The sequence below is a fragment of the Triturus cristatus genome, chromosome 9 (assembly GCF_964204655.1).
Source record: "Triturus cristatus chromosome 9, aTriCri1.1, whole genome shotgun sequence".
In the NCBI taxonomy this organism is placed as follows: domain Eukaryota; kingdom Metazoa; phylum Chordata; class Amphibia; order Caudata; family Salamandridae; genus Triturus; species Triturus cristatus.
Window position 1 is genome coordinate 92,707,962 of NC_140592.1, and position 246,867 is coordinate 92,954,828.

A 246,867-nucleotide genomic window follows, 5' to 3' on the forward strand; every position below is an offset into this window, starting at 1 on the left:
CCCCACTGCTTTCTCTCAGTGCAAGAAGCAGAAACATAAAATGGTATAAATACCATTTTATGTTTCTGCTTCTCGCTCTGCGAGGAAGCAGAAGAAGGGTTTGGGTGGGTGGGTGGGCGGGTAGGGGAGGAGTGGCTAGCCCAATGTTGTGGGCGCTGACTGTTTGGTCGGCCCCAGAGCTGACCAAACCAGTCATGCACACTTTCCCGTTTTCTCCATTTAGGCTGCATGCAGCCTGCATGGAGAAAACAGCCTCCCCATAGACGCCTGTGCGGTTGGCGTCCCAGCCAATCACAACGCTGCAATTGCAGCATTGTGATTGGCTTAGGGGAGGAGAGGGAGGCTGCCTACTTTTGCTTCCTGTGAGCAGAGGAGACGCAACGCTGGACCGGAGGCAAAAGTTTTTTTTAAATGTATTTTTTATTAAATTAACCCACCTTCTCCCCATGCGACCCCCACACCTGTGAGTCATGCCTGCCGTGACTGGTCCTTCCTCACCGGAAGAACTCAGAGCGTGCACCTCCCACCCTACACCTTGGGCCAAAGAATATCATCTGCAGATTTCCCCAAGGGTCCCCACTGAGCCCAACCTTGTTCAACACATACATGACACCCCTGGCCACTTTGTTCAGATCTCATGATATGAACATCATTTCTTATGCTGACAACATTCAGCTCATCCTCTCCTCATCCTCTGACCCCGCCAACACCAAATCAAACTTCTACAGCTAGGTGACCAGCATCGCCAGCTGAATGCAGTCAGATGCCTCAAACTCAACAAAACTGCGATACTCATCTTCGGTAGCAACTCCTCCCCATGGGATGACTCCTGGTGGCCAGCTGAACTCGGCCCCTCACCCACATCCACAGAGCATGCAAGGAACCTTGGCATCATTCGCGACAGCAACCTCACCATGAAAAAAGTAAATAGACCCGGTCTTATCTTCCTGCTTTCTAAGTCTACGCATGCTCTGGAAAATCGTCAAGCGGCTCCCCATCAGCACCAAACGCACCGGCACCCAGGCCCTCTTCACCATACGCCTGGACTATGCCAACTCCCTCTATGTTGAGATCACCTCACAACTACTGAACAGACTGCAGATCATTTAGAACGCAGCAGCCTGGCTCGTACCTCGACCTACCTAGGAGGACCCACACCAGCCATCACCTCAGAGCACTGCACTGGCTCCCCATCAGCAAACAGTGATAGTTTAAACTCCTTACCCATGCCTACAAGGCCCTGCACAACAAAGGACCGGCCAGCCTCAACCACAGGGTGAATTTCCACCAACCTGCAAGACAGCTGCACTCTGCATCCCTCTCCCTAGCCTTCATGCCCCACATCCACAGAAGCAGGAGCGGCGGCTGAGCCTTCTCCAGGCTGCTAACTCCTGGAACGGCCTTCCCCTCCACCTCTGAATGGCCCCCACACTGCAGGAGTTCAGAAGAGACGTAAAAACCTGGCTATTCGACTGACATCCCTTTGCAGCTGAACCCTCCCTTCCCCAGTGCCTGGATACTCTCACGGGTGAGAAGCCGCACTTTACAAATCCCATATGATTGATTGAAAGTAGAAATCGTCACTGTGACTTCGACCATCAGCTCCTTGACGTCGACGCCTACTCCTCGGACACCTACGGCTACCTTGCCCCTCTAAACTTTACCTTCTCAGACATTTTTCTCAAAAAATTTGTCTCAGTCTAAAGGTAAGCGTGTATCTGAACCATGTTCCATTGCGGTCATAACGTATGACTTTGTTCTGGTCGCGCATGCATAGATGTCCGCAGCAAGATTTTACCAAAACCTTTCAAGATTTATAACTCTAGCTCTACTGATTGGATTTTTGTTATTTCAATGTCAAATGATGTATTAAACTTTAATCTATTTGTCTGGTTGTTGTTGGTTTGGGATTTTTCTTGTGTTGTGTTTTCACTTTATTTTGTTTGACTGCTGCACAACTATTTTACACATTGCCGTTTAAGTTAAGCCTGACTGCTTTTGTGATAAGCTATGAGAGGTTTAATCCTAGGTTAATTTCGTGATTTTTTTGATTCACCCTGGCAAGGATTGTGGCTGTTGCTTGAGAAGGTCTCACACCACCTTCGACCAACAACCCAATTTTTCACATTGGCAAATGCAGTATCCAATAATTTATGCGTCAAGGGCCACAAACACAGACTCACATAATTCCATAGGTCCTGATCATGCATTCTTCCTATGCTTATTTTTAAAGAGTTAAAAAAAAAACACACAGATGGTGGTTTGTGGATCAAGGTTTTATTTTCAGAGTAAAGATCTGATATTAATGGCAGGTTCTGAATTACAACTTTGGTCATAAGTTGCACATTTGCAAGATTTGTGAGTTGTAGAGATTACAATAAATATACGTGTCAGTGATGCATCTTTTGTGTGTAAAGGTTTTTATGTTGTGAAAATAGCATTATAATAGTGGCGATCGTATTGTGATATTAAAAAACCACAAATGACATTGAAAGTAAAGCTGGACAGTGAAAGAAACAAGGTGGTTGTTTAGCTGATATCATTTATGACATGACCAGGCAGAGCAGAGTGTAAGTCAGCTACCCTATTCATGTGTGAGAAATGTATTGTAAGTGTGATGAGGGGAGGGGGAGGGGCCTGGACTGACTGGAACTTTGATGCCTGAGTTCAGGGGGAGGGTGCTGGCTGGCTTGGAGAGAGGCCAGGTGGGCACAATGTTTCTGCACTCTGAATGTGCTAACTCTTCTAAAATCTCTTGTTCGCAGATTGTACGGACGTTTGTTTTGCTAATTAAGTATTATTTATTGTTGGTATTTATAGAACAGCACTTCAAGCTTGACGTCAAGATTTCAATAGAAAGACAAGAATCTCTAGCCACCCTCCAGAACAAATGGAAACTATTTCAAAGTATTGAAATGCAAAAACAACGAAGCACAGGCCCACACAAGCGAGCTGGGGTACTTTTCCATTAGCGTGAAAATAAGATTTATTTGTATAACTTTCTTACTCCTTTGCTTGCAGATAGAGGGCTCTGCCATGCTGGCGGGTCTAGTTCCTGCCATAAAAAATATTAGTAAATAAACAAACAAACAATCAAACAAAACCCACTCTACACCTTAGGGCCAGTGCACCATGTGCTGTGCTACTTAATCGTCACAGAAGTGAGCAATATATTGAAAGTGACGGAAATGTATGTGCTTCACTTAACTAGTGATGTAGCAGGGGCAAGCAATGAAATGCCTCCAAACCCCTGGTGGGGCAGTAATTGTTATGACTAGTAAGAGTATAGTGGGCCCATCAAACCCATGGACCCGGTGCCACCGCACATGCTGCACCGTTGTAGCTACGCCGCTGCACTTTACCACATTTCTATTGAATTATCTGTTTCTTAACAGAAAAGTTCCACACAGTCAGCAGAATATGAAGAAACCAGGCACAGCATGAACACTGGCAGGACAAGTTAGTGTAGGGAACTTTTCACTATAGCACAATATATGTGTGACCAGGTCTCATATTTATACGTCCCTCTGAGAGGGTGCTATTCTTGCAAGCTCTCCAGTGGCTACCATGGTTACTGTGGCCAGCCAATGCCATAGTGGCTTTGTGTGGTGACAGAGAGCACCAAAGTGTGCATGGCCATAGCCTGGTGTGACTGGCAGCACCTGCAGGATCCCCATGGATTGCGTGCCTGCATGGGAGTGGCGGTGATGAGTTTGGTGAGCGAATGTTCTCGAAAACCTATCAACAAAGGGAAATCGAAGTGAATCAGGAAGAGTGGAGATAACTCCACACAGAGTAGACCTTTTGCGGTCTGGCCTGAGGTGGGCCATCTGGAGGTATGGGAATGGGCCCTCGGGACTCCAGGGTTGGCTAGTGAGCATTAGGGTGATTTGAGCCACTGGCAGGCAGAATCCCTTAGATGTTCCAAACTCTCAGTCCCTGAATAGATTGAAGGCCAGGTTAGAAAAGGAGTCTTCTAGAATCGAGATCCACTGGATCCCAGGGAAGTAGTCTATGGATGACCCATGGTGGGCCACATCTTAGTGGCATCAGCACAGATGAGTCAGACAGAGCTTAAGTGAACCCTTCCTATGTGTCCCAGGGGGTGGCATCATCACTCCTCATTCACTGGTATTCAGTCAAGGTCGTCCCTGCAGGTGTTTAGGCCTGCTTGTCCATGCATTGTAATCTGGAGATTGACCTAACTTCTCACACTCACCACAGGATCTGCTGTTGCTGAGCCCAAATCCTAAGAAAGATGAGCAAACCCTGTAGGACCCTGTAGAAGCAAAATCCTATAATGGTAATAACTTTTAGTTATTACCATTTTATGTTTGCATTGCGGCCGGGTGGGTGGGCGTAAGGGACTGCTCTGGAATGTGCATAGACTGTTTGGTCGGCCCCCTTGGACTGCCCAAACCAGTCATGCGCATTTTTTCTTTCTCCATGCAGGCTGCAATCCACATGCCGCCCCATAAGCCTCTGGCTGTGCGCTCCAGACCAATCACAATGCTGTGTGCAGCATTGTGATTGGCTTAGGGGAGGGAGCCTGGCTGCCTGCTTCCTCTTCCTGTCGGAAGCAGGAGAGCAAAAGCGAGAAGATATGGGACCCGGCCTCAAGGTAAGTTTAAAATAGTTTTTTTAAATTTAAATTATGACCCACCCCCGTGCGACCTCACCCGCGACCTCCCCCAGACCTCTCCTCCGGCACAACCTCCCCTCCCCGTGCTACCCCCCACCCCCCCACCCAACCCCCCAACCCCCACCCGCGAGCCATGCCAGCCACGACTGCCAGACCAGCATTAAGCCTGAGAGTACAAAGCTTTTGTTTTCAATAGGCTTTTCCAAGTCCTTTTTACCTCTTTATTCACGACCACCCAGAGACCAAGCAGGCTCACCAGACTGCACCTATATGGCTTTACTTATGACTTCCAGACTTCTTGAGAGAGTTGGTTTCAGCAGGGCTGGGCTTGGAACCAAAGGGAACTGTGGAATTTTGTTTTCATATTGCCCACAATTTTCCCAAGGTGTATGTTGGTAAAGTCTTCTCCAGTTTTCTCAGAATGGGGACAGTGAATCTAACACAGCTATATTAAAACATGTAGGTTGAGAAGCCATAGGTTTTAGAGGCAATTGTGAAAAAATAATATTTCAATTCTCCAGGGTCTGCAAAGTGCCCAGAAGCAATATTTCTCAGTGTCAACAAAACATGCAGGTGCTTTCAAGAATATTGTGTGCTGGATCAAAACACTGGCTGGACAGAAAGGAAATACAAACAACACAAATTAAGCAATGTCTATCTGATGCAGTGTACCTACTGGATAAGGCGCCCATTGAAAATCCTGTTCCAGAAGACAAAACACCAATTTTAAATATTGTGGCAAGGCATACAGTTTGTTGTGCTTGTTTGGTGCTAGTTAAAAGATCAACAAAAGATAAGTCTCAGAAATAAAATTGGACTCAGAATTCAATCCATGTCAATGTATTGCATTATATGACAATGTCCATCGTAAATAGACATAGGTGTGTTTTTCATGACACTCAAGAGTGCAGATAAGGTACTGATAATTTTAGTAGAGTGTATCCTAAGTATCTACGAGTGCTGTCAACATTATGATGTTCTGTGCCACTCTATCACAGATACTGCACAAGAGATGTGATCAATGTGCCAGCCCTTCGTGAATAAAGGCTGAAGACCAAACAGACGAGGGAACCTCAGGGCGCGAGGGTTGGTACAGGTTACTTATACCTTTTGCTAGTAATCGTACAGTCTTATGCCAGAGCCCTCCTTGTCCCAGCGGCAAAACAGCAAGGCCAGAACAAGACCCATCATTTCCACATAAGAAATAAATCATCATAGTCATTCTAGCATTCACAGGTATACCCTGTATGAGGAAAAACAACAAGGCCATCCCCGGGGAAACACATTCTGTAGTCATTCCAGCACCCACGGCCAATCCCATGCTGCAAACACTCCACAATGACCAGCATGGAGAGCACCATAGGCATAATGGTGACCAAGGATTTTAATGCAGAATAACCCTTCCAGAATCCAGGATTATGGCACAGGATGTCAAAATACTGACAATTCCAGAATGCACTACTAGCTCAGATCTTAAGGCACCACAGCTGTTGTAATATGCACATTTGCCCCTAGCTATTCTGGTAATGTTCCTTAATGCCACCCTCTGTGGCTCAGTGCTTAATTTCTTATTTTTGCACCTATGACATAAGCACCAGTTCCAAGCTCCCACTGTGTTTTAAGTACAACAGTTTCTGTATATATTTTTTTAGGGGCAACCACCGCAAACCTCATTTTACTTACTGTGGACCTTACTTTAAATCTTCCCTCCCCTGAACCGTAAAAATTCCTACCACCCTTTACCTTTGCACACCACTTTACCCTAAATATGCCCTTATCTCCCATTACCTCTACCCACCCTTAAACCCTATTTACTCTTACCCCCCTTTACCTCTACCCATCCCCAGGAATTTAAGTGGGATGCAAAAAGTGTGTAGGGGGGATCTCTAAAGGGAGTGTGGCCTATCTAATTAAGGGGGTGGTTTAAAATATAAACTACATTTCTGTGACTCTGATAGTGTTCCACTAACAGGTTGTTATCTTGCTTCCTCTGCGTTTTCTATTTTTGCATCAAGGTATATAACGCAATTGTTGTACACTTAAAACACGACAAGAATTTTTGCTTTGTCAGTGGTTGTTAGCTGTTTAAGACAAATGAGTAACAACAATGATTTTGTTGCAAATGATCAATATTGAAAATATTTTATTTCTGAAATTGTTAGACTGTGTTAGGCCTCTAGAAGGGGTAGTGGTCATTAGAGTGTCTCATCACTCCTATTATGTTCACTTTAGGGTAGACATATAGCTTTGCAATCTCGTCCATCTGCATATGTTACACCTCATATCTTTCCTCTTTAGCACCCCCTTGTCACTCTCTCTTGAATACACTTCCCCTCATCTCCTTCTCTTCACCACTCCCAAACACACAACGCACCAACTCACCTGTAAGCACTGCATTTTCTATTACTTTCGCCTTGTAAATATTTTGACAATTGTGTACCTCCTTCACACATTTGCACATAATCACCATTGCAACTGGACTTTGTGACCATTGCTCTGTGTACTCTGTATAGAGGCCCAGGATTGGATGACCATGCATTCTGAACACCTTTCTATCCCACTGACGGGCACTGTGCGAAAATTGCAGCCTCAATTACAGAGCTCTCAGTCGTGGCCTGCTATAAATTCCTGGAGGTTACTCCGTTCAAAGCATTCACTATACAGTAGTAATATGCTATGCAAATAAAAAACAACATCTTGGAAATAGCTAACACCCTTGGGGGATTGCAAGATTAAGTAAATTGTGAAATAAAAATAGGAACTAAATCGCTGTGATGGATGAACTTAATGTTTTTACATTAATTGTTCAGAAACTGATCAATGCTATTTTTTTAAGTAAAATTATGATATGAATGTAGGACCTGATAGGGACCCATTTCAATGTCCATTGCTAATTAATTCTGGGTATGAGACCAGGCGGGACCCGGCCCACTTAAAACCCTGCCCAACCCTAATCCCTAGAATGACCCTTATCTCACTTTACCTATCCCACCCTTAAATGCTAAAGTCACCCTTACTTCCTTTTTACCTCTATCCATCACTAAACCCTAAAATTACCCTTGCCACACTAAGTCTACACACCTATAAACCCTTTATTTTCTTAAAGAAATAGAATTAAAAATATGTCATTTAAAAAATATACATACTTACCTGCATGGTAGAGTACCACCTAGTAAAGGATGCATCCTAAAGGTTTAAACCTGTACTACGTACTTAGTTGTATGGTACTTAACCTGTGTGGTAAAGACTGCGTGGTAAATATCCTGCATGGTTTCCCTTTCAAAAGGCATACTTGGTAAGCAAGCTTTCCCAATGTTGGACATTATGTTTAGAACACCAAAACGTTCAACAATTCTGTGACAGATTTTTATAATAATGTGAATTGGATTTTTTCAGCATTACTTAATGGTGATTGCACCAATCTTAGGCCCAGAACTGTCAAATATAGTGCATAAGTACTAAAAGGGGCTATAATGTTTTATTCACTAGCCCCATGTCAATAAAGCTAGGTGGCCCCTGTGGTACTAGTATGTGCATAGGTGGTCCCTGTGCCCATGCAGTACCAGTATGTCTCCTATCTGCAGGAAATGTTGCCCTCACAATGAGTCAGACTGTGCTCACAGGTTCTTCATTTGTAAGGGCTCTGCTAAATCGTTCTAGGGGGTAGCTTGTACACCCAAATACACTAAAATATGGAAGGATGATAAATGTGCACAAACCAGAACCTTGCCCTGAATTCAGAATGGAGAACTGCAATTGCAAAATGTTGCTTTTTATATCACAAATGTTTGAACAAGACAAAGGAAGACAGAGGCCCTGATTCACAAAGGTAAGCTTACACTTTATGCAGAGACTTCTGCTCATATCTTTTTACGTGCGGCATTCGCTACCCCAACTGTGGAGTCTCCGCAGACATAATATTACAATTAGTAAAATTAAACTCATAGTTTGTGAATACCAAAAAATAGTAAAAACTTTCACAAAAGTCCAAGTTTATCTTTGTCAATCACGTTCTAAATGTTTAAGTTCCATCTGAAGTGAACACACTAGCCAAGATTTATTAAAGACTTGCATTGTCCTTGTGTGACGCTAGTCCTTGCAAGTCAATGTAAGTCCTTATATACTATTTACAATGCCATGCAAGGGGCTCTTTGTGCCACCTTGCGTGACTTGGCAAAGAAATGTAACACAAAGTACCAGTTTGCGCTGTGTTGTGTTACATTTCATAGTGGCAGGTGTTCCATGGGTGGAGCATGCGTGATCCTGTGCATCGACCCATGCAATTTGACGCAATCACAGATTTACTGAGATCAGTAAACCTGGGATTGCGTCAAAATCGTGCATTCTACATCACATAGACAAAGAGGATAATGCCTCTAAGGATTGTTTTTCTGCAGGAAGGTATCATTTCCTGCACAAAATCAATCATGCTCCTAATGCAGGCACCCTTGCACCATGGTGGATGGGTGCCTGCATTGGCTCTAGGGTGACAAATGCAAAAACAACAGTTGATGGACAGAATGCAGAACAATGTCATACATTCACCCCAGTACAGAGATCTGGGCCTAAATCCATCGTTTTTTTGCTCACCATGCCATTCCAGTTTGAACCCAGCCATATGCAAATCAGTCTTGACCCTGTGCCTTATGGGAACAGTCCAGCCCGAACTGCTAAGCCAGGTCCTCCCTGGACTGGAAACAAGCATCCTAGGACCGGTTTCGGGGTTTCACCCCTCTTCAACCAGGATAGCTTGATTCCAGTGGCATGGAGAGCACGGGACTCACGTCTGAGCATACCCATCCCACTCGGGGTGACAAATGCAAAAACAACAGTTGATGGACAGAATGCAGAACAATGTCATACATTCACCCCAGTACAGAGATCTGGGCCTAAATCCATCGTTTTTTTGCTCACCATGCCATTCCAGTTTGAACCCAGCCATATGCAAATCAGTCTTGACCCTGTGCCTTATGGGAACAGTCCAGCCCGAACTGCCAAGCCAGGTCCTCCCTGATTTGCATATGGCCATGTCTGAACTGGGGTGGTGGAGTGAGCTAAAGAATGATGATGGATGAAACCCAGATCAGTTGACTGGGGGTGAGTGTTTGATTTGCTCTTACGCTCCGTCCATCATCTTCTTTGGTATTGCATTGGCTCTAGGCAGCCTCAAGTGCACCAGTGCAGGGAGAGAGCTGATAAGTGATTTATCTTAGTAGTAGGCACTCTACAGCTCTCTCTTGCATTGCGTAAACTTCTAAGAAATATAACCCACTGTGTGTTTCTCTGCTCCAGCCTCATTGATCCATAGAGCTACATTTCACGATTACAGCTCTCACACCATTTAGAAGCTACAGGTACAAAGTAACTAAAAATGGCTACAAGCACTAAGATCTTACCGAGAATGGTATGGTCCCCACCAAATATCTAAACATTAATGAACGGTCAGATACTGAGGGAATCACAAAATGTTTTTTATGCACAAAGCCCTGAAGAATTCATACAATCCTCTTGAACAGTGACACCCATGAAGCATGTCAGACCCACAGCAAGGCACAGAAAGGACGTGTAGGTCTATATTCTAACTACGCAACCAACAGACAAATCATGCTTAAAATGTCTTTATGTATAGTGCACATCCAGATCAGTTTGCATACCCATTGCCCATCACTGCACACTTCTGTTGTCCTATTGATGTAGTACCTTTTGTGCATCTTAAGATATCCATGGGGTCTTTTTAGTATATGGGTGTCACATCAGTGTTGTTAACTCACCTTCCAGAGACTAATGAAATAAACTAGGAGATAAGCTATTATAACTTCTTTGTTGCCCTACATACTTACTGGTCCTAGCCTTACGATGATGTTGATAAGTGTGGACTTCACTTACCCTGTTAACATGAGGTCTTCCCTCTCCCTCTTTTAGTCACTCAGTGTAGAGCTACAATAGTGTGAGTCTATCTTTGAAATGTAAGCTGTACCTTTAACATTTCTGGGACCTCTTTATCAACAATTAGTGGTGCCTGCTCCAGTGGCTGTTGTACCTTCAGCCTAGAATCGTTTTTTGTGTCAAAAGACATGGTCAATAGTTGTACCGTTCACCTTGCGTCAAGAGCTCGCAGTATAACACAATGGTTGACAGACTGCTGCCAAAAAAATGAATACAACACAGTATAAACTACTTTTGTGATCATTTCAGTTTCCAGGATATTTGGAAATCCACATTTTATGAACTGTGATCTCTTGGTATCAAGCACTGTCATATTTTGCTGCCCTCTCTCCTGTTCTAGGATGATGCAGAGTTATTCTTCAGTTGTATTAGCAAAGACTTACTTTAACATGCAGAATGTGAGGAAGTAGATGTCACAGGTTTTCCTGTGGGTGGGCCAGTATATAGCCAAGTAAATGGCCATAGGCAAGTGAATTCCGGCTAGCATGGGCCAGACGTCTTGCGCACATGTACGCTGGGCAAATATGGACACACATGGGCCCAAGAAGTAACAGACCTCAGTTATGGAGAACTAGAAAGAGTTTCCATGGGTGTCAGTTTTAGGTAAGTCTTTGCCACTGATTTAGCCACCACCAGTGATCGGCCTCACCACAGCCTGGTGACAAGACAGAAACTACCAAAAAACATGGGTTTTGATGAACCCGCCCAGAAGAGCCTTATTCTTTGTTGGACAAGCAAAATAAATAGAAAATGATCCTTTGATTCAAACACACCGAGTTCACTTGGGGACAAGGTACGGATGATACCTGAAAAGTAACAAAAACTGGCAGCGGGTGGAACCCCTACATCTGTCACAGATGCTGAATGCCTTTAGAAGCTTACAGTGTTGCAAAGTATTCTACACCTGCTCAGTGTGTGCTACTGCATGCAATATACTTAGGGGCCCAGTTATGAGGCCGTTTGCGTCACTCTCGCAACATGTAACGTGGTGCAAGAGCGATGCAAACCTTTAGACACATTTTTAAGCCACGCAAAGCCACTTTGCGTTGCTCCAAGAGGCTCCAAAAATCGGGAGTAAAACAATTCAGCACAAATCGCTGTCTTGCGTTACTCTACCCTCGGAATGATGAATACAGGCCCCAGCTAGGCCCGCAGGACACAAGGGTTCGCTCTCCTGTAATGGAATCTATAAGGAAGTTGGCACGGAAACTGCAAAGTACAAAGACAGCATTTATTAACCCTTAAGGGTGGTCCTACAATCCACACAACACTCTTCAGTATTGCATAGAGTAGCACAAAGAACTTGCGTACATGGTCCCCTTTTATACACAATAGAGGGGCTCATAAGTGGGTGGATACAACATGAGGCCGAAGAACATTACCATTTATGGTCATTTTTCGATACTGAATGAATACGTGGGCGGAGCTAACACACTCCTTGAGCCCGCGAAAACATGGCCAAGCAAGGCTAACTGATAACAGATGTGGTCAAGTCTGGACATGCGCCAGATGGACAAAGGAGCTATTTATAGACTGTTACTAGGCAGATTACAAGAGCAACTAACACAGAGGTTGGACTCTTCTCGTGGGGAACACGTGGAAGCATGACAATACAAAATGGAGTCCGGACTTCAGTCAACATAACAGAGGAAACATGCTCAAAAGGGGCAGAGAATTAATGTCTTTAGTAAATGCTTAATCACATTGCTGTTTTAATTTACAACAGACGACCCTTTCAGCATTTACTGAAGACATCCGGTTTGACAGGATAATCATCATATATGTCAATTGTCATCATTTCTTCGACTTCTTTAGCTAAACGTTTCTGGTGAGCAGCATCGGCAATAGCTTTCTTATCAGGGATACAGAATGATACGCATAAGGAACAGAGCAAGGGACCACATTGGGCACATATACAGCAAGAAAACAGGACTATTACAATAATACAGAGACCAGTTAAAACCTTCCATCCCCAGGCAGTAATCAATGCCCAAAACCATCCAGAAAAGGACCAAGTGCCATTTTCTGTATGGATTTCAGCTGCAATTTTGTGCAACTTGTTGATGGCATTATAAACTGATGGCGTATGATCAGGGATAAACACACAACAACTACTTCCAATAATTTTACATGCTCCTCCTCTGTCAGCTAGCATAACATCTAATACCATACGATTCTGCAATGCAACAATTCTAGTAATTTGCAGTTCCTCCGTAAGATTCCCAAGAGCAGCAGCGGTCTGGTTTGTCACAGCTTCCACCACTCTTGTTAATCTTCGGATCTTCCTACTGTTCAGAGCAGCTCCAACAAAGAAAAACAGTCCTAAGTTAAAATCAATATACTGTTGCAGACTGGTATCAGTCTGATCTACATCATCAATTGATAAAGTATGTTTATACCTATTTACAGTCACATTATTCAATAATTTCAGATCTTTATGATAAGATGCGGGTGCTAGGAATACAGGGGGTAACAGGAATGATACATAGCATACCCCAGACCACCCAGCCGGCAAACGGTAATAACCTTTATTTCCACACACAAAGTAGGTATTATGGGACGCTAGGAAGGTACTGTTGTTCAACCCATCAATGTTCAGGACGGTGATACAATCGCTGACACCGACAGGAATAGAACCCACACTCTGGACACACAGGTCCGCTTGAGCTTGTGCCACTTGAATCACAAATTTGTCCTTTCCCACAGTGTCTCTAGTGTTCGTGAAGATGTAGGGAATAGATTCATTGTCTGGTCGGTACTCTTCCCATTCCCAAATTGTCCCATTCGCTTGCGGATACCCATTTTTATCCTGATGACATTCTTTATTGAGTCTGAAGAGCAATCGTCCCACTGTCGGTTTCCGAGTGGCAAACAGCAAAGTGTACCATGCTCTACAAGAGCCATTATGAGAGAAAGGAAGCGGTATGAATGGCGTACCTCCTTTCTTCTGATGGGCTGGCATCATCCCACATATCCAACAGTTCGTAGTGTTCGTAGCAACGTGGGTATGATGCAGCATCTGGATGAAAGTGTTATTCAAGTAAGACTGTCGATGCTTCAACTCTTGATACGGTAATGTATAAAAGTAGTGCTCCTCAGGCACCGGAGTTGTCAACACAAGTATTTTCCGAGCGGGGGTTACATCCTCCACAAACCATGTGGTTATCCCAACAATAGCTACTGTCAACATGAACCCTGATGCACAAAGGATTTTCTTTTTCTCCATGTCAAAAATAAAAACCCAATATCTTCCTGAAACTAAAAATCTGTCAGAACTCTTCCCCTTGGGCAGCGGTCGATTTCTTCACCAGCGGGCCAAGACGGGTGTCGCTACACTAATGCAGGGCTGATCCCCCCCCCTTGCCTCATCGGCTCTCCGTTTCACTAACCCAAGGGCCGTTCTGACAGCATGTCTCGGCACTGGAGAACTCACTTCCTTGGTCGAAGATGATATCGCCTTCCTCCAGGAGTCGCGTGGTCCGGAAAGAGCTCCTCAGTGACGTTCGGCTCCGCAGCACGGCCTGTCTCTGCAGCCAGGATTTCTCGTTGATCGGTCAGCACGGCAGGTTCCACCAATCCAGGCGGCACCTTCCTACAGTGCAGGGAATGGATCCAATTCTTTCTGTTGGAGACTCGCACAGCCGTCCTCGTTGCGAGGAGGACCTGCTCAGGGCCCACCCATCTCGGTTCCAAGCTGTTTGTTCTGTCAAATATTTTCACCATCACGTGGTCCCCAGGTCGGAGACCATGTCCTTCACCGGTAGACCGATCAGGGAGCGCCTCTCGGACCTGTTGATGAATAGAAACCAAGTTATCCGTTAACTGTGCCAGATAATCGCTCATCATTACACAAGGTACATCATACACAGCCTTAGGTTTTGGTGGACCCCAAATATTCATTGGGCGTCCGAAGACAATCTCGTACGGTGTAAGGCCAGTTCGAGAGTGTGGTACCGATCTAATCGACAATAACGCCAGCGGTAGAGCATCTGGCCAAGTCAGAGACGTCGAAGCTTGAATTTTAGCGATCTTGAGCTTCAGTGTACCATTATATTTCTCGACTAGTCCTGCAGACTGAGGGTGAAACACGGCGTGAAACTTCTGAGTGATGCCTAGGCCCTTCAAGACATACTTTATAACATCCGCTACAAAGTGAGGGCCATTATCACTCCACAGAAGTTTACAAACGCCATATCGAGGGAAGAACTCTTTCAGCAGCAGCTTCGCAGTAGTCATTGCAGTATTGTCTTTCGTAGGGTACGCTTCAACCCATTTACTGAAAGCGCAAACCACTACTAGAACATACTTTAAATTGTTACAGCGTTCAAGCTGGATGTAATCCATCTGCAAAACCTCGAAGGGTGCAGTGGGTGTCACAAATCCTCCTGCTGGAGTTCGAGTACCCTTTCCTGGGTTATACCTCAGGCAGATCATACAGGTCTGCACCACCCTCTTTGCTGTGCTAGCAATCTCTGGATGCTCCCAGACTTGGGTAAGCAATTTCACAATTGCGGAAGCTCCAACATGTGCTAGCCCATGTGCCATCTGAACCATAGGCTGTACAAAAGCCGTAGGTAATTTCCATCTATCCATCTGCTTGTTTCTCCAGCAACCTTCATCGTCCAATTCTCCCTCGCTAGCCCATTGCTCCCGCTCTTTATCGGAAGCTGTCCTTTGCATTTCTCGCACTTCCTCCTTCGCATCATGCCATCTTTCCACCTGTGACTTTACTACATACATAGCAGTAGCACCGGGCTGCATCGCAGTCTCCCGCGCTACTCGGTCTGCTAACGCATTCCCTTCTCCAACTTTATCAACTACTTTCCTATGGGCGCTACACTTAACAATGGCAATTTTCTTTGGGTATGTCAATGCGGTTAAAAGATTGTGAACTAACTCTCCATGCATTATCTGTACCCCATGTGACGTTAAAAACCCTCTCTCCTTCCAGAGTAGGCCGAAGTCGTGCGCTACTCCGAAGGCATAGCGGCTATCTGTATAAACATTCACACACAATCCTGTACTGAGCTCACATGCTCGTGTTAATGCTATCAGTTCCGCTGCTTGAGCTGATTTCTGTGGTATGCGTGCTGTCTCCACTATCGTTTGTAACGTGGTAATTGCATACGCTGCGGAAGTCGTACCATCTGGTAGCTTCAGGCATGATCCGTCCACCCACAATTCTCCATCTACATTTGGAAAGGGCGTATCCTGGAGATCAATACGACCCTTTGTTTGTTCCTCAGTCACGAGAATACAATCATGTGCTTTCCGCGCCTCAGGCTGGGTTTCGGGGTATGGCAACAATGTTGCCGGGTTTAGCGTTACGCACCTTTTTAACGTAATATGAGGAGCCAAGAGCGTCAACTCATATCCCGTTAAACGGGCACTGGTCAAATGCTGCATCTTTGTTTGATTAAGCAGTGCATCGACAGCATGGGGAACTAATACCAACAGCTTATGAGATAACACAATTCCCTCACTTTGGCGTATTGACACAGCTGTCGCCGCAACCGAGCGAAAACACCCTGGTAATGCTCGGGCGACAGGATCAAGTACAGCCGAAAAATATGCACAAGGGCGCTGCTTATCGCCGTGCATCTGCACTAAAACTGATAATGCACATCCATCTTTCTCATGCACATACAACGAAAATGGTTTTGCATAATCAGGGGTCCCTAACACTGGTGCTGAACAAAGGGCCTGTCGTAATTGCTGAAAAGCAGCATCACACTCATCTGACCAAGGGATCGGGATAGGCGTATCCTTTGTCAAAAGGGCTAACAATGGCTTAGCTATGTGTGAAAACCCCAATATCCACTGCCTACAGAAGGAGACAAGACCCAAAAATGCACGCACATCCTTCTGCGTGGATGGTGTCGGTGTGTCCAGAATTACTTGGATACGATCTGGTGTGAGTGCACGCCCCTCCTTAGACAAAAGGTGACCCAAATAAGTCACCTTTGGTCTACAGAATTGCAATTTCTTCCTAGATACCTTATGATTGTGGGATGCTAAAAAGGAAAGCAAGGATAACGTACTTTTTTCACACAACTCCAGGGTGTCAGCCGCCAGCAAGATGTCATCGACATATTGAATGAGGGCGACCCCCTCGAGCAGAACAAAGGAATCCAATTGTCGTTTCAAAGCCTGACTGTAAATACTAGGGCTTTCTGTGTAGCCCTGGGGGATCCTACAAAAACGATAAGATCTATTATTTAATGTGAACCCAAAAAGATAGCGGCTATCGGGGTGAATGGGAATGGAAAAGAAGGCATTCTTCAAATCGATCACAGAGAACATAGTCGCCGTAGGTGGGACCAAAGTAAGCAACGTCGTGATATCGGAAACCACTGGGTACTGAGGTATCACGATCTTGTTTACTTCTCTCAAATCAATTATAAACCGATAGACTCTGGCATCCGTATCCTTTTTCAGGATGGGAAGAATCGGACTGTTACAGATGTTGTAGGGAACTTCCTCCACTACCCCTACCGCAATCAAATCCTGCACTATCTGTATGAGAGCCTCCTCGCCCTCCTGGGAAATACGGTACTGCGGGAGGCGTGGTAACACCGCCCCCTCCTGGACACTAATGTGGACCGGTGGAATCACCATTTGTCCCACATCAGTATCCGAAGTTGCCCACAAAGCACGAGGGAGAGTAGCTAACAGCGCATCCTCTGACATCGCACACATCCGTTCAGACCGGGGGTAATTGTCATTCAATATCACCCGCACACCAGCAGGGGAGCAACGGATCGTAGCCCTAAAATGCTTTAACATATCAAGGCCCATAATGTTGTCTGGTGTGTACGGGGCAAGCAGAAACGGACAGGGTGCAGAAAAAGAATCAACCTTAAACATGAGGGGCTGCGAAAGAGGGCTTCGGGAGAGTGTACCGTCAAACCCTACCGATGTAACCATTAAGCCGGATGGGGGAGCCCCCGGAACCAATTGCTTAGACAGCGCACTACGTGTCGCTCCTGTATCCACTAGGAACTGATCAGTAGAGCCCAGAACCTCAGCCGATACGTAAGGACCCTTCTGATCAACCGGCACCTCAACTGATTCTAACCCCCATCCAACGCATTTCTATGCATGCTGAGAATCATGGTACCCCGATCGGTCAATCCCCGCCACTTGATATTGATGCTGGCGATCGAAAACATTTGATCTATCTTGTTGCTGCCCAGCAGAGTCGAAACGAGCCCGTTCGTTAGAATTCCCTCTAAAGTTTGAGAAACCCCCTCTTCCTCTCGGGCCACCCTGATTATGTCCCTGGCGCGAAGCGTGCAACACCGGACAATCCCTAGCCCAATGGCCCGATTGCTTACAATACGCACATTGGTTCCTATTCAAATCAGATCGGCCCGAGGGAGGACCATAAGATCCTCCCCTACCTCTATTAACGCCCCGCCGGGGCGGGCCATATACTTGCGCCAACATCACCTTTGTTTTGAGATCTTTCGATTTCTTTTCCTCCTGGCCCTTCGCTTCTTGCTCCTGGCGCTCATAATACTGAGCGATAGTCAGGAGGGCCGTCGGGGTTGCGGAAGACCAAGAACTCTCGCTCGCCTTTAAACGGGCCGCAACTGCCGGCAGCAGATTAGCTACATATTTATCCGCAAAAAGATGGCGGCCCGTGTCATCAGTAAGCGACTGGCCACTAAAATCATGAAACGTCTCCTCAAAGCGTGTAAAGAAATCCGCAACTGACTCGTCAACTTTCTGTTTACATGCAGCTAACATATTCCAGTCAATCTTTTTAGGGGGGATAATTGTCTTCAACTTAGCCACAATAGCAGCAGGGAGATCTAAAATACTCTGGGGTGGTTTCTGCGCGGGCTTCCGCTCTCTATCCTCATCCTCAAGCTCAGACCACCGGGCCTTGAAGGCAACTGTATCATCTACCTTTCGGACAGATCTCCACATATCCGGTGGTAGAATAAGGCCAAAGAACAGGTCTATATCTGCTAAAGTCATAACGCAAGAATTCAAGGCCCCCTCGACTTCTTCGTAGAAGGCCGCTGGATTCTTGCGGGGGTCAGGCAACGCATTCTTTAATGCCATAACATCAGCTCTATGCCACGGAGTATAAACCCAATTATACACAAAATATCCCTTAGCATCGGCGGAGGTAACGTCCGAGCTAGTCCCCGCTCCTTTAGGAGGAACATACAAAGGCGCCGCCTCTCGCATTGGTTTAGCATGCACCATGACATCCTTATCTGACTGGGAGGTGGATGGGTCGGCTTCTGCTGTACACGAATCCAACTGCTTCTCCTCCCCTACTCGTTGGCGCGCTTTTTCTTTAAGGGCCAGCACCGCGTCCCGCAAGGCGAACAGCCGCCGAGCCGTATCAGGAGCCTTAGGGGGAGAGAAAACACCATCATGCAATGCTTTAGCATCCGATGTCACTTCTTCAGGCTCAAAGACACTAGAATATTTCCGGAAAGCAGCAATCACTTCCTCAGCGAAATGACTCAGAAAATACAATCTCTCTCTATCCTGCCACGACCCCCAAGTATGGAACAAGTCATCCATGGACACCTTGCCCTTAAGTGCACGGAAGGAAAGTTGCCGAAGCTCAGCCATATGCTCAGCCGGTAACATGGACCGCGTATCCACCTTACCCGGACCCGGGACAGAATCTTGTGGCCTCGGAGCAGATGCGCCGACATAAGGGGGCGGAGAACGATCTAGTAAATAAAAATCATCATCAAGATTATTAAGGACAGGATAAAGTGGCTGCCGAACAGCATATTGGCCCGAGACTTGCAGTCTACGCTCTTTCTCTTGTCTTTCTGTCTGTTCTCTATCCTCCCGACGCTTCGCTTCCTGTGCTCGCACATGATCATTCTTCTGTTGTTCTTTGTCAAACAGCGCTTTCTCACGCTTCTCTCGCCCACGCACTTCCTTCACCCACAACCGCACACACTCAAACATATCCTGACGAGCACGCCGCTTACACATACACTGTTCCACATACTCAATCTTACGTATATCAAACGATCCATACAGAGGCCATCGCAACTCAGGATCTTTTTTAGTATATTTCCTCCATACTGTGCTGTACATTATGGAAGAAAGACCATGCTTCACATACATATCCCTATTAGGAGTCCCCTCCGGGGGAGCTGGAGCAGATTCCTCGAGGTTCAACCGGTTTCCAAAGCAGCAACACCACTTACGGAGTGCGCTAAAAGCAGGCATGCTCAGAAATAATGCAAAATATGCAATATTATAGAGAAAATGGCACTTAATCGTTGCGCCGTTCAAAGTTACACAGCTCCGGAGAAATCTCTCCACATTACCTGCCTATATGTGTTGCAACGCATATATGTTCACAAAGACAAATACAGAATATGACTAGTCATCACAAATCAAACTCAAATAGCCAGATCAGGCTTCAAAACTCGGAGCAAGTACCGTACACCGGTTCTTACCAATCAAGAGTCCAGATTCCAACTGCCAAGCTCCAAAATCGCCCAAACGGCTTTCACGGCAGAACCGACAGAAGAGGTCTCAGTCGAGGACCGGCGCCACCCAGACGGTCAGCTCGGAAGGGAAGGAAGAAAAACCTCGGGATGCCAGGGCTAAGACGCCGCTGGCAGTGATCACGTCCCCGGCCAAACTCCTCACCTTCGTCGCGACCAGTCCTTCGAGCATCCGAGTCGCCGATGAGCCCCACGTGACGGGCGCCAATTGATGAATACAGGCCCCAGCTAGGCCCGCAGGACACAAGGGTTCGCTCTCCTGTAATGGAATCTATAAGGAAGTTGGCACGGAAACTGCAAAGTACAAAGACAGCATTTATTAACCCTTAAGGGTGGTCCTACAATCCACACAACACTCTTCAGTATTGCATAGAGTAGCACAAAGAACTTGCGTACATGGTCCCCTTTTATACACAATAGAGGGGCACATAAGTGGGTGGATACAACATGAGGCCGAAGAACATTACCATTTATGGTCATTTTTCGATACTGAATCAATACGTGGGCGGAGCTAACACACTCCTTGAGCCCGCGAAAACATGGTCAAGCAAGGCTAACTGATAACAGATGTGGTCAAGTCTGGACATGCGCCAGATGGACAAAGGAGCTATTTATAGACTGTTACAGGCAGATTACAAGAGCAACTAACACAGAGGTTGGACTCTTCTCGTGGGGAACACGTGGAAGCATGACAATACAAAATGGAGTCCGGACTTCAGTCAACATAACAGAGGAAACATGCTCAAAAGGGGCAGAGAATTAATGCCTTTAGTAAATGCTTAATCACATTGCTGTTTTAATTTACAACAGGAAGGCATTCCATTGGAGTTGCATGGGTGTTCCCATGCAACGCCCACGGTTTTTGATGCCTTCCCAGATTTACTAAAACTTGTAATGCACAAAATCTTACACCTTACCAGGGGAGGCCTAACAAAGAGAAATATCTTTATTTTTCCTTGATTCTTCCTCTTTTTATGTGTGCTGCATTCTGCAGCATAAATAGAAAGAGGAATATGCCCCTTTGTGCACAAAAACTATCCTGCATGCAATGTAGGCACCATTGCACCATAGTGCATGGGTACCTGGTTGGCGCTAGGCAGCCATAAGGGCGCCACTGAAGGGATAAGGACAGGAATGTGCCGTATTGCCTTAAATACGGTGCTTTCCTGCCCTTTCTCTGTCATGCAGTGCAGCGCAACAAGGTGACTTGATGTACTACACCACGTGACTTCCTCATAAATTAGGCCCCTAGTGTGCATGTGAGTAAAGCTTGAGAACATGCTTAAATTTAAGGAAAGGCAAACTCGATTCAACCACCCTAGAAAAGTCTGTTGGAAATCATTTATTTCTTTCGATGTTGCAATCCCTGGCAACATTTTAAATGATTATGGGGCACATGCATCAAGGTAATCATTTGCCAAATAGCGAATATTAGGAATTTTTTATTTAGTAATCGTAAATGCATGAAGGATTCGCAAATATTTTTGCAAATCCTTAATGTTCCCTAACAGCGAATCGCAAATTGCGATTCGCTATTAGGGAATGCATTCCCATTCATTCCTATGGGCCTATAGGAATGGGAATGCATTCGCAATTTGCGATTACCAAATTGGTAATCACAAATTGCGAATGCAATTGAAAGGATGCAAGTGGGCCTAAGGTCCCCCCGATGCACCCCCGAAAAAGGTAAGTGTGCACATGTGGCATGTGTGTGCACCACATGGCACTTTGAAAAATGCACTTTTGTGCATTTTTCAAAGGATTCACAAATTACCATCAACTTGAAATTGATGGTAATTTGCGATTCCTAAACGCAAAGTCGCATTTTAGAAACGCTACATGCATTGCATTTAGGGAATTGCAAATTGCGATTCCAAAAATGCATTCGCAAATTAGATAATCGAAAAAATTTCTATTACCTCTTTTGTGAATGCAATGACTTTGATGCATCAGAAAAGGCATTTGACCGTTTGTGACCAGTAAAATGCTTGATGCATGTGCCCCTATATGTGTTCAAGAAGACAATAGCCACTTGAGCCAAAGAGTTCTTCTGGCAGATGCTTGTTCTGGATAAAGTGCGGATTCAATAAAGAATAACTACAATGTGCCAAATGTCTTTTTCGGTCATAAACAAATGGGCAGACATTTTCTAAAATCCCAAAGGAAAAGCGATGATGACGTGTTTGTCAAAAACAACACACCCAGTGCTTAATTTGTAAAAGAATAAGTGCCCAATCCCAAAGATTTGCTGAGAAACCTGCCTCTGCACACTGCCAAATATTGGGATTATGTAGTCTTGATTCACCTCATGCCTCCTTCATCCACCATTATACTCTTCCTGCTCCTCTATCCCACTCCTGCACGTTCTTTTTTAAAATCTCTGTTGTCTGTCATGTCACTATTTTCCATTCCTTCTTTTTCTAGGTCGAAGTCTGATCATGTAAAATAAGTACTGGTCACCAAAAATAAGTGCTGGTGGACCCCACCTGCAACCACCAGTTAAGAGTAAGCACTTTAGTTATAGTGGTTTGGGCAATTTTAAAATAACCTTTTAAAAGGCAATGGAAAATCCTCCAATTTTGAAAAAGTGTTCAAACTGGAGGTACCATTCGCTCTGATAGGACATTCTAATGGCGCAAAAGTTTTTTGAGTGTTCAAAGAGTTTGTACGTGGAAATTATAATCTAGCCTAACAGTACCTATCCCTTTTATTAGTTTAATGGCAAATATTGGGGTTACTCATCTACATTACCTGGCTGGGGTACACGATAGATGGAATGCTTGAAATAATCTCAGCCACTGGTAATCCCACTAGTCCTCATCCTAGTCCATTGTTTTTTTGCACAGCATACCAAAGTGATTACCAGTGACTGACATTAATTCAAGCATTCCATCCATCACTTTTTGAATTTTTGAATACTTTAGTGTGTTGCCCTGAGTCGAATGGGTATTGCCAAACATGGGGCCAGTGACCACTGTGTCACTTGCACCAAATTATATCTGGACGATGAACTCTAACTAGGATCAAACCGGGCCTGGGTTGCTTCTGTTCCAGTTCAAGGAGAACCTGTCCCCGCAGTATGAGTTGCACTGTTCAAATTGGAGCAGGGCCAAGACTGATCAGCATATGGCTGGGTACAAACTATGGAAGCATGTTGTGCAAAATAATGATGGATTGTGATGCGGCCCGAGTGATTACCAGTGGCTGAGATTAATTCAACTGCTGGCCATAACATGTGCACATGTAACAGAAGACAAAAATGAGCAAGTGCATCTTCATACACAACTCTCCCAAATCCTAGAATCAGAACTTTGCATTGGCAAGCAACGTGGGCTGGTGTTGTCAATGCAAAGATCTCTGGGCAGTGAAGTCCGGAATCTGTATATAGGAAGGTTGCATCAGCAGTCAGATGCCGGTCCAGTGTTGGCCTAGGTAAACTTGGGGACGGATCTTTCAAGCATGAAGAACCAAGAACCTCTGTTTTTTCACCTTGAGTCCAGTTCTTGCAGTTTTGGTGTTGAAAGAGTACACTCTAACACTAGCCAAGGGTCCAGAACCTGGAGGGCCACCTCTTGGGGGTTAGACCTCACTCCAGCACAGGCAAGTAGCCAGCTTCAGGCAGTCGAGTTGGTACTGGTCAGCTGGGCAATTGCAAGTAAAGGCATCTGGAAGCTTATTGTGTCCGTGTTGCTCAAACAGTAGGTGAGCCATCTAACCTTTGGCGCCAGTTTTGGCACCCTGGGTTTAAAGGAAGCAGGTCCAGACTTCCATTTGGCTTCAGACAGCAGGGCAGTTTTCCTTTTGAGTCTCCACAGGGTGCTATTTTATACCCAGTGCCAGCCTGTTTGTAGAGGGTTCACTCTCTTTGTCCAACCCTAAACTGGTCCTGGTCACATCTACTCCTTTCCCTGAGTTTGGCTCTAATCTGTCAGGGTAACAAAGGGCAGGCAGGCCTAGGTGTGGGCGGCACTTACCAATGACAGGACAGGCACCTCAGGCTACCCTTTGAACCCCCCTCAACCAGTAACCCAATTTTTTACAGAGAGCACAAACAGCATACCACTGGTTAAAACTTGTCCTAAAAGCCAACAAAAATGGGTTCTTCAGAAATGTGGGGCGAACCTGCAGAAAGGGCACGGTCCAACATGCCTCCACAGAAGAGAGAGACCAAAACAAGCAAACTGATGGAATGTCCTAATTGAGGACAGCTGAGTGTTCAAAGGATCCTTTAAGTTTAGACTCATGAGGTGTGTGCCTTATGGGCAGAGGCTTGTTCTTAAAAATGTAAGACTTTTCTGCAAAAAGAGTAGCAGGAGAAGGAGATAGCGGAGGGTCAAATGATATCATAACTTAGGTAGTTTACAATGTCACTTAGACTGCAGGAAACGCCCAGAACCTATCAGCAAGTTAGCGCTCTCATACTAAGTTTACAATAACCCTGTTCCTTCTTGTTTTTCTGGCCTATATTTTCTTCTTGAGGTGCCCTTTCTCCCTATATGAGATACTATAGATGATAGCAGGAAGGAGCCGTATGGAGCCAGTTGCTTGAATTTCTGTAAAATACAGGAGGCTCAGAATCGAAAGATTAGACAATAAACGTGATGTTAATGCCCATGATGTAGCCATAGATAGACCTAGCTGATGTATGCCTCAAAGGTGACAGTCGATTTGGAGTATTTGATCCCTGGCATGCGCTTTGATACCCTGGCGCATGCCTTGTTACGGATGTTGTTAGGAGGCATGATAGCAGTGACCAGAACAGAACATAAACATGGCAGTAGGAGGCCTGGGACCTCATTTATGTAAACTGTTGCATCACTCTGTCGGTGCAAAAGTCATGCATTGCTGGAGTTGTGTCGCAAGCGTTGCATGCATGGGATAGGCCTGTGCTTATGGCACTGCACCACCCTTGTGTCTGTCATGAGGCAGGCGTAAGGTTTTGACGCATTGGCGTCCTTGAAGTGTCGCAGTGAAATCTGATAGATTTCAGTGCAACACTTCTTCAAGGCTTTCTTGTAGGGGAACGCCCACCCTGCATACATTATATCTGACGTAGGCATTGTTTATGCCGCTGCTGCATCGTGAAAAGTAACGCAACGGCGGCGCAAAAGTGTTGCAAGGCAATCATAAGTAAGGCCCTTGGTTCTTTTCTGTGCTTTCTGCTCTTTGCCCTTCCACTAGCCTCTAAGCAGAGGCCGCTCAAGGAGTAAGGGTTGGGTAAGGTCAACTCCGTAATGTCATCAGAGGTGAAACACGCATGGTCAGTTGCAGTCTGATAGCAGGGAGATGGCGTTCGTAACATGAGGAGGGGGGAGAAAAGTTTTCTTTCAGATTGACTGACGAGTAAGAAAGGATTTTACTGTGCGCCCTCTTCAATGCCTCATCCCTGCAAATACAAAAACAATCTAGTAAGCACCTCCTTCTAGCTTCAGACTTCTGCTCGCCCCCACCTGCTCCTGGATTTCCTCTCGAGATGGGAGGGGTTTCTTGACCCTATTCAGACCCTGCATCCTCTTTAAACACACAGACTCTTCCAGGGAACAATAGAGTCACTTCGGATCCTGTCAGTGAGGACTGCAGCCTGCGCTGCCAGCTCGGACTGTGCCATGGACCCGGACATTCTGAGCGATGACACCAGTGAGTAGCCTTGCAGAGGGGTCATTGCACCATGGATGGTGCCGCGGTGTGCGCGTGCAGCATCCTGGCCCATTAACATGGTCTGGCAGAGATCTGCTCGCTTAACTCTTAACGGGACGTAAACATGCAATGCTCTGGTGTTCTGCAATTATTGGGTGCCTTGGAGAGAGGTTCAGCGGCTCTGATCGATAGCAGCACCAGCTTCCCTGCTGTGTGATTTTATCATTTCACTTACAGTGTTGACAAAGTGTCTTTTGCTTTTAGAGCCAGTCGCAAATATTTGTATATAAAAGGGGGTGTGTGTTTGAGAATTAGGTGTGGCGTTTTGTATCATTCCACAGTTCTCAGGTTGAAATCTGACTGCATCTCACAGCCATCCTGTGGGACTGGGGACGTTGCCTCAGCTCGCTGAAGGGTAATGTAACATTACTAATTGTTGTGTGCATTCATAAACTAATACCCATATGTATATTACAATTCAGTCTGGTGTTTTAGTCAATTACTTTTGCATAGATATCTACTGCCTACATGTCACTGAGGTGGTTTTCTGCCTTTCCTGTATTTTTTAAACAATTTCCCTAAGACTTGAACTCTCCATTTCCTATTATTACTATGGACTTACAATTCCCAGCATACATTGCAATGTTTACTAGTGAACCAGAACTGTCTGAAAGTCATTCTTCTGACATGGGTCTGTGAACAGCTATTCCTTGTGTCATTGGCTGCTGCAGGAGTTCAGGCTGTCTTGAAACTTGAGTTTGTTCTGTTTCACATTATGAATCCTGACGAATGTCATTTATGCATGCCAAAGAATATGAATTTCTGGGATTGCAGTTGTTTCTGCATGCAGTGCTAGGCTTCAGGAATAGAGTATTTATTGCTGCTTCACTCTATTCTTTCATCGAGGTGACATGCTCCAAGGGTGAGGCAAAAACAAAGATATGGAGGAAAGTCATCCAATAAAGAACAGGGAACTGAGATAGACAAGAAATCCAACAGTTCGTGAGCAAGCTGGTGACCAAACCCCCACCCTATGTGGTCTTGACGTTCTACCTAGCAAGATCTCAAAAAGGACTATAAAAACGTCTGATGCCCAACATGAGACTACTTCGGACCTCTCTGACATCACCTACTTTACAGACTTGCCTCCCCTATTGGACAGCACCAGGTGCTGCTGGACTTCACCCTGTACCCCTTTTTTTAACCTAAGCTTGTGTCGTATAATACACCCTGTCCTGTATCGCTGAACTGTGTATCACTTAGTGCTTATTCGGAAGGTCCATTGACCCCTGATGCACATCACTATTTGCTCTCATAAGGCATTCACACACATCACCTGTGAGCCACATCACCCAGTGCTCCTATGAAATGCACTGAGTCCTCCACTGGTGCCCATCCCCTCTGCTGTCCTTTTGCATATCACTCTATGCTCCTTCACTGTGCACCATCCTATATCCCCTCATACATTTTACCTACTGACTCATGCTGCACATTGTCTGATGGTCTGTGCATGACTGCTGGCATATCTACCACACACTGTGAAATGTGAGGTGTGCTACTCAGTCTAATGAGTGCATGCTCTATGTGTACAAGAGTGTTAAGTGCCACTATGTGTGGGCACTAAGTAAAGGCCAAACCTGCTTGCTTTTGTCTAAACGTGTCCATTCAACAGATACATTTGGAATTCAACAGATGACAACCACCAGGTCAGAAGTACATTGCACACACCTTTTGCGTTGTGTTTGCATCACAAAGCAACACGAACCTGCGTAAAATGTTTCTGTTGGATTTACTTTCAAGATCATAAATTGGTTTGCACGAGAAAGTTGCCTGAAAGTGACGTGAAGCGGGCACATCACTGTTTTTCATCACTCTGCATCAAGGGGGAGTTCCATGGGTGTTATATGTGTGTTCCCATGCAACCACCCAAGGCTTTTGGTGCAAACTCTTTCTACTAACAATAGTAAACAAGGTTTTGCACTGACAATGACAGTACCTTTGAAGCTCCTAACTTTACCCACTTTGCGTGTGTGCTGCAGAAGTGGGAAAAGTTTTAAAGTTAGTCTAAGCATTGTATTTTATACTGGAAGGCTAACCTTCCTGTACAATACCTATGCTAGACTCATGCAGATGCCTTTGCACTAAGGTGGAAAGGTGTGTGCGTGGTGACGGGGAGCCTAGTTGGGAAGGATAATGTCATTTTTCTGTGATATGGCACTTTTCTGCTCTCTCCTTGTCACGCAGCACAGCGCAGAGACTTTGGTTGCTCCACTATGTTGAGTGACCGATAGATCTGGGCCTCAGATGCATAAATAGCACTCCTGGTTTTGTTTGTTAAATCATAAGGGGAATTTAATTTGGAGTATATGATCAATTTATACTGGAATGTTTTTGTTCTGCACTAGAAACCAGCTTTCTGAATAAAACCATGATTTCTGAAACAGGAACATTCAGAGCTCACGAGGGCTTCTTACATTAATTTTCAAGTCCGGATAGGTTAGAACATACCTGTAAAGCGACCCCGACCCAGATTTTTTAAAGATTTTGCATTGGATTTGCATCGCTTTTTTGTCGCACACCTGACACAAAATGCTTTGTGGCATTTAAAATGCAACGTAAATAGTTATTTGCATTATCTTTCATTATTTTGCATTCCTGTGCATCTCCCATCAATTTTTATGCAAACCCATATCTACAAAGACTACGGGTTTGCGTCCAAATGAGCTTGAGCCCAATACCCCTGAGGCTGGCGTAATGAGGAGAAATATATTTATGCATCCTTATTATTAAATCTTTGCATATGTGCTGCAGTCAGTGGCACACATACACATAGGAAATAGCCTGAAAGCATAGTAACTACCTTGACCTTAATGCAGACACCCATGCATTGCCGCACAATGGTGCCTGCTTTGGTGCGAGGTAGCCATATGTGCGCCAGGGCATGGAGAGAGCAGAACAGTTCTGCTCTCTCGCAGTCACACAATGCAGTATCTTCACCTGCTGCACTGGGTTGCGTGAACTGTTTGAAAATGTGCCCCCTTCTATCACAAGAGTGACTTTCATCACAAAGCATACTGGTACTTGTAGGCCCATATTCATAACCATCAAAGTGAAACAGGAAGTCACAGTAAGCTTATAGTTAAAGGCTGAAAAACAAGAGCTTGCTGTAAGTGGCTCTTAATGAGTTGGATCACTTACCAGCTATGGTAGAAGGAGTTTTGAAGGCACCTCAATTTCGCTAAAGCTTCCCTTTAAAGTTGCGACATGTTATAAAAAGTGGTTTAAACATTAAAGTGAAATTTCATTGGACTTGTTTATAGTCCCATGAGTTATTCTATATTAATATATAATTGCCTAACTGTGTCTGAAGGGTTCCATTGGTATTTTGATTACGGACTACACGTTTATTGTTCGTTCTACTGGCCGTGTATATGGATCAAATAAAAACTATGGGCCCGATTCACAGAACTAACTTAAGACAAAATCCTAAACTTACTACCATTTTGGTATTCACGGAAGGCACTTACTCATTTTGGTATTCACAGAAGGCACTTACTCATTTTGGTATTCACAGAAGGCACTTACTCATTTTGGTATTCACAGAAGGCACTTACTCATCAATGAATCTTGAATATTGAATATCTGTGAATACCAAAATGAGTAAGTTACTCAAAATGAGTAAGTTAGTTCTGTGAATCATGCCCTATGTGTAATATGTCAAAATGAATTTCCATCCCCCCACACTGGTCACGAGAGCACATTAGTCCTCATTCAGGTTTAAATATCCCTTTGTATCTGTGTCACCATGTAAAATCTGATCTCGAGACGACAGGATGAGAAGCCTGTGACATCTGAATTTAGGAACTGGGTTTGTGGTCTGTAGGACTTGTTAAATTGGTTGATCAAAATCCATGGTACAAAGCGCCACCAACATCATTATCACCATATTTATAATTTGAATAGGGAATTCTTCCATAGGTATTATAGAGTTTGTGTCAATCTAAAATGTTCATTTGAAGCCCAAACAAAAATAACAGGTGCAATACTCCAACACCTCCCCCACCCCACAAAGCCCCTGGCCTTCACCACCCCTGAAACACATTTGTGCTGGGTACCTTCAAAGTTTTTGTGCCCAATATTTACAGTGGCACATGAATGGCATTTGCATTTGTTCTGTATGGATTAATTCTGTATATTTTGCTGGCTATTACCAATTGTCAATCAGTGCTCTGCTCTAAATTGGCGATAGTGCATTAATGTGTGCACATAGCAAGTGAGAAGAATGTTGCACTTTCACCAGGGTCTAAATTACCTATTAAACATGCCCCACTCTTTTGAGAATAGCCTTCTAGTGAGATCTGAGACGGTTCTATGGAGGCACATTTTCAGATCCCAAAAAGATTGCCAATATTAAAGAACTAATAAGTGGGTACTTAGACACATTTTAACTTGAAGCACACCTGCTGCCAGCTTACCTCTGATCATGTGTGAAATTTTTGCCAAACCTCAGCATTCTAACTAATATCGACTTACATTCTGGAACTTGTAGTTTTACCTTTCCTAGAAAATAGGGCTCAATAGATGTCGGGTAGTGTGGGTAGGTTCTGTAACAAGCTGGGTAAGGCTGAAGTTTCTGTGATTTTCTAGAAGGGTCATAGAGCTTGTGTTGGTGCGGTCATCGAGGTGAAAGTTAAGATCTCCAAAGAGGGTGATGGTGCTGGTTTTGATGAAGGGTGCTACGAAGTCCGTGACGTGCTGTGTTTTATATCCTTTTTAGTTTCACAAAAAGGTCTGAAAACACTTTTTCAATAAAGCCTTCATCTGCAATGATCTTCTTCCTGAGTTCATGTTTTTCACAGGTCATTTGGAGAATCTGCTATCGGGAGACCGTATAGATAAACGATGTGACCGCTATCTTAGTGGAGCGGACCTCAATTGTGGAGCAAAAACGTTCTTTCGAATTCATGCATGTAAATGCTGCTTCCATGCCCAGGAGCAAGGGTACCACAATCTTCCTCAGAAAATGTGAAAGTATATAGATGGACTGTATACCTTTTATAGAAATTATTAACACATATTTACAACCAGGTAAAATGATTGGAAAGTGTCAACCAAGTAATACTTAACATACATTGAAGTAAGAGCAACTGGATTCTAATGAGCATGAACTCTTCATGTAAAAGTCTACTTTTAATGACTTTTATCCCACAAGTCAAACTTTTCCTTGTAGAAAAAACTTCATGTAATGCGAAAAGTTTGAAAGAAAATGTTATACTGCTTTTGCAGAGGAATCTTCATAACCTCTCACATTGCATGGTCCAGAATACAAGATAAGTAGATTTAGGTGTGGAATGCTGTGTGGCCCGAAATAATGTTTCTGGCTGGTAATGCCAGACCTAAATCTGGCTATTATGAGTTAATCTCCTAGGAATGGGGAATAATCCTGCAGATGCGTTTTTCAGGGTCTTATTTCTCACAGAATATGTAGTTCTGTGGGAATTAACACTCCAATATACCATCTATACTAAGATTTGACTGTAGGCAGGAGAGGGAACACCGGCACAAAGGCAGGAGTGTCTATGGGCTGGTAAGGGGAACTGTTCTGTGTAGCCCATATGCCTTTCGAGGGGGGCAGACCGGGACTGGTGATGGGCTGTTTTTACAATGCAACCGTGATCAAGGCGTGTGGCATGCCGAAACACTGTGGGTTACTCGACTATGCTAACAATAAATTCATCCAAGTAAATTACTAGCTGTTATCATCTATGGAGGTGAGTGCACGTATTCGAGCACTTTGTACGCTCAGTCTGTGGAACTTTATACGTTCAGGGTCCCTCATACCCTGACATGCACCGGTGCCGTATATATGAGGGAATATATTTTTTAAGGGTTTAGGGTCATTTTAGGGTTTAGGGTGGGTATGGGTTTGGGGATGGCAAGGGTAATTTTATTGTTTAGGGTGGGTATGGGTTTTGGGGTGGCAAAGGTAATTTTAGGGTTTAGGGTGGGTATGGGGTTTTGGGTGGCAAGGGTAAATTTAGGGTTTAATGTTGGGATGGGTTTTGCAGTGGCATGGGTAATTTTAGGGTTTATGGTGGGTATGGGTTTTGGATGCCATGGGTAATTATAGTCTTTAGGGTGGGTATGGGTTTTGAGATGAGATGGCAAAGGTAATTTTAGGGTTTAGGGGTGGCAAGGTTTTTTGTGTTGAGTTTAGGGTGCTTATGGGTTTTGGGGTGGCAATGGTAATTTTGGAGGTTAGTGTGGCTATGGGTTTTTGGGTGACAATGGCAATTTTAGGGCTTAGGGTGGGTATGGGTTTTTGGGTGGCAAGGGAAATTTACGGTTTAGGTTGGGTATGGGTTTTGGGATGGCAAGGGTCATTTTAGGGTTTAGCGTGGTTATGGGTTCTTGGGTGGCAAGCGCATTTTTAGGGTTTAGAGTGGGTATGGGTTTGGGGAGTGTTGGAAGACGAGGCAGTATCTGTGAGGCCTGCACAAATAACTTGACTACATTTGTCCTTCACTGGTAACCAAACACCCAATTGGAGCGCCTGACTCTCAGAGGGTAGCGTTGCAGAGCAGTCTGAGGCTTACTCAAGGGAGGTGGTGTAGGCTAGTAATCGCCATTACAGGTGCGCAACAATAACACTCAATAATTGATTGTCCAGTCTGTACTTTGCTTTATAAAAGTAAGAGTACATTTATTAAACAAACACACTACTCAATACTATGCACCATATTACAAATATACATAAACTGTTGAAATTACTTTGTGACATTACATAACATCTCCACCCCTCCCGCAGGGGGGGTGGGGTCTAGCACCACCACTTCCATGTATGCACATTATCTTGCCCCCAAATGCAGTTAGTTGAACCTAACCTGCACACTGGCATCATCCCAGCGGCGACCCACCCGGGTACCTCAACAAGCATTTAAAATAGGTACACCTGCCCTGGTGACACACAACCCTGACTGAGCATTTCCTACTGACCATGAAGTATAAACCTCTACATCTTAAGGGCTAACAGTCTGGGTTCTTCACCTAGGCGCAGCAGCAAGAACACATGTTTAAGCATCACTTTAGAATGACAGTACTCATCACATTTGTTGGACATTAGAATGTGTTGCAAATTAAGCCCCTAAAGGCATCACAGATGAAATCACAGGATTAAGCATTTACAGCCAGACACCCTAGCAGGAATGCATTAGAATGTGTTGCAATTACAGCCCCTAAAGGCATCACAGATGAAATCACAGGATTAAGCATTTACAGCCAGATACCCTAGCAGGAATGTCTGGCAACATAACCCCACTTTGCTTATGACATCACCTTACACATGTATTTCACCTTACACATGTGACCTTCAGTCCCTCTGAAAGAAATAACATTAGTAAATGCACTCAGGGTGCACTTAAACCTCTTCACCTCCAGGGGATGCCTTTCTCCAGACATCCCCAACTCAGTCCTTCGCTCCTTTGGTGCACTTTTCAAAACACCCCCATCTGTAGAACAAAAGTTCCAGCTCAAGACGTGTTAAAATGCATGCTGAGCCCTTGAGGGGTTAATCTTTTCAAGTCCCCATGAGACTTAGGGAGGGGCTTTCATTTTCATGCTGGGGGAGACTGCGTTGCTCCTGCAGCTCCCCCTGCACCTTTGCACACATGTGGTGGTGACCCCGTTCTCCTGGGGCCACCACAAGCAGAGAAAACGCTGACTTTTCCTCGTAAGCCGGTCCGGGCCAGCAAGGCATTATGGGCGCTCTCGCATATTTGAGCAGCGGTTCCCCGCTGCTCCGGGGAAAGCCGCGATGAGGGCCTCCGGGCACGTCTGCCTACCGTTGGAGGGTCCAGTCCCACCCAGACCCCCAGGTGAGTGAGACGGCTCAGGGAGCCCCCCCCCTCCAGCTGCTAATGCTGATTATCGGGGACTCGATCCCACCCGGGTCCCTTGCACCTCTTCTCTTTGTGTTCGGGGTCCCGGTCCCACCCGGGACCCCCGCAGGCTCTCTGTGTTGGAGGGCAGCCTGGGGAGCCCACCCCCGGCTGCCCCCGCCGGCTCCCCACTCGGCCCGCACCATCTGGGGTGGCCGCATGAGCCGGTGAGGCCATTTCAGTCTGCCCACTTCGGCGGGCAGACACGGTGCCGGCTTCCCTCCTGGCTGTTCTTCAAGGGAGTGCGACAGCACTCCCTCCGCCATTCCGAGGCCGCAGGGGAGTGCAGCAGCACTCCCCCCTCCGTCTTCTCTCTTCTTCAGGGCCTGGGGATGGGGTCCTGGGCCCCTGGCACATTTTCACGGGGAGCGGGACGGCGCTCCCCGACTTTACATCGGCCCAGCTGGCCCTCGGGGGGGAGTGCGACGGCACTCCCCTCTCCTCTGCCGGGACATCAGGACCCAGAGATGGGGTCCCGGGCTTCTGGGAACCTTCACGGTGAGCGCGACGGCGCTCCCTGGCTGGATTTCGGATAGATGGAGCACAGAGCTGGGATCCCGGGCCCCTGAGGAATTTTTAAGTGGGGGACGCGACGGCGCTCCCTGGCTTGATTTCTTCCTCGAGGGGGCCGTGACAGTGCTCCCCTCCCTCCAGTCTTGTCGGGGGCTAGGGTGGGCTCCTGGCACCCCTTGTGGGCAGCTTCACAAGGAGCGCGACGGCGCTCCCTGGCTTATCTTCTGGTGGGGGCAGCTCCCGGGTCCTGACCCACCCCAAGGGCTCATCTTAGACCGGCGGCAGAGACCACGCGCTTCATCGTCGATCGGGGCGGAGGTCAAAGGTGGCCTACCTTCTGGGGCGTATCTCAGCCCCCAGGCGCCCGATCTGGCCTCTTCTTGCTCCTGATGGTGCTCCCCAGCCACTGGGGGCACTTTCCTTCGCCCTCCTGGTCTCCAGGAGGGTGAATTCAGCTGGGAGCTGTCTTCACTGGCTCCTTGCACCAGCCTTTTGCCTGGCTCTCCTCCTGGGCCTCTCTTCTCCCTGCACAGAGGCCCCTGGCGCTTGTTCAGGATCCTGGGACAGTCAGGGGGTTCCTCCTTCCAACTGCCCATTGCACCAGGCTCCAGCACCAGTCTTCCTCAGCAGACCACACCCCAGAGAGAGCTTCTCTTCCTGTGCAAACACTTTTAAAGAATTGGGGAGCGGCTGGCAGAAAGTTTCTATTTGACCTATCACACACGGACACATCACTTTTCTGCCCCTGCTCCCTCCTTCTTGCCCAGGCCTCTGAGTTGGTTCAAGATGACGTCATCCAGGGTCTCCTGCCACATGGTCTCTGAAAGCCCCTCCCCCCCCGCTGCCTTTCCTCCAGAGAGGCCTGGTGCCTGGCCCGAGGTGTGGGCTACTGATGGATGAACCTGTAGCTCCACCCATCTTCTCTGCTTGGAGTGGAGGCCCTCGCCCTTGGAATGCTTGTTGTGCTGGGCTGGGCCTCTGAGGCCACGGCTTGGAGAGGAAGGTCATTAATTCAGCCTGGTTATGGCTGATTCAGAGAAATATAACATTTCTGGATGATCCAAAATTCACACTGGGTGCGCAAATCCAGCCGAGAAAATAAGCCTCCAGGTGGGCCAGGTCCCGGGGGCAATGTGTTATTATGAAGCGGGGGCCCACGGAGGCCGCCACAGCCCCGGGGACTGCCACCTCCCTGGGGCTAAAATATAAAAATTGTGTGGAGATGCTCCTACCCCCCAAATTGCCCCGGGGACCACCACATCCCTGGGGCAATCACAAATTAGAATACGGGGTTCCGTTGTGGACCCCTCGGGACCACCACCTCCCGGGCTATGCAAATGTCATCAGTGATGTCATTTGAGATGTCATCAGTGATGTCCAGGTCCATGTCATAAATGATGTAATATGTGACATCATCAGCAGTGCATTGCGGGGACGCGAGTTATAGTTAGCTCAACTAACTATAACGACCAAATTTCTCTGGTTTTGTACAAGTGAAATGTTCAACTAACTATAACGTCCCTGAAACCTGTGCTTTTTCAATAAATTTCTAAGTTTTTTTAAATGCTAATTTCTAACTAAAATGTCCCTGAAGTCTATGGTTTTTTCAGTGAATTTCCAAGGTTTTTTAACTGCTAATTTCTAACCATAACGTCCCTCAAACCTATGTTTTTTTTAGTGAATATATATATATATATATATATATATATATATATATATATGAGAAGTGTACTTGATCTCCCAAAGCTTGCACTTCCTTTGCAGCGGTAAGAGAGACCCGGACTCCAAAATACGTGGCAAAATAGGTTGTTTTTATTCTTTCAAGCCGTTATATGACGCGTTTCGAGCACCTCCGTGCCCTTGATCACATATATATATATATATATATATATATATATATATATATATATATATATCTCTACGGTTTATATTTGCCTGTGAAATACTTTTAATTGCTTGTAAATCCTTTACAACGTATATGCCTCTACCATTCATGCTTTTACAAAGAAATTCATTTTATACACATGCGTGGTAAAGGCATATGCGTTGTAAAAACAAGCGTTGTAAAGGTTATGTGTGGTAATGGCATTCACGTTGTAACGAAATGCCTTAGAATGGAATGGGTGGTTCCGTCAAACATCTGCAGGAAAATCTTGCCAGTTGTGATCGGGCATTTCCTAATCGTTTGACAATAAATTGTCCATTACTATCTGCATAATTTGCATTAGGTATTTCAGTTTGATCAGAAAAGTGCTGACAACATATTGCAACCTGGATAATAATGCCATACCTGCTCGAACTCGCTTTGAGAAGCTCATGAGTTTATAGGTCACGTGCATCATTTTTAGGTTGAGCCTGGTGCACTGGAAGAGGGCCTCTTGGAATCACTCAAGACTCATGCTTGTCCCACGGCCTTCAGCTTGCGGGAGCGCGCATGGTGCCATCTGTTCTGGATAATGTTTCCGGTCACTTACACTTTCGTGGGCGCTTACATTTAGCACTCAAATTTCTCTGGCGTTGAGTTTGGGGTTCTGTTCTCTAACAGGGCTTGGCTGCACCGGTCAGAATCTCCCTGTAATAGGCTCGCTACAAGCGTATGACTGCATGCAAAGCGGTTTCGCATTCCCCGGTATTTATAACCCTGAAATAAGTGGAAAGAACGAGCATGTGGTACTACGTCGGTCATGTGCAAAGGTTTGGTCCCCTGCTTGGCTTGAAACACATTCTAAAGATACCTTGCAAAACTATGCCCTTCCTTGCAAATTCCTCCTTCGTACATAAGTTACTCATAGTGCCCCGGGGAACGGCAAGCCCCCGTCTGGCACAGCAGGATCACATGCCTGCAACCAGTCATGACTGATTTTTCAAAGCGTTTATAATTTTGGAGAGTGCAGGAGCTCTGTTAATGCCCACAACTGTATGCACTTGGAAATCAAGTTTAAAAAAAAAATGCATTTTGTTTCCGCCCCGTCTGAACACAAACACTTTTACACTGTCACAGCAACCAGCTTTTAAAGCGTTCGCTTTTGTTCAATCTCCTTAGAAACACAAATCTGGCTCCCAGGCAGCAGTAACACATGCCCAAACTAGTCCTCACTCACAGCTTTAATTCATCATCCCCTTTGGTATCGCTTTGTTCACCCTAAGTTGGCAGGGTATGCCCAGACGTGGGTCCCTTGCTCACTTTGCCACTGGATTCAAGATAGCCTGGCTGACGAGGGATATGAACCCTAAACCGGTCCCAGGATGCTTGTTTCTGGTCCAGGGAAGACATGGCTTGGCAGTTCGGGCTGGACTGTTCCCATGAGGCACAGGGTCATACTGATTTGCATATGGCCATGTCTGAACTGGGGTTGTGGAGTGAGCTAAAGAATGATGATGGATTAAACCCAGATCAGTTGACTGGTGGTGAGTGTTTGATTTGCTCAAACGCTCCGTTCATCATCTCCTTTGGTATCGCTTAATTCACAGGCAGCGGCTGAAACGAGGTCAGCGTTTATCCAATCCTCTCTCGCTTCTCGGCTGCCTCACTCTCCGACTAGAAAATCTGGTGGAAATCCCTGTTGGTGTAGACGTCTTCACACCTAGTCCGTGACTTTCAATACTTCTCTCATAGACTAAAATACACCTTCTGCTTCACACTGTTACGGCACCGGATGATCACAGCTGGTGCGGGCGCCAATTGGGATCTGTTTACCCCTCCCCCAGCAGAAATGCGCACATATGTCTTTGGCACTTCACGCTTGTTTCACAGGTGTTACAGTTTTAATTTATGAATAAAAATAAGAATTTCTTTTCGCAGATTAGCTATTTGTCTTACTATAACATGCTGCTGTGTAGTCAGGGCTTAATAGAAAACATATTGTTGTACAAAGCAACAGCGGTAAAAGCATCCTATGTCAGATCTGGTAATACAATGTCACTGGTAGTTGATATTTTTTTTATCTACCTGGAAGGATGAAAAGCTGAAAGGCCCATCAGATTTCAAACCTGTGACCATAGGGTAAAACAAAGAGTCTGTCAAAGCCAATAGGTCTGGCAAAACACTTATAAGGTCCCAAAGGCGAGACCTATTTGCTATGCCAATGCTTGTTATTTGTGAATCATCTTTTATAGATCCTGATTACTGGACCACCCGTAGCGCACCTAGTTCCTCCTTTTCCTTTCCCCTCAAATTAATTGCATAGTTTTCTCTGAGTGAGACTTCACTAGAGCAGAAATGCCTAGCAAGGACTGCGAAACTAAACGTGCCCCATGCTTTTCTCGCTTGCCGTAGTCTGTTTTGGTAGCCTGCAAGTATTTTGTATGTGAATGCATTGTTTGCATACAACCAGCAAATATGGCATTGTTTGAAACAACTATGGTTAGTAGGAGAAGAAAAAAGTACTTCGAATTGTTCTATTGAGGGCTCTTTTCATAGTTTGAGGATGGAAAAGGCCAACGCTTTTGTTTACGGAGTGGGTGGACCATATGTGAAAAATATTCGAGAACTAGGATACTAACACAAACTAAAAATACTCATGGCTTGCTGTTTAATTGTTTAGTGGCTTGAATAGTGTGCTGTACATGCGAACTCCCCTCAGCCAGAGGAGGAGGAAACGGATGAATTGACTGTATGGTTTTAATTGAGAATGAGAGCAAATATACATCATGAGGAAGTATGATAGAAAGTGCTAAATAAGTGTGTCTTGAAGTGCGTTATAACAAAGGACAATTGAATTCCAAGGTGGCTAACAAGATTTATATCACACACGCACAAATACTGAGGTGTGAGGACAACCCCCCTCTTGGGGGAAAACAAGTTCCCTTAAAACATCATTGACCCCTACACATTGTCAGTTTCTATTATCCCCCACCTGTAACCACGATTCAGTATTTGTGATAGGTCTTTCCTTTTTATAACCTTGGTTAATAACAATGTGTAATGATCCTAAAATTTGAAAAACCCTATAAAATAGTTTATAAAAATTGTTTTACAGAAAATCTGCCACTCCACCTTCGGACCACCAAGTAAGCAGCTATGCAGCACCACAGGGGACAGCTGTTACTAGTCGAGAAGGGATTACCACTACTGGGTGCATCCCACCTACTGGTCTCTAAGAAACTACAACTCCTGGGTACAGCTTTCAGCTCACCTGCTGGGCCATAGGTGCTTATCACCCCTGGGTACAGCCCACCTACTCTGCTATTCACTTGAAAGCAATTTCCTGTATGGTGAGAAGAAGGTTCTAAACCTTTTTTCCAATCCTTTAGAGCAATAACTTTCCAACCTGAGACAAATTTACACACTCCAGGGCAGACATCCCCTCTAGATCCTGAATACTATTGTAGCAGTCAGTGGTCCTGCAGTCGTTTGTCTTACAAGACGTGCTGCATAATAATTTGCTTATACCAAATCACTCTCCTAAACTTGCCTAAGGCAACATTTCTACATTCAGTACCCTTTTTTAAGTTTTAAAGGAGAGTTTATTGAAGTTCATTAACAACAGATTAACAGGAAGACATAGTATTAAAATTCATCTCAAATAGAAAAATAGAACATCATAATTAAGTGAGAGGAATAAAAGATAAGGGAAAGAGGTAGAAGGGAGAGGGGGGAAAAGCATCATCAAATAACATAAAAGCAGTTGCAATAAATGTAATCATTGTCATACAAAATTATATAAAAGAATAAAGAAATAGGTCAAACGCACAAAAAATTCTCCATTAAAATAAAAAATAAAAAATATACAAGATAGGCATAAAACAAGCAATAAAAATATGTACATAAAACCATCAGGAATGCATTTATGGGGGCTTGGGAACTTCTTCTGTACGTGGATTATGTAGGGGTAGGGATCGAGCAGACATATCTAAAAAATCTGTAATGGGAAGCCATAATAAATCACGTTTAATGGCAAGTGTAATGGGATAAACATAGGCTCTGTCAAGTCTATGATGATAACAGACTCCATACCACCAAGCCTGAAATGAAACATTGGAGGTATCCTTCCAAGATTTAGTGAGTTGCTGAAATGCTACAGCTAGAAGTAAGTCAATAATGGACGTATTAGTGGTGGAAGAGGACCATATGTCTGAGAGACTACCTAAAAAGATATGTGAAAATGTAAGAGGGAAAGAGGTGGAAAAGATCTTATTGATCTGAGTCCACACATCGGTCCAAAATTTATGAATCCTCGGACAACAGAATAACATGTGTTTAAGATCTGCCCTCGATGCTGAACAAGACCAGCAAGAGGGAGGGATGGAAGGATCAATTGCATGCAACTTGGCAGGAGTAATCAAAAGTCTGTTATATATAAAAAATAACGTTAGAGTTGTATTCGCTGCTCTAGAGGACTTCCTTATCTTGATCCAAACCTTTTGCCACAAGGAGACAGAAAAAGTGTCCTCTACATCTGATTCCCAGTCCGTTTCTGTTTTAGATTTATCCCGAGTGCCAGAAGCATCTCTTAGCTTTGCATATATCTGGGAGGCAGAAGAAGAAGCAAGCAAACAAGGGAGAGAAAGAGGGGAGAAGTTAGTGTGAGTGATGGAATTAGAAAGAGTGTCATAACTGCTTTGCAAAACCGTACTCAGTAGATTATATTTGGATTCAAAGGAATCATGTAAAGAGAAGCGAGATTGAAGGGTAGAGAAGGGGACACAAGCGCCTTCATCAAACAATTGATGGGTCCAATTAATACCAAGGTTATTCCAATCTTTTCAAAAAAGCATCCTATTGCGAAGTTTAATAAGAGGATTATACCACAAGGGAGAGCGTAAAAAACGCGACCGGTCATCTAAACCTCCCAGGAAAAGAGGAGAAAAAATTTTGCGAGAATTTTTAAGAATAGGGAGGGAAAATTTATTTGGAATATGAGACAGCGATACAAATTCCTCAAAAGTAAATGGATGAAAAAAAGACGACTCAATCTCAACCCACAAAGGTCTTGAAATGCTATCGGCTTCCTGCTCAGATAATAAGGGAACAGAATGCTTAAGGAAAAATGAGGAATGATAGGAGGCAAAATCCGGAAAATTAACTCCACCCAACTGCTTAGATCGTATAAGTTTTGCAAAAGACATTCTAGCTTTTTTATGCTGCCATAAGAACTTAGACAGCGTAGAGTATATATTCTTATAACAAGACTTAGGTATATTAACTGGAAGATTAGAAAGATAAAATAATATAATGGGAACCAACATCATTTTAATTGAATCCAATCTTCCCCACCAGGATAAAAACAAAGGATGCCAACGAGTAGTAGAGTCCTGAATCATTGTTTGTAGATTTTTAATGTTAAGTGCTACAGTGTCTTTAATAGAAGATTTAAACCAGAGGCCTAGGTATTTTATCTTAGCCGGACTCCAGTGGAAAGAAGAAGCCAAGAAGTCTGCATGAAAACAAAATTTATTCAAAGGGAGAATTTCACACTTGTCAACATTGAGTTTATAACCCGAGACTTTCGCAAAGTCAGATACCTCCGACAAAAAGGATGGAATAGAGGATTGTGGATTGGAAATGAATAAAAGAATATCATCCGCATAGGCAGAAAGCTTCAAATTCTTATCCCCATAAGGGAAACCAGTAATATCTGTATTCATACGAATTTTTATCAGGAAAGGTTCTAACGCCAAAATGAAAAGAAGAGGAGAGAGTGGACATCCTTGTCGAACGCCTCTGAAGAGAGGAAACGAGGAAGAGACAAGACCATTAGCCAAAATAAAGGATCTAGGAAAGGAATACAACAGAGAAACATAAGCAAGAAATTTCTGGCCAAAACCAAACCAACCAAGGACTGTGAGCATAAATTGCCAATTAACCCTATCAAATGCTTTTTCAGCATCTAATGCAACAGCAGCTAAAGAGTGCGGAAAGGAGTGAGACTTACTCAGAACATTGAAGAAAAGACGAGTATTGTCAGAAAGGTGACGTCCTTTAATGAAACCGCATTGCTCCTTGCCAATTATACTAGGTAAAATTTTGTCAAGACGGAGCGCAAGAATTTTTGCAAAGATCTTATAATCCAGATTGATGAAAGAGATGGGCCTATAATTTTTACACAAAGTATGGTCTTTATTATCCTTAGGTATGAGACAAATTAAGGCCTCTTGAAAAGACCTCTCAGATTTTTTGGAGGATATAAAAAACAAAAATAATTGATGAAGTTTGGGAACAAGCAAATTCGCAAAATGTAGATAGAATTCTATCGTAAAGCCATCTGGCCCAGGAGCCTTACCTTTTTTAATTATCCGAATGGACTCTAGGATATCTTTAGGACCTATATCTGCCTCCAATGGGGCAAAGTCTGTGTCTGGAAAGGAAGGAGAAGGAATGGAAGATAAATAATGGTCAATATCTGTTAAAAGAGGAGGAGATTCCGGAGTATAGAGATTTTGATAAAAATTAGTGAACTCTGCTAGAATATCTTCATCCTTATGAAGAGTGGGACCCAAGGAGGAAACAATAGATTCAATTTTTGTGCGTTCTTGTTTAACCTTGAGATACTTGGCAAGAAGATTGCCTGCCTTATTTTGCGCACAATAATATTTGGCACTGGATTTAAGTAAAATTAGATTAGCAGAGTCCGTGGAGAGTTTATTAAAGGAGAGTTTGGCCTTGAGAAGTTTATCCAAGTCAGATTGAGAGCTAGTTAAATAATAACGATGTTCCAATTGCTTAATTTGTGTATTATTTGACTGTAAGGAGTGGAATGCAGCTCGTCTCTTATGGGAAACAAACGAGATAATGAAATCTCTAGAAGCAGCTTTGAAAGTGTCCCATAACACCTGAGGGGATATTAGAGGAGACTCGTTTTCAGTAAAAAATAGGGATGAAAACTCAAGGAAAGCTGAAGTAAATTTGGGGTCTAATAGGAGAGAATTATTGAATCTCCATCTCCTAGTACCTTTTATGGGGGGAAGCAAATCAAGGTGCAAGGAAACTGGGGCATGGTCAGAAATTAAAATGGAGCCTATTTCAGAATGGGTAATGTGTTGGATCAGAGCTTTAGAAACAAAAATATAGTCAATTCGGGATTGTGAAGAATGAGCTGGTGAGTAATATGTGTACTCCTGAAGTGTAGGATGACAGAGTCTCCAAGAATCAACAAGAGAGCGTTGGGATATAGTGGATGTAAATTGAGTGTGCATGGAAGAGGGAGAAAAACATGAATGGGATTTCCGGTCTAAAATAGGATCCATAACCATATTGCAATCCCCTCCTAAAATGAGATAATCATCAGAGGATTGCATCAACGAGACTAATATCTGGGGCCAAAAAAGTTTATCATGTACAGTAGGAGCATATAAATTAAAAATAGTCAAAGGGACTTTATCAACCAACAAAGATACGATGACCCACCTACCATCAGAATCATTGGTTTGATTTACAACTTTAACATTTAACCTTTTATGACAGAGAATTGCAACACCATTACGCTTCCCTGATCCAGGAGATGCAAATACATGTCCTACCCAATTACGGCGTAATTTGGCAACTTCAACTTCTTGTATATGAATTTCTTGTAATAGCACAATATCTCCCTTTAAATTTGCTAAATGGGACAAAACTCGTTGCCGCTTACTGGGAGAACCCAAACCCTTAACATTCCAGGTAAATATATTTAGCAACATCTAACTATATATCTCATAGTAAAGAGTATCATTTATATAAGAAACAATCAGGCAAAATAAGTATCCATAAACTCATCATATAAAAATTGGAGAGAAGTAATATTAGTACAGGAAGAGAAATGATAAGGTGCAATAAAGAAGTATGATAAGAACAAAATTGAAAGCGAGGAAGTAAGAAATCTAGCAAAGCAGGAGGAAAGAAAGAAATAACAGAGAGGATTAGAACAAAAAACAGAGAAACAACAACAACATCATGCGTAATGCAACAGTAAGAAAAGAAAAGAGAAGAGAGGGAACTGGAAAAAGAAAAAAGTGAGAGAGAATCCACACTGGAATAGCCAATACGAAATAATGCCGATATTTGAGAGTGAAAAGAGAAGAGAACTAGCAACATAGGATGAGAAAAAGAAGTAACAGAGAAGTGTAGAACAGAAAACAGAAAACAACTGCAACAGTATGTGTAATATAACAGTAAGAGGAGAAGAAAAAGGAAAGGGAAATAGAAAAAAGTAGGAAAGAGTGAATAGGGGAAGAAACAATACAAAAGAACGCTAATATTTGAAGGGAAAACCAAAGAATAAAAAGACATGATAATACAAACCAATATAATAAGTCAAAAAGACATACCACAAATAAACATTGAGGATGGGGGGGGTGAAGCCACATAGGAAAAGGCAGCATACCAAGACGGACAACACCAGGACTGACGAGAGCACGAGGGATAACGACCTCCAGGGAGAACGACGGAGGAAGAAGGAAGGGATTGAATAATGCATCTACAAGAAAATGGAAAAGAAAACATGTTAACCAACAAAGTCACAGATTAAACAAAGAGGAAATGCAAACAAGGTGGACATGAGGCAAAAAATCACAACAATGCTAATACAATAGGAAAATCACGATCTGGACATGTCCATGGATTCATCCCTACAAGTATTCAAAAAATGTTGGAGAAGCGCAGGATCGTCATAGTTAGTAGTTTTGTTCTGATAGGTCACCTTGAACAGGCACGGATGAAATAAACCATAACGAGCATTTAACGCACGAAGTGCAGGCCTCATATCCAAAAATTTCTTCCGGCGATCCGCTGTGGCTTTGGAGTAGTCTTGAGCAAAAAACAAAGTAGAGCCATTCCAAAGAATCTTTCCTTTCTGTTTGGCAGCCTGAAGGACCCTGAGCAAGTCGGTATATTCCAAAAAATATAAAATGACACCCCTGGGTTTCACATGAGAGGAAGCAGTAGAAGGACCTGGACTATGACCCAGGCGGTGAGCTCGCTGGATGTTGAGAGGGGGTGACTCAGGAAAACCAAGAAGCTTTGGTAGGAAAGAGCGAAAAAATAACAAGGGGTCAGGATTCTCAAGGCCCTCCAAAAGGCCATAAATGCGTAGGTTATTACGCCTATTTCGGTTCTCCAAATTCTCCACCTGTTGCGTTAGATGTGAGATTTCCCTTCGCATATCAGGAATATGATCCGTGATAGCTTGAATAGAACCGACATGAATCTCAAGATCATCCACCCTCTTCTCCGTGTTCGACCAGTTATCTTCAAGATGTTGGAGACGAACATTAGTCTCTGTCATATAGGGTTTAAGAGAGCGTATCTCTTCCAACAAAAGTTCCATTGAAATTGTAGGTGAAGTAGTAGGAGGAGAAGGAGGAGTTACCTTTGTTCTCTTACCAGATGTTGAAGGCGAGGCAGAAGGAATTTTCGAGACTGCCTTAGCACTGGCACAAGGAGGAGCAGAAGACATAAGCTTAGAACTTACAGAGTCAGAGTTAGCGTCCTCCATAGTATCTTGTAGCACACTGAAAGGATTAGAATCTGCCATTGACGCATTTTTAACCTGTTGGACGCTACCACGGTTAGTGCGAGGCATTGCCATATATTCCAGGAAATACAAAAAAGCCACAAAAATAAATAAAACTGAATTGAGCAGGCAAAATAGTCCAATGAGACTAAAACGGTGTAATTAAAAGAATTAACGCCTCAAAGTAAAATTGTGAGCAAGAAGATATATAACGGCATCAAGAGGATGCAGGAAACAAAAAACTTGAAGAAATTGAGGCCAAAACAGCTCACCGCTGGTCACATGAGGAGCCGAGTATGAGGAAAAACTCCATCGCGGGAAACCGGAGCATTCAAAATGGCGGTCGCGGCATTCAGAGAACCGCGAGAGGAGGCAAAAGGCAAAAACCTGCCGAGTCCGTCAGCACCAGAAGTCGGCAATGCCCCAGGCGAAGCAGGTGAGTGTCCCAAACATGATGTTGCTGGCAAAAAGTCCCGAAATGAGGAAAAGATACCCTGGGGAGATCCCAACGCGCTACTCCCTCACGGAGCTCCGACGAGCAGCGGCCATTTTCCGCGGCGTCCAAGCCACGCCCCCCTACATTCAGTACCCTTACCAGTCCACAACAACAGCCACTGATCACCAACTGGATTGGCATGGAACGCTTGAAGAAATATTTTACACTCTGATGGCCACTGGAGAACACTAACATAGTCTATCACTGCAGGTCCTAAATAACCATCTTATAATAACAATCAAATAAGGTATAACTAATGCAGTCCATCCTGGCAGATCTCCCTCCCTACCAACCCCCACCACCAAGGCCTGCTCTGGACCATAAAGTCTCAGAATGGAGGGCTCTATTGAGTAATTAGCATAGTGGACTGTAAACATAAAGAAAAACATACAGGAACCTATAAAGCTGCTAGCATACTGCTAACAATACATTGTAATTCTGTCTCTATCTGTTCTTCATCCATCACACAATGAAGCACTGTGTTTCATAACGATAACTGCATCTCAGTGGTCATCATGCATGATATGGAAACACTGCCCACATGGGTCAACACAAAGGTAACATCCCACCAACCTCACATGCTACAATGCTTAGTGTGTTACCCACGAGGACAAGTGCTTCAACACAGCACATACAGGTAATATGTGATGAATAAATGTTAAGAATACAATACAGTACAATATTTTCACTGGACTTTTCTTCACCGGGTAAAAGAGTGTACCCTTTTCAAAACCTCACAGATATTTGGAAGAAACCAAAATTTTGGAGAGAACGTTTTGCAATTTCGAACAACCCTAGTCCTACCTTTTTTCCACTGTAGGCATGCCAAGATAGATTCTGATGCATAACCCAATCTTGTTGACAGCCATGATTGCCGGAACGCAATGTGACAAGGACTCGCTTTATTATATTTAGAGGGAAAAAGTAAAAGCTGACAAAATAGGTGATCTGTGGGACATTGGAGTTGCCTGCTGTCGGTCTTCTCTGGTGGCTCCTCATTGGCTGATGCTCCAGATACATCACTTCCCTTTTCAATTAGGAGCACCAGCCAAGTACAGTTTCCTTATGCTGTGCATGTTCATTTTCTACATTTGGGGACTACGTCAACAAAACAAACCTGTTCATGTTGAAGCTTGCAATCATAACATTAATAAATCCCCAATACACTTCAGACAACTTGTTTTCCTTTCTGAATGGCTTTATCTTTAACAATGGCAGCCGCGCGCCTATTTTTGTTCTACGCAGCTTGTGATAGTGGCTGGCAGGGAATGAGGGTGTAGGGGTAGGGGGAAGGGTGGGCGATGTCGGGGTTACAAAATACACACAAAAAAACACTTACTTCTTCCACCAGCCACGTCTCTCCTCTGCTTCTCTGGCTGTCTTGGAACCAAGAAGCACCCAGACTACCCACAGCCAAATCACAACACTAAAATGCAGCGTTGTGATTGGCTCCCCTTAGCCAATCACAACGTTTCAATGCAGCGCTGTGATTGGTGAGTGCCGCGGATAGGCGCTCAGATGGGAACCGGGGGCCTGGGCATGTTACCCACCAGGCTGTGTAATGCAGCCTGGTGGGGAACATGCAAAGTGTGGATGACTGTTTGGCCCAGGCCAAGACGGCCGGCCAAGCAGTCATGTGCACTTGGAGTGTGCAAACAGCTCCTCCCCCTTTGCCTCCAGACCCACCCCACCCTAACCCAGCCCCAAAGCTGTGAAAAATAAAATGATAATAACTACGTTATTAACATTTTATTTTTCCTGCTCGAAGAGCAGTGGGGCGACGCTCCTCCACCTTAGCAGATGTAACCTTTATAACAATCTATTGTTTTTACTTTTTTTGTAGCGCGCCACGCTTTATCTTTAACAATGGCGGACATGCCTTTTTTTTTTTCTCAAGTGACAGGCTTCGACTTCCAGTGATGGGGGCTGTATGTCAAAACGTTCGCCAACAGGCAGACTCTGGGTGCCATATTTAGGCGGGGCATTACTAACCTCAGTGCCATCTGGTATATAATTTACAAGTACCAGTGCTTGCTCTGCTCTGTAAAAAAAAAATTGGCATTGTTTGCAGAAGGATGCCTGAGGGGCTATTTGTCGCTGCTCTGCTAGGTTCTCGTGTTCTCTCAGTCCTCCGTGTCGCATGACAACACTTCAAGAATGCGCTTTTCGGCAGAAAATGCTCTTAACCAGCACAGTCAGCCATTTTCCTATTGTGAACTACTGAATTTCAATTTTATTACAGAGGATATTTTTGATGGTTCTTTTATGGGTTGCACTATGGACATCGGATCACTTCAGCATCATTTGGTGAGACGCCCTCGAATTAGACTAACCCCTTTACAGCAGTACAGGAACCTCCATGTCCACCCAGCTGCTCTCCACCCCCCCTTCTCCTCACTCCCCCGCCCTCCGCCCAGATATCTGGGTGTCCCTCTGTATGCCCAGGAGACACTGTTACATCCTGAAGCTACTAACATCTTGACACTACTTTTCAACATTCAGAGTCTCCTGACAACATCCAGAAAGATTACCCACTGTGTTTCCCAAGAGCGTGAAGGCTATACATCACTCCTTGACTGGATGAGTGTGGCCACACCCTAATAGGGGTGGGGAGTGGTTAAGCTGGGTTAGGTTGGGTGGGGGCTCCAGGGAAATAAAGGGCACATGCAAAGTTTCAGTAATACATTGAGTAGCTGCATGTGCTAGAGAAGGACAGCTGACCTCAGTGCAGTCCCGTAAGTTGGTAAGTTGAACCCAGGCCAATTGCTGCAAATTACATCAGAATGTGATATCTGTGATGAAGCATTCCTCTGGTACTGGCTACTTCTCTTACCAAGGTAAAGTACCCCCAGGCTGGATTTTTCAAGGAGAGGACACCTTCTCCAAAACAACAGCAGTAGAGATTGGGGGCAGGAGACTCCTTCCCGGCTCGCCATCTCCCTCCCCAGCAGCTCTGCTTTCTCAGTGCCATGGGACTCCATACAGAAACAAATCCAGTTAGCTTTGCAGGTTCTGGAGGCCTGTAGAAGCTGGAGAACCTCTTTAAGGATGGTGTCGGTACTGGCCATTCGATGAGGACTCTGCTATGGAGGCAGAACTCCGGAGCCATTGTTGACTCTATAATTAAAATAATTATGGGTTGAATTGTAGGATCGGGTCTATCTGAGTCTTCATAAGACTGAGTCCAAGGCAAATCAAATAAAGTGACACAAGATAGAACTCTAAGTCAAGTCAAGTTGGTAGCATAAAGTTCTATATTTCCGATACTGATGTTTGAGGCTGTAAACTGTCTATTCACAAACCACCTTGAACGAGGCAGATTGATATGAAGATGGACTAAGGTGTTCTGCACTGTCTGGAGTTGGGTGGTAACACTGTGAGGTAGACAGAAGAAAAAAGAGACAATGCCACAGCCTGTACTATAGTTGGTCAGAAGAATGGAACGAATCCCTCTATAAAGTCTCTGAGTGAACAGATGACACATTTCATAACAAATCACGCAAAAATACTACTGATTGGTGATTTCAATTACTGGGCCAACGACCCAGCAGGTGGACCTCACTCAGCTGAATTAACAGACTTACTCATGGGGCTTAACCTCAGCCAGCACATCACCAATGTTACGCACATCAAAGGGCATACAGTAGACCAGGTCTGGTCTACCAACCTGACTATGACAAATCCAGATGTGACTCCCTGTATCTGGTCCGACCACCACCTCATCAAATTTTCCATAAACAATCTTACCAAACCTAAAATTTCTCTACCTGACCCTGAATCCTTTAGGAGCTGGAACACCATCGACAAATGTCAATTTCTAGAAACACTGGCCAACACAATCCTCATTAGCCAATCCTCTATCGATCAGAGTGAGAAAAACCTGTCGGACTGGCTTTTGACAGCCAGCAATAAACATGCCCCACTTAGGAAAATACAACGAGCACATCGCCACGAAGCCCAGAAATGGTTTTCCACTGACTTAAAGGAATTAAAACTTGCTCTCCGTCAAGCGGAAAGGAAGTGGAGAAGTAAATACTCACCGGATGACAAAAGCACCTTTCTAGCAGCCCTGAGAACTTACAAAAAAATGATACTGGCCACAAAGGCCGAAAATTTCTCTTCTAAAATCATCACCTCCACAAACCGATCAAAGGATATCTTCTCAATAACGAACGAATTATCCAACCCTGATAGAGTGACATTAAAAACGACACCTTCGCAATCCCTATGCGACTCCCTGAACAACTTCTTCGTTGACAAAATCAATACTATTAAAGCAAGCATCCCATATAACCATGGCCTACTTGTCCAATTAAATCAAAAAACCCACACAGGCTAGAACAGATCTTAGTGATAAGTCAAGAAGTTTTCACAGACCAATTGACCAAAGTAAAATCTGGCTCTCCCAAGGACTGCTGCCCCCCTTGGATCTTAAGGGAAGCCTTTACTGCCTGCCCGGAACCAGCCATGGCCCTCCTAAACAAGTCGCTATACCAGGGTTACGTACCTGACGCCTTTAAAGAGGCGTCTGTTATCCCCCTCCTGAAAAAGCCAGGAGCTGATCCCTGAAATCTAGCCAATTACCGACCTATCTCACTGCTTCCTTACCTGGCTAAACTACTCGAAGCCCACGTAGCCAAAAGCCTATTTGCCTTTTTGGAGCAGTCCGATTATCTGGACTCACATCAAACAGGGTTCCGCCCAGCTCACTCCACAGAATCAGTGATACTGTCAGTCCTGGATACCCTGCGAGAGAAAGCAGACGGAGGATCCCCACAAGCCTTGGTGCTGCTGGATCTCTCCGCTGCTTTTGACACGGTCGACCACAACATCTTGGTTGACCGCGTCAAGGATGCAGGAATCCAAGGATTGGCCCTTGAATGGATTAGCTCCTTTCTAACAAACCGATATCAGGCGGTTTGCCTAGGAAATTACACAATCCCCAAAATTAAAAACACTTGTGGTGTTCCCCAGGGCTCCTCACTCTCCCCTCACCTATTCAATTTATACCTCCTCCCTCTGATCCACGCCCTGAAAGAAAGGAAAGTCCAAACCTTGAACTAAGCAGATGACTTCCAACTAGTATTCCCTATCAATGACTCCCCTACCACAGTTCACGAATTCCATACGACAATGTTGTTTATCCGCGTTTGGATGAACAGCAACCACCTAAAGTTAAATCCGGACAAAACGGAAGTGATCCTTACGGGAGGCTCACTGAACCCCTGGAGCTCCCACTTCTGGCCTAAAGATCTGGGACGGCCTCCCATCCCTTCCACACTTGCCAAAACCTTGGGAGTCATAATCAACAATGACCTAACCATGAAAACTCAAATTGGATCCGTGATCTCAACATGCCGTTTTCAACTAAGGAAAATAAAGAAAATCAGCAGGTTCCTTACACAGGAAGCAAAAATACAGGCAGTACTCGCTATGGTGATATCCCACATCGATTACGCCAACTCACTATACTTTGGCATCCCGGCCTATCTCACCCACTGTCTTCAAATGGTTCAGAACCAGGCGGCCAGAGTGATTTTTCAAGAAAAACAGGTGCCAACATATTACCCCTCTTTTGAAGAAGTTACACTGGCTTCCAATAACCCAGAGGTGCGACTTCAAGGTAGGATGCATTATCTTTAAATCCCTGACTAGCAAAAACCCCAAATTCATCAACAGTTTGATCAACAGGTACACTCCGACCCTCACCCTACGATCTGCTTATATGCATCTCCTGACCATACCTCCCTTTAGACTAAAACGCGTTGGTGGGACAAGGTTTGCCACTCTAGGCCCCATATACTGGAACTCCCTACCTCTTGAGATCAGATCTTGCACAGACCTCATGACCTTTCGCAAACTCCTAAAAACATGGCGGCATATCAACAACAACCGGCGATAATTATCGCTCAGCGCTCTTAGCGTGAGGATAATTATCGCCGGCTAGCGTGGATTTTTATCGCTGAGATAACGTGCTATTAGCAACGCTTATCTCAATAGCGATAAAAATCCTCACGCTAACGTGAGATTATCGCTGGAAACCCAGCAATAATCTCACGTTACCTTGTTGATAGGGACAGGCAAACTTAGCCATGATATCCACCTTCCATAGGATATCATGGCTAAGTCAGAAAAATACCAGACGTAAAAAAGCAGCGTTAACCGCGGTTAGCGCTGCTTTTTTTGTCTCTAACAGGGTTAGAGATATTCTTGATAATAGGAGAAATGTCGCTTAGCGACATTTCTCCTATTATTTTACTCTGGAACGCCCCCTTTGCATCTCATTAGAGATGCAAGGGGAAGCGTAGAGTAAAAGGGTGCTAACATGCGAATTTGCATGTTAGCACCCTGTTGTTGATAGGGTGCTAGTTTTATCTCTGCTTTTTTGGCTTTTAAAGCCAAAAAAGCAGAGATAAAGCCCTTGTTGATATGCCCCATGGTTATTTAGACAGGCATACTAGTAACATCTCAGTCCAACACTATCAGAGTAGCGCCAAGAAACCAACCTGGTGTACGTGCGCACTACAAATAAAGTTTAACATGACATAACATAACATAACATAAAGCCCAATGTAGTGAAAGCAAGTGCAGTTGTTTAGGAGCTATGCATAGCATAAGAAAGGGAAGAGTGAAAGGGTAACGCATGACTATCGATGCCCGATAATCAAGGAAGAATGAGGCCAAGTTCAGACGGTCACCGCGTACATGACCAGATGGAGGTACACCTCAATGTATAGATTGAAAAGAATAGGTTTAAGTGAGGTACTTTGAGGAGGTAGCAGGAGAGGTGACGAGATTTGGAGCGCAATGAGGGAAGGTGGACCGCTAGGGTTTAATTGGCTAGAAATAATCAGAACCTATCTAGGGCATGGCCCTATGTGCTATTCTGATGAAGGCGGTTATTCAGTTAGAGATAAGACACTGATCCAGTGATCTGGGACTAATACATTTCTACAGGCAAGGCCTAAATTCATTACCCATCAAGTCCCATCATGCTAGGTGAGTGAAATACCCAATTTACCAAAATCCAATTTACATCATCATATCTGCCATTTCTATTGTGGCGAGGCAATCTTTATTAAAGTTGACAGGGTTTGGCAAACTAATACCTGATTCTATTGTACTTATAAATCAAGAATAAACACCTCTGATAAAAAACAAACTCATTTGTATATTTATAATGCTTTATCTAAATAATGCGAAAATGCTCATCAATACAAACTACAGTATGCATCATTGACCATCACGGGAAACAAATAGAGAAATAACAATAGATCGCATCTCAATAACTGTACATAAAGGAGTGGAAAGGCGAAAAGACAAAAGGTTCAGAGACAAAATACATTTGTTCATTCAAATTCAGTTATCTGTCTATACTAACCCAGTAGGAAATAGGGAAACCACTCTCTGGCCACGAAAGCAGTAAGGCCCCTCAAGCAGATTTGAAGAGGCAAAGACTAAGTAAGGAATCAGCAGACAGGAACAGCCAGCTCAAGAATAGGAGACAGCAACACGGGCCTCTCCTAACTCAGGTAGGAAACACGCAACGCGCTCCTTTTCCCCCACCGGGAACCTCAATTATACCCTAAAACCCTAAAGACCAACCCACAATTGTGTCAGAACAGACAATTTCTCCTCATTCAATTGGTTAAGGAAGTGAGTGTACTGTCACACCAGTCTCGTCATGTCATTTTAGCTCACGGACTTCATTGTTCGTTTACTCATCTTATCAGCTTCCAGCCTAGGAAATACACATTTGAGCCACTGTCATAGTACATATTTCCTCCATCCCGGTTATGTAACAAACTCTGTGTCATGTTTGTCAGTTTGCGTCGCTTTCGAAGGAAGTGTTCCTTCACTAGAAGATTATTTTGTTTCTTCGTGAAAACTCTTGGCAGGCACATAGGACTCGTGAAGGACAATTGTCTTCCACCTTCCCCATCTCGCTCAGAATTAAACCGCATTTATTCCTTTCATTAACCCAAAGGTTTCCTGCAGAGCAGAAAAACATACTTCTACATAAAACAAAAACAGGCATTATTAATCACTTATAATGCTTACCATTACGCACCCACCCTGTGTTGCATCTATACATGCTCAACCTGAGTAAATATTATTTTCCTAGCAAACATTAATAAAATGCATTAAAGCAGCATTAGTCCTTTTACTTTACATTAGTCAAAAGCATGTGCGGACTACTCCAGTATTTTAGTTCGTGCAATAGCATTTTCCCTCATGTTAGGCCCCTTTACGGATACATTGTTTACAGCACATGGTTAATAAGTGTCACTGAGGGTTCAATTTCAGCAGATTTCATTTAGCAAAAACCCTGCTCCATCAACACCTATGACAAAAGTGGCGGAGAGTTCCCAGAGGATGAGGGCTGCTGACCTACCCTAGTCCATAATCATATGCACATCATCAGCCACATCACAAAGCATGGTCTTCATGCTGTACTGTGGTGAAAGCAAAAGCCAAATAGTGAGTCATGCAGCACTGAGTGGATTCAGTATAGATGGAAGGATACATTTTTCCAACACTTTGGCTGGCAGCAGGAAAGGAGAAAAATGGAGTAGCAGTTGTCAGGAATGGATGGGTCAGTGGTGGGTCTTTTTAGAAGTGGGAAAATTAACCAAGTAGAGTTACAAAAACTCAGTGAACTCCACCGGAGAAGCGGAGTTTACCATAAACCCCTACTTATTATATCAATTCCACATTCAGCTTCTGAGCTCTCTATCACAGTATCTCATAGCACCAGGCACAAACTTCACTTATTTTTATTTGTGACTGCGTTCATGAAAAAGTGGCAAATAGACTTGCCGAGGCAATTGGAACAGGTACCTCCGACACCACCGGAAAACCTGAAAGAATGTACCTGTGAGCCAGAAAGTATAGTTGGGCTTTCAGAAGTCGATATCTCTGCCCCACCCAATGCATCCAAAGGTAAGTGTGAAATTATCAAATTACTTCTTGTATGTGTAGTAGTTATCCAAATAAAACTGTCAATGTATGACTATCACTATTAAGATTTACTCTGGGAGCTGTAGTGCACACACTTTAGACTTGTTTTATCAATAACTTCTAAGAGGATTAGAGTCTGCAGCCTGCAAATGCATCTCCGTAACAGGTGCGTTAACCTAAGGAGCTATTGTTGTGGCTTCTAGTCCACTTGTACTGCTCTCCAGTTTTTAGGTCGAGCATTCAAGAACTCTTTATATACTTTAGTATATACTTATTATATACTTATATGTGTATGTACTTTGTGGGCTCCGAGGATCAGCCCTAGGACTTGTCTGCTTTTGCTTAAGGACTTTTTTTTCTGTTCAACTGCCTCTATTTAACTGTCTTGATAGAAAACGACCAGCAGAGGTCAGAAAAATACCAGAATTACTTTCTGCTGAGGGACTTTCTTTTTAAAAAATTTCTGGCAACTGCATATATTCAACTTTCTTGATAGAAAACGACAAGCATTACTTTAGCATTCTCTAGATTCCAGTCCATAGAAATTGTCTTCCACGAGCACCCGTAGACAATACATTTTTTTTCAAATCTTGTATTTTTAGTGATATGACCACCAAAGGCGCTGATTTTATATTAAAAACAGAGCTTTGGACTATACCATTTCCCGCTGAAATGCAAAGGCAATATTTCTCTCCATGTGTTCCCATACCTGGCGTGTCACTCAGTTTGGTGCTTACTTTCCCTCCATGTTAAAGAACAGTAGATGTTTCAGCACCCAGGCTAATGTGCTGCATAGCTAAATACATATAAGGTCCCAAAGGCGAGACCGATTGCATTGCAAATGCTTGTTTTTATTGCTTCTCTCCTCTCCCTTATGTGGAACCCGGTACCACCAGTGAATGTGGAACTGCTTGTGCTGCTTACAGTGGCGAAGTGTCTTGAAAGCATCCTGTTAATCTGCACTGTGTCCTTGCAGACTTTTTTTCAAAACGTAAAGCGCATTTCACCATCAGTCAGCAAACAGTGGTAGAATAAAACTATTTGGTGAAACGCCTTGTTCCTCATCTTAAGTTTTTGCCTTTGCACTGCATAATTTGAACATTAACTGAAGTTACTTAAACATTATTCACAAATCCCCTCGGTTTCTCAGCATCTGCTTTCAGTAAAAGTTGGGGGCATATTATCAAGGACGGCGTTAAGATTATCGCCGCTTTAGCGGCAGAAAACTGCCGCTAAAGCAGCGATAATGGGCATGATAATATGTCGCAGAGAATTCCAATAGAAGCCCATGTTGACACTAGAACATGGGCTTCTATGGGAATTCTCTGCGGCATATTATCAAGCCCATTATCGCGCTTTAGCGGCAGTTTTCTGCCGCTAAAGCGGCGATAGTCTTAACGCCGTTTCTTGATAATATGCCCTGTGGTCTTTCGTGGGCATCAACATAGCTCCTAAGTCAGTGCTCTGTCACTGGAGAAGTGCCACTAAAGAGGGAAATTATGACTTATTCTTATCCATGGAGACAGACCTCGAGTTCTGCATCGAGGCACTGGTGTGTACCTCGCCCCCATGTGTGTTGCATGTTTCTCATGTATATTTACTACAGAAGTCTGTCGCTCCTCCAATTCAGGGATGTAGTAAGACCCAACAGTGGAGCAGAAGTTAGCTGCCCGCAACTCTCACCATCCAGACGATAACCCCTTCTCCCTTGATCAGATTATACCAAGAGCCCAAGAGAGAATGATGAGGAAGAAAGAAGAAAAAAACAACAACCTGTGAGGCTAAGTTTCCATGTGAAGATACCTGTAGGAAGAAGGGTCAAAGATAATCTGAAACTCAATGGTCAAACGTGGTGCCATAGACCGAAGGGTGAAACAATAGTCGAATGGAGAAGGGGCTAAATAAAATACATGGAAAAGTGAAATGCCCCTATAAACCACTGATTTTAACTTTCTTACTGTAACTGTGTTCTGACATCCAGTGACTAGTAATGTAATAAGACAATTGCTTCTCTAGTTTGTAACGACTTACATGCAGGCAACCAGTGGTGCCACAATGGCCGCATTCAGCACTGGCTGCAAAGATCACCCCCATCTTCTCTTGATGACTAAAAACGAGAATATGATTCATGACCATTTGGCAGCTAGCCATTTGAGGTGGGCAATATTGGTGTAGACAAACATATTTTGTGACTATTTTGGGTGGTGTAGTGATTAAGTCCACCTAGCTGCCACAATTTGTTCAGAAATACGAGGATATGACAGGCGTGTTACACGCGGCCCTCAAAATGTACTGCAATATAGGGAAATTATCAGGGGTGGCTCCTCTGCTAAGGCGGAGGCGCGCCGCCCCACTGCTCTAAGAGCAGAGGAAGAAGGAAAAATAAAATGATAATAACAATGTTATTAGCAATGTTTGTAGCTACAGGGCTAGGTTAGGGTGAGGGACGAGGCTGGTGTCACAGGGAGGAAGAGTGGTTTGTACACACTAAGTGCGCATGATGGTATGGCCGGCCCTGCGCACTTAGCATGTTCTCCATCCAGCTGTATTGCACAGCCTGGGTGGAGAACATGTACATGCTCCCCCTCCCTGGGCGGAGCATGTACATGTACCAATCACAATGCTGCTCTCATGCTGGTGACAGCAGCCTCGTGATTTGCTTTGGGGAGCCTCTGTGCTTCCTGCTTCCCAGGATTTGGAGTCAGGAAGAGAAGCGGAGGAGAGACGACGGAGGAGTGACACCGGCTGTGAAGTGGAAAGTATTTTTTTTTTTAAATATTTTTTTTTTTTCAAACACCCCTCCGCTCTGCCTCGTCACCTCCGTTCCCTAAAAGTCGCCCCTGAAAAGTACATGTTTCTTTAACAGACAACAGCACACTTGAGTACCTGCTATGTTCTCTTTTTCAGGTAATGAGTGAAGGTAGACAATGATTTTACCCACTCGCTGCACAGCAACCTTTGCTCAGTAGCTGACAAGGAAAACCCGACAGGTGTGCTTGACACGACTTTCTGATTGCACCGCTGGCATAGAGACTGTGCCTATGCAATAAGCCATTAGCTCGCAGTGTTCTCAGTTTCAGTTTTTGAAGGAAGTTGGGTGTCTCCTTTACAACAGCTCTAGCAGCTCGCAGATATATGTACTTAAAAACTAAAGTTACCTTTGGTGCAGCAGGTGCAGTGGCACCAGGGCCTAGAGGCTTGCTGGGGCACTGTTCCCTGATTATTGTTGTTTTTCACAATTCAAACAGTGACTTTGGGGCCCATATACTTCCTTGCACTGGAATCCATGACACATTGGCTACGGTCCTGGAAGAGGGCTCACAAAACAAAAAGTAAAAAAACATAAGAACATACCAATTGAAAGTAATCTCTTTGGGTAAAGAAGCAAACAGAGGAACCTAGCAAACAAGTTATTTAATGTTGTGGTGGGACTCAACATTCCTGCATAAGTATTTCAGAATCATAATAATAAATGTATTCTTGAAAAAGTACGATTACTTATTTCAATTTTAAAATATACATTAGTAAAATATACATTAGTGAGACTATGGCACTAAACGTTCAGGAGGTTTCACACAAACAGAGGAATCAGAATGGCACATATTCAGGGTAGAAACTAACCACTAACCACTCAGCCAGTGAAAGCAAGAACCACATAATTTAAAGCTTAAAAACTCCCCCAATGTGTGAGTTGCGGATTTTGAAAATCCATTACGAATTCCATTACCAATGAAAGGCGCTAAGGTCAATTACCTCAATATGATCAGAAAACTCCTCACAGACTAGCACAACGTGTGCCTACTATATTCCCCAAAACACAGTACTTTATTTTCTTGTTACAGACGTTTCTCAAACAGCAAAATTTGATTTTTGAGGTTGATAAAGTATACCATTGAGATGTAATCCATTTAGTGTGGTCTGTTGTAAGCTAATGAATAAAATAATTATTTATTTCTGAAGTTTATATGACAGGACGTCTTTGAGGGTGTACCTTTTCACAAGTGTCCAGGGTTGCATGATTTATTAGCTCTCCTGTGGTGTGATATGTATTCCTTCTAGACAGGAGACAATAGGGCTTTAGTTGTGGGGACACCTGGCCTGCCTACCCTTTGTCACCCTAGACATGTGGAGCCAAACCCAGGGAAGGGGAAGAGCTGACCAGAGCCAGTTTAGGGGTAGACAAAAAGAGGGACCCCCTCACACAGGCTGGCACTCAGTATAAAAGTGGCAACCTCATAACCTCTCACAAGAACAGTTCTGGACCTGTGGAAGATTCAGAAAAAGAACTGTCCTGCTGTTTGACGAAGGAAGACTGGACGTGCTTTCCTTGAACCCAGAATCTCCAGAAGTGACTGCAAGTGTCAGTTGGCTGCCCTCCGCTCAAGTAACAGGGACACAACAAGCTTCCAGAGGCCTTCTCTGCAACTACCCAGCTGGACAGCACCAACTAGACTTGCCTGAGCCCTGATGCTGGTCTCTGCTGGAGTGAGTCATCACCCTCAAGAGGTACCTCCCTAGGTCCTTGACCATTGATTAGTTTGAAAGTGTATACCTCCTACTTCAAAATTGCAAGAACAGAACTACAGGTGAAAATCCAGAAGTTTTGGGGCTCTTTCAACCACGAATGACTGCTTGCGTCATGCGCCAACCTGAAGATCCGACAGTGACTTGCACAACACATCAACAATGACCACTGTGTCCCTCACCAACACGAAGATCCTACAGAAACCTGTTCTTTGCATCAGCAATGCCACCAGCATCTCCGCTAACATGAAGCTCCAACTGCAACTTGTTCTTCATGTTGACAACTTTCTGCTCATGGCTACCGCCAAGGCACAACAGCAGCTGAAGCTCCTCACATGGAACTGGACTTGGTGAGAAGGTAAACTTTCCACCGGGACAAAGCTGGTCCCTACATCTGACCCACACTACAAATATGTTGGCCTGAACTTGTGACTTTGTTCTGGTTGAGCACGACCAGATAACCGTGAGTGGCACCTGAAACTTTAAATATTCATAACTAGAGGTTCTATTTATTGGATTTTTGTTGTTTTGGTGTCATTGCATTTATTCAAATTTACTCTATTTTTCTAAACTGGTTCAGGATTTTTCTTGCGTTGTGTTGTCACTTTGTTACTGTTTGGGGACTGCATAAATACTTTACACATTGCCTCTAAGTTAAGTCTAACTGCTTTATACCAAGCTACTAGAGGGTTAAGCACAGGTTTATTTTATTGACTTTACCCTGACAATGATTGTGTTTTTTATTTGATTGGGGCTCTCACCCTTCTCAACTTATAACCCAATTTCTTACAACCACAATAGGAAAGACTTGGGGGGCGGAGGAGGGAGCATTATTTTTACTATTCATTCTCCAAACTTAGCTACACTTAGGTAAGTGTTAGATTTTGTGGTGTATCAGCTATACTAGTTGCACTGTAAACACTGGGGAAAGTGCTGGACTTTTTTGGGTGTCAGACATTCTATTTCCACTCCAAACTTAGCCTCATTGAAGAAAGTGTTGGACTTTGGGTAGGGGCAACATATGATTCCAACTACAAATTTAACATTACAAAAGAAATTAGAATATGCATTTTATTAGTGAGAAGTACATTCAAGCATATTTGAACACAGGGGCGTTTAAGTATGCTTGCTGTCGGGGTGTTGAAAAAACAAACTGCTAATCAAAGTGAATGACCATTTATATGTAGGGGTGATCTTCTCATGTGCGCAAATATGTGTGAGGAGAGTTGCGCACATTGCAGGTCGACATTGAAAACTGCAATAGATTGCATTGTCAGTGAAAAGAAGCAGGTGTCATGTTTAGTGTGGGGCGTGTTCTAAACATATCTATATTAAGAGCTGAGGTTCTGGCTGTTCTTAGTTTCTTCTTATTTTAATTTGAAAAAGAATCATCATCTCGATATTGGGGCTGTTTTCAATTGTTATATAACATGAGCGATCAATTGAGGATGAGATATGTGACCCATGGGCTAAAAACATCTAATTTACAGATGTCATCTGTCAAATGTTATTAAAGTTAAAGTCATGATCCATATGATCTGAAAGTAATGTGACATGTATGTTGGGTCAATGGGCCACAATCACTTCATCTGCTATTGTCACCATTAACAACTCCCTTGATTCTATGACAGTGGGCTAAAGTTGATTCCATTCAATGTCATCATTCAAACCTGAAATGTTAATTTGAAGTTGGAAAATCCAAAGGTGTTCATAGTCTTAGCAGAGAAGCAGAGTTCTTGGATGCTTACTTTGGACTTTCTCGATCACTGTCCACTGGAAGCAGCATTTACTATGCTGAGTCTCTTTGCAGTGTCTTATCACTACTGTGCATCACTCAAGTTTATGAACATATTGCTAATATCTACCTCAACATATTCTTCCCACTTTAAATTATCAAATGCACTTTCCATTTACACTGGCAGCTTAATACTTTACAGCACACATTATATAAACGGAGCCGGATCTTGTGCCTCAATGGACTTATAAACCCACACAATGAGTCTATGTTTGAACTCATGGTCACAAGTTCAAATCCAGATGAGTCCACTAACCCCTTCATCCTTCCAATGTCGATAACATGAGTACCATTTATTAACAATGTTTTATTCAGTGCCAAGATGCCCTAAGTGGTGAAGTGGGTTTTACAAATATATGTTACACAAACATCTTTTAATGTATAACACAACAAAGTCCGTATACTGTGTGGATACGGCCTACATTTACACTCTCATTTTACTCATTTAATTCTTTATAAGGTTTTATAAATTGTTAGAATGTAAATTCATATATATGAAAATATTTCCAACAATTAAATCCTTTAATAACAGATACCGTACTTCAGATATAACATTATCAACATACATTGCTCCATGTATGCTGTCTCCGCCGTTATTAAGTTCATATATAGGTCACCATACTCAATTGGAAATCCAGACCTCTTGTATTTGTCAATGTGTGTTTAATTTAAAGAAACAAAAGAAAGGAGTCTTTTTTTAGCACAACAACATCACAGCTTGAGCTGCCTTACCAGGAATGCTGACTCCCACTCCCCATGTTACTAACACTGCTATCTGGGGTGCCCAGCTGCTCTTTCCTTTGAGCACAGCTTCTCAGAGTCTAAAAATACTCCTCCTTTTCTAGGTTACAACAATCACTGCTGTTGAGCTTCGAGAGGGCATTTCCTTCATACCAAACATGCCTTTTGTCCGGTGCCCTGTTAACATATCAGTGCGAGTCTGCCTATTGCTTTTGTTTTTCATCACATGAATAGCCACAAGACCTTTCCAGAAGAGAGAAAAATAATGCCAGATCAGACAACAATAAACGGAGAGCTGGTTGATTTTTATTAATTGTATTGAATTAATTTCACTTTGTGGGAAGATTATTCTAGAGTCGGGCAGCTAATAGGACATACCCTGAACACGTCTGAGCGCTATACATACAGCTCACAATGGTAAAATGAGCACATGTTAAATGTGTGCATGTTTCAGCACTAGGGCTTAGTAGTAGCTCAGCGCATATTCAAAGGCACGCACAAAAATCTATGCAATGCAAGGGTACATTTTATTTGCACAGGGTTTTTTACACTCGGGGGCCTATTTACAAGCAGTTTGCGCCACATTTCACCAAGCAACGTGGTACATGTGTGATGCAAACCTTAAGTTAGATTTATGAAGCCACGCTAGGCCACTTTGCGTGGCCCTGAGAGGCTCCATAAATCTGGGGTAAATCGCTGCGTTGCCTTACTCTGCGTAATTGAGACATTCCACAGGCATTGCGTGGGTGGTCCCATGGTTTTTGAAGCATTCCCTGATTTACCAGAAGTGGTAGACCTGGGAATGCTCCGGAAACATACGCTTTTCCAGGAGAGGCATAATGAGGTGAAATATTTTCGTAGAGGAATGCGCCTCTCAGGATTGTTTTTGTGCAGGAAGGTGCCCTTTCCTGCATACAAACCCTCCGGCATACAACACTGGCACCATTGCACCATGGTGCAAGGATGCCTGCATTGGCGTTATGTTGCCAAAAGGGCACTAGAGCTGGGGACAAAGCAGGAATGCGCAATATTGCCTTAAATACTGCACATTCCTGCCCTTTCCCTGGTATGCAGCACAGCGCAGCAAGGCGACTTACTGCGCTGCACTGCATGACTATTCCGTACATAGGCCCCTCAATATTTACACAACTCTGTAGCGGATGTGGACTCTTGCACTATCTCTGTACATGTTGCACTTGTTCTGTGAGGAAGCATGCACATCTGCCACCTTTCCTGTAACTATCCTTTAGTAAAGCCTGTGCTGCAAGAAATTAGATTCAACCAAACAATTGTCCAGTGGCAGCTGCCACAGAATAGTACCGGTCGGGGAGGGGATAGCAACAAAAACAAAGAAGTGCCCACCACTCCCCCCTGCTCCGAACTGCCCAGCCCCGCAAGCACTGAAAATGAAAACAAACTGAGCCAATACAGAAAAATTAAATGTTAATAACATTGTGTTACTGTCATTCTATTTTTCCTTTTTGCACTGCTCTGAGAAAAGTGGGGCTGCGCTACTCCGCCTTAGCGGAGGAGCCGCCGCTACACTTGTCGCATGGGATTCATTTATCAATACCTCTCTTTTGCTTCCGAGGTATGTGATTTAAATCCATTATCCATTGGATACTGAATACTGTCAAAAAAGGTATAGGACATTTTTTCTCCTATGTCACAACAGAATATTACATTTGTTTTATAGGAACAAAATAACATGTGTACATTACAATATTAGTGCAGATGACGCAGTGCTCTGAGAGTGAACAAAAATTCCCACAGCTACATACAGCAAGAAATACACATGGGTTGAAACGTCGACACTCACAATGCAAAATCATTTTTGCCATTTACTAAGCCAGGCAAAGCCACTTTTAAGGTACTGCAATGCATTACTTCGGTTGGAGTAGGTGTTACATGGGTGGAGGATGGGTGTTCCGTTGCATCCACCCATGTATTTTTTACTCAAATACTGATTTACAAATACTTGTAAACCTGGGTTTGTGCCAAAATGGTGCGCTTACCCAACAGAGGCATAATAAGGAAAAATATCTTAATATCTTAATTACTCTTTTGGACAGAGGAATATGCCTGTAAGGATCACTTTTGTGCAGCAATGTATCTTTTCCTGCACAAAAACAATCCTTCCCTAACACAGGTATCCTGGCACCATGGTGCAAGAGTGCTGCATTGGGGCTACGCAGCCTCAAGTGTGCTATTGCAATGAGATGGCTGAAGAGCGCCATATATGAGCAGATATGGCACTCTTCAGCTCTTTCCCATTCATGCAACACAGCGCAGGACAGTACAGCGCTGCAACTTTGCTTGCTGCCCTGTTTTGCGGAAACGTTTAATACATTTGCCCCTACATGAGATCTGTGAGCGAGATGAAGCCGCCTTTAAGACACAATAGCCAGACTCTCATACCACGCGGTGGATGATTCCAACGTTTTGTCTACATTGCATTTGCTTTGGACATAAATATTACTTCTCCAAATCACTGATGTAGTGACAGAGATATCACATTTTCTACGATCCTTGGTGACATCAAAAGACATTCCTAAAAAAGAGCTTTGACCAGAATGAAATCAAAGGAAGTGACATATGTGACTTTGACCGAAATAACAATCATCCGTTTTTAAAAATGTAACATAAGTGTCAGTTTAATAAAATAAAACAATGTTACTAATTAATTTATATTAACTAGGGTGCTAACTTGATATGCAAGGCGTGTGCTAATCTATATGGCAGTTGTGTAGACATCCCATATTTTATCCACGTCAGGTCATCATGTGCCTTGCTATGTCATAAACAATACTCCCTGGCAGCCTTAAATGCTCGGGTCGAGGTGGCAGATGCCCAATGGCAGCCTTAGTTACACTGGTGCCGCTCCACATTCCAAGATACAGTCTTGATGTGCCCAGGTCTGACCATCACTTGGTTAGACACAGCCTTCCTCTGCTCATGTCCAACCATCAGATGTATGATCCCTTTTGGTCAGGCGTATCCACAGATGCACAGCAGAGCGTCCTAAGCACAGCCTGTTCTCATTGCTCCGATGGCTTGTATGTCAGGGTACAGTATGCTGAATATGCTCTGCCATGATTATCATATAGTTTACAAAAATATTGTTCCATTTGGTGTGCCATTATTAACTCCAATGGGGGAACATTTTTACTCCCATTGCAGCACAATTATGATCGGACATAAACTTAAATCACTGATCTGACCTCCTCAAGTGTAGGATTAGCCACTAATGACATACCGCTTATAAGAACAAGCACTGGCAAAGCCAATTGGTCTAGCTTTAATGTTCTAACAACACATGCTTTAGCATATTAAAGCTTGACTTATAGGTTTTCTAGACTTTTTCATTCACCTTTGAGCCTCTGTCTGCTTTTGCCCCTTGTTCTGCTGTTTCTGCACTGCTGATTTTTCCCATTGTGCCTCTTCATGTGCTCTCTTCCCACCCTCCTCGCCTTCCTTGCCCTCCCTCCTCTCCTGTTCCTTACTTGATCCTCGTGCATCCCACTCCATTTCTGTTCACCTTCCTGCTGCATTACTCCTAAACCCAGCTCACTGCCTCCTGCCCCCATCCCGGGAGCTGCTTAATGGCTACCGCAGTGCAGACGCTACACGGCCATGCCAAAAAGCAAGCCAGAAAGCAAGCCCTTCTGCGTCCAGAGAACGGCCAGCACCAGAAACCCTGGTCCTCCCCTAACCACCACTACTTTGCTGCACTCCTACATGCCCATAGCCACAGACACTGGTCAATGATCTCCTGCTACACCGCAACACCAAACACAGAGGGAGCCTTCACCTGCACCTCCTGCCGCTTCACCTGCTCCACCAGTCCCACAGCTCAAGCACCTAAGAATACAACAGCAAAACACAACACCTCACCTCTCAAACTCCTTCCAACAAACAGTCACCTGTTAGATGCTGATATTGTGCATGCTCCTAAACACCCGTCGGTTCAGAAAATACACAATGGAGAATAGGGTCCTGCTGGATGACGCCGCCCTGGACAACCTGTTCTTCATGTAACAAAGGGTGACCGCAGCATCGACACCGGACATCGCTGCGTCCATCCCCGCCAGATACAGGCAAGATCGCCAACACAGACCCGGAGGAGGAGTGACAATCATCTTTATGGACAACTTCAACTGCACCGCTTCCACAGAATCTGGAACTATCAACATGGAACACCTCAACTTTAAACTGTAAATCACTGCTAACTGCAACCTGGGCAGAACCCTAGTCATCGACTTCGTCACCACATTAATCATCAATTCCAGTGCGTACAACCTCCTAGGAGACCTCAATTTCTATCCAGAGGACCGGACCAACCCCAACTCAGTCACTCTCCTTGACAGCCTTGGAAACCTCTGGTTAACCAAACACATCTCAGATCCCTCTCACACCACATGAAACATCCTGGGTGCCGTCTTCACATTTTTCAAATAAATCACAATCGACACACCAACGCCTGTCAACTGGACCTAAAACGTTATATTCAGTTTCACAATCAGCATCCCTCACCTCAGAAGTACATCCACAATGGGCCCAAAGTGCCAACAGTGGAACAAATAAGCTTCTGTGGTTTGGGCTTCCGTTCTCCCCAAGAACAAACTGGAGCACAGGGGCCACCTAGCATGTAACATTGACAACTTCAACAAATGGATCACCACCTGCTCCAAAACCCTGCCTCCACGAAAGCAAAAACAAGAACCCAAGCCAGCTAGTGCACGGAAGATCGCAGAATGACCAAAAGGCACTGCAAACAACCACAGCATCGCGCAACACAACATCCTCGTCTACGCAGACAACATTCAAGCGATATTTTACCTCTTGATCAAAACACCCAGCACCAGGAAGAAGTTCACCACATGCACGACCGAAGTAGGCATCGGGATAAAGTCCAACTGCTTCAAGTTAAAACGGACAAGACCAAAGTGGCCATTTTCGGGAAGGACGCATCATTGTGGCACACCACCTGGTAGCTGACAGATCTTGGACCTGCTCCTTCACCCAGTATACAAGCTAGAAGCCTCAAAATCATTATGGATAGTATACGTGACATGTCCGCTCAAGTTAATGTAGCTGCATTGTCCTTTTTCATACCCTGAAAATGCTCAAGAAGATCCTCAAGTGGCTACTACTGAACAACACCAGGAAAATGATCACCCAAGCCCTCATCACCAGCAGACTGCACAACAGTAGCACCTTACATGTAGGAATAACCGATCAACTCGCAAGAAGGCCCCAGACCAACCAGAAAGCAGCAGCCAGACTGGTCCTCAATCTCCCATGCCAGGTGCGCATCACACCTCTCCTAAGGGAACTCAACTGGCTCCCGATACATAAGTGCGCATACTTCAAACTCCTCACCCACAGGCACAAAGTACTTTACAACACAGGCCCTGCCCACTCGAACAGTCGCATGCAATGTCACCACTCCTCCAGGCACCTCTGTTCTTCCGGGCTCTCACTAGCACACACCCCACGCATGCACTAAATAAGATCAGGAGGTTTTCCCTTCTTATACATTGCTCCTAGAGCCTGGAATGACCTTGCACAACAGATCCTCTACCCTTCTTGTAGTCTGCTGGAATCTGGCTCTTTAAGTAGTCCCTCCGGAGGCTACCCTCCCACACCTGTTCAGTGCCTGGATACCCTCACAGGTGAAAGTGTGCTATAATAATACTGGTAACATAACATAACATGACATGACATGAGATGACATAACATAACTGCTTGTTTTATTTTCAGCACTGAGGGAAATTGGAAAAGTCATAGTGTAAGCGCAATACAGGGCTAGAAACTTAGTTGAGTGTGTGGTGACATAGCAGACACAAGTTAAGAAGTCTTCATGTACCTGATCTTTATCTGATGTGATTATGAACATGTTCCTTGATCCATAACATGACTATTAGATTAAACACAGGTGATTGGAGAATAACTGCTCTAGGGTATAATAGAAAAATGGATGGAATCTGTTAGGTAGAAAGGTTAAGCGATCAAAGGGCTGGGAACAACACTTATCGAGGCAAGAGGAAATTAATGTAATTAAACAGATTTAAAATGTATCTCCTATGAGCACAAACTATTCATGAGCAAGACGCTACCCCTCATACCATGCGGGTCCCTTGAAGCTGCTAATGTTCTGGCAGCAGAAAAATATTTGCACCCCATAAATCACTAATCAGCTTGAAACCCAACTGGGTACTTTGTCTTTCATTACTGTAAGGATGATAAAAGAAGCACCAACGAGCTGTGTAACAGCTTGTGTTTGCAGCTGGTCATGCACAGAATTAACTGCTCCCAGAGTCCTACTCTCCTTTTTCAGGAGCACCGTATATGTATTCACCTTTGTCTTCAGTTCTGCAACCACATACTAAAGGAGTGTTTATTGGCACACAATTAGTTGTGATACTGCAGAGACATCCTATAAGTGTCCAGTAAAGACTTTGTAAATCTTAGGAAAAAATCAAACAAGATGGTTACCATGTTGAGTATAAATGTAATGGTATTCTTGGAACAGTATGATACACCATGTACAATACCATTCCAAAATGGATTACATATTTATTCTAAACACAACAGCTATCTTAAAACTGTAAAATATTAAAACACTATATACAATTTTATTCTAAGATGACCATTGTGTTTAGATCAGTTGCTGTGCGGGCTGGTGAGCTGCACCCTCAGCCACTGACATAAGCATCTGCAAAAATGGATGCTATAGTGTAAGATAAGATTGTTTTATCCATAATATGCATGTCGGACATACCTAACTACATGTGAGAAAAAAAGTGTTGATCAACAATTCTTCTCAGATGTAAAAAAGTCCATCATGCTTCCCAGTAAAGGCAGTAGGACATGAGCAAACAGGTGATAGGAAGATTGTGAGACTTAAATACATGATGTTGCTGTGATGTTAAAGGACATACTTCTAATGGGAAATAAGATATTGTTGGGTACAAATATAGCAGGTATCATGTAAGAAGCCCCTCCCTGAAACATTGTTTAGCTATTTTGGCAGTGGTTGGCAACCAGTGATGGTTTTCCTAACAGCAGAGTTTGAGGTGGCTTCACCATCTGAAGCTGGGGCTACCATGCTTATAAATGAGGTGCTCAAACCAGGATTTGGGCAGATGGGATTGTTACCAATTTTTGGTAAGTGTTCCAATAATGCCCTGCCTTAAATGACCCCCTCAGTATTTTAGTAAGGTGGAGGATACTCAAGGTGTTACAGATAAAGAACTCCACAAAAATGGACCTCTTTATGCACCAATGGAAATATTACTGCACTAGAAAATGGACTCTGGGGGATTTCAGTTAGTTTTTTGCTGCTCTTTTTGAGCTGTGGTGCAGATCAAGAAATGGATCTCCTCAACAGTTTCCTAAGGAGAACCTCACCTAGTTCTTTAAATGCTACAGACTTCTGTGTTTAGCGTCAAGCTGTTTAGTGGAATAATATTAGAACTTGCTTAGTAAGTGTAGATTTTTCAGCACACGTCATGTTTATGTCTGGTGAATCAATTGCACCCTCTTAATGTAGTCTAATATAGTCTGGAACAGAGCTAGAATATTTTCAGTGCCTGCGCCCGCAGGGAAAACACCATTTCATCCAGGATCCTAGCTTTCACTACTCCATGGTGATTTAAATAGGCACTTGGTACTACAAGCCTACCTAGACAGAATTCCAGGATCTGTGAGGAGATAACTTTGAGTCTTTATTTAGCTCCTTCCAGTTTGAAAGAATCTGCTTGTCCCTTTGGTATCCACAGACACTTCTTTGTACTGACGTTTCCAGTGGAATTTGTGTTGCTAATCACCATGGGAGGTGGATACAATGCAACTCATTTCTTTAGGATTTATTGCATCAACCACCACATGTGATCTTCTTAATCTGCCTCTGAGACCAGAGGCAAGTCCTTCATGGTCCTTAATAATGGGTTAGTGATTGTAGATGACACCTGGCACATGATGGCAAATTTTCCTGGACCCTTATCCAGGTTCTTGCTTTTGTCTTCCCTATGAGATATTTCACATATTTTCTGGGACTGACTGCATGGTGATGCAAGAAAAATGCGTTCTTTATCCATATGAATTATTTTGCAAGACATCCTGGTTTCCTATTCATAACGAATTCTTGAACCCTGTGTGTCCTGCAAACTAGGTTAGTTTCTTTCTTCACCTTCTCTTTGGTTGTCAGCTACACAAGCCAATTGTCCATTTAGGGATACATGCCAATTCCCTGATAATGAAGAACGACCATAAGAATAGTCAAAACCTTAAATATAGATATATGTGCTTCTCATAGGCCAATGGGTAGCCAAGTGAAGTACTGTATTCTTCAGTATGGTTATTTTCAGGACCAGGTGATCTACAAGATCGATGGGAAGAGGAAATGTGCTTGCATGAGACCTAATAAGGCAAATAAACACTTAGATCCCACCCAGCTTTATAATGGAATAATTAACCTAATTTGACCATTTTGAACTTTGTGGAAATGAATGTTTGATCTCCATAGGACCCACAACTAGTCTTAAACTAATTTCCCCCAATGATACTTGGGAGTGCACTTGACTGAATGTTTTCCAAGAGTGACATAATGCACTCTAACAAAGCGGGCTTCATCTCTGAATCTTTGAGTTAGGCCATAGGAATGGTCCTCAATGCAGAGGTATCTCCTGAAAATGCATCTCAAAGTCTCTGTGTATGATTATGAATATAACTGAAGTAGATTCCATCCATTTATCCATGCTGCCCTGAAATGAACACACACTCCATATGGGAATCCTGGTCATTCCTGACATTATCAGAACTAATCTCAGATTGTGCTGTGTGGAATAAGCTGTTTCACTGGAGGTTGTTTGTTCTCCCTCTTCAGTTCTGAGCCTGCAGGGATTGGAGATGGCCTGCTTGAGGTGTTCGGCATGCCCCAGTGTGTTTGACCTCCTTGAGGACATTTCAAAAATTGTTCTTGAGTTTGTCTTCAAGTAAATTCCACTTGAGGAATGGAAAGTTCAAGAGTGATACCTTTTGTCCAGCATCCATTTTCCAATTCCTCAAATGGATTTGCAGAAAGCTTCCATAAAATCTCAACCTCCTATTGCTGAAATACATGCACAGTGAAATGTCAAGTGATGGTAAGTCACAAAAATATCCAAATGACCCAAAAACGTTAAACATTCAGAACCATGTTTAAAGTTTAAAGGCATTGACTGTGAAGCATAGGCAGTGTAATTGTTGTATACGATGAATACATTGTCATTTGTATATGATTTAATAATGTTAAATATACTTTAAGGTCTATCTGATTCCACAATGAAGAATTCTCCATTGGCAATGATGGTCTACTAATGACTGTAAACATCAACTTGTTCAATTGTAGATCTTTGGCAATTGATTCTGCTTTACCCCTGAGCATGTATAGTTCTTCAAGTCCTATTCTATTCACTCCATAGTACTTCCTTTAAGGAAAGAAAGGGACATAGCTTGATTTAGCTTCTAATTTGGCTTGCGATTGCTCTAATGGCTTACAGAGGAAGTCAATGTTTGAGCTATATGCTCTATGGTTGTATGTCTGTTTCTCCTTGAATTTGACATCATCCAGGGATATAGCTGCCTCCTAATCTGGAATGTTGACTCATCATGCATGGATTCTGCTGATGGAAAGGATTCAACATTTACTGTTCTCATGGACACTTTTTCCCCCCAATGGCCTCATGAGTCTAGTATCTGATTCTTCTTTTGAGGCATAAGAAACAAGTCTTCTTTGTTCATGCTTTTTACTCTTACCGTAGTCATCTGGAGAGGAAGACAATAAGGAGACAGAGGCAAATTCCTGGTAGAAAAATGTCATGTTGCTTTTAGGTACTGCTATGTTAAACAGCACAATTCCTCCTTGCACCAATAGGTATTACTTTTTAATATGCCACTTCTCATGCACACTGTGCCATTCACACCCTCATATGTTCGTGTACATTCATATCCAAAGTGCACCACTCCCATTTCCCTGAAATGAGGAAATAATGTGGGCTTGACTACTGTCATGCCCTTGGACCAAGTAGTATGTCTAATGGTCCAAATCTGGGAGTCTCTGGTGTTTGGAAATGTCCTTTTAAATTGCTGAATCCTTACTTCTTTGTGGTTTGTCCAAGGGCATTCTCATGAAGGTCTGCAGTGCCAGCGGAATATCTTTCAGGTGGAGGGGTGTGGTGACCCACCATGGTTGTCCTCTCCCTTTCTGTGGTCTTGGTGGAGACAAAGATTCTTACAGAGAATAGTGGGAGTTTTACTTTCCAAAAAGATTGGACAAATATTTTTGGGCTATTTGTAGGCATGCCTTATCTTATTCTGGTTGTAGAATTTTCCTTTCCCCTTCCTTCCCAATCCAAGATGGTGACAGGATAATTGCTCCTTATACCTATTTAACAAATATAATGGAGAAAAAACAGTTAGACTTGATGAAGAACAAACATTACAAATGATATAAAAATATTCAGCAGACATTGTATGTTAGGGTGGCCTTTTAACTTCATCTGTCAAAGTGTTTATTTAATAAACTTAAACTATTTCAAAATAAAGTAACAGGAAGACATAAAGATTGTCCTGTGACTGCATGCGAAATAGGATAAACATATGCATGATCTAATCTGTGATTATAACAGACAGCAGAACATCAAGATTTGAAATTAATGGTGGCAGCAGATATCCAATTTCAGAATATTTGTTGAAAAGATTCAGCTATAAGTAAATCAATAAAAACAAATCCTGAATATGATAATCACAATCTGGTGAAAAGCTACTTAAGAAAATATTCAAGATGTTAAATGGAATGTAAACATGGAAAATGACAATTCTATGAGATCAAACCATGGACTAAAAATGATATATGTATGGGCAATTAAAGAGCATATAAAAACACTATGCATCTCAGTGCAAGACCAAAATGTAGCCTGCAAATGTTTGTGAAAATGAGTTGGAGAGGTGGGTGTGATCAAGAGACGAATGTAAATGAAGTTCAAAATTTGTGTAGTGCTTGCTGCTCGAGAGGTTTCAAATATTTTTAACCAAAATCTGCCGCAAAATTCAACAGGCCAACATGTCTGAAAATCATGTTCCCATAGTAAATCTATTTTAGATTGAGCTCTGCTTGTAGCTGATAAATTAGCTGATAAATTTAATATTTTATAAAGTAGTGATGCCTTGGGGTTAGTAGATAGCAAAGTAACTATTGGAGAGGTGGTATTGGAAGAATTAGGATCAGTGGTTGAATAGGCCTGTATAATAGCATGTGCTAATAATTTATATGATTTTAGAAATGTTTTAGGGAGATGTTTGAGTGTGAGGGAATGCTACAGTTTTACTTTTTCAAATAATTGATGTACCCATAGCACTCCATTAGTCAAATAAGATCAAATAAACTTTATTTGGTTATGTAGTAACCATATAAGCAGATACACACAAAACAGTTAATAAATAAGTAGCTGAGAAAACAGTTAAAAGACATGTTACAAAGTCGATGAAATCAATAAAATGCTCTAGAACACAACCTTCTAATTCTACTAGGACATAGAATCTCTTACGCTCAAGACAGCTCTTAAAAAGCAACATACTTTAAAAACAATGTGATCATCACATAAAAGATGGAGAAAAATCAGGGCTGGATGTGCGTGCCTAAAATTCAGTGACTTCAAATGGGGATTTATGAACAATTTCCTAGGCCCAGTAAAATAACTAAAAAACAATGTGAAATGGAGGGTATCCTGTGGAGACTGGTGGTCACAGCCACAGGGTCTCAAGGAACTCGGAGGACTCCATTCCCTCTGGGAAGCCAGAAGATAGTGAATCATGTTAAATCTAAACCTGGTTAGTAAAAATTGGTCCCCATCATTCCTCAGACTGATCAGGTATGGTTCCCTAAGTTGCACCTTTTTGAATAACATAAGGCCCCTCACCGCGGGGTTCAGTAATTTCGCTTGTTTTTTGAAAAGTGCCTTATGTTCCAGAAATGTATCTCTGATCCATTTTACCTCCACGCTACTCGCAGGTTGAGGGCAACAAAATAAATCCTACGTTTCCAGGCTACTGAAGGCCCTCTTGATGTTGGAAATCCAAGGGATCTTGAAGGCATGATCCAGGGCTAAACAGTCCTCCAATATCACCCTATTCAGCTGAGATTTCCTTCTTGTCCACACCGTAATCCAGCATATCAAGGTCCTAAGGCACTCTTATCGGCTGTGTTCTGGACTCCAAGTTCCTCATGCACAGAGAGCACCAACCTTAAAAGCAGGTTTTCCACTGACGGAATATAATCCACTCTCGTGTGTCCCTGCACCCCACTACAATATAAAACCTTAGAGGCAAACTTCGCCTGATAAACCTTAATTAACACACTAGGGTGACATGACCCCAATCTCTGTAGAAATCTGAGAACAGCAGTTGAGGCCTTGGAGAGCTCTAGTTTCTTGCTTTCACTCAGGGATTTCCAATTACTATGGCTGTCAAACAGGACCCCAGAGGTACGAAAAGAGAGGGACTTTGGCTAATGTATGCGACCCCACCTTAAACGTTTTTGATCTCGTACTTCTCGGTGAAAAAACCATCACATACGATTTGGTGGAGTTAACCGTGGGTTCCAAACTAGCCATGAAGCCTTTAAACTTGTCCAATAGCAACTGTAGACCCACTGCAGTCCGTGCCATCGGGACTGCATCGTCTGTGTATAATAGGACAAGTAGCGATCTCGAGCCCACCCCGGGCAGTCTGCTCCTACAGACAAGAGGGCTTGCTCCACTCCTTTAGTCTTCCAGGCCTTCCAAAAAAGATGTATACTATTGATTTTAACATCTTTCTCATACTAGATCAGATAGATCAAGGAATTAAAGAAATTATCTTTGTTCTGAGTATTTGAAAATGACAAGGATCTTAATAATTTACAAGTGAGAGCAATTATCAGTGTTTTCAATTGTGCAGGTCATGTTGTAAAAGAAATACATTCTGTAAATGAAAATGGAGTGATAAAAGAAAATTCGACATCAATCCATAAAGGATAGTGGGGAGATGATTTGGAGTTAATCCAAAAGTCTGAAACAAATTGTCTTAAACAATAGGCAAAGTGATAATTTTTGAAATCTGGAAAATTTACATCTCTTTTTTCTTTAGTTTGTTTGAGACATGAGGCAGACAGTCTGGATTATTTCTTATTCCATAAAAATGTTAACAGGAGAGAATCAATCTTCAAAAAATACATTATCGGAATTGAAACAGAAATCATGGAAATCATGTATAAAGTTATAGGAGTGAGTACTATTTTTCTATAATCTAATCTACCTCACAAGGATGAATACAGAGGATGCCATTGTTTAGTAAAAGTAGTCATTTTGCAATACAGTTCACCAAAGTTTATCTTTATGGGCTGTCTTGCGGAGTTCGTAAACCAGAGGCCCAAGTAATGTATTTTAGAAGCATTCCAAGAGAAATATGAAGGTGCCAATGATTGTTTGGTACAAAATTTGTTAAGAGACAACATTTCTGATTTATCTGTATTAAGATTGTAGCAAGATAGTAAAGAAAAATGATCCACTTCAGCAAGAGAAGAGGATAAAGAGGTATCATGATAAGACATATACATAAGGACTTAACCTGCATATACTGACATTTTAATCTGGACTTTACGATAAATAAAACCAGAAATATTATAGTTTTGTCTAATTTTGGCTAAAAAGGGTTCTAGGACAATAATGAAGAGTAAAGGGGAAGAAGGACATCCTTGTCTGACTCCGCTTTGTAGTGAAAAGTAATCGGAAAGAGAACCATTCACAAAAATAGAAACGTTGGGTTGAGGAATAATGGGTTGAGATAACATTAAGCATCACAGGGCCAAAACCAAACTATTGTAGGGTCGTAAACATAAAGTGCCAACCAATCCTATGAAAAGATTTTTCTGCATCTAGGGTCAACGCCGCCATGGAATATGGAAGATTAGCTGCTTTGCTAATAATAATGAAGAAGAGTCTAGTATTGTCAGATGACAGATGACATTTTAGAAATCCATTCTGTTCTTTCCCAATGAGAATTGGTGAAATAGGTTCAACACATAGGGTTAGAACTTTTGCAAAAATGTTGTAACTGACATTCACAAGCGAAATTAATCTATAATTCTAACAGGTTTTCAATCTCTATTCTCTTTAGTGATAAGGCAAATCATAACCTCTTGAAAAGAGCTGCTCTGTGCTGTTCTGGAAGTAGTAAAATGTTGGAATAATTCTATAATTTAGGAAATAACATATAATTTAACAGTAAGTCCATCAGGGCCAGGAGCTTTACCCTTTTTAGTAAGTTAACTGCATTGGAAATTTTAGAATTGGAGATCGGAGTCTTCAAGGAGTCAAAGCCAATGGTATCTATATTCGTGGGACTTATGGAATTCAAATAAGCTTCCATTATCTGAGGGTTTGACTTCCTGTATATCAAGGGTTTTGTAGAATAAAGGAAATTCTTGTAATATATTTTTATCTTTAAAAATGGTGGACCCTGTTCTGAGATCAGCGGTTCGATGTTGGTTTGTTCCTTCTTAGCTTTCAGGTAATTAGCGAGTAATTTCCCAGATCTATTTTAACCCCCAAAATATCTGGAATTTTGTTATAATATATAAGCAGAGGCATTTCCTGTGGAAAGAATATTAAAGTGCAATTTAGCTTCAATGAGGGCATTCAGAATTGCATTAGATTTTGTGTGATAATAAGAATAGTCAAGCTTTTTAATATTGTCTAAACTTTCCTTTGAATAAGTGTCAAACTGTCTCTTTCAATGCATTGTAAAGTCAATATTGAAGCCCATGTAGCTGCTTTAAAAGGATCCCAACAGCAGGAATAGAGGTATCTTGAGGATTGTTAAGACGGATCTAATAGTAGAGAATTGCTAAATCTTCATTGTTTAGGATGGGGTTGAAAAGGGCTTAAACCAAAATCTGATATCACAGGTGGCTAGCCAGAGATACAAATGGCACCAATTTCTGCATTACGTATTAGCTGAATTAAAGCTGGATAAGCAAATAAATAATCAATATGAGATTGAGAGTGGTGTGAAGGAGAATAGAAAGTATATTCCCAAAAAATGGTATTACACAACCTCCATGGATCAGTAAGAGCTTTTTGAGAAATAGCAGATCGAAATTGCTGATGCATCTTTTTAGGAACATATTTAACCTTAAAATTTCAATAAAAAATAATATCAAAATGTGGTTGCAATGCCCACCCCAAAAAAATAATTAGGGTTATAGGATAGTAATTTGTAGGTCAGATGAGGCCAAAAGAAATTATCAACAGAGTTAGGGACATAAACATTAAAAATAGTAATGGGGATTTTGTTTATAAGTAAACCAGCACCAATCCACCAGCCATCCCGAAGAGCCTTTTAATAGAGTTCTCTAAACTCTTAACATTCCTTGAATCAGCCTTGAATCTATGGCTGTAAACATAATGAAAACCAAAATATTCATACCTTATATAGACCATAACTAGCACTGTACAATACAAAACATTCTGCAAGATGACAAGAAAAATCCATGGCTTAAAAAAATTGGGAAAGTACACCGAGAAAAAAAGAGGAACCATAACTATGCAACAGTGGGTGAAGCAGGAGAGGGAAAGGAAGAAATGAGTCAATAGTACAGAGAAAACAGCACAAGTCAGAAAGATGATGACTGTAAAACATACTTGTAAGAGAGTGGGTTGTTGGTTGACTGGGGTGTAAGCCCTGGTCAAGCAGCAACCAAAATCCTTGTCATGGTGAGGCAGAAGCAAACCCCAAATTAACCTGTATTCACCCCGTTGGTAGCTTGCTACAGAGCAGTCAGGCTTAACTCAGAGCCTTTGGGAAGCACTTTAAACACTAAAACAGTGACAACACACCACAAAAGCAGTGCACATCCAATGTAGAAAAATAGTGTGGTTTTTAATAAATAAAACAAGACCAAAACGACAAAAATCTAAATAGCAGAACTGGAGATATTGAATTTTAAAGTTTATAGTGAAAATAATGCCAAAGTACAAGGTGCCAATAGGGGAAATCTGGTTGCGCCGGACTGGGACAAAGTTACAAGTTCAGGCCGACAGCGATGGAGCACAGGCCGGCTACAGGGACCCAGTTAGGCTCACTGAATGGAGTACCTGAAATCCTGGTTGCAGAGCATTGCGTGGATCCGTGTCAAAGATGCGCAGTGCAGTCGAAGCGATACGTCAGTTCCGAGATGCGGCAAGGCTGCGGTGCGAGGTCCTGTTGCATCCTTGTCGAAGATCCCATCGATGGAGCTTGGGATGCATAGTTTGCCGTTGGGGTTCAGACGCTCAACTGGTGATGTGTCGGTTCCGAGGACTGCGGCAGGCAATGCCGGTCTATGTGATGGCTCCAATCTATGAAGCAGCAGTGATGCGTCGGTTCTGCCCGAGGATGCGCCGCTCAGCAGAGAAGATGCATTGGTTCATTTGGAGAGCACCTTAGGCCCACTTCGAAGAGTCGATGGCTGGGGTGGCACCACTTGGCAGGGTAGACTCACAGGTGGCAGAGTCCAGGTGGAGGTGCAAGGTTTTTGGACGCCTGTTATGTCCCTAAGGCTTCAGATCAGGAGGCCAGCCAACTAGCCCTTGGAGTCCCTCTGGGTTCTATTTTCAAGAGATGCAGGTCAAGTCCTTCTCCCCAGGCAAGAGGGCATCAGGCAGCAAGTCAGCACAGCAAAGCAGAAGTCCAGTAGAGTGCAGTCCCGCAGAGTGGCAGTCCATCAGTAGCACACAGTCCTTCTTCCTGGTAGAGTATCCACAGGTCCAGAAGTGTACTGAAGTGGTGGTGTCTGAGGTCCTTCTTTTATACACAGTTGTGCCTTTGAAATGCACAGATGCCCTGCCTTCCCTATAGGGATACACAGCCTATTTAAGTGTAAGTGAGGCTGGGCCCATCTCCTCCCTCCAATCCTGCCAGTGATGACCCACTCAGTCACACCTAGGCTCCCATTGTGTGGCTGTCTACAAGGCATACACAAAGCCTAACTGACAATTACACCCAGTCATGTGAGCAAACGACAGGCTGCAGGCACCAATTGGCTAAGGCAAGAAAATGCCAACTTTCAAAAGTGACATTTTCAGAATTGTAGACCAGTTATGTCTTCCCATTTGGAATGACACTTAGAAAATACAATTAGGCAACACCAATGTTATTCTATGGGAGAGATAGGCCTTGCAGTAGTGATAAGAGAATTTAGGAGTTCTTTACTATCAGGACATGTAAAACTTAAAAGTACATGTCCTGCTTTTTTAATACATTGCACCCTGCCCTCTGGGCTGTCCAGGGCCCACCCTAGCGATGACTTATATGTATTAAAAATGAAGGATTGTGCCTGGCAAAATCTTTATTTTGCCAGGTCGAAATGGCAGTTTAAACTGAACACACAGGCTGCAATGGCATGCCTGAGACATGTTTAAAGGGCTATTTGAGTAGGTGGCACATCTGTGTTGCTAGCCCACTAGTAGCATTTAAGTTGCAGGCCCTGGGAACATGTACTAGGGACTTATAAGTAAGTTAAAAGTTAAATAGCAATTAGGTATGAGCCAATATTATCATTTTTAATAGCGTACATGCACTTTAGCACTGGTTAGCAGTGATAAAGTGCTCATAGTCCTAAAGCCAGCAAAAACGAGGCCTGAAAAAATGGAGGAGGAAGGCAGAAAGTTTGAGGAATGATCACGTTAAAGCTGACAGGTTTAACAATACCTAAACAAGTAAGAAACATGCAAGGGTTGGGGAAATCAAAAAGATTGCACAACTTCCCTCCTAACAGTCAGGACATCCAATTCGTATAGAATAAATGGTTGTTTGAAGATCATAAACCCATAGGAAAGGAATAAAATATGTATTACTCAAAAAAGAAGACCAAAAGACAATACGATAATGCACATATGAACAGAATATTGCATTTAAACTAATTAAGAATTCAATGGCTCCATTCTCTCTTCTTTACAATTATTTAAAAATCAGGTTCCTCAGTGCTGATCGCAAGACTAAGAATTGCTTCCTTCTATCTGCTGTAGAAACCACTAATTTAGTCCATCACCCATCATTATCTCATAAACATGATGTCATTTTCAGTTGAGTTCAGGAAAACAACAATTTAAATGATGTGACATGGATCAATTGTTTTCATTATACATAACTCCAATCAAACATGTTTGTTGTATGATCCTTTATTCATGATTCTTCATCTCTTTATTTTTTGTCAAGGTTTAGTAAGGTCCTATTTGTGTCCTCCATAATCGATTTTAGGACTCTAACAACTCCATGCAAAAAGGTGACAAAGAGCTGACTAGAGAAGGAGGGTCTTTCTTGGGTCTCTTGTTCATTGGTAACTGTGACTTCAAAGTTGGCAATATCTTTCATGACAAATCCAGCAAATTCAGTAGATTCCTGGGCATGGACTGTGTCAGACGTAGATGTATTTGATAATTTTAAGTTTCTCATTTTGCCCATATGAACAAAGGAAGTAGAACAGATATATGCATATATATTGTATCTCAGACCTCAAGACATATGACCACATGAAAAAGAAAACCTTGCAAGCCGCAGAAGGAGACAAAAACTTAGCAGCCTTGTGAAGTCATTCGAAGAGAAAATTCATGTAATGAAGATATGTTATCGGATTTCTTTTTAGAGTATGATGCAAGAGGCATAAGTAACCTGAGCAGAATGATATGAACAAAGAATTCAGTGCTATAAGATTAGGAAGTGTGTATTTGAAGAAAAGTCATTTAGAGGCAAGTAAGCAAAAGGCAAGAAAATGGCCACCCTATCCTCCAACAGCTGTGTACAGAGCCCTGGTACAAAAGAGAGTAATGAACAACATCAGAATATAGGCTCTATTTCTGTAAAACAAATGTCCATTAGCCTTCTAACAATGGTCTTGTCAGCAAGGGAGAGCCACAGTCCTCCAGCACAGGATCGCACAAATGAGCCGACATTCAAAATGGCTGCTGTGCCTCAGAGAAGATGCAAATGGAGCACAAAAGCGGAAGAAACACAGGTCAAGTGCCAAAAGCTTAATAAAGCATGCTATACATTATCCAATTGAGATAGGTACTTTTGAAATTGTGATGGAGTCCCATTCAGATGCAAGAATGCTTCTTAAGGTACCCGCTTGTTTCGGAGCTCAGAAAGACGTGACCAACTTGATTGGTGTCCAATTCATGCCACCGGTTTTTGAAATTTTTGGTTTTGAAAATAAAGAGGATTGCCTTACATCGACTGAAAGTGTTAATATCTCATTGAAGGTCTTGAAAAAGAGCTGTAATTTAGCTATGTAAATCACTAATCACATACCATACCATACTATTTAATTCAGTGTTTGCATATGCATTTGCACTGTACAATGATTCTTGGTAGCTTCCTGGCTCTGAGCACTGAACCAGCTAAACAGCAAACCTCTCAATGAGTGATCAAAATTGTTTCCTTTTATGGCATAATCAAGGTCACAAAGTGGGTCTGGATAGCACAAAATATCCTTCCTTGAGTAACCATATGAAGTAAAAATATTATCAAAGTATGCTACCATGCACCGAGTCATCCATCCATCAATGCACTTTAATAGTAAATCGATACACTCCCCATCTAGTTAATCCATTCACGCACTCATCCATTTGTCTACTCGCCTCATCCGTTCATGCTCTAAATTACTCAGCGCCTCATTTCTTTCACTCACACTCACCATTCACACAAAACTGGTAATCAAAAGAAAATGCTTATTTAAAAAAGCTAACCCTATTGGCATTGCTAAGGCTTGTTTATGATAGGAATGTAAAACGTTTATAATTATGGATGATGATAAAATTGAATGGCCATCACCGTATCTTTCTGCTACAATCCAAATTATATTTGATATGATTTATGTGTATATATATGTGATCAAGGTCGTGGCAACATGGCCGAAATGCATCATGCCGATCCTCACGGAATAAAATTGCACTAATTGAACCAGCAGCACGTTGTGGTCTGTACCTGTGTTTCCGAAGACTTGGAGTTAAGGGGATGTGATTATATATATATATATATATATATATATATATATATATATATATATATATATATATATATATATATATATATATATATATATATATATATATATATAATCTACTGGCGGTCGCCAGTAGATAGTTATAGTTAGGACCGTGTTTCCATAGGAAATCCGCAACATTCTATTTGGAATAACTTTGGCGTCGGTTGACAAATCCTCGCAAAAATTTCAAAATAGGTGGGGCGCTCCGCTACGCTCCTACCCTGAAAGTCTCGGGGTGATTCGTCAAGCGGGGGCCGAGAAAAAAGGGGGTCCCAAAACACGTTTTCCCCATGCATTTTTCCATAGGGACCTTTAGTCCAAGGTACAGCCCGAACGGCTGAACAGAATTACTTGAAATTTGGCAGAGCGGTAGTCCTCAGGTCAGGGAAGTGCCTTTGCAGGTCTGGTGTCAATCTGTTCAGTAGTTCCTGAGAAAATCAAAAGTAAAATCATATCTATATGTGGGCGGAGCCTAACCACACATCTCATCCTGAGATCTGATTGGCTGTCAGCACTTAATCCAAGAAGTGTTGGGCAGCCATCTTGGGACCAATATACATGATAGCACCTCATTAAAAATCATTGCAGTTAATAGAAGGTTTTAAGACTTTAGTTCCATTATAAATCATTTGTTGATGGTACTGGTGCAGATTAGGGTGTACAAATTCTCCCTACTTCCACGGATAGAGTAAATTCACAGATACACGCACATACACTCATCATACGCTTGGGCCCATTTCACTAACATACACTCAGATTACTCTATTAGCACTGAACCTGTGGAAAGAAACCTTCTAAACACCCTGCATCTACACACATGGTCGATAAGACCTAATTGACACTGTCTCGAGTCATGATTTAACTAATAATAATCAACAATAATCAAAATAGAGTACTCAATAATTGACAAGAAATAACCACCAACACTGTATTTAAAATTATGGTACTTTATCTAAAATTAGTCAAAGAAAAATCAATCAAGTAAATCATTATTCTCATAATTACCTATTCTAGCTAAATGTCAGAATGGGTCAGGACAGGTCTCTCAGTAGAAGTCTCCCGAATCGCCGTCCTTACAGCATAGATCCTCACCAACGCAGGTTTGGGAAGAAAATGGCAAAGTGGCAAAAACCCTCTCTAGGCTAACAATATTTATAATAATTCTAACAATAGAAGGCAACATAAAATGTTTTCAATATCCGCTGAACCGCTGAGCAGAGCGAGCAGGAAAGAATGTAGCATCGCTACATTTGGAAAATCTCCGCTCAGGAAAAATCACAAAAATAAAAAGACAGAACAGGAACTTAAAATTAAAAAGTATCTCTCCACATCCACATTTCCTCGGAACTAACATCGTGATCTCAGAGTTCATTCATTATGGCTCCTTTGTCCTCCAAGGCTACTCGGATGTATCTGGAGACTTGCCCAGAACTGCTGCTGTCCTCACGGAAAATTTTAACCAGGCGAAGACTGTGGTCAGATGACTCTCGACCATGTTCAGCAAGGCCTTCTCATCACAAAATTCACTCGAATACAGGCTTTAAACGGTAGCCATTTTCCCACCAGGCCAAAATGTACCATCTTAATTAAAAGAGACAAAACAACGTTACCACAGCATAGTGATTAAACAGTGTTAACCCCACTAATACCCTTATGTGTATATAATTATCTAGCCTTTGCAACACAAGAAAAGCATTAGTTCATGACATTTAAAAAGCGTTTTCGTGCTTTAAAATACACAGCACTCAGCAACGTTTATTAATAAAACATGCACATTTATTAATTAGCAACGAAAAAGCATTCCCACGTGTCGTTTTTCTCTCATTAGTACATATTGGTTAGTTAAAACATGTACACAAAACAAATAATTAATAGTTAAAATTAATATTTTATTAATCGACAAATAGACAGACCAGAGCTTTAAAAACCCAATAGATTTTCAACAGAAAACTCTGCTCCAGCAATCCCCCCTTTGGTGATATTATCACCAAATAAACACCCCCAAAAAAAAAAATTAGTAAAATTTTAATCCCAATTTTTAGGAGAAACTGGAAATGTCTTTTTCTTATACACAACACTAGACACCAGACTCCCTTTCATCATCCCTCTTTGTCTCCAAATAAACACTCTCCCTCAATTCTTCTAATTCTATTTCTTGTGGATCTCTTTTTCTTTTATTTCTTTTAATCAATTTCCTTTTCCCTCCCCTGTTTTTACAACACAAACACACTAATCTTAGTATCAATAAAGCAACAATTATACAAGTCAAAGGAAACAATATCTTACCTATAATAGTACTACCTATTTTTGCAATAAAATTCTTAACAGCAACTATTTTATTAGCTATTTTAGTCCAAATACTCTCAAATTCCAGTGGTACTAATTCTTCATGCAAATCAGTAATATTTTTGATATAGACCTTCAGGTCTTTGCTTTCGTCTGGAATGTAAGTGCAACAATGTTGAACTTTCAATATTCCACAAACCCCACCCTCTTTGGCCAATAAAATATCAAGGGCACGTCGATTTTGCATAGACATGGCACGTACGGCAATCAATTACGTATTCACCAAAACAAACCCTCCAGCGGTATTTGTCGATAAGCGATCCACCACTGTTGACAGTTTCCGAATTTTATATGCATTCAAAGAAATTCCCACTGCTGGAATTAAAGCTCCAAAAATATCACCCACTATTTCAGACCAAGTTTCTCTCTTAAAACGTGTTAGTTAATTAATATGTTCTACATCTTCTATTCTATCTATATGAAAAATCTTTGGAAAAACCAGGCCCACATAACACGTGCCATACCAATGGTCAGGCAACTTGTAATAAGCCTTGTTCCCACAAACATAATACACTCCTGGAAAAATTGGATCCTCTCCTCCTCTAAAACCCCATCCTGTTGCAATGAAGTATGTATCATGACACTCACTAGTCCCAACAAAGTATGTATCATATTGGGATTTCTTTCTTGTAATGCACAGCTTACCCTTCTGTGGTGCATCTAAAGCTAAAGTTGGACTAGCTCCATTTCTCAATTCTCTTCCCATCTCAATGTCCCAAATTGTCTCACTCACTTTGTATTTCCCTGCCTTTTCATGCATGCTCAATCTCCTTTCCTCCACCATGTTTAGGAAAGCTTTCTCCTCTTCTTTCAAACTGCAAGTTAAATTATTCTTAAAAATGTAATCTAATGTTAATTCTTCTTTCTCAATAAAAATCTCACCAAAAATGTTAGCTTCTTTAGCTGGATTCAGCTTCTCATTCATAGGCAATTGCCCAAAAATACTATCTTTGTTAGACATCTTATAATCTATTTTCCCTAGCAAATAAAAAACACTACTTAACTCACTACAAGAAATTCCATACGTAGCTGGTAAATGGTGATAAGTAACACCCTCTGAAACGGATGCAGGTAATTGCATACAAACATAGCAATCCCTCACTTCCATTGTTTTTACATATTCATATAACAATTTTGAAAAAACATTACTACAAAAATCATTAATTGACCTATCTTTATGCATGTAAGTATTACTAATTCTAGTTGGAACTACTTTTTGCGAACTTTTCTCTACATTAGTCTCATTCTCAGTATGTATTTCAAATGTACCTATTGAAACTCTAAATGTAACTAATAAAGCTAAAACACCCCATAGTAGCATTAATAATGCAGTACAGCACCAGCACATTCTACACCATCTTTTCAAGAAGGCACATCTACTTTGATTATTCTCTTGACTTTTGACTTAGCCTCTACTACTCCACTACTGTATTACTCTTTAATTCTGGATTACTTCAAACAGCTGGATTTCAGACTTTCTTCTTTTCACTTTTTCGCCAAGTGATTTCTTCAGTTCACTCAATTTGGATATTCATCACTTTTCACTCCTTCTTCTTCAGCAACATCAAATTGTATCAGATCATCAACAACATCCTGTGCATCCGACTCTTCTCCAATGTCAGTCAGGATAACTTTTAAGATTCCAACAGATTTGTCCTTTCCCTCAACCACTTTTCTCAAGATCCCCTCCGGATTGTCTCGATTCACTGTTTCTTCTTCTTCTCCTCCTTCAGACAGTGCCACATAAGACCATTCCTGTGATCTGTACTTTTGGTTGGGTCTTTATCTCCTCGGGTTCTCTTGACTCCTTTTGCTCCTTCCTTTTCACTTCGTTTTGACTCGACACCTCATTCACTTGTTCAGCTTTTGATGTATTTGCTCTTATCAGTCTGTATCTCAGCCTCTTTACTCTGTTGTTAGGCCAAAAATCTCCCCTTACGACCTTTTTCGGTCTCGTTTCTGTATTATTTCTCTCTCCAATCCAAGTTCTCTTTCTCAGAACTCGACCTTCTGATTTTTCATTCTCACTTTCATCCGATTCTGTTTCAAATGCCTCTTCTTCTTCAGCAGTTTTCTTTTGCTCCACAGTCTTTTTCACCACTGTTTGAGACTTCCCTACTTCTTTCCCTCCTCGAGTCTCCAACACGCAATCTTCTTGCTGTCTACTTGTCCCTTCACCTAGCTTATTAGAAGTGTTCCCTACACCTCCTCGGGGGTCTTCCGCAATCTGTCCCTCTCTATCTTCTTCTGACCCTACTTCTTCAGGTATAATCTCAAGTGGTTCTTCAATCTCCTCCTCTTCTGATTCAGGAGTAATTTCTGTGGAACTGCTCTTTTCTCTCCTTTTTCCTCTACTGCTTTTTGAAACTTCAGGCTCTCTTACAGAATCTGATCTCTCTTCTGAGACTCTCAATGGTTCTCTTGAAATCTTTTCTGCTTCTTTTCCTGAACTTTGATTTTTTCTCACTGGTTCTGGGTCTTCATCATCACTGGAATCTGATTCTTCAAAATACTCCTTGCCAGTCCCATCCTTTGGGTTTGGAACTCTCAGAGTATGACTTGCATGTACCCAGTTTTTCACACCAGCACACTTCACTGCAGTTGTCGTAGTCAAAATAACTTGTCTTGGTCTTCCCCACCTTGGAACCAAGCAATTTCTTCTTCTGTGTACTTTAATCCTCACCCAGTCTCCTGGACTCAGATCATGAGCTTGCTTCTTCTCAAGTGTGGTAGCTTCTTCTCCAATCTGGTGAAACACAGAATGAACTGCGTCAGCCAGGCCTTTACAGTAATCCAAAATCATGTCATCAGTTATTGTCATCAACTTATTGACAGGCACATATGCATGTCGCATTGCGCGTCCCATTAGGATTTCATGCGGACTTAAACCAGTAGTTCTATCTGGAGTAGAGCTAATAGTCATTAGCACTAGAGGCAAGACGTCAGGCCATTTCATTCCAGTGGCTAAACACATCTTACCAATCCTGTTCTTTATTGTGCCATTAATCTGCTCAACAACACCAGAAGCCTCTGGCCTGTATGCACAATGTAGCTTTTGCTGTATGCCCAATGCTTCACAAATCAAACTCATGAGCTCATTATAGAAGTGTCCACCTCTATCAGACTCAATCGTTACTGGAAACCCGTACCTAGGAATCAACTCTCTTAACAGTAACTTTGCCACTGTTATTCCATCATTTCTCCTAGTCGGATAGGCCTCCACCCATCTTGAGAACAAACAGACTACCACTAGAACATACCTCAGTCTGTTCACTTGGGGCATTTCAATGAAATCTACCTCCATTCTCGTGAAAGGACCACCTTCTCTACCTATTGTTCCCAGACTCACCACTGTCTTTTTCCCAGTGTTAAATTGCTGGCAAATCAAACACCTTTGACAGATGCTTTCTGCAATTGTCCTGAACTTTGCATTGTACCAAGTCTGTTTAAAAGACCTGATCATCGCATCCCTTCCCAAATGTCCCTGGCCATGATACATCCTTGCCATTGCCGACAGCATGGAGTTTGGCATGACTGGTCTGCCATCTCTATAGACCCAAACATGGTCTGTTTCTCTTGGGGCACAACCTGCCTTGATCCAGTCTTTCTTTTCTTCCTTTCCTGCCTCATCCTGCAACTGTTTCACTTCATCCCACGTTTCTAGGACATTAGTAAACATCACAGAACAAAAAGACATTTCACCTTCTCGTTCCCGATTAATTGACTGATTATTCTTCGCACAATATTGTGCAATGTCGTTAGCATATCTATTGCCAACTGTCACGAAATCATCTCCTTGTCCATGAGCAGCACATTTCACCACTGCTAATTCTTTAGGCAGCTGTATCACCTCAAGCAATTTCCCAATCACTTCAGCATTCTTTATTGGAGTCCCACTCGACGTCAAGAAACCTCTCTGTAGCCAAAGTTGGCCAAAATCATGCACAACTCCAAATCCATACTGACTATCAGTCATCACAGTTACTCTCAAATCTTTCCCAATTTCACAAGCTTTCGTCAATGCCACCAATTCAGCAACTTGTGCGGATTTCACTCCTTTCAATGGTGATGCTTCCATTACTTCTGAAACTTTGCACACTGCATATGCTGCACTCAGCACACCATCATCATTCCTCAGGCATGATCCATCTACAAACAGCACATGATCACTCTCAAGTAAGGGAAGATCCCTTATGTCTGGTCTCGGTTTTGTACAGTACTCCAGCACATCCAAACAATTGTGATCATCTTCTGTCTTCACACCCACATTTTCAATATCCGGCAACAATGTCGCTGGATTCACATTCACACATCTCTCAAGAGTCACATTTGATGCTCCCAGAATGACTTTCTCATATTTAGTCAACCGACTATGTGACATGTACTGAGTTCTGCTTCTTGTCAAAAGAATTGCCACATTATGAGGTACGAATACCCTTACAGGATATCCCATTATAATTCCCTCACTCTGTTCCAGACTTCTGCATGTTGCAGCCACAAATTTCAGACAACCTGGTAAACCCACAGCTACAGGGTCAAGTGTCGATGAGAAGTACGCAATAGGCCTTCTCAGTAATCCATGTTTCTGAATTAACACTGAAAGTGCACATCCATTTCTCTCACTGCAGTACAATTCAAACTCTTTCTCATAATCTGGCATACCCAAAGCAGGGGCTTCACACATTCTGCTCTTCAGCTCCTCAAATGCTGCCATTTGTTCTCCATCTAGTTCCAATGGATCTGTCATCTCACTTTTTGTCAGCTTAATCAGTGGCTTTGCTATCAGCGAGAAATTAATTATCCACTGACGACAATAACCCACCATTCCCAGGAACATTCTCACTTCCCTCTGGGTCTTTGGGGCTTTCATTTCTCTGATAATTTTGATCCTGTCATCAGTCACTTTTCTCAGACCTTTTTCAATATTGTGTCCAAGATAATGCACCTCTTTCTTGCAAAATTGTAATTTAGCTGGAGATACCTTTAACCCTCCATCTGCCAGATGATTCAGTAAAGCTATGGTATCTACTTCACAAGCTTCACGTGTCTTTGATGCCACTAGTAGGTCATCAATATATTGTACTAGCACTGAATTTTCAGGCATGATCAAACTCTCCAATGACTTTTTCAATAACTGATTGAATATCGAAGGACTCTCTGTATACCCCTGTGGGATACGACACCATGCTAAAGTACGCTGGCCAAACCTAAATGCAAAAATCGGCTGGCTGTCATGATGCAATGGAATTGAAAAGAAAGCATGACACAAATCAATCACTGTGTACCACTCAGCATCATGTGGAATCTGATACAAAATCACTGACGGATTTGGCACAATAGGACAACATGCCACCACAATTTGATTAACTTTTCTCAAATCCTGTACAATCCTGAATTTCCCATTAGGTTTCTTTAGCCCCATTATCGGTGAGTTACACGGGCTACTCAATAGTTCTTTCAAAACTCCTTGCTGAATCATTTTCTCAATTATAGGAGTTATTCCTTCAATTATTTCTGGTGTCATTTTGTACTGAGGAATGTTAGGATAAGTAATTCCCTCTTTCACTGAAATTTTCACAGGATCTACATTATTCATCAATCCCACATCTTCTCCAGTAAAATCCCAAACTGTCCTTTTTACTGTTTCTCTCAACTCTTGAGGCAAATCCTCCGGATCAAACACAGCATATGCACCAATTAACTCACTCTCTCTATTTTCTAGAGTCATTCGGTACAAAACATCCTCATCTGGTGTTTCAAAAGCTATTCCATCCGGTGTACAAAAAATTGTACAATTCATCTTACAAAGTAGATCCCTACCTAACAGGTTCACTGGACTAGTGTCACAGACAATAAATCTGTGCATGTCTGAAAATTTCCCTATTTGTACTCTTACTGGTTCAGTAAGACGTGTCTTGATTTGTGTATTTGCTACACCAACTACTTGGATTGCTTCATCCGAAAGAGGAAGATTTCTAATATCTGTTGACCTGACAGTTGATCTTGTTGCACCTGTGTCTACTAAAAAAGTAACACCTTCTTCATTTATTTTTCCATCCACAAATGGTCCTGCCTGGTCTATTTCTAGAGTTGCACCAAGTATGCACTCTTCCTCCTCTCTTCAGACTCACTCCCTTCATTCTTTAACAAGTACTGTTGCACCTGGTTAGAACGCCTTGGTTTGTTTACCTGCTCATCATTGTAGAATCCCGAATCCGGATTATACTTTTGTGACCCTCTATTCTGCGGCAAGGGCGGTTTTGGCTCTTGACTCTGCTGTTTCACAACAGAAGATTGTTGCTGCTGTCGATTATTCCCTTCGTTCTGCACCTGTTGATTTAAGTTTTTATTTTCATTATTCGCTAATGGTGGATTGGTACACTCAGATCTCCAATGTCCCAGTTGGCCACAGTTGTGACACGGGAACTTTTTTTTGGCTTCCTCAAGATTCCCCTTTCCTTTACCTGCATATCTAGGTCTATTCCCTGGATTATTTCCTGCATTATTCGCCTGTTCCACTAATTGTGCTTCCTGTCTTTCCGCAACTTTCACTTGTGCCCACATTGCTTTCTCTTTCAGCTTTCTCTGTTTTGCTTCAATTTCATCACTGGAGTATTTTGCATGTCTCAGAATCTCATCTATTTTCTTACTCTGCCAATCCACAGTATGCTCACGAATTCTCTCACTAATCTCAGGTCTCAGGCCATATACAAATCTGTATACAAAGTGACTCAAATCCTTGTCACCCAGGTGTTCATCCCCACTGAATTGTTTAAAAGCCAGTATCAGCCTCTCATAAAAAGCATGAACCGATTATTTTGCTTCCTGATGTGTTCGATCTATTTTAACCCAGTCTGTCTCTTTTGGAGGTACTTTATTTTTCAGGTATACGATCACCTGCTCATACTTTCTCATTACTTCTGGATCTGGTGCTCCTGTTCTCTGATCTCTTGGATATTCCTCAGTAGGCCAACTTACAACTATTTTACACTCAGCCCACAAGTCTGCTGGAACAATTATATCAAACAGACTATTCAGGTCAATCCACAGCACTTTTGACAATTTCACAAATCTGTCTACCTGCCTATACCACTCGACGGGCTTTTCTCTCAGTCGAGGGAAATCATTCGTAAATGATAAAATATCCTGTCTGGTCCATGGAACATGTACATATCCTCCTCCAGGTATTTCTCTCATAGGATAAACAACAGTGGATGCTTTCTCTTTTTCTCTCACAGGAAATGCTGAATAAGTCCTATCCCCTGATTCTTCTCTTTTCTTGTACCACCTATCCTTCCACTTCTCAACATCACCCCATTTTCGCAATAAAGCGATCATCTCTTTAATCTGTCCTGTTCTACCAGCACCATTCAAATTTTCAATATCTTTGTCTGTGAAATCCATCCTGTAAGACTTCTGCAAAACTTTCACTTTATCAATATCAACTCCATAGTCATTTGCTATTGCTCTTAATCTGTCATGTGTATTTTTAGTTCTCCAGGTGATGTTTTTACACATAAATAACAATTCACCATCATGATGATTTTTTAGAATTTCTGTAGGAACTGTCCCTGCAACAAGCTCTTCTAATTCTACACGTAACCTAGCCACATCAATTGCCTGTGAATCTTTATCCCTCTTTTGAAGAACTTTCATCCATTCATTCAAATCTTCAGCTGTTATTTCAGTAGATTTTCTCACTGGAACCACTTTCTTCTGCGGTTCTAAAATCGGCATCCCTGAACAACTAGCTTCACCAGCATCCAATCCTGAATTAGACTGTATCTCCAATCCTTCACTACATGTCTCATGTCTGGATTTTTCTGTCCTTTTTCCTGAATCTCCTGAAGGACCAGCCAAACTTGTCAATCTATTCCCAACATATGGAATCACCAAACCATTCTCACCTGTCCTCTGCTTATCAAAAACAGGCATAATCGGACCTATGGTTACAGGCACCGTAACAGCGTCTAGATTCTTTGTCAGCTCTTTGATCTTTTCAGTGAACTCCGATGTAGTTCTGGCTAATTCTCTCGTATTTTCGCCACCGCTTCTATTCTCTCTTTCCCTGAAAGGATTACCACTTCTTAACTCAGGTGTCACATTTTCTGTCTCAACGATACGCAATGTATCTCTTATCGGAGAAACAACTGGTGTGCTCTCTTCTGGTTCTGGTCTATATGGAGGTGGTCTTTTGTAAATCATGTCATTCAAGACTTCATCCTCATACTCATTAACTCCATATCTTCTCACTTCTGCCTCAGGAACCCTTTCTGTACCCTTCTCTTCAACTGTTCTCATAGGGTATAATCCCTCTGACATACTAGCATCTCGCCATCTCTTCATTTGATCATGATGAGTTTCACGACCATGTCTCCTCCCAAACATATACCTATAGTTTCCCCCAGACCTCTGCTTCTCTCGCTCATGTACTTCCTCTTCCCATTCCACTAAAGCCTCAAACTGTGTCGGCCTTGGTCTTGGGTCAAGACATAACATCTTTTCCCGCAAATTTTTCAACACGGCCAGATTAAATGAACCATGTTCTGGAAATGCTAGAACACCATCTTCCTTTGTATACCTAACCCAATTCTCCAACCATATACAGGTATGATACCCATATCTCGCAGCCATGAAGGATGCAGGCGTTTTCGATGGAGGTAACAATTCACCCTCTCTCGTTTTAACATCTTTATCCTTGTCGAACCAATTTTTAATCTTTCTGAACAAAGATTTTTTCTTTTTCTCTTCTTGGTAATACATTTTAGCTTTTACCAAACTTTTCTAATCCTTTCCGTTATACAACCTAATAGTACGATGTTTTATCCAATAACAGCGCGACTCACACTAACGCACCAATCCTGAAGCGTCTACGTCACTAGAGTACAGAGTGACTCTATATATATATATATATATATATATATATATATATATATATATATATTATCTACTGGCGGTCGCCAGTAGATAGTTATAGTTAGGACCGTGTTTCCATAGGAAATCCGCAACATTCTATTTGGAATAACTTTGGCGTCGGTTGACAAATCCTCGCAAAAATATCAAAATAGGTGGGGCGCTCCGCTACGCTCCTACCCTGAAAGTCTCGGGGTGATTCGTCAAGCGGGGGCCGAGAAAAAAGGGGGTCCCAAAACACGTTTTCCCCATGCATTTTTCCATAGGGACCTTTAGTCCAAGGTACAGCCCGAACGGCTGAACAGAATTACTTGAAATTTGGCAGAGCGGTAGTCCTCAGGTCAGGGAAGTGCCTTTGCAGGTCTGGTGTCAATCTGTTCAGTAGTTCCTGAGAAAATCAAAAGTAAAATCATATCTATATGTGGGCGGAGCCTAACCACACATCTCATCCTGAGATCTGATTGGCTGTCAGCACTTAATCCAAGAAGTGTTGGGCAGCCATCTTGGGACCAATATACATGATAGCACCTCATTAAAAATCATTGCAGTTAATAGAAGGTTTTAAGACTTTAGTTCCATTATAAATCATTTGTTGATGGTACTGGTGCAGATTAGGGTGTACAAATTCTCCCTACTTCCACGGATAGAGTAAATTCACAGATACACGCACATACACTCATCATACGCTTGGGCCCATTTCACTAACATACACTCAGATTACTCTATTAGCACTGAACCTGTGGAAAGAAACCTTCTAAACACCCTGCATCTACACACATGGTCGATAAGACCTAATTGACACTGTCTCGAGTCATGATTTAACTAATAATAATCAACAATAATCAAAATAGAGTACTCAATAATTGACAAGAAATAACCACCAACACTGTATTTAAAATTATGGTACTTTATCTAAAATTAGTCAAAGAAAAATCAATCAAGTAAATCATTATTCTCATAATTACCTATTCTAGCTAAATGTCAGAATGGGTCAGGACAGGTCTCTCAGTAGAAGTCTCCCGAATCGCCGTCCTTACAGCATAGATCCTCACCAACGCAGGTTTGGGAAGAAAATGGCAAAGTGGCAAAAACCCTCTCTAGGCTAACAATATTTATAATAATTCTAACAATAGAAGGCAACATAAAATGTTTTCAATATCCGCTGAACCGCTGAGCAGAGCGAGCAGGAAAGAATGTAGCATCGCTACATTTGGAAAATCTCCGCTCAGGAAAAATCACAAAAATAAAAAGACAGAACAGGAACTTAAAATTAAAAAGTATCTCTCCACATCCACATTTCCTCGGAACTAACATCGTGATCTCAGAGTTCATTCATTATGGCTCCTTTGTCCTCCAAGGCTACTCGGATGTATCTGGAGACTTGCCCAGAACTGCTGCTGTCCTCACGGAAAATTTTAACGAGGCGAAGACTGTGGTCAGATGACTCTCGACCATGTTCAGCAAGGCCTTCTCATCACAAAATTCACTCGAATACAGGCTTTAAACGGTAGCCATTTTCCCACCAGGCCAAAATGTACCATCTTAATTAAAAGAGACAAAACAACGTTACCACAGCATAGTGATTAAACAGTGTTAACCCCACTAATACCCTTATGTGTATATAATTATCTAGCCTTTGCAACACAAGAAAAGCATTAGTTCATGACATTTAAAAAGCGTTTTCGTGCTTTAAAATACACAGCACTCAGCAACGTTTATTAATAAAACATGCACATTTATTAATTAGCAACGAAAAAGCATTCCCACGTGTCGTTTTTCTCTCATTAGTACATATTGGTTAGTTAAAACATGTACACAAAACAAATAATTAATAGTTAAAATTAATATTTTATTAATCGACAAATAGACAGACCAGAGCTTTAAAAACCCAATAGATTTTCAACAGAAAACTCTGCTCCAGCAATCCCCCCTTTGGTGATATTATCACCAAATAAACACCCCAAAAAAAAAAATTAGTAAAATTTTAATCCCAATTTTTAGGAGAAACTGGAAATGTCTTTTTCTTATACACAACACTAGACACCAGACTCCCTTTCATCATCCCTCTTTGTCTCCAAATAAACACTCTCCCTCAATTCTTCTAATTCTATTTCTTGTGGATCTCTTTTTCTTTTATTTCTTTTAATCAATTTCCTTTTCCCTCCCCTGTTTTTACAACTCAAACACACTAATCTTAGTATCAATAAAGCAACAATTATACAAGTCAAAGGAAACAATATCTTACCTATAATAGTACTACCTATTTTTGCAATAAAATTCTTAACAGCAACTATTTTATTAGCTATTTTAGTCCAAATACTCTCAAATTCCAGTGGTACTAATTCTTCATGCAAATCAGTAATATTTTTGATATAGACCTTCAGGTCTTTGCTTTCGTCTGGAATGTAAGTGCAACAATGTTGAACTTTCAATATTCCACAAACCCCACCCTCTTTGGCCAATAAAATATCAAGGGCACGTCGATTTTGCATAGACATGGCACGTACGGCAATCAATTACGTATTCACCAAAACAAACCCTCCAGCGGTATTTGTCGATAAGCGATCCACCACTGTTGACAGTTTCCGAATTTTATATGCATTCAAAGAAATTCCCACTGCTGGAATTAAAGCTCCAAAAATATCACCCACTATTTCAGACCAAGTTTCTCTCTTAAAACGTGTTAGTTAATTAATATGTTCTACATCTTCTATTCTATCTATATGAAAAATCTTTGGAAAAACCAGGCCCACATAACACGTGCCATACCAATGGTCAGGCAACTTGTAATAAGCCTTGTTCCCACAAACATAATACACTCCTGGAAAAATTGGATCCTCTCCTCCTCTAAAACCCCATCCTGTTGCAATGAAGTATGTATCATGACACTCACTAGTCCCAACAAAGTATGTATCATATTGGGATTTCTTTCTTGTAATGCACAGCTTACCCTTCTGTGGTGCATCTAAAGCTAAAGTTGGACTAGCTCCATTTCTCAATTCTCTTCCCATCTCAATGTCCCAAATTGTCTCACTCACTTTGTATTTCCCTGCCTTTTCATGCATGCTCAATCTCCTTTCCTCCACCATGTTTAGGAAAGCTTTCTCCTCTTCTTTCAAACTGCAAGTTAAATTATTCTTAAAAATGTAATCTAATGTTAATTCTTCTTTCTCAATAAAAATCTCACCAAAAATGTTAGCTTCTTTAGCTGGATTCAGCTTCTCATTCATAGGCAATTGCCCAAAAATACTATCTTTGTTAGACATCTTATAATCTATTTTCCCTAGCAAATAAAAAACACTACTTAACTCACTACAAGAAATTCCATACGTAGCTGGTAAATGGTGATAAGTAACACCCTCTGAAACGGATGCAGGTAATTGCATACAAACATAGCAATCCCTCACTTCCATTGTTTTTACATATTCATATAACAATTTTGAAAAAACATTACTACAAAAATCATTAATTGACCTATCTTTATGCATGTAAGTATTACTAATTCTAGTTGGAACTACTTTTTGCGAACTTTTCTCTACATTAGTCTCATTCTCAGTATGTATTTCAAATGTACCTATTGAAACTCTAAATGTAACTAATAAAGCTAAAACACCCCATAGTAGCATTAATAATGCAGTACAGCACCAGCACATTCTACACCATCTTTTCAAGAAGGCACATCTACTTTGATTATTCTCTTGACTTTTGACTTAGCCTCTACTACTCCACTACTGTATTACTCTTTAATTCTGGATTACTTCAAACAGCTGGATTTCAGACTTTCTTCTTTTCACTTTTTCGCCAAGTGATTTCTTCAGTTCACTCAATTTGGATATTCATCACTTTTCACTCCTTCTTCTTCAGCAACATCAAATTGTATCAGATCATCAACAACATCCTGTGCATCCGACTCTTCTCCAATGTCAGTCAGGATAACTTTTAAGATTCCAACAGATTTGTCCTTTCCCTCAACCACTTTTCTCAAGATCCCCTCCGGATTGTCTCGATTCACTGTTTCTTCTTCTTCTCCTCCTTCAGACAGTGCCACATAAGACCATTCCTGTGATCTGTACTTTTGGTTGGGTCTTTATCTCCTCGGGTTCTCTTGACTCCTTTTGCTCCTTCCTTTTCACTTCGTTTTGACTCGACACCTCATTCACTTGTTCAGCTTTTGATGTATTTGCTCTTATCAGTCTGTATCTCAGCCTCTTTACTCTGTTGTTAGGCCAAAAATCTCCCCTTACGACCTTTTTCGGTCTCGTTTCTGTATTATTTCTCTCTCCAATCCAAGTTCTCTTTCTCAGAACTCGACCTTCTGATTTTTCATTCTCACTTTCATCCGATTCTGTTTCAAATGCCTCTTCTTCTTCAGCAGTTTTCTTTTGCTCCACAGTCTTTTTCACCACTGTTTGAGACTTCCCTACTTCTTTCCCTCCTCGAGTCTCCAACACGCAATCTTCTTGCTGTCTACTTGTCCCTTCACCTAGCTTATTAGAAGTGTTCCCTACACCTCCTCGGGGGTCTTCCGCAATCTGTCCCTCTCTATCTTCTTCTGACCCTACTTCTTCAGGTATAATCTCAAGTGGTTCTTCAATCTCCTCCTCTTCTGATTCAGGAGTAATTTCTGTGGAACTGCTCTTTTCTCTCCTTTTTCCTCTACTGCTTTTTGAAACTTCAGGCTCTCTTACAGAATCTGATCTCTCTTCTGAGACTCTCAATGGTTCTCTTGAAATCTTTTCTGCTTCTTTTCCTGAACTTTGATTTTTTCTCACTGGTTCTGGGTCTTCATCATCACTGGAATCTGATTCTTCAAAATACTCCTTGCCAGTCCCATCCTTTGGGTTTGGAACTCTCAGAGTATGACTTGCATGTACCCAGTTTTTCACACCAGCACACTTCACTGCAGTTGTCGTAGTCAAAATAACTTGTCTTGGTCTTCCCCACCTTGGAACCAAGCAATTTCTTCTTCTGTGTACTTTAATCCTCACCCAGTCTCCTGGACTCAGATCATGAGCTTGCTTCTTCTCAAGTGTGGTAGCTTCTTCTCCAATCTGGTGAAACACAGAATGAACTGCGTCAGCCAGGCCTTTACAGTAATCCAAAATCATGTCATCAGTTATTGTCATCAACTTATTGACAGGCACATATGCATGTCGCATTGCGCGTCCCATTAGGATTTCATGCGGACTTAAACCAGTAGTTCTATCTGGAGTAGAGCTAATAGTCATTAGCACTAGAGGCAAGACGTCAGGCCATTTCATTCCAGTGGCTAAACACATCTTACCAATCCTGTTCTTTATTGTGCCATTAATCTGCTCAACAACACCAGAAGCCTCTGGCCTGTATGCACAATGTAGCTTTTGCTGTATGCCCAATGCTTCACAAATCAAACTCATGAGCTCATTATAGAAGTGTCCACCTCTATCAGACTCAATCGTTACTGGAAACCCGTACCTAGGAATCAACTCTCTTAACAGTAACTTTGCCACTGTTATTCCATCATTTCTCCTAGTCGGATAGGCCTCCACCCATCTTGAGAACAAACAGACTACCACTAGAACATACCTCAGTCTGTTCACTTGGGGCATTTCAATGAAATCTACCTCCATTCTCGTGAAAGGACCACCTTCTCTACCTATTGTTCCCAGACTCACCACTGTCTTTTTCCCAGTGTTAAATTGCTGGCAAATCAAACACCTTTGACAGATGCTTTCTGCAATTGTCCTGAACTTTGCATTGTACCAAGTCTGTTTAAAAGACCTGATCATCGCATCCCTTCCCAAATGTCCCTGGCCATGATACATCCTTGCCATTGCCGACAGCATGGAGTTTGGCATGACTGGTCTGCCATCTCTATAGACCCAAACATGGTCTGTTTCTCTTGGGGCACAACCTGCCTTGATCCAGTCTTTCTTTTCTTCCTTTCCTGCCTCATCCTGCAACTGTTTCACTCCATCCCACGTTTCTAGGACATTAGTAAACATCACAGAACAAAAAGACATTTCACCTTCTCGTTCCCGATTAATTGACTGATTATTCTTCGCACAATATTGTGCAATGTCGTTAGCATATCTATTGCCAACTGTCACGAAATCATCTCCTTGTCCATGAGCAGCACATTTCACCACTGCTAATTCTTTAGGCAGCTGTATCGCCTCAAGCAATTTCCCAATCACTTCAGCATTCTTTATTGGAGTCCCACTCGACGTCAAGAAACCTCTCTGTAGCCAAAGTTGGCCAAAATCATGCACAACTCCAAATCCATACTGACTATCAGTCATCACAGTTACTCTCAAATCTTTCCCAATTTCACAAGCTTTCGTCAATGCCACCAATTCAGCAACTTGTGCGGATTTCACTCCTTTCAATGGTGATGCTTCCATTACTTCTGAAACTTTGCACACTGCATATGCTGCACTCAGCACACCATCATCATTCCTCAGGCATGATCCATCTACAAACAGCACATGATCACTCTCAAGTAAGGGAAGATCCCTTATGTCTGGTCTCGGTTTTGTACAGTACTCCAGCACATCCAAACAATTGTGATCATCTTCTGTCTTCACACCCACATTTTCAATATCCGGCAACAATGTCGCTGGATTCACATTCACACATCTCTCAAGAGTCACATTTGATGCTCCCAGAATGACTTTCTCATATTTAGTCAACCGACTATGTGACATGTACTGAGTTCTGCTTCTTGTCAAAAGAATTGCCACATTATGAGGTACGAATACCCTTACAGGATATCCCATTATAATTCCCTCACTCTGTTCCAGACTTCTGCATGTTGCAGCCACAAATTTCAGACAACCTGGTAAACCCACAGCTACAGGGTCAAGTGTCGATGAGAAGTACGCAATAGGCCTTCTCAGTAATCCATGTTTCTGAATTAACACTGAAAGTGCACATCCATTTCTCTCACTGCAGTACAATTCAAACTCTTTCTCATAATCTGGCATACCCAAAGCAGGGGCTTCACACATTCTGCTCTTCAGCTCCTCAAATGCTGCCATTTGTTCTCCATCTAGTTCCAATGGATCTGTCATCTCACTTTTTGTCAGCTTAATCAGTGGCTTTGCTATCAGCGAGAAATTAATTATCCACTGACGACAATAACCCACCATTCCCAGGAACATTCTCACTTCCCTCTGGGTCTTTGGGGCTTTCATTTCTCTGATAATTTTGATCCTGTCATCAGTCACTTTTCTCAGACCTTTTTCAATATTGTGTCCAAGATAATGCACCTCTTTCTTGCAAAATTGTAATTTAGCTGGAGATACCTTTAACCCTCCATCTGCCAGATGATTCAGTAAAGCTATGGTATCTACTTCACAAGCTTCACGTGTCTTTGATGCCACTAGTAGGTCATCAATATATTGTACTAGCACTGAATTTTCAGGCATGATCAAACTCTCCAATGACTTTTTCAATAACTGATTGAATATCGAAGGACTCTCTGTATACCCCTGTGGGATACGACACCATGCTAAAGTACGCTGGCCAAACCTAAATGCAAAAATCGGCTGGCTGTCATGATGCAATGGAATTGAAAAGAAAGCATGACACAAATCAATCACTGTGTACCACTCAGCATCATGTGGAATCTGATACAAAATCACTGACGGATTTGGCACAATAGGACAACATGCCACCACAATTTGATTAACTTTTCTCAAATCCTGTACAATCCTGAATTTCCCATTAGGTTTCTTTAGCCCCATTATCGGTGAGTTACACGGGCTACTCAATAGTTCTCTCAAAACTCCTTGCTGAATCATTTTCTCAATTATAGGAGTTATTCCTTCAATTATTTCTGGTGTCATTTTGTACTGAGGAATGTTAGGATAAGTAATTCCCTCTTTCACTGAAATTTTCACAGGATCTACATTATTCATCAATCCCACATCTTCTCCAGTAAAATCCCAAACTGTCCTTTTTACTGTTTCTCTCAACTCTTGAGGCAAATCCTCCGGATCAAACACAGCATATGCACCAATTAACTCACTCTCTCTATTTTCTAGAGTCATTCGGTACAAAACATCCTCATCTGGTGTTTCAAAAGCTATTCCATCCGGTGTACAAAAAATTGTACAATTCATCTTACAAAGTAGATCCCTACCTAACAGGTTCACTGGACTAGTGTCACAGACAATAAATCTGTGCATGTCTGAAAATTTCCCTATTTGTACTCTTACTGGTTCAGTAAGACGTGTCTTGATTTGTGTATTTGCTACACCAACTACTTGGATTGCTTCATCCGAAAGAGGAAGATTTCTAATATCTGTTGACCTGACAGTTGATCTTGTTGCACCTGTGTCTACTAAAAAAGTAACACCTTCTTCATTTATTTTTCCATCCACAAATGGTCCTGCCTGGTCTATTTCTAGAGTTGCACCAAGTATGCACTCTTCCTCCTCTCTTCAGACTCACTCCCTTCATTCTTTAACAAGTACTGTTGTACCTGGTTAGAACGCCTTGGTTTGTTTACCTGCTCATCATTGTAGAATCCCGAATCCGGATTATACTTTTGTGACCCTCTATTCTGCGGCAAGGGCGGTTTTGGCTCTTGACTCTGCTGTTTCACAACAGAAGATTGTTGCTGCTGTCGATTATTCCCTTCGTTCTGCACCTGTTGATTTAAGTTTTTATTTTCATTATTCGCTAATGGTGGATTGGTACACTCAGATCTCCAATGTCCCAGTTGGCCACAGTTGTGACACGGGAACTTTTTTTTGGCTTCCTCAAGATTCCCCTTTCCTTTACCTGCATATCTAGGTCTATTCCCTGGATTATTTCCTGCATTATTCGCCTGTTCCACTAATTGTGCTTCCTGTCTTTCCGCAACTTTCACTTGTGCCCACATTGCTTTCTCTTTCAGCTTTCTCTGTTTTGCTTCAATTTCATCACTGGAGTATTTTGCATGTCTCAGAATCTCATCTATTTTCTTACTCTGCCAATCCACAGTATGCTCACGAATTCTCTCACTAATCTCAGGTCTCAGGCCATATACAAATCTGTATACAAAGTGACTCAAATCCTTGTCACCCAGGTGTTCATCCCCACTGAATTGTTTAAAAGCCAGTATCAGCCTCTCATAAAAAGCATGAACCGATTATTTTGCTTCCTGATGTGTTCGATCTATTTTAACCCAGTCTGTCTCTTTTGGAGGTACTTTATTTTTCAGGTATACGATCACCTGCTCATACTTTCTCATTACTTCTGGATCTGGTGCTCCTGTTCTCTGATCTCTTGGATATTCCTCAGTAGGCCAACTTACAACTATTTTACACTCAGCCCACAAGTCTGCTGGAACAATTATATCAAACAGACTATTCAGGTCAATCCACAGCACTTTTGACAATTTCACAAATCTGTCTACCTGCCTATACCACTCGACGGGCTTTTCTCTCAGTCGAGGGAAATCATTCGTAAATGATAAAATATCCTGTCTGGTCCATGGAACATGTACATATCCTCCTCCAGGTATTTCTCTCATAGGATAAACAACAGTGGATGCTTTCTCTTTTTCTCTCACAGGAAATGCTGAATAAGTCCTATCCCCTGATTCTTCTCTTTTCTTGTACCACCTATCCTTCCACTTCTCAACATCACCCCATTTTCGCAATAAAGCGATCATCTCTTTAATCTGTCCTGTTCTACCAGCACCATTCAAATTTTCAATATCTTTGTCTGTGAAATCCATCCTGTAAGACTTCTGCAAAACTTTCACTTTATCAATATCAACTCCATAGTCATTTGCTATTGCTCTTAATCTGTCATGTGTATTTTTAGTTCTCCAGGTGATGTTTTTACACATAAATAACAATTCACCATCATGATGATTTTTTAGAATTTCTGTAGGAACTGTCCCTGCAACAAGCTCTTCTAATTCTACACGTAACCTAGCCACATCAATTGCCTGTGAATCTTTATCCCTCTTTTGAAGAACTTTCATCCATTCATTCAAATCTTCAGCTGTTATTTCAGTAGATTTTCTCACTGGAACCACTTTCTTCTGCGGTTCTAAAATCGGCATCCCTGAACAACTAGCTTCACCAGCATCCAATCCTGAATTAGACTGTATCTCCAATCCTTCACTACATGTCTCATGTCTGGATTTTTCTGTCCTTTTTCCTGAATCTCCTGAAGGACCAGCCAAACTTGTCAATCTATTCCCAACATATGGAATCACCAAACCATTCTCACCTGTCCTCTGCTTATCAAAAACAGGCATAATCGGACCTATGGTTACAGGCACCGTAACAGCGTCTAGATTCTTTGTCAGCTCTTTGATCTTTTCAGTGAACTCCGATGTAGTTCTGGCTAATTCTCTCGTATTTTCGCCACCGCTTCTATTCTCTCTTTCCCTGAAAGGATTACCACTTCTTAACTCAGGTGTCACATTTTCTGTCTCAACGATACGCAATGTATCTCTTATCGGAGAAACAACTGGTGTGCTCTCTTCTGGTTCTGGTCTATATGGAGGTGGTCTTTTGTAAATCATGTCATTCAAGACTTCATCCTCATACTCATTAACTCCATATCTTCTCACTTCTGCCTCAGGAACCCTTTCTGTACCCTTCTCTTCAACTGTTCTCATAGGGTATAATCCCTCTGACATACTAGCATCTCGCCATCTCTTCATTTGATCATGATGAGTTTCACGACCATGTCTCCTCCCAAACATATACCTATAGTTTCCCCCAGACCTCTGCTTCTCTCGCTCATGTACTTCCTCTTCCCATTCCACTAAAGCCTCAAACTGTGTCGGCCTTGGTCTTGGGTCAAGACATAACATCTTTTCCCGCAAATTTTTCAACACGGCCAGATTAAATGAACCATGTTCTGGAAATGCTAGAACACCATCTTCCTTTGTATACCTAACCCAATTCTCCAACCATATACAGGTATGATACCCATATCTCGCAGCCATGAAGGATGCAGGCGTTTTCGATGGAGGTAACAATTCACCCTCTCTCGTTTTAACATCTTTATCCTTGTCGAACCAATTTTTAATCTTTCTGAACAAAGATTTTTTCTTTTTCTCTTCTTGGTAATACATTTTAGCTTTTACCAAACTTTTCTAATCCTTTCCGTAATACAACCTAATAGTACGATGTTTTATCCAATAACAGCGCGACTCACACTAACGCACCAATCCTGAAGCGTCTACGTCACTAGAGTACAGAGTGACTCTTTCCAATCCCTGCGCGGCTCACACCAACGCACCAATCTCAGCGCGAGCACTGTTCTGATCTAATATCCAATCAGAGCGCGGTCTGTTTGACGTCAGCAGTCGCTGCAGTCTCTTGCTCCTGTCTCCTGTCAGTCGTCTACCCCTCCTTTACAAAACTTCTCATTAGACTTCGTGTCAGATTCTACAAAATCTATTAGTTACAACATATAAACATCTCCATTGTCTGCTTCGCTAACCAAAGAATAGTAAAGAAAATCTATTTCACAAGAATCCCGTTGACACAGTAACATGCATTCATTAACTGTTTCCTCTAGGACTGCTCCAAAGAGTATTACAATTAACTAAATATATGAGCATTCACGCACATTCATACAAGAAAATGTAGTACATACACACAGAATCCTGCTTTTCCCGAGAACAGCGAACAATCTGCCCCACTACAGAATTATAACATACGTTAACCAAGCAGTGTTTACCTCTGCCTAGTCCTTCAAACAAGCTCAGAGAATACCTATTACTCCTCCCGCGATAAGCTTTAACGGTGAACCTTACGGATCCCTGGGACTTAAGACCAGAGTTTCACAAATAACCTTCGCTACCATACACACTCCTTTTATACCAGATATATTTCTAATGGTAACACACAACGATGTCACTAATTCCGAACACAGACAATGTGACGCGCAACTTCGATTGTCACACGTTTTCTTTTCCTGCATACATACAGGACCAACAATCCCGTCTTTCCCGAGAGCAGCATATACTTCCCTCTGCCCTACTACGGAACTGCTACCAGCTCCCAAATTCCAGAAGCACTACATAAAACTCAACATGACGACTTCAACATATAGTATTAGTACATATACCAACATCAATCAATAATCAATAAATCAAAAATCAAAAGCCAATATACAAGCAATCTTAATCAGATCAAGACAATCATCAATAACCATCAAATTCTGCTACCAGGAAATTGTTGCAGATTAGGGTGTACAAATTCTCCCTACTTCCACGGATAGAGTAAATTCACAGATACACGCACATACACTCATCATACGCTTGGGCCCATTTCACTAACATACACTCAGATTACTCTATTAGCACTGAACCTGTGGAAAGAAACCTTCTAAACACCCTGCATCTACACACATGGTCGATAAGACCTAATTGACACTGTCTCGAGTCATGATTTAACTAATAATAATCAACAATAATCAAAATAGAGTACTCAATAATTGACAAGAAATAACCACCAACACTGTATTTAAAATTATGGTACTTTATCTAAAATTAGTCAAAGAAAAATCAATCAAGTAAATCATTATTCTCATAATTACCTATTCTAGCTAAATGTCAGAATGGGTCAGGACAGGTCTCTCAGTAGAAGTCTCCCGAATCGCCGTCCTTACAGCATAGATCCTCACCAACGCAGGTTTGGGAAGAAAATGGCAAAGTGGCAAAAACCCTCTCTAGGCTAACAATATTTATAATAATTCTAACAATAGAAGGCAACATAAAATGTTTTCAATATCCGCTGAACCGCTGAGCAGAGCGAGCAGGAAAGAATGTAGCATCGCTACATTTGGAAAATCTCCGCTCAGGAAAAATCACAAAAATAAAAAGACAGAACAGGAACTTAAAATTAAAAAGTATCTCTCCACATCCACATTTCCTCGGAACTAACATCGTGATCTCAGAGTTCATTCATTATGGCTCCTTTGTCCTCCAAGGCTACTCGGATGTATCTGGAGACTTGCCCAGAACTGCTGCTGTCCTCACGGAAAATTTTAACCAGGCGAAGACTGTGGTCAGATGACTCTCGACCATGTTCAGCAAGGCCTTCTCATCACAAAATTCACTCGAATACAGGCTTTAAACGGTAGCCATTTTCCCACCAGGCCAAAATGTACCATCTTAATTAAAAGAGACAAAACATTGTTACCACAGCATAGTGATTAAACAGTGTTAACCCCACTAATACCCTTATGTGTATGTAATTATCTAGCCTTTGCAACACAAGAAAAGCATTAGTTCATGACATTTAAAAAGCGTTTTCGTGCTTTAAAATACACAGCACTCAGCAACGTTTATTAATAAAACATGCACATTTATTAATTAGCAACGAAAAAGCATTCCCACGTGTCGTTTTTCTCTCATTAGTACATATTGGTTAGTTAAAACATGTACACAAAACAAATAATTAATAGTTAAAATTAATATTTTATTAATCGACAAATAGACAGACCAGAGCTTTAAAAACCCAATAGATTTTCAACAGAAAACTCTGCTCCAGCAGTACCATACTCATTTTAGGAATTGTGGTATGTTCTAAGGTGATTTCACCATGTGAAAAAGCCTTCTGCTGGGATATCATGATTGAGAGAAAAATATTTTCTCATGCTTTTCCCACAGAGGTTTGGAAGGTGATCTATAAGCTAAACTGAGAGCATATTTTCTGTAAATTCACATTATCTTTCTCAGTCATGTGAGAATGAAGTCTGACATTCTCAGTAAAACATGTACATCCAACAAGGGCAGAGACTGTCAGTTGATTCCTTTGTGTTCTACTGCAGCTTCCCAGAGTGTTCCAAAGAACAACTAGAGCGCTAACAGTCCTACGTATGATAAACGTATGGCACACCTGAAGCCATCTTGCTTGGATTAAAGTGGTAACTCTTAAAACATTTAATTTAAAAAGGAACAAAATGAGGGGGTTCATTTTTCCATAAAAAGTATGATTAGTGCTGCAGAAAGAAAAATTAGGGCACATTTTGAGTGACTTCTCAAATCCTCTTCTATTTCATTAAACAATTCTGACATGCAGACTGAAACATGCACTTTCAATACCAGCAGCAGTTTTCCCTGGTGAGCAGTAGCTTTACTACAGTGATCTAATGAGCAAAAAGAGTGTTAACATTCTGAATTTATGGCAAATGTGTGACACATCTGAATGCCTTCTTGATGGAATCAAAGTAAAAAACTGAAAGTATTTCCTACTGAGGAGACTGCAGTAAATGAGGAAATTAGGAAACTTCATAACAAATAAGTCTCCCAAGATGGCCACCAGAGACAAAAGAGCCCAAATGTAGCCCAAATATCACCCAGATGTAGCCCAAGTATAGCCCAATGACAGAATGTCCCAGAGTGTTCTTAAAAACAACTAGAGCGCTTACTGTCTTCATTATGACAAAAGTATGGCACACCTGAAGCCATCTTGATTGGAATAAACTGGTAACACTTAAAACATTTAATTTAAAAAGGAACACAATGAGGGGGTTCATTTTGCCATAGAAATTATGATTAATGCTGAAGAAAGAAAATGAGGGCACATTTTGAGTGACTTCTCAAATCCTCTTCTATTTCATTAAAAAATTCTGACATGCAGACTGAAACATGCACTTTTAATACCAGGAGCAGACTTCCATGGTGAACAGTAGTTTTACTACAGTGATCTAATGAGCAACTAGAGTGCTAACATTCAGAATTTATGGCAAATGTGTGACATATCTGAATACCTTCATGATGGAATCAAAGTAAAAAACTGAAAGCATTTCCTACTGAGGAGACTGCAGTACATGAGGAAATTAGGAAACTTCATAACAAATAAATCTCTCAAAATGGCCACCGGAGACAAAATGTAGCCCAAAATCACCCAGATGTAGCCCAAATATAGCCCAATGACAGAAGTGTGCAAAACACTTATTATTTTGTGTTTTTGCAGTGTTATATAGTGCAGACTTGTCAGGTATTGGAGTGCTTTACATGAGCATTGGTTACATCACACAGGAACAAATTCATTTTGGTTGTAGACATGGGGAGACTAAGTGATTTGACCAGAATCACAGAATGTCGAGCTGAAGCAGAAACTCCAACCTGGTCCCCAGTTGCAAAGTCTGCAGTTCTGGAAGTAACACCACATCCTCTCCCCTAAGTGCAACATTTAATCAAGTGGTCAACTGGATAAAAAAACATAAAGATAACAAATAATTTAAAAGTGCTTTGTCGCTATTTGAAAACTCAGAAAATATGTCCTTATTTTAGTCTTTTAGAGCACTAACCATAATTTTGATGCCAATAAGACCCTCCCATATATGTAATTTCTAAAGGAAATGCTCTAGGTATTACAGTTTTGATTACATCAAGATGACGTCAGGCGTTCCACACTTTTGTGATAAATATAGAATGTTAGCAATCTAGTTGTTCATTAGGATACTGTTGAGAGGCAGAGGCCAGGGGCACGGACTCTGAAAATTGAAGGCAGGTAGGAGGGTGCAAAGGCAACAATTTAACCACACTGAGCAGGTAGGAAGGGCCGTGGCAGCACAACAGACTATGGAGGGCAGTGGAAAGGGGGCAGGGGCAACAAACCAACAATACAGGACTTGCAAGAGAGGCTGTGGCAATGTAATAGACCATTGTGGGCAGAAGGACGAGGCAATGGTAGTACAACCATACATGCCAACAGACCCGATTCAGCCAGGAAACGTCCAATGTCTTTAAGCTCAAATGGGATTTATTTGATCTGTCTCCTGTCTACAATCTCCTCTTTTTCAATGTAACTCAAAGGGGAAAACCAATACCCCAGCTTTTTTTCAAAATCTCCCTCTTACCAAGTTCAAAATGTTCGCAAGTATGGTACATTGGATCATGGAAGGAAATGGGGTAGGGACATGGACTTGGATAACAGAGGACAGGAGGGACATGGAGAGGTGCACCAAACTAACCCTGCAGGGCAGGCATCAGGGTTTGCAGCAGCACAATACACCACACAGGGCATTCGGGACGGGAGTGCAGCACAACAATCCATAGAAAGCAAGAGGGAGGGGACAGGACCATGCACATGGACAACAGAGAACAGAGGGGCAAGGGGCAATGGTAGCTAGCTGACCATAATGGACAGACAGGAGAGAAAGCTGCAGCATAACAGCCCATAAAGGGCAGGAGGGACGGATCAGGGGCATTACAATGGAACAGACAAGCCAGGAGGGAGGGAGTAGGGGTCTGCACATGTAAACAGAGGGCTGGGGGCAAGGGGGCAGGGCAGGAGCAGCAAGATAGCCATGGAGGTCAGGCAGGATGGGCACTAGAAGCAAGACACACCATGAAGAGCAACAGTGAGACTGTGATGGCATACACACAGACCATGGAGGGAAGGTGGGAGGGGGTCAGGGGCAGCTAACTGACCACACAGGGAAGGTGGGAGGGGCCACGGCAGCACAGAAGACCATGCATGGCAAGTGGGAGGGTTAGTGGCAGCACAATTGCTATGATGGGCAAGAAGGAGGGTGCAGGGGCATGCACAAAGGACGATGGAGGATAGAAGGGAGGGTCAGGACCTGTGCACAGACAAGAAAGTTCAGGGGAAGGGGCCTCACAACAGACCGCACGGGGCAGGCAGGAGGAGCAGTTGCAGCACAACAGACCAGGGAGGGCAGAAGGGTGTGGCAGTACAATGGACCATGTGGACAGGAGGAAGAGGATAGGGGCATGGCATGTGGACAGGCAGGGTGGAGGTGGCAGGGACAGGTTACAGTCATCTGACAATGCTAGGCAGGTGGGAGGGGAGTGGCAGCTCAACAGAACACTCAGAGTAGATAGGAGTGGCAGGTCCATGGAACATGGTGGGCAAAAAGGATGGAGCAGGGGCATGCACAAAGACATCGGAGGGCAAGGAGAATAGGGGCAGCAAGCTAAGCACAGAGTTTAAGCAGGAGGTCAATGATGGGACATAGAATTGGGCAATGGAAGGCAGGAGGAGTGGACTGGTACATCATACTAAATTGAGGGCAGTGGCAGCACATCAGAACATGCATGGCAGGAGGGAGGAGGCTAGTCCATGGATTCACACAACAGAGGATAGGGAGGAGGGGGATGGGGCAGCAAGCTAACTGTTCAGAGAAGGCGGAAATTAGGAACTTTATTGTTTTTAAAACGTGTGTCTGTGCGAACTACTTAAAATATGAACAAGTATGCAGCATAATCTCACTTTTATTCAGGAAGAAGAGGACGTTTGTGACTGTGAATCCGGGCTCACTTGGCAGAAACACCCCCTGACCCTCCACCCCCTATCGCAAAATGTAATGCCCGTGAAAAGGGTAGGTGAACACAGTGTTATATAGAACATAGTCCTGAGAGCACGATTGAAAATGAAAACTAGATATAGTGTATGGTATAAACTATGCACCAAAAAGTGTGATATAAGATTAACCGGGCGTGAAATATAATATGCAATACATTGTGCGCAATGACAGATTCATTGGAGAGCGCGAGATAGCACAGGCACTAGCGCGTGCTATGCGATATGCGCCTTGGAGTGTAATATGCACAGGGCAGTGTTGTGTAACCTAACTAGTCTCTAATGTTGTAATATAAAATATGTGCTGGGGAGTGTAACGTTGCATATGCACTGTGACAAAAATATGGATCCCAGATTGTAATATGTATGGCATAGCACTGTGCGTTATAACATAGGCATTGAGGAAAGCACGTTAGATGGGGCAATATAACCCGTGCGAAGACAAGTGTGGCATGACATATTCACGGGGTGGTGTTACAGTGCACATGGGCTAGAGAGTGTCATAGCATATGCACTATCTAGTGGAATACAACACAGAGGTGTGTGGCACTCAGCAGGCAATGGTGGGTGTAACACAGCATTGGGCTCTGCCAGGAGCGCGCTGTGACTCTCAAGTGATGTTCGTCCCCTTTCCAGAGAGTAAAATAAAAAGTATTACACTTCCGGCAGTGGATGTGTGTTTTATTAATCGTGAGGGGGGTTTCTTGCATAGTTTTGGTCGAATTTTTGTCGAATCCCCTTTGAATGGCTTGGTGTGCATGTGTATTAAATGTGCCCGTCAATAGCTACCCATGTTTGTATAAATAAACGACAAGGGTGTCTACCGGGATTAGGCACGGTAGGGCATCAGACATGTCAGAGCTTCACTAGTGGTGTAAATACATTCCACGTGGATTAATTGTATGCATAGTCGCCTTTTAATGAATATCACGCAAATCGTCACGGTGATAGGTACGTACGGTTTGTCCAGCATGTCCTAGGTGTGTCTATAAATATATATATTTTTTAAATAATAAAAAACAGTGGCCGGCCCTGGGGATTGGGGTCAAAAAAATATAATTAGGAGACAGGCCCTGGGGGATGGGGTCATCAGGGCCAATAAATTAGAATAAGAAGGGGAACCACACAGCCCCCCTTCTTAAAAAATTAAAATAAATAAAAGACTGGCATTGTGCCGGAGGCGACGCCCCCTCCTTGCAGCACTCTGCAAACGCGCCCCCTGGCGAGTTGTAAGTTGGGGAATTAATTCCTCTTCAATACTGAGGGTCCCTGAGGGCCAACTAGCCCAACATGCATCTCCAGTATGCGCCAGGGAGCTGTGCTGCAGACAGGTGTTCTGAGGCCAAGCCCCTTTTTACACCTCTCTGCAACGCAGCTCTGTGGCGCTTACTGGAGGTACCTAGTGGTCTAGTTTGACCCTAGGGACCCTTAGGATTCAAGGGGACTTAATCTCTCAACTTAGAACAGCCACAGGGCGCGTTTACACAGTGGTGAAGGGAGGGGACGGGGCCTGAGGTGACGTGTGCAAACACGCACTATGGCACGTTTTAAATTGGGGATATAATTTCCCTTCAATACTGAGGGCCCCTGGGGGCTAACTAGCCCACCAAGTGCTTCCAGTAAGCGCCACTGAGCTGCATTGCAGAGAGGTGGTCCAGGCCGTGCCACTTTTTACACCTCTCTGCAACGCAGCTCTGTGGCACTTACTGGAGGTACCTAGTGGGCTAGTTGGACCCTAGGGACCCTCAGGATTCAAATGAACTTAATCTCCCAACTAAAAACGGTCACAGGGCGTGTTTACACAGTGGTGAAGGGAGGGGACGGGGCCTGAGTTAACGTGTGCAAAAACGCCCTGTGGCCTGTTTTAAGAGGTAGTTTTAATCCCCCTGTCCTATTATATACTAGGGGCTTACAGAGGAGGTCATGCTAATCACAGGGGTACCCCAACGCATAATGTTCCCTAGTGTATGTAGGTGTTTTCACTGTATTCTAAGTGTCTTTTAACATAGCACTGGCTCTAGGACTGGTTAGTCAGACTCAGTTACCACTAGTATCCGTCTGAAAAAGTTGTGGGTACAGGATGATTTTGCAACAAGGCTTCTTTCTGCTCTTCATTTTGTTCTTTCTGCACGTTATCCTTCTTCCTGCACTTTTCTTTGTCTTTGAGGACTTCTGTTGCTTCTTTCTGCACTTCTTTTTTTACTTTCTGTGCATTTTTTCTTCTTTCTTCACATGTCCTATCTCTGTAGGCATAGTTAGAAATTAGCATTTAAAAAACCTTTGAAATTCACAGAAAAAACCATAGGTTTCAGGCACGTTATAGTTAGGAATTAGCATTTAAAAAACCTCAGAAATTCACTGAAAAAAACATAGGTTTCAGGGGTGTTATAGTTAGCTGGACTTTTCACTTGTACAAAACCATTGAAATTCCCCCGTTATAGTTAGTTCAGCTAACTATAACTCGCGCGCCCGCAATGCACTGCTGATGACGTCACATATTACATCACTCATGACATGGTCAGTGACATCACTCATGACATCACTGATGACATCTCAAATGACATCACTGATGACATCACTGATCACATTATCCTTGTGATAGAGTGGCAGACCTCCTCTCACCCTACTATAACCTTTGATACACACATTCAAAAATAGAGAATACAATTTTCAAAACAATGGACATACCAATACCAGTTACAACAACCTCTTCAGTAATTCTAAGATCCACATACACATCCACTCATTCACCAACAGTCCTATACAGTCACTCATACATGTACTCACTCATCATATGTACTCATACATCTATACATCCTGTTACACAATGCCACTCATCCATAGAGTTACTCACACACATAGTCACTCATGCTAATAAAGAATCAAACATACATTTACTTGCATATACAGTTATACACACACCACCACACTTACTTCTACGGAAACTTACACATACTTAGTCTTTTAAACAATCACTTATAGAAACACATACTTATTCATACAGGAACTCTTTCAATCTCTCACTCTCACATATACTCACTTATATACACCAATAGTCACATATACTAGTTTAAAACATATGTAGTTACTCATAAAGACACTATTGAGACAGTCATTCACTCACTAACACACCCATACACACACTCATCCACCCATACAGTCCTGCACACATGCTGTCTTCAACACATACAAACAGTGAGTCACTCATTCATGCAACTATGCACTACGTAATACCCCCCACCGAACCATGCAGACACTCAGACTGATACTCAAAAAACCAACTAATAACCTATATAGACACCCATGTAGCTACTCACCAACCCAAGCAGCCACTTATACACAAAGTGAGAGACTGATACAGATATTTACATATTTAAACATTACTCACTAAGCCATGTATTCACTATGATACACTTAATCAGTCAGTTACACAATCAATTTTTCAAAAACAAATCATTCATTTAGATACTTATATACCCATTTATTCTTCCATCGACAGTGAGATATACATATATAAAACATATTTAATTTTCAGAAAAACACACATTCACTGGATGATGTCATCAGTGATGTCATCAGTGATGTCATGAGTGATGTCACTGACCATGTCAAGAGTGATGTAATATGTGACGTCATCAGCAGTGCATTGTGGGCGCGCGAGTTATAGTTAGCTGAACTAACTATAACGGGGGAATTTCAATGGTTTTGTACAAGTGAAAAGTCGAGCTAACTATAACACCCCTGAAACCTATGGTTTTTTCAGTGAATTTCTGAGGTTTTTTAAATGCTAATTCCTAACTATAACGTGCCTGAAACCTATGGTTTTTTCTGTGAATATATATATATATACCAACCAAATCCCCTCCAATAAGAGCAAGATCAGGGGACACAGCGGGGCTTCAAAGTGACCTTTAATGAAAGATTCGGGAATGACGCGTTTCAGTAACATCCTTCCTCAGATGCCTTCATCCTCAACACAAAGTCACGCTCACTTAGGGTCTTAAATAAGCACACACCTGCTTCCCAGCTGACACTGTAATACTGGTTGCAAAAACTACCGGTCCCATAATGCAACATCCTAATGACTTGAATGTCCGGTAACTTGTTACTCTTTGCCACAACACCAGGGAGGGGACTTGGTCAGATATAGGAATAAAGGTCTCCCGTCCCCTACTTTGAGCACACCGAGCCTTCCAGAGCTGGGGATTGTTGATGCCTGTTCAGTGACTGCGTCAATCTATGCAGTCCTGGATCAGCATTGCCAACAACTTCCATGCTTCCAGAGGCCAGGTGGCGGGTCACAACAGTCCGATACCTCGGGCAACACTCCTCCATTCGCCAATGATTGTCGCGACCTCTTTGTGAAAGGGTCCTCTGTACGCATGTCACTGGCAGAACACGCTAAACATCACAACCCAATCCCCTCCAATAAGAGCAAGATCAGGGGACACTGCGGGGCTTCAAAGTGACCTTTAATGAAAGATTCCGGCATGACGCTTTTCAGCAACAGCCTTCCTCAGATGCCTTCATCCTCAACACAACGTCCTGCTCACTTAGAGTCTTAAATAAGCGCCTCCTACCTCAGTGTAGAGGCGCACACCTGGTTCGCAGCTGACACGGTAATTCTGGTTGCAAAAACTACCGGTCCCATAATGCAACATCCTGATGACTTGAATGTCCGGTAAGTTGTTACTCTTTGCCACAACACCAGGGAGGGGACTTGGTCAGATAGGATTAAAGGTCTCCCGTCCCCTACTTTCAGCACACCGAGCCTTCCAGAGCTGGGGATTGTTGATGCCTGTTCAGTGACTGCGTCAATCTATGCAGTCCTGAATCAGCAATGACAACAACTTCCATGCTTCCAGAGGCCAGGTGGCGGGTCACAACAGTCGATACCTCGGGCAACACTCCTCCATTCGCCAATGATTGTTGTGACCTCTTTGTGAAAGGGTCCCCTTACGCGTGTCACTGGCAGAACACGCTAAACATCACAACCAAATCCCCTCCAATAACAGCAAGATCAGGGGACACAGTGGGGCTTCAAAGTGACCTTTAATGAAAGATTCAGGCATGACACGTTTCAGCCACAGCCTTCCTCAGATGCCTTCATCCTCAACACAAAGTCCCTCTCACTTAGATTCTTAAATAAGGAGTTGCATTCTGCTAAAGTTTTATGAAAATCAGCTCCACTAATACTGAGCATTCTAACTACACAATTTCCACCATGGAGAGATTCTGTCATGACCCGCTCACTGCATGCTCTTGTGTCCAACATTAGGGGTTACAGCTGTTGGATTTTCCAGTGTTCAATAAAGCTTCCAGACTGCTATGTCCAAATACCAACATCCAACATTTGGGACAATATTCTAAAATTCCTATTCATTCTAGATCCATGATGGGGTTTGTGGAAGCCAGTCTTCTTTTCGTACTAAAAACTCAAATACCTAGATTTGCCAGTTCACTGCTTCATCTCAACAACTGCAGGTCAAAGATGGGTAGAGTAATTCATCACCCATGTGTCTGGGAGGTGCAAACCTGCTCATACCTGGAGCATGTGATTAAAGTGAGCTCTTTTAAGCCCCAATCTCCTTCAGTTCAATGTTTGTAATTGTAGGAGCGTTCCTTTTTTACCGGCCCCTGTTTTTGAGCTGCTGAGCTTTTGCTAATCCTTCTTTCCAAAATATTCCTGACCCATAGCTTATTCTTGTCCCTGAAATGGCACTGACTGCCGTCCTACCTTGATTCCTGAGCAAGAAGTATTTTAGTGCATCCATGATCCTTAAACATTCGGCCTTTCTGTATTTACATTTACCACAATTCCTTCCTTTCTTTCCCTTTAACTTAGTTCCAATTTCTAGTTTGATGTGTTCTTTTCCCTACTGCATTTAGGTTCCAGTTTCCTAGTGTGGTTGTTTAATTTCTTTCCGCCAGAGTTTCCTTTGTTTTCACTTCTTTTGTGTTAAGCACTCCTCTTCTTATCCACTTGTCTTAATGTTGCATTTATAAAATCACCATAGGTATTAGCTCTACAGACCCTGCCTTTACATGCATATCACTATGTGGGTATCTACACAAAGTATCTATAACAGCAATTGTGGGTGAGGAACTTAATGAGCTTCAGTCTTACCGTGTGGATCGCCTTAGTGCTTTACTCTACATTCACTCAATTGCTAATGTTGTTATATACATGTCTTGCGCATCCTAGGTGTTAGTATTTCTGAATGCTGAATAGCCTCTTAGGTGCATGTTCTTTCTGAGCTTTGGCTTCATGTTACCTTGTGCAGAACGTTCTCATTGGATCCCTTTTCCCCACTGACCCCTGTGTTAGCTTGGGCAGCTCTGTACCCAGTATTCCTTTAACCTGTTTACCCATCCATCAGTACTTACCATAGTCCATGGCAAATATGATGATTTATGAACTTGAATGCATTGAGCCACTATTGGGCTACACTCAATAAGAAAGAACGAATACTTATTTTTGACACTTTCAAATGTGAATTACTACTCATAATTTAACTTTACATATAATTACCCAACCATTATTGATTGTTCGGTATGCATGGCAGGGGCTGAATGGGGATGACACAAATCCCACTCTTTCTTTGTATACATTTGTTTTAAAGCATTGATGACAAGAGCTCTCAAAAGAGACACCACTGAATACAATAGGCTTAAAAACAGTGATTTTGCCTCCTGACAGCCCTTTTGCCTCGACACCCATGGCCATAATATGATAGGGGTGCGGGGGCAAAGAGTTCCACTCATTTGAATGGCTCCACCGCCCATGCAAATAAGGGAACACTCCCTTGAGATAACACCAACACTATCTGTATTACAGAAGGGGCGCACAAGTTCCTGTAGGCTCATCTGTAATACAAGAGTAACCCAGGAGCGCAGAAAACAGGCGTAAATATTTGTTGCTCCCCAGTGCACTGTATGTAATATGACACCTGGTCTCTGAGTTGCAAAGTTAACAACTTACTGGCACATGCATCAAGCAAAAATCACCTTGCAAAAATACTGAATCGCTAAAATCTACCGTTAGCGAGTGTCAAACAACGAATCCCAATGCATCAACACCAATCGCGAAAAAATAAAGAATCGCAAAAAAATCCCCGTTAAAATAAAGATTCGCAAAAAAATTCCCCGTTAAAATAAAGAATCGCTAAATAAAGAATCGGCAATACCGAAAATACAAATAGCGCCTGGCATAAGCGAATCGCAAATAAAGAATCGCTAATGAATGCATCAAAAGTTGCAAATACCGAAAATCTCAAAAATCGCTATTTAGCATGAGCAGATTAAGGGGAATCAGAACCAGGAGGTAAAGTTGCAGAAAAAGAAAAAAACCCAGAAAAAATCACAAGTGTTCCACAGATGCTATCAATCAGAAAGCCATACAAATTGGGCCTGGAGACCCTGTTTCCTTTCACAAAATGGCAGCCCTCTACGTGCTTGCAAGGAGGATGAGAATAAATGCTGCAGCACAGCGCAGGAGAAGGATCCAGGAGAGAGTATTCAGAGTGCGCATTACATTGCTTGGCCAAAATGAGGATGAAGTATACGACAAGTACCGTCTCAATCGTGCTATGATAATGCGCCTAATTGCTGACCTGGAACCACTACTGCAGCACCAGACACGTCGGACCAATGCCATTCCTGCGCACGTCCAGGTCCTATGCAGCCTGCACCTACTGGCGTTTGGAAGTTTCCAGGGGGTCATAGCGGTAGCGGGAGGCGTATCACAAAGCGCACTATCACGCTTCTTCCGTAAATTCATTGATGCCATGCTGACAATGATACATACCCACATCAGCTTCCCCACAACCCCACAGCAGATGGACCACACCAAACAGGAATTCTACCAGGTGGCCCAATTCCCCCATGTCATAGGATGCATTGACTGCACGCATGTTCCCATCTGTCCACCCTCAGCCAATGAGTACATCTTCCGTAACAGGAAGTCCTATCACTCCATCAACGTGTAGGTCGTGTGCGATGCCAAGCACATCATCACAGACATAGTGGCACAATTTCCAGGGAGCACACACGACTCCTATATATTCAGACACAGTGGCATCCACAGGCGTCTGCTCAATGGAGAATTCGGAGAGGGACTCCTGCTTGGTACGTAAACATACCTATTCATAACATCTGTATCACACATGTATCATCATGACTGACGCTAAGCCTTTGCTTCCACCCTGTAGATGACAGTGCATACGCCCTGCGGGAATATATCCTAACCCCCTACATCAACCCAGCTACACCACAGGAACAACGCTACAACGCGGCCCACATTAGCACCAGAAATGTGATTGAGAGGACATTCGGGATCCTGAAGGGTCGCTTCCGGATCTTACATAAGACTGGTGGTGCTTTGCAATATAAACCCGACACCTGCTGCAGGATTGTAGCAGTATGTGCCATGCTGCACAACATTGCAACCAGAAGGGGGATACCCATAGAGGTGGACAGGAATGACAACTACCGGGATGATCAACCACCCGCACAACACCGACAGTCACACGTTCCAAACACAGCTGAAGGTCAAAGGAGGCGGACATACATCACACAACATCATTTCAGAGCCAGGTAAGAATGAGCCATGACGATATCATTAGAAGTGCTACTGTTTACTTCACATGAGCACTTATGTAGATAATCTTACACTAACATGCAAATTAGAGTTCCCCCACACATTGTGGGCAAAAACATGACCGTTGGCATCACGGGAGTGCAAATGCAAAATTAAAGTGGGCCATGGTTATCCCACCATGGTCAGGGATGCAGGACTGAATGTCTAGTGGCGCTTCCCACGAACACCCAGCCTCCTATCGCGTGTCTCCTCCACCTCACCACGCTGTGTCTCTGTGGCTGTGGAGCAGCGCGAACCGCGCCTCCTGGTGCAGGTCTCCAGCACCGACACGCTGCTCACACTGGATGCAGCCTCACTGCCATCCTCCCCTCCCAAGTTGCTGCCACTGAATGTCCCTGACTGCAAGTGTTCCACTGCAGTGGTCACCTGGCCTAAGGCCTTCGCCACGTCACCACAGTAATGTCCGAGGTCCACCTGTAGTGACACGGAGCAGCGGGACAACACAGCAGTGCTGTTGCAGAGCTTTGTGATGGCCCTGGTCGATGCTGTGGTACGGAGCAAGTTCTGCCTATACCTCCGGCGCTCGCCGTGTTGTCCTGCTCGGATGGCACAGGTGAGCTCCTGGAGGTTTTGACTAATGTCCCTATTGCCCTCTGCCACAACTGTGGTCATGTGCCGCACAGCGTCAGTTAGAGTGCACATATGTTTGACAAGGCTTGAAATATTGAGGTTCATTGTCCTCATGTGTCCACCCTGCAGACGCTGAACACTCAGCATCTGGGCCTCGACTCCACCATAAATGTTCCTTGGCTGGTCGGCTCCCTCGGCAGTACTGCGCATGGACCTGCGCCGCTGCGTGACTCTGCCACGTGCTGGTGGTGGTGTTGGCGGTGTGACACCTGTATGACTTTGCCCACTTGTGGGTGCAGGACTCGGGCATGCATCCATCACCTGCAGGGAGGGGACATGTGCCCTGCGTCTTGGTGGTATTGTCGCTGGTGGTGGTGAAGATTGACCTTCCTGCGGAGTGTCGCCATCGGTATCTGCCGGTGTTTCGGAGATGATGAGGCGCTCACTATCATCTGAATCCCCAGGAGATGCATCTGTGTATGAAACAGAGCATTGTTAGTTTATTTTGTGACTACATCTGTTTGTCATTCTGCATTTATTTCCTACAATGAATTACATGATTTGACTCTCTGTTGGCCCTGTACTGCTGATCTCATGTATTGTGCATTTGTGACTATACATGCACACTTTGCTGACATGACTACAACTCCATGATGCAATACTAATGTGAGGGCATATGTGTTATGCACTTCTGCCTGCACACTGTGATTGACCTGGGGGATGGGGATTGGTATACGATACGCAGCGTATGGGCGAATCTTACCTTGTTCTGTGGTGGCTGCGCCGGAGGTGTCCATCTGCGTTACTCCGACGACCGCCTCTGGCTCAATGGTCCCCTCGACGAGCTCCTCCAGAGCAGTGTTTGCAGGTACTGTGGATGGCCCCCCTCCTGTGCCAGCTGCCTCCTTGACCCTATCGGCAATTATTTTCTTTGCCCTCTTCCTGAGGTCATACCACCTCTTCTTTAGGTCGTCGATGCAGCGGTGTGTCACTCCCACAGCATTCACCCTCTCCCTGATGCGAAGCCAAATTTTCCTCTTCTCAGCTTCGGGCACCTTGAGTGACATCTTGCCAAACAGCTTGTCATGCTTGCTGCTCACCCCTCGATCAGGTTCTCAAGTTCCCTGTCAGAGAACTTTCTCCTCCTCTTCCTGGGCGTGTCTGCAGTGGCAGGTGCATCCTTGTCCATCCTGGATGAAGGTAGGGTGGATGGTTTCAGTGGATGAATTATGTTGCCTCAGCCTGTGTGCTCTGCCTCCTCCTGTGAGCTCCTCAGGGCAGTGAATGAGGGTGGGGCTGGTTGACTTCCTGGTTGTGATGTCATCAGCCCGCTTTAGAGTGACCCGTTTTTAGCGAAATCGCTAATTCCGAACTCGCTAATACCGATTTCGGTAATAGCGATTTCGGTAATTGCTAATCGTTATTTTCAGAATTCGCTATTGAGTATTCGGTAAATATTAGCGATTTTTAAGGAATCGCTGAGATTTACCGAATCTGTTCATGCATTCCGAAATGCGATTCCTTATTAGCGAATATTTATTTTTCGCTATTAAGGAATCGCTTTTCGGGATGTTGATGCATGTGCACCTAAGACAATAAATCACTTTGCCTTTCATTCTCCTTGTATACATGCCATAACTCAATGACTAGTAATGTTGATTTGTATAGCGCACTAATCACCTTAGAGGATATCCAGGTGTTTGAGCAGGTGTGTAGGTGTGTGGTACCCAAGGTGCTTATTCGAAGAGGCAGGTATTCAGCTTCTTGTGTGACTTAAGAAGTAAGGAAGAGGCTCTGATATGTTGAAAGAGGCCGTGCCATGTGCTGGGTGCGAAATAGGAGAATGAGCAACCTCCTGAGAGTGTGGCAGAGCATAGCTGTCTGGTGGGTTGGTGAAACTGTATGCAGCTGTTCAGGTATTTTGGTCCTTTGTTGTGCAGGTTTTGTGTGTGTGTGAGATGGATGAATTGGCTGCGCTTGTGAATGGGGACTCAGTGAAGCTTCCTGAGCTGCTGTGTGATGTGGGTGTGGTGTGGAAGGACATGTATGAGCCTTGCAGCAGTGTTCTGGACGATTTGGAGTCTGTGTAGGAGTAGTTTGGAAATTCTGACATAGAGTTTCGCCATAGGGCAGCCTGCTGGTGATGAGTGCTTGTGTGACAGTTCATCTGGTGTTCTGAGACAACCATTTGAAGATTTTGTGCAGGATGTGTTGGATGTGGAAGCAGGAGGTGCACACTGCGTTGACTTGAACCGTCATGTTGAGCTTGTCATCTCAGATGTTCACAGATTTCTTGCATGCTATGTGGATATGGGTGTTGGTCAAAGCTCTGACGGCCATTAGGTGGAGTCCCATGGGGAGGTCTTGTTACTGAAGACCAGTACTTCAGTCTTGTCAGAGCTGAGCTTCAGGCAGTTGGTACGCATCCAGTCTGCTACCATGCTACTATGGTCATTAAGTTGGTGAAGTTGGTTTTGGTAGGTGTTGTCTAGTCTATCCGGAAGAGGATGAGTTGGCTGTCATCAGCATAGGAGATAACGGTGATGTCTTGAGATCGGATGTTGTTGGCAAGCAGTTGAAAAAGGTGATGCTGAGGCATAATCCTTGTGGGACTCCACATATTAGTTTCTCGGTCTCTGATGTGAAGGGTGGCGGCCAATCTTGTGTCGTCTTCTGATGAGGGTGGTGTGGGAAAGGTGTTAAAGGTTATGGAGAGATAAAGCAGGATAAGGGCCGCTGTGTCTTCTCAGTCCACGACAACTCGCATGTCGTCAGTGGCCACAATGGGTGCTGTTTCGGTGCTGTGGTTCTTTCTTAATCCTGATTGAGTGTTGTCTGCAAGATGGTGAAGTTCGAGGTGGGTTGTGAGTTGCTTGTTGATGGCCTTCTCAATCACTTTCTCTGGATAGGGGAGCAGGGATATGGGTCAGACATTGCTCACTTGATTTGGTTCGGCTGTGGGCTTCTTGAAGAGAGCGTTGATTTCTGCAAGCCTCCATTCATCTGGGAAAGTGGTGGGCATTATGGAGGTGTTGATGATGTGGGTCAGGGTGGTGTTGATTGGTGATGTTCGTAGGTTGTAGATGTGGTGGATGCATGGATCTGTTAAGGCCCCTGACTAGATAGTCTGCATGATTGCCACTGTGTCGTTTCTGGTGAGGGTTGTCCTTTTGGTCAGGTGGCCATCTTGGTTGGTGGTGGGTAGGTTGGTTTGTTATGAGTTCTCTGAGGTTGGGTTGGTGTGAGAAGTTGCTATAGATGATTGTGATTTTGCTGCGGGAGAAGTTTGATAGGTTGTTGCAGAGTTGTTGGGAGGTAGCGATGTTGTTGGCAGTGACTGACGGTGAGGTGAAATCCGTGACGAAAAAGACTCCTTGCGGCTGTTGGAGCTTCCTTCAATGCAGTCCACCAGTGCTTTTCTTCTTGGTGTCTCTTATTTGGTAGTGATAGTGTCTGAGTTTTGCCTTGTAGGTAGTTCTGCCGGTGGTGTCGTGACTGGCTCTCCAGTCCCTTTCTAGCTGTTTACAGTGCCGTTTGGTGTCTTGGAGGTCTTCTGTGTACCAGCTGGCCTGTTATTTGATCTACTATGCTTGTTGGGTTTGATAGGTATGAGAGAGTCCTCGCAGTTCTTGATCCAGTTACAATTTGTCGTATCACATCTTTTTCTCACTAGTATGGCCTTCGGATAATGAAAGCTAATCTTCTCCAATGGTCTGCTTTGGGGTGGCAAGCTTCCTAACAGGGGCCATTAGACATAGAAAAAAGCTGCCATTGCAGTAGCCAGCCAGTCTCTTCAAGCTGTGCTAAGGGCCTTTCTACACAACATTATGTGTAGTTTATGATATAATACCTATAGCATTTGGTTTTATTCCTAGCACTGTTGCCCTTTACATGATGTATTCTTTGTGGTCTAACATATGATCCTTCAAATCATACCGCTGGTCGTTTTTTATCGTCCTGTAAAGCTATTTTTAATCTACTTATTTATGTGACAAGTTTTATTTACAGAATGTACCCTGTTGAAATGTGTTTCATTTAAAATTATCTGCTGTTATGGCTCTTAATTGCCGAATAAAGTACTTTGTGACTTGACTTGACTTGAGAGCTAATCAGGGCTACATGGAGGAATACAGGGGTTGCTATTTTTATCACAATATTGCCATTTGCAACGCTCATAATTTACATAATTTTACTATTGATCATTTAGAAGTAAGCATGCTTTTTGTGTTTTCCTGTCAAAGCTGCTTGTACCCACGGCTTGGGTGCCTGCCTCATCCCCTTCTCCTCTATCCCCCCCCCACGCGATGGCCCTCCCGGACATTCATCCCTTCTTTCCCCTTCTCAGAGGTGTCACAGCCCATGGGCCCTACCACTGATGTTGCCAGGAGGATTGCTTGTTGTTTACTTCCCTACGGCTGCCGTCAGGGGTCTGGCGACTAGCGCTGAGGCGAATGGCCGGTTGCGCAGTCTCTGCTGACATGTACCCCATTAATGCTACCACCCCTTCCACTCCCCCCTCCTCCCCTCCCCTCCCTAACCACCACTCCTACTACTGTACCACTTCTGTTTACTTACTACAGCCTTTACTGCACTGTTTCCATGTTGTAAAATGTTGTCTCAATAAAAAATGACGACACAAAAAAAAAGCTGTTTGTACCTATTATTAAAAACGTATTACTAATCTGCAGAAGCCACTGGCTTTGAAAATAAAAATTAATATGATCATCATAATGATCACTAGTCATCATGGTGCTATGTTTTTTCATCCTTCGATGCCTTTGAAGGTGAAAGCACTTGCTATGTCATGCCTGTGATTTTGGTGAAATAACATCACTTGATCGATTCTGGATAATCCACCTACTTAATTGTTTTTTCAAACATACTATCTTTAAAGACAAAGAGGATCGAACTGTCTAACCAATGTGTAATCACATAAGGCACTTTACGGAGAAGGACCGGCATATTTAAAAGAGCGATTGTACTGATATACTCCAAATAGACCACTACGTTCATCTGATGCCAAATTGGTTTATGTGCCGTTTGTAAAAAAAGCCACATGGGGAGGGAGGAGCTTTGTAGTTAATGCAGCTAGAGCTTGGAATCAGCTTCCTCTGTATCTGAGAGGTATGTCGAACGTCTTGGCTTTTTCCGAAAAGCCTTAAATACTTGGCTGCGGACTAACTGGACTCGGGTCTGTATCCCTCAGGAAGTTTCACATAGTGCCATGACACCTATGGATAACAGTGCGCTCAATAAATACTATAACATAACATCATCACACCCTCTAGATTTGAACATGCTGCTCTACAAATAGGAATTATTTTTTGTGGATGACCTAAGATTTGCCATCAGGACCAGCGCTTCCCGATTTAGGAGCAAATCTTTGTGCCAAACACTAAATTGAATTGTGCATTATGGTTTTCTCTGGCAAACTGACACACATTTGCCATTCCCAGCATCAACCTTTTTTAACTACGACTTGCATATGTGGCCTTTAGGGGGTTTAAATTGCAGTTTGGTACTAAGTGAAGCCAATGTTTGAGTGTGTTATCTTGTTATTGCAGACCCTGATTTGGAGTATGAAGCTGAAAGTCCAACAGAACCTCCAGCAGAACTCCTGCAACGAATGTCAGGCTATGAGGGGACGCCCACACCTGAAGGTAAGTAGACATTTATTATTATCTAAATCAATTATCTATCAATTATGCCTAAAATGTAAACCATCTCTGCTGAGCGTCTGAACTCAAAGTTTGACTGATTCTCAAAAGTAGAAACCAGTTGAACCAGTCCCTTGCTCCTTTCCCGTGAGAATTTTTTATGCCAAATGCGCAGTTGAGGGAAAAGTCACCCAAAATACTCAAAAACTAATTTTTCGCTAAAAGGTAAATTTCATGAACTGAATTTTTTTAGATTTCTCAGGAAAGGATTATGCACGTTGCTAGCTACGGAGTGATAGGAACTGGAGAATTTACCCTGGAAAAAAAGTGTTGTACAGGGTATAATGAGGTAAGATTGAGTCCAGGGAGGATCTAAAGTGTTGAGTGACGGCAACACTTTCCCCAAAAATTAGAAGTCCTCATGTTTGTCATAGGGCTTGCAGTCTACAACCTGAGTTTGTGAACCCAAAACTGAGTCAGAAATTATTTGCAGAATTTAATTATTTCTTTAGATATTGCTATTTTGTTTAACAGAAATTCACATGATGTGTGTCCAGAACCGGCAACATATAACCAAAGGTCGTGCAAAGCTAATTCAGTGGGATGGGAGTTGATGCATACTGCGCTTGCAGTGTGCAGCTATTCTGGTGGAATGGGGCTAGTGTAGGGCCTGGCTCCAGGCCAGACCCTGTGGCCAACTCCTGTCGCACACAAGCAGTGGTGGTGCACAGCAGGGGTTAACTATCTAGGGGCATATTCACAAGGAGCTATCGCCGAATTAACGGCATTTTATCGCAGCCAAAGTTGTGATAAATTTACCTCCCCATTTACAAGCTGGTGTAAACAGCACACAGCACCAGTTAACCCTCGATAGCAGCCGCAAAAAACATCGACACAGAGGACCCGCACAACTATCGCTAATGAGATGCAGAGTCGGCGTTCCCATGCCAAAAGCCGTGACAACATCAGACCACAACATTCTCAACGACTAGCCACATCGGCGATAAAAACACAAAACAGGCGATAAGGTGCGTTAGCACCAGGAAATCTACACCTGCTCTGACCTGGTGTAAAGTCGGACGGCAGCCTGCACCACAAAAGAGAGACCAGCCCATGGTCACATCAGAAGGGCAACAGATGCCATGGAGCCACTCATCATGCGACCCGCACACCCAAGAGGGCACAACACCCACCGACACCACCCCAGGACCTCAAACCACACCCGGAACCCCCCCCCCCCGGACCACCACAGAGGCTGCGCAGACAAAGACAGCGGGCCCCCAGGAAACGCTCCAGCCTCACAGACCCAACACCTGACAATGTCATTGCCCACTACAGGCCCAAAAGGAAAACCATCCTATGCATCCTGACCAACAACGCCCAACAGGCCGACGGCACCAACACAGTGGACAACCAACATCCCACCCCACACAAAGCTGCTGGCTGTGCTGCACCTGTTGGCCTCTGGTACCCCTCAACCAACACCCACCAGAGTCAAAGGAGTCACACAGCCAGCCACATCCAAGTCCCTCACACCTGACCTGGACAACACCATCAGCCTATCACCCCAGTCCCTATACGTCCAACACAATGCGCAGGATCCGCTGGACACCAAGCAAGGACCACACGCCATAGCTGGATGCACGCACGTGTCGGGGGCAATCCACAGCACATATGTCAAACCTGTGCCCCCTGCCGACACAGCACATAATCACTGCAACAGAAAGCACACGTCTCACAGCAATGTGCAAACAACAACCCAACACCGTGGAACCTCAACCAATCACACCTCCAAATACCCAGCCAGTGTGCATGATTCACTCATCCTCCGACAGTCCATCATCATCCAGAGCTTACAGGATGGCACCAAATGGGAATGCACTGCCCGTTGTCAAGTACCAAATGAACACCCCACACATTGCAACTCCACAACCATGCAACTCACAACCCTGGCAATGCACACGTCACAAAATCACATAAAACATTCAAAACAACATGCCCACCCACCAGACACGATAGAACTACTCACAATGTTAACCTGGGCAAGCCGTGAACATGAGCCATCAACGGGCTGGCACCTCAGCCACACAATAGCCGAATGTGTGGAGAAGTGGGACCCAGGTATGTGTGAAGGAGGCAGGAGAACAATGATTTGGAAAGTACACAATGCCAAGAGTGGCGGCGATGTGTTGGACAGACCCCAGTATGCAGTACACACCCATATCCATGGCGACATACACCGCTGGTGTATTGAGTGTAGTGGACAGTAGACGCAACCATGTCACCCCAGCCAGTGGGGGGGTGCGTGGAAATGTTGCCTGTTACGTCCCCCCTGTAAGCGTGAGCGGAGTGGGATGGCCCAGCGTACACCAGTCTAGCGTTGGGGTGCGAATAAAAAGCACGTAGCTCTGGGCGTGGTCCTCTTCCAGAATGCCCAACGTCCCTGCCAGGGCGGCGCCTCTCACCCCGCCACGAGACCGACGCCGTCCTTGTTAGCGGAGTTGCCTGCGATCCTGTGCGCCTGCCGTACCCTGGCCCGCTGGACCCTAACCCGTCAGGTCCGCCCCTGCGCAGCCAGGCCATACTGCCCACCTTCCGACTCCGGCGTGTGTCAAAGAGGGCCCACCACGTGCCAGCGCAAGCTCCAAGCCCGATGCCCGCGAACTTGGCAGCCTCCTCAGACCATCACGGCCTCCATGACACAGGCCCGCTCTACTCCTTTTCCGTTGACGTACTCTACTGCTGCATCCGGCCTACACTACGGACAAGTAGGTCACACATGTGGAACTGAGTCTTGATTACACCATGGCAGGGAACATCATTTAAGTCAGAGTTTATGTCACTATACTCCCTTCGATGTGGTGCCACCAAGTCTGGTCATAGCATTACAACCACACATGTCTGAGGGCCTACGCAGACATCTGCCCACAGCCTACGCTGCGCACGAGTAGGTCATAGAATTGGAACTGGACATCGATTATTCAAAGGCAGAATACATGTCATCGCACGCAAGGCGAGGTGTAAGAGGATGACGCGTTGCAGTCCGGAGGGAATAGAATCATCGTTACTGAGGTGATCGAACACTACCGACAACTGCCCTGGTGTCACTAACTCTGTGCATCACGAGCCAACGACACATGGCTGTGGACCCCTGCTGAGCCATGGCCCTGGACTGCACTGCGGACAAGTGGGTCACACATGTGGGACTGAGACATGATTCATTTATGGCACATTCTATGCCATTGTACACGCATCATCGCAGACTGCATCCCCTTTCAGCACTGGTGCCACTGACTGTGCCCCATGATCCATGTACACTCCCTGTTTGAACTTTGGTGGCATGTGAGACTATGGCCTGGGTGTTGTCATCATCATCAGCCGAGACTGATTTGCTGTCAAGTAGGTTTCTGTAGCATTCATCTAATACATATTGCCTGTGTCTGCTTGGTTCTGCCCTCTGCCTCAGGCCCTGGAAGAACACCTTCCACTGTCCCCTGAAACACTCCGCATCATTCATCTTCGATGAGGACCCGCTCAGCTCTTGTGTCCCTATCACACTGCACCGTAAGTCACCGTCCTGTGGCGGTGTGCCTGTGCCGGCCGCAATGCATCCGGGGCCACTAACTCTGTAAACCACAACTCATGGACCTGTTCTGATTGAGTACTGTGCTGTGGACAGCGCACTCAACAATGTTACCTCATGCAGTGTGGATGACCTGGGACTATGATGAGGAAGATGTGTCAAGTGTGCGGACGGGAGAAGGCACAGACAATGGGAGGGCAGGAGGCAACAACCACAAGGCAGGAATGCAGACTGGAGGTGGAAGTCAAGCTACACACCCGAATATATAACTGGGTATAGCGCTGTGGACTGCGGACGCAACTGTCACCTCAGGCAGTGTGGTAGACCTGGGACGTTAATGAGGAAGTTGATGCAGGTGTGACACACCCCACTGCATCTGCATCAGGACTTACCCGAAGGGACTCAATTGTAGCAATTTCTTCACATGAGCGCACTCATCTCTAGTGCCCCTACCTCAGTGCACTGCAACTCACGGAACCTCCTGAGTGAATATTGGGTAACATCAGTCCCGGCTCCCTCCATGTTGCTCTGCAGTTGACTCTGTAATGCTGGTGTTTTCTGTTTCCATTGCACTGGTGTCCACTGTTCAAGTTGTTGCCAGCACCAGACATTGTAATTATGTTGGCGCATTGTTCTTGTAGACATGCAGACTGTGTAACAAGGTACCCTGTGACTGTTTAGGGGATGCTTGCATTTTGGTTTGGGACAGTGGACATTTGGACTACATGACTGATGTGAGGTTGTACCCGTACAGATGCATCTCACAGTTCCCTGCTCTGTTCAATGTGATTGGCCTGTTTCTGCGCATGGGCGGGCCCAGTTGTGTCCCCTGTTCTGCTGTGTCGATGTTACACTTTGTGCCACATTGTCATGGGATGTGCTGTGACTGCTATGTGTGCGCTGCAGTGTGTCACTGGGAGACAAGTCCCTGTGTCATTGTGGTTGTGCAGTGTGCTACACCTCGTTGTGCATGTGTGCCATTGTGCACATCACCCACCGTCCCCCCAGTCCCTGTTGGAACCTCACCCTGTTGTTGTTGTGTCAGGTCCTCTCGAGCTGTGTCCGTACTCCCACCTCCTTGCACCGTCTCCACACTGATGACTGGCCTCTGTTTTCTCCAGCTCCTCCTGTGGAGCAGGACTCCCACCTCCTGTTGCCGTTGCTGCCTTCCTGTTGGCAGCGGCTTTGGGACTGGTTTAGGTTTTCAGCTCATGCCAGCGCCTCTTGGCCTCATCCATTGTACTCCTCGACTCACCGGCTGCATTCTAGGTAGTCTGATTGTGGGACAGTTGTTTTTATGTGTTCTGTCACCTCCGTGACGCTGGTCTTGTTTTCCATGCGGACTGCACCCCGTCTTCTTCTCCCTCTTCTCCTTGGCCTTACCCGGCCACGTTGATCCTTGCTGGTGGTCTGTGGGACATGTGGGGTTCGCGCTGGCCTCTGCGCTGGGTCAGGGTGCATCCATGTTGCTACGCAGATTGGATTCTTTCTGGTGTGTAGTTTTTGTAACTTTTATAGTGCATTTTCCCACCGGACGCGTGGGATTTGCAGGCCTGCGGCTGGTTTTTGTGGATTTTTGTATCGCTGGATTTTTAGCGTTAACGTTTCGCATTTTTGCGGCGTGGCGTTGTTTTTTTTTTTTTTAAAACATTTTTATTAATTTTCCTGTAAGCAAACCAACAAGACACTTGAAACTTCATGTTGCCCATCATATCTGCTAACAGCATACACCACTTGGAAATACATAAGCAGACCCCAGACCAGCACATTGCCGCACAGCCAGTAGAAATCTCCGACCCCTCTACCCCTGGAACCGCCCCATCAGTCCGAGTCCGAGGATTCATCTTGTGACAGTGGTGGAGGGTTACATATTTCTCCTCTGAATTTGTTCCAAGCCCCCAAACCTTGTCCCACTTGCGGGGGCACCCCCGCCTGATAAACACTGAGCGTTCCGCAAACATTGCTGCATCCATGTCCCTTCCCCATGCGGTCAGTGTTGGTCCCCTCTCCGCCCCCCACTTTTGGGCTATGTTCCTTTTAGTCGTTATTATCCCCAATGTCACCCAGCTCTGCACCTGCCGATTGAGATCATTGGGCTCCCACACATTTAGCAAACATCGCCGGGGTTCAGGCACCAACGACACTCCGCACACTTGCGACATCGTCCTCATCACTCGTCTCCAGAAGTCTTGGATGATCGGGCAGTCCCAAATAGTGTGGTAATAGGTCCCCGCCTCCCCACAACCACGCAAGCAGAAGGGGTGCATTGCTCTACCCATCTTGTGCAATAACTGTCTGGTGTAGTACGAGCGGTGCAGGATCCGAAGCTGCACCAGTCGCAGCCTTGAGGGGATACCCGCCTCTCGCGGCGAGGCCAGCGCCTCACGCCATTCCGGGTCATCAAATTCACCGACCTCCTCTGCCCACCGCTCCCGCAGGGGCCCCATGGGGTCCGTCAGGTTATTAATAAGCTTGCGGTATGTGAGGGACTTAGCCTTCTTGGGCATGTATTCCGTCAGCAACCTATCTTCCAACGGGGATGACTCCGGAACCTCCTGTCCGGGTGTCAGGTGCGTCATCAGGGCGTGTTTAATCTGAGTGTATCTGAACCACTCCGAAGGAGCGAGCTCATATTGCTGTTGCAGTCGCGTGAACTGGACGATTGCCCCCTTGTGCCACATGTCACCTATTACCGAAATGCCGATGGAGTCCCAGGCATCGAATCCTTTACTGCCCCTCAACCGCCCCAATTGCTTAGCATCCCAAAGAGGTGTGAGTTGAGTCAGGACCCCCGCCAGCTGAGTTTAGCCTGTGCTGCGTGCCAGATAGACATCGTCTGTCGCAAAGGGCCGATCAACTTCGGTGCCAATCGTCCATCATATAAAGAGGACAGCATACCCCTCTCACCCAGTATGTCTCTGTCCGCCTTAAATGCCGGATCGGACTGTGGCGCATGGAGCCATTGGTTAATAACCTTCAGCTGCGCTGCCCAATAATAGAGCTGGATATCCGGGAGCGCAATTCCCCCGTCATACCACCCGCGAACTAGTTTGGATTGCGCAATGCGTGCCGGCTTGTTACCCCACAACAGGCTGGAGACTTGCGTTGCTATCGCGCGGAAGTAGGCCGGAGGCACCGGATACGGCGTGTTTTCTAGTACGTATAGGAAACGTGGCAGAGCCATCATTTTGAAGAGCGCCGCTCTCCCCAGCAGAGTCAGCAGCAGTGCTCCCCAGTGAAGCACATCTCGCTTGAGGCGGTCCATCGGAGGGCTTAAATTGCGCCGAAAAAACTCTGCCGGATCCAACGTAATATGCACCCCGAGATCAGTGGCGGCTGGTGGATTTTATAAGTGGTGAAGCGGTAATCTTTGACCAGAGTGTAATTTGTGAGAGAGCAAAGCGCACATGCCCAAAATTATTAAGGGGAATGTGTGTGGTGTTGGAGAGGTTATTAAGATTTTTTTTTAATGGATTTAAGTGGGTGGGTTTTACAGCATACATATGCTTCAAAAGAACATATGCCAAAAAACATTAGAAGCGTGGCAAGAAATACCCCAAGCATAAAATTCGTCTGTTAGCAAAATACTCTACAACCCAGAAGACAAGCACAACCACCCACCCACAAAAATAGGCACCCCAAGCGTTTCCTATCAGTAAAGCTAATAATTCCCTTGGCGTTCAATTGAACTAGAAAATACAGCAATAATCATGGTATAGTGGACCTTCGGGTCTCTGAGCCCTGGTGCCGCTGCACAAATGGGCTTCTTGCCATCATAGAATATTCCATTGTATTGATAACAGCAGAAGTCTCCAATCGTCACCTCCTGCAGGTAGAATATGTTGCTGCAGTGTATATGTTGCCTGCTTGAACATATATTTGTATATTTGGACTTTTAATTGCAGAACTGCAATTACAAGTATAGAACTGTGCAATAAAACACCAAAACTTGGCGATCTGCTCAAGCATGAGTTTTAGGAGCCTGGGATTTATCTGCTGTGCAGGGCACAGTGTCAGGACATGTTTCTTACATGGCTGCCACAGTGCAGGCAGTTTTTATGTATATATATTTATCGGAAACTTAAAGCGCTTTACATGGGCACCCTGGCAGTAACATTACACAAGGTTGGATTTGTTTATTTTGGGGGTGGGGGAGGGGATGGATACATGAGATTAAGTGATTTGCCCAGAATCACAGGAGGTTGAGCAGTCGCTGGGACTCGAACCTGGTTGACGGTAGCTCTATCCTAAAGTTACACTGTCTCCCATTTGGGATTTGGTGTTTAAATAGGAGATGAGGACTTCCAAATATTAAAATGTGAAATAACACACAAACACATATTCCATATTGCTAATACTGAAAGGTCAGAGCCCAAATAGCTCCCCCGCTCTTCCCCCAAGTAACGTTTGGCTGCAGCAGTAGCACGACCTAAATCCGACCTTGCTTGACAATACACATGATTTAAGGCAGGGCAGGGGTTAGCTTGCTGGATGCTACAGGGAGTATCTGACGTTGTGTTTATTGTCAGTGAGCTTTTATCTGTGCCATGGCGTGAAAGGTTACGTTTCCATGATTTGTGACGAGTGGAGATTGTGGTTGGAGCCGATCCATAGGGACACAACATTTGTGCTGGGGTCAGATGAGGCTGCCAGTCCAGCAGACATGAAGGGCAGACACAGGCACATTTCTGAAGGATTTACTGATCATTTTCAGCAGGTGTGGTGCAGCTCATAGGCAAGTGTGGTGTTATCAGTCCAGTGCACGTTTTAGGGTCGCTGGCAGGTAACATAAGTCAGAGTGATGTACATGAGGTGCAGATTTCCGCATGGGGTAGGCGACATCTTGAGCTGAGCGAGGTCAGCACTGGTTGGACACTGAGGAAGGCCTCCTTCATGGTTCTAGTTGATGCATCACCTTGCAGAAGGCAGTCTTCAAGGAAGATGTTTTCGAAGCTGATGGATGCGGTTGCGATTAGATTGAATGTCGCAGGGTTGAATACCAGGTTGCTATTGGGAGAAATAGATGAGGTAGAATGTGATCTTCTTTGTGACTTATACCGGAAAATGGCAGCTTAAGAGCTGACACGTGTTAGATGGTGGTTGTTGCTGTGGGGTGCAGAGTCCCGGGAGACCCTTTCTCTTTGCTCGGTGTTGAGCTGCCGCACACTGTAGAATGGTGACACCCAGACATCAAGGGTTTGGCAGCTGGACGGGGTGGGCAGGGTCTCTGTCATTAGGACAGCATGGAGGCACGTAGGGGTGATAGGGTAAGATGTGCCTGACTGCAGAGAGGGCAAGATTTAGTATGGGGTGCATTTGTGGTTGATGCGTTGGGATGTGAGATGACAGATATGGAGCAGGGAGCCGAGGGAGGAAGGCACATGATGAAGATGTGGTGAAGTGATGAGGTGTGAGCTGTAGGGGGCGGATATACTGGCCCTAAGAAGGCCTGAGAGAACTCGCATTACACTGAAGGGTAAACTCAGGTGGGCTGCACTGCTGCCTACACTCCCCAAGACACAGCCACCTGCGCCCTCAACTAAATGCAGGGCTGCAGCCAGAGTCTACGGTTATGAACATTTCAACCGTCTCTACAGCCCTCGCCCTCCCTGCACTCTCAGGTGAGTGCTGCTCACGGGAGGGGCCTGGTGTGCGCTTCTGCAAGGAGCCCGGCGTGAGGCCTGGACAGTGATGCGTCTGCTGAGCGTCCAGACCCTAACGTGCCCAGGCCGATTCTTAACTGCAGAGCAGATGTCCCCGCGTCCCTGGGGTGGGGCAGGCCAAATGAGTGATACCAGGGAGCCCCACCAGCAGCCACAATAACCCCAAATACAGTCGCGGCCAGCATTATGGGCGAGGGGGTGGAAATGGGATCGTCAGGTGGGGTATGGGGGGAGGCGGGAGGGGTTTAATAATACTTCATATGAAATAAAACTTACAGCAGAGCTTCTGGATGGGTCCGACGACTTCCGACTCCCGCCGTCCGGTCCAGCGCCAATTCCTGCTGCTCCTCCGACCTCGTCAACTGGAAACGAAATGCCGCCTCGCTCCTCGTCGACAACTGGAAAGGCCGCCTCCCTCCACCAATCACAATGCTGGTGAGGCGCTGGGGAGAGCGCCCCAGCCGCGCCATTTTCTCCCGCATAGAGAAAAAGAGAGAGTGGGCGGTCGTGCTCGAGGGCAGGGGGGGAGTGGCTTACCCACTGTTGTGGGAATTGACTGTTTGGTCGGTTCAGGGCCGACGGCCAAACAGTCAGTATCTACAACAGTGGGTAAGCCACTCCCCCCTGCTCTCGAGCACGACCGCCCACCCCCCCCCCCCGCCCCGAACCAAGCACAGAGGCACTTCTGCTTTCTCGCGATGCGAGAAGGCAGAAACATAAACGGTCGTTTTTACCATTTATGTTTCTGCCTTCTCGCACCGTGAGAAAGCAGTGGGGCAACGCCCCAACGCCCTAATGGGGGAGCCGCCACTGCCCGAGATATTTAAACGAGCCGTCCGCCACCTGGAGCGGATAACCCGTCGGCAAGCGTGGGGGATGGCCATGCAACACAAATAGGACCGATTTAGACCAATTGATCGTATATCCGGACGCCCGGCCGAAAATCTCGCAGATATTAAGTAACGCCAATATAGAGCGGCTAGGGGAGGACAGATACAATAGCACGTCATCCGCGTATAGGGAGACGCGGTCCTCCCAGCCAGCTGACCACCGGAGGCCCCGTATCATGGGCTCCCAGCGTATCCACGCCACGAGCGGCTCAAGCACCAGGGCGAAGAGCAGTGGCGACAGGGTGCAGCCCTGCCATGTCCCTCGCGTCAGGGGGAAGTCCTCCGACATATGCCCATTGGCCGTGACATGAGCTAGTGGGTTAGTATATAGGAGTCTGACCCAGGCACAAAATTTGGGCCCGAAGCCCAGATGCGATAATACCGCAAAAAGAAAGGGCCACTCAACTATGTCGAACGCCATACGCGCATCCAGAGAGAGAAGCACTGCCGGCTCCCGCACGCGTCCCGCCCGGGCCAGTACCCCGTGTAGGCGTCTTAGATTGTGGGATGTACTTCTGCCAGGCATAAAGCGGGACTGATCTGGGTGCACAATTTCAGACAGATGTGGCGTCAGCCTGATAGCCAGTAGCTTAGCAAGGATCTTGGCCTCTACATTAATTAGTGATATGGGACGGTAAGAGGTACATTGAGCAGCGGGTTCACCTGGTTTTGGAATCACCACAATGGTGGCCGTGCGCTGATCTAACGGAAGTTTGCCCGCGCGCAGGCTGTGAGTAAACATATTTAGTAAGTGTGGGGCCAACGTCTCGGACAGCCTTTGGTATAGCTCAATCGGTATGCCGTTGGGCCCCAAAGCCTTACCGGGCTGCAACACGCCAATAGCCGCTTGGAGTTCCTCCACCGTCGTGGCGTTGTTTTTAACACGGTCAGTTGACGCTTTATCTGGTGACTATCGCATGGTACCGTCTTGTTGTGAATACTACGTTGACACAGGGTTATTTTCCCGCGATGGGCTGCGATGTTGGGAGTTGTGTTAAGCTACTCTTGTGGTAGTTATCACATGTTCTTGTGAATATGCCCCTAATTCTGTATAAATACTAAATACTAACATACCGATGGCAAAATGAATGTATTTTTTACAATTCACAAATTGCAATGATTTTAGGAATAATCAGTACTTTTGGTGATTTAGTGTTTTGATCTTCAAAATTGGGGCAGTGGTGGGCTAGTAGGGTCTGGGCAGCAGCATGAATTTTCAAAATATTTTGTAATACTTTTAGAACAAACACCGAGAATCTTTTTTCAATTTAGGAGGAATTCAGCACCCTCCAACACTGGATAAATGGAGAAAGCTCAGTGGTGTGACACACTGGCCGGCAACATTACAGTATAGGTGAGTGATTTTTGCCCTTCCATTTATATATGTGATTAGGCATTTTCGGAACAAGTAAACTATATGTTTAAAAATGTCATTGATATTGAAGCTCGAATCCATCCACAAAGCAATGCATTACTGAGCATTACGTGTATATATCATGTCTCACACAAAAATGCTACATCCGATATGTTAATGCTTCATCAGCCTCAAGATCTTAATTACCACTGGCAACACTCCAATGTGTTCCTACATGTATATTTACTATTTGGCTCTTCCGCTCATCTGCTAAAAATGCGGGGACAGATTTACAAGCCCCTTGCGCCACTTTTGCGTCACTTTTCCATGTTAAAAGCGATGCAAAATGGCGCAAGGGGCTTGTAAATCTGCCCCATGGTGCTGACAGTGCTTCTGAAGAATGCTCTGATTGCCTCCCACCAACTCTTAACCATGCGTCGTGTGAACTTAGAGACTTTAGGGGCATGTTATCAAGACAGGCGATAAAATTATCGCCGCTTTAGCAGCAGAAAACTGCAATTCCAATTGAAGCTCAGGTTAGATGTCCTAACCTAAGCTTCAATCGGAATTCCATAGAGCATATTATCAAGCCCATTATTGCCGTTTTAGCAGCAGTTTTCTGCCGCCAAAGCGGCGATAATTTTATCGCCTGTCTTGATAATATGCCCCCAGGTCTCAAATGTTAAATGGGCTGTCACTTTGGATGGACTTACTGTCTGGTGAACTCTAAAACGCTGCAAAGGAGCTGCTAAATGTAGAGCATCCATCAAGGGACTCGTGAAATGAGCCATTTTACATGCTACACATACCTGATTTGACAAAATGCTGAAATGAGGAGCTGAAAGGCACCTGGGAACTGCTCCAAGGACTTTCGACTACTCTACAAGACTCTAGTAATCTAAAGAACTAATCATATATGGACGATAAACATATTTTCCTCAAGAATGTAGTTCCAAAGCCAATTTATGAATGCTTGGCCAAGGGCTTGCTAGGTTGGCAAAAAGGTGTACTACAGTGAACTTAAGCTAAACATGGGAAAAACCTGGCCAAATGATGCAGCTTGTGAATAACACTTCCACGTCTCTCATGACCCATGAAAAGGCAAAATGACACAGACGTTTAGTAAAAAAGGAGGGAGGCATAAAAGATTGCTATTTTCTTGAGTGTTAAAGTGTCGAAGTCCCTGAATAGGGGACCCGATCTTTGTTATGTGAAAGAAAAAATTCAGGAAACCATCAATGGATTAACCCCATTTGAGAAAATCATGGCCTCTGGTAGATAGAGTCAGCCAAGGTCCAATGTTCTCAAACCTATCGAGCAGAACAATCAACCCAGGACTCATAGCCAAAGAGCTTTTCGCCTAGTTTGTGCTTTACAAACATATTTACTTCGTCTCTATGAGCACTGTCACCAAATGCGTTTCAATTGTATGTGACATTCAGTCTGCACAGTAATAGGGTTAGCAAGCTTCCATCAGATATGCCTAGAAGAAACTAGCAAAACCAAAGGGGATGATGGATGGAGCGTTGAACATTGCAAGCACTCACCCCCAGTCAACTGATCTGGGTTTAATCCATCATCATTCTTTAGCTCACTCCGCCACCCCAGTTCAGACATGGTCATATGCAAATTAGTCTGACCCTGTGCCTCATGGGAACAGTCCAGCCCGAACTGCCAAGCCATGTATTCCCTGGACCGGAAACAAGCATCCTGGGACCAGTTTCTGGCTAATCAGCCGTCATCAGCCAGGCTAGCTTGAATACAGTGGCAAACTGAGCAAGGGACCCACGTCTGGGCATACCCTGCCAACTTAGGGCGAACAAAGCAAAACCAAAGGGGATGATGGATGGAGTGTTGAACATTGCAAGAACTCACCCCCAGTCAACTGATCTGGATTTAATCCAACATCATTCTTTAGCTCACTCCGCCACCCCAGTTCAGACATGGCCATATGCAAATCAGTCTGACCCTGTGCCTCATGGGAACTGTCCAGCCCGAACTGCCAAGCCATGTCTTCCCTGGACCGGAAACAAGCATCCTGGGACCGGTTTCTGGCTAATCAGCCGTCATCAGCCAGGCTAGCTTGAAACCTAGGAACACAGACCAATCTCATCCATTTATAAATGTATTTGGAGTTTTATACAGCACAAACATGACCCTTCCGGATATCAGAGCACAGTACATATAGGCATCAAACATACAATTGCATAAAAAGAGAAAAATAAATGACAATCCGAGGAGGAATTATCATGAATTACATATATACAGCATGTTGTCAAACATATCAGCACTAAGATCCTCTGGAGTCCACCCAATGATAGCTAAGCTGCAGAAGTATCATCACTCTTGAAGAAGGAATCTATGCATCAAGAGCTTTTTTGCTTCATATTTGAAGCAGGCAGATGAGGGGTTTATCCATGTTATCCGGACAAAGAGCTTTCCAAATTCTGGGGGCAGGGCCAGAGAAGGAGTGGTTGTAAGTTTTCTTTTTTTTGAACTGTGGTTTTAATAGATGGGAGATGGTGCTTCGCAGGGAGCGCCTGCTATCGGATAACTCATGTCTCTTGGTCAAGTATACAGGAACATTGTGGTGGAGGGCCTTGTGCATTATGCAAACAATCTTTAATTGGATGCTAGCTTCAAACAGGGAACCTGTTATGTATGAGTCTGGTCGCTGAGTTCAATGTAGCCTATAACGGGGCAAACTTTACTTGGGAAGGCCAGCAAGAGTCGCACTCCCGTAATCTAATCGGGAGATGACCACAGATTGTACAGCTAATTGAAAATCCCTAGGGGGCATGAAGGGTTTGATTTTTGTTAAGATATTAATGTGGTGGTTGGCTCCTCTGATGGTTGCACTGATATGAACTTGCATGTTAAAATGTTTGCAACTAGCATCAATACATCAAGGATAAAATTCAGTGAAACCTGGAAATATTCTGCAGGCTGAAGTCCAGAGACTCTGCGTGTCCAACAATATATTTATTGGGGCAGTAACACAGAACAACCTCCAGCCTTCTCTAAGAAAAGCTACAAGAGGAAACAACTTGTAGTCGCAGTTAAGTAGAGTAATAGGTCGATAGGAGTTCAGATATGTTTCTGAGTTGCCTTTCTTTAAGTAAAGCAGGGAACCACCGATTCTGCAAAGGAGTTGGGGACTTCAGTCCCTTGCAAGATTGTATTAAACAGTCTGACCAGGAATCCTTTTAACTGTGGCAAAAATAGCTTGTACACATCTGCTGGAATTCCATCTGCACCACGAGCTTCTGCAGTGGGGGAGGACTTAACGGAGTGATCACATCTTCCCCCTGATCCTCTGTTATCGAAGGGGTACCAGGCCTTTCGAGCCACCTTTCGACCATCCCATGTGACGCATTCTCAGGGTCAGAATAAAGCTTTGTATAGTGTTTAAAAAAGGCACTGAGTAGATCTTGTGGCTGGGTTGATCTAAATCCAGATCCTGAGTTTGCTTACTAGTGGTGAAGTCAGATCTACACTTGAGTGACCGCCCCGGGTATCTACGTATACGCTTGTTCTCTTCGTATCTCTTTTGCATTATTGAATTATGGTTTAGTATCTCTTTGGAGACAAAATGCTCCTGAAGATGATGGTAGCTTGGACCAGTGCGCACTTAGATTCCCTCGTGGGGGACACCAACTGCACTGTTATTGCCTAATTCAAAGGTGATTGAACAGACTAGACCTTGCACTGCCTGCTGTTCCATAATTCTGCCTGGAATGTTATCACCGCTCCCCTAAAAAAGGCCTTCGGGCTATGGATGCGATTAGCTGTCTCCAGGGGTCACAACTGTGTCACCCGTTGCAACCCCTGCTACCTTGCTTGCGACCCCTGGCTTCCCTCACTGCCAGCCTTGCCAAGCGCTTTGGTGGCATAAAAGCAGCCAGTGTGCGCAGCGCTTTGTTGTACTGCTGACACTCTGCCTGCAGCGACATTTCATTTTCCGCAAGTTGGGCCTGGAGGAAAACACTCACTCATTGCTGTGGTGAACCCGGGCCGGCTGGCACAGTCCTTGATTTTAGTAAGATACAATGGGGCAGATTTACAAGCCCCTTGCGCCACTTTTGCGTCATTTTTATCATGGGAAAAGTGACACAAAAGTGGCGCAAGGGGCTTGTAAATCTGCCCCGACATGTCTGCTGTGGGCTGGGGCCTCTCTTCACGTGGCCCTTGATCCTCGGGCATTTTACAGTGCAAGCACCCGCAAGAAGAAGGGCCTTGGTGCGGGCTGCGACCCCCAGCTTTCCCCTCTCTCCCCCTCGGCCTGACTCTGCGACGCAAGGCTTTGGAATAGGCAGGGGCAGTGAGCCACCGGCACAAGGGAGAGAAACAGGGAACTCTCTGCAAGCTCGAGGTATGAGGGGCTGCCTGGCAGGGTTTCTTTTGGATGGGGTAATCATCATTTGCTTTAAAATGTGCAGTTTGGTAACACCAGCTTGCAAAGCCCATCCTGACCGACAGGTTTAAGCAGGTCAGGGAAGAGCAGATCAGACAGGAATCGCATTAAGATTTGTGTTGTCCAATCAAACACAATGATCTTTTGATTGGTTACAGTTCGTCTCAGTTATAAAGGTTAAGGTGTCGCACAAAGTTCGAATATTTATCGCTATTTGTATCAGTGACACTTTCCCCCTTTGATTTTGTGCCATCACTTAAATGAGGGTCTTTTTCAGCTGTTATCTTAAAGTCACTGCCTCACTGCTTCCTCAGAAAAACACAACAGGGAAAGTGTTAGGCACTTATCTTAGCAGTGAGCCATGTATACCTAACAAACGGGCTTTTGATTTTCACAATAGCTGAAATCAAAAATAAACTCTGTTTCCATAAATCATAAATTAATGTCCCTGAAAACTACTATTCAGTTCAATAGAAGCATGAGCGCGAGCTGCCGCTGGCAGGGTCCTGCGTCCAGTGTCCACACTTCCCTTTCATGTCCTGATGCTGCTTGGCACCCTCAGTTGGTGAAGGTTCATTAGTTACAAAATTGTAACAAATGAAGGCCACCTGACCATAGTTCCGTGTTGGTGGCCAGGAGTTAAGTATTTGTGTCTAAGGAAAGGAGGGAAGGAACGGCTCATAGACTGTAAAAAACTGGGCAGTGGCGATCCCATTGAGAAACATGCAGAAACCAGATGATCACCTGCTCCCTACACCCTCCTCGGCCTGCTGAGTGCCCTGGAGATGTCAGGCCCATAATCTCTGGACCCTTGTCCAAGCCACTATCTAATGGACTGGATGAATAGAACTGAAGGTAAATTCACCCACTGCACTCCTATTGCATCTGATGGCATAAATATGATGTTTTTATGTATTTTGGGGTGGACTCGGAGGGTTTAGGAAAAAACAAAATGTTTTCTAATGTGCTTTATGAATATGTTCAAATTCATTTTGCGGCAACAGACACACGTGGATGGACAGAACGCAAACAATTACCTTGTTCAAGCTGTTAAGTGTATTAGGATTTCACATTATGATTTATCGCGCCACATGATGCATTATTTGACTGAAAATGCGGTGGTTTTGTGTTACTAACACTGGGAATTTCAAGTCCATGATGTACTCTGCATGAGCACCCAAGATGTACACTATTTGCAATAACTCTTAAAATTGGTAACAGAAACCAAGACACAATATATAGGCAGCGGTCTCCAGAACATGCCTTGGAGTTGCACGAATAGTCCTCATTGCACTGATGTTTCAATCATGTTGCCTCTCCCAACCCTGTGCTCTCTAAATAATCACTCAGCATTTTAACTGCTTTGCTGTAGGAGCTGACAAGGCTTACTCAGCCTTTTAGCCTTATGAGATCTTTAGGATGAATGCCACAGTGCTTTGTCAGCACATGATTATAGGGCAAAACTAAGGTTTCCCTGTATTGCAAAGTGGGTAAAGTGTGCAGTTCGGGGTAGGTCAAAGGGCTGGTGATGTCACTTCCTAGGTGTCACCATGTCAAAGTTCGTGTGATGTCACTTCCTGTGACAGCAGAGGGGGGGGGGTCACATGGCATGTGATGTCACTTCCGCTACTCCTAGCATTTTGATGAATCAGCATCCATGTTCAGGGCCCCCCAAACTGCGAATTCAGAAGCTATATCTCAATTGTATTCTAAGAAGCCCTCCATAGCCTGATGCATTTGTGTCACCCATTGCTCATTCACTAACAGTGATTTGTCGAACACCCATCTCGGGCTCTCATGTTGATGACCGGTCAAAAGAAGATTTAGCAAAGTGGAATTCAAGTCCTTTTGATTTTTCTAAAATTGTATGTGACTATACTTACTTATAGAGGCTTTCACAAGACCTTTTCCTCCAAGTCTCTGTTATTGTCTCATTCACATTTTCCTTTTGTCCACTACAGCATGGAGCAATTGGCCAGCTAACTTCCACCATTAACTAAGTACACCATAGGCGACAGCATGCTGCTCTTTCGCTTTTCCTGCTCTTTCACAAGGACTACTTCACACAGAAAGTAGTTCCCTAAAGTGCTTTTAGCCAATATTGTTTTTAAGATTGATAAGGACCTTGTAAATTCCCGAACAATAAACGTTTGCAAAAAACATAACAAAACAAAACAAACATTAAGAAAGAAAAAAGCTGGTACCCAACAACAGACCTATTGCATTTACCAATGCTTCTTCACAGTTGAGGGATTTTTCGAAGATTTCCTTAATGATGTCATAACAAAAATTAGTATTATGCATATTTATGTTCAGTGTTCTGTGAATGCATTGCACATTTCCACTAAGGACTGTCTTTTAATTTGATTTGTAATTAGACACTGAAAGAGTGGCATGTAACAACAAACGTATCCATATCAATCATTTATATATATGCATTGTGTACAACGCTTGCACACTTTAAATTCACTCTTTTCACTTTCACTGTGCCGAAGCATTCTTTGGAGCACCTCTTTTGAAAACAAGATGTTACTTTAAAAAAAGGTATCTTTAACCTTATTGATTCCTGTTCAAGCCAATCTAGGGATGGTTTTTAGGTCTCGCGAGCCAAAGGCTCGAAGAGACATTTTATATGTGGGATTTTCAAAGTGCTACCCACAGTCTTTTGGCTGGCCTAAACCTTGAGTGCACGAGATCACATGCACGTGCACAGCTGCTCCTCTGCTCATTGCATTCCCCCCTCCCTTCTCACCCAGCCCTTTGATGCTCTGCTTGATTACTTTCACTTTCGCCCGCTTTGACCCTTGCATTCCCCCCTCCCTTCTCACCCAGCCCTTTGATGCTCTGCTCGCATCTCCCTCCTCCCTGGGCGTGAAGGGAGACAGAGCCATCATGCTTGATTAATGGCTTTTTTATTTTACTGCTTCAACAGAACCAGCAGGCCACCAGTCACCCACTTCAGCTCTGTCAGTGCCCCACAGACTTTCGGTTTATGCTGCTGAAAGAGCATACAGTGAAAAGACTATGTGCCAGCTGATACGTTAAGAGCGTCTCACTCTGGGGCTCTGTTCAGTAATGATGTAGCTTTAAATTAATGTCTGCCTCAATGAGTACTTAATAATGATGAAATACAAGTCAGATAAAAAAACTTCCGCATTTCGGTAGCAACATTATCTAAGAACACAGAAGATCGTATGGCCTGTGGAACAAAGTTGTTTTTGTGCGACTTCCTTGTTTAAAGCACATAGTCATGGGCTCTCAATCACATGCATGATCAAACAGGGACATGCAGCTGAAATGTGATAAAAAGTTCCACACAAATTTCACAAAAGAAAACCACAAGGCTTGCGTGCAGATCAAAGACAGTTTATATGCAGCCAAAAAGGATAGTGCGGATCTCAAGGCATATGACTAACTAATTGACTCACTCTCACTGACTCTCTCTCTCTCTCATGACTCACTCTCACTGACTCACTCTCACTAATTGACTCACTCTCACAGACTCACTAATTGACTCACTCTCACTGACTCACTCTCTCTCTCTCACTAATTGACTCACTCTCACTGAGTCACTCTCTCACTAATTGACTCACTCTCACTGACTCTCTCTCTCATGACTCACTCTCACTGACTCTCTCTCATGACTCACTCTCACTGACTCAATCTCACTAATTAACTCGCTCTCACTGGCTCACTCACTAATTGACTCACTCTCAATGACTCACTAATTGACTCACTCTCACTGACTCACTCACTCTCTCACTAATTGACTCACTCACTGGCTCACTCTCACTGACTTACTATCACGGACTCACTAATTGACTCACTCTCACTGACACACTCACTAATTGACTCACTCTCAATGACTCACTAATTGACTCACTCTCACTGACACTCTCACTAATTGACTCACTCACTCTCACTGACTCACTCACTAATTGACTCACTCTCACTGACTCACTCTCTCTCACTAATTAACTCACTCTCACTGGCTCACTAATTTACTCACTCTCACTGAGTCACTCTCTCACTAATTGACTCACTCTCACTGACTCACTCTCACTAATTGACTCACTCTCACTGACTCACTCGCTGATTGACTCACTCACACTGACTCACTCTCTCTCTCATGACTCACTCTCACTGACTCACTCACTAATTGACTCACTCACTGAGTCACTCTCTCACTAATTGACTCACTCTCTCACTAATTTCCACACTCTCACAGACTCACTCTCACTCACTCATTGGCTCACTCTCACTGGCTCACTCTCACTGGCTCACTAATTGACTCACTCACACTGACTCACTCTCTCTCTCATGACTCACTCTCACTGACTCACTATCACTAATTGACTCACTCGCACTGACTCACTCACTAATTGACTCACTCACTGAGTCACTCTCTCACTAATTGACTCACTCTCTCACTAATTTCCACACTCTCACAGACTCACTCTCACAGACTCACTCTCACAGACTCACTCTCACTCACTCATTGGCTCACTCTCACTGGCTCACTCTCACTGGCTCACTAATTGGCTCACTCTCAGTGGCTCACTCTCACTGGCTCACTAATTGACTCACTCTCACTGGCTCACTCTCACTAATTGACTCAGTCTCACTGACTCACTCACTAATTGACTCACTCTCAATGACTCACTAATTGACTCACTGTCACTGAGTCACTCTCTCTCTTATGACTCACTCTCACTGACTCACTCTCACTAATTGACTTAGTCTCACTGACTCACTCACTAATTGACTCACTGTCAATGACTCACTAATTGACTCACTCACTGAGTCACTCTCTCTCACTAATTGACTCACTCTCACTGGCTCACTTGCTCACTAATTAACTCACTCTCACTGAGTCACTCTCTCACTATTGACTCACTCTCACTGACTCACTCTCACTAATTGACTCACTCTCACTGAGTCACTCTCTCACTAATTGACTCACTCTCACTCTCTCTCTCATAACTCACTGACTGACTCACTCTCACTAATTAACTCACTCACTGAGTCACTCTCTCACTAATTGACTCACTCTCACTGAGACTCTCTCACTAATTGACTCACTCTCACTGATTGACTCACTCTTACTGATTGACTCACTCACTAATTGACTCACTCTCACTGACTCACTCTCACTAATTGACTCACTCTCACTGAGACTCTCTCACTAATTGACTCACTCTCACTGACTCACTCACTAATTGACTCACTCTTACTGATTGACTCACTCTTACTGATTGACTCACTCACTAAGTGACTCACTCTCACTGACTCACTCTCTCACTCATTGACTCACTCTCAGTGACTCACTCTCACTCACTCATTGACTCACTCTCACTGGCTCACCATACCACAGGAATGTTCCACAGGCAAATATAAAATTTCTTTACAGTATTCTTGTTGCATCCTTTTGTAGTGTGATCGAAGTATACTACAGTTACACATATAAAGGAATCAAGGCCGAAAGCAAGTACATTAAAATAAAGTAAATATTGCCTACTTGACACTAGAGATGTGGGAAATAGTAACTGTGGTTAATTTATATAATCTATTCACATTAAGTAGCGATTAATGGTTACTTTAGTTACTCTTTTCCCTTGCTCCGTGCCATAAGCAGTGACTTGAAAAAAAGACCACTTATGCCATAGGTTGACTCACTCACACTGACTCACTATCACTGACTCACTATCACTAATTGACTCACTCACTGACTCACTCACTAATTGACTCACTCAGTCACTGTCTCACTAATTGACTCACTCAGTCACTGTCTCACTAATTGACTCACTCTCTCACTAATTGACTCACTCACTAATTGACTCACTCACTAATTGACTCACTCACAGACTCACTAATTGACTCACTCACTAATTGACTCACTCACTAATTGACTCACTCACTAATTGACTCACTCACTAATTGACTCACTCACTAATTGACTCACACACTAATTGACTCACTCTCAATGACTCACTAATTGCCTCACTCTCACTGAACTCACTAATTGCCTCACTCTCACTGAACTCACTAATTGCCTCACTCTCACTGACTCACTCACTAATTGACTCACTAATTGACTCACTCTCACTGACTCACTCACTAATTGACTCACTCTCACTGACTGACTCACTCTCACTGACTCACTCACTAATTGACTCACTCTCACTGACTCACTCTCACTGACTCACTCTCACTGACTCACTCTCACTGACTCACTCTCACTGACTCACTCTCACTGACTCACTCTCACTGACTCACTAATTGATTCACTCTCACTGACTCACTCACTAATTAACTCACTAATTGACTCTCTCACTGACTCACTCTCACTAATTGACTCACTCTCACTGAGTCACTCTCACTAATTGACTCACTCTCACTGACTCACTCTCTCATAACTCACTCTCACTGACTCACTCTCACTAATTGACTCACTCTCACTGACTCACTCGCTGATTGACTCACTCACTGAGTCACTCTCTCACTAATTGACTCACTCACACTGACTCTCTCTCTCATGACTCACTCTCACTGACTCACTCACTAATTGACTCACTCACTGAGTCACTCTCTCACTAATTGACTCACTCTCTCACTAATTTCCACACTCTCACAGACTCACTCTCACAGACTCACTCTCACTCACTCATTGGCTCACTCTCACTGGCTCACTCTCACTGGCTCACCAATTGACTCACTCACACTGACTCACTCTCTCTCTCATGACTCACTCACTGACTCACTATCACTAATTGACTCACTCTCACTGACTCACTCACTGAGTCACTCTCTCACTAATTGACTCACTCTCTCACTAATTTCCACACTCTCACAGACTCACTCTCACAGACTCACTCTCACAGACTCAGTCTCACAGACGCAGTCTCACAGACTCACTCTCACAGACTCACTAATTGACTCACTCTCACAGACTCACTAATTGACTCACTCTCACAGACTCACTAATTGACTCACTCTCAGAGACTCACTAATTGACTCACTCTCAGAGACTCACTAATTGACTCACTCTCAGAGACTCACTAATTGACTCACTCTCACAGACTCACTAATTGACTCACTCTCACAGACTCACTCTCACAGACTCACTCTCACAGACTCACTCTCACAGACTCACTCTCACAGACTCACTCTCACAGACTCACTAATTGACTCACTCTCACAGACTCACTAATTGACTCACTCTCAGAGACTCACTAATTGACTCACTCTCACAGACTCACTAATTGACTCACTCTCACAGACTCACTAATTGACTCACTCTCACAGACTCACTAATTGACTCACTAATTGACTCACTCTCACAGACTCACTAATTGACTCACTCTCAGACTCACTAATTGACTCACTCTCACAGACTCACTCTCACAGACTCACTCTCACACTCACTAATTGACTCACTCTCACAGACTCACTAATTGACTCACTCTCACAGACTCACTAATTGACTCACTCTCACAGACTCACTAATTGACTCACTCTCAGAGACTCACTAATTGACTCACTCTCAGAGACTCACTAATTGACTCACTCTCAGAGACTCACTAATTGACTCACTCTCAGAGACTCACTAATTGACTCACTCTCACAGACTCACTAATTGACTCACTCTCACAGACTCACTAATTGACTCACTCTCAGAGACTCACTAATTGACTCACTCTCAGAGACTCACTAATTGACTCACTCTCAGAGACTCACTAATTGACTCACTCTCAGACTCACCAATTGACTCACTCTCAGAGACTCACTAATTGACTCACTCTCACAGACTCACTAATTGACTCACTCTCACAGACTCACTCTCACAGACTCACTCTCACAGACTCACTCTCACAGACTCACTCTCACAGACTCACTCTCACAGACTCACTCTAACAGACTCACTAATTGACTCACTCTCACAGACTCACTAATTGACTCACTCTCACAGACTCACTAATTGACTCACTCTCACAGACTCACTAATTGACTCACTCACTAATTGACTCACTCTCAGACTCACTAATTGACTCACTCTCACAGACTCACTAATTGACTCACTCTCAGACTCACTAATTGACTCACTCTCACAGACTCACTCTCACAGACTCACTCTCACAGACTCACACTCACAGACTCACTCTCACAGACTCACTAATTGACTCACTCTCATAGGCTCACTCTCATAGGCTCACTCTCACAGGCTCACTCTCACAGGCTCACTCTCACAGACTCACTAATTGACTCACTCTCACTGACTCACTCTCACTAATTGACTCACTGACTCACTCACTAATTGACTCACTCTCAATGACTCACTAATTGACTCACTCTCAATGACTCACTAATTGACTCACTCTCAATGACTCACTAATTGACTCACTCTGACTCACTCTCTCTCATGACTCACTCTCACTGACTCTCTCACTAATTGACTCACTCTCACTGACTCACTTACTAATTGACTCACTCTCAATGACTCAATAATTGACTCACTCTCACTGACTCCCTCTCTCCCTCTCACTAATTGACTCACTCTCACTGGCTCACTTGCTCACAAATGTACTCACTCTCACTGAGTCACTCTCTCACTAATTGACTCACTCTCACTGACTCACTCTCTCTCTCTCATAACTCACTAACTGACTCACTCTCACTAATTGACTCACTCTCACTGACTCACTCGCTGATTGATTCACTCACTGAGTCACTCTCTCACTAATTGACTCACTCACACTGACTCACTCTCTCTCTCATGACTCTCTCACTGACTCACTATCACTAATTGACTCACTGTCACTGACGCACTCACTAATTGACTCACTCACTGAGTCACTCTCTCACTAATTGACTCACTCTCTCACTAATTTCCACACTCTCACAGACTCACTCTCACAGACTCACTCTCACTCCCTGACTCATTGGCTCACTCTCACTGGCACACTCTCACTGGCTTACTCTCACTGACTCACTAATTGACTCACTCTCACTGGCTCACTCTCACTAATTGACTCAGTCTCACTGACTCACTCACAAATTGACTCACTCAATGACTCACTAATTGACTCACTGTCACTGAGTCACTCTCTCTCTTATGACTCTCTCACTGACTCACTCTCACTAATTGACTCACTCTCACAGACTCACTTACTAATTGACTCACTCTCAATGACTCACTAATTGACTCACACTCTCTCTCACTAATTGACTCACTCTCACTGGCTCACTTGCTCACTAATTAACTCACTCTCACTGACTCACTCTCACTAATTGACTCACTCACTCACTCACTAATTGACTCACTCTCACTGACTCACTCTCTCCCTCTCACTAATTGACTCACTCTCACTGGCTCACTTGCTCACAAATTTACTCACTCTCACTGAGTCACTCTCTCACTAATTGACTCAATCTCACTGACACTCTCTCTCTCATGACTCACTCTCACTGACTCAATCTCACTAATTAACTCGCTCTCACTGACTCACTCACTAATTGACTCACTCTCAATGACTCAAAAATGGACTCACTCTCACTGACACACACTCTCTCACTAATTGACTCACTCACTAGCTCACTGACTTACTCTCACGGACTCACTAATTGACTCACTGTCACCGACACACTCACTAATTGACTCACTCTCACTGACACACTCACTAAGTGACTCACTCTCAATGACTCACTAATTGACTCACTCTCACTGACTCACTCTCTCTCATGACTCACTTTCACTGACTCACTATCACTAATTGACTCACTTTCACTGACTCACTATCACTAATTGACTCACTCTCACTGACTCACTCACTAATTGACTCACTGAGTCACTCTCTCACTAATTGACTCACTCTCTCCCTAATTGCCACTCTCACTGACACACTCTCACTGACACACTCTCACTGACACACTCTCACTGACACACTCTCACTAATTGACTCACTCTCACTAATTGACTCACTCTCACTGACTCACTAATTGACTCACTCACTGACTCTCTCTCTCAATCTCACTAATTGACTCGCTCTCACTGACTCACTCACTAATTGACTCACTCTCAATGACTCACTCTCTCATGACTCACTCTCACTAATTGACTCAGTCTCACTGACTCACACTAATTGACTCACTCTCAATGACTCACTAATTGACTCACTCTCACTGACTCACTCTCTCTCACTAATTGACTCACTCTCACTGGCTCACTAATTTACTCACTCTCACTGAGTCACTCTCTTACTAATTGACTCACTCACACTGACTCTCTCTCTCTCATAACTCACTAACTGACGCACTCTCACTAATTGACTCACTCTCACTGACTCACTCGCTGATTGACTCACTCACTGAGTCACTCTCTCACTAATTGACTCACTCACACTGACTCACTCACTAATTGACTCACTCACTGAGTCACTCTCTCACTAATTGACTCACTCTCTCACTAATTTCCACACTCACAGACTCACTCTCACAAACTCACTCTCACTCCCTGACTCATTGGCTCACTCTCACTGGCACACTCTCACTGGCTTACTCTCACTGACTCACTAATTGACTCACTCTCACTGGCTCACTCTCACTAATTGACTCAGTCTCACTGACTCACTCACTAATTGACTCACTCAATGACTCACTAATTGACTCACTGTCACTGAGTCACTCTCTCTCTTATGACTCACTCTCACTGACTCACTCTCACTAATTGACTTAGTCTCACTGACTCACTCACTAATTGACTCACTGTCAATGACTCACTAATTGACTCACTAAATGACTCACTGTCACTGAGTCACTCTCTCTCTTATGACTCACTCTCACTGACTCACTCTCACTAATTGACTCACTCTCACAGACTCACTTACTAATTGACTCACTCTCAATGACTCACTAATTGACTCACACTGTCTCTCACTAATTGACTCACTCTCACTGGCTCACTTGCTCACTAATTAACTCACTCTCACTGAGTCACTCTCACTGACTCACTCTCACTAATTGACTCACTCTCACTAATTGACTCACTCTCACTGATTGACTCACTCTCACTGATTGACTCACTCTCACTGATTGACTCACTCACTAATTGACTCACTCACTAATTGACTCACTCTCACTGACTCACTCTCACTCACTCATTGACTCACTCTCACTGGCTCACCATACCACAGGAATGTTCCACAGGCAAATATAAACTTTCTTTACAGTATCCTTGTTGCATCCTTTTGTAGTGTGATCGAAGTATACTACAGTTACACATATAAAGGAATCAAGGCCGAAAGCAAGTACATTAAAATGAAGTAAATATTGCCTTCTTGACACTAGAGATATGGGAAATAGTAACTGTGGTTCAAGCATGCAGACAGCGGGCTTCTTTGCAATTACATTAGAAATGCTAAATTAACAAGTGTCAGCAGGAAACAGACCAGAGGCGCCACTAGGGCAGAAGCCAGACAGAACCATCCTCCTTGATTGCGGTTTCCCCTCAGAGGTGTCCGTGCTGCATATACTTAAGGAGCCTGCGAGGTTAATAAGGTCACATTTACAATTCTGCTTTGGCTTACAGCGCTTCATATTTCACTGCTCCCACACGCAGGGGGCCAGAAGCAACGGATATGGTGTGATACATAGAAGTAAGAGGGAACAACTGTCAAAATTGAAATGACAAAAAAAGGAGTTTTAATAAAGGCGCGTTGTTAGAAACCTGCATGCCACTGTACAACATAAACGTTACACAAATATACTAAGAAATATACAATTTTCTTTGTACAATATTTCTATAGTGGATTAAAAACTTTAAAGTTTGGTGAATGGGAGCCCCACCATAAATCAGTGTGACTCTGGCCACACCTAACACATGGCTACCCTGCCTCGTCTAACATATAGGAAAACATCTACAAAAAATGCTTTCATTTATTCCAAATTATAAACACTTAATTCTGATAACAGAAATCTACACATTTTTTTCATACGGTACCATACGAAAATGCACCTCCTTATAAACCTTCCGTTTTCCTTCTGCCTACATGGAATGGTCTTTTCCCTGCTCCTATGGGACAGAACAGCAACTTCTCAAGGAGATAGCAATCTTAAGTGCCAGGCCACATGTCTTTTATTATGCTGCCACAGTCTAACCAATTGGAACTTTTGACACCACGCCAGACTTCTTGGGGCAGGGAGGAACTGATAACAGTCAACAGTTGTACACGGGCTCAGTTACTGCTCACACATTAAGCCACGGGTCACGACAAAGGAACATGGAGCTTTGTTATACCCTACATCCTTATATCCCAACTTTTAAGTGTGCTGCCGCAGTCTCTAACAGAAGTACATTTAAGAAACAATTGCAACATTTCACACCACGCTACACTGCTTGGCACATGTTTCTTTCTTGAAGCACAAGGTGTGAATACATTTAAAACAGACTGAACTGATAGAATAGCCTAAAGGCAGCATTACGTTTTTAGCCAATTACAACGCAGCTTTCTAAAACAAGCATTTGCAAAGCAATATGTATCGCATTTGCGAGAGTTTAAGCTTTTAGCATTGTAAATGGCAATGCTTTTATTTATGTTTTAAATACCAAAAAATAAATAAGAGGCATTTTCATATACAATGCCAAGAGCTCAAACTTGCGTAAGTGCGAGACCTATTGCATTGCAAATGCTTGTTGTATGTTTGCCACGGAAGTTGAGCTGACACATCCCCCATTGGATACCATTGTTTTTCCTTTATACATTGCCTTGCCCTGGTCCCAAGGTTATTGGTTGCCCCTTTTCTTTATGCAAAAGAAACAATTGATGGACGGATTGCTGGACAATGCAAATATTCACCCCAAGTCAAAAGGGTCTGGGTTAAATCCATCATTCTTTTGCTCACCACACCACCCCAGTTTGGACCCAGCCATATGCAAATCAGTCTTGACCCTGTTCCTTTAAGCAGGCACAGAATATCAAATCCAAAAGATCCACAAGTATAGATTTTCTATATCATACTCCAAATATATGTACATGTATATGTACCTACAGATATATATCTTCAAGGTACGTGGATGTGGAGTTAGGAATAGTAAATCTATATTTACCTTTTGATATTCTGTCCTTGATATTCTTCTACCAGAATATTCTGAAGGTTGCTATTAACCCCTTGGCTGCGGCGGGAATTCCGCTGCAGCGCTGGGGGGGGTTTGGGGGCAGCGCGGTGGCGCTGTGCTCATGACGGAGCCACTCCGTCATGAGCCACGGTTGAGCTGTGCTCATGACGGAGTGGTTCCGTCATGACTCCGCCCACTGCGCTATTCGCCCGCACAGGCGGGGAATCAGCGCAGCGTGGGCGGAGCGGCGGCCAACGGCCGCAGCATGACGGAACCACTCCGTCATGAGCACACGGCACCCGTGGCTCATGACGGAGTGGTTCCGCCATGAGCGGGGAAGGGGTTAATAGGTACAACCAATCATATTAATAGTAAAAGAAAAACACCAAAAAGCGTTGTGTGCTCTATACTTTGCATACTGTACCTTTTTCCCTACAAGTATTTGGGAAACAATGCACCTGTAGTGCATGGCTTTAATGTTTGGTCATAGCTGAGGGACATGCCACCCTAAACACTTAGGGGCTTAGTCACAAGCCCCTTGCGCCATTTTTGCGTCATTTTTAACATGGGAAAAGTGACGTACGTGTGACACAAGGGGCTTGTAAATAAGCCCCTTGCTTCTGGATGCAGGCCTGGTCCAGCTGAACCCTGCACTCTAGCATATCACATTACCTTCCTTGCACCAACAACTCTTACAACCCAGTCATCCCCATCATGAGTATACTGTCACTGAGAGCAGTCTGAAAACAGCAAAATCTGACACCCAGCAGAGTAGTCACAATCCATAGGCTCTCACCAGACCGGGCATTATTGACTCACCCAGCAACCTCTCATTTGTGGCAATAGCACACTCTCACATGCACCACTCTATCATGCGGTATCAGCAGTGCCACACCCAGCACGTCCTGCATGTGCACAGCCACCCCCTTTCACATGCACAACTCTAACATGTGGGATGAGTGACACACCCAGCACATCCTGCATGTGCACAGCCACCCCCTTTCATATGCGCCACTCTAACATGTGGCATGAGCAGTGCCACACCCAGCACGTCCTGCATGTGCACAGCCACCCCTTTTAATATGCGCCACTCTAACATGTGGCATGAGCAGTGCCACACCCAGCACGTCCTGCATGTGCACAGCCACCCCCTCTCACATGCACCACTCTATCATGCAGTATGAGCAGTGCCACACCCAGCACATCCTGCAGGTGCACAGCCGCCCCCTTTCACATGCGCCACTCTAACATGTGGTATGACCAGTGCCACACCCAGCACGTCCTGCATGTGCACAGCCACCCCCTTTCATATGCGCCACTCTAACATGTGGCATGAGCAGTGCCACACCCAGCACGTCCTGCATGTGCATAGCCACCCCCTTTCACATGCGTCACTCTAACATGTGGCATGAGCAGTGCCACACCCAGCACGTCCTGCATGTGCACAGCCACCCCTTTTAATATGCGCCACTCTAACATGTGGCATGAGCAGTGCCACACCCAGCACGTCCTGCATGTGCACAGCCACCCCTTTTAATATGCGCCACTCTAACATGTGGCATGAGCAGTGCCACACCCAGCACGTCCTGCATGTGCACAGCCACCCCCTTTCACATGCACCACTCTAACATGTGGTATGAGCAGTGCAACACCCAGCACGTCCTGCATGTGCACAGCCACCCCCTTTCACATGCGTCACTCTAACATGTGGTATGAGCAGTGCCACACCCAGCACGTCCTGCATGTGCACAGCCACCCCCTTTCACATGCGTCACTCTAACATGTGGTATGACCAGTGCCACACCCAGCACGTCCTGCATGTGCACAGCCACCCCCTTTCACATGCACCACTCTAACATCACCTTAAGCCCCTCCCTCTATGTTCACATTATGTATCATTTTGTGTGCTATTGTTTTCTCTATTACAAGAGTTCTGGCAGATTCTTCTAAATCGGTCCTGATGCCAGACTCATAAATGTGATCTCTTTTTTCCAATATTTTATTCTAAACCTAATGAATGTGTTATTGATCCTCAGTGTTCCTGTGATGACGGAAGACTTGGCCCGGGATGCCTTCTCGAGGTTTGTTAATGGCCGGTGTTGCTACGGCAGGAGGCCTGCTTCAGAGCTGGTCATCCAGCACTTGAAAGGGCTGGTCCTGTACAGAGTGAGTACAGCAGCGCTTTACTATGGCGGTCACTCTGTGTGCGTTGAGATGGGGAGGCAGGGACCAGAGGATAGAATGAATGAATGAATGAATGGCAAGCCCCAGTGTTTACATAAGACACACCCTTGACTGACAGACATTCTGAGTATGGGGAACCCCTTCCTTTGTCTTCTACTGATGGGTTTACTAAACATAGGGCAGAGCTGTCCTCTTGTCCATCTCTGTGTGCCTTTGATCAATGACCATCTCTTCCGACTGATAAATGTCACCCATGACGGGGACTGGAAAGCTACAAACGAGATTGCTTCTGGGAGGTTCCGGTGCAGTTGCCCTTTCACACCATTGAGAGCCGTAGCGAAGGTGTGAGAACACATTATTAAGGGCGCCGCAGGGATCCACTCAGCACCAGTGAGGCACAATAATGTTTTAAATTTGACTTTTATGCAGACCAGGGCTAGATATGAAATGCACACCTACAATTGACTTAATGTAACATCTACTGTTTGGTGATAGGTGCATTTTAACATTACATCACTGAACCTAACCCACAATGAAGACAACAAACTTTACCGTGGGTGTATGCAAAAAAAAAAAGCCAATTAGTTTGTCAAAAATGGTTACCAATTATTTTAGAAAAACACATCCAGCGACAGGTGTTCAGCAGCCTCCTATTTACCCAGACGGCCGAAATGCAAGAAATCAAAGTACATAAAAATCAGCAAATTCTGTGAGTGCAAGCACAAAAGCCAGATTTTCTACACAAGCAAATAATTACAAATAATTTCGAAACCCATAATTCAGGCAAGAATTTTTCTATTTCAATTTTTCTTCAATTTAACAAAGAATCAGAGCTTTGAAGTTTACCAGTTCCATGCAGATGTAGCTCACCCTCTGTAGGTGGTTACTTTCGGGCAGATTTACAAGAATGTACCTCAGTGCGTTCCGCAAGCCATTTGGCTGCGCGGCACTGAGTCAATTTCAAAGCACAGGGATGTGACATACTTACAGCAATATTTTGCATCTCTGTGATTTCCCCTGCGTTGGCACCAAACTGTTGCCATGCACCGGTGCAGACACTATGGTGCAAGGATGCCTGCGTTGTGGAGAGATTGTTTTTGTTCCCTTCCTGCACGAAAACAATCTGAAATGCCGTTGTTCAACTTCTATGTGTTCTGCGTTACCACACATAGAAGTTGAAAAACGTCATTGTTTCAATGATTGTTAATGTGCAGCAAGATACACCTTCCTTCATTAGAGGTGATTTCCTCTTTCTAAGTGTGCTGCAGAATGCAGCACACATAGAAAGGGGAAAGGAAAACGAGGAGAAATTAATACATTTCTACTCGTTGTACCTCCCTATGCCTCCCATGGGGAGCTGTAGCATTCACATGCATTTCCAGATTTACGATTCTTCGTAAATCTGGAAATATGCCTGGTTCCATGGGTGTTGCGTGGGAAAATCCACAGCAACACCCATGGAACAACCCTTTCTAGCAAAGTGCAGTGTGCAAAGGGGCCATATTTATAAGGACAGGAAAAGCCCCGCAGGGTGGCTTTTCCTGTCCTTGTAAATATGGAGCAGTAAAATGCGCCACCGGTACAACACAAAAAGTGACGCACTGGCGGTGCAAGGGGCTTGTGAATCTGCCCCTCAGTATCAGGTGCTTGTGATACTGAATTTATAATCAGATAAACTGGGCTACATGTAACAAAATGGCAAGAAAAATCCTACAGTTAATGAGCGACTCATGCATGTGATCTGAAAAGCTGACACTATTTGGGGTTGGGCGTATTAAAAGTGAAGTACTGATTTAAAATGCACACAGTTCTGCCCCACAAGACAGAAAATGCGGTCTAAGCTAAGCCAAGATGCCCTATCTCATGTGTAAAACCGCACACATTGTCACTATTTTATGAATAATTTGGTCCATCTTTGTCACTGTTCCAACCCATATGTATTCCTATTTTCTAGTACCGTCTCGAGACCTTTAACGAGTCAAGGTTAAGTGAGTGGACCTTCGAACACTATACCAGTAAGTACAGGCGATCGAGGTCAGACATTAAACTGATCGGAATAAAAACTAACAACTAATTCTAGGGCTTTGTTGAAATACTTCCTGCATTACTCAGTAAAACTGTTCACAGTGATGTGTAGTGACCCATTTGGTTTATGCATGCTGTGTTATTGATTATAAGTGAATGTTGGCACACCCCTATGTATGTTAAACAGGCAAAGGTATAGCTTATTTGAAAAGTGACTTAGCTAGCAGGCATCTGCTATTACACTCCTTCTCAGGAGCAGCCGCTGGTACTGTGAAGTGGTGGGGCGGGTGGAGGAGGTAACACAAAAAAAAGATAAATACCTAATAAATAAAACTACACTTACCTGCTCCGACGGCCGCCGACTTCCTCCTGATCCTCGCACCCATGTCAGAAACCTGGAACATACTGCGCAGGCTCCCAGCTCCCAATACAGCGCTGTTCATATGCTGGGAATAGCAGTGCTGGGATGATTGGTCTGAGCGCCTCGATTCAGCGCTAAGACTTGGACTGAGAGCTGTGGGGCTGGCTAAACCATCATGCGCATTTAGCAGTGCCCACCACTCCTCCCTCCTCCCTGGTTCTGCAGCTGCAGCGTCACTGTGGTTGTCCCTACCCCTCCATCTGCTCAGCTGGCAGGATGCAAAATAAAGGCAGGAGCCTTGCTTTACCACCCACCAGGCCCCTCTAAAACCTTCCTAGATAGCATTGGACACATTGTTAGCTCACTCAGTCTCAGATTCTCCAATTTCACCCTGCTAGGAGATTTTAACATCCACCTAGATGCTCTAAATGACCCGGGTGCAATACATTTCTGTGAAATCATGGATACACTGCGCCTGGAGCAGCGGGTACTCACTCCCACCCATAATGCAGGCCACACGCTGGATGTTATCTTGTCCAATCTTAGGACCCTTATAGTCAAGGCTCCAGTTAGCGTCACTTGGTCTGATTATAAGCTGATACCCTTGGAAAGCAGATATCAGCTCCTGAAAAACCTCAAGGGATGCATCCCCACCACTCACAACACCAAGCCCAGATGGAGAGATATGGCAGCCCTTCCTGATCTTAATCGAGAAGCATTAGCTTGTGTACCTAAGTTGTCAGGGGATCCAGTATTAGACAACCTAAGCTTTACGCAGTGGATGTCCTCCTTGAGGGATCGCTTCGCCTCCCCTAGCTCACAAAACAAACAACCACCTAAAAAACCCTCCGCTCCATGGTACACCCAAAATCCGAAACAAATACTTAGTCACTGGAACGTAGATGGCGACACAAGTATGAACAGACTGAACTAACCCAGTTCAAAATAGCCCTTAACTCGTTCGATGCGTTCGTCGGACAACGGCCGTCGAGAGCACTACCTCCGTAGTGCTGCGCACGTCCGTTGGCTGACGTAGCCCCGCCCGCGCACGGAAACGCCCTCACCACTGCGGAATTTACACCGCGGTTAAAGGGTTAAAAACTACCACCATTAAATCAAAGCAGCCAAACAATCTTATTTTACCGAAATGCTCAAAAGGGCAAACTCAAATCAAGAAACTATCTTTAAGATAGTCAACTCCTTCACTAATCCCTTATCGTTTAAACAAGAGATCCCACCTTCACAGTCCTTCTGTGACCACATAGCAGATCACTTTGAACAGAAAGTCTAGTCACTACAATATAATTTTCCAGCACCCTCCACCTCCTCAGTCAACAATAAGGTTGACTTAGGTAACAACAGACCGGCCCTTCAATCTTTTGAGCCTCTCAGTCTAGCCAAACTCGCCAGGTGACTCTTGCTGTCAAATCTGGTTCCCCTTTCGACCCTTGCCCCCCCTCAATTCTACATGCGATGATTGATACTGTCAACCCAGTCATAAACAAGATAATAAATGCCTCCCTGCCATTAGCCAAAGTTCCCAATGAATGGAAGCTTGCTGCAGTTAAACCGCTCCAAAAGAAACCACTAGCCGACGCCACCACCGAAAAACGTATCAACTCTCAACTTATGACTTATCTGGAAGAAGCAAATATGTTACATCCCAATCAATCAGGCTTCAGGCCTCAGCACTCTACAGAATCAGCCCTCCTGTACAATACTAAATCCCTTAAAGCCGCCCTCGATCAAAGAAAGAACCCTGTATTGGTCCTTTTGGACCTATCAGCCACTTTTGATATGGTCTCACATGCTATCCTTTTGGACCATCTCGAATCCTACAGCATTTCTCATCTTGCCTTGGCCTGGCTAAAATCATTCTTGCAAAATCGTAGACAAGTCATTACCCTTGGGCAATATCAGTCAGCTGAAAAACCCCTGCTTTCTGGGGTTCCACAAGGGTCTACCCTCAGCCCAGTGCTCTTTAATGCCTTTATGGCTCCAGTGATTAGTCTGATATCGTCCTTTAACATCGATACCATCTCATATGCAGACAATACACAGCAAATCTTGGTTCTAGATAAAAACACCACACTAGCTGAAGAAAACCTCTGTCACTGCCTTACAGCGGTTTTCCATTGGATGAAAGCCAATCATCTAAAATGCAACTCAGAGAATACTGAAATTATGCCTTTGGGACAAGGGCACACCTTCTCCTCCAATCTATGGTGGCCCTCCGACCTCCCCACTCCCTCCCAATACAGTAATGGTAGCCAGAAATTTAGGGGTCCAATTTGTCTCAACACTTTCCTTTCACCAACAATCACTAGCAGTAGCTGGGACCTGCTTCCATATAATAAAATCACTTAAAAAGTTCTTTGACTTTCGCCCCAACACGGCGAGACAAGCAGTTGCAGTGGCCCTATTTACATCTAGATTGGACTACTGCAACAGCCTCTATGTGGGTGCCATCAAGTCGGTTCTCCACAAATTACATATGGTACCAAACGCAGCAGCCCGTTTAGTGCTAAAATGTCCCAGGAAGTCCTCATCATCGGCTCCACTCGAAACACTACATTGGTAACCAATCCATAAAAGAATCCTGTTCAAGATGATTATAATCACCTTTAGAATCTTCCACTCCTCAGGCCCTCACTACCTTCGGCACAGGTGTGCACGCTATGTACCATCTCACACTCTAAGATCATCCAGCACCAATTTACTAAAACTTCCAGTGTTCAGATGTGTCTCAAAAGGGGGAAAATCAATTGCAGTGATCGGCGCTAAAGCCTGGAACCAACTCCCCAATCACCTTCGCCTTATCCAATCAGAATCTTTGTTCAAGAAGACCCTGAAGACTTGGATTTTTAAGGCACCTGACACACTATGTATAGCACTCATCTAATCCAATTTTCAACCTCAGTTACCCTGTCTCCCAAGTGTTCCGCTTAGCTCCTCGGAATGATAGCTGCGCTCTATAAATGTCTGTTAACATAACATAACATAACATAACATAACATAACATAACATAACATAACATAACAAAGTCTATGTCAGCCTTTTCATACGTATTTGCCTTCTAGATCTGTCAACGAGAAACTCAGCTCCTGATGCATATCTCCACTACTATCAAGTCACATCAAGGGGGGCACTCCTTTAGGTTCCTTGGGGCTGAAGTATGCAACCAACTTTCTTTACTTTTCACACAAATGGAACGTGTTCCTACCTTTAGAAAGGCAATCAAAACATATCTTTTCTACAGGTAGACTCTTAAACCTATGACAACTCTTCTAGTTGATGTTTTTGATCCTTCACTACCAAGACATCTTGTAAGGTGCCCTTCAAAGTACCACCATCAAATAAAAATCAAATTCTTTCCATATATCATGGATCCTAGTGGAATATGCCCTGTTATACCACTGAAGTTTGTGCAATAAAAATAAGCAATGTATGTAATAGAAGTAACATACATACATATATATCTACATCATATCCTGCACATAACTTACAACTCATAGTCAAGCCGCACATCATATACAAATATATATAAATATATATATATAAATGCATACATACATATATATAAATAAATATATAAACAAACGTATATATATATTATTTTATTACTATTTATGTTTTATTACTGTAATTAAGTGTATCTGGGCACTGATTGAGCCACCTGTGTCCCTGCATGGTTTGTGATCTTTCACCACAGTCCATGAACAGGAGACAGTGGACTAATAAGGGTCCAAGAGCCCTCCCTTGGGTGTCTGTGAATATAAGACAAGTTTTGGCAAACCGCTGAGTCTTGCTCTGAAACACATTTGTAAATACAAAGGGCAGTATTCTAAGCTCTTGATTTATAGAAGTGTTTCTCCTTTTCCAGATCAGGCAGTGGATGGTCCACAGAATGGTCCTTCTCCAAGACCCTGGGAATTTGAAGTTCAGATACCATTGATGTTTCAAGAAGATACAAAGAAGTTCATGGTACCTCACTCCTCCATAATAAAGGTAAATATTTCTTTATGGGTACTGGGCTCTCACCGTTCTCTATCCTAGCCATCAGCATGTGCTGTTGTGTGGCATTTGAGTGTTCTTAATTTGGCCTAGAGGCTAAGGCAGTCTAAAGTTGGTACGTCACTCGAATTGCAGATAATACTGCTTCAGCTCAATCAGCTTTACACAATGCTGCTTCAGTCAAGTGTCTATACATATGTCTAAAGGCTGTCCAAGCTATCAAGTTTGCACGCATGTAGCAAATGATATTGAGTTTTGAAGTAAATTCACTGGCTTTTTTTAGAAGCTTCAGTGAAATTCAAACTCTGCTGTTAACACACCAACCACTCCTACTTGCCAGGCCCAGTTACCTATCATATCTTTTTTAAATCTCCGGTGCCGCAAGAAACTCCCTTTGCAAGGACTGTTTCATTCTAGAACTCCCTTAGTTCCAAATAAAGCAAGCACAAAGAAAATCCTTCTCCAGATCTGCACCCACGATTTTGAACACCCTCGAAATCCGTCTAAAAACAGCGCCTGACACCTTTTGTTTTTGCAAAAAACGCAAGACCTACCTATTTGCAAGATGTGTTAACTAACAGCTTTCAAGATAACTTAGTTCACTTCAAGGAAGGAAGAACTCACAAGACTTTATGTATAAATTACAATTTACCAAATTGACAGGCCTAAAAAATGCAGTAAGATGCTCTGATTATATCAGTGATTTTCTGAAAAATCCCCCTCATTGTCTCTGCTGTCTCATTACCCCACTATCATGAATGATGCCCTAAGACCTCAGCTTCCTCACCTCAATATTCATGATCAGAACATTAATTCGTTTCTGGAATGGTCTTATAGTCCTTTTCCCCTTTTTCCGTAAAAGTTGGTTTTTCATCAAAGGGAAAAAAAATCCTATGGCGACAACCCTTCCCAGACACCCTTATTAAATTTGGCATGCTTTAGACTTGTCAGCCTTAGGGTGGTCTTCCCCTAAACATTTTGCCTTTGCCCTCAATTCTTTTGCTGAAATTTGTTTTTGTTGGTCTTAGGACTCTGTGCACTCTACCACTGCTAACCAGTGCTAAAGTGGTTGTGCTCTCTCCCCTATACATGGTAAGATAGATTTTTACCTGATTGGTATATTTAATTTACTTATAAGTCCCTTGTACAGTGGTATACCATATACCCAGAGCCTGTAAATTAAATGCTACTAGTGGGACTACAGCCCTTATGGTGACATCCTCTTAAGTCACCCCATAAAACATGTCCCAAACCTGCCATTGCAGCCTTGAATGCAGTTTTAAAATGCCAATTCGACTTGGAAATACAATCTCCTTGCCAAGTCTTAAAACCACCTTTTATTGCATATAAGCCAACTCTATGGTAGGTCCTAGGTAGCCCAAAGGGCAGGGTGCATTGTAATGAAAAGGTTGGACATGTACTTTTAAGTTTTGCATGTCCAGGTAGTGAAAAAGTCCTAAATTTGTTTATCACTACTGTGAGGCCTACCTGTCCCGTAGGATAACGCTAGGTTGCCTTATTACATTTAAAAAGTGCAAACTTTTGATTGCGAACAGGTAAGCATTTCATTTTTGGATCTGAGAAATTGCAATTAAAAATCCACTTTAATAGTAAAGTTGGATTTTAAGTTGAAAAAGTCAGTTTTAGAAAGTTGGCATTTTCCTGCCCTAAACTATTTGGGGTCCTTCAGCCTATCTTGGGTCCAATGACTGGGCGTAGTTTGCAGTTGGCCTTGGTTTATTTCTTCCAGACAGCCCCACAATAGAGGGATTAGTGTGCCTGGCTGGGCCATCAACTGTCAGGATGAGTAGGGAAGCAAAATTGGACACAGCCCTACTTGCAACTGACTAGGCTGTGCTCTGTCTTCAACAAAGGACTGGTCACTCCTGTATTGTTCATGCAAGGGCAGGGGAGTCAGGAAACATCAAGCACTTCAAAGGGAATTCTCTAGGATTTTCTCCTACGTCAAAGAAGGCACCATGTATAAAAAGGGGGCCCTCAGACTACTTTCTGGACCTATGGTAGGACACTCAGAGGATTGCTTACTGCTGTGGCCTGCTGTGCACCCCACAAGCCTGCTTTGCTGCACCTAGAAGAACTGCTTTGCTTCCTGTAGCCTGCTTTGAACCCTCAGAGACCTGCCCTGTTGCTTGAGGCATGCTTCATCAGTTGAACCCAGGACTACTTAAGTGACTCCCAGGGCTAGTTTGCTGGCCTCCTGCTCAGAGCCTCAGGGGCATAAAAGGAGCTCACCATATTGGACCCTCACCTTGGCCCAGCCTGAGAAAGTCCTGAACCCACAAGTGGTGCCCCTTCAGTCCTGAACACTTGGGTGAGGTGAAAAATGGGCCCAGATAGCCTAAATCTAAAATTTGGGAGTTGGAAAATTTATGGTTAAAACTGCTCCGAGAACGGAGGGAAGGCCGGGACCAACCTGTTTGTCTATTCGCTTAAGGTGCATCGCTGGTCAGCCTGTCTTTGCTGCAGTTCCTGCTATGTTCTCCGCAGCAGAAAATCGTGTTCAACAGTCACTCGGCAAATGGGTAACCGGCCTCCTGGAACTCTCATCGGCTACACCATCCAGCTTTGTCCCACTAAAGATTTCGAACTTCCATAAAAAAGAGATCAAGTCTGAATGTACAAATCTTCACCCTCAACCTTACCCAGTGGCTCCCTGATGGTGACGCTTTCTCCTTGGGTACCACCTGCAGCCTTGCCCCAATGATCTTCACTTTCTCAGAACTTTTCAGTCAGAATCTCTTCTAAGTCCGAAGGTCAGCCCGGAACATGCCCAATCTTCTTCTTGTATCTGAACAGCGCCCATCACGTTAGCCATATTTTTTTACTTTGACCCAGTCCTGCGTAACTAGATGTCCATGGTTGGTGCATTGATCGTTTAGGCACTAGCTTTTACCTTAAACTTAAAAAATTCATAACTCCGGTTCAACTGATCGGATGTTTGTCATTTGGATATCAAATAATTTATTAAAATGTACTCTAGTTTTCTAAAGTGGTGTATTAATTTTTCTTTTATTGTCTTTCTACTTTATTACTGCTTGAAATGCTGCATACATACTTACACATTGCCTCTAAGTTAGGACTGACTGCTTTTGGGCCAAGCTACCAAAGGTTTAAGCACGGGTTAATTTAGTGACTTTTGTGTTTCACCCTGACAGGGATTGTGGCTGTTGCTTGACTATGGTTAACACCCCAATCAATCAACAACCCAATTTCTCACAGCATGTTACCTTACCTTTCCTTCCCTTGCGTACGATAAGCAGGCAAATATATGCTTTGTCCGGAGAGCTACAAATCCTTCACTATTCCTCACAAAGGGACATGCAGATATATCAGCTTCAGCATGCCACAAAGGCCCCTTCACATTTATTTTAATTAAAGGAGACAGTTTAGTAAACATATAAACAATGATGAATTGCTGACAAAAGAGAAGCTTGTAAAATTATGTATTACAAGTCTCATATTGAACAAGCCATTGATGTGATGAATTCAACTCTCTGCAGGGAGTTTTGTGGGTGCAAAGCGTGGTTCCCCACAGACAAGTAGGTTTCATTCTTAAGACATTCAAAGCTGTCATTCCAGTTGTATCCTCTCCGTCTACATTCTCTGAGTACAACTGTATAAAGATAGTTGCGCTGTTCAGTACCCACCCTATGTTCCCCTGGGGACATTGGTTTCTTCTATGACAACTGTGATGAGATTTGGGGCTCACTATCACCAGATATGCAAGCCACCATTCTTGTCATGTGTATATATGTATAGAGTGAGAGAGAGAGCAAGACTTCCCTTGGGCAATAAACATTTTAATATAGTTATATAGTTTGTGTAATATTTGTGTTTGTTTCAGGTATGCCACAAATGCCAAGGTCGGGGTCACTACAAGTGCAGCAGGTGCCATGGTGCTGGCAGGGTGAGTGATAACCTGGTTCTCCATAGCCTTTATTTGGAAGGGGATTTCTGTCCTCCTTTGAGCGCAAACTAAGAATAACGTATCTAGATCGGCTGAAGCTGAAAGTTCTCTGCACCCCTGGTTCTTTCATGTATTGATAAATATCCTAGTACTTTTTTCTTCTTCTTGGAATTCCAATATGCGCAATATTTGTTAGCAAAAAAAGTGTAGTTGCAGACTTCAAAAACGAGATCAAGGCTTTGAAAATGTTTCTCTACCTGGAAAAGGAAACTTTCACATGTGCCTATAGAAATGACTTGATGCTCAGGATAGTAATTCATCCCCCAAATCTTATCAGTCTGTCTCCTTATATGTGTCAATTGACCAATACAAAAATTGTCAATATGGCCCTAAACAATAATTAGCATTTCTCCAAGGCTCAGGGTAAAAAAGTCCTCTTCACTACTACTGATCACAACACAGTATGCTGCCACCATTGCGCTCGGGCTGCTTAACTCCTGATGAAGGCGGTAGTCTTCCACCACTATGAGAGGAGCGATTTGGGCGCTCCTCCCAGGCCAACAAGATTGCAAACCATGAGACAGCCCTGTCATGGTGCACACGCAAGACCCGTGTTCGCCTATGACGAAAAATCAGCATTAGGGATCCAAAAACAGTACAGTTGGGCACTAAGGGCAGGGGCACATGTCCTTTTCATGCAGAGGACTTTTCCGACCCACCACCAGGATAGAGAGAGTGGCAGTAAAAAAGTATTGGTAACCATCATGGCAGCAGCGGCAACTCCACTGAAAAGCAATGCTGACTCCAAACCCTCCATGAAACCATGAAATGAATATGATGGCATGGGCAGAAAATGTACCAGGCTACTAGGATTACAACAAGAAGTAGGGTGGGGCAAAGGAGGTGGGAAACACCACCATGATAAAAACAAGGGTGGGGCAGAAGAAATGCAAGAACCTGGCAGAGAAGGTGCACAATGGTGAAGCTTGAGAAGGAGAACAGAGCAGAGATGTCAGCACTGCCTCATTGGTGTGGATAGGTCTTGGCTAAGAAGGTGTTTAAAGATTAAAAAGTAGACACAGAACGACTTGTGGTGGAATAGCTTTTGTTAGTGCATAACAATCTCACTACTTACAACGGTGCCCTGAGATGGATGCACTGCAAGTCTATCTTGAAGATAACATTTTGCATTACAATGGCTGTGCCTTCCTGGTGCCAAAGTTAACAATAAGTAGAAAAATGCCATCCTTAATACTCCCGGACATGCCAGACAAGGAACAGCTGAATCTAAATGTGATTGAGACTGCCAGCAAGCCAATGACTGAAGGAGGCTGACCCTATCCCCCATTCAGAGTACACATATTGTGACCTGAACCAAAGGGTGAGAGACACACCAACAGACTGAAATAGGCTGACCTAAAGTCCCTTTCTTTATGTAGAATTACTAAGAATGTGCTGTATCAATTTATATTCATAAATTAGCCTGCCCCCCCAAATGGGAAGGGTCGTCAATCCACAGTATGTGATAATAAAATAAGTGGGAACACATTCACGTGGAACAAACAGTAAACCACACTCCTTGAACAAGAAATCAAGATATTCACACTAACTTGACGGAGTTTGTCCTTTACGCAGGCAAGGTGTGTGACTTGCAGTGGAAGCCGGAGCAAGACCAAGAACAAGCAATGCCAGGTGTGTTCTGGTTCAGGCCGAAAAAGGTATGACCCGCCAAGCCTCCCAGAGATTCAAAGGCTGTATGTTGACATTACTTTTAAATGTTTGCTGATAAGTACATTTTTTTCACTCAAACAGAGGTAGGGGGCTGTCATTAACATATGCTAAAATACGTTTTGAATTCATTCACTAGTGGCCAAGGAGAGGGGGGGGGTTCTATTTTTGTATTAGCTGTAAAGTAGTTCCAAATCAGGGACTATAAATGGCCTTGGTGTTTGGTGGGTTGTGTGGGCGAGGGATAGCAACCCATGTGCAGAAGTGTGGCTCAATGGTTAGAGCGGCAGACCCTGATGCAGAGGTCTGGCCCGGGACCAGGGTTCAATTCGCGGCTCTTGGATTCAATTTCCCCGGACCTCATAATTCTCGCCTCGGTGCCTATTCTAATCATGGGTCCGACTGTGCAACTCTGGGCAATAGCTTGCTTAATCTCCACAATGGCCCCCACAGCGCTAGGATGCCTGGCTTCACCTTGGGGTTGCCCAGGAGTGGACATCTCACAGGAAAACCAGGAAGGGTTCCACAGCGGTATGAATACAGCGCTACAAGACCTCTGGGTAGAAGTGCGCTATATAAGTACATTTACATTTACATGTACAGTTGGTGGGAGCCATCACAGCTGCTGCACTTACACGGAGCCTAGTGCCATGAAGTGTCCCTCGAGTAATTTATTTACTTAAGTGTTCCTAGTGTTACTTTGTTTAGATGAAGCTGTCTGATGTAATTATCGCCTTTTGTGCATATGTATATGTATATTCAATATCTGCATCGTATGCGTAGACTCTTGCAATATGTGATTTGGAAATAGAAAGTACTTTCAAGCACCAAAAACACTGTTAGGGTCACCGAATTTAGGATTGATGCAACGAGAGCTGAGTGGAGCTTTAAACAAGGTACAGTGTGGAGTGAAACTAACTGTCTCTCAAAGTCTTCTGTTGAGCCTGAAGGATGCATGCAGACTTGTGTATTTGTCTGGTCGCAGGACTGTTGAAAGGTTTGCTTTTGTGAGTTATCATTTTACAGCTACTTGAAAAATACATTTGGAGGAAACCCACGTCTGCATTTAACTAACCCTTGAAAAGATTGAGCAGTAGAATTCCTAAATGCCTAGAGAATGAGGCTGCAGATCACTTCAACTCTACCAAAGGTGACCAGAGTGTTTCTAGCAATACTGTCCACTAATGCAGTCGAAGGATCAGTTAAGGCGGGCAATGGTCAGCTGACCTTTACCATGAAATAACAAAGAACATTCCCTTACCTTTATCACACTATCTGAGAACTGCTTTCAAGTAGACTACATTTTGTGAGTAGTTACACACTTGATAGTTGTACAGGGCTTCCTAACACAATCCAATAGGCTAACCCTCAAGAAAGCTGTATTGTGTTGTCCAGGAGCTGAGCAGACGTCTCCTCCATTCAGCTCAAGCAGGCTTTAGGTCCTTCCACCGTACAGAATCTGTTGTAACAGCAGTGCTAGAGGATCTATGCCTTGCTGAGGATCATGACAAGAACGGTACCTCTCTGCCGCCTTCCATAAGGTTGACCATCGGGTTTTGGCCAATGATAAATCTAAGGCTGGGGTGTGGGGCATGGCTTTAAAGTGGATCAGGTCATACTTCGAAAACCGCACACAATCCGTGAAGCTTGGCATCTTGACTGCCAAAGTAATTGGTCTGGACTGTGGATTTCCTCAAGGTTCGTCCTTGTCTCCTCTTTTGTTTAACCTGTATTTGAAACCCCTGATTCAGGCATTGTCTACTTTCAGATGCAGGGTTTACAATTATGCTGATGAATTGCAACTACTTTTCCATTTCGATAGCACTTCTGTCTGCTATATAAAATTGCAGGTCACCTTAATATTTGTTGCAAACTGGACAGCAGCCAATCAGCTAAAGTTGTATGCAAACAAAACAGAAATGTTTTTTCTCAGCAATGGGATCAATCAATGGAGCAGCAACTTCTGGCCCACTGATCTCGGCCCTGCACTTACACCATCACCTTTTGAAAGATTCTTGAGGTAGTGATAGATGGCAATTTGACGCTTAAACCTCAGACAGGAGCAATAGTTTCCAAATGCTCCTTTCTACTAAAAACTCTGAGGAAAAATGTCTCTTTGCTGTCTTTTACCGCTAGGAAACTTATTGTAACAGCAGATCTCAATTCGTGATTAGAGTATGCTAACTCAGTTTAAGTAGAGCTATCCCCTACTACTCTACACAGACTACAAATCTTTCAGATTGAAGTAACACAGTTGATTTTTCTCTTGCCTCGGCATTCACATGTCACCCATCTTCTGAGAGAGCTGCATTGGCTTCCAGTACAGGAGCGTATTCGCTTCAAAGGATGGTACATGGCGTTTAAGTGCCTGAACGGAAAAGGCGCTAGCTTCCTGGAAGATGAATTAAGAAATATACACCACATCGAAGTCTGAGATCCATCCAGGCTAATCAACGTATCATTCCAAGATGGCGGAAACAAAGATCAGAGCTTCGCTATTTCTCAGTATTGACCCATCCACCTTGGATGCTTCACCTGATACAATCCCATTGGAGCATGATTTTGTGACTTTATGTAGACTTCTGAAAACATGGCTATTCAAGGAGGCCTATGGCATGAAGTAACCTTACCTCGTTATGATCAATCTATCTACTCTAGTGCCAAGAAACCTTTGCTGAATGTGCGCTTTATGAGTTCTAATATCATAACATAATATATATCGACTTCTTCTCTGATGTACAGCATCTGTAACACAATGCATATGTTTAGCAATCAATTAAAACACAACTTTATTACTTTTTGTCTTCAAAGGTGCAATACGTGCTCTGGGCGTGGAAGCAAGGAATGTACGACCTGCCGGGGTGAGAAGAAACTCCTCCACTTTCTGCAGCTGACTATTAGCTGGTAGGACAATGTACACAAATGATGACACAGAATTGTTGAAATGTGTATAATGCACCTCTCCTGAGAATGCTCACATGGGTTAAACACCCAAGAACTGGTGACAGAAGGATATCTGAATGGCAGAAAGATATAGGCACTTCTTCTGTAGGATGTGACTTGGCTGACATCTTGGCCTACCCAAGCTAGTTCACATATTTCCTCCAGTGACCAAAGAAAAAGCCTTTAAGTGCTTCATTCCTAGGCAAACCTTTGATCGTTTTAATGAATGGATGAATAATCTGGAGCAGCGCAACCGATTGACTTGAAGAAAAAATTCATTTCCATAGCGCAAAAGGGCTGTGCTAAATACACACATTTTTCAATATATTCAACTTATTGCTGTCACATGAGTCCACAAATGGGGAATTTCTATGTCTTGGCCCAGTCAGTGAAAAGGACATAATATTAAGGCCAGGTCAGTGAATCTCTAGGTTATTTCAGAACTAGTTGGGTTTCAGGATGCACATCAGGAACCTTGCATAGTTTGGGAAAGAGTTCAAAAGCACAGTCAACCCGTGGAGTATTGTGTGGGATCGTTCCCTGGTTTGGGGAGAGCTGTAACTGCAGGTATCAAAATAAACAGGGACAGAGAAAAAAAATTCCTTGTGGAGAGACTGACTGGATCTCCTTACAAAGTTTAAATTCTGTTTAAGAAACAAGCATTAGCAAAGCCAATACTTCTCACCTTTGCAAGAGCTATTGGGTTGGCCAATGTGTTTGAGCCATGTTCTACACCAGCATGGCTGATTCTCAGCATGGATAAATGTTAGTGGTGTTGAGGAGAGGGGCATGGAGTTGAGTGTTGTAGAGTGGAGTGGTGTGGTGTGGTGCAGAGTGGCTTAGAATGAAGTGACATATCATGGAGTGGCATAGAGTGAAGTACCGTGGAGTGGACTGTCGTGGAGTGGATTGTCATAAAGTAGAGTGTTGTAGAGTGGAGTGTCGAAGTAGAGTGGAGTGTTGTGGAGTAGAGCCGAGTGTCATGAAGAGTTATGGAGTGTCATAGAATAAAGAGAAGTGGAGTGTTGTGGAGTAGAGTGGAGTGTTGTGGGGTAGAGTGGAGTGCTGTGGAGTAGAGTAGAGTGGTGTAGAGTGGATTGGTGTAGAGTGGCAGGGTGTAGAGCGGAAGGACATAGAGTGTAGTAGAGTGTTGTAGAGTGGGGTGGCATAGAGTGACATAGAGTGGAGTGGCATAGAGTGGAGTAGTGTGTCATAGAGTGGAGAAGTGTTGAGTGGAGGGGAGTAGAATGGAGAGGTATAGAGTGGAGAAGAATGTCCGAGTCGAGTGGCAAACAGTGGGGTAGAGTGTTGTAAAGTGGAGTGGCATAAAGTAGAGTGTCGTAGAGTGGCGTAGATTGTTGTAGAGTGGCATAGAGTGACGTAGAATTGAGTGTTGTAGAGTAGAGTGTTATAGAATGAAAGGTCCTAGACTGGAGAGTCATAGAGTAGAGTGTCGTAGAGTGGAGTCAGGTGTCATAGAGTGGAGTAAAGTAGAGTAGAGTGGCATGGAGTAGAGTAGAGTGGCTTAGAGTAGAGTGGTGTGGAGTGTCATGGAGTGTCGTAGAGTGTCGTAAAGTGCAGTAGAGTGCAATAGAGTAGCATAATGTGTTGTAGAATGTCGTAGAGTGGCATAGACTGTCGTAGAGTGAAGGGTCATACAGTGGCATAGAGTGGAGCGTTGTTGAGTGCCATAGAATGCAGTTTAGTGGCCTAGAATGAAGTGGCATAGAGTGTAGTAGAGTGGAGTGAAGTTGCACAGAGCATCATAGAGTAGAGTGGTGTGTAGTAGAATGACGCAGAGTGAAGTGGAGTAGAGTGGATTATTGTAGAGTGGGGTCGCAGAGTGGGGTACAGTGGCCTACTTTGGCATAGAGTGGCATAGAGTAGAGTGGCATAGAGTGAAGTAGAATGTCATAGAATGAAGTGGCGCAGAGTGTTGTAGAATGTCCTAGAGTGGAGTACACTGGAGTGGAGTGAAGTGTCATAGAATTCACGGAGTAGAATAGTGTGGCACAGAGTGAAGTGACTTAGAGTGGAGCAGCATAGAGTGGAGTGGCATTGAATGAAATAGAGAGGAGTAGAGTGCAGTAGAGTAGAACATTTAAAGTGGGGTAGAGTGGTGTAGAGTGGAACAGAGCTGCGTGGAGTGTATTGGAGTAGAGTGGCATAGAGTGGAGTAGAGTAGAGTGGCGTAGAGTTGCATAGAGTGAAGTAGAGTGTGTATGATGTGGAAGTGCACTGCCATTACAGACAATGCATTTTTGGTTGAAATGACCATTACATATGCACAGACATACAGGGGCTTATTTACGAGCACTTGCACCACTTTTGCACTGCCAGTGCGTCACTTTGTGTGATGAACCAATGGCATAAAAAATGCACCATGTTGCGTCATATTTACAAAGTGACGCATCTAGGTAGATGCAGCATTTTGTGAACCCCTGCGCCACATTATACCTGTGCCAGGTATAATGTATGCAGGGTGGGTGTTCTGACACAAGTAAGCCTCGTAGAAGTGATGCAGTGAAATCTATAGGATTTCACTGGGCCACTTCTAGGACGCAAATGTGTCAATATCTTACGCCTGCCTCACATCAGGCGTAAGACTGACGCAGGCACATTTGAAATGGGACTTGACCATTTGAAATGACCCATTGCTGGAGTTGTCACTTTTGTGACACACTCCAGCAATGCGAAATTTTTGCGCCTACAGATATGTCCAGTGCTTAATTTGTAAAATATTAAGTGCCAGGGCTCTGACCAGGAGGCCACGGAGGCTTGCACCACACATCGCCCTGGTCATCACTGCCAAAACAACTACTGACCATCTCTCTTGCATGTAAATGCGACAGTTATGATTCTTCCAGGTCCCCAAAGCCAAAGGAATAGCTGGGGAGGCAGGTATTAGCACTATTTTAATGCATATTGTATTCCTAAACAACCATTGTTCTGCTCATCTTTAAATTAGATGAGCAGCGCCACCATGCGGTAGACTGGCAACACCATACTTAGGACAGTTAGGTGCCGGTGCCGAGCACCGGGAACAAATTAAGTGCCCGTGCTGAGCACCGGAAAGCACTGGCTCAAATTAAGCACTGGATATGTCAGAAATACTGTCATATCTGTAACTTCTTGCCTCATGATGCGTCATACTGTAAATATGACCCATCCAGCATGTCGCAGGGAGGGCGCAATAAAAAGTGACACATCCCTGTTTTCACACAGCGATGCATCAATTTTCATAAATGAGGCCCACAGTTTTAATGAAAAAACCATAAAGTGTAGAAACTGTAATGTGTGGAAATTACATTAACTAGTGTAATGATTTGTTTTGATTGTATTAAAATGTATATTTCCAGCCCACTTCAGAATTACAGAAAATATGCTTGGTTTATGCTTTCTGAATTGATATATATTGAAATATATACAGAGTTTATATACAGACATTTACATTTTCTTGTGTGCTAGAAAAAACACCTTCCCTTTCACACCCTCAGGTTGTCAGATAAATCATCCCCCTTTGAAGTCAGAGAAGGAAATGTTGACATCAACCTCCCTCAGAATACAGAGCCTGACATTTGACCTCTGTCTGAATGCACAGCAAATGTGACAAGATAAGAACATAATTGAAATACAAAGTTTATACAGAAAGCGAGCACTCGTGGAAGAATACAGAAACCAGACTATGCTTTATGGGAGGACAAAGAGATGCTGGCAGCCTAAACCAAATAATGCCAACAAATAGAAATCAAGCAAATATTAGTAACAAACCACAAAGCCAATGGTAAAGAATGGGTGAAATGCATTCAAAGGCCAGCTCTCAGAACGTTTCCTAGTAATCTTTAGCAACCAGACAGCTGTGCTTCGACCTAAAAAATGGGTCAATCTACCTGGTATATAGTTGTAAGAATTAAAACAAGATGCCTATGACAATAATCTTGGACAGTCACTCCCAGTGAGGTTATGAACCCTCACCCACCTAGTGTGGCATGTATCCTCATCGGGTTACCAAACAAGCACTGGTAGGCCCTACCCATAGCCTGGCTCCCCTTTGTGAGATCAGTATCCTATGTGGAGAGTTATAGGGTATTGAAGGGAAATGCATATAAAATATACCTAAAGCAGCTCAGATTAGTGCTTCATTTGAGCCAGTGGTTGCAGGTGGTGCCCTCCGGCACTCATTAATGGGGACTGCCACATACATATACTCATCAGACTTTGACCTGGAGCAAGAGAGAGAAAAACACAAAAAGTGGAAAGGAGAAGGAAAAAAAGATAGGAAAATCAGTTTCAAAAGGAAAAAGTAGGGGTGAAAAAGAATACGCAAAATTTAAATAAAGTGGCAGGGAGTGTATGGTGCAAGAAAGAGGCATGAGGTAGAATCAAGACAATGCAGACTTGGCATTCACAATTCCAACCTTGGCATTGACTGTGGGCTTCTGAGAAATACATTGGGCACCAACACTTATTTTACAAATTATGCGCTGGTTAAAATTGTGTACAGACATAGTTCACCAAATCAGATACTGCAATATTGCTTTAAATGACATTGCCATTTGCAAAAAACTCAGACAGAATATCAATCGAATTTAACTACCCTGAATACACCCAGTCACCTATTCCTGACTTCAGTGACTTCTGCCAGATGTAAGGCTATAGAAAGAGCTGAGTGTAGAACGTTGACCTATGTGTTCTAAAATTTTTGTCTATATTTATTTCTATCAATGAGTGTGACACATTGCTAGTGTTAAACTTTAGTGACACATCAACCCACCAGTGACCCAAGAGGCAAACATAAAGGTGTATACCTTTATTGATTTGTGTACATCAATGAAAATGAGGATGGGCCTCATCCGAAATGTATGGTTCTATATCACAAAGGGATGGAAATTTAGGGGCACTGGTAACTCATGTGTAACTCAAGGTAGTGTTCTAAGGCGTTGCTATTAATACATACTTCTTGTGAAAAAGTTTTTCAACTTGCTTGCTCGTATAAAAGATGGCAATGAGTCACAGCTAAGGTTTTTCATCTCCCAGGAAGAACAATCTGTTTGAATACATCACAGAAGAGCAGCAGCTGAACTTCCCCACAGAGGTCCTCAGCAAGGTTCAGGGAGCAAACCTATTTAAAGACCAGGGTGACCAGGTAAGTAGGAATTTCCCTATGGCACATTATCCATTGCAAGTACTGAGCTGTAAAATGATTAGGCCCCACAATCATTAATGATCACTGCTGTGTATTTGTGTAAGGAATTAGGGTCAGATGTACGACCAGCAAAATTGCGCTTCGCAAATTGCAACTCATTTGCAAGTCGCAATTTGCGGGGTGCAATTTGCCATGCCCAACAGTGTGTTTAACACTGTTTGCGATTGCGAGGCTCATTAATATTATTGAGCCTCTCGCAATTTGCGAGCCCATTGGAAATGACATGCCCTCCCAGGGATGGTGGCACAAATGCTTTACACATCACGCTTTGCCTGCTGCTCTGTGCCAAGCTACCAGAGGGTGAGCACAGGTGATTTCAGGGTGTGCTTCTGACTTATCCGGGTTGTAGTTCCTGCTTGAAAGGTTGCATACCTATGCCAACCAGAAATTCAGGGTCTTATTTATGGGGCCCTTACGCCACCATTGCATCACTTTTTGTGACGCTGTGGTAGTGTAAAAAATGCACAACACTGCGCCATATTTGCAAAGTGACGCATCTAGGCAGATACGCCACTTTGTAAACCCCTGCGCCACATTATACCTGCGACAGGTATAATGTATGCAGGGTGGGCGTTCCGTTGCAGCAAAGCCACGTAGAAGTGACACAACGAAATCTATGAGATTTCACTGCGCCTGTTCAAGGGTGTCACTACTTCAAATTCTTACAGCTGCTTGAAGCAAGCATAAGGAGTGATGCAGTGCTTTTCACATGCGGCTAGGCCCATGTGAAAAGACACATTGCTGGAGCTGTGTCTGTTTTCAAACACACTCCAGCAATGCGTCAATTTTGCGCCTATGTCAGGAATAATGAGGTATCTATGAATCCCTGCGACATAAAGTGCTGTACAGTAAATACGGCACATCCATGGTGTCGCAAGGATGCCGCTATGAAAAGTGTTGCATCGCTGTTTTTTCGCAGTGATGCAACACTTTTCATAAATAAGGCCCCCAAATTCTAAGATTTGTGATTCACACCACATAAATTTGTAGTCCTGCATTCTACGGCATCTGTAAGTTGCTGATTTACGATGCTCGCCTCTGCTTTTCTGCACTCTTTGCCTAACTATGTTAAGGTGGTGCTTGTCTGTACATTTTTGGCTGGCAAGTGTCCACATGGCAAATGTCTCACTTTAAGTCAGTCCTGACCTTTTACCAGACATCAGATTGTATTCTGAGACTTAAATTGTTGCTGTTAACATTGTAAATATGAGCTCAAAAACGTCTGCAGTAAAGTGCAGTTGGCAAAAAACCCTGGTTAGCTGATGGCATCACACGTAGCAATGGGACTCCTTGGAGTTATGACGTTTGTTCATTTGTGGAAAGTCTTGTCTCACATTTTCACCACTATCCCATGTGCATGGTGACAGCGTTCTTTTCACGGGCACCTGTTGCTACACTTTCCATTCAATGTGTAAAGCCTGGGATATTCGTCAGTTCACCTGCTATCAATACTGACTTGTTAGTGTTAGGAAAGGAGACTGATATATCTTAATGGTTTGACCTATTCTGTACCTATGGGTCAAAGTGATAGTACATATTGGCCTAAGTTCTTATAACCCAGTAGTTTCAGTGGAAGAATAAGACACTGACTAAGATCAAATATAATTTAAATTTTTCCAGATTCTCGATGGTGCATAAAATTATTCGACCAGACCTTAAACATGCATCTAAACCAAGCACTTTTAATCCAAGCATACAAACTGAAAGAAACAAAAGAAGGAACAATAGTTTAGTGATATCCCTAAACAATAAACCTCAAACAGAATAATCTTATACCAGTCTATTTTACTGTACCTTTTATAAAAATAAAAGTTACATGGTGCTGGTCTCTTCTGGAAGAAATAAACATTACTCATTCTCCTTCCTTTATTTGAATGGCATTTTAGTTAGTATCTGTGTAGGTGTTTATCAGTGTTTATATTTCTACACTGATGAGGGTTGTTTGTCTTATGGTGGGTTTTATCATGTATTACGGATTTAAACCTAAAGCAGGATAGTACACACATTACTGACCAAAGGATACAAATCTAAAAAATATGCAATATCTGATGTTTGTCCTCATGCACTAACACGGTTTATGCCTTGGCATCAGAAAGACAAAATCCAATGCAAACCTTTGAACCGGTGGTCATACCCCTTTGACATCGTCTACAATTTAGCTGACCTGCCACACAAAAGGCCACAAAAATGTAAAGTGTAATATAGTCGTTCATTCAGATCTATGCAAGCATTAGTAGCAGTGGAAGGATACACCCGCAGCCAATAGCGTTAAGTAAGATAAGAATACTCCACTTGACTGAGCCAAAACACGATTGACAATGTTTCAAGAAAATGGGTGAAAACAGCTGACTGAAGAAGGCAAAGTTGAAATTGGTGCACCCCAAACCCACGATGTGTATATTACCAATAAAGTCTGTTTGCCAGCTGAACTGTCAAAACTCAGACCTAAAAACCACGAGAAAGAACACTCGCTTCAGTTTTCTCCCTTCATTTCCCACTAGGAGCGAGCCAAATCACCTGAGTTTCATCACCTCTACTGATATGTCAGGCCGACACACCTGGTACTGTATCTGATGACTAGCATTGAAAAGTGAGATGTAGAATTGACCATAACCATTCACTTACTCACTGGTGAACAAGAGGAGAAACATCAAAGGGAAAAAGAATTCTCATGTTCGAAAAAGATGATACGTAATGGATTGAAATACAACTATGTTTTCGGCCAAGGGACTCTTTAATTACATCATTTCTGTTAAAGTAGTCTTGCACAATACCCCTCCTTAAAAAAAAATAAAAGAAAAAAAAAAATAATATATATATATATATATATATATATATATATATATATATATATATATATATATATATATATATATATATATATATATATATATATATTCAGTGAAAAAACCATAGGTTTCACACATGTTATAGTTAGCTGGACATTTTACTGATAAAAAACCAATGAAATTCCCCGTTATAGTTAGTGCAGGCAACTATAACTCACGCGACCGCAATCCTCTGCTGATGACATATGTGTCTTTATGAAAAAAAAATATTTGTAATATATGTATAGCTAAAATTCAATGGAAGAAGACATGGGCAAATAATTGTCTAAATACAGTATTAGCATCAGCAGAGGATTGCGGTCGCGTGAGTTATAGTTGCCTGCACTAACTATAACGGGGGAATTTCATTGGTTTTTTATCAGTAAAATGTCCAGCTAACTATAACATGTGTGAAACCTATGGTTTTTTCACTGAATTTGCAAGGTTTTTTAAATGCTAATTCCTAACTATAACGTGTGTGAAACCTATGGTTTTTTCAGTGAATTTGTACGGTTTTTTAAATGCTAAGTTACTTTACGCCATTCGTGGCGTGCGCGCCCACTTAACGCAGTTCGTTCCGTGCGCGCACGGTGCGCTACGCGCACCGCGTGCCCACGTTATGCTGGATGGGCCATGTACGCACGATGCGCTTCGCGCACCGTGCGCACATGGAGGACATATTATGCGCTTCCTTGTGAAAGGTAATGTTTGATTTTTTAATTAAGACTATATGCCATGCGCAATGGGGGCCCTTCGGGCACCATTTGTACACTGGGTGTGGAGTGTGTGGATAATTTTTATTTTTTTTTATTTTTTTACCGTACGCGTACGGTAAGCGTAATCGCCGATTTTTAAAAAAAAATTAAATTTGAATTTTTTGCCTTGGGGGTTCTTAGGGGATATCTTCATCAAGGCTAGGTGGTTGGTAGCAGTCTAAACATCCCCTTTACACGTTTTTTGCCTTTGTTTTTCCTCCTCCCCCTCAGAGTGCGAGATAGAAAATGGCGGCCGTCACTTCCTGGTTTCGACCGATTCGAATGTTTACTAAGATCAAACAGCCAATCAGAATCGCGCTCGCGCACGGCACCGTACGCGTACGGTAAGCTTACCGTAAGCGCACGGTAAGCGCACCGTAAGCTGGCTCAGATATATATATTGATTTAAAGGCTATTTTCTCAGGATCTACTGAACAGATTTACACCAAACCTACAAAAGGCACTTCCTTCACCTTTAGACTACCTCTCTGCCAAATTTCAAGGAACTCTGTTCAGCCGTTCGGGCTGGAGCTGTGTCTAAAGGTCCTATGGAAAAATGCATGGGAAAAACGCGTTTTGGGACCCCCCTTTTTTCTCAGCCCCCGCTTGACGAATCCCCCCGAATCCTCTGCTGATGACATATGTGTCTTTATGAAAAAAAAATATTTGTAATATATGTATAGCTAAAATTTAATGGAAGAAGACATGGGCAAATAATTGTCTAAATACAGTATTAGCATCAGCAGAGGATTGCGGTCGCGTGAGTTATAGTTGCCTGCACTAACTATAACGGGGGAATTTCATTGGTTTTTTATCAGTAAAATGTCCAGCTAACTATAACATGTGTGAAACCTATGGTTTTTTCACTGAATTTGCAAGGTTTTTTAAATGCTAATTCCTAACTATAACGTGTGTGAAACCTATGGTTTTTTCAGTGAATTTGTACGGTTTTTTAAATGCTAAGTTACTTTACGCCATTCGTGGCGTGCGCGCCCACTTAACGCAGTTCGTTCCGTGCGCGCACGGTGCGCTACGCGCACCGCGTGCCCACGTTATGCTGGATGGGCCATGTACGCACGATGCGCTTCGCGCACCGTGCGCACATGGAGGACATATTATGCGCTTCCTTGTGAAAGGTAATGTTTGATTTTTTAATTAAGACTATATGCCATGCGCAATGGGGGCCCTTCGGGCACCATTTGTACACTGGGTGTGGAGTGTGTGGATAATTTTGTTTTTTTTTTTATTTTTTTACCGTACGCGTACGGTAAGCGTAATCGCCGATTTTTCAAAAAAAATTAAATTTGAATTTTTTGTCTTGGGGGTTCTTAGGGGATATCTTCATCAAGGCTAGGTGGTTGGTAGCAGTCTAAACATCCCCTTTACACGTTTTTTGCCTTTGTTTTTCCTCCTCCCCCTCAGAGTGCGAGATAGAAAATGGCGGCCGTCACTTCCTGGTTTCGACCGATTCGAATGTTTACTAAGATCAAACAGCCAATCAGAATCGCGCTCGCGCACGGCACCGTACGCGTACGGTAAGCTTACCGTAAGCGCACGGTAAGCGCACCGTAAGCTGGCTCAGATATATATATTGATTTAAAGGCTATTTTCTCAGGATCTACTGAACAGATTTACACCAAACCTACAAAAGGCACTTCCTTGACCTTTAGACTACCACTCTGCCAAATTTCAAGGAACTCTGTTCAGCCGTTCGGGCTGTAGCTGTGTCTAAAGGTCCTATGGAAAAATGCATGGGAAAAACGCATTTTGGGACCCCCCTTTTTTCTCAGCCCCCGCTTGACGAATCCCCCCGAATCCTCTGCTGATGACATATGTGTCTTTATGAAAAAAAAATATTTGTAATATATGTATAGCTAAAATTTAATGGAAGAAGACATGGGCAAATAATTGTCTAAATACAGTATTAGCATCAGCAGAGGATTGCGGTCGCGTGAGTTATAGTTGCCTGCACTAACTATAACGGGGGAATTTCATTGTTTTTTTATCAGTAAAATGTCCAGCTAACTATAACATGTGTGAAACCTATGGTTTTTTCACTGAATTTGCAAGGTTTTTTAAATGCTAATTCCTAACTATAACGTGTGTGAAACCTATGGTTTTTTCAGTGAATTTGTACGGTTTTTTAAATGCTAAGTTACTTTACGCCATTCGTGGCGTGCGCGCCCACTTAACGCAGTTCGTTCCGTGCGCGCACGGTGCGCTACGCGCACCGCGTGCCCACGTTATGCTGGATGGGCCATGTACGCACGATGCGCTTCGCGCACCGTGCGCACATGGAGGACATATTATGCGCTTCCTTGTGAAAGGTAATGTTTGATTTTTTAATTAAGACTATATGCCATGCGCAATGGGGGCCCTTCGGGCACCATTTGTACACGGGTTGTGGAGTGTGTGGATAATTTTGGTTTTTTTTAATTTTTTTACCGTACGCGTACGGTAAGCGTAATCGCCGATTTTTCAAAAAAAATTACATTTGAATTTTTTGCCTTGGGGGTTCTTAGGGGATATCTTCATCAAGGCTAGGTGGTTGGTAGCAGTCTAAACATCCCCTTTACACGTTTTTTGCCTTTGTTTTTCCTCCTCCCCCTCAGAGTGCGAGATAGAAAATGGCGGCCGTCACTTCCTGGTTTCGACCGATTCGAATGTTTACTAAGATCAAACAGCCAATCAGAATCGCGCTCGCGCACGGCACCGTACGCGTACGGTAAGCTTACCGTAAGCGCACGGTAAGCGCACCGTAAGCTGGCTCAGATATATATATTGATTTAAAGGCTATTTTCTCAGGATCTACTGAACAGATTTACACCAAACCTACAAAAAGCACTTCCTTGACCTTTAGACTACCTCTCTGCCAAATTTCAAGGAACTCTGTTCAGCCGTTCGGGCTGTAGCTGTATCTAAAGGTCCTATGGAAAAATGCATGGGAAAAACGCGTTTTGGGACCCCCCTTTTTTCTCAGCCCCCGCTTGACGAATCCCCCCGAATCCTCTGCTGATGACATATGTGTCTTTATGAAAAAAAAATATTTGTAATATATGTATAGCTAAAATTTAATGGAAGAAGACATGGGCAAATAATTGTCTAAATACAGTATTAGCATCAGCAGAGGATTGCGGTCGCGTGAGTTATAGTTGCCTGCACTAACTATAACGGGGGAATTTCATTGGTTTTTTATCAGTAAAATGTCCAGCTAACTATAACATGTGTGAAACCTATGGTTTTTTCACTGAATTTGCAAGGTTTTTTAAATGCTAATTCCTAACTATAACGTGTGTGAAACCTATGGTTTTTTCAGTGAATTTGTACGGTTTTTTAAATGCTAAGTTACTTTACGCCATTCGTGGCGTGCGCGCCCACTTAACGCAGTTCGTTCCGTGCGCGCACGGTGCGCTACGCGCACCGCGTGCCCACGTTATGCTGGATGGGCCATGTACGCACGATGCGCTTCGCGCACCGTGCGCACATGGAGGACATATTATGCGCTTCCTTGTGAAAGGTAATGTTTGATTTTTTAATTAAGACTATATGCCATGCGCAATGGGGGCCCTTCGGGCACCATTTGTACACTGGGTGTGGAGTGTGTGGATAATTTTTTTATTTTTTTATTTTTTTACCGTACGCGTACGGTAAGCGTAATCGCCGATTTTTCAAAAAAAATTAAATTTGAATTTTTTGTCTTGGGGGTTCTTAGGGGATATCTTCATCAAGGCTAGGTGGTTGGTAGCAGTCTAAACATCCCCTTTACACGTTTTTTGCCTTTGTTTTTCCTCCTCCCCCTCAGAGTGCGAGATAGAAAATGGCGGCCGTCACTTCCTGGTTTCGACCGATTCGAATGTTTACTAAGATCAAACAGCCAATCAGAATCGCGCTCGCGCACGGCACCGTACGCGTACGGTAAGCTTACCGTAAGCGCACGGTAAGCGCACCGTAAGCTGGCTCAGATATATATATTGATTTAAAGGCTATTTTCTCAGGATCTACTGAACAGATTTACACCAAACCTACAAAAAGCACTTCCTTGACCTTTAGACTACCTCTCTGCCAAATTTCAAGGAACTCTGTTCAGCCGTTCGGGCTGTAGCTGTGTCTAAAGGTCCTATGGAAAAATGCATGGGAAAAACGCATTTTGGGACCCCCCTTTTTTCTCAGCCCCCGCTTGACGATCCCCCCGAGACTTTCAGGGTAGGAGCGGAGCGTAGCGCCCCATTAGTTTTGAAAATTTCGCGAGGATTCGTCGACCGGCGCCAAAGTTATTCCAAATAGAATGTTGCGGTTTTCCTATGGAAACAGGGTCCTAACTATAACTACCTACTGGCGACCGCCAGTAGGTAATATATATATATATATATATATATATATATATATATATATATATATATATATATATATATATATATATATATATATTCACTTAAAAAACCATAGGTTTCACACATGTTATAGTTAGGTGGATATTTCACTCGTAAAAAACCAATGAAATTCCCCCTTTATAGTTACTTCAGATAACTATAACTCGCGCGCCCGCAATCCTCTGCTCATGACGTCACGTATTACATCACTCATAACATGGTCAGTGGCATCACTCTTGACATCACTGATGACATCATCCTTGTGATAGAGTGGCGGTCCCGCGAGTTATAGTAATCTGAAGTAACTATAACGGGGGAATTTCATTGGTTTTTTACGAGTGAAATATCCACCTAACTATAACATGTGTGAAAACTATGTTTTTTTAAGTGAATTTGCAAGGTTTTTTAAATGCTAATTCCTAACTATAACGTGTGTGAAACCTATGGTTTTTTCAGTGAATTTGTATGGTTTTTTAAATGCTAAGTTTTGTATGTATTTTTATTTTTTATGGTTTTTCACCGTGCGCGCACGGTGCGCGCACCCCCGTGATTTGAAAAAAAAAAAATTTAATGTTTTTTTCTGCCTTCGGGGTCCTTCAGGGACCCCCTGACAAAGGCTAGGGGTCAGGAACTCTCTACCCCGCCCCCTTTTCACGTTCGCCACCTTCCTTTTCCACTCTCGCACTGAAAACAAACAAAATGGCGGCCGACACTTCCTGATTTCGACCGATTCAAACGTTGACTGACATGTAACAACCAATCAGAATTACGCTTGCGCACGTTAGGGTGTGCGCACGGTGCGCGCACGGTGCGCGGCTATAGATATGTATGTGCTTTTAAATGCAATTTTCTCTGGAAATACTGAACAGATTGACTCCATATATGCAAAAGGCACTTCCCTGACCTGAGGACTACCTCTCTGCCAAATTTCAAGTAATTCTGTTCAGCCGTTCGGGCTGTACCTTCGACTAAAGGTCCTATGGGAAAATGCATGGGGAAAACGCGTTTTGGGACCCCCCTTTTTTTCGGCCCCCGATTGACGAATCCCCCCGCGACTTTCAGGGTAGGAGCTAAGCGGAGCGCTCCATTAGTTTTGAAAATTTCGCGAAGATTCGTCAACCGGCGCCCAAGTTATTCAAAATAGAATTTTGAGATTTCCTATGGAAACACGGTCCTAACTATAACTATCTACTGGCGTCCGCCAGTAGATAATATATATATATATATATATATAATTCCTTAATTTAGGCTGTGGCTTGTCTTCCTACAGATTTGTCCTCCATTCCACCAGTGCACCAAGTGTCTTCCTTTCGTTTGCAAAGCATCACCACATTTCCAGTCTTCTTCATGCGAAGGTCCTGTTTCCTAGATTTTGCCTCCTTGGCGACTATGATGCTGCTATGGTGTATAATTCTGTTACCGCCTTCTGACCCTCTCACTAATACTTTTCATAGTGGTTGCCAGCAGTGAGCCCTCTGAAACCCATCTGCCACTTTGTTTCTTGAACTGTCTCTCGAAACTTGAATTTTCTGGCACTGATTCACTGTTTGCAGGAGGTTACATTATATCTGATTTTTTCCAGGTGTATCCCATCATTGGTTTTCCGAATCCGGCAATCTCGCAGGCTTCCCAGAGAGCCATCTCAGAGCACAATGCCATGTATGCAGGGTCCTCCCGCATCCTGCAGCAGGTGAGTCTGAATGGAAGTGTGCCAACATTTGTTTGTGGAGAAATAGGAGCACAGGATCAGGTGTAACTCTTACTTTGAGGCACAGCACAGATTCAGTGCAGCCAGTGCCTTGCGCGCCCCTTATCTCTGTTATTTCTCCCTGTGATGGAAGAATAGCTTCCAGGATGCATTGCTGTTAACTAACTCCTTGTCATTAAGAGTAGTTTCTGCCAATGTGGGTACTTATTCCAGTGCCACTAATCATGCTGTGATTTTTAGATTCACAATCTCACAATGGGCTTGTTATGGTGAGTCTGCTGAGTGCATTTCGCTGACAAACCAGGACAGCCCTAAACCCACCCTCATGACAGCTGCAATGAATATGTCTGAGGTATATTCCTTTTCTTCCAGCATTAATGCATGTATTCCAAGTAATGCCCCTGGTGATGGCAACACACAATCACTTTGCTGGAATAGCTGGAACAGGTTCCATAGGGAAATTAATTCAAAGCTGCAAACTCATACCTGATTGAGAGTTTGGTGGATAATTCCAATAAGGGAGCAAAAAGCAATTTGCAGAGATCTTAATTTTTCGCTTCATTTACAATATTGTGAGGTACAGCAGTGCAGCAAGCCTTCCTGCTGCACTGCCGTACATCAATATAAAAGGGCAGGAATGCGACGTATCTACCAGATATGGCATATTCCTGTCCTTCTCAGCTGTGCCGGCGAACAAACAGCAACCGTGCATCAGCACAGACACCCTTGTGTCATTTTGCAAGGGTGCCTGTGCTGAGGGGATGATTGGTTTTATGCAGGGAGGGAAACCTTCCTGTACAAAAAAAATCATTAAAGGCATTTTCCTCTTTCTAGGCGTGCTGCAGAATGTAGCGTACATAGAAAGAGGACTAAATGAGGAGAAATGAAAGTATTTCTCCTTGTTGCGCCTCCTTACGCCTCCCCTGGGGAGGTGTAGGATTCTGACGCATTTCCAGATTTACAAAATGTTGTAAATCTGGGAATGTGCCACGTTCCATGGATGCTGCGTGGGAACACCCACAGCAACACCCATGGAACACTCCTTTCACTCAGAGTTATGTGTGAAAGGGAAACATATTTACAAGGCCATGAAAGGTCAATCGGGGTGACTTTACATGGCCTTGTAAGTATGGGGAAGCACATTGCGCTGCAGGTGTGTCAATAAATGTGACGCATCGGTGGTGCAATGGACTTGGAAATAAGAACGTTTGAGTTTTGCAGTGTTGCCCTACCCTCATAATTTTCACATGCTACATTTCGGCAGGTCAAACCTGACAAAGTTTATTGGGTGGAAATGTGAGGCAGACAGAATTATAAAGATTTCCTGAGTTCTGCCACTCAGAATCAGCGCCTACCGCTCAGTCTACCGTCCTGAGAAACACAAATTACTTTAACCATGAAAGAATCACTGTATTCCAACTCGCGACCTACAGCTGGAATTTGTCGTGTGTCATGCATTCGAAAAAGCTGAAAGATAAGAGTCGATTATTGACTACAAGCCATTAAGTTCCATAATCTCCCAGTGACATTTCAGTAAAGGATAATTACTCCTGGTTTTTGCTGTTTCCATGTGTGCTGCATTGTGCAGCACACATAAAAGCAGCAAAACCCCTTTGATTATGTGCAGGAAGGCATCCCTTCCTGTACATAAACAATCATTTAAAAAAAATGACGAGTTGCAACTTCTATGTGCTCTGCACAAAGCAGCACACATAGAAGTTACCAAACAGCATTTCAGATTGTTTATGTGCAGGAAGGAACACCTTCCTAACATTAACAATTCTTCCCCTCAACACTGGCACCCTTGCACTCTGGTGCTATGGCACTATGGTGCAAGGGTGCCTGCGTTGGAGCTAGGCTGCTAAATTTAGGGCCAGCGCAGGGAGAAACTCAGGGCTGCACCATACTCTTGCACTGAGTCTCAGAAGTGGCGGAGCGCGGCGTTAAGCCAAGGAGGCTAACACCGGGCTCCCTCACTTCTTTTGTAAATCTGGCCCAAAGAGTAATAATGGTTGTCAGTTTTGGTTTATCTACAGATTATTATACATCATGATATAACATGATATGGATATTCCAATATTATGTTCAGATTTTCTATTGCCTGAAAGTCACAGAAGCATAAACTAAACTTCTATATCCAATTTTACAATAACAAGACATAATCTCAGGAACTTCTTTTTTAAATGAACATCCACACTTAAATACAAATAACATATGCCTGGTTCTGAATTAATTGTACAATAATGCTGGTGCAGCTCTAGGAATTCCAAGTGTCCAAGCAACATACTGTCTCCTTCCAAATTGCCCTTCAAGATATGTTTATATGCAAATCTGCACACCCAATATTTTGAGTTTCCACTGTGTCACTGGCAAAATCTGATGTGCACCCAAAATGGCATGCCTATTCATGAGGGGAAGAGTATTCACTTTGGTACATTGTATTGTATTGTAATTGCATTTGTATAGCTCTTACTACCTCTAACGAGGCGTTGAAGAGCTTTTTATGCGAGTAGCACGCTACTCCGGGACCCATAGAGGATTAGTGTTGAATTAGTATAGTGAAACATGCAAGTACATTTTAAGTGGCAGATAGATTAGTCAGTTATTTGGATTCGAAAGGATAGCAGAAAGATAGAAGAGGAAAAAAGGTTTGTATTTAGATAGCGCTTGTTATTCCTGATGGGTTGTTGAAGCACGCTACTCCGGAAACCCATAAAGGATTAGTGGTGAATTAGTATGGTGAAATATGAAAGTAATTTGAGTGGTGGATATTAGTCAGTTATGTGGAGTGGGAAGGATAGCTTAGGGATAGAAGGGGAAGAAAGGTTTGCATTCATATAGCACCTGTTACCCCTGATGGGTGTTGAAGCGCTTTTCTGGCAAGTAGCACGCTACTCCGGAACCCACAAAGGATTAGTGTTGAAAATTAGTATAGTGAAATATGAAGTAATACAAGTGGTGGATATGTTATTCAGTTATTTGGATTGAGAAGGGTAGGTGGTGGAAAAGAAGAGGGAAAGAGGTTTGTATTTATATAGCGCTTGCTATCCCTGATGGGGTTTTGAAGCGCTTTTTTGGTGAGTAGGACACTACTCTGGAACCCATAAGGATTAGTGTTGAATTAGTGTAGTGAAACAGGAAATTAATTTGAGTGGTGGATATGTTAGTCAGTTATTTGGATTGAGAAGGGTTGGGGAGGGGTAGAAAAGGGAAAAAGTTTTGCATTAATATAGCGCTTGTAACCCTGATGGGGTGTTGAAACGCTTTATTGACGAGTAGCACGCTACTCTGGAACCCATAAAGGATTAGTTGTGAATTAGTATAGTGGAAAATGGAGTTTGAGAAGTGAACATGTTAGTCTCTTATTTTGATTGAAAAGCATAGTGGAGGGATAGACGAGTGGAATTAATGCCTTTTCTGAAAACCCAAGAGTTAATTGGATTTAACTTTGGACTTCCGACCATCCACCTCCAAAAGCATTCTCAAGATTATTTTCGAAATAATCCCTCTTCGGGAACAATTCCTACTCATATTCCCCAAAAATAAAACAGAAATAGCATGAGCCTAAAAAAAACTCTCATCAGTGGATTGAGCATAAGCCATTTTTGGACAGCTTTAAACCACCTAAACCTAAGGAGAACAACTGATACTTTATCACAATTTGTACCAAGGAAGATCCCAGACTAAATGTTTCTGAAAATTAAGTTTTACATGTACAAGAGGTTTGAGTTTCACAACTTCACCCATAAGCACAAGGGGGCAGATTTATGACGACTGGCGCATCCCTGCATATCAGCAGGGATGCGCCAGTTATTATGCGCCACAGCTGCGCCACCATGGATGCGCCGCATTTATAATGCGGCGCACCATGGGGCAAAAACGGCACAGATGCGTCACGCATCTGTGCCGAAAAGTGGCGCATTGCTGGAGTTGCGTCGCAAGCGCGACGCAGCTCCAGCAATGATCTGGGGGGCCCTATCTGTACAATGCTGCGTCAATCCTTACGCCTGCTTCAAGCAGGCGCAGGGTTTTGACGCAGCATGGGCCTAAAAGTGACTGAGTGAAATCTTGTAGATTTCACTCAGCCACTTTTAGGAGGCGTTCCTGCGCCGGAACGCCCCCACCTGCCCTGGAACGCCTACATGTGGCGCAGGGCTTTACAACGTGACGCATCTGGGAGATGCGTCACGTTTGTAAATGCCCCGCACCATGGCGCAGGATTTGCGCCGCTGCTGCGTCACAAAAGTGACGCAACGGCGGCGCAAAAGTGCCGCAAGTGCAACATAAATCTGCCCCATAGTGTTCCACATTCCATGCAACATGCAACATATAACCAGGGTGCATCGCACTCATCTCGCAACATACGCCCTTTCTATATATGCACAAATCCTAAGAGTGCTAAGGAAATGCAATAGACAGAGATGCAAATAAAAGCAAAGTGTCTCAACAAGTTACCAAAAAAAAGTGTAGCTTTAGTACAATACGAACAAGATACACCTGAAATTAAAGTACTTTGACAAGCAATCTCTTTACCTCAAATGTACTGTGGGGGGCGAGAGTGGTTCAAAAATGTGGAGGCAGCGGACAGGCTGAAACGCGTTAATTGCAAAATTTCAATAGTAGACTAACCAGAAAAATTAAATTAAATAAAAAATGAATGTAAAACTGAAATAAAATCACCCGCATTATGAAGTTGTTGTTTTGCAGGAAAACCAGCACATTTAAACACAATATTCGTGTTAAATATAACAATTATTCTACACAGATTAAGGACGTGTGCCCAAGCGAACACCCAAGGAAAACCTTGTGCTTCATGGTGCAAATTTAACAGAACAAGAAGAGCTTTAATAACAGGTGTGGCAGGTATGTTACACGATAGGGATTTGCCCTGCACTTTATTCAACGTGTGACATTTGATTTTAAAAGGGTCGGGTTAGCTAGATGTCTGCAATGATTTTATCACTAAAATTCTTAAAGCAAATTTGTCGGTCCAAAAAAGATTTTATGTGAACGCTGCTGTTGCGTAATTAGTGCCACTAGAGGGCAGATGAACCCCACAATATGATTCAATTTTACTGCAATTTAAGCGGGCAGGGCTAAGGAAATATAAATCAAGGAGATTACTTTTATTGCCAGAACGCTTGATGATGATTAAGAGCTGTGTAACATAAGCAAATATTATTCCTATATAAAAGAACTGAGATTACTGTATGTTTATATTTGTAGCTGGGATGTTATGTTGTGTCGTTTGTTAATTTTAAAGCGCTTTTATGAAAGTAACGTCATGGCGCTAAAATAATGAGCAACCTGCTACGAAAGAGCAGAATCTTAAAGGGTATATTGGTATTATTGGTATAGATATAGAGAAGAAAGCGACCAATCAGCATAAGAAGTAAAGTAATTGGGAGGATTAATGTGCAAATAAAAAGTTTTCTAAATATCATTAACGAAGGTTAGAGCCAAAGCGCCTCTTCAGGGGCTGTGAGCAGCGACTCAAGAGGGAGAGAATTCGAAACCTTGGTCCCGATTCACAAAGGTAAATTTAGACTAAAAGTCTAAGTTTACGACTTTCGGCATTCACAAACGTAAACTTAGACCACGAGTATAAGTTTACGGCTTTCGGTATTTACACAGGTAAGTTACGAGTAGTATCTTTACATGCTCACTCGGGCGGAGAGAAACAGGGATACGGAGATTCCACTCCGCACTCGGAGTGTAATCTTTGCACTCGGCGAGTACACTGCTGGTGCGGAGTGGAATCTCCGCACTCAGGGTGGAGATTCCACCCCAAGTATGGAGATTCCGCCTTAGCCCCGATGTAAAGATACTGCTTGTAACTTACCTTTGTGAATACAGAGAGTCATAAACTTTGTCTTTCGGTCTAAGTTTACCTTTGTGAATACTGAAAGTCATAAACTTTGGCTTTAGGTCTAGGTTTACCTTTGTGAATACTGAAAGTCATAAACTTTGTCTTTCGGTCTAAGTTTACCTTTGTGAATACTGAAAGTCATAAACTTTTGCTTTAGGTCTAAGTTTACCTTTGTGAATACTGAAAGTCATAAACTTTGGCTTTAGGTCTAAGTTTACCTTTGTGAATACTGAGAGTCATAAACTTTGGCTTTAGGTCTAAGTTTACCTTTGTGAATACTGAAAGTCATAAACTTTGGCTTTAGGTCTAAGTTTCCCTTTGTGAATACTGAAAGTCATAAACTTTGGCTTTAGGTCTAGGTTTACCTTTGTGAAAACCGAAAGTCGTAAACTTAGATTTTTGGTCTAAGTTTACCTTTGTGAATGGGGCCCCTTGATCTGTGTAACAGATCGGTCGCCATAGGTTAGATAGGCTTTGTAACAATGGTACTGAAATCTGGTAAATTGAGATGGAGAGCCCAGTGAATGATCACCATGCATTTGAAGATCCCTCTGCTATCTACCGAGAGCCAATGAAGCTGATTCAGAGGACCTTTGCGCACACTTTGTTAGGCCTTTTACTAGTCCTGCAGCTGTATTCTGCACCAGCTGAACCCAGAGAAGAAGCTTCTCTGGAGCCGCCATATAGACAGACAGGGGCCCAGATTTGTCAAGGGCTTGCGTTGCCTTTGTGCCACACAAGGCAATGCCAAGCAGAGCAAGCCCTAGTCAGATTTACTATGCCATGCTCAGCCACCTTATGTGGCTCTGCATGGCATGGTAAATCGGGAGTTACGCAAGGCAGCACAAGTTGCCACCTTGAGTTACTCTGCATAGAGAAGGCTTTCCATTGGTGGAGTGTGGGTGTTCCCACGCATCCACCCCTGGTTTATGGCACATTCCCAAATTTCCTAAAATTAGTAAATCTGGGAATGTAACAAAATGTCAATCGCAGGTGAGGCGTAACAAGTAGAAATATGTTTATTTCCCATTGATATTTCCTCTATTTATTTACTTGATATTTCCTACACAAAAGCCATCCCACTGTAATGGAAGCACCCTTGCACCATGGCACGAGGGTGCCTGCGTTGATGCTTGGCTGCCACAAGTGCACCAGTGCAGAGATAGACCAGGAATACTAATTATGATGCATTCCTGCTCGCTCCGTGTGGTGCTGTGCAGCAAGATGTTCTGCTGCTTTGTGCTGCATCAAATCCTATTAAATGTGGGCCTGAATTTCTATTATTCAGACTAGTCTGGGCCAGGACATTGATCACAGGGGCATGTAAGTTTGGCTTTCACTAGAAGGTAATGTGGTTCTCCAGGTCTTTACCTCAAATAAGCAAGAGCTGAACATTATTGCAACTTGGGAATTCAGGCCAGGCTGTAAGCGCGTACAGAAGCAGGAAAGTCATCCTAACTACATGAGTGAATTTGCAAGAACATAAGCTGTGACACAACACTAGCCATTTTGGGTTTTATTTTTGCCAGTGCCAATGCTTGTTAGATGAAAACTATTTTAGGATTATTTGTACTGTTGAATGCAGCTACTAATCTTTAATTAAGACCTGAGGCAGATACCAATGAAACACTTACTTTTTCCTTACAAATTTGAAAAAGACAAAGTGCATTTCACACTCGCACAGTGGGAATAGGATGTACTGAGCCACCCGGCTCCTCTGATGAGGCTTGACTCATGCAACCAGATGGTCAGGCAGAGGTATAAATAAAAGGGACAGTGACCATTCGAGGTCAGTCCTGTACGGCATTCCCATGAGTGAGTGTATGATAATGAATAGGGGTCACCTACCTGCCCTGATACCTGTTTCCTGGGTCCAACCTGCCCAGCACAGCATATCAGGTACTGCAATTCCTGTTCCCTCAGCCACCCAGGTGAAAAGTGAAAATGCCTTTTACAGCCGGCCGTATGTCCTTAAGGGCAGAGAGGTCATGCACATTTTCCCGATATAAAGGCTGAGGCAAGGTCAGCACGACAGACACTCTTTGGGGCAGATTTAAGTTTCCTGGCGCATCCCTGCAAATCAGCAAGGATGCGCCAGGAATGATGCGTCACGCAAGTTTACCCTTGCGCCACACATGATGCGCCGCATTTACAATGCGGCGCATCATGGCGCAGGAATAAACAGATGCGTGACGCATCCGATGGCGTAAGGTTGGCGCAGTGCTTCAGTTGCGTCGCACGCGCGACGCAACTCCAGCACGGTTCCAACCTACCCTATCCCTAACATGGTGCGTCAAACCTTACGCCTGCTTCAAGCAGGCTCAGGGTTTTGGCGCATCAGCGTGGGGAAAGTGACTCAGTCAAATCTTATAGATTTGACTGAGTCACTTTTCAGGGGCGTTCCTACGACGGAACGCCCCCCCTCTGTCGACACGCCCACGTGAAACCTGACGCAGGTTTTACGTGGCGCAGGGCTTTACATCGTGACGCATCTCCATAGATGCGTCACGATGTAAATATGGCGCAACGTGGCGCAGGGTTTACACCACCGCTGCGTCACAAAAGTGACGCAACGGCGGCGTAAAAGTGGCGCATCTCCAATATAGATCTGCCCCTTTATGTTCATGTCAGGCAGGTAGGTGCTAGACATGTGCTAAATGCACAGGCTCCTGGCTGCCTGAGCTGAACTTTACAGGGCTGAAGATGTCACAACTCCTGTGGACGTGACCTCCTCAACCTGGCAAAGATCTTGGAGGACCTTCCCCTCATGACGCGGAGGAGTGTCGTTGATAGCCTCGGCCCTGACGCTTCAGTTTTAAGACCTGAAATGCCCAGGGCAGTGTCTATTACTGACACCTCGTTACAGAGTGGGTTAGAGTCAGCAACTCTCACTGACCCCATCTCACTCTGTGACGCGATAGGGACTGCCGCCTCCTCTCATTGGGTGACCTAAGGTCAGCAAATGAGAGGATGCGGCAGTCCTAACCCTCCTGGAACCTGCAAGGCTTCACTTCAGAGATGCTACAGAAGGTAAGGGTTATGTTTTTACTTAATGTTTGTATGCATGTATGTATGAATGTATGTATATATGTGAAAAACTGATGTGAATGGGTGTTTGCCCATGTGAATGCATAGGTGTGAATGGGTGTGCATGCATGTGTGTGTGGCCCCCGCCCCTCTCTATGCTCCAATATGGGTCCACCACAGGCCTATAATCATCAACAATGCCCTCCGGAGCCCGCAAAATCACAATATATACTAACCCTCTAAATCTCCCATGATCTAGCTCTTGTCAACCAACACTGGACATCCTCAGTTCTAGAGCTAAAGTGCTTTTATTCTCAGTGACTTCTCTATGGACCACTGATGTCTGGATGTGAAGAGCCAGAGCATCTCACTGAACTTTCCTGTTACCTATCTACCCTAGATGTGAAAGCTTAAATATCCCAGTGCAAATCCCCTGACTTCATTCAGAGTATTAAAAGGCTTCGCATGTTATTGTAATGGATCTAGACAATCTATTGGTAAAACTGAGGGATCCTTTCCTGTTCCAGTCACTTGCCTCATACATTGTTAAAGGAAAGTGATAATGCATGCATGGTTTGTCTACTGAGCTCTGCACCTATAGAGGAGGAAATGTCTCTATTTATGTGTAAATCCCCAGAGACAAGTTCTGTTTCTGTGTTCCAGTCTATTGGCCTGCAATCAATAGAGATGAGAGATTCTGCCTCACCATTCTAATTCCATAGACCACCCATAGCCTATTCCTCTCCCCTCAGACCTATATCTTGAACACATTCAGAGCACTGGTGAAGGCTGGCTAACCTTTTTTCTTCAGCCCATACATCCCTGGACGTTAAAGGTATAGTATCCCTTTATCAGACCCACAAGCCTCTCGCCCTTAGAGGTGAGTGCCAACATATCTATGGATTTGTTCCAGGGGATGTATGCTCTATAGAAAGGAAGCCATTGTATCCCTGTGCTATTCACTGTGTCAATTGACCAAGCTCGAATTGTTTTATATCTCAGTGTTACACTCCAAGCACATCTAAATATGAAGCTAATATTATTATTAAGGCTCCCTGTTTTCCGTTTTTACTGATTTTAACAGATAAATACAGACAGAAAACATTTATTTTCCTGTCTGTATTTATATTTAAATGTGGATAAAAACGGAAATTGGGTTCCTTTTTCAGTAATTCCAAATACTGTCTGCCATGACTGCCAGGCCTATGGCTGAGTGGATTGATAGGTTAGGGGGCTAAAAAAGAAAGGCATTTTAGTAAAGAGGCTGGTACAGAAGTAGATATGCACAAGGTTGAATCTGAAATCTGCCTATTTCCTTTTAAGTGCATTGATTTATCTTTTGCGGGTGTTTACAGCATTAAAACATGGTAGGCATTCAAGTATGGGTGCAAATTTACTGGTTTAATAAATGTGGAAACATACTAATCTCAGCTTAATTTTTCCACAAAACCATAAATAAATATGGATAAATACAGATAAAATTAGAAAAAATAAATATGGATAAATACAGACAGAAATGCCCCAAAAAAATACCATAAGACCGGGAGCCCTAATTATTATACATCCTTCTTGAAATCCCATAGCTTGTCTATTTGTAGAGGTGAAAGGTTTAGTAGTACTCTTCCAATTACCCGAGCCTCATCGTATAGATTAGCTGCACTGCATACCTTTCACAAATCTCTTAGGCCATCTAGGCTCACTGTTCTGCTTGAGGAGGAAGACAGAGTAGAGTTTAAACAGATGAGAGCTCTACTACTCACATCCTTAGCAACCTAATTAAACTATTCACAGATATGCACTAAACTCTCCCCTAGGTACACCTGGCTCATTGTTAGGGATAATGGCCAAGATGAAGTAAAGAATCAAAGAGCAAGCAATTGTAAATACAATAAACTACTCAACATAGGAATCATATAAATTCCGGAAAATTTCCAAAATAACAGAGATACATCTCTACTCTTCCTTATGTCATGGTTAAGGAAATAGTACACCAGTCAATATAGCATAGGACTTACAGTCCAATATGAAGCTAAGGATAGAGACTTAATATGAGATATCATTCTAAGGGACATTAAAGCCCATGGAAGCAAAATGATGTTCTAAGAAATATCTCAAGCACAGAATAAGGGGTGGTAGGATTATCGTGCAGGGATGCCATATGGCCGGAAATACCTTTTCTGGCTAGTACTCTGCACTTAAATCTAGCTATCACCGGTGTTTGCCCCCAAAATGGTGAATAACATGCCGACCCAGAATTACTGTTTCCAGATCCAAATGCAGTGCCTTCATTTTGGAGTCAAGCAAACAGGTAGTAAATGGAAGCAGGGCCCCTGGATGGGGTGGAGGGCTGTCAAGATGGAAGGTGGGAAGCCAACAGAGGACGGCAGAGGCTGTAGAACTGGGTGGGAGGAGAGTTCTGCGTTCGCCTCCAGTCTCCTCCCAAGTCATGAGTGGGTGTCATGAGAGGGTCTTGGAGCCCGAGCACTACGAGATTATATCAGCTGGATTTTCCGGTGAAGTTCAGGTGCAAGAACACTGTGCTGGTTCTGAGTGGGTTTAAAAGTCAATGATATAGAAATTAGAAAACTTGGGTAGGAATTGACAGGCCCAGGACCTTGGGCTAGGACAGATTCAGGGATCAGGAAAGTGAAAAGTACCTGAAGGGAGTGTGTTATTTATATGACTTATTACATGTAAATGTACAGGAAATCCAACCCCATGGTTGTGCTTCTACGATAAATACTTCCATTTGAACTAAGGTCACCTTTTTAAATGTGTACATTATTTTACCCCATTGACATCAAACGTAACATCGAGGGAACATCCCAGAAGCAATTACTGATCAGTCCTTGGGATGGTAAACTTCAGTTTTTCTTTGAGAATCCTTTATCATGTCTCCAACATGAATATGTTTGTACTCCTGGCCTATCTAGAACACAAGATCCAAGGCAGCTTATATGTGTATCTCTTCACTGAAGCAAGCACCTTGAGTTGAACCTGTTTTCTCTTTACACATTTTGCAGCGACAAACCATTGAGCTGATCCCCGTCACAGAAGTCCACTATGAATATGAAGGAAAATCATACATGTATTACATTTATGGAACAGAGAACAAGGTGTCTGCCCTGGAATACCCAGAGAGGTACTGCTGTGGATGCTGCCTTTTATGAAAGTGGTTGAAGTCTATTGTCGCAGAGACTTAATGCTACCGCAGGAGATGGGGCACAAACATTCAACCTGATTGCAAAACTTATGGAGCAAACATGTTATCAGAACACTTCTACTAAAGCTCAGTGTGAAAAACCAGACGGTTTGAGCACTTCTACTACAAGCGGTAGGGAGCATTTATTTTACCAGATCACACCTATCGGAACCTCTGTTTGACATCCACCCATCTGATCAACCAACGTTTCTTCGAGAAGATGACAAATGGAGAGAGATCCCTGGGGATTCAAGCTGCAAAAATGTGGAACAGTCACAAATCCAAACTGAAGGTGGAATCCAATAGCGAATGGTTCAGGAAAGTCTTGAAACCGTGAAGTATTTAGAATTTCTTTCACCTGAACTACGTACAGACTCATGGGTCATGACTTATGAACATTGGACACGGTTACTAACTCATCCGATCAGACTCTAAGTTCACTTCTCCATTTTATAAGTTTTCACTTGTAACCATTTCCAGGGCCCTGAAGTAATCAATTGACTTCTTATTCAGATTTAGAAAGTTCAATAAATGAGTCATGAGTTTAATCCTACAACCACAAGAGATCGTAACACTACCTGAATATGGCATGAAGAGTTAACATGACCTTAACAACAATAAAACATGGCATACCACTCACCTGAGGTCTTAATCCTATCACTAGATGATAGTTCACATTGTCAACAGCCATAACCTCAAGAGGGAGAGAAAAAAGAAAATCAGAAGTCAGACTTTCCTCATACAAAATCTTGCCAACATCCCCCCAAACATAAGATTGCATCATCCCTCTAATTCAGAAGGAAATCTAAGGCCCACTTCCTCGAGCAGAACCTCAACATCTTCTAATGAGTGCACTAAGTTTTTTTGAGCAACAGCCTATCATCAAAGGCACTTAATACAACGCACTGTAGGAAGAAATAACTTAATTGAAATAGAGTGAGGCATTACCCCCAGGTCCCTTATGTCCTCGTCCCATTCATTTACATATTGGAGATAAATATCCCCCGACAGAAAAAAGAGCAGAGGCATGTTGAGACCCTAATACTGCCCCTCCCACCGGGAGTACATAAGCAGTACTTACCCAGCATCCCGTCTGTTCTTTTTTTCTATCTGTAGACAGAAGTTTGCTGTGGTTGCTGGTGCTGCTCCTGCTGGGCTTGAGTGGCTTCCCTCTCTTAGTACTCCCTGTCCGGCTGCCTGGCTGTTCGGTCGGGGTGTTGGTTGTCCTGCCTCCTGGCCTGCCGGGCTTGCTGGGAGGCTGGTTTCTTCCTGGATTGTGGATTCTTGGGTGCACCGGCCCTTTGCGGTTGGTGCGCCGGCCTCCAGGTCTCTTCCTGGTCATGGGGCGCGTCTTCCTGGATCCTGGCTGAGAGGAAGACGTGCTGTGTTTGCTCCTGACTGTCTGCCCGGCCCTGGCGTGGTTCCTGTGTTGCGACTTGGGCTGGTGCGAGGGGGGGGGGCCCTTGCTGGCGATGTGGAGTGTGTTGCACCGGCCTCCCTCCCGGGTGAGTCCTGCGTAGTGGTTATCTTTGCTTCTGCAAACATGCTGAAAATTACGGCCTTGTGTATGGTTGTCAATCTTTTCTTTTTCCCGCTGTTGGTGCCTACTACATTTTGTAGGCGGCTCCCGACATTGCAGCGTCCTGTGGCTTTAGTGTGGCGGGCCCCTGCGCTGCATGGGTTCGGGTCCCGCCACCGGCTCCTTTCTTGGTCTTGAACATGGGCCACTTTCCTCCGTGGCGTGGATCCTTCTTCTGCCTTTTTGTGTTGCAGGTCTCTGTCCGGTGGGGTTCTACCTAAGAGCTATAGCACAATAGTGTTTTCTGTGCCTCTGGTGGCACAGGACAAGGGTTCAGCTCCTGACAATGCTGTCAAAATATACTATGCTGTTGCTTTTGTATTATAAGGAGGCTGCACACAATGTACAGTGTCGACAAGGAGTACATAGCTGGTTGCGACCTCTCTGTTTAAATAGCTTGGTGACGTTCTTCCTGGCCCTTCTGCTTGTTGGAAAAAGGCTGCTGGAGACTCCTGGGGATGCCGGGGTTTGAACCCGGGACCTCATGCTTGCGATGCATGCGCTCTGCCTCTGGGCTACATCCCGGTCGGAGCACTCCCGGTTTCCCTGCGTGCTGGTGCTGTGCTGCTGGTTTGCGCTTCGCTTCGGCTGCCCGGCTCCATTGGTGTTGGGGTGCGTGGCTCCTTGCTCCGCCTTCTGCCAGTTTGCCGGTTGTGTGTCCGGGTCCTTCTCCTACTGCCAGTGTTTGTGCCCATGGCGGTGGGGTGCTCCTTTTGGCTGCTGCCTTGCTGCTTGGCGGCCTGTGTTTTTTCGCTGGCTTTCCGGGTTGGGGCCTGGCGTCGGCTTTCTATGCCTTTTGCCGGCTACGCTTGGGGTGCCTTCTGCTGGGGCTGGTCTGCTCCTCACCGGTGGCTTGCGGCGGTCTCTGGGCTCCGGCGTCTGCTGCCCTGGTCGGTTGCGCCTTGGTGGGGGCTGTGCTTCTGTGGGTGTGCATTCTGCTTACGCCGCTCCTCTTGGGGAGCGTCCTGTCGGGGCTGCTCTCCTCCTCCTTCTTGGTTCTCATGCTGCAGGCTCCTCCCCCTCGTGCTGCTCCTGGCGTGCTCTGCCAGGTTCGGGTTCACCATTGGTTGGGGCTGTGCTTCTCTGTGCTGCCCGGTTGCTCCAGGCTCTGGTCTCTGCCCCCTGCCTGCAGTGTGTGGTCTGGGGGGAGTGGTCGCGGTTTTTTCCCTGGTTGCTGGCGGCCCTCGGTCAGGTGGCTTGCGTGGTGTGGCCCGCCGCTACCTCTTCTGGCTCCACTTCTCTGCTCTTCTCCCGTTGTCTGCGTGGTGGGTGTTTTCTGTTTCCGCCGCCGGGGGCCATCTTCCTTTGGGTCGCTGCCTTCGGGTGGTGCCCCTGCTCCTGGCCACGGGTGCTTTTGCGTTTTGTTTCGGGCCTTGTTGGGGGGTTCTCCTCTCTGTTGGGTTCATTTGCTGCTTCTCTGGGCTGTTGGCAATTGCTCTTCTGTTTGGTGTGCTGCCTCGGGTTGGCGTGGGTTCCTGTCGCCTCTGTGGTGGCTGGTTCCTTTTTTTTGCTGGCTCTGTCTGTGCTCGCTCCTGGGGTTCCCTGTGTTGCTGGGGTCTCCCTGCATGCTTGCTTGCGCCTTCTCCTCTGCTGCTCCTGTGTCGGGGTCGCATTTCGCTTCCTCGGCGGCGGCCTGTTGGGTTCTTCCATGGCTCCCTGCCCCTGGTAGGTGGTGGGTAGCTGTTCCTGCTCCTTGAGCGGTTGCGGGGGGGGGGGTCCTGTTGGCTCCCCTGGGTTCCTGTTGGTCCTGCCTGGGGTTTTCCCCACTTTTCTTGCTGCCCCTCTGCTGCCCTGCTTTTCGGGGTGTCACGGGTGTGGGTGTCGTGGCCTTGCCTTGGGTGTGTTGGGTCCGTCTGTCTGTCCGTCCCTTTTTGGGTGGCCTTTCCTCCGCTACGGGCTGGCTGTTGTGTTGTGGCCTCTGCTCCGCTGTGGGTTCTGGGTGTTCGCCTTTGCTTCCTGGCTTCGGCGTGGTTGGTTGGGGTTTGGTGCGTGGGGGCTCCTGGTTCCCCGTCCCTTGGGCTGCACCTGGTTCCTCTTGTGACTTCCTGGTGTCATGCCTGGGGCTCTCTGGGGCTCTCTGCCTCCTCAGCCTGCGCCTGGGTGGCTCGTGCTGCCGTGTGTGCGGCTGTTCTGTTCTCCTTTGCTCCGGCCTGGGGCTTCGGGTGTTTGTCCCAGGGCCTTCTGTGTGCTTGGGTTGCTTCTGGGATCTGGCTGCTTCTGTTTGCTCCTGCCCTGGCTCTCCCTGTGCTTGCCTTTGGCTTGTTACCAGGATTTCCTGTCCGCCCCGCCTGGTTTTCGGTCTGGGGTGGTTGGGCGTCTGCTGCTCTTCCTTTCCTTAGTGTCCCCCCCACCCCCCCTTTCCCCTCCCCCTCTCCCCCCCCCCGGGTTGTGTTTCCGGTGGTGGTTCGCCTTTTGGTCCCTGGGGTTCGTGCTGCTGCTGTTTGGGCCTGGTTGTCTTTCGCTGCTGCCGTGTCCTTGGCGTGGCGCCTGTTTCCCCTCTTCTGTTCTACTGTTCCCCCAAAGACACTGCCGGGTGCTGTTGGTTTCTTGGTCCGTTTGCGCTCTGGTGCGTTTGATACCAGGGTGGTTCTGGTGTCCTCTGGTTCCCGTGGTGGGTGCCTGCCTGGGTGTCTGCTGGGGCTTTTCCGCTCCTGCGGGGTTTTGTGTGACTGGTTTGTCGCCTTTTTGGGCTCTGCGTCCTTGCCTGGGCTCTCTTTTGTGCCCTGGCGGGGCGCTGTGCGGTTGTGGCCGCATCCTGGTGGGTCCTTCGGGGCCTTCTCCTGCCGTGGGTTCTCTTCCCGGGCTTGTTTCGCCTGTGTTGGGGCCTGTATGGGGTTTGCTGGCTCCCTGCTGGTTCGAGGTGCCCTCGAGCTGTGCCTCCTTGGCTTTGTGGCTGTGCTGTCATTTTCGGCCTGCTCTGGGGTGTGTTTTGCGGGGCGTTCCTGGTTCTGGTGTCCTGGATCGCTTCTCTCTTGCTTCCCTGGACTTTTGTTCCCGGGGTGTGTCTGTTTGGGTGTCATCCCACCCCTCTCTGGTTGAGGTGCGGTTCTGTGGTGCTCTTGCCCCTGTGGGGTCCTCCCTCCTGGCTGCGGGTTGTCTGGGGTTTTCCTACTGCTTGGCCCTCTGCCTTCTCTGCGGCTTCTGCTTTGGCGGTTTCCTCTGTTTCATTTTCTGGCCTTTTTTGTGGTCCGGCGGTGGTGTGCTGGGGGGTTTCTGTTCCTCCCTGCCCTTTGCTTTGGCCTTGGCACTGCGTGGGCTCCTTCCTGGGTTTGGTTGGGCCTGCGGGTCTTCCTGTGTCGTCGGGTTGCTGGGCTCTGGTCCTGGCTTCCTGGCTCCTTTTGGCCGTTTGTTGCCCTGGTTCTGGGTGCTGTGCGCCCTGGGGCAGTTTCTTTTTTCGGCTGCTCCTGGTCTTGCTGCGTGCTTGGCCTGGGTGTGGGTTGCTGTGCGGTTCTCTGCCGTGTGGGCGCCTGTTTTTGTCTGCCCTCTGTGGTTCGGTGGGTTCCTGCCTGGTTGTTTCCCGGTTTGGGGGCTGCTGGTTGTTCCCGGTTGCTCTGGCCTTCCTTCATGCCCTGTTCTCCCTCCCTTTTGTGGTTGGGGGTTTTATGGGGGTTGTGGCCGGTGGCTCTGTCCCCGCCCTTGTTGGGCTTGTACGTTGTTGGTTTCCGGTCTTGTTGGCCTCTCCTTGCTGGTCGGCTGTCTGCTGGTTCCTTCAAGGGGGCATCTCTGGCTGTGGTCTTTGGGTTGGCCTCCTATTCCCTGCTGTTCTGGGTTTGGTGTCCTTCCTGTTTTGGCTGGTGGCCTCCTTCCCGGTGGGGTTTTTTGGCCTCCTGGGGTTTTTGGTTTTTCTTTCCCCTTGCCTGTCTTTCTGTTCGGTTGGGGTCTTGCTCCTGTTCGTCCCCTGCTCTGGGCTCTCTGGGGCCGAGTTGTTCGTTTTGGTGGGGTGGGCCGGTTTCTGGCCTATGCTTTCCTCCTTCCTTGTTGGTCTCGGTGCTTGTGCCTGCGCTCTGTTGGCCTTCTTCATGGCTGTCGCGGTTTGCTCTGCGTCTTTGTGGCTGGCGTGTCCTGTGTGCCTTCCCGGTGGTTCTGGGCTGGGTGGCCTTGTCCGGTAGGTTGCTTGGCCGTGTCCTTTGGGTCTTGGTTCCGATTGCCCTGTCTCTGATTTCTCTGGTTGGCAGCCTCCTTGTTGGGGCTCTGGCCTTCTGTTTTTCTGAGTTGTCTCCGGTCCTTGTTTTGGCCCTGCTGTCCTGTTCTGGGTTGCGGGCCGGTTGTTTCCTGCGGTTCCCCTTTTCCTCCTTCTTGGTGCTCCCTTAGGTTACTGCTTTTGTTGTGGTTTCCTGGGTTGCTTGTAGGTGCGGAAGGCCGGTTTTCTGCTTTGGTATTCTCCAATATGTAAATGAATGGGACGAGGACATAAGGGACCTGGGGGTAATGTTCTATTACTTACTGGGAATCTTCATTACTCCAGGACCCGTTCTCGTCGTCCCATTCATTCGCCCCTCCCTCCCTTCCAGGCGGACGGCTTTCCTGTCTGTGCTTGGTTGTACAGGCGGGATGCTGGGTAAGTACTGCTTATGAACTCCCGGTGGGAGGGGCAGTGTTAGGGTCCCAGCATGCCTCTGCTCTTTTTTTCTGTCGGGAGATGGTTATCTCCAATATGTAAATGAATGGGAAGAGGACAACGGGACCTGGAGTAATGAAGATTACCGGTAAGTAATAGAACATTCTGACCGTTAAAATGTTATTGTTTACTGCTGGTTCATGCACTGTGATGTTGTCTCACTGAAATGATGTATCGCATTGTGCTCAGTGATTTGTACTGCATGAATATTCAGCCACAGAGCACGTGCCATGACCTTACACTCAGGATTTTTGATACTTTAGATCCTTCGGACCTAGGTGGTGGTGAGGTAAGTTTATTGACTGACTGAGTGCCCTTCTTGTGGGATTAGGAGACTGACTTGTGCTTTGTATTTACCATAACAAGGAGCAGGCAGAAAAAGTAACTTGGCTAGGTGACAAAAAACAGCCATAGCAGGAAAACCCACAACACATATCCCATTGTTGCACTTTTTACTGAATATTAGGCATCAGAGTTAGTTTTCCTTCTCCTCCTAGAAAGCTCTAGAGTTACACTTACTAAATTACTATTTGTTTTGTACCTAAAGAGCCTCAAAAAACTCCGTGCTGGGGTTAGAGAAACACTAAAGCTCTCATAACGAGATAGCAGGAAACTATATACAGAGAGACGGTAGCCAGAATGAATGATTCTGGTCTGACTCTCCGCACCAGTTTCTCGCCATCACAAGTTGCAGTCCCTAAAATGTGAAATCACTAGTGGGACCCAGTATTACTGGCTCAAACACTGCAATGTTTTTTTCGGAAGACATTTTTTACTTGTGATCTCTGTGTAAACCTCTGTGGTCTTATCAGATGCATTTCTGCACCAAGTGAAACCAAGCCCAGTGTTCTTTCGGCTGGTTATCTTGGCTGCAGGAACACTAGACACCTCAGAATAACTAGGTGTGATAACCCTATTCAGGGAAATGGCTCCAGCTGACTTGTAATGAAGGCCTAACTAATTGCCAAACAGTATGTCAGCAGGGCCTCAACCAGAGACTGGCATCTGTATTTTTCCATCCTTTTATATTAATACATGTGTATCTAATTTATTCCAAAACACTTTTGTGAAGTCATCATCTTAAACTATGAGCCAGTTTGGTGTAAAAAATTGACAACAACATGCCTTTCATGCACCCAGAAGCGTAGCTAGACGTACTGCCACCCGGGGCGTCCCCTAAGTTTGTCGCCCGGGTGCAGATGACTGCAGGGGACCCCCTAGCTACGGCTTTCTTTGGCTGAGGCAAAATATGAGCTTGATTTAGAGTTTGGCAAACAGGCATCTACTCATAGGAAGTACCCACCCGCCAAATTATGAGCTGTCATCTGGCCCATCGGACAACCCCTGCATTTACACAAACCACCGTCACTGTAGTTCCTAAAAATGCATTAAACGTTTGACAGAGAGCTCCGTCAACATGATGGAGCCATACGGCAAACTTTCAATGTTTGATTTTTGTTTTCAAAAAAGAAAATCCCAAAGCAGTGTTTCCTTTTTGAAAATAACAAAATACAGCCTTTTCCGATGACTTGGAGGTCATTTTACAGAACGTAATTCCTCACCCTTTCCATTTCTGCCATTCATTGTTTCCCCTTTGGTAAACAGTCTACCTTATGCCACACAGTTATCAAGGATTTATAATGGGGGAACAACCTTTACAACGCAACTTTTACAACGCACTACCGTTACAACAAAACTGTTACAATGCGAAGTGAGAGATTTAAGGAAAAGTGATTTGCATTGTACAACACTTTTTAACATTAGCTAAATCACCTCTAAGTGTGCCCCGTAAGCCAGCTTTCTTTTTAATGTATAGAAGTGGGACATACTAAAAAGTAAAGAAACGTATGTGCCAAAAATGAAAAGTTCCTAAAAGCTTTTTGTCACACTGAAGACCAAGTCACATTTTCTGGAGAGCAAGCCTATTTTTCAGTATAGACTTGGGAAAATAGTAGAAGCTCTATTAAAAGCTCTTTTTTACTTATTGTCAAAAATCTAATTTAAGGGTGGAGAAAGTTTAAAACGTTACCTTTTTGCTGCCGGGGAGCTAATTAGAATTAGTTTGTCTGGCTGCCTTCTTTCAAGCGACTGTAATTAACACCTGTGAGGAATTGAGTTATTGGTGGGGGGGGTGAAACCCTACTCAAACAACAACCACAATTCCTGTCAGGGTGAAACGCAAACACACCCCAAATTACCCACTTAATCCTCTTGTAACTTGGCACAAAGCAGTCAGGCTTAATTTAGAGAAAATGTATAAAGTAAGTATTTATGCATCACTTCAAACAGTAATAAAGTGAAAACACAACACAAGAAAAATCCTACATCAATCGGTAAAAATAGATTGAACTTTAACAAATAATTTGAGAATGAAACGGCAAATATCCAATAAGCAGAACAGGAGATATGCAATTTTAAAAGTTTGAAGAAACATAGGGGGTCATTACGATGACGGAAGGCCCGCCACGGCCAGCAGTGCAGCGGAGGGCCCTCCGCCATCGGAAAGCAGTTTTTCCCGGCCATATTACGATGGCGGGGGGAATTGCTTTCCAACCGCTGCGGACGCAAAGACTTCACACCACGCTTCCGCCATAGGCAATCGACCGATTGCCTGGCGGAGTGGTCAGCATGCCTAAAATGGTGGCAGTGACTACCAGGCACCATCCGCCAGATTACGATGCTGGCTGCAGCCAGCCTTTCTGTGGCAGGTAAACCGCCATTGAAAGGCTGGTGGAGATTGCATTCAGGGGCCCGTTGTGGGGAGGTTCTGGTGCACTTGGGTGTACCCATGGTACCCCCCTACATTTCCATGCACTAAGTGGCAGGCACCGTGTGGTGCCTGCAACGTAGGGCAGAGAAACGCACTTCATACATTTTTAATATTGCGGCAGGTGCTGCTGGCTGCAGCACCCGGAGCAATGGTAAAGATTCAAGATGCGACCGCCACATCATGATTCTACGAGTGGGACTGCCGCCATACAGGAGGGCGGTCCCAAGCACCACCACGATGGCGGGCGGACTCAGGTCCGCCCACCATCGTAATGACTCCGTAGTGCTTAGAAGCAAGATGCACCACTTGCAGTTATCCATTCACGGTGGACTGGGTCCAAGTCACCAAGTCAGGCCAACAGCGATCGAGTGGAGTATGGCTACAGGACTGAACTCAGTCTGCTGTTCAAAGTATCTTGGGCCCGATTCACGAGAGTAATCTGAGACAAAATACAAATTTTACGACTTTCGGTATTCGCACAAGGTATTTAGGAGTAGTAAAGTTAGGAATCCTAACTTTACTACTCCTAAATGCCTTTCGGTATTCACAAATGGCATTTAGGAGTAGTAAAGTTAGGATTCCTAACTTTACTACAACGAAACTGAGAAGAATCCTAACTTTACGACTTTCGGTATTCACAAAAGGTATTTAGGAGTAGTAAAGTTAGGAATCCTAACTTTATTTCTCCTTTACTACTCCTAAATGCCTTTTCTGAATACACAAAGTCGCAAAGATAGGATTTTTCTCAGTTTAGTTGTCGTAAAGTTAGGAATTCTAACTTTACTACTCCTAAATACCTTTTGTGAATACCAAAAGTAGTTAAGGGGCTGTGGGCTGGTTACACGTGGGCTATGTGTGTTTGCACAGGTGCAAGATGCACATGAGAGACTACAGTTATAAGCAGTCTGGTAGCTGCACACAGGTATCCTGCCTGTGGCAGTTTTAAGCTGCAAAATTGACCTGTCAAAATAGCAATGTTGACAGGACTAAACCTTCTGTTTAAATATGAAATATTAATAAGTCAACCTTATTGCCCATATAGGCAGGGTGCCGATATTTAAAAGCAGGACATGTAGAAATTAATGTTGAAAAGGTCCTTTGAGTGAAGCATCCCCACAAAACGAGTTTCACTGTACCAAGGATGGCTGCTGCCTTCGGGAATCATAGGGCTACATTTACATTTATTAAATGCTAAATTCTGATTGGTAGCAGTTAGAGAAATACTTCTTCCACTCATCTGAATTGTACTTTAATGGTAAGGTCAGATTTTAAATTATTATTTTAGAAACGGCAACTTTTGGAAAGTTGCCATTTTCCTTCCGAAAGTTTCTGGGGCCTTTCTAGGAGTTTCCATCTGCTGGGCTGGTGATGGCTCTCACAGTGCAAAATGTGTAATGGAGTCAGATAGTGCAGAAATGTGCCTGGGTATAGAGACGACTGGGTCTTCCTGACAGGATGGCTTGAAAGAACCTGTGCCCTGCCCTGATTACTCTTCAAAGGGACTTTTTCCAGCACAAACAAAAAGACCTAACACTAATCTTTTGTTTCACTAGCCAGGCTGGACCCAAACTCAGCGAAGAGGGGAGAAAAGACAAAAAACATTTTTTAAGGTTAGACAAAGGGGTATTCCCCCACCCACAGCCTGGGCTGAGTATAAATGTGGCATCCCCAGAACATTAAGGAGAGCAAGACCCTGGACCTGGACTGTGACAGTGGCAGACAAATTGACAGCTGAAACGACAAACCCCCTGATCCACTGTGGTTTGAGATCTCTGCCTGCAGCTGACCCTAAGACTGGTTGGTCTCTCAAGGGTCAGTGATGCTGGCCCTCTTACACCCTCTGGGGACCAGTCGGTGGAAGACTTGGACTGCACTGCCACCCAGGTATCCCGTAAGATAGCCAGAAGACCATGGGAGAGGGCACAGAAAAGGAAAAGGCTGGCACTGGGAGCTAGGAAACCACCTCCCTGCAGATTGTGCCCCTTTTGAGGTGAGGAGGCCTGCTGAAAATGCTCATGGAGGCTAGTGCTTGCCACCAAGAGTAAAACACACCAGGGGCCAGTGCTCGGCGGTCAGTGCATAATTACTTTAAATATTTTATGCCCAGGGAGGGGCCATGTGTTGGACCTACTCTCCAGATTCTCACTTGCCCTGGGACCCCATTCCCAGGGCCAACATAGAGTGAAAGGGTGTCCCTGGACCTCATCCCCAGACCCAAAGACAAAAACTGGGACACCATCTCCAGGGCCCAAAACAAAGAAACCGCTCCCCATGGTGTGATCTCAAGAGAAGTGTTTCCACATGATGAAGGGTGCAAAGAAGATCTTTGCTGGCTACCGCTCACCATGGAGTTGTGTGTTGGAGCCAGCCAGGGTTACGGAGGGCCTTGAGGCTCCCCCTTTGCCACCAATTGTTACAAAAAATGCATTGCCATGTCCCAGATGGGACCAGTGTTCACCTAGAAGAAAACAAAAATAAAAAAGAGAGCTTACTTCTGTGGCGTGATGCTTCAAAAATTAATTGATCCATTTCTCCTAAATGCAGCATGTTGCAAGCTCATTTCTATGGGGATGAAGGCTAGAGCATTCATTAATACCACAAACCGTACCTAAAGTACCATAATAACACCAGACATTAACAGATGCTGTTCCTGCCTGTCTGAAGTCAGGCAGCATTGCATCCTCCTCATGGGACCCACAAGGAATAGAACAGCCTACTTGCCGCTCCATGGCATTTACACCTTGTAGAAACCCAAGACCTGTACATGCCTGTTAGAAATGGGGCTTCTGGCAGGCACCCTGTCCATGCACACTACAATCCTAGTCAGGGTAAGTCAGATACACATCCTAAATTAATCTGTGCTCACCCTCTGGTAGCTCGGTACACAGCAATCAGGATTAATTTAAAAGGCAATGTGTAAAGTTTTGCGCGCCATTTCAAACAGTAACACAGTGAAAACTCCACAAAAAAACTCCACACCAGTTGTTAAAAATAGATTATGATTTTATAAATAAAACAAGACCAAAATGAAGTAGAAGTTGATATACAAATTTTTAAAGATTAAATGTAAAAAGAAAATAGCGCTTATAAGCAAATAGCACTCAAAGAGTTAATTAGTCGCACTGGACTCAGACAAAGTCAAGAGTTCAGGCCACCAGCTGCGTAAAAGTACCTTAATGCTTGTCGCAGCACAAGGTACGTTAATGATCCCCTCGCAGCTGGAGTGTAGTGTCGTATTTCTCGATGCAACTGCGGCAATGCGTCGGTTTTGTTGAGCAAAGAACCATTTCCTAATGCGGCAGTTTTAAAGGCGATACACCGGGTCAATCCACGCTGGAGAGGCAATATGTCGATCTTCTCCATGAAGTGGCGGCGATACATTGGTTCCAAAGTGGTGGTTCCGGAGGTGTTGCAGCAGTTTTGAGTGAAATCCACTGATTCTGCTCACATAACAGTGACGATGCGTCAGTTCTGCTTCCCACAGATAGGAGATGCATCGGTTTGACTGGAGCAAGCACATTGGTCCACTTCCAATGGACCAGGCACGGGAGCAGGAGGTGAGATTTTGACATTCCCGAGTCTCAGAAAAACATGAGGCAAGCCAACAGGCCCTTGGAGATCACTCTGGGTTCAAGATGCAAGACCAGTTCTTCCTCAGCAGGGGCAGCAGTCAGCAAGGCAGCACAGCAGAAGAACATTCCAGCAGAATGACAGTCCTTGTAGCATCACATTAGTCCTTCTTCCTGGCAGAGTGTCATTACAGGTCCAGAAACATCTGTATTGGTGGGGTCAGAGTCCCAGTAAATATACCCACTTGCACCTTTGAAGTGGAGATGGTTGCAAATAGGGGCTTTGACGTGCACAGAGGTCCTCCCTTCCTAGCCCTGGCTCCAGACTAACTACAGGGGGTCCCCACACAAAGGGTGTCCCTACACCCTTTGTGTGGGGACAGGAAACTTCCCATTCAGGTGTAAGTGTTAGCTCCTCCCTCCCATCCTGCCCAAGATGAGCCATTGAATGCAAATGGGCACTCAGGCATTGTTGTGTGTTGCTTTCTAGAGGGAATGCACAAAGTGAAGCTGTCACCCACCCCAGACGTGTATTGGAGACATGCTGCAGACACACAGAGCTTTAGGAGCAGAGAAATGCCATCTTTCGAAAAGTGTCAGCTTAGATGGAAGACCAAACTCCAATTGTAATCAGAATCTTCACAATAATTTTTAAATGCTCAACGGCATTTAGGTATACTATCCTGGTATGTTCTACGTCTCAATGCACTAAAGGATACTCTATTACAAAGCTGGTGCATTTACATGCACCAGTCCCAGGATGCAACAACCATCAGAACCAAGATGAAAGAATCATCAATATCAACCGAGGTAATCACCAAACTTGATCCATTTTAATCATTTAATTCATTTATTTATCTTCATTTGTCTTCAACTTATTATCCGGAGATTGTGATTCCTATATTAAATGCATGTAAAGTGCCAATCCAGGTGTTATCACAGCATAACAAAATTCACAGTTCATCAAACAACTTAATATTGTAAACTCATTGCATTTCAGGCATTTAGCTATTCCTCAGTCGTAACTGTAGTATAGAAAAAGACACAGCAGAACCAGCAGAAACCACATCTCACATTCATATATAATAGAACCATTAATTCTCCTCATGTCAATTAGAATTCAGAATAAACTAGGTGCTGAAAACCCAGTAAATAATATATCCGTCATACTTTAATAATATGAGTCCCATGCAAGACAATACATTAAAAGGTGAAAAATGAAGGATAAACCTGTGTCACCAACCCAGTGAGAAAACTCTCTCAAATAAGCTTTCAACTATAATGTGCTCCTGCCGTGATGAATATCTCCCATGCCATAAATCTACAGCATGGGAGCGTCATGCTGTGGAATACACCTGGATTAGCACGTTACATGTATTTGAATATCTGAATCACCATGTCTGGATAATAACTTGAAGACGAATGAAGATAAACAAATGAAGAAAATTTATTAAAATGAATAAAGTTTGGTTATTACATTGGTTGATATTGATGATTGTTTCATTTTGGTTCCTACGGTTGTTGCATCCTGGGACTGGTGAAATTCTAAAACAGTAATGTTAAATCCCAAAACTATATATCATTACCATTCCAATGACATGAAACATGACAAAGCTATACTGTCTTTATCAAGAATGACAGCTTAACATTGTAATAAGGAATTCCCAACGTTAGCCTTTGAGAGGAGTAGTCCACACAGTAGTGACATGCATTGGCATAGCCAATTGGTCTCGCCTTTGGAACCTTATAAGTATTTAGTTATGCAGTACAATATCCTTGGTGCAACAACATCAACTGTTGCTTGTCTAAACACTTATAAAGTCCCAAAGGCGAGACCTATTGGCGATGCCAATGCTTGTTTTTCTCACGCTTTTGGCTCCGACCTTTTAACCCCGTGTGTGGCTGGCAGCCCTCGCCGCGTAGGCCAATGCTCTTGCCGTCACCTGATGCTGCCGCGAGCCTGTCCAAACCTTCTCCACACGTTCACTTGCAGAGCCAAGCCGGGCAGAGGGGCTCCCTCCTCGCGCCGGTCTGGTGTCGGTACTGAGGTCCCACGTGGAAAAATTTCTGTTTGCTCTGTTTGGATTACTTCTTTATGTTGCAATCACAACAATACAATTTACTTAGTAGAGATGTACTTGTTGCTTAGGCAGCCTGCTATTATGTGTTTCGGTGTCCGTTTGCACCATGCCTTGTAGTATGGCAGATAGCTGTTGTCACCTGCAGGTACCACACCGTAGAGATGTGGTACTGCACTATCTGGCACCGCACTATCACCGGTCCGCAAGATATCTGCATGAGCAGGACTGTCAAGATAGGCATCTCGGGAGTTAGAATAGCGAACGAGCTCTCCAGATGGATGTTTACCGCGATGAGATTGGGCAAACGTTGCAGCCGATATTTTTATATTTGATAATTTTGCATAGTTCTCAAGAGTGCCTCATGAGACAGCCGCCTTCACAGTACACTGTATACACACTGTTTCACTCCTTCTACGACTGTGCTTCTAAGATACTCCACCCCACCAACACTCCACCTTCTGTGCCTATCACATTCTCCTACCTTTTACTCAAAAATACTGAAATCTCCTGTGTTCCAGTGCCGATCTCAGTATTGAAATCAATCCAGTTCATATTCTAAGGTATATGTCGGATTTTATTTTCCTCAACCTAGAATTCATTTTTTGCCTCATTGACCGTAAGTGTTTTTCTCGTCATCATGTCTCTCCATCTTTTGTCTCTGTCACTTTTACTTATGCACTGATTGTCTTTTCTGCTGCTTTTGTTCTGCACGTACTAACGCGTAAGTAACGGCACCTTGTTTATTTTGGATACCATGTATTATACTATTCTAGTTCTCTGCAAAGCGTTTCGACATCTGGTTTGACCTTCATTTTTTTATTTTCTTGGACATGTAAATCGAAAAAAATATACATGTTTAGAGCGAAAACGCCAATTAAAGGAAAAAAATGTATTCTGGCGTTGAGGAGAGTTGGTGGTAACAGAGGGGTGAATAGGGTTGAGAAAGAGGAAAATCAGCACACAGAGGGTGGGAAGCAACACAGAGCACAGGAGCAGACGGGCGAGAGAGAGCAGCTTGGGGGCGAGAGAAACACACGGATTAGAACAACACGGAGGGGGAAGGGTCTGGGGAAGCACACAAGGAAGTCACCTGGAATAAATATGTACTATGCAGTGCTTTAGAAATGAGAGAGAGCAGTGCGAGGGGAGAAAAGCAGAAGGATGAGAGACCGGCACGGAGCAGGAGAGGGGAAAGAAGCGCATGAGGGAGATAACTGGAAAACACACGCACTCACGGGGAGTTCTTAAGCAAAATGAAAAAAGTGACACGCAGCCATGCGCCAACAGTTGTCTATTGCCACTCGTGCACGTTTGGCGTTCACCTTACGGCCGCGAGCAGCGGCAGGTGCGATAATTGCTAACAGATGGTGCTGCTGCTCGCTCCCGCAAGGGAAACACCAAATGTGCACGAGTGGCAATAGAGATCAGTGCAAAACATGCATGAGTTTGACAAAAGTCCTAAGCGATGTCAAGAGGTCCCTCCTATGCAGTGCTTGCGCGCTGCGTAGGCGAGACCTAAAAAACGAATCTAGGTGTTTTTTACTACCAGGACATGCACAACTTAAATATAAATGTTCTACTTTTTACTTACTCAGCACCTTACCCTATGGGCTACCTAGGGCCTAACGTAGGGATGACGTGTAATAAAAGGAGATATTAAGGCTTTGCAAGGGGTTTTAAATGCCAAGTTGACATGGCAATAAAACTGCACACAAGTTCTGCATTAGCAGGCCGGAGCCATGTTTAAAGGGCTACTTGTGTGGCTTGCACAATTAGTGCTTTCAGGCCCACTAGTAGAATTTAATTTACTGGCCCTGGGCACAGGTAGTGCACTTTACTAGGGAATTACAGGTAAATTAAATACCCAAATTGTGGATCAACCAATGTAACCATGTTGAGGGGAGAAACAAATGCACTTTAGCACTGGTCAGCAGTATTAAAGTGCTCAAAGCCCTATGGCCAGGTAAAATAATTCAGCAAAAAGAGGAGGTAAGCTGGCAAATAATTTTGGGGAATACCACCTTAAGTCTCACAGGAATAACAACGCCCCTCCCCCCTGGCTAGGCAGTGGGCTCAGAGTGCAAAAGTGATACTTCCATGAACACCGAAAAGGAAAATGGCACTGACCTGGTTTCAATACAACCTGTGACTTGCTGCTGTACTTTCATGTTAAGATCATGTTAAATATGAGGGACCATAGTTTAAATACATTTAAAAACTTCTTTGAGTCTTACTCGTCCTAAAAAAAATCAGGTTTTGTTTCTTTGGATGTAGCATTCTCTGGCCCCTGTATATTTAGGACAGAGGTATCCTTTAGAGTTACATCAAGTGATTCACAAAAAGAGGACTAGACTCTAGGTATCGCACCTATCATACTGTAGGGAGTGATACAAAGGAGCGGTGCTCAGGTCAAGGGAAAACAGCCACCTGGGTCCCCATAAGCGAATACGATCCACACACTTTTACACCAAAGAGATCAGCACTCACTATCTACTGTTATTTTGAGATGATATATGTTTGGTCTAAGCAAAATTAATAAAGTACAATACTGGATTCGAAGATTGTTTAATTGAAGTAATTTACTTCCAGAGATCGCAAGTTCATTCAAATTCGTTCAGATGTGTCATATATTGATAATTCTTTATTTGCAATGTACAAAATATTCATACTAGCGAAGCCAACGCGTTTCATCCCTTTCTCAAGACTTCTTCAGGGCTTAGTCCTTACAGAGAAAAATTTCTCAAACCATCTGTTCGCATTAGTTTTTTCAGAAGACACATGAACCTTGGTCAGGGAACTAGAGGTCTTCGTTTTTTCACAGGAATAATTGTGTTCAGCAAGGTTATAGTCTTAGCCCATGTCGGCAATTGAACTTAATCAGTAATAGTCGGCGTATGTGCAGCGTCTCCGGGTTAAGGATTGAATTACTGCTCTTTTTTTTCTTGAGGCTGTGTGAATGCTTTGCAACATTTGTAAATTAACCAATACTTTTCATTTTACTTATTTTAGTAGATGGTACTTTGTACCCTTTTCTTTGGTTTTCAATTAAGCTTCTTATATGAATATACATTAACCAAACACGAAGCTTAAATGTTATACCTTGTAAGCTCCTTTATCCCTGAGAGAGTTGCAAAGACGATAATGAACCTGAGTGTGAGATCCTGGAGAAGGAGGAGGGACAGCAAGAAAGGCAAGGAGGAGAAATGGAATATCAAAGCAGTGGCAGCGAGCACTCCATCAGAAGCACTGGAGGAAAAGGATGTACCAGTTTAAGATTCACTTGTAAGGTACATCATTTTTATGTCTGCATACCCTTTATGTAAGGTATGTCATTTTTTTATCAGCAAAGTTAAAAAAGAGGTTATTTAGCAGATTGTGTGGGTAATAACACTCCAGACTAAATTTGGCACTAAGGCGTTGTTTGTGCATAACTCTATGTGATTAAATCAGTGCGAAAGTAATTACATTTGTGCCCCGCAGGAAATAATAATCACGCACTAAAGACGTTTTTTAAAACTTTGGAATTTTTATAAATAAAACAAATATTTTTGTACTGTGGATGAATGTTAGTTTTTTATATTTCATGTACCAAGACTTAGGAACTGTCTAACATTACCACTTCTGTCAAATGAATGGCATTTTTGTGTCACTAGTGATTCGGTTTGGCGTGAGCTTAGTTATTGCACCATTGCAGACAGATCCAGTGGAAGAACCAGCCACAGGACGCTTGTTTAGGGGGCTGCACCCGGGTTACTAATGCATTTTTTAGACCTCAATGGAAGGGGAATTTCAAACATGTTTTATTCATGATATAAAGCATTGCCTTTGAATTCAGAGACTGGGAAGAGTGGTAGAAATAGTTGCCATCAGGCTACTTTAGGGCCATTTATCCTGAAATATCTTTCTAAAGTGAGACATTGATGTTAAATTTTTATAACTGGACCAGGTACTTTTGCTGGTACGCGAGGGAGCCTGGAAATGTCCACCCTTGGGTAAACGCCCCTGCCTCAGTGGTTTAATGTAAAATGAAGCCCCTTCCCCCTACAGAATATGAAGAGGGGGCCCTGAGTCTCTCATATCTCATAGATATTCATAGGCGTTGGTCGGAATTGGGCCCCTCTGAAGGCTTTGGAGGTACTTGAAAGGTTGGGGACCCCACTGCACCGCAGGGGCTACTGGGACCTGTGTTGCGCCCCTGCTCTTCCTCTGTGTAAATTGGGGACTCAGGATATAGCGCACATATTAGGTTATTGCAAATGTTTAAGATCACCTAGAGGGGACTGTCTCAGTCTGAGAAAAATTATATATCAACTGGTTCCTTAGACTTTTGCTGTATCTGCAAGGATGTAAATGCATGTTTTTGTCCATTTAGATTCTTAAACCTTTCCTAGAGTTAATGAAAGATCGTGGTATGCAAAAGAAATGTACACCAAACACTGACTGTATATTTTTGTGACAAACATTATGGGTCTGATCAACAACGGAACTCCGCACTCATGGCTTAGGCCCTGCAGTCGTGGGGGAGTCTCCGCACTCGAGGCGGAATTTCCGCAATGAGAATTCTCATTGCGGATTCCGCACCAAGAGCGAAGACTCCCCCATGACTGCGGGGGTGCCCAGACACAGGTATGATCGGTATATCAGTGGTGCGGGGTGTGGGGAGGGTATGTCAACATACGACGGGATAGGGAAAATAAATAAATAAAACCACTTACTTGTGCTCCCCGTGAAAGGTAAGTGGTTTTATTTATTTATTTTATTCTCCCTATCCCGTCGTATGTTGACTTTGCCCCTGCTTCCCTCCCCTCCCCACAGCGCCCTCCTGTACCGGCCGTGCCTGGGGGCCTCTGCCTTGAGAGCGGAGCCCCTTTGAGAATCAGGCTTCAAAGTATTGCAATGTGTTTGTTTTTTAACTCGATCCATTTACATACTTTAAAAAAAAATAAAGGGTTCACTTATTTGCCACCATTTTCAGTACATGTTCTTATTTCTGTGTCCCTCTGTTAATGAACAGTATATACATTGAAATTATGTGACCTCTACGATTTGGAGGTCTGAGGGTCCTGGGTGATGCAAAGTCGGTGTAGAGTGTAGAGTTAAAAAAAACAGCGGTCATATTCCTGAACCCGACATCCTAAAGCTGCTTTGGCACATGGTGCTCCCTTTACATAACCCCAGAATCATAAAGGGCTTGTCCTGCTCTTACAGTCAGGTTTGCAGACATCACCCTACAAAATACCCTGTGGAGATCCAGGATGGGGACCATACGAACAAGTGACTCTTTGGGGGATATTCACAAGGAAGTGGCGGAGTGAGGCGTTAGCCGTCATGGCTGAAAGCCTCACTCCACACTTCTGAAACGCAAGGGTGCACCATGTTTACAAGGATATGGCATATATATCATAGATATAGCAGTGTAGCGCCAATGCAGGCACCCTTGCAATATAGTGTAAGGGTGTCTACGTGCAGGGGAGGATTGTTTATGTGTAGGAAGGTGTCCCTTCCTGCACATAAACAATCCTGAAATGCCATTTTGTGACTTCCATGTGTGCTGCTTAATGCAGCACTCATGAAAGTCACAAAATGGCATTTTTTAAAAAGTTTGTTTATATACAGGAAGGGGGACCTTCCTATACATAAACAATCCATGGCATTTTGTTTTGATTGCTTTTTCCATGTGTGCTGCACAAGGCAGCATTCATGGAAAAAGCGAAAACAAAGAGAAATAAAGCATTTCTCCGTGTTTCGCCAAGTTAAGACCAGGTTTTCCCTGGTCTTAAGTTTGGCACTGCCTCCTATGTACGATGCTCTTGTACATAGGGGGCAGCGTAAAAATGAATGGGTGTCGCGGTGGAACGCCCACCGCAACACTCACTGCACACCCCTTTCACGCTAACCATAGCGTGAAAGGGGGCCTTATTTACAAGGCAGTGTTAACGCTGCCTTGTAAATAAGGCTAAGCCCCTATTGCTACCACAACGTCGATAATAGTCACGTTGTGGTGGCGATAGGGGCTTGTACATATGCCCCCTTGGCTTTTAGTTACCCAGTTATCTCTGGTGGGTGAGCTTAAACCTTACCTGGGGCTTGGTTGTAGAGTACCTTGAATGCATCCCTTTTGTAGTGCTCCTGTTGGAGACATTTGAATCTCAGTGTCCTGTGGGCTTTGAAGATGGACTAGTAGTCCACAGATTCTAAAGAATCGAACTAACAAACCCTTCCTGTGCATGCACGCCATCTTGATGGTGGCTGGAAGAACGACTGCCATCCATAGGACGCCTTCTTCATCATTGGGATGCTCATTGGTTTCAGCTAACCTGCTCATACTGATCTTTGCACCCCACGTGACTTGGCATGCTCTTCATAAATACAGCCCCTCAGGGCTCGTGCTGACAGCTCCTGATGTCATGTCTGGTGCATTAACAAACGTGCTCCTATGTTCCGTGGCAAAACAAGCTCCAGGGGCGCAGGCACGCGCAACTCATAAATCATCAGGGTTTGATTTACCTACCTTGAGATCTGAACCCGGCCACAGAGGTTCAGGAAACTGCTGAGAAATGTGCTACTTAAACTTGCTTTTTAATTTAACTTAGAAGAGACCAATGGTCACTTATTAGGTTTGACGGCTACAGGCAATAACCCCCTATGGCTTACACCTTCCAGCATCCAAAACGTGTACCTTTATTTCCTGTATAACCCACATTTAAAGTATCCTCCTATATGTTTGGACTCTGACTTCTCCACTCACTTTCATCAAACTATACATTAGTTATTCTCACTAGTGCTCTGAAGTAATCGAAAGGAAATGTGCAACCTTGTAAAACTGTAAGTAAAGTACATTCATCCTGTGAAAGCGTGAAGCCAGCGATTGAAATCTGTGTGCGTGGGCCCCGTGGGTGAGAAGAGAGAACCTTCCATTAACAACTGGAAGTTCATTCCATGTCAAATGCTCAGGGTCTAGTTGAGTCAAACACACGATGGATTGCAAGGACAAACCATGATCATTCAGGGATGGCTATAGATACTCTTTGCAGGGGCGGCTGCTGCCAAATAATGTGGTGCTGCTCCTGCTGCCGGCCGCCTCAGTGCTCCTCTCTTCCCGGGAGATGTCCAAGGGGCAGCACAATCTCCCAGACTCCCCATCCAATCCAGACTCTGCTCACATGCTATGAGAGCAGCGCCAGGATTGGTCTGAGTGGCCTGGTTAGGCGCTCACTAGGGGACAGGGAGCCTGTGCATTTCTCCACCCGGCTGTACAATACAGCTGGGTTGGAGAAATCTAAATGCGCATGTCGGTTTGGCCGTCCTAAGACAGCCAGCCAAACTGACATGCGCACCGACAGTGCTGCTGTCTGTCCATAGAGGACAGCCCGGTCTGGCCTCACCCTAGACTGCGCAGCATCGGCTGTCAGTGAAAAATAAAACGATAATAAAATTGCTTTATTACCGTTTTAATTTTCATCTGCAGTGGGGCGACAGTCCTCTGCCATTACAGAGGAACCGCCGCTGACTCTTTGTCACTGTGTGTTCCATGAATGCCAGTTACTGTGATGGTGGCAAAATCATCCCTTTGCAGAGATAATATTCACCAGCAGTCATCTAATGGCACTTTGACCAACAGCTGATATATTTCAGTAAGGTTGGCAGCCAGGAGGTAGCTATCAATAGTGCAGCTGGTGCAATGGCACCAGGGCCCAGAGCCCCCTCAACCCTACCTATCGGTGTATTCCACCACCTAAGCAGTGGGTGGGTGACCCATTTCTCTTGCTTGCATTAGGACCTGTGGTACCTTTGTGACACCACTGGCAGGCACTAGATAATTAGATATGTACATTTAACATGCAGGGCGCTAGTGTGGCCTGGACAGACGCTTATCTTTTGCAAATCAGTAAAATGAATCTAATTAAACTGGGATCCTGCGGCTGTTTTTTCCATACGGTGCATTTTCCTTGTTTGAGCCGTGCGCACCCTGAAAAAAGGTGTGCCCGGCGCAAACAAGGAAAATGAACTGGTTTTTAATGACATTATTGATGATGTACTGCATTGAATGGTTTAGAAACGTTGCCATACCTCTTAGTTGCATTAATTAAATATTTTACATGTGGTATCACTTATGTATTTTTACATCATGTAAAAAAAGTTTATTTTATGGGCTTCATGTTGGTGAAAATGAATAATTTACAGGAATGATGTAATGTCACTACATGTCAGAAACCACTATTGTTTATGAACCATATGCTATATACACATAGTAGCTATGACCAAGGAATACTGCCTCTGAAATATAATTTATTTTGCTCATTTTGAGAATGGTTGTTTCATTTTTTGGACACTTGGGCTTGCAGTTACAGATCTTTTTAATTTATTTGTTGAATGTTAAAAATGTGATCTCGAGCTGAAATGGTTAAATAGGAGCAACTTCATTGACCTCGTCAGGGATCTGCTGTCCTTCCTGCGCAGCCCCGCATGGTAGCTGCTGCCCCTTGACGGCTCACTGACCCTCACTGGTTGGTGGTTCGAGGCCTTCCTCCACCCGCAGGCTCCTGCCTGCGCCTCATCCCCGGTGGCCTAGTGGGGAGCATCTTTGCTCTGCTGCAGGGCAGTCTTCTGTCATTCTTTCCTTTGCTTTCTGCTTCTTGCACTCTTTGCGCTTTTTTTCTCTCTTCATACTTTTCTTTGCTGTTTTTCACTTTTTACCTTTTCTTTGTGCCGTGCCCTGCTCAAACCCCGCTGCCCTTCCCCCTTCCTAGCACTGCATTTCCCACCTTTCAGCTGTCCTGCCCTCACACTACTTAACTAAGGCCGCTGTGCGGCTGCGCTGATGGCATGCCAAAGGAAAGCCTTTCTGCGCACATCCGTGCCAGGACTGCACTCAGCGCCATGGACCCTGGTTCTCAGACCTTCCACCATTCTGACGCCAGCACCCTCATAGCCTTCAACACCAGATGAAACGCCACCTACAACCTTGTGTTGCCGAAGGACACCCAAGGACCTTTCTCCTGCCAAACTGCATCTGCACTCTCACCCACCCCTGCACTCCAGCTCCACATGCCGCCCAGCCAACCCACAGCACACCTGACCAGCTCAGCGGCATCCTCCTCAACACTCGTTCACTACATAGAAAAGCCACAGAAATCTGGGACCTCCTTGACTCAGTCTCCCCCGACATTACCTTCCACACATTGAAATCGCCATTCCCGATGGCTTCATGATCACCCGCAAGGATTGCACCAACCAACCTAGAGAACGCATTGCCATCATCCGCAAGAAATCCCCCCACCTGACCACCTACTCGGACGACCATCAGGTGTCACGGACTCAACATTGTTTCCTATGCCGATGACACCAAGCTGATTCTCTCACTCACCAATGAGCCCACCACCACCAGAAACAATTTTAACAACGGGATGAAGGCCATCACCACTTGGATGAGAGACAGCGCCTCAACTCGAACAAGACCGAAGTCCTCATCCTGGGGCCCAACACCTCCGCCCAGGGAAGACGTCTGGTGACCCGTCATGCTAGGAACACCCCCACCCCCACTGACCATGCACGAAACCTCAGTACCATACTGGACTCTTCGCTTACCATGAACTAACAGATCAACACCATCGCCTCATCATGCTTCCACTCTCTTTGCCTGTTCGGAAGACCTTCAGATTGATCCCCACTGAGGCTAGGCAAATGGTCACCCACACACTCCTTAACAGCAGACTCGACTATGGCAACGCACTCTAACCAGGCGCCATGCAGAAACACCTCAGGAAACTTCAGAACGTGCAGTACACGGCAGCCAGACTGATCCTCAACATCTCCCACCACAGCAATGTCTCCGAACACCTGCGAGAACTCTCCTTTCTCCCAGTAAATAAAAGAGTTGTGTTCAAGCTCCTTTCACACACCTACATAGCCTTCCACAACACCAGACCGGCATACCTGAACCACCGCCTCTTATTCCACGTACCCACCAGACACCTAGGCTTCGCCCAACTGGCCCTCGCCACCGTCTCTCGGATCTGCAAGACCAGAACTGGAGGAAGATCCTTCTCCTACCTCACCACCAAACCCTGGACCTCCATGCCTATCCACCTCAGGCTCTCCCTGTCTCTGACACAATTCAGGAAGGATCTAAAGACCTGGCTCTTCGAATGAACTACAGCCCCCAGTCGGACCAGCAAAAATCTCCCCCCCCCCTTCAGCGCCTTGAGACCCTCATGGGTGAGTAGCCGTGCTTAACAAGCTCTGATTGAGTGATTGAATGATTGAAATAGCAAGAAAATGCTGGGCTTTCGGCAGAATATAGCCACATGTTGCATTAGTATCACAGGTAATCACCTCCACAGACAGTGGAAGTGTATTGCATGCATTTATATGGTTTGAGGTTGAGATCAGCCACTGAAGTGAGAAAGATTGGAGAAAGGGTAATCTTAGAAATGTAATGAGGGTCTTGTTTAGGAAGGGGCTGCTGATTACTTGTTTTCGCTCAGCATTGGACGTTTCTGTGCAGGGTCTTTTTTTTTGTGTGTCTGATTTTTGCTGCAAGAAAGCTGAATGACAGCCAGAAATAAGATGTTGCACTTCTTATGCCTATGTTGTGGGTCCTCCAGATTGGAGACAGTACCAGTGCTATCTGTCCGAAGAAGCATTGTTTTACACAAATCCTTCAAAAGAGGCTCTGTTCTCCTTCGTCCAGCCCTAATCATCAGAGGAAAAAGGGAGGAGCATCTGTAGCACAATCATCTAAATTACAACATTCTTGTTTTTGCATTTTCCTTCCATCAGATTATTTTGCGAAAATGAAACCATATTATTTTAATTTTACTTACCTCGTGGGTGGTGGTGTTCCCATGGCCTACAGTGATATTGCAACACATACAAATAATGTTCTTTATTTTTACAGTTTTCCATGATGTCTCAAAAAGTCTCCACAATATTTTTAAAATCCCTGGATGAAAATTAACTTTGACTTAAAACCTCTGCGTGTTGACTCTTTTTTTCTTTAAAATGGTCACTGTGTTGCATTATGAATTTTATTAAAACTGCTGTAAAGTTAAGAAACACTAGAGGGGTGGGTGCTTGAAGGGCCCCGTGTTGAGCATTGTGTTAATTGTTTTTTATATTTTAATTAATGAAATGCTGGAATTCTTAGTAATGTAACTTTTTTTTTAAAATTGTTGATATGTGTACTTTTATGATGTTTTTAACTATCGAATAAAGAATTATTACAGTTACAGTTACAACTTTGACTTAAAACCTCTGCGTGTTGACTCTTTTTTTCTTTAAAATACTCTCACCTTCCTCTCCATACCCTGCATGCCTCCTCTCTCTGAACACAGCCTACTATGTCACATGCCTGCTTGCCTTAATCCCTATTATTGTATCTGTGGAAATAGCCCTCACCTCATTTTAAAGATTAGAACCTTGGCTTTAAAAGTCATACCCGTACTGCTAATCTCCTGAAGCTCATCTGTTAGTACCACAAACCAAAGCATGAATTCACATACCCCCTTTCCCCTGAAAATGACACCTAACTCCTGTTAATTTAATCCACCAAATATAAAGTGAGTAAATGCACAACAGCTGATATCGTATTCGTGGGATTGGATAGTGACTTAACCACTTGAAAGAGAGTTTTCGGACAATTTTGAGCTAACATAGGGGCATATTAACAAGGGCCGGCGATAAATATCGCAAAGTGCGCTTAGTGCTTGCATATTTATCGCCGGCTATCTCTGGAATTTATCGCCCGGTTAGCGCGTTATCAACAACGCGCATCGCCAAGGCGATAAAAATTCCAGAGATAGTGTGAATATCGCCGTTTTCCATGGTGGAAAACGGCGATATCCTAGATGATAGGGCCTGTGGTCTTAGCCACAGCATCCACCCCCAATGTTAAGTATGCCTTAGTCAGGATTTTAACAGACGTTAAATTCCTGCGTTAAGGCATACTTAACGAGATTTAAATAATCGCTACCCTTCCTTGTTAATATCGCGAAGCTGCCTTCGCGATATTTTCCCTGGATGGTTTCACAGCCACGCCTACTTTGCATCTCATTAGCGATGCAAAGTTAGGCGTGCTGGAAACGGGTGCTAAATCAGCAAAACACGCAACAGCGTGTCTTTGCTGATAAGGCGATAAAATTATCGCCGCTTTTCGGCCGAAAACGGCCGCAAAAGCAGCGATAATTTTATATCGCCACCTTGTTAATATGCCCCTTAATCTTGTCAGAAAAAAAAGCTCTAGGTATTCAATTTTTTTTTATAGTAATCTTCTAAAGCGGATTTATATTTTTTTTTATCCTGTATACAGTATAATTTGCGCCAGGTTGTTTCAAGTGATTCTCAATTTTGTATTTTTTTTATTCTCTCCTAGATTATAGTGAAGCTAGGGAGCCTGAGGGAGGATTCTATTTTGCTTTTTGGCCGTAATTGGGACAGAAGAATCAAGTGCAGACCTGATCCAACTATCAATAATAGAAGCGTCAGAAATTACTGAGTTATTAAATGACAGGCAACTATCCTCTAACATAGAGTTGAAGGTAGAAACATTCAGGGGCCTCTTTTATGAAAACTGTTGCATTGCTGCCAGTGCTTAATTTGTAAACAAATAAGTGCCGGGCTTTCGTGATGAATGCACCGCAGTTTGGACCACACATTGCCAGTGCCAGCGCTGCCAACAGCAGAACTTACACAACTAAGAACAATCACACTGCTACGAGTGTGAGAATTCACACTGTTTAAGGCCCCCAAGCTTTAAAAATGGTTTGGGTGGCTGGTAGTAGTTGTTTTAAACATGTATTGAATTATTAAATAACTGTTTTCCTGCTCATCTTTAAATGAGTAGCTGTTCCAAGTGCCGGTGCTGGCAATTAGGTGCAGGTGCTGAGCACCGGAAAGCACCGGCTCAAATTAAGCACTGATTGCTGCATGAAAACAGTAATGCAACAGTTTTCACTGCCCCCTCCTTCCATTTCCTTTAGCCGACATTAATACTTGAAATTCTACTACATCTGCTAATGTAAGTTAATTCCTTGAGTTAAACTTTCTGACTCCACGAAGGGAATGCTATGGGTTAAAATTAACTATGCAAATACAATATCCAATGCTTTCCTGGGTCACAACAGATCTTTTTCTTATCAAGTTTTGGGGGATTGTGTTCAGATTGGGGATGTACCAGATAGCCATGAATGAAATATATTACACCAACAGCAGATTTCTGAAATTATTGTTTGCATTCGCAGAGGGCATTAGCCGAAATAGAGGTGGAGAGGCCGAGAGATGCTTCACTTCTCTGAGACATGATCAACTTTCTGGTGCCTTCAAATATTGAATAGGTTTTTATGCGGATGACCCTCACCATAAGAGTCCAAGAACAGTAACCAGCAATTGGACAGAAATCTATTCTCATGTCACATATTTTTATGGACCTCTGATTCGTGGAAGTTGAAATGGAATCTGTTAATTTGGAGGTGGAAGGCTCGCGGCATAGGGCCAATTTGTGTTTAGACAGGACAGCTCACCAGATGTATAATTAATAAATAGTATATGATATAGCTGCATATAAGACATCATTCCGTTGAAAAATGTGCTATCTGTAAATCACAATCTACCGCCACTCCACCCTTTAGCAGTATAATGTGAAAATGTGCTCTTAAATACACCACTAGCACCATCCTTCTCCCACTGCTATGTATTGGCTTATTTGGTATGATCACTCTTTTAATTATTAAATAGCAATCTGATTATTGGTGATGTGGAAGGCCAGCAACCCCACTTAGAAAACTATTCCAGCATCATTAATTCAACTAATTATATGCACCTTGTTAGAACTGGGGGTCTCTAGTTGGCTGAGGTAGGTACCTTAGTCCAAATAGGGACCCTTGCCAGGGAAAGGAGGGACACACTCTCAGATAGCCCCTGCTCAGCCCCGGTAGCTTGGCACGAGCAGCCAAGCTTATTTCCAAGGCAACGTGTAAAGTATTTGTAACCACACTCCCAGTAACACACTGATAACACCACAAATGGGCACCACACTGGTTTTATAAAAATAGCGGTATCTTTATCAAAAGGAATAGGATGGGACCAAACTATAGAAATCCAACATTTGCGTATTCGTAATATTTCACTTTGCCGGTTATTAGGCCAGCAATCACTTTTAGGTTCTTGCGGTATTGATGAGCAGTTGACGATGATCTAATGCAGTCCTAATGCAATGCTATGCAGTTCTTAAGGTAGTAATATGACAGTCATTAATGCAAGTACTAATGCAGTTCATAACGCAGGTATAATGCAGTTCGTAATGCAAGAATAAGGCAGTTCATAATGCAAGAATTAGGCAGTTTGTAAAGCAAGAATAATGCGGTTCATAATGCAAGAATCAGGCAGTTTGTAATGCTAGAATGATGCGGTTCGTAATGCAAGAATCAGGAATTCGTAATGCAAGAATAATGCTATAAGCCAATCTGCGCGGTCAACTCGTGCACCACTAGGCCCCAACAGCAGAGACAATGGTCGTAAGCTTAAAGGGGCGGCCCTGGTACTGCTGGGCAGGTATGGGCCACTCGGGACTCAGTGCGTCTAACGCGGTGCAGCGGGAGAGAGATTGGAGCACTCCTGTACTCCTCCTGCATGCCTCCCCAGGCCACACACGCTTGCGGCTCCCGCCCAGGCCACATACGTTTGCGGCTCCCGACCGGAGTCCAAGTCTTACCTGGGGGTGCGCTGCCTCGCTCTCTCTCTCTCACCCCGCTCATCGGACGTCCCGATGTTGCAGCTCTGTTGTTAGGCGACGCTGTAGCCGGACGGGTTACGGCACTGCCTTCTCCTTCGTTGATGATTTTGGGCAGATTCCTCTTGGCGAACAACGATCATGATCCCTTTCACCTTGCAGCTTCCTTAGCTTCAAGAAATCCTTTAGCATGTTGTGGCTCAGGCCGGCAGCAGCGATTCTTACTCACAGCCTCAGTTACGATGACGGCTCGGGCCACAAACAGCAATGCAGCAGTTTGGACGATGTTTCATGCTGCGGGGGCAATGCGGTCATGGGGCACCTCATAAACAGCACCACAGAACACACGGCAGTCTCAGGCGTGCAAAAGAACACGCACCTTGCATCGCTGAGACACGGTTGGAAACTTTGATGTTCCTGAGTTTCCACAACAGGGGACCAGCTCTCCTTGGGCCCTTGGAGACAAGTTACTTCAGGACACAGCACACAGCAAAGTCCCTTGTCCTCTCCTTAGTGAAATCAGCAAACTGCAGGCCAGCCCGAGAACACACAGCAAGGGCAGTCCTTCTCTTCAGTCTCTTCAGCTGTTCTCCTTTGGCAGAGGATCCTCTTGATCACGAAGTAGTTTCAATCCTTTTTCAGTCAGGATTTCAGACTTGAGTTCAGGGGTTTCAGCTCTTAAATTTATACTCCTAAATGCCTTTGAAGTCTTTGTGTTCAGGGGGGCTCTGAACCCAGTCCAAACCAGGGTGTCTTCCCACCAATGCACACCTTCTTTCTTTGATAGTGAGGGTCTGGGCCCCAGACGATCCGCAGGAGGTGGAGTCATTTTTTTGTGGTAGCAGCACAGGCCTCCTCGCATCAAAGGAGCTACTCCTCCCCCCACATCAAATGCAGACCAGCATGTTGCTGTCCCACCTACTCCTCCCTGGTGTCAGGACACTTCCCAGACTCTGTCACATCCAAACCCAGACAGTCAATACACAACCAGGCAGAGGCACGCAGGATGGTTAGGAAAAGAAACCAGCCACTTCTAAAAGTGTGGTTTCTAAACACACAATTTAAAAACCATCTTCATAGAAAGATGTGTTATTGAATTCTGAATTCAGGCACACTAAACTTCATCTCTCCATTATATGCCTATGGGAAGATATGCTGGAAACATGGTACACAGCATTCCCCATTCTGTCCTATGGGCAAGATGGCCTTGCAACAGTGAAAAACGAATTTGGCAGTATTTCACTGTCAGGATATGGTACACACCTCAGTACATCTCCTACCTTTCACATACACTGCACCTTGCCCAAGGGGGTACCTTGGGCCTACTATAGGGGTTTCCGATGTTCAGAAAAAGGGAAGGGTAAGGCCTGGCAAGTGGGTGCACTTGTCAGGACAACAAGGCAGTTAACAAACTGCACACAGGCACTGCAGTGGCAGACCTGAGATCTCTCTTTAGGGCTACTTTTGTGGGTGGCACAATTAGTGCTGCAGGCCCACTAGTAGCATTTGTATTAACAGCCCTGGTACACATAGTGCACTTTACTAGGGACTTTATTAGTAAGACAAACATACCAATTAAGGACAACCAATTACCATACCACTTTATAAAGGGAGCACGTGCACTTTGACACTGATCAGCAGTGGCAAAGTGCCCAAAGCACCTAAGTCGGCAACATAATGTCAGAAAAAGGTCTAGGAGGAAGGCAAAACGTTTAAGGAACTTTAGCCAAAAAGGGCCAAGTCCAACACACTTGATAAGTGCTGGTAAGGTTTCTCATGTGCATGGGTGAATAGCTCGTCCACTACAGGGTTTTACTTTGATTTCTGGGGCTTGTAAAATTAAGTTATAATGCAAAACAGGACTACAGGTCCCAGAATGGAAAGCAAAACCTGGACTGGATGAGCTTCTCACGCAATGACCCGGTAAAGTCGACTGCTCTGTCCTTAAAGGAAATTTGGGACTCCCACCTGGTGTCCCTGGCAACATTGGCGCAGTGGGAATCCCATATTGGACTTGAGATGGTAAAAATCTGACACCTCTCTCAATCAATTAATCTGCCTCACACACATTAGGTACCACCTGATGGCTCATTTTGCGCTCCACCCTTGCCTCGAGGGAGTGCTACATACACACATAACAGGACAGCCAACATCGAGTTACAGCCAGTATTTGTTTTCGAGCTGTCAGCGTTAAGCATGCTGGGACTCGTAGTTCCAGATAATACCTGCAGTTTATGGCTGTCGAGAGAGGTGTCTTTGGGAAGGGTTATTGGCTGCAGATCTGGGACTGGCTGATAGTCACACGAAAGGCATGGACCAGCTGACAGGTATAGACGTTGCCACACAAACTAACCCTGTGAAAACGCATGCTTGGAATGAAAAGACAAGCTGCAAAGAATGCGGTTCTTATTTCTTATTTCTCCTTTCTCCACAATGTTTAATATTTAACAGTCAGCGAGTCTGAAGGAACGCAGAGAATGCTCGAAGCCGCCAGCAGAACTCCATCATATCGATGTTTTGTCTTCATAAATCAAAGTTCCTGAAAAAATAGGAACCATTTTTAGAGCGAGACATGACCATACTTGGCGTTTGGCGATTCGAGAACATTCTGTTGTTGTTTTGAGTTCAAACGTGTTTGATGACATCACCCTGAAAGCAGCTGGGAGGCATGTGTGTAGTGCAGCTGAGAGGCATGTGTGCAGTGCAGCTGAGAGGTGTGCAGTGCAGCTGAGAGGCGTGCAGTGCAGCTGAGAGGAATGTGTGCAGTGCAGCAGAGAGGTGTGCAGTGCAGCTGAGAGGCATGTGTGCAGTGCAGCTGAGAGGTGTGCAGTGCAGCTGAGAGGCGTGCAGTGCAGCTGAGAGGAATGTGTGCAGTGCAGCAGAGAGTCGTGTGTGCAGTGCAACTGAGAGGCATGTGTGCAGTGCAGCTGAGAGGTGTGCAGTACAGTTGAGAGGAATGTGTGCAGTGCAGCTGAGAGGCATGTGTGAAGTGCAGCTGAGAGGTGTGCAGTGCAGATGAGAGGCATGTGTGCAACTGAGAGGCATGTGTACAGTGCAGCTGAGAGGGATGTGTACAGTGCAGCTGAGAGGCATGTGTGCAGTGCAGCTGAGAGGTGTGCAGTGCAGTTGAGAGGCATGTGTGCGGTGCAGCTGAGAGGCATGTGTGCAGTGCAGCTGAGAGGCATGCAGTGCAGCTAAGTGGCATGTGTGTAGTGCAGCTGATTGGCATGTGTGCAGTGCAGCTGAGAGACATGTGTGCAGTGCAGCAGAGAGGCATGTGTGCAGTGCAGCTGAGAGGTGTGCAGTGCAGCTGAGACACATGTGTGCAGTGCAGCTGAAAGGTATGCAGTGCAGCTGAGAGGCATGTGTGCAGTGCAGCTGAAAGGTATGCAGTGCAGCTGAGAGACAGGTGTATAGTTCAGTTGAGAGGCATGTATGCAGTGCAGCTGAGAAGTGTGCAGTGCAGCTGAGAGGTGTGCAGCTGAGAGGCATGTGTGCAGTGCCGAATAAAGCATGGCGGAGCTAGGGGGTGAGAGGACGAAGTGAGTTGAAACACTGTCTTCTTAAATGCAACTTTTGATTGGAGAGTTACTTTTGCTGCAACACTAAGCTCTCTCTGGCAACGTTATTACTGTTTATGTTATCGAGAATGATACTTAGCATGATAACTCTACAGGGGCGTGGCGTGGCTTCAGGTGGTGGTGTTCGGGGTGTTAAGCCCCCCCTAATTAATGTATTTTGTGATAAATAGTTAGGTACAGGTGCTCTCAGTCGGCTATGGTGAGGTGTCTGTCGGATTACATCAGCAATTTTTACACCCACTGACAAAAACGCACACACACTCTCTCCCTCTCTGTTTGGAAAGATTCCAAAAATGTTGGTTATTTCACAAAATAATGTGCTTTCTCTCACTTAGTACTCATACCATTCCACATTCCTCTCCCTTTCTGCTGCGCCTTAAGCCCCTCTTGTGTGCCCTGTTTGTCCTATAATGTATTTTAACATTTTGTGCCAGCGTGGTTGTTGGGAAATCTGAAGCTCACAACCCCCCAATCTTACTGACCAAGCTACTGCCCTGTAAATCTGCAGAAAGCCACAAAGAGAGGCTGGACATTTAGTTCCATGTCATCCTCGCCAAACTTGTCTGCCACCATCTCTTGATTTTAATGCACCAGATGAATGGATTACCTTCTCGTCCGTCTTCCCACCCCACTTCATGCGCATGAGCAGTTCGCTTGCGCCACAGAAAATACTTCCCCCAGTATGGCGCCACCTACCCAGCATGCATAAAGGGGGAAGCAGGTCATCAGGACATCCTGAGAATACCAAAGAAACTCATAAGAAATAAAATACAAAAAAGCAATCACCATAAACAGAAACCAGGGAGGGAGGGATGGACTCAGGAATGGAACGGGAAGACCAGGAGTAATGAAGATTACCGGGCATTATGGGATATGTTTACTTGCTTTGCAAGTGAGCCTCTTGTACCAAATGCAGGGGAATGCAAGTAGTTGTAACAGAGAAGCACAGAGTGGATTGCATGGTGTACTGGTGACGTAAAGACATGTGGTTACTCTAATTGCATGACAAATGGTTTACTTACATCAGATTCTATGTGTTTTTATGACTTTGATTTTGGAGCTGTAGCATGATATTCTAGATACCTGCTTCCTCTACCTCCTTCCATTCTTTTTCTAGACATGTTATAATTTGTGAACAATTACAGTTTGTGATACAACAGCCCATGCATTACAGCTGTATTACTGCAGCAGTGACACTGTCAAACATCATCACTGATCAAAAACGCCGACTAGCAAAAGCAAGGGAGTAGTTGATCAGGAGAAACGTGCACAGCAACACAGGTCCTCAAGTTACAGATATGACCTGCAGAGCTTTTTAATTTTCCGGTTCCGGCGGTGAGTAGCGAATCCAGGCCATGCATTTTGCATTGCATTCTGTGATTTGTAGTCCTCTTCAGTCAATTATGAAACCAGGACTTTAAGTGAAGGAAGCAATCTGGGTACCTAGATTGGATTTGCCACTCATGCATGTAACAGGGATATTTTAAAGCTCTTGCCAAGAACGGGTTACTTCAGCAAAATGCTGCTGGAGACCAAAGAGAGATCGATGATAAAAAATATGTGGTAACATTGTTGCCACATGCCATTCACAATGTATTCATGTAAAGAACACCAGTCCTATCCTTCAGTAATATTATTTATGGTGGATACATAATCCTTCTTCAGGTTCCTCATAAATAGTCCTTTCAGTCGCTTAGGTGGTCCAGAAAATATTTCCCTAATAGTGAACCTCCAGTGCTACTGTGTGGTGCTGTGCGGCTCTAGACATTACTTCACCTCTTTATGTGGCATCACTAGTGTCTGTGAGGGGCCAACTGGCATGGCAAGGTCAGTAGCTCAACCAATCAAGGTGTCCATAGAGGAACAGAAAGAGTTACTGCAACAAAAAATACAGCATCTTATGTAGGTGGATACCTTGTGATCTTAATAATCATGATACCAACTGTAGGAAGTTGGGGTACTGGTTGAGGAGGCTGAAATCCTACTCAAGCAGCAACCAGATTTCTTGTCAGGGTGACACAAGCAAACCCCAAATTAAAGTGTCCTTGAACTTCTGGTAGCTTAGCACAAAAGCAGTCAGGCTTAACTCTGAGGCAATGTGTAAAGTTTGTATACAGCCCTTCAAAGAGTAATAAAACAAAAATACAGCAAAAGAAAAATCCCACACCAATTTAGAAAAATAGATTGAAATGTAACAAATGATTTGACACCAAATGACAAAAATTCAAAAAGTAGAACCGGAGATATGTAATTGTAAATATTTAAGTAGAAATAGTGCTTAAAAGCACTAAGCTCCAACTGTGTTATCTGGTCATGCCAGACTGAGACTAAGTCACGAGTTCAGGTCAACCATGATAGAGCGCGGGCCAGATACAGGGACTAAGTTAGGACCGCTTAACAAACTACCTTAAACCTGGTTGCAGAGTGTTGCGAGATCCTGTTTTGAGTAGGCGTCACGCAGCAGTGGATCCAATGAGCTGCTAGCTGCTAATCTAGGTCCTGCATCAATGTTGTGTTGCGCAGCAGTGATTCCAGGGAGCTGTGGGGCTGCAATATGAGGTCCTGATTTGCGGATGTGTTGTGCTGAGGGGGTTCCGAGGAGTTGCAGGTAGGGTGGCCAAACATTCCGGATTTCCCCGGACTGTACAGTTCCTGTTTTCAGAGGACTGTCCCGATGCTTTCTTTAATTTTAAATTTATGTCCAGGTTTTTGGGACAAAGGTGAAGTCATCTGCACAAGAGAATTTAAAGGTATGCTTTTGCTAAATAATGTATCTGTTTCAGGCAGCACAGGTTCACATCTGCTGCATGCATGCTGCAGCAGAAGGCAGACAGAGATGAGAGGAGGGCAAGGGTACTCAGGATAGAGGCTAGAAGTCTTTCCATAGCTAAGGTCATGTGAATTTAGTGTGAAGAGTGTATGTGTTAAGTGTGAGTGTGTGTGTTTTATTGTTTCAAAAATCGGGACAGGCCAGACATAGAAGTATGGTTGAAGCCTTTAGTCCTACTTTTATGTTTGCCCTGTCCCGGTTTTTGCTTCTCAAAATCTGGTCACCCTAGATGCAGGGCTGCGATGCAAGGGATGCATATTTTGTGCTGAATTGGTTCTCAGGGGGGCCGCTGGGACATGTGGCGATTCTACCCAAAATACCACAACTGAGCTGGCAGAGCACATTCAGGCCCTCTTCCAAGGGTCCAGAACTGGGGTGGCACCGCTTGTGGGACAAGACTCACAAAGAAGTATAGTCCACTTGCAGGGTTTAAGGTGGTTGGAGCCTTTACTATTCCTGAGACTCTGATCAGGAGGCCAGCCAAATAGCCAATGGATTCACTCTGGTGGTCCTGGGTTCAAGATGCAGGTTCTGTCCTTCTGACTCAGGCAGAAGGGTATCAGAGCCGCAGGGCTGCAGAGTAGCAGTTCTTCTTGCAGCAGAGCAGCAAAGCAGCACAGCAGTCCTTCTTCAGAGTCTTCCATATGTCTACTGAAGAGGTGGGTCTGAGTGTCTACCATTTATCCTTGGTTCCGGCTTTGAAGTTTCTAGAGGGTTCCACCGCCATAGGTGTTTGGAATTTCTTTCCTCCTTGCCCTGGCTTCCACTTCTCTGGGGGCACAAAGAACTGGTGTGAAAAATGTTGTAAGAGTGCTGAGACAGAACCTTTGTGATGTGCCATTGTGTTAGGTGTCAGCTACATCCCCCTATCAAGTCAGAGATGGCCCATCCTGCCAACACCTAATCCCCATGTGTCTCACTGTCTGGGAGCATTACACAAAGACCAACTGTCAGCTACACCTAGTCATGTGACCCAGGCTGCTGGCACCAAATGGTTGGGATACTAAAATGAACATTTTCTAAAAGTGGCATTTTTAAAACTGTGACTTAAAATCCAACTCACCATTTTAGAGGGTCTTAAATTATAATTCTTTAGAGACAAAAATCAACATTCCTACCTGTTTTCAAGTGAAAGTTATCATTTATTAAATATATTAAGGTAACCCAATGTTATCCTAAGGGAGAGGCAGACCTTGCAGCAGTGTAAAATGTATTTAACCCCTTCGCTGCTAGGCCTTTTCCCCTCCTGTGCTAAGCCCTTTTTGGGCTATTTGAGGTAGTGCGCGCTTAGGCCCCTGTAACTTTTTGACCACATTAGGTATCCACGCCAAATTTGCGTCCTTTTCTTCCAACATCTTGGGGATTCTAAAGGTACCCAGGGTTTGTGGATTCTCCTAGAGGGTTCCCAGAAATTAGTCAAAATACAGCAATTTTTTTTTTTTTTTGTGAAAAATGTGAAAAATGGGCTGCAAATGAAAGCTTCTGGGTTTTTCTCTGCAAATGGTATCAAAAAAGGGTTTGTGGGGCTGAAATCACAATTTCTCCAGCTTTTAGGGAATGACAGACTTTTGTTAGAAAACCAACATTTTTTACACAGTTTTGGCATTTTTCTGGGACATACCCTATTTTTGCTATTTTTTGTGCTTTCAACCTCCTTCCAGTTAACGGTAGAAAAGGGTAACAAAACAATAATGGATCCTGGAAAGCTATACATTTTTGAAAAGTAGACAAAATTCTGAATTCAGCAAGGGGTCATTTGCGTAGATCCATCAAGGTTTCTTTATAGAAATTTACAGGCAAATATATGAGAAATTAAAAATTTGTTGAAAAAAGCAGCCTCTTGAGTCAACGTTTTTACCTGTAACTTCTTCGAATTATGACATCTCTTTGAAAGCAATGTACCGTTACATCCGGTAGACCTTCCTGGTTGTGTGGACATATAGGACTTGTAGGTTCATCAAGAGCCCAACGAACCCAGAGTAGAAAAATGAGCAGCATTTTGTAATGTTTTTTTTTTTTGGTCCGGGTATATAGCAATTATTGTGGGAAAATGTATACTTGGAAAAATCGGTATGAAAGTCACCTATGTATTTCTGAAATGGGAACAAATTACAGAGTTCAGAAACAGTGCATATTTGCACATTTTCGAAATTGGGAATACTCATATTTGCATGACAATTATTGGTCATTTTTCAAAATGACTTTTTTTTTACACAATGTCTTTCATTTGGAAGGGAGAAATGCATCAAAAATCAACAGGTAATAACAGTAGCTTTACAAATTTGAACTACCCTAAGTCTCCCGAGAAAAATGGTACCTCACTTGTGTGGGTAGGCATAGTGCCCACGACAGGAAGTGGCTCAAAACCTAAGGTGAACACACCACATTTTCACACTGAAAATTTACACTTTTTTTGCAAAGAGTCTAGCTGTAGTTTTTGAACCCTAGCCCTGCCGGCACCTAGGGAAACCTAGCAAACCTATACATTTTTGAAAACTAGACACCCAGGGGAATCCAGGATGGGGTGACTTGACTGCCTCCCACCATGGTCTGTTACCCAGAATCCCTTGCAAACGTAAAAAATTGAAAAAAAAACCACATTTTCCCCACATTTCTGTGATGCAAAGTTCTGGAATCTGCGTGGATCCACAAATTTCCACCCACCCCGCGTTCCCCAAAGTCCTACGAGAAAAATGGTACCTCACTTGTGCGGGTCGGCCTAGTGCCCGCGACAGGAAACGGCGCAAAACGCAACGTGGTTTTGGAGTGAAAAATGACCCTTTTTTTGGCAAAGTGACTAGCTGTAGATTTTGTACCCTAGCCCTGCCGGCACCTAGGGAAACCTAGCAAACCTATACATTTCTGAAAACTAGACACCCAGGGGAATCCAGGATGGGGTGACTTGACTGCCTCCCACCATGGTCTGTTACCCAGAATCCCTTGCAAACGTAAAAAATTGAAAAAAAAACCACATTTTCCCCACATTTCTGTGATGCAAAGTTCTGGAATCTGCGTGGATCCACAAATTTCCACCCACCCCGCGTTCCCCAAAGTCCTACGAGAAAAATGGTACCTCACTTGTGCGGGTCGGCCTAGTGCCCGCGACAGGAAACGGCGCAAAACGCAACGTGGTTTTGGAGTGAAAAATGACCCTTTTTTTGGCAAAGTGACTAGCTGTAGATTTTGTACCCTAGCCCTGCCGGCACCTAGGGAAACCTAGCAAACCTATACATTTCTGAAAACTAGACACCCAGGGGAATCCAGGATGGGGTGACTTGACTGCCTCCCACCATGGTCTGTTACCCAGAATCCCTTGCAAACGTAAAAAATTGACAAAAAAACCACATTTTCCCCACATTTCTGTGATGCAAAGTTCTGGAATCTGCGTGGATCCACAAATTTCCACCCACCCCGCGTTCCCCAAAGTCCTACGAGAAAAATGGTACCTCACTTGTGCGGGTCGGCCTAGTGCCCGCGACAGGAAACGGCGCAAAACGCAACGTGGTTTTGGAGTGAAAAATGACCCTTTTTTTGGCAAAGTGACTAGCTGTAGATTTTGTACCCTAGCCCTGCCGGCACCTAGGGAAACCTAGCAAACCTATACATTTCTGAAAACTAGACACCCAGGGGAATCCAGGATGGGGTGACTTGACTGCCTCCCACCATGGTCTGTTACCCAGAATCCCTTGCAAACGTAAAAAATTGACAAAAAAAACACATTTTCCCCACATTTCTGTGATGGAAAGTTCTGGAATCTGCGTGGATCCACAAATTTCCACCCACCCCGCGTTCCCCAAAGTCCTACGAGAAAAATGGTACCTCACTTGTGCGGGTCGGCCTAGTGCCCGCGACAGGAAACGGCGCAAAACGCAACATGGTTTTGGAGTGAAAAATGACCCTTTTTTTGGCAAAGTGACTAGCTGTAGATTTTGTACCCTAGCCCTGCCGGCACCTAGGGAAACCTAGCAAACCTATACATTTCTGAAAACTAGACACCCAGGGGAATCCAGGATGGGGTGACTTGACTGCCTCCCACCATGGTCTGTTACCCAGAATCCCTTGCAAACGTAAAAAATTGACAAAAAAAACACATTTTCCCCACATTTCTGTGATGGAAAGTTCTGGAATCTGTGTGGATCCACAAATTTCCACCCACCCCGCGTTCCCCAAAGTCCTACGAGAAAAATGGTACCTCACTTGTGCGGGTCGGCCTAGTGCCCGCGACAGGAAACGGCGCAAAACGCAACATGGTTTTGGAGTGAAAAATGACCCTTTTTTTGGCAAAGTGACTAGCTGTAGATTTTGTACCCTAGCCCTGCCGGCACCTAGGGAAACCTAGCAAACCTATACATTTCTGAAAACTAGACACCCAGGGGAATCCAGGATGGGGTGACTTGACTGCCTCCCACCATGGTCTGTTACCCAGAATCCCTTGCAAACGTAAAAAATTGACAAAAAAAACACATTTTCCCCACATTTCTGTGATGGAAAGTTCTGGAATCTGCGTGGATCCACAAATTTCCACCCACCCCGCGTTCCCCAAAGTCCTACGAGAAAAATGGTACCTCACTTGTGCGGGTCGGCCTAGTGCCCGCGACAGGAAACGGCGCAAAACGCAACGTGGTTTTGGAGTGAAAAATGACCCTTTTTTTGGCAAAGTGACTAGCTGTAGATTTTGTACCCTAGCCCTGCCGGCACCTAGGGAAACCTAGCAAACCTATACATTTCTGAAAACTAGACACCCAGGGGAATCCAGGATGGGGTGACTTGACTGCCTCCCACCATGGTCTGTTACCCAGAATCCCTTGCAAACGTAAAAAATTGACAAAAAAAACACATTTTCCCCACATTTCTGTGATGGAAAGTTCTGGAATCTGCGTGGATCCACAAATTTCCACCCACCCCGCGTTCCCCAAAGTCCTACGAGAAAAATGGTACCTCACTTGTGCGGGTCGGCCTAGTGCCCGCGACAGGAAACGGCGCAAAACGCAACATGGTTTTGGAGTGAAAAATGACCCTTTTTTTGGCAAAGTGACTAGCTGTAGATTTTGTACCCTAGCCCTGCCGGCACCTAGGGAAACCTAGCAAACCTATACATTTCTGAAAACTAGACACCCAGGGGAATCCAGGATGGGGTGACTTGACTGCCTCCCACCATGGTCTGTTACCCAGAATCCCTTGCAAACATAAAAAATTGACAAAAAAAACACATTTTCCCCACATTTCTGTGATGGAAAGTTCTGGAATCTGCGTGGATCCACAAATTTCCACCCACCCCGCGTTCCCCAAAGTCCTACGAGAAAAATGGTACCTCACTTGTGCGGGTCGGCCTAGTGCCCGCGACAGGAAACGGCGCAAAACGCAACATGGTTTTGGAGTGAAAAATGACCCTTTTTTTGGCAAAGTGACTAGCTGTAGATTTTGTACCCTAGCCCTGCCGGCACCTAGGGAAACCTAGCAAACCTATACATTTCTGAAAACTAGACACCCAGGGGAATCCAGGATGGGGTGACTTGACTGCCTCCCACCATGGTCTGTTACCCAGAATCCCTTGCAAACGTAAAAAATTGACAAAAAAAACACATTTTCCCCACATTTCTGTGATGGAAAGTTCTGGAATCTGCGTGGATCCACAAATTTCCACCCACCCCGCGTTCCCCAAAGTCCTACGAGAAAAATGGTACCTCACTTGTGCGGGTCGGCCTAGTGCCCGCGACAGGAAACGGCGCAAAACGCAACGTGGTTTTGGAGTGAAAAATGACCCTTTTTTTGGCAAAGTGACTAGCTGTAGATTTTGTACCCTAGCCCTGCCGGCACCTAGGGAAACCTAGCAAACCTATACATTTCTGAAAACTAGACACCCAGGGGAATCCAGGATGGGGTGACTTGACTGCCTCCCACCATGGTCTGTTACCCAGAATCCCTTGCAAACGTAAAAAATTGACAAAAAAAACACATTTTCCCCACATTTCTGTGATGGAAAGTTCTGGAATCTGCGTGGATCCACAAATTTCCACCCACCCCGCGTTCCCCAAAGTCCTACGAGAAAAATGGTACCTCACTTGTGCGGGTCGGCCTAGTGCCCGCGACAGGAAACGGCGCAAAACGCAACGTGGTTTTGGAGTGAAAAATGACCCTTTTTTTGGCAAAGTGACTAGCTGTAGATTTTGTACCCTAGCCCTGCCGGCACCTAGGGAAACCTAGCAAACCTATACATTTCTGAAAACTAGACACCCAGGGGAATCCAGGATGGGGTGACTTGACTGCCTCCCACCATGGTCTGTTACCCAGAATCCCTTGCAAACGTAAAAAATTGACAAAAAAAACACATTTTCCCCACATTTCTGTGATGGAAAGTTCTGGAATCTGCGTGGATCCACAAATTTCCACCCACCCCGCGTTCCCCAAAGTCCTACGAGAAAAATGGTACCTCACTTGTGCGGGTCGGCCTAGTGCCCGCGACAGGAAACGGCGCAAAACGCAACGTGGTTTTGGAGTGAAAAATGACCCTTTTTTTGGCAAAGTGACTAGCTGTAGATTTTGTACCCTAGCCCTGCCGGCACCTAGGGAAACCTAGCAAACCTATACATTTCTGAAAACTAGACACCCAGGGGAATCCAGGATGGGGTGACTTGACTGCCTCCCACCATGGTCTGTTACCCAGAATCCCTTGCAAACGTAAAAAATTGACAAAAAAAACACATTTTCCCCACATTTCTGTGATGGAAAGTTCTGGAATCTGCGTGGATCCACAAATTTCCACCCACCCCGCGTTCCCCAAAGTCCTACGAGAAAAATGGTACCTCACTTGTGCGGGTCGGCCTAGTGCCCGCGACAGGAAACGGCGCAAAACGCAACGTGGTTTTGGAGTGAAAAATGACCCTTTTTTTTGGCAAAGTGACTAGCTGTAGATTTTGTACCCTAGCCCTGCCGGCACCTAGGGAAACCTAGCAAACCTATACATTTCTGAAAACTAGACACCCAGGGGAATCCAGGATGGGGTGACTTGACTGCCTCCCACCATGGTCTGTTACCCAGAATCCCTTGCAAACGTAAAAAATTGACAAAAAAAACACATTTTCCCCACATTTCTGTGATGGAAAGTTCTGGAATCTGCGTGGATCCACAAATTTCCACCCACCCCGCGTTCCCCAAAGTCCTACGAGAAAAATGGTACCTCACTTGTGCGGGTCGGCCTAGTGCCCGCGACAGGAAACGGCGCAAAACGCAACGTGGTTTTGGAGTGAAAAATGACCCTTTTTTTGGCAAAGTGACTAGCTGTAGATTTTGTACCCTAGCCCTGCCGGCACCTAGGGAAACCTACCAAACCTATACATTTCTGAAAACTAGACACCCGGCGGTTTCCAGGGAGGTATGGCTTGCGTGGATCCCCCAACGTTTCCTTACCCAGAATCCCCTGCAAACCTCAATTTTTGCTCAAAAAATCACTTTTTTAACACATTTTGGGGTGGGAAAGTAGTGGCATCACCGGGCTCACACAAATTTACCACCACCCAGCGTTCCCCCAGGTCTCCCGGTAAAAATGGTGCCTCACTTGTGTGGGAGGCCCAAGTACCCGCGGCAGGCAAGGGCCCCAAAGGTAGTGAGGCCACCTCAAGATGGCCTATCGCCAAACCACCTGGTTTTGCAAGGGGGGTCACTTTGGTTTTTGGCCCGGTGCGCGGCGGCCATCTAGGGAAACCTACCAAACCCAGGCATTTTTGAAAACTAGACACCCGGCGGCTTCCAGGGAGGTATGGCTTGCGTGGATCCCCCAACGTTTCCTTACCCAGAATCCCCTGCAAACCTCAATTTTTGCTCAAAAAATCACTTTTTTCACACATTTTGGGGTGGGAAAGTAGTGGCATCACCGGGCTCACACAAATTTACCACCACCCAGCGTTCCCCCAGGTCTCCCGGTAAAAATGGTGCCTCACTTGTGTGGGAGGCCCAAGTACCCGCGGCAGGCAAGGGCCCCAAACGTAGTGAGGCCACCTCAAGATGGCCTATCGCCAAACCACCTGGTTTTGCAAGGGGGGTCACTTTGGTTTTTGGCCCGGTGCGCGGCGGCCATCTAGGGAAACCTACCAAACCCAGGCATTTTTGAAAACTAGACACCCGGCGGCTTCCAGGGAGGTATGGCTTGCGTGGATCCCCCAACGTTTCCTTACCCAGAATCCCCTGCAAACCTCAATTTTTGCTCAAAAAATCACTTTTTTCACACATTTTGGGGTGGGAAAGTAGTGGCATCACCGGGCTCACACAAATTTACCACCACCCAGCGTTCCCCCAGGTCTCCCGGTAAAAATGGTGCCTCACTTGTGTGGGAGGCCCAAGTACCCGCGGCAGGCAAGGGCCCCAAACGTAGTGAGGCCACCTCAAGATGGCCTATCGCCAAACCACCTGGTTTTGCAAGGGGGGTCACTTTGGTTTTTGGCCCGGTGCGCGGCGGCCATCTAGGGAAACCTACCAAACCCAGGCATTTTTGAAAACTAGACACCCGGCGGCTTCCAGGGAGGTATGGCTTGCGTGGATCCCCCAACGTTTCCTTACCCAGAATCCCCTGCAAACCTCAATTTTTGCTCAAAAAATCACTTTTTTCACACATTTTGGGGTGGGAAAGTAGTGGCATCACCGGGCTCACACAAATTTACCACCACCCAGCGTTCCCCCAGGTCTCCCGGTAAAAATGGTGCCTCACTTGTGTGGGAGGCCCAAGTACCCGCGGCAGGCAAGGGCCCCAAACGTAGTGAGGCCACCTCAAGATGGCCTATCGCCAAACCACCTGGTTTTGCAAGGGGGGTCACTTTGGTTTTTGGCCCGGTGCGCGGCGGCCATCTAGGGAAACCTACCAAACCCAGGCATTTTTGAAAACTAGACACCCGGCGGCTTCCAGGGAGGTATGGCTTGCGTGGATCCCCCAACGTTTCCTTACCCAGAATCCCCTGCAAACCTCAATTTTTGCTCAAAAAATCACTTTTTTCACACATTTTGGGGTGGGAAAGTAGTGGCATCACCGGGCTCACACAAATTTACCACCACCCAGCGTTCCCCCAGGTCTCCCGGTAAAAATGGTGCCTCACTTGTGTGGGAGGCCCAAGTACCCGCGGCAGGCAAGGGCCCCAAAGGTAGTGAGGCCACCTCAAGATGGCCTATCGCCAAACCACCTGGTTTTGCAAGGGGGGTCACTTTGGTTTTTGGCCCGGTGCGCGGCGGCCATCTAGGGAAACCTACCAAACCCAGGCATTTTTGAAAACTAGACACCCGGCGGCTTCCAGGGAGGTATGGCTTGCGTGGATCCCCCAACGTTTCCTTACCCAGAATCCCCTGCAAACCTCAATTTTTGCTCAAAAAATCACATTTTTAACACATTTGGGGGTGGGAAAGTAGTGGCATCACCGGGCTCACACAAATTTACCACCACCCAGCGTTCCCCCAGGTCTCCCGGTAAAAATGGTGCCTCACTTGTGTGGGAGGCCCAAGTACCCGCGGCAGGCAAGGGCCCCAAACGTAGTGAGGCCACCTCAAGATGGCCTATCGCCAAACCACCTGGTTTTGCAAGGGGGGTCACTTTGGTTTTTGGCCCGGTGCGCGGCGGCCATCTAGGGAAACCTACCAAACCCAGGCATTTTTGAAAACTAGACACCCGGCGGCTTCCAGGGAGGTATGGCTTGCGTGGATCCCCCAACGTTTCCTTACCCAGAATCCCCTGCAAACCTCAATTTTTGCTCAAAAAATCACTTTTTTCACACATTTTGGGGTGGGAAAGTAGTGGCATCACCGGGCTCACACAAATTTACCACCACCCAGCGTTCCCCCAGGTCTCCCGGTAAAAATGGTGCCTCACTTGTGTGGGAGGCCCAAGTACCCGCGGCAGGCAAGGGCCCCAAACGTAGTGAGGCCACCTCAAGATGGCCTATCGCCAAACCACCTGGTTTTGCAAGGGGGGTCACTTTGGTTTTTGGCCCGGTGCGCGGCGGCCATCTAGGGAAACCTACCAAACCCAGGCATTTTTGAAAACTAGACACCCGGCGGCTTCCAGGGAGGTATGGCTTGCGTGGATCCCCCAACGTTTCCTTACCCAGAATCCCCTGCAAACCTCAATTTTTGCTCAAAAAATCACATTTTTAACACATTTGGGGGTGGGAAAGTAGTGGCATCACCGGGCTCACACAAATTTACCACCACCCAGCGTTCCCCCAGGTCTCCCGGTAAAAATGGTGCCTCACATGTGTGGGAGGCCCAAGTACCCGCGGCAGGCAAGGGCCCCAAACGTAGTGAGGCCACCTCAAGATGGCCTATCGCCAAACCACCTGGTTTTGCAAGGGGGGTCACTTTGGTTTTTGGCCCGGTGCGCGGCGGCCATCTAGGGAAACCTACCAAACCCAGGCATTTTTGAAAACTAGACACCCGGCGGCTTCCAGGGAGGTATGGCTTGCGTGGATCCCCCAACGTTTCCTTACCCAGAATCCCCTGCAAACCTCAATTTTTGCTCAAAAAATCACATTTTTAACACATTTGGGGGTGGGAAAGTAGTGGCATCACCGGGCTCACACAAATTTACCACCACCCAGCGTTCCCCCAGGTCTCCCGGTAAAAATGGTGCCTCACTTGTGTGGGAGGCCCAAGTACCCGCGGCAGGCAAGGGCCCCAAACGTAGTGAGGCAACATCAACATTGCCTATCCCAAAGGTCGCCTCACTACGTTTGGGGCCCTTGCCTGCCGCGGGTACTTGGGCCTCCCACACAAGTGAGGCACCATTTTTACCGGGAGACCTGGGGGAACGCTGGGTGGTGGTAAATTTGTGTGAGCCCGGTGATGCCACTACTTTCCCACCCCCAAATGTGTTAAAAATGTGATTTTTTGAGCAAAAATTGAGGTTTGCAGGGGATTCTGGGTAAGGAAACGTTGGGGGATCCACGCAAGCCATACCTCCCTGGAAGCCGCCGGGTGTCTAGTTTTCAAAAATGCCTGGGTTTGGTAGGTTTCCCTAGATGGCCGCCGCGCACCGGGCCAAAAACCAAAGTGACCCCCCTTGCAAAACCAGGTGGTTTGGCGATAGGCCATCTTGAGGTGGCCTCACTACGTTTGGGGCCCTTGCCTGCCGCGGGTACTTGGGCCTCCCACACAAGTGAGGCACCATTTTTACCGGGAGACCTGGGGGAACGCTGGGTGGTGGTAAATTTGTGTGAGCCCGGTGATGCCACTACTTTCCCACCCCAAAATGTGTGAAAAAAGTGATTTTTTGAGCAAAAATTGAGGTTTGCAGGGGATTCTGGGTAAGGAAACGTTGGGGGATCCACGCAAGCCATACCTCCCTGGAAGCCGCCGGGTGTCTAGTTTTCAAAAATGCCTGGGTTTGGTAGGTTTCCCTAGATGGCCGCCGCGCACCGGGCCAAAAACCAAAGTGACCCCCCTTGCAAAACCAGGTGGTTTGGCGATAGGCCATCTTGAGGTGGCCTCACTACCTTTGGGGCCCTTGCCTGCCGCGGGTACTTGGGCCTCCCACACAAGTGAGGCACCATTTTTACCGGGAGACCTGGGGGAACGCTGGGTGGTGGTAAATTTGTGTGAGCCCGGTGATGCCACTACTTTCCCACCCCAAAATGTGTGAAAAAAGTGATTTTTTGAGCAAAAATTGAGGTTTGCAGGGGATTCTGGGTAAGGAAACGTTGGGGGATCCACGCAAGCCATACCTCCCTGGAAGCCGCCGGGTGTCTAGTTTTCAAAAATGCCTGGGTTTGGTAGGTTTCCCTAGATGGCCGCCGCGCACCGGGCCAAAAACCAAAGTGACCCCCCTTGCAAAACCAGGTGGTTTGGCGATAGGCCATCTTGAGGTGGCCTCACTACCTTTGGGGCCCTTGCCTGCCGCGGGTACTTGGGCCTCCCACACAAGTGAGGCACCATTTTTACCGGGAGACCTGGGGGAACGCTGGGTGGTGGTAAATTTGTGTGAGCCCGGTGATGCCACTACTTTCCCACCCCAAAATGTGTGAAAAAAGTGATTTTTTGAGCAAAAATTGAGGTTTGCAGGGGATTCTGGGTAAGGCAACGTTGGGGGATCCACGCAAGCCATACCTCCCTGGAAGCCGCCGGGTGTCTAGTTTTCAAAAATGCCTGGGTTTGGTAGGTTTCCCTAGATGGCCGCCGCGCACCGGGCCAAAAACCAAAGTGACCCCCCTTGCAAAACCAGGTGGTTTGGCGATAGGCCATCTTGAGGTGGCCTCACTACGTTTGGGGCCCTTGCCTGCCGCGGGTACTTGGGCCTCCCACACAAGTGAGGCACCATTTTTACC

General features: G+C 44.2%; 1 protein-coding gene across 1 annotated transcript; it reads left to right on the plus strand.

Moving 5' to 3' along the window:
* Positions 1 to 25,636: 25,636 nt before the first annotated feature.
* LOC146797469 (protein SSUH2 homolog) lies at positions 25,637 to 199,399 on the plus strand. Its single transcript, XM_085627560.1, has 12 exons — positions 25,637 to 25,725; positions 125,560 to 125,655; positions 137,061 to 137,142; positions 156,704 to 156,833; positions 158,806 to 158,866; positions 163,121 to 163,245; positions 167,117 to 167,179; positions 168,815 to 168,897; positions 171,719 to 171,811; positions 176,888 to 176,996; positions 186,592 to 186,699; positions 198,637 to 199,399. The coding sequence occupies exons 1-12, from the start codon at positions 25,695 to 25,697 to the stop codon at positions 198,781 to 198,783; spliced, it is 1,128 nt and encodes a 375-aa protein (XP_085483686.1). The 5' UTR covers positions 25,637 to 25,694; the 3' UTR covers positions 198,784 to 199,399.
* Positions 199,400 to 246,867: the final 47,468 nt, after the last annotated feature.

Excerpts from the sequence above, each read along its gene's own strand:
- LOC146797469 (XM_085627560.1), top strand. The coding sequence starts at position 25,695 with ATGGACCCGGACATTCTGAGCGATGACACCA. Across the intron at positions 158,867-163,120 it reads GACCTTCGAACACTATACCA|ATCAGGCAGTGGATGGTCCA; the intron begins GTAAGTACAGGC and ends CTCCTTTTCCAG. Across the intron at positions 163,246-167,116 it reads CTCACTCCTCCATAATAAAG|GTATGCCACAAATGCCAAGG; the intron begins GTAAATATTTCT and ends TGTTTGTTTCAG.